Raw genomic sequence first — 257,979 nt, 5'->3', positions numbered from 1 at the left:
CAATGGCGCTGCCCATTTTGATTTAGCCTTTTGGCCACTGGATGCCTCTATCATTCTCTATGGTGCTTACATCTGCACCACATGTTGTGCACCATATCAGAGATCAGCATATAATGACGAGATGCTCATGTCTTCTCCCTGAGTCGTTGTCCCAAAGGCGGGAAGACAGGAGAAAAGCTTAGGTCCATTGGGTTTATTTTGGACAGATTTAGTCGAGAGTGAAACATCTCGCTTCGTTTCTTCCTCTCTGACCACACATACCAAGGGTTTCCACTAGATAGCACAGCCACAAAGTCAAAATAGTCTATGATGTTGTAAAAGTTAATGAAAACAAAAATATGCTTTTTGGTCTTAATTTAAGGTTAGGGTTAATTTTAGCAGTGTGGTTAAGGTTGGGTTTCAAATAACATTTTATTTTACGATCAATTGTAGAATTAGGCGGGTTTTATGACTTTGTGGCTGTAGTAACTATTGACGAACCCCATACCGCAGTGGTTGTTTGGAATATCCACGAGAATCGAAAGAGGCTGTAGTAGGGAATGAGATTATGCTGGGTCCCAGCCCATTCGGGAGTGAGCGGGAATGAAATAGTAGACCAGTTAGCCAAAAGGGCTTTAAAACGAGATATAATTTATATTCGTGCTCCATTGGGTATAGGTGAGGCCAAATGTAAGATTAGTGCAATTATGATTGACGTGTGGCTGAAGAGATAGGACTCCGAGTGCAAGGGCCGGCATTTATATGCCCTCTAAAGAAAGGTTGGTGGACGAAGATTCAAGGGTCAGATTAGGAAAGAAGAGGTGGTGTTTTCTCGGTTGCGTCTATGACATTGTACATTGAACTTGTCATTATATTTGGTTAGCAAGCATGTGAAGGGTTTGTGTATGGTTGATGAAACAGTGAAGCAACACTACAGATTAGTTTGTTTCTGTGTACCATTGGTTGCTTGCTTTCTTATTGGATAAATTAGGCCTGGCACACGTGTCACTATAGCTATCTGTAAAATGTTGCATACATCTTAACTAGTATCAAACCACAAGCCTACAGTGATTTAGAATAAATTATTGTACATCTTGTGTCTTCATAGTTATCTATTCCATATTTTCCTTCCAGACCCTCAGCAGCTCAGTTAAGCTCTGCCTGCAGAGGAGGTTTCCCCTGAGCAGCAGCACTGTGAGCAGTAGTGGAGCCCCAGTCTGGGGCAGGAGGACCCAGAGCCCATATAGATTAAAAAGGAACGGGAGCTCAGGACCAGTCAGGAGGAAGAGCAGCTTTAAGAACTGGAGTCTGACACCATAGAGCAGTGTGTACTCCTGACGCAGGGATTCGGAGACAGAGGGGGCGATGGAACCTCCCGCACCTCAGACTCCTGGAGCGGGCCAGCCACCACCGGCCTGAGGAGAGACACATGGAATGAGGGGTTAATATGGTAATTGGGTGGAAGCTATAACCTATAACAAACCTCGTTCACTCTCCTCAGGACTTTAAATGGCCCCACAAACCGCGGGCCCAGCTTCCAGCAGGGCAGGCGGAGGGGCAGGTTTTGGGTCGAGAGCCAGACCCGGTCCCCCGGTGCGAACACCGGGGTCTCACTGCGGTGGCGATCTGCGTTTTTCTTTTGGCGCGTCACGGCCTGTTGAAGGGAGACACGGACGGCTTCCCATGTCTCCTCCGCACGCCTGAACCAGTCGTCCACCGCAGGAACCTCGGTCTGACCCTGATGCCAAGGTGCCAGAACCGGCTGGTACCCCAGTACACACTGGAAGGGAGAGAGGTTAGTGGAGGAGTGTGGAGTGAGTTCTGTGCCATCTCAGCCCAGGGCACATACGCCGCCCACTCCCCCGGCCGGTCCTGGCAATAGGACCGCAGAAACCTACCCACATCCTGGTTCACTCTCTCCATCTGCCCACTACTCTCGGGGTGAAAACCTGAAGTAAGGCTGATCGTGACCCCCAGACGCTCCATGAACACCTTCCAAACCCTAGACGTGAACTGGGGACCCCGATCAGACACTATGTCTTCCGGCACCCCGTAGTGCCAGAAGACGGAAGACATGTGTAAACAGGGCTTCCGCAGTTTGTAGGGCCGTAGGGAGACCGGGCAGAGGAAGGAGACGACAGGACTTAGAGAAACAATCCACAACGACCAGGATCGCGGTGTTACCCTGTGAGAGTGGAAGATCAGTTAGAAAATCCACCGACAGGTGCGACCAAGGCCGCTGTGGAACAGGTAAGGGGTGTAACTTACCTCTGGGCAGGTGCCTAGGAGCCTTACACATTTACATTTTAGTCATTTAGCAGACACTCTTATCCAGAGCGACTTACAGTAGTGAATGCATACATTTCATAAATGTTTTCTCCGTGCTGGTCCCGCGTGGGAATCGAACCCACAACCCTGGTGTTGCAAACACCATGCTCTACCAACTGAGCCACACGGGACCACTACACTGGGCGCACACCGAGCAGGAGGAATCATAAACCCTCACGTCCTTAGCCAAGGTAGGCCACCAGCACCTCCCGCTCAAACAGCACACTGTCCGACCAATCCCAGGATGACCAGAGGAGGGTGACATGTGGGCCCAATAGACCAACCGAACAGCAGACGGGACGTACAGACGCCCAGCGGGACACTGGACGGGAGCGGGCTCTGCACGTAACGCCTGCTCAATGTCCGTGTCCAGCTCCCACACTACCGGCACCACCAGGCAGGAAGTATGGGAGTTGGATCCATGGGCCGCTCCTCTGTGTCATACAGCCGGGACAATGCGTCTGCCTTCACATTCTGGGAGCCTGGTCTGTAGGACAGGATAAACACAAAACGGGTGAAAAACATGGCCCACCTTGCTTGGCGAGGGTTCAGTCTCCTCGCTGCCTGGATGTACTCCAGATTGTGGTGGTCAGTCCAGATGAGAAAAGGGTGTCTAGCCCCCTTAAACCAGTGTCTCCACGCCTTCAAGGCCTTGACGACAGCCAACAGCTCCCGGTTCCCAACGTCATAGTTTCGCTCTGCCGGGCTGAGCTTCTTCGAGAAGAAGGCACAGGGGCGGAGCTTCGGTGGTGTACCCGAGCGCTGAGAGAGCACCGCTCTTATCCCAGCCCCGGATGCGTCCACCTCCACTATGAACGCCAAAGAGGGATCCGGATGGGTCAGCACTCCCTCCTCTCCACATTTTCTTCCTCTGTTTCTGCTGCTAAAGCCACTTTCTACCACTCTAAATTCCAAGCATCTGCCTCTAACCCTAGGAAGCTCTTTGCCACCTTCTCCTCCCTCCTGAATCCCCCCCCACGCCCTCCTCCCTCTCTGCCAATGACTTTGTCAACCATTTTGAAAAGAAGGTCGACGACATCCGATCCTCGTTTGTTAAGTCAAACGACACCGCTGGTCCTGCTTACATTGCCCTACCCTATGCTTTGACCTCTTTCTCCCCTTTCTCTCCAGGTGAAATCTTGCGACTTGTGACGGCCGGCCGCCCAACAACCTGCCCGATTGACCCTATCGCATCCTCTCTTCTCCAGACCATTTCCGGAGACCTTCTCCCTTACCTCACCTTGCTCATCAACTCATCCTTGACCACTGGGTACGTCCCTTCCGTCTTCAAGAGAGCGAGAGTTGCACCCCTTCTCAAAAAACCTACACTCGATCCCTCCGATGTCAACAACTACAGACCAGTATCCCTTCTTTCTTTTCTCTCCAAAACTCTTGAGCGTGCCGTCCTTGGCCAGCTCTCTTGCTATCTCTCTCAGAATGACCTTGATCCAAATCAGTCAGGTTTCAAGACTGGTCATTCAACTTGAGACTGCTCTTCTCTGTGTCACAGAGGCTCTCCGCACTGCTAAAGCTAACTCTCTCTCCTCTGCTCTCATCCTTCTAGACCTATCTGCTGCCTTTGACACTGTGAACCATCAGATCCTCCTCTCCACCCTCTCCGAGTTGGGCATCTCTGGCGCGGCTCACTCTTGGATTGCGTCCTACCTGACAGGTCGCTCCTACCAGGTGGCGTGGCGAGAATCCGTCTCCGCACCACGTGCTCTCACCACTGGTGTCCCCCAGGGCTCAGTTCTAGGCCCTCTCCTATTCTCACTATACACCAAGTCACTTGGCTCTGTCATATCCTCACATGGTCTCTCCTATCATTGCTACGCAGACGACACACAATTAATCTTCTCCTTTCCCCCTTCTGATAACCAGGTGGCAAATCGCATCTCTGCATGTCTGGCAGACATATCACTGTGGATGACGGATCACCACCTCAAGCTGAACCTCAGCAAGACGGAGCTGCTCTTCCTCCCGGGGAAGGACCGCCCGTTCCATGATCTCGCCATCACGGTTGACAACTCCATTGTGTCCTCCTCCCAGAGTGCTAAGAGCCTTGGCGTGACCCTGGACAACACCCTGTCGTTCTCCGCTAACATCAAGGCGGTGACCCGATCCTGTAGGTTCATGCTCTACAACATTCGCAGAGTACAACCCTGCCTCACACAGGAAGCGGCGCAGGTCCTAATCCAGGCACTTGTCATCTCCCGTCTGGATTACTGCAACTCGCTGTTGGCGGGGCTCACTGCCTGTGCCATTAAAGTTGCCATCCGAGTTGAAGCTCGGATCTGCTACAAGACCATGGTGCTTGCCTACGGAGCTGTGAGGGGAACGGCACCTCCGTACCTTCAGGCTCTGATCAGTCCCTACACCCAAAGAAGGGCACTGCGTTCATCGACCTCTGGCCTGTTGGCCTCCCTACCTCTGCGGAAGCACAGTTCCCGCTCAGCCCAGTCAAAACTGTTCGCTTCTCTGGCACCCCAATGGTGGACCAAGCTCCCTCACGACGCCAGGACAGCGGAGCCAATCACCACCTTCCGGAGACACCTGAAACCCCCACTCTGGCAGTTCAGGGCAGTCTGGCCACTCTGGCAGTTCAGGGCAGTCTGGCCACTCTGGCAGTTCAGGGCAGTCTGGCCACTCTGGCAGTTCAGGGCAGTCTGGCCACTCTGGCAGTTCAGGGCAGTCTGGCCACTCTGGCAGTTCAGGGCAGTCTGGCCACTCTGGCAGTTCAGGGCAGTCTGGCCACTCTGGCAGTTCAGGGCAGTCTTGCCACTCTGGCAGTTCAGGGCAGTCTGGCCACTCTGTCAGTTCAGGGCAGTCTGGCCACTCTGTCAGTTCAGGGCAGTCTGGCCACTCTGGCAGTTCAGGGCAGTCTTGCCACTCTGGCAGTTCAGGGCAGTCTGGCCACTCTGGCAGTTCAGGGCAGTCTGGTGACTGTTGACTGGCGGGCAGCTCTGGTGACTGTTGACTGGCGGGCAGGTCTGGTGACTGTTGACTGGCGGGCAGCTCTGGTGACTGTTGACTGGCGGGCAGCTCTGGTGACTGTTGACTGGCGGGCAGCTCTGGTGACTGTTGACTGGCGGGCAGCTCTGGTGACTGTTGACTGGCGAGGCTGGGCTGACACACTAGACTCCTGATGCGTGGGGCTGGTATTGGACGTACCAGCCTGGAGACACGCACCTCCATGCTAGTGCGTCTAGCGGGAAACACCGGACCGAAAGGGCGCACTGGCGGTCTTGAGTGCAGGGTTGGCATCACCCCTTCCGGCTCGATGCTCCCCTTGCCCTGGCACCTGCGGGGCGCTGGTACTGGGCGAACTGGGCTGTGCGTCCGTATAGGCGAGATGGTGCGTACCACAGCGTAACATGGCGCCCTCCACCTCATATGTACCTCCATGTAGTCACGGGTAGCTGGCTTACGGCTCTTCCCTAGCCTGGCCAAGCTACCCGTGTGCCCCCCCAAAAAAAATTATTGGGGCTGCCTCTCGGGTTCCCTTAGCTCCCTCTCCTCATAGAATCGCCTCTCCGCTCTCGCCGCTTCAATCTCCCACTGCGGGAGCCGATAATCCCCAGCCTGAGTCCATGGTCCCTCTCTGTCCAGGATTTGCTCCCACGTCCATTGGTCCATCACGTTGAACTCCTGTGGCTTCCTCCTCTTCTGCTGCTTGGTCTGTAACGGTGGTTCTGTAACGGTTGTCTTCATAAATGGACCAAGGCGCAGCAGGTATGTGAATACTCATGGTTTTTTATTACCAAAAAAGAGTAAAGCATCCACTTGAAAAAACAATAAAGGTGACAACAGTAACAGTTTTACAGGCTATAAACGCAGTGCAAACCCCAGTGACAAACATACTCCTACATATATGACTCCCAATCAGGAACAACGATCCCCAGCTGTTCCTGATCAGGAGTCACAAGACACACAGAACATTCAAACACACCCACAAGACTGCCACGTCCTGACCCCCAAACTACTACAACAGCTCCATCTGCTGGTCAGGACGTGGCACAGGGACACATGCTCGGCGCGTATAGCGGAGTATATCAGAATGTCATCAATATACACCACTACACCCTGCCCGTGCAGGTCCCAGAAAATCTCGTCTACTAAGGCTTGGTTGACTGATGGCGCATTCATCAACCCGTACGGCATGACGAGATACTCATAGTGCCCTGAGGTGGTACTGAAAGCCGTCTTCCACTCATCTCCCTCTCGGATACGCACCAGGTTGTAAGCGCTCCTGAGATCTAGTTTGGTGAAGAAGCGCACCCCGTGCATTGACTCAATCGCTGTAGCTATGAGTGGTAGCGGGTAGCTATACCTCAGTGATATGATTCAGACCCCGATAGTCAATACACGGGCGTAGGCCTCCCTCCTTCTTCACAAAAAAGTAACTTGAGGAGGCAAGTGAAGTGGAGGACCGAATGTACTCCTGACGCAGGGATTCGGTGTCATGCCCTGGCCATAGAGAGGGTTTTGTTCTCCATTTTGGTTGGGCCAGGGTGTGACTAGGGTGGGCATTCTATGTGCCCTTTTCTATGTTTTGTGTATTTCTTTGTTTTGGCCGGGTATTGTTCTCAATCAGGGACAGCTGTCTATCGTTGTCTCTGATTGGGAGCCATACTTAGGTAGCCTTTTCCCACAGGGTTTTTGTGGGTAGTTCATTTCTGTTTAGTGTTTTGCACCTTACGGAACTGTTTCAGTTATTCTCTTTGTTATTTTAGTTTTAGTGTTGAGTGTATCAATAAAGCATGAACACTTACCACGCTGTGTTTTGGTCCGATGATTCCTCCTCTTCGGACGACGAAGAAACTTACATTCGGAGACATGTTTCCATAGTCACTGTCTCCACCTGTGACAGGGGATACACGTGACTCCTGGGAAGTGCAGCGTCTACCAGGAGATTTATCGCACAATCGCCCCGTCGATGGGGTGGTAATTGAGTCGCCTTGTTTTTAGAGAAGGTCGAAAGCCAAATCGACATATTCAGGGGGAATGCGCACAGTGGAGACCTGGTCTGAACTCTCCGCCGTAGTAGCACCAACGGAAACCGCTAAACACCTCCCCGAGCACTCCCGCGACCACCCCGTGAGAGCCCTCTGTGGCCAAGAAACAGTGGGGTCATGACAAACTAACCAGGGTAGGCCTAGCACCACGGGAAATGCAGGAGAGTCAATAAGGTAGAGACTAATTCTCTCCTTGTGCCCCCCCCCCGCGTCACCATGCCCAGAGGACCGGTGGCCTCCCTGAAACCACCAGACCCCGATCTGAACGTCCGCGGGTAGCCAGCAGGTTGTCAAACGTAAGGGTGGGGTCTCTGCAGGCCAACTCCCGACGGACGTCCTCGCGCAGACTGCAGCGGTAATGGTCGATCAGGGCCCTGTCGTTCCATCCCGCGCCGGCAGTCAGGGTTCTAAACTCCAGGGTGAACTCCTGGGCGCTCCTCGTCTCCTGCCTCAGATGGAAGAGGCGCTCACCTGCCGCTCGACCCTCGGGCGGATGGTCGAAGACTGCCCGGAAACGGTGGGTGAACTCCTCAAACTGGTCCAACGCCGCATCTCCCTCTCTCCATACAGCGTTGGCCCACTCCAGGGCTTTCCCAGCGAGGCACGAGATGAGGGCGGACACCCTCTCACGACCCAACAGAGCCGGGTGGATGGTGGCCAGGTATAGGTCCAGTTGGAGAAGGAACCCCTGGCAGTTCGCAGCCTTCCCATCATATTTCTGGGGCAGAGGGAGACGAATCCCACTGGAACCAGGATGAAGAGGGGCACTCAGTGGAGACCCCGGTTGTGCTGGTGGAGGTGTTGGAAGAACTCCCTGTCTCTCCCAGCGGTCCATTGTCTGGACAATGCGGTCCATGGCGGTGCCAAGATGTTGGAGCATTGCTGCATGCTCCTGGACGTGCTCCTTCACCTGCTCCTGCTGACTCCATCGTAGTGGTCCATAATTTTTTCAGTGGTGCGTACTGGCGGCAGAGAAGTCAGACGCAGGAGAGCAAAACTGTGTTTCCAACGGCTCAGTTTAATCATCAAAACCCACTGGATACAGAACAATGAAATAAATGGGTACATAACCCGATGCACACCAGAACATAACGTGCACAAGCACTGACAACAAACAATTACAGACAAGGACATGGGGGGAACAGAGGGTTAAATACACAACATGTAATTGATGGAATTGGAACCAGGTGTGATGGAAGACAAGACAAAACCAATGGAAAATGAGAAGTGGATCGGCGATGGCTAGAAGGTTGGCGACGTCGACCGCCGAACGCCGCCTGAACAAGGAGAGGGACCGACTTCGGCGGAAGTCGTGACAGTAGGCCTAAAGTACCATTCTGGGCATACACAGGGGAGGGATTGCACAGATGTCCTGTATGCAGTAAATGCTTTATGCAAGCAAGTCTTTTACAAAAGTATAAAAGGATAAATGCTGGAAAGAAACAAAATCAATGCAGTGTTTGTGGCAAATGCTTCCACAACACAGGAAACCTGCAAAAGCATATGTTGATTAACATGAAATAGATCAATGTGGCAAATGCTTCAGACAACAATGATGCTTAAAAACACACATAATGATTCACACAGGGGAGAAATGATATAGATGCAATGATTGTGGCAAATGTTTCAACCAAAATCACATTTGGAGTGGCATATGAAGACACACAGGGGGAAATAATTTAAGTGCACATGCTCAACCAATCATCCACCAGAGAACTCACACTAGAGAGAAACCATATCAGTGTGAAGTATGTGGCCAAAGCTTTACTCAACGTCCAAGCCTAATAATGCATATGAGGAGACACACAGGGCAGAGACCATACAAGTGCACATCGTGTGGAAAATGCTTTAAATCAACCAATAAACAAGCGTCCCACCAGCGACTTCATACTGTAGAAAAGCCATATGTATGAAGAATGTGGTAAATACCTCAAATGAGAGCCTGACATTGCATATGATGATTCACAAAGGGGAAAGATCACATAAGGACTATTTTTTTGGAAATGTCTTTCTAACAAAAGGTGAATGAAAAGATCACCAGTGAATGCACACTGGAGAGAAATCATATCAATGCAAAGAATGTGGCAAATGCATGACCCACAAGGGCACCTTGACAGTGCATATGAGGACCCAAAAAATGCTCTAACTAAAAAGCCATCAGTTCACCCACACTGGGGAAAAAATGTATATATTTGTTGTGTTTGTGGCAAAGGATTCACTCATAAGAGGACAATGGCAGCTCATGTAAGGAGACACAGGGAGAAACATAATAGTGCTCTGTGAGGCACATGCTTCAGTCAGGAGATATTAAGACAGGGTAACTGACACCATTAGAAGGACATACCCTTTTGGTTGAATAAGGTACAAGTTATGAACGAACGACATAGAGTATTGTAGAAAACCCACAGTGCCTAACAGACAGCTATGAGTGTATAGAGCTGTTTCCAACAGACAGCTATGAGTATATAGAGCTGTTTCCAACAGACAGCTATGAGTGTATAGAGCTGTTTCCAACAGACAGCTATGAGTGTATAGAGCTGTTTCCAACAGACAGCTATGAGTGTATAGAGCTGTTTCCAACAGACAGCTATGAGTGTATTTCGAACCTGGAGGGAATCTTTATTATGAAATAATACACAGACCATTTGTGCCTCTGTCATCTTTTCGTATAGCGAACTGCCTTTAAGAATGAGCGATTGTGCACATGAATGTCAGTTTTGTTGACTTTGTATTACATATTGTGATGTATTGTTACCTCTTTATGTGTATACACACACACACATTTTATCCAAAAGAACCCATATATTGTCACGGGTGTCGTAATGATCAGACCAAAACACAGCGGGAACGTGTATACTCATCTTCTTTTTAATGTGAAGAAGGAAAAACAAACAAATCACGTATACAAAACAACCGACCGACCGACCGACCGACCGACCGACCGACCGACCGACCGACCGACCGACCGACCGACCGACCGACCGACCGACCGACCCTAACAGTCCTATCAGGTGCTCAGACACTAAACAGGAGACAACTACCCACAAATCCCAATACAAAAACACCCCTATACATAGAACCTTCAATCAGAGGCAACGAGGAACAGCTGCCTCCAATTGAAGGTCAATCAAAACCCTAAACATAGAACTAGAAGGACTAGACTAGAACATAGAAATATACTAACATAGAACATAAACCAAAAACCCCGGAACACCCCTCTTACCTAAGTACATAGCCCAACAAACCCCGAACCACATAAAACAAACACCCCCTGCCACGTCCTGACCAAACTACAATAACAAATAACCCCTTTACTGGTCAGGACGTGACACATATAACCCACCTACAAATAAAACTCCCCTCTCCCTGCTAGGAGAGAAATTGGTGCCCATCAGGATGTGCATTCTTGAACTTCCAAATGTAGCTTCCAAATACTAGCCCATATGTGTAATAGTTAGCTGTTTGCTATTGTATTGCCAACAGACCTAACATTATTATTGCACATCTTCTGAAAGCATATTAGCTCTCTATTTTCACTCTCTACATTACCCTAGACAGAGTGTCCCTGAAGTTGAGGCTGTTCCTCCTGAGCAGCAGCACTGTGAGCAGAACTGGAGACCCATGACAGGGGCAGGAGGACCCAGAGCCCAGCATAGAGCGCATGAGGAGGAACATGAGCTCAGAACCAGTCGGGAGGAAGAGCAGCTTCAAGGACTAGTGTCTAATATAATATAATTCATATTCACTCCTCCCTGTGTGAAAAGGAATCCACCCCAGCCCATTGCATCTTTACCTAACTTAAACTGTGGAGAACAGAAAGAGGGACTCTACCCACTAACATAATTGTGCAAATCAAAACAGAACACTATGGAGAGTCCAATGGGGAATCAAAACTAATTACTGACTCTCAGCCCCAAATTCCTGCAGTAATTCCAGACTGTTGAAGGGAGGGACCACACACACACGTCCTGTATGCAGTAAATGCTTTATGGAAGCAAGTCTTTTACAAAAGCATCAAATAGTCCATGCTGCGAAGAAAAAGAACTAGTAAGGGATACCTTCCACAATAAGGCATACCTGAAAAAGCATGTGACTGTTCACACAGTAGAGAGACCATATTGTTGCAAATAATGTGGCAAACGCTTCACACGGGAGAAAGCACATCCATGCAAAGAATGTGTCAAACGCTTCATCTGGAATTAAACTCTGGCAAAGGATATAATGACCCACACAGGGGAGAAATCGTGTAAGTGCATATTGTGTGGGAAATGTTTTACATTAAATGGTGAGCTAAAACACCATCAGTTCAGTCACACTGAGGGAAAAAATATGTGTATATGTGTATATCTGTGTATTTGTGTCGACTTTTGTGTTACTAGCTAACTTACTTATATGTGGTCTATTTCTCAAGTTGCTTTAATGGAAGGATGTTCCAAACACAAATTGTGATGTATTGTATCAGGCTTTGTATGAAATGAAAGTTAATTAGTTGAAGAGAAGTGAAGACTGTATTTGTTTACATAGTTTGTACAAACATTTAAATAATTGAGTCTGAGCACAAGTTGAATTAGTTTACCAATTCGGTAACACTTTACTTGATATCATAACAGCTGACATAACTTGTCATAATATGGTCATTACACTGTCATGACACATATTTAGACTTGTGAAATATATTGCGTTATTTTATGGCTGGTTATGACACCTACATAAGAGTGGCAAAACCTACCACAGAAGGTAAAACATTCCATTACACCATAAACATACTGTTGACAAGTAGGCTATGGTGTAATGGAATGTTTTACCTTGTGTGGTAGGTTTTGCCCTTATGTAGGTGTCATAATCAACCATAAAATAACGCAATATACTGTAAGTCCCAACAGGTGTAAATATATTTGTCATGACAATGTTATGACCATATTTTGACAGGTTATGACAAGTTATGTCAGGGGTTATGACATTATGACATGGTTATGACAGTGTCATAAAGTGTTATGATGCTGGGTGTCAAGGAAAGTGTTGCCATTAATGAATCAGTTAACTGCTCAGAGTGCTTGCAGCCACATTCTTACACACTAAAGTATGTCATGGACCATTGAAATGCAAGACCCAACCAACACTTACAATCTGCCAACACACAAGTCACGCAAACAATATGGACAATTATGATAGTTTAGTATTTTCAGATTCTTATTAATTTAACTACTGGAATTGTGTATGTGACCTGGCCATGGGACCACACGAAGCCTGACAAGCAGCCTACCCATCCCTCCACATACATACATTGTCTGCTACTCCTACAGATACGGTGTGCAGCTTGGTTTTATTTGGTCCTAATAGAATAAAGTAGAGGTTAACAAATCTGCGTTGCCTTGGCCACCACTTTAACTTGAGCTCCACACAGTAAATCCATCCAAGGCATTATTTGACTTAGCGTGAACCTAACACGCTAGGTGGCAGTATTGCACAAACTGAGTTTGGGAAACACTGATCTAAAATACATATGACATGTGAAAATGTGTGGTAAGTGTTCTCTTATCTCCAATGAGTGCAAACTACTGACAAGTCTTGCATGAACCAAATTGGGACCCTAGCCTGAATGCAGACATTTTGCCAATCTTTCATAATGCTGCAACATGTGAACCCAAAGTGCTTGTCTGTGTAAAGAATTGTCTATTTTCTTATTCTTGTGTCCTTTTGGTGTATTCAAGTGTCACTAAATAGTAAAGTATCTCTGTGAGATCTTGATCTGCACCAGTGTTTTCAATGGTAAATTATTTTTGGTACCGAACTCTGGAATTCTTATCTTCTCATTGCCAAAACATCAGCTTTATTTTTGCAGATTGTGGATTCTATCAATGTAATTGTCTGCACACATTGCAATCACCCATATTGTTTTTGTAAATATATACATAATTTTTTATATATTTTCCTTCTTTATTATTTTCCCCTAACCCTCCCCTAATTGGAGTAAACTAATGGACAACAATACTTAGGCTTCTACTTCCAGCTTATACATACTATATACAGTACCAGTCAAAAGTTTGGACACCTATTCATTCAAGGGTTTTTCTTTATTTTCACACTTTTCTACGTTTTAGAATAATAGTGAAGACACCAAAACAATGAAATAACACACATGGAATCATGTAGTAACAAAAACGTGTTAAACAAATCAAAATATATTTTATATTTGAAATTCTTCAAAGTAGCCACCATTTGCCTTGATGACAGCTTTGCACACTGGCATTCCCGCGACCAGCTTTGAGGTAGTCACCTGGAATGCATTTCAATTAACAGGTGTGCCATGTTTAAAGTTAATTTGTGGAATCTCTTTCCTTTTTAATGCATTTGACCCAATCAGTTGTGTTGTGACAAGGTAGGGGTGGTATACAGAAGATAGCCCTATTTGGTAAAAGACCAAGTCCATATTATTTAAAGAACAGCTCAAATAAGCAAAGATAAATGACAGTCCATTATTACTTTAGACTTGAAGGTCAGGTCTGATGAGTCCAAATTTGAGATTGATGGTCCAACCGTGTGTCTTTGTGAGATGCAGAGTAGGTGAATGGATGATCTCCGCATGCGTGGTTCCCACCGTGAAGCATGGAGGAGGAGATGTGATGGTGTCGGGGTGCTTTGCTGGTGACTGTCTGTGATTTATTTAGAATTCAAGGCACAGTTAACCAGCATGGCTACCATAGCATTCTGCAGCGATACGCCATCCCATCTGTTTTGTGCTTAGTGGGACTATCATTTCTTTTTCAACAGGACAATGACCCAAAACACACCTCCAGGCTGTGTAAGGGCTATTTGACCAAGAAGGAGAGTGATGGAGTGCTGCATCAGATGACCTGGCCTCCACAATCACCCGACCTCAACCCAATTGAGATGGTTTGGGCCCCAGAGAAAAGGAAAAGCAGCCAACAAGTGCTCAGCATATGTGGGAACTCCCTCAAGACTGTTGGAAAAGCATTCCTCACGAAGCTGGTTGAGAGAAGGCCAAGAGTGTGCAAAGCTGTCAAAGGCAAAGGGTGGCTACTTTGAAGAATCTAAAATAGATATAGGTTTGTTTATCACTTTATGTACTACATGATTCCATATGTGTTATTTCATAGATTTGATGTCTTCACCATTATTCTACAATGTTGAAAATAGTCAAAATAAAAACCCTTAAATGAGTAGGTGTCCAAACTTGACTGGTACTGTACATACTATATACATTTTACAAAGAGTATATGTTACATGAGTTGTCTTTTGTTTGTTTTTAGTCCCAGCCTTCAGCTATCCTCAACCCCTCCCATCTATTTCTGAAGACCATCCAGTTGAGTTCAAGCTGACATATTTTTCCCACTGTGCTGTTCCACAAAAATTCTGAACCTTTCTAATCTCATAGTTTCTACATATTGTAAATTAAATATTTTTTTTATTTCATCTTTATTTGAGATAACTCTTAGCACAAATGTTATTGATTGATTTGACTATGACCTTTCAAAAAATCACCCAGCATTGCTATTTGTAGAGTTAGCTCCAAGTAAATGTTGCATTTATTGGCCATTCTTGAACCTAATACAAAAAAATAAGCTACATGTGGGCAGTACCAAAACAAGTGATCTCATGATTCTGTCTCTACGCAGCAAAATCTGCAGAGGATGGTTGTATCCCCATATATAACATATTGGTTGCAATTATTTTTAAATAATGATTTAAATTGAAAAACGTAAGTTTTGAATCCGGCGTCATTTTATGTATCAGTTCATAAACCATGTGTCATGGAATCAGTACATGGGAAATCTCCTCCCAACTATTTTGCAACCTGTACGGCACAGCAGTCCGTTTTTTGGTCCTTAAATTAAACTTGAATACTTTATCACAATTTTCGTTAACCAATTGGTCTTTAATGCAGGATTTCTTACCTTCCCCTTGCCTCCATTTTTGCAGTAATTCTGCAATCAGTTGGTTGTAATTTGACAGAGCAGGCATTTCCATATTTTTGCTAACTCCACCAGTCCTACTGATATCATTTACAAAGACAACAGTAAAAAAATATATAACTTATTTTTTTTATCAATTAGTACATTTGATTTTAACCATAATATTTGTTCTGTAATTTCTGGTGGATTAAAGTGAAATTGCAACTAGCTTTCTATGGCAATATTTCGGAGATGATTTCATTTTCAAATACAGTGCCTCCAGAAAGTATTCAGACCCCTTGAATTTTGTTATGTTACAGCATTGTTCTAAAATGTATTAAATAATGTTTTCCCCTCATCAACCCCCCCCCACACACACACTACCTCATAATGACAAGGCAAAAATATGTTTATGAATATTTTCTCATTTATAAAAAATGAAACTGAAATCACATTTACATAAGTATGAATACCCTTTACTCAGTACTTTGTTGAAGTACCTTTGGTAGCGATTAAAGCATCAAGTCTTAGGTATGACGCTACAAGCTTGGCGCACCTGTATTTGGGGAGTTTCTCCCATACTTCTCTGAAGATCCTATCAATTGTTGTAAGGTTAGATGGGGAGAATTGCCGCACAGCTATTTTCAGGTCTCTCCAGAGATGTTTGATCAGGTTCAAGTCCGGGCACTGGCTGGGCCACTCAAAAATGTTCAGAAACTTGTCCCAAAGCCACTTCTGTGTTGTATTGGCTGTGTCCTTAAGGTCATTGGCCTGTTGGAAGTGGAGCCTACACCCCAGTCGGAAGTCCTGGAACAGGTATTCATCAAGGATCTCTCTGTAGATTGCGGCGTTCATCTTTGCCTCAATCCTGACTCCCAGTCCCCGAAAAACATCCGCACAGCGTGATGCTGCCACCACCTTGCTTCACCGTAGGGATGGCGCCAGGTTTCCTCCAGACATGATGCTTGGCATTCAGGCCAAAGAGTTCAATCTTGGATTCATCAGACCAGACAATCTTGTTTCGCATTGTCTGAGTCTTTAGGTGCCTTTTGGTAAACTCCAAGCAGGCTGTCATGTGCCTTTTACTGAGGAGTGGCTTCCATCTGGCAACTCTACCATAATGGCCTAATTGGTGGAGTGCTGCAGAGATGGTTGTCCTTCTGGAAGATTCTCCCATTTCCACAGAGCAACTCTAGAGCTCTGTCAAGGTGACCATCATGTTCTTGATCACCTCCCTGACCCCAATTGCTCAGTTTGGCTGGACGGCCAGCTCTAGGAAGAGCCTTGGTGGTTCCAAGCATCTTCCATTTAAGAATGATGGAGGCCACTGTGTTCTTGGGGACTTTCAATGCTGCAGAAATGTTTTGGTACCCTTCCCCAAATCTGTGCCTCAGCACAATCCTGTCTCAGCACTCTACAGACAATTCCTTTGACCTCATGGCTTGGTTTTTGCTCTGACATGCACTGTCAACTGTGGGACCTTATACAGACAGGTGTGTGCCTTTCCAAGTCATGTCCAATCAATAGGTGGACTCCAATCAAGTTGTAGAAACAGCTCAAGGATGATCAGTGGAAGCAGGATCCACCTGAGCTCAATTTCGAGACTCAGCAAAGGGGCTGAATACTTGTGTAAATAAAGGTATTTCTGTATTTTATTTTTAATACATTTACAACATTTTCTAAAACCTGTTTTAATTTTGGTATTATTTGGTATTGTGATGAGATTGCTGAGGACATTTTTTTATTTAATCAATTTTAGAATAAGGCTGTAACGTAACAAATAGTGGAAAAAGTCAAGGGGACTGAATACTTTCTGAAGGCACTGTAACTGAAAGTGAGAGGTTGTAATCTGAATGAAGGGAAAAAGGCCATTCTTGAACACGGGGTGAACCATTCTTACTAATCGTTTTTGTATGACTGAAGCCTTTAGTGAGAGGTCCAACGCTTTAATATTTAATCATTTCTGCCGTCTGAATTCAATACTCATTATATAAATAGGCCCGTTTAATTTTGTCTGGTTTGCTGCTCCAAATAATGGAATATTGGTGCTCATATAATTTAAAAAACAAGTCGTTAGGTTTAGGCAGGGCCATAAGAAAATAGGTAAACTGGGATATTACTAAATAATTAATCAGGGTGATTTTTCCACAAATAGACAGGTGTTGTCTTTTCCATGATAGCAACATTTTATCTAATTTGGCTAACATTCTATTTAAATGTATTGTAGTGAGAATTTCTTTCTTTCATGATATGAATACTGAGTATGTCGACTTCACCGTTGGACCATTCTATTGGTAAACTAAACGTTTTTTTTTTTAGATCCAATACATAAAATGATGCACTTTATTGTAATTTGGTTTTAATCCAGAGTCCGTGTTTGTGAGTGTGTGGATAGTCCTGTGAGTTTGCAGAGTTAGTGCAGATCGTCCAGTTTGCCATTTGATTATTCAGTAGTCCTATGGCTTGGGGACAGAAGCTGTCTCGGAGCCTGTTGGAACCTGATGCTCCGGTACCACTTGCCAGACGTTAACAGAGAGAAAATTCCATGGTTTGGGTGGCTGAAGTCTGGAAATGTTCCGAGCCTTCCTCTGACACCTCCTGATATAGACTTCCTGGATGGCAGGAAGCACGCCCCAGTGATATACTGAGTCGTTCGCACCACCCTCTGCAGAGCTTTGCAGTCAAGGGCGGTGCAGTTGCCGTACCAGACGTAGCCAGTCGATATACTCTCGATGGTGCAACTGTAGAACCTCTTGAGGATCTGTGGGTCCATGCAACATCTATTGAGCCTCCTGAGGAAGAAGAGGTGGCAATACATTCCTAATGAACCAGGGGAGGTGTAACGTTCTCCTCCAACACAGTTCTGTGGGTAACTGCCTCCCGTCTATAGGGGCGCTGCAACTTTGAGGAGAGTCACCTCTTTGCTTGCGCACGCGGAAAGCAGGAAGCGCGCCATTGAAGAACCACAACGTGAAGGTTTCGAGTTCCTTGTCTTCCTTCGAGTGAAACGTTTTGACAATTGTTTTTAAGACAACAAAGCGTAAACCCATAACGAGGATGGCGTACAGAGGACAAGGACAGAAAGTCCAGAAGGTTATGGTGCAGCCAATTGTATCCTTTCTTGATGAAATACTTAGTACAATATTTTGCCCTAGGCAACGTTTCATTCATTGTTAACTAACGTTACCTACTATTAGTAGTAGTTAGCTACCTACTATTACTTTTCTGCCGCTAAACATTGGTTTGATTAACGTTAATTGCATATTTCCGAAAGAGGTTAGCTTGTCCAGGAACACAAATAGTGTAACCCATGATGCAGTAACTCAAGAAAACATGTGCAGTCAAATCAGCCAGTTTGCTAACTAAATGTTTGACACATTTCCTTGACCCTATGTCCACCAGAACCTTATTTTCAGGTATCTACAGAACGTAAGTTTCATCCTTTCATAGTTTCTGCATTTGTCACATGATCTGATGGTCGTGGTTCTTGCGAGTTGCAAATGTGATAGACTTTATGCTTTTACAATACATTGCCTAGCCAAGTTAGCTAGCTAGCAATCTCTCCTCAAATATAATCACAGCCTCTCTCCCTCTTCTCCCTGCAGCGCTCTCGTATCCAGGTGTGGCTGTATGAACAGGTGAACATGCGGATAGAAGGCTGCATCATCGTAAGTGATCATCCTTCGGTATTTCCTCCTTTATTCTCTTAGCCAAAGCACCTGAAACTACACCAGGGCTGCTGACACCTAGCAAGATGTGTAGTTGAAAGCAACAAACCTCTCTCTCTCAGGGCTTTGATGAATACATGAACCTGGTTCTGGATGATGCTGAGGAGGTTCACATGAAGACCAAGAACAGGAAGCCCTTGGGTAAGTCAGTGTGTGTGCAAGTGGTTGTGATGCTGCATTCATAACAAGTGGGAAACTTGGAAAATACTACTTGTAAGCTGGGAAGAAGTTGTGAATTTTGAAAACAAATGATCCTTTTCAAAAACCATATTAATAAATGTTTTGTTGCCTCCTGAGTGGCTCAGCGGTCTAAGGCACTCCAGTGCTAGAGGCGTCACTACAGATCTGGGTTCAATCCCGGGCTCTATCACAACCGGTCGTGATTGGGAGTCCCATAGGGCGGCGCACAATTGGACCAGCGTTGTCCGGGTTAGGTGAGGGTTTGGCTGGGGTAGGCCGTCATTGTAAATAAGAATTTGTTCTTAACTGACTTGCCTAGTTAAATAAATAAAATGTAAATGCTGTTATTGAGTTCATTGCCTTATGCCTCAATCATACCTACAGCGTCATTAGTCAAAGTGGTACGCAGCATCATCTGGATATGTGTGCAACAAAAGTTCATTCACCTTCTGCTACTATTTTTGTCAAGCTGTCTACGCATACATTAGATAAATCCAACGTATGCACCGCACCACACTGCAACTGCCTCTGCAGTGTTGCAAGGCCAACGCAGCATTCCTTTGGAAATGAATGTACTTCTGGTGTACCAAAATGCAAGTATGCTGTCGGTGGAATCGAGGAACTAGTCTGTGAAGTCAGAGTTCAGCATGTGGGAGAAGTCGGAGCTCAGCGACTATAGGCGAGTGTCCCACTAGTTATTACCAATTGGAGGGACGTTGAAGTGGATTTCTCCAAACGGGTTGTTTCTGGGCCCAGTTTCCCAATATAACTTATGTTTATTTTTTGTTCTACCTTGTTATTTTTTGTATTTCATTGTTAATTAATGTTTACTGCATTGTTGAGTTTAGAGCTTGCAACAAAAGCATTTCACTGTACTTTTGCATGTGACTGAAAAACATGAGTTTTAATGATGCATCTTTCCTACAAAGGCCAAATATGTAACATGCGTTTCCCAAAATACCACACGGGAGAACAGTCGCTAAGTGCTTTGTTGGAGCGTGTGTCAATACTTATAGGATCAAAAGAAAGGCAGTGCTGCCCTCGGATCAGTGTTCTCTATTCAAATCTTGCCTTAACATTATAATTATTTCAAAATACTGACGATGGATCAGCTCCTAGAGCGGTATTTCCACCTACAGCTGCAAATAGTCGGCTTATTCTAATGCTTACCCGATTAAAAATGCACTAAATTACTCATTTGGCACATGATTGCGCACGTTAGCCTACACATTAAATATATTGAGACAAACTACAGACAGTAGCCTAAAAGTAGAAAAATATATCTAAATTTATTGAACATGAAATGTATTTCAATATGATTGAAATGGGCCTATAGCCTACTGTATTTATATTTTAGGCGTTAGATTTAGATAATTTTCAAATGCACGTTTAATAACTATAGTTTGGGGAATTTGGCCTCAAGATGCTTCTGGGAAACCGGACCTTGGACATTTTTCCGACTTGGAACCAGCTAGGTGGCGTAAGATGGGCTACTAAAACGCTGGCCGACCCGCCTTAAGAAAAGGGATGCGGACAAAACAAGCAAATGCCTCTTCTGAGGGGAAACGCAATATCTACGTCATTGCCCAGAGCCAATCAAATGCAGGTGTTTAACAGACAGCACTGCCATTAAAATGCATTATTCAATATTGAAGTCAACGAGATAAGTTTAGGAAGGATAGCCCTTAAGACTAGTCTGTGACCAACTCATGGTAAGCAGCCCTGTCCTGCACCTTGGAGTAATAGCATGCTGTTGTTGACACTCCATACCAGATAGGTGACGCTTGTCTTATAGGGCCTATTATTAATGCCATCGGATTGACAAAAACCACTAGTTGAGTAAGGACTTAATAAAAAAGCTGTACACTTTTTTTATTTTTTAACACCTTTCTCTTTTCTCTAGTTACTTCTCATATGTTGATGATGATCATACAACTTTCCTTTGTTGGTAGTCTGAGCAAGTGTGTCCTTTCAACCAGTCTGGTCATCATGACTGCTGGCTGAAGTGTCACTTACTGTAGGCTTATCACCAGTCTCTCCATCTATCCTCACTTATCTCAATTAGAGGTCGACCGATTATGATTTTTTCAACGCCGATACCGATTATTGGAGGACCCAAAAAAAGCCGATGCCGATTTAATAAACCATTTTTTTACTATATATATAAAAATAGATGTTTTTTTATTATTTGTAATAATGACAATTACAACAATACTGAATGAACATTTATTTTAACTTAATATAATACATCAATAAAATCAATTTAGCGTCATAAATATGAAACATGTTCAATTTGGTTTAAATAATGCAAAACAAAGTGTTGGAGAAGAAAGTAAAAGTGCAATATGTGCCATGTAAAAAAGCTAACGTTTAAGTTCCTTGCTCAGAACATGGGAACATATGAAAGCTGGTGGTTCCTTTTAACATGAGTCTTCAATATTCCCAGGTAAGAAGTTTTAGGTTGTGGTTATTATAGGAATTTTAGGACTATTTCTCTCTATACGATTTGTATTTCATATACCTTTGACTATTGGATGTTCTTATAGGCACTTTAGTATTGCCAGTGAAACAGTATAGCTTCCGTCCCTCTCCTCGCTCCTACCTGGGCTCGAACCAGGAACACATCGACAACAGCCACCCTCGAAGCAGCGTTACCCATGCAGAGCAAGAGGAACAACTACTCCAAGTCTCAGAGCGAGTGACGTTTGAAACGCTATTAGCGCGCACCCCGATAACTAGCTAGCCATTTCACATCGGTTACACCAGCCTAATCTTGGGAGTTGATAGGCTTGAAGGGGTGGGTGTAATTTGTGGAACGTTCCAACAGGAATCTGTTCCAAAAAACGTAAAGTAAAAGGTTGCCAACCAACAACGCATACAAAGTAGCAACGCATACAAACCTAGCTAACTAGCTGCCGAATAGGCATCAACTCACCACGTAGCTTATTCTTAATGTTTGTCCATAGGCAACCAGCGTGAGGACAGACATTTTTTAAAATAAACGTGATGAGTGAAAAATGCAATGAAATAGACCACTCCCTACCCGGTATCTTATTCTGCCGCTATACAACTTTGTATGTGTTGTTTTTTGGCAACCTTATTGTTTACAAAGTTTTTGGAATAGATTCCTGTTGGAACGTTCCACAAATTTTACCCACCCGGCTTGAAGTCATAAACAGCTTGAAGCACAGCGAAGAGCTGCTGGCAAAACGCACTAAAGTGTTATTTGAATGAATGCTTACGAGCCTGCTGGTGCCTACCACCGCTCAGTCAGACTGCTCTATCAAATCATAGACTTAATTATAATATAATAACACACAGAAATACGAGCCGTAAGTCATTAATATGGTTGAATCCGGGAACTATCATCTCGAAAACAAAAGGTTTTTCTTTCAGTGAAATACGGAACTGTTCCGTATTTTATCTAACGGGTGGCATCCCTAAGTCTAAATATTCCTGTTACATTGCACAACCTTCAATGTTATGTCATAATTACGTAAAATTCTGGCACATTAGTTCGCAACGAGCCAGGCGGCCCAAACTGTTGCATATACCCTGACTGCGTGCAATGAACCCAAGATAAGTGACATAATTTCATGTTATGCAGGTTTAAAAAATATATACTTGTGTATTGGTTTTAAAGAAAGGCATTGATGTTTATGGTTAGGTACATTGGTGCAACGACAGTGCTTTTTTCGCAAATGCGCTTGTTAAATCATCACTCGTTTGTCGAAGTAGGGTGTGATTCAATGATAAATTAACAGGCACCGCATCGATTATATGCAACGCAGGACACGTTAGATAAACTAGTAATATCATCAACCATGTGTAGTTAACTAGTGATTATGTTAAGATTGATAGTTTTTTATAAGATAAGTTTAATGCTAGCTAGCAACTTACCTTGGCTTCTTGCTGCCCTCGCGTAACAGGTAGTCAGCCTGTTACGCGAACAAGGCAGTTAACCCCCGTTCCTAGGCCGTCATTGAAAATAAGAATGTGTTCTTAATCTGACTTGCCTAGTTAAATAAAGGTGTAAAAAGAAGAAAAAAAAGCTAATCGGTGGCCAAAAATACTGATTACCGATTGTTATGAAAACTTGAAATCGGCCCTAATTAATCGGCTGTTCCGATTAATCGGTCGACCACTACTCTCAATTCCTCCCTGTATCTCTCCATCCATCTCTCTCAGGGAGGATCATGCTGAAAGGAGATAACATCACCCTGCTACAGAGTGTAGCCACCTAACTCAACCCAACAGGACCAAGTCCATCCATCTCCAGCCGACATACATTTTCTAGGATATTTTTTCCCCTTTTTGGTAGTTTTTTTTTTTTACGTTAGATTTTTTGCTAACAATATTGAAGCTCAATGGTGTTCGTGTTACATGAATAATGTAATTGTTTATTTTTGCCAACTATTCCTCTGTAATAAATGTTTTGTTATCTGAAATATCTACACAACCCAATTACTCTTTAGTTTCCCAGTGGGAACATAGTTACCTGTAACTTTTTAAGAATTGCAAAAAACAACAAATAGAAATGAGTGCAGCTGTTGGGTTGCATGGGCTACTGATATGCTTCTAGGTGTATTTTCTTCTCCATCAATATTGACTTTCATAGCCACATACACTGAGTGTAGAAAACATTAGGAACACCTGCTCTTTCCATGATTTAAATTGACCAGAGGAATCCAGGTGAAAGCTGTGATCACTTATTAATGTCACTTGTTAAATCCACTTCAATCAGTGTAGATGAAGGGGAGGAGATGGGTTGAATAATTATTTTTAAGCCTTGAGATATGGTGTGGGAATGTGAGCCGTTCAGAGGTTGAATGAGCAAGAGAAAAGGTTTAAGTGCCTTTGAATGGGGTATGGTAGTTGGTACCAGGCACACCGGTTTGAGTGTGTCAACTGCAACGCTGCTGTGTTTTTCATGCTACAGTTTCCTGTGTGTATCAAGAATGGTCCACCACCCAAAGGACATCCAGCCAACTTGACCCAACTGTGGGAAGCATTGGAGTCAACATGGGCCAGCATCTCTGAGGAATGCTTTCAACACCTTATAGAGTCCATGCCCCGACGAATGAAGACTTTTCTCAGGGCAAAAGGGGGTACAATTCAATTTTAGGAAAGTGTTCCTAATGTTTTGTACACTCTGTGTCTTTCTGGACTGTGACAATACGTCGATGGTCCACCAGGAGGTGATATGCCCATACAGTATTTCAATGAAACTCGCATAAATGTATGGATACATTTTTCAACAGGGATGCAATACTTTTTCTCATTTCATTTTGAGAATCCGGGAAATGTTGCTTGCAACGTGAGAAACATAACAGTGCTGACTGCCATTATGTCAAACATCATTTCCACGCATCTTACCATAAATGGCCAAAGTATTCCCATACGGTTTTAATAGACTATTATATAAAGCACGACTTGGCCATTTCACTGTTGTGTACAATATACCTGTAACACATGATCTTAAGTAGGTCAGGAAGGCCAGCCTTAAAGGAAAAATCCACCTTTAATTGACAGTGTTAAATAACACGTATGAGAAGAATATTATTTGTGAACAAATGTTTCATTTTGGTAGCAAGATGAAAAATTGTTGTGGAAATCTGTTGCAGCTCAAGTCGCGGCTACAAAATCCGCAATGCACTCTATGGGCTCACTAGGTAGCTAGCAAACGTAGCTACACATAATCCCTAATACAATATCAGCATGCAAAGTAGTTAGCTGTAAAATCGCCTAAACAAACTACTATCATTTTTGGAGTCTACAATTTCACCATGTTCAACCTGCAGATCGATGTGCCTCACAGAGTGTAGTCTGACATTCACAACGGCAGATACTTTTGAGGAGATGGGGAAACGTTGCCCATGTTACGTCAATGGGCATCGCGGTGCATTCTGGGCAATTCTGGGACCAGGAGCGCCCTGCTTCATGGAGTGAATGGGAGTCTATTGGGCGCTAGCTCAAAAACCCAACATTAGCACAAATTTCATCAACAAGAAGTACAACATTACAAATCTTTTCAGAGGCATGAAATTATCTTGCTGTCTGTAATACCATGTAGTTTTGGAATTGTGACATTACGTACTTTTGAGGAAAATAGGCGCGTTTCTAGACATGTACACTGATTGAAAGCGATTGCGTGACGATTAGTTTAGCAACCGCGTGATGCAGCATGACAACGTGAAAGCGATTGGTCACAGTGTGCTGGGTGGGGCATTATACGTTCCGTCATTCATTTGCTTCCCATCTCCTTTTATATTATCTCTGGCAACAGTACCATGCAATGCACCCTGGACTAAAGAAGCAGGCAAGTAGGAAAAATGTGCTATACCCTCTGTTAAATGACACATTTCTCGAGGTAGAACTATCGCAAAAATATGATCAATGGCTCATTCGAGAGAAGACATCTTCCCGAGTAATGACATCAGCCAGTATTGAAATCTAACATGTATGCTAGACGTTTTCACGATCTAAACGTTGTATTCCTATTAACTTCCAGTGTAGTGTGGGCGACTTTATCACAGTGCCACGTCATACCGGCCGGATTTCTGCCTGCTCTTCTCCAATAACTCAGATGCATATGAAAATATGAAATTACCCAGGTAAAAGATAGAACATCACTCATAGATGCACAAAACAATATAACATTCCAGATGTGTGAGCCTTTCCTTTAATTATGCAGTTTACAATAATATAAACATACAACACTGGGCCAGCCGGCTGTCTGTGGAGGAAGTGTGATGGTAACGAGCAGCCGAAGACAGACCGGAGTCCACAAGTGGGAGAAAGAAAAGGAGCAAGTAGCCTAGGCAGCGAGGGCTGAGGTGTCGTCTTACAGGACGGGAACCCTGCGCCTCATCTTAAAAGGAAGGGGTGCCACAGCTTGTGGCAACATGCATCGTTGTCAAGTGCCAGATGACCCTCATTGTGCTATGAGGAGGAATGGGCTGACTCAATGCCACGCCTCCCACACATTCTTAAGTCCGACTGAGAACAGTGAGACTACAGACGTTGGCAATTGACCGTCGCACTGGTGCGGTTCTAGCAAACAAGTTTTACTAGAGGATTTCTCTACGTAGTAAAGCCAATTGAAATTATTTTTGGTGATCTTTCAACAATAAAGGTCTTCACCAGACACACACACAGTCAAACACTCATACATACGTAGGCCTACATCTCATCCGTCTTTCCCCAGTCTTTCCTGTGTCTCCCCCCTTTCAGACAAAGGAAACAGTGCCTGGGTCAGATAACCAACCCCCCTCTCTCTCCAGAGACCACTTCCTGTTGCTGTGTTTGTGTGTGTGTGTGTGTGTGTGTCTGTCTGTCTTTTCTCCCCCTTCTCATCTGTCTGACCATCCCTAAGACACCTGACCCCTCTCCTACCTCGGCCTGGCTCTGCCAGGTGTGGGTCTGTATCCTGCCCACCTCCCGCTCTCTCATTCTGTCTGTCTATTCATAGCGCCCTCATTGAACATGTTTTGGGGCACAGACTCTTGTGTGGTTATTTCTTTCAACCTCTGCTCTGTCTGTGGCCTGTATCAAAACTCCAAGAATAAATGTTATGCCAGAAGTTCAAATACATGACATCAAGGCAGATGTATTCTAATGTGATTGTTATTTCAAACTCTGGGTGGCCTTGGTACCTATTCTGATTCTCAGGGTAGTTTGTTTGTTAGTCTGTGTGTCCCTGTAAAGCCAGCACCCATTGATAGCATCATATCATGACCTGGACTGAGGGACGAGGAAAGAATAGAACCAAGAGCTACTTGATACATTGTTATTATAGGCCTGTTTGTTTATTCAAAACAGAGATGTTTGATTGGTTGGTTTATAAAAAAAATGTATTCAGGGTACTTTCTTTGGGTTTTTGTGTGTTTATTGCTTATGTGTGTATAGGGTGGGTGGTATTATGTATTTGGACTTACAAGGGGAAAAGGAAGGAAAACAATTACACAGAAATGTGTCAGCCTCATGACATCAGTCACTGGCCCAAAAAAAGCACACATTGAAATTGAAAAATGTTTTGCCTTTAACTTAATGTATGAACATACAGTGCCTATTGAAAGTCTACCCAAATCAAATAACATTTTGTCACATGCAGCGAATGTAGGTGCACATGTAGCCCTTACCGTGAAATGCTTATTTACAAGCCCTTAACCAACAATGCCGTTTTAAGAAAAATAAGATTTAAGAAAATATTTACTAAGTAAAGTAAAGTAAAAAGAAGGTAACGATACGAGGCTATATACAGGGGTACCGGTACCGAGTCAATGTGTACACACCCCTAGCACAGTCTTCACATTTTGCTGCCTTCAAATTAAATGTAAAAAGGGATTACGAAGATGTCTTTATTGCGTATGTTTTCACACGCCAGAGTTAATACTTGGTGGAAGCTACTTTGGTAGCCTACAGCTATGAATCATTTTTAATAAGATTCTACCAACTTAGAATCTTAGTTGGAAGAACATTTAAGTCCGATTGAGACTGGACCACTCAGGACCACTCAACACCTATTGGAAAGCCATTCTGCTGTGTTTTTGGCATAAAAATAATTCAACTCTATCCCAAGGTTATGTATTCAGAAGACTAAGGCAAGGTTTCTTCTAACTTTTTATCTGGGCTTTGCTCTTTTCATATTTCTTTCCGTCCTGACAAACTCCCCAGTCCATGCCGATGACAACCATACCCATAACATGATGCTGCCACCACAATTCTTCCAAATACAGAGGGTTTGTGTGAACACATGCAGTAATTTTTTTAATCTGTGTCAGAAACAAAAAAAGAAAGTAGGAAGGCTCTACAGTAGAGGAAGTAAATGTTTTGGTATGTCTTCGTAATGGAAATTGAATAATATGTTCCTCACAAATAAAGCATTAAAATGAATCTAACCAGACTGCTATTATCCATTCCTAAATCAAACTGGAGCAGCAGCTGCAGCTAGCGATGGCTTGTGGTAATGCAAATAGTGCTTACTGTGTCTGGTTACTGCATGGTGACGGTGTCAGCAGAAAGAGACAGCCATCTCTGTCTTCAGGGGGGCTGCGTTATTCCTCACACAAATCTGTGGTGTGTGTGTGCGTGCTTGCGAGCATGTGCATGCACATGTATGTGTGTGTGAGAGAGAGAAAGGGAGAATGTGTGTAAGTCTGTAACATTAAACAACATCCAATTAGCTAGTGCTTAGCATGATGGAGTGACAATAATTAATTGAGAAAATTTGTAAATACTGTACCTTGGATGACTGTATGTTTTTCTTCTGCCATTCAATCAAGTAAATCAAATGTACAGGTATATGTATGACCTTTGACCTATGCAGGGATGTTTTGTGTCAAACAGCCATCTCTCACCATCTCTGACAGCATCCAGGAGAAGCTCTCAGAACAGACCTGGGGGACTTCCAGACCGTTCACCTCAGGCAGACAGACTTGGTCATAGCAAAAAGGGAAAATAACCTGTTTTCAACTTGTTCACACTTTCTAACAAACAAGCCATTGAATGGCCATCGGCTTGGACCTGTTCATAAGGCTCTTATCTTGTTTTCACAGGGCTGTTGCAATGCACAATAAACACTTATTTTCCCCCCAATTAACACTGTGAATAATACGCAGGCCCGGTAAGGCCTTTTTGTTTGAAATAGGGTTTGTGAAAATGAGGAAATGTGCAGGAATTTTTCATTGTGTGACTCTTTGGCTGTAACACACAGGATCTGATCTACAGTGGCAGGGTGTTGAGGCCAAACCTGTACCAGAGGCGTTGGAAAGTCATCCCAGGGTTTTGGGAAAATAGGCTGCAGGAATCATATTAACACAGGCTATCTGATTCAGCTACTTATGATGCTTTATCGAATCTTGATGATCAATTAATCAAGGTCTTGATATTTTATTGAATCCTTCTAACCCCCCCTTAAACGATTTAGATGCACTATTGTAAAGTGGTTGTTCCACTGGATATCATAAGGTGAATGCACCAATTTGTAAGTCGCTCTGGATATGAGCGTCTGCTAAATGACTTAAATGTTAAATGTAAAATGTAAGGGCAGCACAGACACAGTAGCTCTTCTGGACCAGAGTTAGTGGACCAGAGTTGGTGACCACTGATGTGGTTTACTGTGTTCAAACAAGGTTTGTTGATTCACTTGTGAATAGATTCTACTACTTATCTCTTCATAACTACCATGTGATTTCATTACAAAAAATGGATTTCCTACATTTTCTCTTGACATCTGCAGGTATATATAGCTTTATAGCGTCCCATGATGTTACAGAATGAGACATATCTCTTCAGATGATTTACTTCCTGTTTTATCTCATGAAACTGACAGCTGTTTAGCACACATACTGTATACACACTGGTAGTGGTTCCAAATGAAGTGCCTAAATGTGTCGAACAAAAGATCTGCAGGGGAGCGAAAGGAGAAGCAGAGTAATGAAATTATAACAATACGGAGAGAGGGAAAGAGAGTAGGGTGCGGGTGCCACAATGGCAGGGAACAATCGTGCCGCGTCAATGGAAAAAGAGAGGTGGGGGAGGGCTATCTGGACAATAAAGCCGGTGACAGGAGCACAATGGCTGCAGTGTTTTCAATTAGACATTATCTCATAGACAGAGTGGCAGGTTTCATTGTGTGAGGGGCTATTTCAGGGCTGCCTTTGTATGGGGCAGTGCCGTACTCACCTCCCCTCAACCCCACCATCCCCCTCATCCCTGCCGAGAGACTGTACCCCTCCTGCCCCCCTATCGCTGGCGTAACACACACCCTCACAGCTCCCACAAGTCGTGGGGAGGGGGCCCTCAACTTTTATATACAGTGCCTCCGTAATTATTGGGTCAGTGAAGTATTTTTTTCTTCTTTTGGCTCTATACTCTGGAGGTGTGGATTTGAAATCAAACAATGACTATGATGTTAAAGTGCAGACTGTCAGCTTTAATTTGAGGGTATTTTGATCCATATCGGGTGAGCCATTTAGAAATGACAGCACTTTTTGTACGTAGTCCCCCCATTTTAGGGGACCAAAAGTATTGGGACTAATTCACTTATATGTATTTTTTAAAAATGTTTTAATGAAAAATAAAGAATCTTTTAACCCATCCCCCCCTCTTTGGAGGACAAATATATATATATATATATATATATATTTTTTTTTTACAGCTTTTCTGCTACATTTGGTTTCCATGAGCCATATATTTTTCAATTGACCTGTGATGCTTTACCAATTTTTTTTTACCTTTCTAATCATATAGTATCCACGTATTGTGAGTTACAAGTATTATTACATTATTTATTGACTGACTATGTTTTTCCAAATTGCCCAGCAATGCTATTTTGTTAGGTTAATTGTAAGTGCGTGGTGTGATTTTTTTTTAACCATTCCTGAACGTGTGACTAGAAACAAGCTACTTAGGGTAATACTAGAATAAATTATCTATTGATTCTGTTTCTTCGCAGCAAAATCTACAGAGCTGAGATTGTTGTATGCCCCACATATATAGCATTCTGTTGGTGGCAAGAATTTGATATAATAATTTAAATTGAAAAACCCAGTTCATAAACCATGTGCCATGGAATCGGTACATAGAAAATCTCTTCCCATTTATTTTACAACCTGTATGGCGCAGCTGTCAACATTGTTGTCCTCAAATGAAACTGGTAGATTTTTCTATTTATGCCAATTCCTTTCAGCCAATTTGTATCTTTAATATATGGCAGGCAAACAAGTTCCCTACCTTCTCCCTTTTCCACTTGCCTCCATTTTTGTGGTAATGCTGCAATCAATTGCTTGTAAATTTGGATTGAGCAGATATTCCCATATATTTTTGATAGCTGCGTATGTGACAACTCTGTTTCTATTCATAATATCATTAATAAATATAATAAAATAAATCCATTAAGAATGTTTTTTTATTAATCAGTATATTTGAGTTTAACCATAACATTTGTTGTAATATTTGTAGGATAAAACTGAAATTATATGTGTATTAATGTAGTAAAAAGTTAAGTATTTGGTCCCATATTCATAGCATGCAATGACGACATCAAGTTTGTGATTTTTTTGGGATGCATTTGCTGTTTGTTTTGGTTGTGTTTCAGATTATTTTGTGCCCAATTGAAATGAATGGTAAATAATGTATTGTGTCATTTTGAAGGCTTCAGGTTTTATTCATAACACTTTGACTTTTTCCAAATTTTGTTGTGTTAAAAAGTGGGATTTAAATGGTTTGAATTGTCATTTTTTGTCACCGATCTACACAAAATACTCTGTAATGTCAAAGTGAGAAAAAAATCTAACATTTGTAAAATATTAATGAAAAATAAAACACTAATATACTATATCTTAATTAGATCAAATTTCATCAAATCAAATTTTATTTGTCACATGCGCCGAATACAACCTTACCGTGAAATGCTTACTTACAACCCTTAACCAACGATGCAGTTCAAGAAATAGAGTTAAGAAAATATTTACTAAATAAACACTAGTCAAAAATAAAATAACAAGTAACAAAATGTATATATTTTTTTCTTCAATTTAACCTTTATTTAACAATAACAAAGTTATATACAGAGGGTACCGGTACGAGTCAATGTGCGGGGGTACAAGTTAGTCAAGGTAATTTGTACATGTAGGTAGGGGTAAAGTGACTATGCATAGATAATAAACAGCGAGTAGCAGCAGTGTAAAAACAAAGGGGGGTGTCAATGTAAATAGTCCGGGTGCCCATTTTGATTAATTGTTTGGCAGTCTTATGGCTTGGGGGTAGAAGCAGTTAAGGAGCCTCTTGGACCTAGACTTGGTGCTCTGGCACCGCTTGCCGTGCGGTAGCAGAGAGAACAGTCTATGACTAGGGTGGCTAGAGTCTTTGACAATTTTTAGGGCCTTCCTCTGATACTGCCTAGTATATAGGTCCTGGATGTCAGGAAGCTTGGCCCCAGTGATGAACTGGGCCGTAGCTGTAGCGCCTTACGGTCGGATGCCGAGCAGTTGCCATAACAGGTGGTGATGCAACCGGTCAGGATGCTCTCGATGGTGCAGCTGTAGAACTTTATAAGGATCTGGGGACCCGTGACAAATCTTTTCAGTCTCCTGTGGGGGAAAAGGTGTTGTCGTGCCCTCTTCACAACTGTCTTGGTGTGTTTGGACCATGATAGTTTGTTGGTGATATGGACACCAAGGAACTTGAAAATCTCGACCCGCTCCACTACGGCCCCATCGATGTGAATGAGGACATGTTCGGCCATCCTTTTCCTGTAGTCCACGATCAGCTCCTTTGTCTTGCTCACGTTGATGGAGAGGTTGTTGTCTTAGCACCACACTGCCAGGTCTCTGATCTCCTCCCTATAGGCTGTCTCATTGTTGTCGGTGATCAGGCCACTGTTGTGTCGTCGGCAAACTTAATGATGTAGTCGTTCTTGGCCATACAGTCATGGGTGAACAAGGAGTACATGAAGGGACTAAGCACGCACCACTGAGGACCCCTATGTTGAGGATCAGCGTGGCAGATGTGTTGTTGCCTACCATTACCATCTGGGGGCGGCCTGTCAGGAAGTCCAGGATCCAGTTGCAGAGGGAGGTGTTTAAACCCAGGGTCCTTAGTTTAGTGATGAGCTTTGTGGGCACTATGGCGTTGAACGCTGAGCTGTTATCAATGAACAGGATTCTCACAAACAGTACCAGTCAAAGGTTTGGACACAACTACTCATTCCAGGGTTTTTCTTTATTTTGACTATTTTCTACATTGTAGAATAATAGTGAAGACATCAAAACTGTGAAATAATACTTATGCGATTACAGCTATGAGTGTTTCTGGGTAAGTCTCTAAGAGCTTTCCACACCTGGATTGTGCAACATTTGCCCACATTCTTTTCAGATAAAATGGTTGTTTAGCAATGATCAACAACCAATTTGCTTTCCCACATTTTTTGCAGTATTAAAAATAAATAAATAAATATTTATTGTCATGTACACCGGATATGTGCAGTGAAAGCCAGAGTAGTATTGCACCCCTAGACCAAATTAGGGTTAAGTGCCTTGCTCAAGGACACCAATAGATTTTTCAACTTGGATCTTCAAACCAGAAACTTTTCAGTTACCACCTAATGCTCTAACCGCTAGGCTACCTGCAGCTCCTTTTGTGCCTTGTTAACAGGATGCATGTTTTGGAAGATTTTCTTCACAGGCATCCTTTTCACTCTGTCAATTATGTTAGTACTGTGGAGTAACTACACTGTTGTTGATCCATCCTCAGCTTTCTCCTATCACAACCATTAAACTCTAACTGTTTTAAAGTCACTGTTGGCCTCATGGCGAAATCTCTGATCGGTTTCCTTCCTCTCCGGAACTGAGTTAGGAAGGACACCTGTATCTTTGTAGTAACTGGGTGTATTGATACACCATCCAAAATGTAATTAATAACTTCACCATGCTGAAAGAGACATTCACTGTCTTTTTTCTTCTTATTTCTACCCGTCTACCAATAGGTGCCCTTCTTTGTTAGGCATTGGAAAACATCCCTGGTCTTTGTGGTTGAATCTGTATTTGAAATGCACTGCTCGACGGAGGGACCTTACATATAACTGTATGTGTGGGGTACAGAGATAAGGTAGTCATTCAAAAATCATGTTAAACACTATTATTGCACACAGAGTGAGTCCATGCAACTTATGTGACTTGTTAAGCACATTTTTACTCATGACGTTATTTAGGCTGGCCATACATTTAGGCTGGCCGTGACTCAATACAGTTCAGCTTTAATTTGTAATTCATTTGATGATGGTGTCTGACGTAGTTGACATAATCCAGTTAGTTGCTTCTTATGATGAAAAAAATAAATAATTAGGAGGTTGCTCCTTTACATGGTGTGATAGCTAATACTTTGGTCTATCAAAATATATATTTAAAAGAACATTTAATATTAAGACACATATTTGTTGAGATTGTCCCATTTTCAAAAATCACTGAGCTCTAAAACAACAACATTCTCTCAACCTCATGGCAAAATGTGTAAAATAGCATGAGATTAACTATAATACTGCACATTCTTCTCTCTGCCCCATGGAAGGAGAAAAAACCCTAAGGAGGCCTTGCTTGGACCTTGCGTGGGAGCCCCACGAAACTGCCCTACGCCACTGCCCTGGGTGTGTGTGTGTGTGTAACAGCAGGTTGGTAGCACCTTAATTGGGGAGGACGGGCTCGTGGTAATGGCTGGAGCGAAACAAGTGGAATGGTATTAACTGCCATTACATTCACTGTTTTCCAGCCATTATTATGAGCCGTCCTCCCCTCAGCAGCCTCCACTGGAGTGAGTGTGTGCCCGTGGAGAGGGAACAGATCTTTATGTGGCTTGCTGTTTGCCTTATGTTAGGGCAGAGCACGGGAGAGCGTGGGTGGCTACTGGGGCTAGACTTTAGACAGAGAGATAGATAGATGGATAGTGAGAGATAGATAGTGAGAGAGACAGAGAGAAGTTAGCTAGACATTGATCTTACTGTCTTCACCAGTGTTCTTCAAAACAGGTCTTCAAGAGCTGCATGGTGTGCAGGCTTTTGCTCCAGCCCACCACTACCACACCTGATTCCACCAATTGAAAAGCCATATGAGGCTTGACAAGCACAAAGGCACTGGTTTGAGGCCTTCTGTTGGCTATCACCCAAATTGTTGTCACAAAAAGATTGGCTGTCAGTTTATTTTAAATTGCGTGCATGAACTAGTATAACGATCAGCTCAATCGGGTCACTGTGGTCTGTTTCAATAGGGTAATGTTTGTGAGAGGGAGTGTTACTGCGGCAGTGTGTTTTTCCGATGGCAGATGTGTTGTTTTGCTCGAATCTGCGGAAGCGGTGTCGGAACAGGGGGTGTTGCGGTCCCTTCGCTTCTGAGAAATAATGTGAGCATTTGTTATCGTATAAGCATGTATCACACACACACACAGGAGTGATGTGTTTGCTGTTTTCGATAACATTCTCAGCCTACTTCTCCCATGCGGTCGGTGTATGTATCCGACCTCTTCTGTTTCCCACCTCGCCTTTTGCATGTTGGTGAAGACACCTTGGTTTGTTTAAGTGCACACATAGGCAAATCTGCCTTATCGCTTTGGCTGCCATCAAATATACAGTAGTGTCAGCTAAGCAGAATAACCCCAACCCCATGAGTAGCTTTCCCCCCAGCTTTATCTGACTGTTATCTCTCTTCACTAGGGCTTTCTTTAAGCATTAGCATTGCTAACAAGATGGTTGAGCTTGATGTTCTGGCTGACAGTGTGATACAGGACAAGCAAACATTATGAGTATGATTCTTCTTTATCCCCAAAACTGGTGGCCCACCAAACTTTTTTTTCCTATGACCCTTTTCCTATGACCCATTCATTAACAACCAATGTTACTAGTCATCTTCCAGTCTCTTAATACCCAGAAGTGTGCTCCGACATCGGAACCCCCTGCTGACCAATGTCATGGTTTTTAGTGGGCTGGTGCTTAACTTAAGGTCTTCAGTACATTGTGTTGTTGTGAACACTGGTTGGGATCGTGGGTCTGCAGTGTTAGATATGGACTGGGTTCCAACAGCACCACAAGGAGAGACAGACAGTGTGTTGATATTCATTTGAAAACTGTGCTTCAGTCCAACCAACCAGTGGTGCTGAGAGTGCTGTTTGATTAGGCAGGCAGGCAGGCAGGCTGACAGATCAGATGCAGGAGAGAACAGAGAGGCCCACAGTAAGATAGACATCTAATGGGTGAGGGCAGAGAGCAGGCAGCCGTGTGGTCTGATACAGATCTTTGCCATCAGGGGATGGCAGGGGGCTGCCAACCCCACAAAAGTGAGGCAAAGAGACAACCTGGCACACAGGAAGAGAGTGTGGTAATCTCATTCAACTTGGATTGTGTCTGTTACAACATATATCACATGGAGGCTAGGCGCTGATGCAAACACACATAACGGACTTAAAAAGTTTGGTTTGTGGGGATAGGTCCCACTGAAACCAATATAAAGCTTGTCTCTTTGCTTTGCTTATGGGCAATTCTGGTCCTGGAGGGCCACAGACCTGTGTTCAAGCCCAGCTCAACGCACACATACCAGATTAAACTCATCATTATCCAGATTGAAGACCATGGTAAGTCGATTACTTGACGCAGGTGTGCTAGTGCTGGGTTGGAAAAAAAGTGTACACACACACTGTGAATCCTCCAGGACTGGAGTTGCCCACCCCTGGAGTAGTGTTTCACATTCTCTCTCTATTGATATGAAAGCTCAGCCCATTTTGGTTGGCTTCAGCAGGCAGGGTAGACAAAGATGCATGGCCTGAAAAGCAGAGGGGAGAATAAGGGTGCCAGATCCTAAGACTGGCAAACAGTCTCACTGCAGCTCACTGACACCAGAGTGACGCACAAATAAACAGAGAGAGAGAGAGTGTACAGAGAGGAGGAAAGATGAACTGGCGAGAGAGAGAAAAAAGAAAAGAGATGGGAGAGATTGAGAGGTAGAAAAGAAAATAAGAGAGAGAAAGGGGAGAGAGAGCGCAAAGGCGAAGGGGAGTAAAAAGGAGAAGTAGAGAAAGGGTTCTGCAATAGTGGTGTTGGGCCATCACCATGGTGACAGGCACAAAGGACTGTGGTTGGCCATTGATGGCTAATTGTATTCTTCACAGCTCTTTTGTTAATTGTTGTCTGCCCAGCTCCCACTTCCTGCTGGGCCACAGCACAAAGGCAGGAACAGGGGGGATTAGAAATGGCACATCAGTTCGCTCCCAGCTATAGCTAGCTATAGTCTCTCTCCCTCTCTCCGAGCCCTCGCCTCACTCTCCCTGTCAGAGCCCTCACCTCTTTCTCTCTCTCTCTCTCTCTCTCTCTCTCTCTCTCTCTCCCTATCAGGGACCTCGCTTCTCTTTTTCTCTCTCTCTGGAAAGAGGGCTGAATGTAAACACAGACCAGGGCTGCCCAGACTGGCTGATTATAACATACTGACAGACTGATCGATTCACTGACTACTGACTGACTGACTGTGTGAATGACTGAGCGATTAACCGACATTTCGGTTATTTTTTAAACAACTAATTAACCTACTTTGGTTCAATTATTTGAATTCCATTAAATGTTTTCTTCTTCTGTGAGCTCAATCATATACAGTCTGAACTGTGCAATGTAGTAGGGAGTTGTAGTTTCCAACAGGCCAATATTCTACTTAAGTTTAGTGCAAAAACGTGGTAATTAACTACAATCAGTATTGTAAAGTCCCTCACAAGCTTTAAGCACCAACTGTCAGAGCAGCTCAGATCACTGCACCTGTACATAGCCCATCTATAATTTAGCCCAAACAACTACCGCTTCCCCTACTGTATTTATTTATTTATTTTGCTCCTTTGCACCATATTATTTCTATTTCTACTTTGCACTTTCTTCCACTACAAATCTACCATTCCAGTGTTTTACTTGCTATATTGTATTTACTTTGCCACCATGGCCTTTTTTTGCCTTTACCTCCCTTATCTCACCTCATTTGATCACATTGTATATAGACTTATTTTCTACTGTATTATTGACTGTATGTTTGTTTTACTCCATGTGTAACTCTGTGTTGTTGTATGTGTCGAACTGCTTTGCTTTATCTTGGCCAGGTCACAATTGTAAATGAGAACTTGTTCTCAACTTGCCTACCTGGTTAAATAAAGGTGAAATAAATAAATAAAAAGTAAAACTACTTTAAAATACTACTTAAGTAGTTTAGTTTTTGTATCTGTACTTTACTTTACTATTTATATTTTTTTTTACAACTTTTACTTTTACTTCACTACATTCATAAAGAAAATAATGTACTTTTACACAATACAATTATTTATACTTTTACTTTTGATATTTGGATATTTTAGCAATTACATTTACGTTTGATACTTAAGTATATTTAAAACTAAATACTTTTAGACTTTTACTCAATTAGTATTTTACTTGGTGATTTTCACATTAACTGGAGTCATTTTCTATTAATAAGGTATCTTTGATTTTACTCAAATTTGACTATTGGGTACGTTTTCCACGACTGACTACAATTAACATAATCCATTGCGCATATACTTGTCCGTCTGTGTTCATTTTACGCCTGTTACTGAAGAGAGAAGAATGCTCGATCGTGAGGCGATATAGAGAGCAGCTGTAGATTAACGAGGTATCTCTACCTGAAAATACATGATCTAAGTGATTGATAGTTGGTATTCAGCAGTCCTATTTACATTGAAGAACTACAAAATAGTGTTTTTGTCACACAGCACAGGCAGCAGCTCTATAGAGATGAGATGACTCGGAATGAAATAAAGTCATCAAATAAAACAAAAGTAATATAACAACAACAACAACTGAAATATTTTATTATATGTTTATAAATGATGGTTTATAAATGGTGAGCAGCAATGGGCTGTCACTACCATCATGGGACTAATTGTTTTATTTTGTGTTGTTATAACATTCAACCCACATAACGCACAATGCATTTAATGTTGAAAAAAGTAATCACAATCGAAAACCGTGATTCTTTAAAAAATCATCGAATCGAAACCGAACTGACTTCAAAAAGCACCAATCGCTTAGCACTACTGCATAGCTTCCATCCTTGTAACAGATAAAGCACTATGTGATACAACTATTGAAAACATAGGCTGTTTCTAGCTACATACAGACAGTACTCAATGTCTTACTGGTAAGTCTAAAGTGCCACTTCAGGCAACCCGGTCTCAGAGCATTTAGTATTATTCTGTACGTAAATCTGAGACACTCCATTTAGTATGTTATGTTATGTTTGGTATGGTTACATGAGACAGATGGTTAATTAAGGCATCAACAAAAGTAGGGTGGATGATTAACCTCTCTTGTGCAGGTGGGACACTAGCAGGACACACTATTCAACAGCCAGTGAAAAATCAGAGTGCCAAATTCAAAACAACAAAATGTCATAATTCAAAGTTCTCAAACATACGACTATTTTACACCATTTTATAGGTACACTTCTCCTTAATGTAACCACATTGTCCGATTTCAAAAAGGCTTTACGGCGAAAGCATAAAGTTAGACTATGTTAGGACAGGTACAACACAAGAAAAACCACACAGCCATTTTCCAAGCAGGAGAGTGGTCACAAATACCAGAAATTCAGCTAAAATTAAGCACTAACCTTTGACGATCTTCATCAGATGACACTCCTAGGACTCAATGTTAGACAATACATGTATGTTTTGTTCGATAAAGTTCATATTTATATCAAAAAACAGCATTTTACATTGGTGCGTGATGTTCAGAAAATATTTTGCCTCCAATACTGCCGGTGAATCAGCACAACAATTTACAAAAATACTCATCATAAACGTTGATAAAATATTAAACTGTTATTCAAAGAATTTTAGATAACCATCTCCTTTATGCAACCGCTGTGACTGATTTCAAAAAAGCTTCACGGGGAAAGCACACTTTGCAATAATCTGAGTACGGCGTTCAGAAACATACACTAGGCAATACAGATACCCGCCATTTTGGAGTCATCTAAAATCATAAATAGCATTAGAAATATTCACTTACCTTTGATGATCTTCATCAGAAGGCACTTCCAGGAATCCTAGGTCCACAATAAATGTTGTTTTGTTTGATAAAGTCCATAATTTATGTCCCAATACCTCCTTGTTTGCGCGTTCAGTAAGCTACTCCAAATGTAGGAAGCTCAACCAAAATTTCACGTCGAAATGTTTAAAAAAAAGTTAGATTTACGTTCGTTGAAACATGTCAAACGTTGTATAGCATCAATCTTTAGGGCCTTTTTAACATAAAACACAGCTACCTCTCACGTGAATGCGCGCCAATGAACTCACGTCCTTTCCTGAGTCACCAACTTCCCGGCCTTCTTGTTCGCTCTCTGTTCACTGCAAAAGCCTGAAACTAGGTTCTAAAGACTGTTGACATCTAGTGGAAGCCTTAGGAAGTGCAAAATGAACCCTAAGTCACTGTGTGTTGGATAGGCAATGACTTGAAAAGACTACAAGCACCAGATTTCCCAATTCCTGGTTAGATTTTTCTTAGGTTTTTGCCTGCCATATGAGTTCTGTTATACTCACAGACATCATTCAAACAGTTTTAGAAACTTCAGAGTGTTTTCTATCCAAATCTACTAACAATATGCATATTCTAGTTCCTGGGCCCGATGAGTAGGCCGTTTAATTTGGGTACGTTTTTCATCCGGCCGTGAAAATACTGCCCCCTACCCTAGAGAAGTTAAGCGTATAACGTGAACATCTAGCAACCCTTAGGTTGCGAGTTCGAATCTCATCACGGACAACTTTTACATTTTTGCTCATTAGCAACTTTTCAACTACTTACTACTTTTGAGCTACTTTGGAAATACTTAGCATGTTAGCTAACCCTTCCCCTAGCTGTAACCGTAACCATTTTAGCTATCACTTCACTTAACTCTAACCTTAATCCTTTTAGCTAGCCCTTTTAGCTATCCCTTCACCTAACTCTAACCTTAACCCTTTTAGCTAACCCTTCCCCTAACCCTAATACTAACCTTAACCCTTTAACATAACTCCTAACTTTAACCCTAACCTTAACCATGACTCCTAGCCACCTAGCTAGAATTTGGAACATATTGTAAGTTTATGCAAATTCTTAACATATAAGATGTTTTTAGCAACTTCGTAACATATTGTACATTTAGAAAATTCGTAACATATAACACGAATTGTAATTCGTAACATATCATATGAAATTGCTGATGGACATCCACAAATGAATACATACCATACGAAACATAACATATCATACTAAATGATGTGTCCCAGATTTACGTAAAGAATAATACGAAATGCATTGAGACCAGGTTGCTTTAGGGTGATGTAGACCTACTTACACTTTGACCCAGTGTACACCATCGTCACGAAGAAGGTAAAGTTAATACAATTTAAAGGAACACTTTACTCAACGTTTGGAATACTTACTCCAATAAGGGATGCTGTTTCCCATGAATGTTCAACTCCTGTGTTGAGCAGTGTTAGGTACTAATTGAATCCAATTTGTAAGTCGCTCTGGATAAGAGCGTCTGCTAAATGACTTAAATGTAAATGTAAACACGAATGTATGGTCTACCCTTGTTGTGTGTGTGTGTCTGTTTGTGCTATATTGGAGGGTAGGGGAAGGGATACCTTATTGATAGTTTGGTTATTGTTTCAATTGAGAATCGAGTGCATAAAAGGCCTTTCTTTCCAGTCTAAAGATCACATTGATTTGATACCCGGGCCCTTTCTCATTATCCCTTCTCTTCCAAGCCCATTGTGGCGACAGATAAAGAAGTCCTTTCCCTTTAAGGGGGAGGTGAGTGGAAGGGAGAGTGAATGTTGGAAACAAAACACCAGAAAGTCATGGGGAGAAAGCGGGGTGAGGTTGTGTGAGTGTTGGGAGAACTACCGTGAAGTTGATAGCAACGATAGGTCCTTCTGTAACCCTGTCCTCGTCTTTCCTGTAGACGGAAGAAAAACCGACACAACGCGTCTTCTCGTGCTTTGCATTCGTTGAGCAATCAGCGGTGAGCGCTCGGGAAAAACAGAGAAACAGACGTTTGGAAAGCCCGCGAGCTTCAGGAGTGGTGAGTGAAAAGAACAGAGCGGGGCACTTTACCCAGGATTAGTGTGATGAGTCCACACACACTGTACTAGGCTACTTGTTAACGACAGGACATATAACTCACTGTCCATACAATTACATACACTTCGGGTACTTTTGGATCTTTTCCCAATGCGTTTCCAACCAAACATCATGCGCGCATCCTGGATCGCGAGTGTTTCGAATACAAGGGAATATTTGCGCTCTATTTCATAAATGTTCGAACATGAGTAGCCCTGCTATAAAATGACATGTGAATCAAGTTACACAGACAGGTCCGTTTCGCCATGTCTTGAGTTGGATTCTGCGTGTACCGTTAGGTGACAGTCTTTTTTAAATAGGCAGAACAGTCACAGCATCGTATCCGCAAGGCGACATCGCACGCAATAACTAGTGACGATGCCAGTTCTGTTAGCAGATGAGAATGAAACTATCAACTACTTTCCCGAGAATAGCTGCGAATGTTAAAACACAGAATATGTTTATATTATATCTATGTTTTATCAAGAGTCGTGGCCTAATTATCCTTTAAAGTACTTTCCTGAGGGGTGTTAGGTGTTTGGATGAGTAGATTCGGGAAATATCTTTATTTTGGTGGTGTTAGATGATTGGTTGTAGTAGGTAAGGAAAGAGAACAGAACATTCTTCATAATTCAGTGAAGTCTTCCCTTGGTAGAATCTATGTGCAATCTGCATTTCTAGATCACTATGGACATAGCCCTGGGTGAAAATGACATAACATGTACATGGAGCTGGAGGTGGCATCCTTAGTGGTGGTCAGTCTTGATGGCTGGAATAGGTTGATTGACAGTACTAGACTGCAGATATGTCTTCATGGACAATGAATGTGCAAGGTATAAGCAAGTCACTCTGTGAGGGTGAGTCCTGGGTCTGGGTAGTGTTTGTGTATGTGTTTAATTGTGTTGAGCAAGCAAGGTCTGGGTACTGTGTGTATGTGTGTATGATGGGACCGAGAAGTCTGAAGTTCGGTAATTTCAGATGATTTAAAGCTTTCATTGCCAGCCTTTGTGTGTGTGTGTGTGTGTGTGTGTGGCTTTACAGTGACTGGCTGCACACAAAGCTGCCCGTCAGTGGGGAGTCCTTGACCTTTCTCTCTGTCCATCTCCTTTCTCTATTCCTCATTCACTTTTCTCTTGCTTTCTTATTATCTTTCTTTGCGGTCCTCATTCCCACTCTGTTTTGTCTCATTCACTCTCTTTTCTCTCTTTGTGTGTTTGTCAGTTTTATCGAGTAGACTGCGGACAGTGAAATCTTCTCGAAGTTATCAGAGGTGTCAAAGGGAGAGAGTGTGTGTGTCTCATGCAGGGTCTTATTTGCGCTTGCCCAATGGCTAGCCCCATTGGCTGTGTTGAGTTCCAGTTGTTTTTCAGAGCAGTGAGGGTCTGGTAAAGAAGAGAACACTGACTTACAGTCTGTCAGTAGCAGAGAGGGTCTGGTAGAGAAGAGAACACTGACGTACAGTCTGTCAGTAGCAGAGAGGGTCTGGTAGAGAAGAGAACACTGACGTACAGTCTGTCAGTAGCAGAGAGGGTCTGGTAGAGAAGAGAACACTGACGTACAGTCTGTCAGTAGCAGAGAGGGTCTGGTAGAGAAGAGAACACTGACGTACAGTCTGTCAGTAGCAGAGAGGGTCTGGTAGAGAAGAGAACACACTGACATACTGTGTGTGTGTGTGCAGTCACACACACACACACTGTTTGGGTGTGGGGATTAACCACAGTAACTGGTAAGCTGTGTGTGCTGCTCTTACAAGGAGAGGACTGACCCCTGACCTCTAACCTCTCACCCTCCCCCCTTCTCTCTGAGCAATGTGCCTCCAGGTGAATGGGTTCACACAGGATGTGAGGTAACCTGGATGCACTTTCTCTCTCCAAGTCAAATCCAAGTTAACACTTCCGTGTTAATTAAAGCTTTGTCGAAGACTCAATAGCTGCTGAATACAGTTACTATGTATTAATAACCTATTGTTAACATGTATGCCGCTGACTCTAGGGTCCCTAGCTAGATCTCTGAGTGTTGGTCTGTTGAGTGACATACAGTATATACACTATATATAGAAATTTATGTGGACACTCCTTCAAATTAGTGCAATCGGCTATTTCAGCCAAACCCATTGCTGACAGGTATATAAAATCCAGCACACAGCCATACAATCTCCATAGACAAACATTGGCAGTAGAATGGCCTTACTTAAGAGCTCAGTGACTTTCAACGTGGCACCATCATAGGATGACACCTTTCCAACAAGTCAGTTCGTCACATTTCTGCCCTGCTAGAGCTGCCCCGGTCAACTGTTAGTGCTGATATTGAGAAGTGGAAACGTCTTGGAGCAACAATGGCTCAGCCACGAAGCGGTAGGCCACACAAGCTCATAGAACTGGACCGCCGAGTGCTGATGTGAATAGCGGATAAAAATCATCTGTCCTCGGTTGCAACACTCACTACCGAGTTCCAAACTGCCTCTGGAAGCAATGTCAGCACAATAACTGTTCGTTGGAAACTTCATGAAATGGGTTTCCATGGCCAAGCAGCTGCACAAAAGCCTAAGATGACCATGCACAATGCCAAGCATTGGCTGGAGTGATGTAAAGCTTGCCGCCATTGGACTCTGGAGCAGTGGAAACGCGTTCTCTGGAGTGATGAATCACGCTTTACCATCTGGCAGTCCGACGGACAAATCTGGGTTTTGCGAATCCAGGAGAACACTACCTGCCCCAATGCATAGTGCCAACTGTAAAGTTTTAGTTGAGGAGGAATAATGGTGTGAGGCTGTTTTTCATGGTTCGAGCTAGGCCCCTTAGTTCCATTGAAGGGAAATCTTAACACTACAGCATACAATGACATTCTAGACGATTCTGTGCTTCCAGCTTTGTGGCAACAGTTTGGGGAAGGCCCTTTCCTGTTTCAGCATGACAATGCCCTCGTGCACAAAGCGATGTCCATTCAGAAATGGTTTGTCGGAATTGGTGTGGAAGAACTTGACTGGCCTGCACAGAGCCCTGACATCAATCACATCGAACACCTTTAGGATGAATTGGAACGTCGACTGCGAGCCAGGCCTAATCGCCCAACATCAGTGCCCAACCTCACTAATGCTCTTGTGGCTGAATTGAAGCAAGTACCTGCAGCAATGTTCCAACATCTAGTGGAAAGCCTTCCCAGAAGAGTGGAGACTGTTATAGCAGCAAAGGGGGACCAACTCCATTTTAATGCCCATGATTTTGGAATGAGATGTTCGACGAGCAGGTGTCCACATACTTTTGGTCAGGAAGTGTATATGTTTCTGCTCCACTTCATTCCAATTTGCAAATACCAAGAACCCAAGGGCAGTGTTTATGGGTTTTCTTTGTGTGTTTGTGTGTGTGTGTGTGTTTGTTGCCTTTGTGTGTGGTTTGTCTGTGTGTTCTTGTGTGTGTGTGTGTGTGTGTGTGTGTGTGTGTGTGCCCCATTTCCTATGGGCCTACACCAGACAGCTCCATAAGGGCAGCAGAGCAGACAAAGGTTTTCCTCTGTCTTCCTCTGACCTCTTCTGTTGCAGTCTGCATTGTTCTCCCTGTCCTATTGAACCAGGGGTCCACAGAGACACACCACAATGGAGACAGAAGTGTGTGTGATTTTGTGTGTGTATGCTCCTCCTGTTTGTGTCTGTGTGTTTCAGACCAATTCAATTAAATAAAACAGGAAATAAAGTGATTGGTCGCTTTGATCCTTCGAATGTATTATGCAAATGTTCTTGGATCGTCAAGTCATGAAGCATAACAAGGAATCTATTAGTCACGTGCCGAATACAACAGGTGTAGCCCTCACCGTGAAATGCTTACTTGCAAAGCCCTTAACCAACAATACATTTCAAGAAATAGTTAAGAAAATATTTACAAAATAAACTAAAGTAAAAAATATTATAACGAGGCTATATACAGGGGTACCAAGTCAGAGGGTAGTGCGTATGGCCCAGTACATCACCGGGGCTAAGCTTCCTGACTCCAGTCACCCTAGTCATAGACTGTTCTCTCTGCTACCGCACGGCAAGCGGTACCGGAGCGCCAAGTCTAGGTCCAAGAGGCTCCTGAATAGCTTCTACCCCCAAGCCATAAGACTCCTGAACAGCTAATCAAATGCCTATCCAGACTATTTGACACTCTAGACCCAAACTGTTATAGACCTATATCTATCCTGCCCTGCCTTTTAAAAGTCTTTCGAAAGCCAAGTTAAGAAACAGATCACCGACCATTTCGAATCCCACCGTACTTTCTCCACTATGCAATCTGGTGTTCGAGCTGGTCATGGGTGCACCTCAGCCATGCTCAAGGTCCTAAATGATATCATAACCGCCATCGATAAAAGACAGTACTGTGCATCCGTCTTCATCGACCTGGCCAAGGCTTTCGACTCTGTCAATCACAGCATTCTTCTCGGCAGACTCAATAGCCTTAGTTTCTCAAGTGACTGCCTCATCTGGTTCACCAACTACTTCTCAGATAGAGTTCAGTGTGTCAAATTGGAGGGCATGTTGTCCGGACCTCTGGCAGTCTCTATGGGGGTGCTACAGGGTTCAATTCTCGGGCCGACTCTTTTCTCTGTATATATATCAATGATATGCTCTTGCTGCTGGTGATTCTCTGATCCACCTCTACGCAGACGACACCATTCTGTATGCATCTGGCCCTTCTTTGGACACTGTGCTAACAAACCTCCAAACAAGCTTTAATGCCATACAAAACTCCTCCCGTGGCCTCCAACTGCTCTTAAATGCTAGTAAAACTAAATGCATGCTCTTCAACCAATTGCTGCCCACACCTGCCCGCCCGCCTAGCATCACTACTCTGGACGGTTCTGACTTCGAATATATGGACAACTACAAATTCCTAGGTGTCTGGTTAGACTGTAAACTCTCCTTCCAGACTCACATTAAGCATCTCCAATCCAAAATGAAATATAGAATTGGCTTCCTATTTCACAACAAAGCCTCCTTCACTCATGCTGCCAAACATACCCTCGTAAAACTGACTATCCTACCGATCCTTGACTTCGGCGATGTCATTTACAAAATAGCCTCCAACACTCTACTCAGACAACATCCAATTTGCTGTCATAGTGCCATCCGTTTTGTCACCAAAGCCCCATATACTACCCACCACTGCGACCTGTATGCTCTCGTTGGCTGGCCCTCGCTACATATTCGTCTCCAAACCCAGTAGCTCCAGGTCATCTATAAGTCTTTGCTAGGTAAAGCCCCACCTATCTCAGCACACTGGTCTCCATAGCAACACCCACCCATAGCACGCACTCCAGCAGGTATATTTCATTGGTCATCCCCAAAGCAAACACCTCCTTTGGCCGCCTTTACTTCCAGTTCTCTGCTACCAATGACTGGAATGAATTGAAAAAAATCACTGAAGCTGGAGACCTCTATATTTCCCTCACTAACCTTTTTGTTATTTATTTTGTTTGCTCTTTTGCACCCCAGTATCTCTACTTGCACATCTTCTATTCACTCCAGTGTTAATGCTAAATTGTAATTATTTCGCCACTATGGCCAATTTATTGCCTCCCTAATCTTACTACATTTGCACACACTGTACATAGTTTTCTATTGTGTTACTGACTGTACGTTTGTTTATCACGTGTAATTCTGTTGTTTTTGTTGCACTGCTTTGCTTTATCTTGGCCAGGTTGCAGTTGTAAATGAGAACTTGTTCTCATCTGGCCTACCTGGTTAAATAAAGGTGAAATAAAAAATTAAAAAGGCTGTCTCATTGTTGCCGGTGATCAGGCCTACCACTGTTGTGTCGTCAGCAAACTTAATGTTGGTGTTGGAGTCATGCTTGTCCACGGAGTACAGGGGGGGACTAAGCATGCACCCCTGAGGGGCCCCAGTGTTGAGGATCAGCGTGGCAGATGTGTTGTTGCCTACCTTGATCACCTGGGATTGTCCAGGTGTGAATGTGGAGTGCCATTGAGATTGCATGTTCTGTTGGGGCTGTATGCAAATTGTAGTGGGTCTAGGGTTTCTGGTATGATGGTATTGATGTGAGCCATGTCCAGCCTTTCAAAGCACTTCCTGGTTACTGACGTGAGTGCTATGGGGCGGTAGTTATTTAGGCAGGTTACCTTTGCTTTCTTAGGCACAGGGACTATGGTGGTCTGCTTGAAACAAGTAGGTATTACACACTCGGTCAGGGAGAGGTTGAAAATGTCAGTGAAGACACTTGCCAGTTGGTTCGCGCATGCTCTGAATACCGGTCCTGGTAATCCTTCTGGCCCCGTGGGCTTGTGAGCAAGACCTGTTTAAAGGTCTTGCTCACATCGGCTACAGAGAGGGTGATCACACAGTCATCCAGAACAGCTGGTGCTCTCATGCATGCTTCAGTGTTGCTTGCCTCGAAGTGAGCATAAAAGGCATTTCGCTCATCTGGTAGGCTCGCGTCACTGGGCAGCTCGCCGCTGGGTTTCCCTTTGTAGTCCGCAATAGTTTGCAAGTCCTGCCACATCTGATGAGCGTCAGAGCCGGTGAAGTAGGATTCAATCTTAGTCCTGTATTGCCGCTTTGCCTGTTAGATGGTTCATCGGAGGGCATAGCGGGATTTCTTGTTAGTGTCCCGCTCCATGAAAGCGGCAGCTCTAGCCTTTAGCTTGGTGCAGATGTTGCCTGTAATCCATGGCTTCTGGTTGGGGTACGTACGGTCACTGTGGGGACGTCGTCGTCGATGCACTTATTGATGAAGCCGGTGACTGAGGTGGTATATTCCTCAATGCCATTGGATGAATCCCGGAACATATTCTGGTCTGTGCTAGCAAAACAGTCCTGTAGCGTAGCAGCCGCTTCATCTGAACACTTCCGTATTAAGCGAGACACTGGTACATCCTGCTTTAGTTTTTGCTTGTAAGCAGGAATCAGGAAGATATAATTTTGGTCAGATTTGCCAAATGGAGGGCGAGGGAGAGCTTTGTATGTTTCTCTGTGTGTGGAGTAAAGGTGGTCTAGAGTTTTTTTTCCCCTCTGGTTGCACATGTGACATGCTGGTAGAAATGAGGTTAAACGGATTTAAGTTTTTAAAAGTAATTTATAACTGAATACAAACTGAACATTTATATAGTCCTTGGCAAGATAACTGGATGTTTTAAAGCTCCCTTTAGACCACTTTTTAAGTTATTTTGCGTGCGTATCTGTCAGTGATGTTGTGGGAAGGGTGTCGCAGGGTAGATTGATACGCCGTGTTCTTGTCTGTAATGAGGGGAGTGAAAGGCCTGTGGGGAAATGTTACTGCATGTTGTCTCCTGTTGGATAACAAGATTAATGAGCCAGACTGGCCTTTTTCTCTTTGTGTGTGAGAAAGACCGGACAAAAATGATAGAATATTGACAAAGAGAGCAGTAATCATTGACTAAAGTTGACTAAGTGTGTTAGTTCAGGGCAAACCAGGTTAGAGAGGCATGCAATGGAAGAAAATGGTTTTATACACCATCCCTGTGTTTGTGAGAGAGAAAGTTCACATGGAATGGGCTCTTTCCTTCTTGAGGCATGATATGATTTAGAGAGATCTTGAGGTAATATTTTATAATATACTTTGATTTCATGAGTTACTTGATCTTTGTACATAACTGTGAAATGCACCACATCACTTCAGTAGGAGATGTCCTAACACTGAAAATAACACAGGCTGGCTTTGTGTCATGAGGAAACCCAGTTTAGTGTTTTGTTCCACTGATTGGTCGATGCAGACTTCATGCTATGGAGGAGAGTTAGCAGATCATTGACTTTTGACGGACCTCTGACTCCTCCCTCCCACTAACCCCCCCCCCCCCCCCACACACACGCTATCTCACGCACCCACATACACACACACACAGTCTCCACCTGTTGTTGTCTCGGTGGTACCTTATTGGGGGAAACAGAGAGGATGTCTCAGACTCAGCATTGCTCATATAGCTCAATCAGTAGAGACACAGTGAGACAGTAGACACAGTTAAGAGACAGTCAGTCAGTAGTAAACTCAGTCTGAGACTAGAGAACACACATCTTACCTGCTGCCTTGCACATCAGCCTCTCTCAGACATTTCAAGGTAAGACTCCTTTCTACCAACCGATTCCACTTCAGTCATTAATATACAGTATTATAAAGCAAAATGACTGAACAATAAGTTTGATCCATAATGAGAACTGAAGTTACAATCTGTAACAGGGTTTTCAATTTGCAATTTTATGAAGTTCCCACTAAGGCAGTAACATCTTGTTTGCGGCATACTGAACTTTTTTATTTTGTTAGCCTTAAGTTGCAGTAATTCTATTGAACATTTTGGCTTTGCCTGTGACTTTATTTATTTATTTTGCTGTTTTCCAGTCATCTCATTTGTGTGGTGTCTTTCTGTTACATTTTGTGCCAGTCTTATAAATATAGCATAATGTCACATTTATAACAGTCTAAAATACAGTCTAATTTATTTTATACAGCTTTCTGAATACAGGTGTAGTGTTATTAAATAATGCTTAATGGTAGTAGGAGTAAAATATCTCAATTCTTTACAATTACTGGGAATAAAATCAACCCCACCTGGTGTTGTATTGGGCATTTTTACCTTGGTGTGAACCGTGGGTGTACATTCAACAGTCTATAGTGGTGTTTTAAGTCAGTGGCGTCTTCAGCTATAAGGAGCTATTCACTAACGGTAATAAATCAGTCTGAACAAGAAAGAACGGAAGCTGCTGTGAACGCTGCTTTGACTTTCTCATGCCACAGCTAAACAACGGTTAATCCCTCTCAGAATACACAAGTCTGGGATGTGTGTGTGTGTGTGTGTGTTCCTGTACCTGCTGCAGGTGTTTGTTAGTGCAGAGAGGGCACGAGGTGGGGCGTTGCGGCAGAAAGCAAGCTGCTACAGGACCAAGGTGTGTTTCACCATGCCGCTATCTAAATACATTTCTCCAGGATGTTTTGTTGGCTAAAATGTGTTTTAGCCTATTTCATTGTTCATGTAATGTGAGCGATGCCACATCAGACAGTGGAATTTTACTTGATTCATCCATCAATGCATGACTGACTCTACTCTCACAAGTCTATAAAAAAAAGCCAAATTAGAAGGAAGGCGCAACATACCATTTATTTCCCAGTGTTGAATTGTTTATGTTTAGACAAACATAAGCAATGCAATTTAGAGTCTTTGTCAAATTCATCCACATATAGGGAAATATTTAATTTTCTATAACAATAAGTTAACGGGTGGCTTGTGTGACTAAGTAACAATATTACAGACTGCTCTCCACAATTAATTTTCCAAGACGCAAATGGGGAGAGGCTGTACATTTCACACAATACAATATAAATGTCTTCACGTGGTTCTGTGGTTAATGGAATGCCACTGTACTGTATTTGTATGGATGATTGTGATGCTACTACCTGATGGGCCAGTCTCCCTATTCAAATAAATCGCTGTCTTAATGGGACTGGCCTGGTTAAATTAAGCCTAAATATATACATTAGTAAAAATACATTCAAAATAATGATATTGATAGAATATACAATATCTTAATATACAGATTCAAAATACACTTTCACTGTATCACTTCCTTATGGAGGAGTATTTATGGCTAAGTTATTAATAAATGGCCTACTCAAAAAATACTCTCAATTTGCTTCTGATAATTTAGTGTTATTGTTAACCATGAACATTTGTGTCCTGTTGTGGCGTCTCCGACACAAACAGATGTTTGTTATGGCTGTCAGGTGTGTCAATGTCACATAGTGGTTTGTCACAACCCAGTGGATTTGTTTATCTCTCTGTTTGGAGAATGATTTGTATCTCTTTTGGAATCGGTGAAAGCTAATGAGAAAGAACTTTGTGTGCTTGTCTGTTTTTTGTTTTTTGATGTTTGTTTATTAACCCTTTACACTTGTACCCATATACGGGTTGAAAATGGCAGATTTGGGCAGTGATAAGAACGTAATTTGGAACGCAGTGGCTATACAGTAGCATGCTATAAATGATGTCAGAGCTCTGGCTCTGTGCTTCACAGCTTTAAAAACGTTTTGACTGACAGCTGTTCTGAATTTGAGCACCACACCTGACAAAAAGTTGCCCTCATTCCTCCCGCTATTTGCCCAACTTTTGCAAAAATGTTTGTTGTCTGAGTCAGGGAAATGCTATAAATTAGTAGGACTCAATGTATTTTGAAAGATGAAAAGTTGAGGATTTATAATAAATACCGCTTTGATGTCATACAAGCAAGCCAAACACCAGTAAGTCCAAATGTGAACTTTACATTTCCATATCATAAAACCATGTCATATACAGTTTCAACATTTATGAACACTATGTTTGATGTACCGTAATTTCCGTACTATTAAGCGCACCTGAATATAAGCCGCACCCACTGAATTTAAAAAAATATATTATTTTGAACATAAATAAGCCGCACATGTCTATAAGCCGCAGGTGCCTACCGGTACATTGAAACAAATGAACTTTACACAGGCTTTAACGAAACACGGCTTGTAACAAAAATAAATAGGCTTTAACGAAACACGGCTTGTAACAAAAATAAATAGGCTTTAATGAAACACGGCTTGTAACAAAAAATAAAAAATTAGCAGTAAGCTTTAGTTGTCAATTCCTCACGCTGCTGTTTCCAACGTCTTATCATCGACTCATTAAGACCAAGCTCCCGTGCAGCAGCTCTATTTCCTTTTCCAACAGCCAGATCAATCGCCTTCAACTTGAAAGCTGCATCATATGCATTTCTCCGTGTCTTTGCCATGATGAGGGTGACAAAATGACTACCGTAATCAGAATGATGGGAAGTTTGAGAGCGCTCGATTTAATCTAAACAGTAAACAAAAAAGTTGTTGACCTTAACCCGGTCGGCAATTTCATTGGTCTAATGAAAGCTTCATGCCGCCAAAAAACTGAGCACATCACAGAATGTTTTTTTTTTTGTAGAAAAAAAAAATTGAAAGCGGGAAAAATCCACATATTAGCCGCGTCATTGTTTAAGCCGCGGGGTTCAAAGCATGGGAAAAAATTCGCGGCTTATAGTCCGGAATTTACGACATGGCATTATACCCTGGGTTGTTCTGAACTGAATGAGCCTATGTTTGTCTATGTGAAGAAAATTTGCCACGGAACATGACACCTGAATGCACGCATGACTCAATTCTATGCACACCAAAATTGTTGTCAATAGAAAGTTTTTGGATTGTGTAAACAACAGCAGTAATTGTGTGATGCCGGGATGCAGGTTTGTGTTCCAAACTAAACAAATATAAGTGTGTTTGTTCCTCAACTGCACAGCTAGGAGAGCAAGAAAAAAGCACCTAATAGTTGAATACTCTACTTTGAGTCATAAAAGTGCATTGCCATTTCTTAGGAAGTGTGCAGACTTTGGAGAGGTGTGTGTCCACTTGGAGACCCCAGTTAGTCCTCTCACTTAAACCCTTGTCATTTTTCTGTCTGAGGTTGCACCTACCCCACATTTACCAGGATTATTCTTATGTTAATGAGTGTATCCAGAGTATTTTCAGATTTTGTCATCAGCAAATGTGGCGCAAAAGTACAGCAAGTGTAAAATGCACATAAAAGCAACAGTGTAGCGTTTAGATTTGGGTTAGCATACCGCCATCCGCAGCCATTCATTGTTTTGCCAGTTGAATATACCTCCACATTAACAGGCAGAAAATGTCACACTGGAGAGGATTTCTTAGAGAGTATGGAGTTAGAATGCTTATGCTACCTATTATATACAGCCTATATCTCTACATCTCTATCCATCATAGCTATCTGTCTCACCTCTATTTAAAATATGGATTTGGACAGCATGTAAATATACCAGGAAACACATCTGAAAATGAACGATGTGCTGTATCATTACTGTTTAACTGTACCTGAACAGTTAAAAGATTGCAGTGCAGAGGAGTATATTATAAATCCAGAATACTGGCTCTTTTAGGCTAGATTATAGAGCCATACTATTAGGCTAGATTATAGAGCCATACTATTAGGCTAGATTATAGAGCCATACTATTAGGCTAGATTATAGAGCCATACTATTAGGCTAGATTATAGAGCCATACTATTAGGCTAGATTATAGAGCCATACTATTAGGCTAGATTATAGAGCCATACTATTAGGCTAGATTATAGAGCCATACTATTAGGCTAGATTATAGAGCCATACTATTAGGCTAGATTATAGAGCCATACTATTAGGCTAGATTATAGAGCCATACTATTAGGCTAGATTATAGAGCCATACTATTAGGCTAGATTATAGAGCCATACTATTAGGCTAGATTATAGAGCCATACTATTAGGCTAGATTATAGAGCCATACTATTAGGCTAGATTATAGAGCCAAAATCTTGAAAAAAAGCAAGGTCTGCTCTGAGAAATCAAGATCTATTGGGAATTACATTACGTATTGGACAAAGAAAAAAAGAACACGCATGTCATGATTGGTTTAAAACAAACTGTTAACCCTTCAATCATTTTCTAGGTTTCCATAAAGGAGAATGTTGATTCTTAAACCATTTTTATCTGTGCACAACCCTTTAAGAATTGATTGATTTGTTGATTGATTGGTTAATTGGGTTCCCTGGCTCAGAATCAATAGCCTATGACGTGTCTTGTTTCTTTTGTAACTCTCTGACTGCAGTGGCTTGTTTACAGTCATTTACGTTCATGTCGGTATCTGTCTGACCTGTACATGACGGTACACACAAGCACACATGCATTTGACTGAGATTGGCTTTGGCTCAGCCAAGTTTACCCAGTCCAAGGAGAATAACCAGTTTTGCAACGCTCTCAAATCAAATTTAATTTGTCACATGCACCAAATACAACAGGTGTAGACCTTACAATGAAATGCTTACTTAAAAGCCCTTAACCAACAATGCAGTTTTAAGAAAATACCCCCCCAAAAAGTAAGAGAAGAATAACAAATAATTAAAGAGCAGCAGTAAATAACAATAGCGGGGCTATATACAGGGGTTACCGGTACAGAGTCAATGTGGGGGGGCACCAGTGTCGAGGTAATTGAGGTAATATGTACATGTAGGTAGAGTTATTAAAGTGACTGCATAGATAATAACAGAGATTAGCAGCAGCTTAGTAGTTTAGCATCTGCTTCATCTGACCACTTTTTTATAGACCGAGTCACTGCTTTAATTTTTGCTTGTAAGCAGGAATCCGGAGGATAGTCAGATTTGCCAAATAGAGGGAGAGCTTTGTACGTGTCTCTGCGTGTGGAGAAAAGGTGGTCTAAATTTGTTTTCCTCTGGTTGCACATTTAACATGCTGATAGAAATTAGGTAAGACGGATATAAGTTTCCCTGCATTAAAGTCCCCTGGCCACTAGGAGCACCGCCTCTGGATGAGTGTTTTCCTGTTTGCTTATGGCTTAATACAGCTCATTGAGTGCGGTTTTAGTGCCAGCCTCGGTCTGTGGTGGTATGTAGACAGCTACAAAAAATACAGATGACTCTCTAGGTAGATAAGCTGTAGACCACACTATCATGAGATACTCTACCTCAGGTGAGCAAAACCTTGAGACTTCCTTAGATATCGTGCACCAGCTATTGTTTACAAATATGCATAGGTCGTTGCCCCGTGTCTTACCAAACGCCGCTGTTCTGTCCTGCCGATAGAGTCTATAACCCGCCAGTTGTATGTTGTTAATGTCGTCGTTCAGCCACGACTCGGTGAAACATAAGATATTACAGTTTTTTATGTCCCGTTGGTAGGGTACACGTGCTTTCAGTTCGTCCCATTTATTTTCCACTGATTGAACGTTAACTAGCAGGATGGAAGGCAAGGGCAAATTAGCCACTCGTCGCTTGATCCTCACAAGGCATCCCGATCTCTTTCCGCGAAACCTCCATTTCCTTTTCCAGTGAATCACGGGGATCTGGGCCTGGTCGGGTGTCTGTAGTATATCCCACCCATCCGACTCACTGAAGAAGAACTCTTCATCCAGTTTGAGGTGAGTAATCCCAGTTCTGATGTCCAGAAGCTCTTTTCGGTCATAAGAGACGGTAGCAGCAACATTATGTACAAAACAAGTTACGAACGACGCAAAAAAACAAACAAAATAGCATGGTTGGTTAAGAGCCGATAAAACGGCAGTCCTACCCTCCGGCCCCATTTCCAATTCATGGAAATGACAGCTCTCACTCTCTATTTCACAATACTAAACATGATATGGGTGGATTTGAGACTCTTGAAGATATGATAAACTCTGGAGAGGCTGAAGCACACACATTCACTGTCTTTTCTGTTAGGTTAGATGCATGTTAGTGTGTAAAGCAGTGCCAATCTTTCAGCTCGCTGTGTTTTAAGGACCACCCGCTGTAGACGTCTGATTGCCGACATTTTCAAGCGATACCACATGTAACATCGGTCCCTTCTTTAGAATCACTTGATGTTGTCCTTACTGCACAAAGAAATCTCCATGACAACGCCTCCGAGCCATGGCCCGTCAGTCTATAAGGCTCTCAGCAAACGGGGACCTATACACGCACACACACACCCACACCCTCTCTCAGCCACATATGCTCTGTGAACACGTGGGTGACCTAAAGTAGTGGTCCTGAATGGGCCTTAGATACAAAGTGTGCCGAGGCTAAAGGAGACGGCTCATTGTGTGGGCCTGCCCCTTTTGTCTGAGTTAGCCTGACGGGGTCGAGGGGGTGGGGTTTCTGCAAAAAGGGGCCCTTCATACACATCCTTTCTTCCCCTTCTCTTTCTCTTGATTGGGAGTATGTTTTGTCTTTCTTTTCCTCCTCTCTGTTAAATGCCACAGTATCCTTTTCTATCCACCACAATACATTGCCTGTTCCTGAATCTGAGAGAGATGGAGAGAGAGGATGAAAAGAGGCTGCTTTTTAACCTGCATTTCTGAAAAGCAGAAGAAAGGAGCCGCTGCGCCAGAGCCAGAGTCCCTTTCTCTTATTTTCTTTTATTTTCTCTCCTTTCTCTCTTTTTGTGAAAAGTGTGATTGTGTCATCAGCCTATTTATACGGAGAGAGGACACAAAGGAAGGAGAGAGAGAGGACACAGAGGAAGGAGAGAGAGGACACAGAGGAAGGAGAGAGAGGACACAGAGAAAGGAGAGAGAGGACACAGAGAAAGGAGAGAGAGGACACAGAGAAAGGAGAGAGAGGACACAGAGAAAGGAGAGAGAGGACACAGAGAAAGGAGAGAGAGGACACAGAGAAAGGAGAGAGAGGACACAGAGAGAGGACACAGAGAAAGGAGAGAGAGGACACAGATAAAGGAGAGAGAGGAGACAGAGAAAGGAGAGAGAGAGAGGACACAGAGAGAGAGGACACAGAGAAAGAAGAGAGAGAGGACACAGAGAAAGGAGAGAGAGACCGCAAAAGGAGAGCATAGCGCGCTCAAACTGTAGGTTTATATAATTAAAACTGCGAATTGTAACTTTTTGGGCGACCCAACCAAATTCACATAAATGTGAGTTTTAGATCAGTCATTCTCATTGAAAGCAAGTCTAAGAAGCGGTAGATCCGTTCTGTGTGTTATTTCTATGCTTCTCGTTCTTACAGTGCATTCGGAAAGGATTCATACCCCATGACTTTTTCCACATTTTGTTACGTTACAGCCTTATACTAAAATGGATTAAGTAGTTTTTTCCCCCTCATCAATCTACACACAATACCCCATAATGACAACGCAAAAACAGGTTTTTAGACATTTTTGCACATTTGTTAAAAATAAAAAAACTCATATTATTTGCTGCTGAAAAACATCCCAACAGCATGATGCTGTCACCAACATGCTTCATCGTAGTGATAGTGGCAGGTTTCCTCCAGACCTGACACTTGGTATTCAGGACAAAGAGTTCAATCTTGGTTTCATCAGACCAGAGAATCTTGTTTCTCGTGGTCAGAGTCCTTTAGGTGCCTTTTTGCAAACTCCAAGAGGGCTGTAGTGCCTTTTACTGAGGAATGGCTTCCGTCTGGCCACTACCATAAAGGCCTGATTGGTGGAGTTCTGCAGAGATGGTTGTCCTTCTGGAAGGTTCTCCTATCTCCACATAGGAACTCTGGAGCTCTGTCAGAGTGACCATCAGGTTCTTGGTCACCTCCCTGACTAAGGCCCTTCTCCCCGATTGCTCATTTTGTCCAGGTGGCCAGCTCTAGGAAGAGTCTTGGTGGTTCCAAACTTCTTCCATTTAAGAATGATGGAGGCCACTGTGTTCTTGGGGACCTTCAATGCTGCAGAAATGTGTTGGTACCCTTCCACAGATCTGTGCCCCGACACAATCCTGTCTCGGAGCTCTAGGGACAATTCCTTCGACCTCATGGCTTGGTTTTTACTCTGACATGCACTGTCAACTGTGGGACCTTATATAGACAGGTGTGTGCCTTTCCAAATCATGTTCAATCAATTGAATTTACCATAGGTGGACTCCAATCAAGTTGTAGAAACATCTCAAGGATGATCAATGGAAACAGGATGCACCTGAGCTCAATTTCGAGTTTAATAGCAAAGGGTCTGAATACTTATGTAAATAAGCAAACATTTCTACAAACCTGTTTTCACTGTCATTATTGGGTATTGTGTGTAGATTGATGAGAGAAAATTACACTTAATACATTTTAGAATAAAGCTGTAACGTAACAAAATGTAAAAAAAGGGAAGTGGTCTAAATACTTTCTGAATGCAATGCAAGTTTAGTTTTTGCTTCTTTTACTTTCAGTTTTGTACACCAGCTTTAAACAGCTGAAAATATAATATTTTTGATTATGGAAAATGTATTTCACAGCAGCATTATTCTCTACAGTATACTTGCTTGTTTTGAGTCACAAACTGAAATTAGGCAAACTATTCAAATTCTAACAACCAGGAAATGGCAGAGTTATTTCTGCATAGTGCATCTTTAACAAAGTGAACATGTGGCATCAGTGTGCCTTGGGGCCGTCCCTGAGCTCCACATGGGGAAAAAAAACAAAAATCCCGGTGTATCCTTGAGTTCCCAACACTACTCTTTTTGTGATGAGATCTAGCCATCAACCACAGAGAACAATACTAATTCAACATCAGCTACCTCTCCTCTGGCGGTATCACACTTTACAACTCCTCACAGCAGGCCTGTGTGTGTGAGAGTAACTGAATGAATCTGTTGTCTGTGTGAGTGTATTCTGTGGCCAATGGGTAGCCCCCTGGGTTCGGCCAGGAGGAAGCGGAGAGGAAGGGTAGGAAAGCTTTTGTATGTGTGGCCCTGGGAGCTCAGTTCCTAATGAGACACATTCAGCAACACAACACAAGAAACCTGCTTTAGACCCTACCCATGCTGAGGCAGAAAGCAAGCGTGTGTGTGGGTACGTACGTGCGTGAGAGAGAAATGTTGTCCTGCAGAACACTATAAGAAAAACAACCAACCATTTGCCATCCACAACACTGTATCAGATTGAGTTTCTGTCATCTTGCCAACCCCTCCCTCCATAAAATGTAATATCAAGTAAAGACAGACACACAGCAGCCGTCGCATGTTGGGGTCATCATGACAGAGATATGTATGTGTTGAGTTGTTCTCTCACAACAAGGCTTAGTGAACTAAATACCTGACACATGGTCTGGGCCTGAGGCTGTCTATGAGCCAAGGGGGACTGAGAGAGGAACATGGTCCTGGGAACCCACTGTGTATCCAGGTCTTCATCTCAACTCAGTTATTTAGCCCATGTTAAACTATTTGAAATATTCTTGCTAACTATTTTAAAGGGATGGCATTTGTCCTATATTTTTCAGAGAAAATCTCTAAATGAGCGATTCAAAGTGTCTTTCAGTTAATTGGTGGCCTTTTAACGAGCCAGATACTAATTGATGGTCATCTTCAGTGAGATCCAGCATCCACAGTGGGGTTGAATCCACAGTGGGGTTGAATCCACAGCTCTAGTAAGTGTGTGTGTCAATCCATGGCATTATGTGGGCTGGAGAGAAGCAGATTGAATATTTTGTGTCACCAATGAAAGGAGAGTGAATGTCTGTCCACTCGCTGTTTGCTGCTCCCGAGGAGACTGGGATCTTTATTTGAATCAGTTTATACAACCATTTCGTCTTACTAAACTCTGTGACCACACAAATATTGCTCAGGTCAATTAAAAAATCCAGCTTGGTGGGCAAAAAATGGTGAATAGATAAAATATATACTCTTTTCATTAACATACTGTTTCTAGCCCAGCTCCTGTGTTATATTTGAATGTGTGCTATTCCTCTCTTTCCTTTACTTATTGTGTCCCCGTTTCAGGCAGGCAGCCAAGAAACCCCCATAAAGCATAAAGGTGGCATTGTTAGTTATGTGCTCCTGGACATCACAGCGCTGTATCACACCCGTGGGTCCAGCTATTTGATCCTTATCACATATTCATGTTATAGATCACAGGGGCAAAACATATATGATGCAAAGTAGAGGTCGACCGATTATGGTTTTTCAACGCCGATACTGATTATTGGAGGACCAAAAAAAGCCGCTGCCGATTAATCGGCCGATTTTTATTTATTTTTATTTATTTGTATTTTTTGTAATAATGACAATTACAACAATACTGAATGAACACTTATTTTAACTTAATATAATACATCAATAAAATCAATTTAGCCTCAAATAAATAATGAAACATGTTCAATTTGGTTTAAATAATGCAAAAACAAAGTGTTGGAGAAGAAAGTAAAAGTGCAGTATGTGCTCAGAACATGGGAACATATGAAAGCTGGTGGTTCCTTTTAACATGAGTCTTCAATATTCCCAGGTAAGAAGTTTTAGGTTGTGGTTATTATCGTATTGTATTTCATATACTTTTGACTATTGGATGTTCTTACAGGCACTTTAGTATTGCCAGTGTAACAGTATAGCTTCCGTCCCTCTCCTCACTCCTACCTGGGCTCAAACCAGAAACACATCGACAACAGCCACCCTCGAAGCAGCATTACCCATGCAGAGGAGGGGAAACAACTACTCCAAGTCTCAGAGCGAGTGACGTTTGAAACGCTATTAGCATGCACCCGGCCAACTAGCTAGCCATTTCACATCGGTTACACCAGCCTAATCTCAGGAGTTGATAGGCTTGAAGTCATAAACGGCACAATGCATTGCAAAGGGCTGCTGGCAAAACGCACGAAAGTGCTATTTTGAATGAATGCTTACGAGCCTGCTGCTGCCTACCACCGCTCAGTCAGACTGCTCTATCAAATCATAGACTTAATTATAACATAATAACACACAGAAATACGAGCCTTAGGTCATTAATATGGTCGAATCCAGAAACTATCATCTCGAAAACAAAACGTTATTCCTGTTACATTGCACAATCTTCAATGTTATGTCATAATTACGTAAAATTCTGGCAAATTAGTTCGCAATGAGCCAGGCGACCCAAACTGTTGCATATACACTGACTGCGTGCAATGAACGCAAAATGACACAATTTCACCTGGTTAATATTGCCTGCTAACCTGGATTTCATTTAGCTAAATATGCAGGTTTAAAAATATATACTTGTGTATTGATTTTAAGAAAGGCATTGATGTTTATGGTTGGAGCAACGTGTACCTAAGCGATTATATGCAACGCAGGACAGGCTAGATAAACTAGTAATATCATCAACCATGTGTAGTTAACTAGTGATTATGATTGATTGTTTTTTCTAAAATAAGTTTAATGCTAGCTAGCAACTTACCTTAGCTTCTTACTGCATTCGCGTAACCTCGTGGAGTGCAATGTAAAGCAGGTGGTTAGAGCATTGGACTAGTTAACCGTAAGGTTGCAAGATTGAATCCCTGAGCTGACAAGGTAAAAATCTGTCATTCTGCCCCTGAACAAGGCAGTTAACCCACCGTTCCTAGGCCGTCATTGAAAATAAGAATGTGTTCTTAATTGACTTGCCTAGTTAAATAAAGGTTAAAAAAAAAGAATTGGCGTCCAAAAATAACGATTTCCGATTGATATGAAAACTTGAAATCGGCCCTAATTAATCGGCCATTCCGATTAATCGGTCGACCTCTAATGCAAAGTATTGGATTGTTTGACTCAGAGGCACTGTCACCATGACTGGAGGTAAACGTGAAGACCGATAGGGAGGAGGGATAGGGGGAGAGGAAGTAAGAGATGGTTAGAGGGACCTAGAGAGGGAGGGAGCTAGAGAGACAGAGTTAGTGTTTGAAGGAAACAGAGAGAGTTCAGTCTGCAGAGTGGCTCTGTGCTGAGAGAGCGAGAGCCTGCCTGCCTGCTGAGAACATGACCTGTTTCTGCTGTGGAGGGGTCTTCTAAGTCTGTGGACCTCCACACCGAAGAGATACCTCTCCTTAAACTTACTTTTCTCTCTGATTGGGTCCTAAATATAAGTGACCGACTGCTTGTTTCTCCAGAGTTGTCATTAACGACTTGCTTGTGACAATATCATGATGTATTGTACTGCATTGTTTAGCTGGTGTGGAAATGTAGACATTTCATGGTAAAGTTGTTAATGAACAATTACGGTTTTGTTTGGGATTCAGATGAACCAGCAACACAAAATACAATTTGGCGTGACGCTATTGCCATTATTACATATTTACAGTAACACCAACTGAGATATGACTGTGTAATAAAGTGTTATTAAACATTAGGCAGAGTGAATGGCTCTACAGGGGTTTCATAACTTCATTCCCCCAGGGAGTCCCACTAAGCGTCTGCACCTATGCTATGGTGCACCTTTTAAGGGTTGTGTCCCAGCTACCGTTCAGGCTTTAATGTTGGCATCGCCAGCCTCACCTGCCACTGTGCCAGGCCCCTGGGCATAAGGGAACCAACCACTCTGGGCTGCAGAATAACTGCAGGTAAACATGCTATCTTTGCCAGAGCGTTTAAACATTCCTTAAGCAGGTTTGATTGTATCCAGTGTCGTGACGTTGTATTAGTTAATGTGACGACTGCTGCTCATCGAATGATTAACGGTTTATAATTGCGTGATTTAAATGAATTAAGCAATGAATCAAGCAATTATTAACTCATTAACCTGGGGCACCATGGGAACATTGTTTTGATTGAGTTTCTATTTCCCAAATTAACTCAAAGGATATCAGAATATCGATTACAACAGTCGCTAAATTAATCAATTTCCTCTACAGTCTCATAATCTGAACGTCGTACAATCCGGGAATCTGCACGGACCTGGGCTTTACCACTGAATTTACCACACCAATCTTAGTTGATTATTTATTTACTAGCAAGCTAAAATGATGATAAAAATACACATACACAAAACACAGTCTAGCTATTGATTAGGACTTAGTATAACGGGCCAACACACTATGGCGCGTGTTACCCAAAATGGGGATTTTAAAGAGAGAGAAATAAAGGAAGTACACGAGAGAAATATACATTTGGGTTCATTTGTCAGCCATGCTTATTTAACTAGCCTCGCCCCGAACTGCCGCTCTTATGGGTCAGAATATAATGATGTAATTACGTGTTGGAGGTCTCAGGTGGGAAGCTCCGCGTGGGTCGTTTAGGCTTCTAAATGACGCACTTCTCCGGCGCAACTCTCTGGTTGTCCTCACGATGTCAGTGTCCTTCTTGGCTAAATGGTCTGATCCCTCGCCCTTGATCTGAAAGGGGTCTTCTGAGGACAGACAGCTCTGTAGCTCAGAGCTCACAGCTTCGGCCCGAACGGGGTCGATACCACGATTCAATGGAGAGTGGAGGCTGGGTGGTTCGGCTTGAATTCACCCGCTTAGACACAGCTACTCGTCCGTAGCTCGTGTAGAAAAATATTTCTTTGTCTTCAACCTTGTGTTTCGTTTTGGGGTTCGTCGACTTTGTTAGACCTTAGCTGCAGCTTGGGGTCAATAGTCTCCAATGTTAATTCTTCACTCTCCTGTCTTATACCCTCGGGTCAGAAGTGGGTGTAACCGCCTTTAGGGCAATTCTCTGGGCGGACCAAGTAAAGGGGGCAAGGCTTTGGCTCTAGAAAATATCCAATTTTAGACACTAACTTCACATTTCATCTTTACCAAAACATTCTGTTTGATTTGGATATTTTCTACACAACGTACAATGTATAAACATCAGGCATATACTGGGAAAACTCTTAAAGGTACAATGTTTTCATAATAACGTCATCTCTTAACCTTTAAAAACAAATACAAAAGTTACATACATTTTAATATTCCACTTTTCGTCATAACCACCATTGTGGCTGACGGAAACCATTGTTCCAAAGTCCCTTTATTGCATGTTTAATGTTCTGAGGCCAGTTCTCCATTGTTAGGACAAAGGAATTTCTCTGTGGCCTAAGTTTTATTATGGGCGTGAGGTGTCATAAAACCCCCACATCTTCAGACCCCTAGATCTCTCCTCCTCTGTTGGGGGTTTGGGAGATAATCTGTAGGGTGGTGGTCTCCTGTACCCTGACCTGATCAGGACAGTCATGACACCAGCATGAGATATTTAAAGGCTCGGGACAACTTAACACAACGTTAAACAGTTTGGAAATGTTTCTTCCAGCAGGAGATGTGTGTCAAGTCAGTTCTCTGTGTTTGAGTGTCTCTCTCTCTACCCAGAGGAGTCCCTGCAGAGCTTTTGTCTATAGAGCTGTCAGTCTCAGAGTTCACCATGGCAGTGTTTATTAAAATAATTCAGCCACTTGATCAGCCATCGTGTGCTGTTATGATACTGGCTCAGTGCTCTCTCTAGAACCCCCCCCCCCCCCCCCCCCCAGTTCCAGTCCCCCCCCCAGTCCCCTTCACACCATGTTTGGAAAACAACAAAGACGGCACTGAGCAAACTAAAGATGGAGGGAGAACAACCGAATGCCTTTGCATTGCAGATGCTCCGGGGTGAGATGTTGGGTTTACAAGTTACAACATGTTTGGTAACTGAATCTTTTGTGTCGACTTTTTAGTGCCTCATGGGAAGAGTTCGATTTCAGAGGTGTCACAGCTCAGATTCAGCGCTGATCTTATCTCTGAGGTTTAGACATGCTCCCTTCCTTTCCTCCACCCGCTTTCATCCTTCCTCCTTTCCTAGAAGTAATCACTGATCTGAACATGACAGGTTTGGTGAACGCAATGTAGTGGAAGTCGCTTTCACCTGTTTGAGTTTCCATTCCATTTGAACTTGACTACAACAGTCTTGGAGAAGTATTTTGTTGCTGCACTTTAGAAAAATGCTAACTCTGTTTAACTGCAATACTGTCCTAAATTAATGTAAATGTTTTGAATTGTTCCTTTTAAATACATTCTCCAGTTTATTAGTGTATGATGTCATGACAGTCCCAAGCTACTGCATTTTACCAGGAGTTCAGCTGACCGCAGCCCATCATAACACAGCATAGTTTTTGGACTACCATGTTCATTTAATTTGATGTCTGAGAAATTATGCCTAATTGATTGCACTTACATTTTCATTTATAGGATTCATATCATCTTTAATAAATATAGTACCCAACATCCGATTTGGAACATCATTATTCCTAACAACGAGTAAGACCTGAGGAATTCAATAAAATTCTCAAATGCCACCCATGGACCCCCCTACATCTCACGCCAATCCAGTGGCGGTCGGTGCCGTTTATGATGAGGGAGGAGGATTTTAGAAATGTTATTTCTATTACAGCATGTTAGATGACTGTCATTCATATTTCATTCAACCAGTTCAACGTAACATCGATAGGTTTACTCAAATTTTCCCTATACCCATCATGAGGTTGCTACAACCTAGCCTATGAATAAACGTTTACAAAGTAGGTGCACACAAGTCGAGAATTTGAAGTGACAGACAGTGACCCATTCAATAGCGCCTTGCACAATTATTAGTCCAACAGTTGCAAATGAGAGTTTAAATTGGACAAATTCAGGTATGTTTATCCCCATTTCGTTCTGTTTGCTTCCGTTTAAGAAACATTTTTCAATAGAATCGTAATGAATACAACCTTGATCACACGTAAAGACAGTTCACTTACATAGCAGCCATGTTGTATTCCCTTCTCTCCTCCCCTCACCTTTTCCCTTCACTTGTGGACTTCAATGCACAACATATCAGCTGTATGTGACCAGGCGAAAAAACCTTTCCAAACCATATTAAAACCGCTACACACAGCCTACATCGTTGTTACCATATTAGCTAAAGTAACGTGATAGCTATGTTGACTAACAGAACTAACGCGTTAGTAAACCCGCTTCAATCATGCAGTAATGTTTAGTTTATAGTCAGAAGTTTAGCAGTTACACCGTGAGGCCCCGGTGGCAATAAATTAGTAAAGCAAAAACTAGCTAGCTGCCTTTGCTAGCTGCCTTTGCTAGCTAAGTAAGTGAAACTGAAAGTTTAAAAAAAATACTCTCTCTCTTGCTTCTCCTTAATTTTTGAGTCAAACACTCACCACATTTTATGCACTGCAGTGCTAGCTAGATGTAGCTTATGCTATCAGTACTAGATGTAGCTTATTTTTTATTTCACCTTTATTTAACCAGGTAGGCAAGTTGAGAACAAGTTCTCATTTACAATTGCGACCTGGCCAAGATAAAGCAAAGCAGTTCGACAACATACAAAAACACAGAGTTACACATGGAGTAAAACAACATACAATCAATGATGCAGTAGAAAAAAATAAGACTATATACAATGTGAGCAAATGATGTGAGATAAGGGAGGTAAAGGCAAAAAATGCCATGGTGGCAAAGTAAATAAAGTATGGCAAGAAAAACACTGGAATGGTAGATTTGTAGTTTGAAGAAAGTTCAAAGTTAAAATACAAATAATATGCTGCAAAGGAGCAAAATAAATAAAATAAATAAATACAGTAGGGGAAGAGGTAGTAGTTTGGGCTAAATTAAAGATGGGCTATGTACAGGTGCAGAGATCTGTGAGCTGCTCTGACAGCTGGTACTTAAAGCTAGTGAGGGAGATAAGTGTTTCCAGTTTCAGAGATTTTTGTAGTTATGCTATCAGTACTGATATGTTGTCCACCCGATCCTTTGATTGGGTGGACAACATATCAGTTCATGCTGCAAAAGCTCTGATCGGTTGGAGGACATCCTCCGGAAGTTGTCATAGTTACTGTGTAAGTCTATGGAAGGGGGTGAGAACCATGAGCCTCCTAGGTTTTGTATTGAAGTCAATGCACCCAGAGGAGGACGGAAGCTAGCTGTCCTCCGGCTACACCATGGTGCTACCCTAAAGAGTGTTGTTGAGGTTCCTGTAGACCTTCATTGCAAAACAGTGTGTTTTTATCAATTATTTGGTGACGTTCATATTTTTAGTTTAGTTTTATCTAAAAAGGATTTATTTAAAATGTTTTTAGAATTTGTATTTTCATGAAATTCACTGAGGAGGATGGTCCTCCCCTTCTTCCTCTGAGGAGCCTCCACTGCACCACTCCCACCCCAACAACCAGTATACCGTATCAGTTCTCTATGTCTGACAAGTAGTATGGAGCTGCTGCATATAGTATTTCTTTTTCATCCTATGTAATGTAGTCCCTGTGAATCTGGTGATGTTTTTTCCCCCTGGCTAGTCTTATCTTTCTAACTACATAAATTATTTCAGAACAATCTGAGATGGTGGGTGTCATGGCTTGCTGAAATGACATGTAACAACATATTCAAATCACACTACAATTCTACATGGGATTTGTGTGGAGAACATTGAAAAGCTCTGGAGGCCTGAGACGAGGCAAGCCCTAGCATTCTCTGAGCTCTGATGCTACAGCATTGTTTAACTCTAAGATTAGATATGGACCCCGGACCTCAACCCCAGATAACCTCCACACACACCTTAGTGCAAACCAGGCTGTCAGCAGGTCTGTAACTCAATCAGATTCATTCTGCCTTTGTGTCGGTGGACACAGAGAGAGAGTGAGAGGGGTGACCAGTTATATGGTCAGGTGCTGCAAAGAAGGACCTAGAAAAACTGCAGCTGGCCCAGAACAGAGTGGCACATCTTGCATTTCACTGTGTTCAGAGGGCAAATATCAATTCATCAGTCAATGAATCAAATGAATTTTAGCCCCTTTTTAGCCCCTTTTAGATCAGCAGTTGTCACAAAGTGTTTATACAGAAACCGAGCCTAAAACCCCATATAGCAAGCTATGCAGATGTAGAAGCACGGTGGTTAGCAAAACCTCCCTAGAAAGGCTGGAATCTAAGAAGAAACCTAGAGAGGAACCAGGCTCTGAGGGGTGGTCATTCCTTTTCTGGCTGTGCCAGGTGGAGATTATAAGAGTACGTGGCCATTAAGGCCAGATCAATCTTCAAGATGTTCATAGATGACCAGCAGGGTCAAATAATAATCACAGTGGTTGTAGAGGGTGCAACAGGTCAGCACCTCAGGAGTAATTGTCAGTTGGCTTTTTATAACCGAGCATTCAGAGGTTGAGACAGTAGGTGCAGAGTAGCACGAACAGTACACAGGTCAGGGTTCCATAGCTGCAGGCAGAGCAGCAGAAACTGGATCAGTAGCACGTCCGGTGATCAGATCGGGATTGCATGCCAGTCTCTCTTGGCTCAAAGTAGAGGAAAGGCTGACTGCATTACTTCTTGTTTTTAGAAGAAACGTTATTTTGTTGAAAATTCCAAATTGCTTGCATAGTCAACTTACACACAGCACTGACACACTTACCCCACCAGAGATGCCACCAGGGGTCTTTTCACAGCCCCCAAATCCAGAACAAATTAAAAAAAACTTAGTTTTTGCAAATTCATTGTTGGACATGACTGTAAAAACACCAGGAAATCAGCTCCAAGTGATTTTAAATCTGTTCCCAAGTATTCCCACACATAATAAAGACTCTATACAAATCTAATAATTGGTTTGAAATGACTGTTTTAGTAAAATATTTTAGCTTCTACAATTATCCGCACAAGAAAAGATTGGCCCGCAGCTGAATCTAGTTGATGATCCCTGATTTAGAGCCATGATTACAACAAGATGGCGCCGGAGAACAAGGCTGACGTTTTACATATTCCTAACTAATTGTGTTTTTTTGTTTTGTTTTTTGTGTTGTTTGTAACTTATTTTGTACATAATGTTGCTGCTACCGTCTCTTATGATCGAAAATAACTTCTGGACATCAGAACTGCAATTACTCACCACGGACTGGCACAATCCTTTTTTTCCTATGACGAGTCTGACGAGCCCGACGTGAATGATATACTGCTTTCCAGGGAACAGGCCCAGATCCCCGTCATTTGCATGAAGAGAAGGCAGAGAAAAAGGGCCCAGAAAACGGGCTGCCTTCTGAGAATTCATATGCGATCGAAGAAACCCCCAATTCCTTCCATTCTGTTTGCAAACGTGCAATCTTTGGAAAATAACATTGATGACCGACGCGGAAGATTAAACTACCAACGGGACATTAATAACTGTAATATCTCATGCTTCACGGAGTTGTGGCTGAACGATGACCTTATCAACATACAGCTGGCTGGTTATACGCTGTATCGGTAGGACAGAACAGCGGCGTTTGGTAAGACAAGGGGTGGCGGACTATGTATTTTTGTAAATAACAGTTGGTGCACGATATCTAAGGAAGTCTCGAGGTTTTGCTCACTTGAGGTAGAGTATCTCATGATAAGCTGTAGACCACACTATTTACCAAAGAGTTCATCTGTATTTTTCGTAGCTGTCTACATACCACCACAGACTGATGCTCGCACCAAGACCGCACTGAATGCACTGTATTCCGCCATAAGCAAACAGGAAAACGCTCATCCATAGGCGGCACTCCTAGTAGCCAGGGACTTTAATGCAGGGAAACTTAAATCCGTCTTACCAAATTTCTATCAGCATGTTAAATGTGCAACCAGAGGAAAAAACTACTTTAGACCACCTTTACTCCACACACAGAGACACATACCAAAGCTCTCCCTCGCCCTCAATTTGGAAAATCTGACCATAATTCTATCCTCCTGCTTACAAGCAAAAATGAAAGCAGGAAGCACCAGTGACTTGATCAATAAAAAAAGTGGTCAGATGAAGCAAATGCTGAACTACAGGACTGTTTTGCTAGCATAGACTGGAATATGTTCTGGGATTCCTCTGATGGCATTGAGGAGTACACCACATCAGTCACTGGCTTCATCAATAAGTGCTTCGATGACGTCGTCCCCACAGTGACCATACGTACGTACCCCAACCAGAAGCCATGGATTACAGGCAACATCCGCATTGAGCTAAAGGGTAGAGCTTCCACTTTCAAGGACACTAATCCGGAAGCTTCTAAGAAATCCCGCTATGCCCTCTGACGAACCATCAAACAGGCAAAGCGTCAATACAGGACTAAGATCGAATCGAACTACACCGGCTCTGACGCTCATCGGCTGTGGCAGGGCTTGCAAACTATTACAGACTACAAAGGGAAGCACAGCCGAGAGCTACTAAACTACTTCTATGTTCGCTTCGAGGCAAATAACACTGAAACATGCATGAGAGCACCAGCTGTTCCGGAAGACTGTGTGATCACGCTCTCCACAGCCGATGTGAGTAAGACCTTTAAACAGGTCAACATTCGGATAACCAGGACGTGTACTGCGAGCATGCGCTGACAAACTGACAAGTGTCTTCACTGACATTTTCAACATCTCCCTGTCCGAGTCTGGAATACCAACATGTTTTAAGCAGACCACCATAGTCCCTGTGCCCAAGAACACCAAGGTAACCTGCCTAAATGATTACCAACCCGTAGCACTCACGTCTGTAGCCATGAAGTGCTTTGAAACGCTGGTCATGGCTCACATCAACACCATTATCCCAGAAACCCTAAACCCACTCCAATTTGCATACCGCCCTAACAGATCCACAGATTATGCAATCTCTATTGCTCTCCACACTGCCCTTTCCCACCTGGACAAAAGGAACAACTATGTGAGAATGCTATTCAATGACTACAGCTCAGCGTTCCACACCATAGTGCCCGCAAAGCTCATCAATAAGCTAAGGATACTGGGACTGAACACCTCTCTCTGCAACTGGATCCTGGACTTCCTGATGGGCCGCCCCCAGGTGGTAAGGGTAGGTAACAACACATCTGCCACGCTGATCCTCAACACGGGCCCCTCAGGGGTGCGTGCTCAGTCCCCTCCTGTACTCCCTGTTCACTCATGACTGCACGCCCAGGCATGACTCCAACACCATCATTAAGTTTGCCGATGACACAACAGTGGTAGGCCTGATCAATGACGAAATAGCCTATAGCGAGGAGGTCAGAGACCTGGCCGTGTGGTGCCAGGACAACAATCTCTCCCTCAACTTGATCAAGACAAAGGAGATGATTGTGGACTACAGGAAAAAGAGGACCGAGCACGCCCCCATTAACATTGACGGGGCTGTAGTGGAGCAGGTTGAAAGCTTCAAGTTCCTTGGTGTCCACATCAACAACAAACTGGAATGGTCCAAACACACCAAGACAGCCGTGAAGAGGGCACGACAAAATCTATTACCCCTCAGGATACTGAAAAGATTTGGCATGGGTCCTCAGATCCAAAAGGTTCTACAGCTGCACCATCGAGAGCATCCTGACTGGTTGCATTACTGCCTGGTATGGCAACTGCTCTGCCTCCGACTACAAGTTACTACAGAGGGTAGTGCGTATGGGCCAGTACATCACTAGGGCCAAGCTTCCTGCCATCCAGGACCTCTACACCAGGCGGTGTCAGAGGAATGCCCTAAAAATTGTCAAAGACTCCAGCCACCCTAGTCATAGACTGTTCTCTCTGCTAACGCACGGCAAGCGGTACCGGAACACCAAGTCTAGGTCCAAGAGGCTTCTAAACAGCTTCTACCCCCAAGCCATAAGATTCTTGAACATCTAATCAAATGGCTACCCAGACTATTTGCATTGCCCCCCCATACCGCTGCTACTCTGTTGTTATCATCTATACATCGTCACTTTAATAACTCTACCTACATGTACATATTACCTCAACTAACCGGTGCCCCCACATATTGACTCTGTACACAGGTGGGTATGGGTACAGTCTCGCTATTGTTATTTTACTGCTGCTCTTTAATTACTTGTTACTTTTATTTCTTATTCTTACTGGTATTTTTTTAAACGGCATTGTTGGTTAGGGGGTCGTAAGTAAACATTTCACTGTAAGGTCTACACCTGTTGTATTCAGTGCATGTGACTAATAAAATTTGATTTTGATTGCATGTAACTCCCTTCATCTCAGATTGCTCAAGTGAACAGCAAACCTGGTTTAAAAAACAGATAAAGCAACACCTCACCGCACAACGCCTCTCCCCTATTTACCTAGATATTTTGTGTGTAATGTACTGATATGTAGGCTGTGTGATGTTTAAAATGAATGTTGTTCTGTCCTTGAGATGTTCTTGTCTATTAATGTTCTGTATTATTTCATGTTTTGTGTGGACCCTAGGAAGAGTAGCTGTTGCTATCGCAACAGTTAATGGGGATCATAATAAAATACCCCCCAAAAACTCTCACACTTTCTGCCACCAGGAAAAAAAGCATCACTCCTTAAACATTACGAACAGTCAAATGAACAGAGTATTTGAGGTGAAGAAGGGCTTTGAGGTGTGCAGAGGGAGGGGACTTGAGTGGATTCTAAAGGTTGTTGTCACAGGCATTATTGCCCATCCTCTATGTTCAGGAAGTTCAGACTTTATTAAGCTCATCCCCGCCCCCTCATATTTACACCCTATGGCTTGTAATCTGTGGTGTTGAGTTCCCCGTCCAACACATTAAAAGCTCTGTAAAGCCATTGGTGAATGTATTAACTCACTCACTCACTCACAGGTTTAGAGCCTTGGCTTCTGGCAGGCAGGTGGCTTTGTGTAGAGACATAATGTGAAAGGGGGAATGGGGGGGACCTCTAATCACTATGCACTCTGCATTTTCCCCTCTGTTCCCGGGTCGGTCGGCACATTCCGCTGGCATTGTTATCTGCACTGTTTCCTGCAGCCCGCGGCTTTTGTCCGTCTCTCGCTCATTGTCCCGGCTTCCTTTGTTCCCTCCGTCTAACAATGGCTTTTGTCTCTCTCTCTCTCTATCTCTCTATCTATCTAGTTGAAGTCGGAAGTTCACATTAAAACTCATTTTTTTCAACCACTCCACAAATTTCTTGTTAACAAACTTAGTTTTGGCAAGTCGGTTAGGACATCTACTTTGTGCATGACACAAGTAATTTTTCCAACAATTGTTTACAGGCAGATTATTTCACTTATAATTCACTGTATCACAATTCCAGTGGGTCAGACGTTTACATACACTGAGTTGGAAAATTCCAGAAAATGATGTCATGGCTTTAGAAGCTTCTGATTAGGCTAATTGACATCATTTGAGTCAATTGGAGGTGTACATGTGGATGTATTTCAAGGCCTACCTTCAAACTCAGTGCCTCTTTGCTTGACATCGTGGGAAAATCAAAAGAATTCAGCCAAGACCTCAGAAAAAAAATTGTAGACCTCCACAAGTCTGGTTCATCCTTGGGAGCAATTTCCAAACGCATGAAGGTACCACGTTCATCTGTTCAAACAATAGTACGCGAGTATAAACACCATGGGACCATGCAGCCGTCATACCGCTCAGGAATGAGATGCATTCTGTCTCCTACAGATGAATGTACTTAGGTGCGAAAAGTGCAAATCAATCCCAGAACAACAGCAAAGGACCTTATGAAGATGCTGGAGGAAACAGGTACAAAGTATCTATATCCACAGTCAAACGAGTCCTATATCGACATAACCTGAAAGGCCACTCAGCAAGGAAGAAGCCACTGCTCCAAAACCGCCATAAAAAAGCCAGACTACGGTTTGCAACTGCACATGGGGACAAAGATCGTACTTTTTTGAGAAATGTCCTCTGGTCTGATGAAACAAAAATAGAACTGTTTGGCCATAATGACTATCATTATGTTTGGAGGAAAAAGGGGGACGCTTGCAAGCCGAAGAACACCATCCCAACCGTGAAGCACAGGGGTGGCAGCATCATGTTGTAGGTGTGCTTTGCTGCAGGAGGGTCTGGTGCACTTCACAAAATAGATGGCATCATGAGGAAGGACAATTATGTGGATATTTTGTAGCAACATCTTAAGACATCAGTGAGGAAGTTAAAAGCTTGGTCGCAAATGGGTCTTCCAAATGGACAGCGTACTTCCAAAGTTGTGGCAAAATGGCTTAACAAAGTCAAGGTATTGGAGTGGACATCACAAAGCCCTGACCTCAAACCTATAGAAAATCTGTGGGCAGAACTGAAAAAGTGTGTGCGAGCAAGGAGGCCGACAAACCTGACTCAGTTACACCAGCTCTGTCAGGGGGAATGGGCCAAAATTCACCTAACTTATTGTGGGAAGGTTGTGGAAGGCTACACAAACCGTTTGACCCAAGCTAAACAATTTAAAGGTAATGCTCCCAAATACTAATTCAGTGTATGTAAACTTCTGACCCACTGGGAATGTGATGAAAGTAATAAAAGCTGAAATAAATTATTCTCTCAACTATCATTCTGACATTTCACATTCTTAAAATAAAGTGGTGATCCTAACTGACCTAAGACAGGGAATTTTTATTCGGATTAAAGGTCAGGAATTGTGAAAAACTGAGTTTAAATGTATTTGGCTAAGGTGTGTGAACTTCCAACTTCAACTGTATATACAGTACCAGTAAAATTTTGGGGACACATACACATTTGAGGGTTTTTCTTCATTTTTACTATTTTCTACATTGTAGAATAATAGTGAAGACATCAACAATATGAAATAACACAAATGAAAGCATTTAGTAACCAAAAGAGTGTTAAACAAATCTAAATCTATTTTATATTTGAGATTCTTCAAAGCAGCCACACTTTGCCTTGATGACAGCTTTGCAAACTCTTGGCATTCTCTCAACCAGCTTCATGAGGTAGTCACCTGGAATGCATTTCAATTAACAGGTGTGCCTTGTTAAAACTTAATATGTGGAATTTCTTTCCTTATGAATGAGTTTGAGCCAATCAGTTGTGTTGTGACAAGGTAGGGGTGGTAAACAGAAGATAGCCCTATTTGGTAAAAGACCAAGTCCATGTTAAGCAAAGAGAAACAACAGTCCATCATTACTTTAAGACATGAAGGTCAGTCAATGAGGAAAATTTCAAGAACTTTTAAAGTTTCTTCAAGTGCAGTTGCAAAAACCATCAGCGCTATGATGAAACTGGCTCTCATGAGGACCGTCACAGGAAAGGAAGACCCAGAGTTACCTCTGCTGCAGAGGATAAGTTCATTAGAGGGTCGTTGCCTCAGAAATTGCAGTCCAGATGAATGCTTCACAGAGTTCAAGTAACAGACACATCTCAACATCAACTGTTTAGAAGAGACTGCGTGAATCAGGCCTTCATGGTCGAATTGCTGCAAAGACACCACTACACCAATAATAAAACGAGACTTGCTTGGACCAAGAAACATGAGCGATGGACATTAGACCAGTGGAAATCTGTCCTTTGGTCTGATGAGTCCAAATTTGAGATTTCTGGATCCAACTGCCTTGTCTTTGTGAGACGCAGAGTAGGTGAATATGTGGTTCCCACCGTGAAGCATGGAGGAGCAGGTGTGATGGTGTGGGGGTGCGTTGCTGGTGACACTGTCTGATTTATTTAGAATTCAAGGCACACTTAACCAGCATTGCTACCACAGCATTCTGCAGCAATACGCCATCCAATCTGGTTTGCGCTTAGTCCCACTATCATTTGTTTTTCAACAGGACAATGACCCAAAACACACCTCCAGGCTGTGTAAGGGCTATTTGACCAAGAAGGAGAGTGATGGAATGCTGCATCAGATGACCTGTCCTCCATAATCACCTGACCTCAACACAACTGAGATGGTTTGGGATGAGTTGGACCGCAGAGTGAAGGAAAATCAGCCAACAAGTGCTCAGCATATGTGGGATCTCCTTCAAGACTGTTGGAAAAGCATTCCTCATGAAGCTGGTTGAGAGAATGCCAAGTGTGTGCAAAGCTGTCATCAAGGAAAAGGGTGGCTACTTTGAAGAATCTCAAATATTAAATATATTTTGATTTGTTTAACACTTTTTTGGTACTACTTTCCTTCTTCATGCATTTGAGCCAATCAATGGTGTTGTGACAAGTTTGGGTTGGTATACAGAAGATAGCGCTATTTGGTAAAATACCAGGTCCATGTTATGGCAAGAACATCTCAAATAAGCAAAGGGAGAATGCCAAGACTGCAAAGCTGTCATCAAGGCAACGTGTGGCTACTTTGAAGAATCTAAAATATATTTTGATTTATTTAACACTTTTTTGGTTACTACATGATTCCATGTGTTATTTTATAGTTTTGATTTATTCACTATTGTTATACAATGTCGAAAATAGTAAAAATAAAGAAAAACCCTTGAATGACATTTTTGTCTGGTCTGTATATATGTGCACTTTTCACCCTGTGTGTTCTGTTTGTTTTGTTCTCCTGTCTGGCGTGTTTTTCTGACAGCTGAAGTCGGAGAGTTTTAGTTCATTAAGGTTCAACCTCTCTCTCTCTCTCTCTCTCTCAACTTGACTACACTCATCTCTCTCTTTGTGTCTTTTGTTTCTCTCTCTCTCTATGCTTTGTGTGTGTGTGTGTGTGTGTGTGTGTGATGTGCAGTCTTTACCTTGTCATGATTAACTTTCCCTGACACCTATAATGTCTCCCAGACTAGAAGCTAGGATTTTAAGCTAAAGGTACAGTTGTGTTTGTTCACAGTATGTTCTCTGTTCCCTATGCAAAGCAGTGGCCATATACACACCCACACCAAAAGTTCAGAGACCCAGAGATAGTCACACCTGGAAAGGCTTATGGTCTCATTACAGCTATTACAGACAGATAAAGGTGATCACGCTCTGTGTGTATGTGGTCAGCTCCAGATGTGCAGTAAAGTTAATGCAGTAATGGACTATCTATTCTCCTGTACTATTATTCACTCTTTTCCCTTTTCCCCCAAGAATGGTTGAGCCCAGTCCCCCAGCGTTGCATCTCCATGCCAACGGTGATGTCAGCATGGTGGGCATTGGTGTGAAGCAGGAGGAGGTGGAGTCTGGAGGAGAAGGGGGAGGAACCAAGGCTGAGCCGCACTCCTCTTCTGCCTGTGATTGGTCAGGACATCAGCCAATGGCGAGACCGGAGTCTAGACAGCTGACTCCTCCCCTCTCCCGTTCACCCTCAGTAAGAAAGAAACTCCTCCCATTTCTTTATTTTAATCTATTATTTTGTTTATCTAGGTGTGCTGTTTACCCTGTTAGTCCCCACCTATACAGTCGTGGCAAAAGTTTTGAGAATGACACAAATATAAATTTTCACAAAGTCTGCTGCCTCAGTTTGTATGATGGCAATTTGCATATACTCCAGAATGTTATGAAGAGTGATTAGATGAATTGCAATTAATTGCAAAGTCCCTCTTTGCCATGCAAATGAACTGAATCCCCAAAAAACATTTCCACTGCATTTCAGCCCTGCCACAAAAGGACCAGCTGACATCATGTCAGTGATTCTCTCGTTAACACAGGTGTGAGTGTTGACGAGGACAAGGCTGGAGATCACTCTATCTTGTATATTGAGTTCAAATAACAGACTGGAAGCTTCAAAAGGAGGGTGGTGCTTGGAATCATTGTTCTTCCTCTGTCAGCCATGGTTACCTGCAAGGAGACAAGTGCCGTCATCATTGCTTTGCACAAAAAGGGCTTCACAGGCAAGGATATTGCTGCCAGTAAGATTGCACCTGAATCAACCACTTATCGGATAATCAAGAACTTCAAGGAGAGCGGTTCAATTGTTGTGAAGAATGTTTCAGGACGCCCAAGAAAGTCCAGCAAATGCCAGGACCGTCTCCTAAAGTTGATTCAGCTGCGGGACCGTGGAACCACCAGTACAGAGCTTGCTCACGAATGGCATTAGGCAGGTGTGAATGCATCTGCACGCACAGTGAGGCGAAGGATTTTGGAGGATGGCCTGGTGTCAAGAAGCGCAGCAAAGAAGCCACTTCTCTCCAGGAAAAACATCCGGGACAGACTGATATTCTGCAAAAGGTACAGGGATTGGACTGCTGAGGACTCGGGTAAAGTCATTTTCTCTGATGAATCCCCTTTCCGATTGTTTGGGGCATCCAGAAGAAAGCTTGTCCGGAGAAGACAAGGTGAGCGCTACCATCAGTCCTGTGTCATGCCAACAGTAAAGCATCCTGAGACAATTTATGTGTGGGGTTGCATCTCAGCCAAGGGAGTGGGCTCACTCTCACAATTTTGCCTAAGAACACAGCTATGAATAAAGAATGGTACCAACACATCCTCCGAAAGCAACTTCTCCCAACCATCCAGGAATAGTTTGGTGACGAACAATGCCTTTTCCAGCATGATGGAGCACCTTGCTATAAGGCAAAAGTGATAACTACGTGGCCCGGGGAACAAAACATCGATATTTTGGGTTCATGGCCAGGAAACTCCCCAGACCTTAATCCCATTGAGAACTTGTGGTCAATCCCCAAGAGGCGGGTGGACAAACAAAAACCCACAAATTCTGACAAACTCCAAGCATTGATTATGCAAGAATGGGCTGCCATCAGTCAGGATATGGCCCAGAGGTTAATTGACAGCATGCCAGGGCGGATTGCAGAGGTCTTGAAAAAGAAGGGTCAACACTGCAAATATTGACTCTTTGCATCAACTTCATGTAATTGTCAATAAAAGCCTTTGACACTTATGAAATGCTTGTAATTATACTTCAGTATAAAAATATCTAAAGGCACTGAAGCAGCAAACTTTGTGGAAATTAATATTTGTGTCATTCTCAAAACTTTTGGCCACGACTGTAGACACTTACACAGATCTGGTTGAAGTGTGCTTATCAACGGCTGGCTTGCTACAGTTTGTTAGCTTTCTAAACACACAGACAGACGGTAGGATTGTTGAGCGTCTGCCGGACGAGAGTATTTAGCACCTCTGAACAGATTGCCTGCCGTAATTTGCAAAACAAGTGCAAACCGGTTCTGCATGTAGAAATGGGCTAAAATGATGGCCGTCAGTCGCTCACCGGCGGGTGGTCTCTACAGTGGGGGAAAAAAGTATTTGATCCCCTGCTGATTTTGTACGTTTGCCCAAAGAAATGATCAGTCTATACTTTTAATGGTAGGTTTATTTGAACAGTGAGAGACAGAATAACAACAACAAAAAATCCAGAAAAACGCATGTCAAAAATGTTATAAAATGATTAGCATTTTAATGAGGGAAATTTGACCCCTCTGCAAAACATTACTTAGTACTTGGTGGCAAAACCCTTGTTGGCAATCACAGAGGTCAAATGTTTCTTGTAGTTGGCCACCAGGTTTGCACACATCTCAGGAGGGATTTTATCCCACTCCTCTTTGCAGATCTTCTCCAAGTCATTAAGGTTTCGAGGCTGACGTTTGGCAACTCGAACCTTCAGCTCCCTCCACAGATTTTACTGGCTAGGCCACTCCAGGACCTTAATGTGCTTCTTCTTGAGCCACTCCTTTGTTGCCTTGGCCGTGTGTTTTGGGTCATTGTCATGCTGGAATACCCATCCACGACCCATTTTCAATGCCCTGGCTGAGGGAAGGAGGTTCTCACCCAAGATTTGACGGTACACGGGCCCGTCCATCGTCCCTTTGATGCGGTGAAGTTGTCCTGTCCCCTTAGTAGAAAAACACCCCCAAAGCATGTTTCCACCTCCATGTTTGACGGTGGGGATGGTGTCTTGGGGGTCATAGGCAGCATTCCTCCTCCAAACACGGCAAGTTGAGTTGATGCCAAAGAGCTCCATTTTGATCTCATCTGACCACAACACTTTCACCCAGTTGTCCTCTGAATCATTCAGATGATCATTGGCAAACTTCAGACGGGCATGTTTATGTGCTTTCTTGAGCAGGGGGACCTTGCGGGCGCTGCAGGATTTCAGTCCTTCACGGCGTAGTGTGTTACCAATTGTTTTCTTGGTGACTATGGTCCCAGCTGCCTTGAGATCATTGACAAGATCTTCCCGTGTAGTTCTGGGCTGATTCCTCACCGTTCTCATGATCATTGCAACTCCACGAGGTGAGATCTTGCATGGAGCCCCAGGCCGAGGGAGATTGACAGTTATTTTGTGTTTCTTCCATTTGCGAATAATTGCACCAACTGTTGTCACCTTCTCAACAAGCTGCTTGGTGATGGTCTTGTAGCCCATTCCAGCCTTGTGTAGGTCTACAATCTTGTCCCTGACATCCTTGGAGAGCTCTTTGGTCTTGGCCATGGTGGAGAGTTTGGAATCTGATTGATTGACTGCTTCTGTGGACAGGTGTCTTTTATACAGGTAACAATCTGAGATTAGGAGCACTCCCTTTAAGAGTGTGCTCCTAATCTCAGCTCGTTACCTGTATAAAAGACACCTGGGAGCCAGAAATCTTTCTGATTGAGATGGGGTCAAATACTTATTTCCCTCATTAAAATGCACATCAATTTATAACATTTTTGACATGTGTTTTTCTGGATTTTTTTGTTGTTATTCTGTCTCTCACTGTTCAAATAAACCTACCATTAAAATTATAGACTGATAATTTCTTTGTCAGTGGGCAAACGTACAAAATCAGCAGGGGATCAAATACTTTTTTCCCTCACTGTATAACACACTGCTCCGACAGCAAGTGAACAAATGGCGATCGAACGGCCTCCTTCTGTACAGACTGACAATTGTTCTGGTAAGTTTTCTCCTTAACGCTGTTTTTCCCTGTTCTTGGTAGGAGGGCTCTCTGGGTAAGGAACAGCTTCTCAGACAGAGTCCTGTGGGGGTGAAGGGGGGCAACAGGGGGTCCGACCACCGACCAGAGGGACACAAGCACCCCACTGTCAGCGAAGGTATGGTACACCTCGTCTGCTCCCCAGTGTAATATGTTTCTGATCATTACATTGCTCTTTGGAGATCTCTCCTGAACATTGATAGAGGTCAATGTGAAGGATTTTCAGTGGATCACATTAGGACTGAGGAGGCTAGATGAGTTTAACTAGTGTGCTCAAGTTTGCTCCTATTCATTGGGTACAGGATTACATTGAATTTCAAATGTCTGTTTTTCTTATTTGAGAGAGTTTACACAATGTACTTTCCTATTGAAATCCTTACAAAGTAGCAGACCTTGAGAGTTTGGAAATATTGATTCAAACGCATGTGCTCACTCACTCACTCACTCACTCACTCACTCACTCACTCACTCACTCACTCACTCACTCACTCACTCAACATGCACACACCCCAGACGCATGCACACACACCATATAACTCTGTCTGTTCATACAATATGGCGGCTGAACAACAACATCAACAAAAAGTAAAAACTCATCCATGTCATGTGTCCTGTTGGCAGTCATGCCCACCATAGAGAAGCTGCTGAGTGTGGACTGGAGGGAGAAACTTCTGGACAAAAGCTTCCTGGGAGGCAATCACTTGAAAGGTGAGCTCTCACCCCTTTACCCCTAACCCCTCATCTTTACCTCTCATCCTTTTACCCCTGACCCCTTTACTGCTAATCCCTGACCCCTCATCTATACCGCTCACCCCTGACTGGCCCATCAGTGCTCTGTCTTACCTGTCTCTCTCCACCTGTCTGTCAGTCTCTGCCTGCCTGCTTGCCTGTCTGTCTCTATATCGAATGGGCTCTATGTTTTATCCTGTTTGTACTCATCCCTCTCTCTAACCACAGTTTTCATGCGTGTAAAGTCATCCCATATAAAAAAAATCACGACAAGTGTGATAGAAACAGAAAGTGGCGGTACAATTTTATAAATGTGGACAGACAATTTGTTTGTTATGTTGTGTTGTCCTTCCAATTCGATTTGGAAAAGCATGCGTAGTTTAGGCTACAGGATGGTGAAAGTGCACGTGATGAGCTTGATGCTCCTTTCCAATAAAATCTAGGGTCTTAATTTGTATGCTAGTGACATGATCAGTGCTTAGCTGCCATTAACAGATAAAAATGATCTTGCGCTCTTGCTCTTTCAGGCACTCCAGAGTCTTTGGCAGAGAAGGAGCTGCAGTTGTTGTTGATGATCAACCAACTGAGTGGTCTGAGGGAGCAGCTGCTGGGAGCCCATTCTGAGCAGAGGAACATGGCCACCCTGCTGTTGGAGAAACAACAGCAGCAGATGGAGCTGGCCAGACAGCAGCAGGAACAGGTGACCCTGACCTCTGACCCCTAATACACACACTTTTATTTTTTATTTAACCTTTATTTATCTAGGAAAGTCAGTTAAGAAAAAATCTTATTTACAATGATGGCCTACCCCGGCCAAACCCTGACGACGCTGGGCCAATTGTGTGCAGCCCTATGGGACTCCCAATCACGTTCGGATGTGATACAGCCTGGATTCGAACCAGAGACTATTGCACTGAGATGCAGTGCCTTAGACCGCTATGCCACTTGGGAGCCCACTGACCCCTAACCTGGGTTTACCTTGTCTTACCTGAGTGTACCTGGGCTAGACTATATGTTTTTAATGGGCATGTTCCTCCACCCAGGCGTTGCTGATTCATGCCATATCTTAAAACGCCTGGATAGGTATTTTGTAACTAATCATATGTTACAGTAATCTGTCAGTCGATGACAGTCTGACGTGGCACCCAACCATTGGTTAAGGCATGCAACATCTGAGCAGAGGAAAACAACAAATGTGTGTGGTTTATTTCAGATCGCCAAACAGCAGCAGCAGCTGATCCAGCAGCAGCACAAAATCAACCTGCTTCAGCAGCAGATCCAGGTGAGTACTTTATAAATTACATGCTATTTTTAGAACATAATTTTGAAGTATCTCTGACCTTGTGCCCTCTGTCTGACCTGGTCATAGCAGGTGAACATGCCCTACGTGATGATCCCAGCTTTCCACCCCAACAACCAGCAACTACCTGTCACCTCCGACACACAGATGACCATGCCTCTGCAGCCAATCCCCTGCAAGCCAGGTGAGTCACATCCCGCCCCCAGCCTCTCTTAGCAAATCCCCTGACAGCCAGGTGAGTCACATCCTACCCCAAACCTCATTTAGACAATCCCCTACAAACCAGGGGGGTCTAATCCGGCCCGTGGGTGGTTTTAAGTAAAACAATTTTATATATATATATATATATATATATATATATTGCCTTCAGAAAGTATTCCCACCCCTTGACTTTTTCTATGTTTTGTTGTGTTATAGCCTGAATTTAAAATTGATTAAATTGAGATTTGTTGTCACTGGCCTACACACAATACTCCATAATGTCAAAGTGGAATTATGTTTTTCAAAAAATTTTATTAAAAAGAATTACATGAAAAGCTGAAATGTCTTGAGTCAATAAGTATTGAACCCCTTTGTTATGGCCAGCCTAAATAAGTTCACGAGTAAAAATGTGCTGAACAAGTCACATAAGTTACATGGACTCACTCTGTGTGCAATAATAGTGTTTAACATGATTTTTGAACGACTACCTTATCTCTGTACCCCACACATACAATTATCTGTAAGGTCCCTCCGTCGAGCAGTGCATTTCAAACACAGATTCAACCACAAAGACCAGGGAGGTTTTCCAATGCCTCATAAAAAAAAAGAAGCAGACCATTGAATATTCCTTTGAGCATGATGAAGTTATTAATTACACTTTAGATGTTAGCGTTTAATGGAAGTGATTGGAGAAAAATGAGGATGGATCAACAACATTGTAGTTACTCCACAATACGAACCTAATTGACAGAGTGCAAAAAAGATAGCCTGTACAGAAAACATGCATCCTGTTTGCAACAAGGCACTAAGGTTATACTGAAGAAAAAAAAAACATGACTGAGTACCACTCTTCATGTTTTCAAGCACGGTGGTATCTGCATCATGTTATGGATATGCTTGTCATCAGCAAGGACTGGGGAGTTTTTCAGGATAAAAATAAACAAAATGGAGCTAAGCACAGGCAAAGTCCTAATGGAAAACCTGGTCCAGTCTGCTTTCCAACAAACACTGGGAGACAAATTCACCTTTCAGCAGGACAATAACCTAAAACACAGATCTACATTAGAGTTAATTAGCAAGACAACATTGAATGTTCCTAAATGGCCTAGTTACAGTTTTGACTAAACCTCTCTGGAACATGTGGGACGCTAGCGTCCCACCCACCCGCAGTACACATTATCAACAGCCAGTGAAATAGCAGGACGGCAAATTCAAAACAACAAAAATCTCATTTCAAATTTCTCAAACATACAAGTATTATACACCATTTTAAAGATCAGATTCTCCTTAATCCAACCACAGTGTCCGATTTCAAAAAGGCTTTACGGCGAAAGCATAACATTAGATTATGTTAGGACACCGCCTAAACAAGAAAAACCACACACCCAAATGTTCCAAGCAAGGAGAGGCGTCACAAAAACCAGAAATACAGCTAAAATTAATCACTAACCTTTGATCTTCATCAGATGACACTCCCCCAGGACTTAATGTTATACAATACATGTATGTTTTGCTTGATAAAGTTCATATTTATATCCATAAACCCCATTTTACATTGGCGCGTGAAAATGTATTCCCTCCAAAACCTCCGGTGAATGAGCACATCAATTTACAAAAATACTCATCATAAACGTTGATAAAATTTACAACAGTTATTGAAAAAATTATAGATACACTTCTCCTTAATGCAACCGCTGTGTCAGATTTCAAAATAGCTTTACGGCGAAAGCACATTTTTCAATATTCTGAGTACAGAGCTCAGCCATCAAAGCAAGCTATACAGTTACCCGCCAAGTTCTGGAGTCAACTAAACTCAGAATTAGTATTATAAATCTTCACTTACCTCTGCTGATCTTCGTCGGAATGCTCTCCCAGGACTCCCACTTCCACAAGAAATGTTCGTTTTGTTCGATAAACTCCATGTTTATGTCCAAATACCTCCGTTTTGTTCGCGCGTTCAGATCACTAATCCAAAGGCATAACGCGAGAGCACAAAACCAGAGACGAAAATTCAAATGGTTCCATTACCGCTCATAGAAACATGTCAAACGATGTTTACAATCAATCCTTAGGGTCTTTTTAACATAAATCTTCGATATTATTCCAACCGGACAATAGCGTATTCATTACAGAGGAAAAAGAAGGAACGGCGCGCTTGCGTGCCTGCGCAGTAAACAACTCGTTGGTCCCAGGCTTGAGTCAGCTCCTATTCTCTGCCCAGCAACAGTAGAAGCATAAAACAAGGTTCTAAAGACTGTTGACATCTAGTGAAAGCCTTAGGAAGTGCAAAATGACCCCACAGACACTGTAGTTTGAATAGGGATTAGATAGAAAAACTACAAGTCACTTCCTGCTTGGATTTTTTCTCAGGTTTTTGCCTGCCATATGAGTTCTGTTATACGCACAGATATCATTCAGCGTGTTTTCTATCCAAATCTACTAATAATATGCATATCCTACCTTCTGGGCCCGAGTAGCAGGCAGTTTAATTTGGGCATGTTATTCATCTGAATACTGCCCCCTGTCACCAAGATTAAATCTGCTTGAAAATCTTTTGCAAGACTTAAATGTCTGTCTAACAATGATCAACAACCAACTTAACAGAGGTTTAAGAATAAAAATAAAAAAAGTTGTATTTTTTTATTTAACCTTTTATTTAACTAGGCAAGTCAGTTAAGAACAAATTGTTATTTACAATGATGGCCTACCCCGGCCAAACCCTCCCCTAACCCGGACGAAACTGGGCCAATTGTGCACCACCCTATGGGACTCCCAGTCACGGCCGGTTGTGATACAGCCCGGGATCCAACCAGGGTGTGTAGTGATGCCTCTAGCACTGAGATGCAGTGCCTTAGACCGCTGCGCCACTCGGGAGCCTCCTTATATTAAATATTGCACAACCCACAAAGACTCAAAGCTGTAAACACTGCCGAAGGTGTTTTTAAAATGTAATTACTCTGGGGTGAATACTTATCAAATTAAGATATTAGTTTTAGGTTTTTCATAAATGATATAATTTTTTAAAGAATTATTCTTTACATTTACATTTACGTCATTTAGCAGACACTCTTATCCAGAGCGACTTACAAATTGGTGCATTCACCTTATAATATCCAGTGGAACAACCACTTTACAATAGTACATCTTCTTCCACTTTGACATTAGAGTATTTTGTGTAGATTGTTGACAAAAAATGACAATTCAGTCAATTTTAATACCACTTTGTAACATAACAAAATGTGTAAGGCACTGTATATATGTGTCTTTATTTACTTTTTGGGAGGGGACTAACTCAATATGCTTTAAAATGTCTAAAACCAATTTGAAACTGTATAGAAATGATAATGGACCTACATTCATACAGTTCCTTGACTGTAAAGCTAGACAGTCAGGGAGCATCAGAAATGAATTATTTTTTTGTGCAAATTTTAACATTGAGGAAATATAACCAATTTTCAGTGTGGTCCTCCGGACCTCGTTGAAGACCGAATGCAGTCCCCCGGGAAAAATGAGTTTGACACCCTTGGGCTAGACTGAAGCAGATATGTATTTTTACCTAGAATTCCACAGACCATGTCCCCAATGCAATGCTTTCCAAAAAGGAGGGTTGGTTGGGGCCCATTGGTGGGATGTGACATGGCTTAGATTACTCAGTGGTTCATCATAAACACTCAATCCTCTCATACACTATGAAATCAAATAAGTAACGAGCTGACATCAAGTGATCGCTGTGGACTTTTAATGTCAATCGCCCCCCCCCCCCCCAAAAAAACAAAAAACATTGTCAATTTGGCTCCTCTGTTTTGTTTGTCTTGTTGCTATGTACTGTGTAAATTGCTTGAGCAACGACCAGACGTCCATTTCATATGGTATTGTGGTCAGTAACCTTCTCAGTCAAACCCCCTTTTCCCTGTTCTTGCCCTTCAATGTGTTGTGCAGTCAGCATGATGGTAGTACAGATAATGTTTTCTAAACGTTGTTTGGATGTTATTGATTTTGTTCCCTTCTGACAGTGATTGTGAAGCTTTCATCTCCCCGTTTTATTTAACAGTGGACTATCCCATGCATCTACTGCAGAACCTTCACTCCGCCCCTATGAAAAGGCCCAGTGGTACCTTCCGACAGGTAGTGATTTTCATCCATATTATACTGGGCATATACCTATACTATAGTATACCCTTATTATACTATATTACATACTGGTCCTTTGTAACTCAGTTGGTAGAACATGGCGCTTGTAACGCCAGGGTAGTGGGTTCGATTCCCGGGACCACCCATACGTAAAATTAATGCACACATGACTGTAAGTCACTTTGGATAAAAGCATCTGTTAAATATTATTATATCACTATACATTATACTGTACACATTACACTACATACTATACTGTACACATTATACAATACTGTACACATTACACTACATACTATAATGTACACATTATACTATACTGTACACATTACACTATATACTATACTGTACACATTATACAATACTGTACACATTACACTACATACTATAATGTACACATTATACTATACTGTACACATTACACTATATACTATACTGTACACATTATACAATACTGTACACATTACACTACATACTATAATGTACACATTATACTATACTGTACACATTACACTACATACTATACTGTACACATTATACAATACTGTACACATTACACTACATACTATAATGTACACATTATACTATACTGTACACATTACACTACATACTATAATGTACACATTAAACAATACTGTACACATTACACTACATACTATACTGTACACATTACACTACATACTATAATGTACACATTATACTATACTGTACACATTACACTATATACTATACTGTACACATTATACAATACTGTACACATTACACTACATACTATAATGTACACATTATACTATACTGTACACATTACACTACATACTATACTGTACACATTATACAATACTGTACACATTACACTACATACTATAATGTACACATTATACTATACTGTACACATTACACTATATACTATACTGTACACATTACACTATACTGTACACATTATACTATACTGTACACATTACACTAAACTGTACACTGTACACATTACACTACACTGTACACTATACTGTACACTGTATACTACACTGTACACATTACACTACACTGTATACTGTACAAATTACACGACACTGTATACTATACACTGTAAACTGTACACATTACACGATACTGCACACTGTTTACTGTACAGTTTACATTACATACTATACTGTACACATTATACTATACTGTACATATTACACTACACTGTATACTATACTGTACACTGTATACTATACTGTACACATTACACTACACTGTATACTATACTGTACACATTACACTACACTGTATACTATACTGTACACATTACACTATACTGTATGCTATACTGTGCACTGTATACTGTACACATTACACTACACTGTATACTGCACACTTTTTACTGTACAGTACACATTACATTACATACTATACTGTACACATTACACTACACTGTATACTATACTGTACACATTATACTATACTGTACACATTACACTACATGGTATACTATACTGTACACATTACACAACACTGTATACTGTACACATTACACTAAACTGTATACTATACTGTACACTGTATACTATACTGTACACTGTATACTATACTGTACACATACTATACTGTACACATTACACTACACTGTATACTATACTGTACACATTACACGACACTGTATACTGCACACATTACATTACATTACACTGTATACTGTACACATTACACTACACTGTATACTGTACACATTACACTACACCATTACACTACACTGTATACTATACTGTACACTGTATACTATACTGTACACATTACACAACACTGTATACTGCACACTGTTTATTGTACAGTACACATTACATTACATAGTATACTGTAGACATAATACTATACTGTACACATTACACGACACTGTATACTGTACATATTACACTAAACTGTACACTGTACACTACACTGTATACTGTACACATTACACGACACTGTATACTATACTGTACACAGTATACTATACTGTACACATTACACGACACTGTATACTGCACACATTACACTACACTGTATACTGTACACATTACACTACACCATTACACTACACTGTATACTATACTGTACACATTACACAACACTGTATACTGCACACTGTTTATTGTACAGTACACATTACATTACATACTATACTGTAGACATAATACTATACTGTACACATTACACGACACTGTATACTGTACATATTACACTAAACTGTACACTGTACACATTACACTACACTGTATACTGTACACATTACACGACACTGTATACTATACTGTACACTGTATACTATACTGTACACATTACACGACACAGTATACTGCACACTGTATACTATACAGTACACATTACACTACATACTGTACACTAGAGGTCAACCGATTATGATTTTTTTCGATACCGATTATTGGAGGACCAAAAAAGCCGCTACCGATTTAATCGCCCGATTTATTATTATGCTTTTTTTTTGTGTGTGTGTGTGTGTGTATATATATATATATATATATATATATATATATATACATACATACATACATACATACATACATACATACATACACACACACACACACACACACACACACACACACACACACACACACACACACACACACACACACACACACACACACACACACAGCTCTGAAGTGACAATGATACTGAAGAGTCTGCTTAGGAGACATACTCTCAACTGTTTGAATAATAAAAATAGAGTTTAAGTTACCTGTGATGAATGCTGAAAACAAAAACTGTAATTTCTATATGCAGGAAATCCTATTTTAATAATGGGCATGGTAAGAATTGACTACCAAAGTGCGAGTCATAATTTCCATGACACCTAGCAAAATCTGAAAAGCGGTTCCTTCATTTATTCCATAGGATATTTTTAGATTAACTTAAAATAAGGTCTGTGTTTGGTTTAGGCTTACACCACTTTGCCAATTTTATAACTGTGTAGATATCCATAGGATATAACTCTGATCAATATAAGCGAAGATAATTTTTTTTGTAGAGTGGATTTATGAAAATATGTTGACAAACGTTACCTAGTGAGATTTACACGGGTATCAAAACGCCGAGGCGGTTTAAGCACAAAACACAGACCTTATTTGAAGTAGATCAAGACATTCTCTATGGAAGACATGAACGGTAAAATAGCGAAGGAACCCCTTTCAAGTTCAGCCGCAAGTTATTACAGGAATTATGACGCGTCGACTATTTCTCTCTAAACCATATACCTTTGACTATTACGAGCCTGCTGCTGCCTACCACCGCTCAGTCAGACTGCTCTATCAAATATCAAATCATAGACTTAACTATAATATAATAAACCTTAGGTCATTAATATGGTCAAATCCGGAAACTATCATCTCAAAAACATTATTCTTTCAGTGACATACGGAACCGTTCCGTATTTTATCTAACGGGTGGCATCCATAAGTCTAAATATTCCTGTTACATTGCAGAACCTACAATGATATTTCATAGTTCCGTTCTGGCAAATTAGTTCGCAACGAGCCAGATTCTGTATACCCTGATTCTGCGTGCAACGAACGCAAGAGAACTGACACAATTTCACCTGGTTAATATTGCCTGCTAACCTGGATTTCTTTTAGCTAAATATGCAGGTTTAAAAATATATACTTCTGTGTATTGATTTTAAGAAAGGCATTGATGTTTATGGTTAGGTACAGTCGTGCAACGATTGTGCTTTTTTTCGCAAATGCGCTTTTGTTAAATCATCCCCCGTTTGGCGAAGTCTTCTGTGTTTGTTAGGAAGAAATAAGTCTTCACAGTTCGCAACGAGCCAGGAGGCCAAAACTGCTGCATATACCCTGACTCGGTTTGCAAGAGAAGTGACACATTTTCCCTAGTTAAAAGAAATTCATGTTAGCAGGCAATATTAACTAAATATGCAGGTTTAAAAATATATACTTGTGTATTGATTTTAAGAAAGACATTGATGTTTATGGTTAGGTACACGTCGGAGCAAAGACAGTCCTTTTTCTCGAATGCGCACCACATCGATTATATGCAAAGCAGGACAGGCTAGATAAACTAGTAATATCATCAACCATGTGTAGTTTAGTGTTTATGATTGATTGATTGTTTTTTTTATAAGATAAGTTTAATGCTAGCTAGCAACTTACCTTGGCAACGTAAAGCAGGTGGTTAGAGCGTTGGGCTAGTTAACGTAAGGTTGCATCCCCAGGCTGACAAGGTAAAAATCTGTCCTTCTGCCCCTGAACAAGGCAGTTAACCCACCGTTCCTAGGCCATCATTGAAAATAAGAATGTGTTCTTTAACTGACTTGCCTAGTTAAATAAAGCTTTAAAAAAAAAATAATAATAAAAATTTGTTTTTTAAATAAATCGGCAAATCGGTGGCCAAAAATACCGATTACCGATTGTTATGAAAACTTGAAATCGGCCCTAATTAATCGGTCGACCTCTACTGTACACATTATACTATACTGTACACATTACACTACACTGTATACTATACTGTTCACATTATACTATACTGTTCACATTATACTATACTGTACACATTACATGACACTGTATACTGTACACATTACACGACACTGTATACTGTACACATTACACGACACTGTATACTGTACACATTACACTACACTGTATACTATACTGTATACTATACTGTACACATTACACTACACTGTATACTGTACACATTACACTACACTGTATACTATACTGTACACATTACACAACACTGTATACTGCACTGTATACTATACAGTACACATTACACTACATACTATACTGTACACATTATACTATACTGTACACATTACATGACACTGTATACTGCACACTGTATACTATACAGTACACATTACACTACATACTATACTGTACACATTATACTATACTGTACACATTACACTACACTGTATACTATACTGTACACATTACATGACACTGTACACATTACACTAAACTGTATACTATACTGTACACATTACACAACACTGTACACTATACAGTACACATTACACTATATACTATACTGTACACATTACACTACACTGTACGCTATACTGTACACATTACACTATACTGTACACCTTACACTACACTGTACACTATACTGTACACATTACACTATACTGTACACATTACACTACAGTGTATACTATACTGTACACCAGCCTTTCTTAAAGTATGGGTCTTTGGGTCGCGGACCTGTTAATGGTGGGTCGCGACGTGTCAGAGTAAATTGATAATTATTTCATTAATTACTGGAATTGATTTGGCCAAGTGCACCTGCGCTCTCTGTTCAGTGCGCTCTCTGCTTAGCAGCGGTCTCTGCTCAGTTTGGCAGCTTCGCGAGTGTGAGAGGGAGATGCCCGTGTGGTTCGCTGTTTACCGGATCTTTTTTCTGCAGTTTTCTTGAAGATTATTCTGCAACACACACGATGCAGTCTAGTAGAAAGAGGAGGAAGGGAAGCGCTACTAAGGTACACAATAGTAAATGTTGGTAGACAGAAGGTGCTCTTTGGTAAAAGGGTTGAGTTGGTCTTCAAAAAGAAAGGAGGACCAAGGCACTCTTCATATAATTTATTAAAATGCCTTTATTAGTATGGCATGTTCAATAGAAACAATGTTTTTAAAAAACCGACGCGTTTCGGCTGCATGGCCTTCATCAGGGTGTACAAAGAAATAATACAATGTTCTCTGTTTAACAGCTTTTCCAATTAACCCTAATTAGAAGGGGGAGTGGTTAAAATTGATTGGACACACCTAGTAAGCAATAGTATACACACTTTAAAGTGAAATGCTGTAGCTATGTTATCATAAAAATGTAACTCCAAACTAGAAGTATCAGAACACTTAGAAAGGTAGTTCTAACCTTAAATATGTCTGGGCGAAGTGTCAAGAATAAGAAAGCAATACATTCCATAGTACACTAGAACACAGCAAAACATGAACAACAAAAGTCTAAACATAGCTGAGGGCAATTGAGCAAAAATATCCACTAGATGACAGCAAATGTACCCATCACAACCCTACAGGAAGGGTGAGAAATCCATATCTTCATTTAAACCCGGGTATTTAGTGGCCTGTAGTTTGTAAATCCAAAAACTTTCCATTTGGTTTAACTGTTTAAGGCGGTCCCCTTTTCTAATAGAGGCCGGGATATGATCAATACCCATAGCTTGTAGGGAGGCAGGGTTGCCATGGTGTAAGGACTTGTAGTGCCTTGCCATGGGGTAGTCTTCATTTCCTACCCGTATGGCGTACTTGTGTTCCGCTAGGCGATCTTGAAGGCGTCTCTTTGTCCGTCCAATGTAGAACACCTTGCACTGAGGACATTCCAATCTATAGATGACATGAGTGGTTTTGCAGTTAATGAAATGCTTGACGTAATACTCCATTTTGGAAGCTGTATCAACGAAAGACTTTTTCTGTGCAATATTTCTGCAATGGTTGCACTGGTTACATTTAAAAGAGCCCTTGGGTTTGTGGCCAAGCCAAGTTTTTTGAGAGTCACCTGGAAGACCACAACCCGTTCATTTTTGGACAATGATTCAACTGCATCCCTCTCTATCTTAGAAAGGTTACGTCGTGATTGGTTGGAGTCAATTTTACCCTTAAACAGATTTTCCACATCAAAATTCACCTTCTTGGCAAATGTATTTAGTGTGGCATTCTGGACAATGGGACAAAAGGTGGACTTGGGCTTAAAAGCAGACAAAGGTGGCGCTACAGTAGTGTGGAGTAAAGACAAATATGTGACAGAAGCCTACCGTCAATTAGACAATGATGAATTCTACCAATCTCTTAGCTTCAACCCTACAGAGAACCTAAAAATTGAGTTGAAAGGGATCCTCACAGAAGCTAAGGAGAATGGCTACATTTCAGATAATGAGTTCAAATTTCTTTTCAATGGCAGTCCACGTATGGCTTCTTTTTACCTTCTTCCAAAAGTCCACAAAAATCTTGAAAATCCCCCAGGCAGGCCAGTCATTAGTGGTAATGAAAGTCTGACAGAACCCATCTCTAAGTACATTGATTACTTTATTAAGCCTTTTCTGACGTCACTCCCAGCCTATCTTCAAGATACCACAGATGTGTTGAACAAAATTAAGGAATTGAATAATATAGGTACAGCTTCCTTTTTAGTCACCATGGATGTGGAGTCTCTTTACACCACCATTGAACATGAACAAGGTTTGGCAGCTATGCACCATTTCTTGAGTACCCGACCTGAAACTGAGATGCCTCCTACAGAATTCATTGTCTCACTGACTGAATGGACTCTTAATCATAACATCTTTATCTTTCAGGACCGTATTTTTAAACAGGTCAAAGGATGTGCCATGGGAGCTTGCTATAGCCCTTCCTATGCTGGTTTGTACTTGGGTAAATGGGAAAATGACTTCATTTTGGATCCTTCTAATAACCATTTCTTTGACCGGATTATATGGTGGGGACGCTATATTGGTAATGTTTGCCTTTTTTGGTCCGGCTCAGAAGATGAACTTATTTCCTTCCACCAATACCTTAACAGCATTAACCCTAACATCAAACTAACTATGGAGTATAGCAAGGATAACATTCATTTTTTGGACCTCGACATCAGTAAAAATGACAAAGGTTGTTTGCACACATCAATCTTTAGGAAGCCTACAGATGGGAATACCATTCTGAGGGCAGACAGCTTTCACCCCAAAAGGCTAAAAGAGAATATTCCATATGGCCAATTCCAAAGAGTCCGCAGAATTTGCGATCAGGAAACAGACTATGTTGTCAAATCTGCTGAATTGGAGAATCGTTTCTTGAATCGGGGCTACAGCGTCCAGGTCCTGAAAGATGCAGGTATAAGGGCTGGATTACTTGACAGAGAGAACTTGTTGCGAAGAGGAGTGCCTCGTGATGCATCAGAGAGAGTGTATTTTGTTACAAAATACAGCACTGAAGCAGAGAACATTAAAAGAATCATAAAAAATAATTGGGGAATCATCCAAAGTGATACGCTACTACGCCAAGTCTTTCCTGAGCCACCAGTCATAAGCTTTAAGAGATGTCCTACCCTAAAGGACAAATTAGTCCACAGTTATCTTCCGGGTGACTCTCAAAAACCTTGGCTTGGCCACAAACCCAAGGGCTCTTTTAAATGTAACCAGTGCAACCATTGCAGAAATATTGCACAGAAAAAGTATTTCGTTGATACAGCTTCCAAAATGGAGTATTACGTCAAGCATTTCATTAACTGCAAAACCACTCATGTCATCTATAGATTGGAATGTCCTCAGTGCAAGGTGTTCTACATTGGACGGACAAAGAGACGCCTTCAAGATCGCCTAGCGGAACACAAGTACGCCATACGGGTAGGAAATGAAGACTACCCCATGGCAAGGCACTACAAGTCCTTACACCATGGCAACCCTGCCTCCCTACAAGCTATGGGTATTGATCATATCCCGGCCTCTATTAGAAAAGGGGACCGCCTTAAACAGTTAAACCAAATGGAAAGTTTTTGGATTTACAAACTACAGGCCACTAAATACCCGGGTTTAAATGACGATATGGATTTCTCACCCTTCCTGTAGGGTTGTGATGGGTACATTTGCTGTCATCTAGTGGATATTTTTGCTCAATTGCCCTCAGCTATGTTTAGACTTTTTGTTGTTCATGTTTTGCTGTGTTCTAGTGTACTATGGAATGTATTGCTTTCTTATTCTTGACACTTCGCCCAGACATATTTAAGGTTAGAACTACCTTTCTAAGTGTTCTGATACTTCTAGTTTGGAGTTACATTTTCATGATAACATAGCTACAGCATTTCACTTTAAAGTGTGTATACTATTGCTTACTAGGTGTGTCCAATCAATTTTAACCACTCCCCCTTCTAATTAGGGTTAATTGGAAAAGCTGTTAAACAGAGAACATTGTATTATTTCTTTGTACACCCTGATGAAGGCCATGCAGCCGAAACGCGTCGGTTTTTTAAAACATTGTTTCTATTGAACATGCCATACTAATAAAGACACACGATGCAGTCGTTCAAGCCGCTGACTTGTTATTCCGACTCGCCATCACTCACCGCTGTCATGAAATGGACTCGTGCTAGCCACAAGTTCTGACTGAGCTCAATTGTCATGAAACGCATATACAGCGATGAGATTCTCTCTCTTTCAAACAAACTTATATTGTTGGCATTTTATAACAGGTGATGATACGCATAAATAAGGGAGTACTACAGTAACTAACTCTCATAGTAGTAGATGTGAGTTTCTCTTTCAAACAATCCCCTGGCCTTGTACACAGCTAATAGCTAACATTAGCCAAAGCAAGCTAGCTACTGTACAGATGAAGGTGAAAAATGATCAGGCCTATCTTACTGTTGAAATGATTGTTGAAAAAAACTAGTCTGGGTTGGAACTGTTGCTGTTAAAATACAATAATAATTGTTATTCTTAACTGGAATAAACTGTTTGAAGCAAGATGGTTTTTGAGGTAAACACACTCACACAGTTATGGGTTGTTCATCTACAGCAGGAAGTGGTCTCCTGCCTGACTGAGAAAGCAGTAGATGTTCTGGTCCAGTTTGGTACCACATACCTTTGCGAGTCAGGGTTCTCAACTCTGACATACTTATAAAACAAGTACAGAAACAGTTTCAAGGCTGAGCATGACCTCAGTTTTGTACTGTCACAAACAGAGCCCAGAATAGACATGCTCTCATTAGGACTGCGTGTGTGTGTTTGTTTTCTGATCTACATCTGTTTGATGTGATCAATCAGTTTATTCCAGTTCAGAATAAAAAAATATGTATTGTATTTTAACAGCAACAGTTCCAACCTAGACTTTCTTTCAACAATGATTTCTACAGAAAGATGTACATTTTTCATCTGTACTGTTACTTAGGGTTACACTATCAAAAAGCCTGTGTGTGTGTTCTGTTATTCATCTGTGTGATGTGATCACAATCAGTTCAGAATGAAAATGATTTATTGTATTTTAACAGCAACAGTTCCAACCTAGACATATGTAAGAGTGTTTTTAATGGGGGAAAATAAACATGAGTAGATATTTATATGGATATTTAGTTTTTGTCTATATTGTATTTGTTTTAGGCATAAGGGCAATGAAATGTACCGATTTATTTATGTATAGTTGCATATTTTCTTAAGCTTGGGTCCCATGAAAACACATTATTTCTAATATGGGTCTTAGGCTGAAAAATTTTCAGAATCCCCGATGTACACTATACACTATACTGTATACGATGCACTACACTATACACTACACTGTACACTATACACCATACTATACAATAAACTGGGTGGTTCAAGCCCTGAATGCTGATTGGCTGACAGCCGTGGTATATCACGGTATGACAAAACATTTATTGTTACTGCTCTAATTACGTTGGTAACCAGTTCATCATAGCAATAAGGCACCTTGTGGTATATGGCCTTGGATGTACACAGAGCGCTAACATTAATAATATGCATGTCAATCTCTCCTGACTCAAAGTGGAGAAGACTTCATCACTACTTGTATTTATGAGAGGTATTGACATGTTGAATGCACTGAGCTTTCTGTTTGAACTAATGGCGCACAGCTCGGACACCCATGTATACCCCACAAGACATGCCACCAGAGGTCTCTTCACAGTCCCCAAGTCCAGAACAGACTATGGGAGGAGCACAGTACTACATAGAGCCATGACAACATTAGATTTAAGAAACAGATAAAAAGACACCTTATGGAACAGCGGGGACTGTGAAGCAACACAAACATAGGCACAGACACATGCATATAAACACACGATAACATACGCACTATACACACACGTACACATGGATTTTGTGTTGTAGATATGTGATAGGAGAGTAGGGGCCTGAGGGCACACACTTAATGTGTGTTGTGAATGTATTGTAATGTTTTTAGAAATGTATAATGGCCTTCATTTCACTGGACCCCAGGAAGAAGGCAGCAGCTAATGGGGATCCATAATAAATACAAATACTACACACCTGATTCAAATCATCAACTCATCATCAAGCTTTGATGATTTGACTCAGGTGTGTAGTGCTAGGGCAAAAAAAGTGTGCACCCCTTTGGGTCCCCAGGACCAGGATTGAGAACCACTGCACTATACTATATACTATACACTACACTATACTCAAGCAATAAGGCACGAGGGGGTGTGGTATATGGCTAATATACCACGGCTAAGGACCGTTATATTCACACGACGCAACGCAGAGTGCCTGGATACAGAACTTAGCCGTGATATATTAGCCATATACCACAAACCCCCGAGGTGCCTTATTGCTATTATAAACAGGTTACCAATGTAATTAGCAGTGAAAATAAATGTTTTGTCATACCCGCGGTATATGGTCTGATATACCACAGTCAGTCAGCATTCAGGGCTCGAACCACCCAGTTTATAATATACTATACCAGGGTTATTTGACTCTTACCCTATGAGATCCGGAGCCTGCTGGTTTTCTGTTCTACCTGATAATTAGTTGCACCCACCTGGTGTCCCAGGTCTAAATCAGTCCCTGATTAGAGGGGAACAATGAAAAAATGCAGTGGAACTGGCAATACTATACTAAATACTATACTTTACAGTAACACCTATGTCCAGATTCACGCTTTGCACCTGTTCTTTTGCCGAGGGAATACAATATAAAAGGAAAGCAAATGATGTTAATGTTTCTATAAAGACAGTTCCATGTCTGTCTTTTCTGTATTTTATTCCCCTCTGAAAATAACAGCTGCAAATATTGCACAGGTGCAAGCCTTATTTTAGCGTGGATATACTTGTATTTTTGTGCAAATGTCATGTTAGTGGCTGAAGCCTGAACTATGAATGGCCCTAAAGGGTTCATCATACTGTAGTCCAAAACGTGTACGCGTACACACAGCAGTGTTCTAGAATATTGGACCGTTGGCTTTCATACTTTTCGAATTCTCAACTCAGCTCAAGCAATTTCTCCAACTAATACGTCTCAGCTTCCGTGGACTATGATTTATGCTTAAGAAGCTAGCTCTGTTAAGACTACAGATACAGGCTAGATCTCTTCGAAAACACTGTCAAAACAATGCACTCCAAATTACCAATGGATGTTTCTGGTACGCTACACCCCATTCACAATTGTGTTCACAATGCATGCTCTTTCTGCACAGTTGGTTCTCAAGTGGAAAAGGGCATCACATAAATAACTAAACAAAAGAAAGTGGACAGAGAGAAAGAACAGGCAACAGAAATATTAGATGAAAGAAACCCTACAGAAGTGTGCGATGTCATACCTCGGTGTGTGTTTGTTTGTTATATTGACATGGATGAGAACTGTACGTTGTGTATGTATTTTTATATTTACTCAATGTATAAATATAAGCAGTGTATTGTGTTTCTGTGTTGTGCTGACACACCCCTGATGGTCTAGTCTTTTGTATCTTTTCCCCTTAGGAAGCCAGCCAGCCTCTGAACCTGACCTCCAAGCCCAAGGGGATGGACATTGGGAACATCCCCAGCCCGCAGGCCTTTGAGCTGGGCACGTTGACACTGCAGGGGGGGTACAGACCCAGAGACCACCATAGAGACAGCCCTTCACGACCTGCACTTAACCTGGGTCAGTCTGTACAGACACACACATTAATGCTACACACACACAGCACCTACATACTAGAGGTCGACCGATTATGATTTTTCAACGCCGATACCGATTATTGGAGGGCCAAAAAAACGGTACCGATTTAATCGGACGATGAATTTTTTTATTTGTAATAATGACAATTACAACACTACTGAATGAACACGTTTATTTTAACTTAATATAATACATCAATAAAATCAATTTAGTCTCAAATAAATAGTGAAACCTGTTCAATTTGGTTTAAATAATGCAAAAACAAAGTGTTGGAGAAGAAAGTAAAAGTGCAATATGTGCCATGTAAAAAAGCTAACGTTTAAGTTCCTTGCTCAGAACGTGAGAACATATGAAAGCTGGTGGTTCCTTTTAACATGAGTCTTCAATATTCCCTGGTAAGAATTTTTTTAATTTTTTTTTTTAATCTTTAATTTAACAGGGAAAACAGACTGAGACCTGGATCTCTTTTACGGCTGTGCCCTGTGTAAACATATTGACATGTACAGTTTTAGGCATACAGACAAGAACATTTCAAACATACAAAACAAAGACACAATTCAACAGAAACAATCACAGATAACATCATATTGATCCTCCATAACATTTTTAAAATGGGCAAGGGACACCAGAGTGTCTAACTTAAGTTGGATCTGCAGTTTGTTCCATAAATAAGGCGCAAAGGAACTAAAGGCAGTCCTACCCAACTCTGTGGAGACCGCAGGAGTCTCTAATGTAATCCACATCTGTGATCTGGTTTTAAAATGTGTATATCTAGTGGAAATTAATGATGATATATATGGAGGTAGTTTTAAAAGAAGCGCTTTATAAATAAACAAGAGAGCATGTTGCTCTCGCCTCACAGATAGAGAGGCCCAACCCACATGTTGATATAGGATACAGTGATGAGTTTTGTAACTATCACCCGTGATAAACCTGAGTGCACAATGGTAAATAGCATCCAGTGGTTTTAATGTGTTTGCCGATGCATGCATATAGATAATATCACCATAATCTAAAACGGACATAAAAGTAGCCTGCACAATTTGTTTTCTATTTACAAAGGACAGACAAGCCCTGTTTCTGTAAAGGAACCCTATCTTGAATTTGAGCTTTTTTCCCAATTCAGTAACATGTTTTTTAAAAGAAAGCCTATCATCTAACCATACCCCTAAATATTTATATGCAGAGACCTGTTTGATTTGAGTACCATCCAAGCTAGTGATTACAAAAGTGTTTCTAACTGAGAGTTTAGACCTAGAAAAAAACATGACATTTGTTTTCTTAGCGTTTAAAACAAGTTTAAGCTGTAAAAGAGACCCCTGTAGTATCCTAAAATCAGACTCCAACTGCATTAAAGCTTGGTCCGCTGTTGGAGCAATAGAGTACATCACTGTGTCATCTGCATATAAATGGAATTTACAATATCTGACATCATCACCAATGTTGTTTATATAAAGTGAGAACAATAGTGGGCCAATTATTGAACCCTGAGGGACCCCTTTAAGTAACTGTAAGGAGTCAGACTTGACCCCGTCGACCATGACGGCCTGAGTTCTATCTTTAAGATAGTCATAAAACCATCGACAGGCATCCGTGCCCACTCCTATAGATGACAGCTTACTCAAAAGGATAGCATGGTCTACAGTGTCAAAAGCTTTTGACAAATCTACAAACAACGCAGCACAGTGCTTTATATCATCTAAGGCATTTGCAATATCATTTACAACAAGCATAGTGGCCGATGTGGTACTGTGTTTAGATCTAAAACCAGATTGATTGGTGCTAAGAATACTGTTAGCAGAAAGAAAAGACTGTAACTGTTTGTTGACTATAGATTCTAGGATCTTTGCCAGACAAGGGAGCCTAGAGATGGGTCGATAGTTATCCAAATCACTACCGTCACCTCCCTTATGTAATGGCAGAACAAAAGCTGCTTTCCACACCTTAGGGATAATTCCTGTGCTTAATGTTAGATTAAAAATGTGTGTCACTGAACCAGCAATGATAGGTGCAGCACACTTAAGTAAGAACGGGTCTAAATTGACAGCGCCTAAGGATTTCTTAGTATCAATGGCACACAGGGCAGCTAGAACCTCTGCTTCGGTTATTTTCTGCAAACTAAAAACAGGGTTACCATTTTTCAGAGTAACGCTTGAAAAGCAAGACGAAAAATCAACTAACTGGCCAGTGCCACAATGGCCACTTTTCCTTTCAAATAAAAAACCAGCAGAGATGAAATGCTTATTAAAAGCATCACAAATATCATTTTTTTCACTTAGGATACAGGAATCTGAGGTAATTTGCTTAGGAAGAGAAACAGCAGAATTCCCCCGTTTCAGTGAATTAACGGTTTTCCAGAATTTTGCAGGATCTCCTGCAGAATCTGTCATAGCATTAAGGAAGTAATTTGATTTTGCCTTTCTGACAGCTGCAGTACATTTATTTCTCAATTGCCTAAAAAACAGCCAATCAACTGGAGTACCTGTTTTCCTCGCCAAGGCCCAGGCCCGATTCTTTTGCAGGAAAATACCTGACAATTCAGGAGAGAACCAAGAACTGGTTCGGTTTCTTACTCTGTGATTCTTAAGCGGGGCATGTTTATCAGACATAGAGGTAACAATAGAAGAGAAAAAAAGCAAGGGCTAAAACCGGGTCCAGAAAGCAGCAAGTGGATAAAAACTCAGAGTGATATAAGTCAAGGGTAAAAGCTTGCTGTGAGAAATGTTTATAATTTCTCTTAGAGATTATACAGGGATCAGAGTGTTTCAGCCTGGTATCTCTAATACAAGCAATAGGGCAGTGGTAACTGATATCATTTGCAAAAACCCCACTGGCTGTGTATTTATGGGGGGTATTTGTTAGAATAATGTCTAGTAGAGTAGATTTTACTGGGTTCTTAAAGTTGGGACGGATTGGTTTAGTTATCAGCTGAGTTAGATTTAGCTCAGTACAAATGTCTTTTAATTTATCGGATACTGGTGAAAGCCAATCCAGGTTAAAATCTCCCAAAATCAGTAATTCAGAGTTTGCATAATTAGACAGTATATCAGATAATTTGCATAGAGTACAAGGAGGAGCTGAGGGGGGGCGATATACCCCTCCTAGAGTTAAACGAGCATTATTACCAAGTACCAAATTCAAAACTAGACATTCATATTGCTTTGGGACAGAGGTTGATATGGACACAGAAACATTTAAGCAGCATTTTACATAAATCGCGATACCACCACCTCTACCAACTCTATCAGCTCTATAAATATTGTACCCAATCAACTGAACATCTGAACATCTGTTGTAGTTATTATAGGACTATTTCTCTCTATACGATTTGTATTTCATATACCTTTGACTATTGGATGTTCTTATAGGCACTATAGTATTGCCAGTGTAACAGTATAGCTTCCGTCCCTCTCCTCGTCCCTACCTGGGCTTGAACCAGGGACACATCGACAACAGCCACCCTCGAAGCATCGTTACCCATCGCTCCACAAAAGCCGCGGCCCTTGCAGAGCAAGGGGAACAACTACTTCAAGGTCTCAGAGCGAGGGACGTCACCGATTGAAACACTATTAGCGCACACCCCGCTAACTAGCTAGCCATTTCACATTGGTTACACCAGCCTAATCTCGGGAGTTGATAGGCTTGAAGTCATGAACAGCTCAATGCTTGAAGCACAGCGAAGAGCTGCTGGCAAATGCAGGAAAGTGCCGTTTGAATGAATGCTTACCAGCCTGCTGCTGCCTACCACCGCTCAGTCAGACATCAAATCATAGACTTAATTATAACATAATAACACACAGAAATAGGAGCCTTAGGTCATTAATATGGTCAAATCCGGAAACTATCATTTTGAAAACAAAACGTTTATTCTTTCAGTGAAATATGGAACCGTTCCGTATTTTATCTAACGGGTGGCATCCCTAAGTCTAAATATACCTGTTACATTGCACAACCTTCAATGTTATGTCATAATTATGTACAATTCTGTCAAATGAATTACGGTCTTTGTTAGGAAGAAATTGTCTTCACACAGTTCGCGACGAGCCAGGCGGCCCAAACCGCTGCATATACCCTGACTCTGCTTGCACGGAACGCAAGAGAAGTGACACAATTTCCCTAGTTAAAGAAATTCATGTTAGCAGGCAATAAAATATGCAGGTTTAAAAATATATACTTGTGTATTGATTTTAAAGAAAGGCATTGATGTTTATGGTTAGGTACATTGGTGCAACGACAGTGCTTTTTTCGCGAATGTGCTTGTTAAATCACCCGTTTGGCGAAGTAGGCTGTGATTTGATGAGAAATTAACAGGCACCGCATCGATTATATGCAACACAGGACAAGCTAGATAAACGTGTAATATCATCAACCATGTGTAGTTAACTAGTGATTATGTTAAGATTGATTGTTTTTTATAAGATACATTTAATGCTAGCTAGCAACTTACCTTGGCTTCTTGCTGCACTCGCGTAACAGGTAGTCAGTCTGCCACGCAGTCTCCTCGTGGAGTGCAATGTAATCGGCCACAATCGGTGTCCAAAAAAGCAGATTACCGATTATTATGAAAACTTGAAATCGGCCCCAATTAATCGGCCATTCCGATTAATCGGTTGACCTCTATTACATACCTCCTTCCACTCAACACATTCTTTACCTTCAGGCATGTCAACAATGTGTGTGTGAGAGAGCGTGTTCCCCTTTTGACTTTAGGACTTATGTTCTATCAGCGAGTAAGTCACCACCCCCACTCTCCCTCTGAAACAATAAGTGTACTCTGTTGTCTTGACATTTGCAACACTTTGTCGGTGCCCTGCACATCTGAGCATCTAAAGACGATTTGTACCTCCTTTTCTTCCCCCTCTCTCTCTCCTCCTCCTCTCTCTCTGCAGGATTTCTGGGAGAGGGGGATGTGGTGACCCAGGCCATCCATGATGCCCAGCAGCTGCTGCGGAGTCATGGGCCGGGCGGAAGAGAGCGGGAGCGAGAGAGAGAGAGCACTGCCAGGATGGTAAGCCATTGTCCAAAGACACACAGACACACACACTCTCAGACCACTGTCCTTGTCGGTCTCTCTTTACGGAGGAGTGTGTAGCCTCCTCTAAACACCCATCACACGGACTGGCAGGCTAAGGGCTGGTACTGGGTTCAGGGCCAGGTTTAGGGTTACAGGGAGCCGTGGTCTCACACTGGCTGTTATAGACTGGAGAATGTCTCAGCTACACAAACACACACACACACACACTGAGAATGTCTCAGCCATGTCCTCCAGCAGGAACAACAGCTGCTGTAAACTCACAACAGTGCTCTTAGAACACCATGGTGATGACTCACCTTTCTCCTTTGTCCACTGTAACACACCACCTCTCCTCTCCCCCTTCGCTCTCTCTGCCTTCTCTCTTTCCTCCACCCCTCTTCCTCCTCTCCTTTCCAGACACATAGAAAAACAGAGTTCGGCCAAGTGTGTTTTAAATGTAGACTTTTCATGGACTCCACAATGGCACCAAAAGCTCTAAGACGAGTCCATTTTTCAGCAGTAACAATGTCATTGTTGTGGAGCATATGGTGCCATCATATGGGAGAGTTCTTGTCACCCAAATTTCTTGCACCCCTCCTCTCCTTCCCTCCTCAGGGCTATGAACACAATTCTCTCCTCCTCATCCCTCTATTTCCTTTTTTATTTTATTTAAAAAAAAAGGTTTTATTGAATATCCAAAACATACAATATACTTCCAGTGAAGCCGCTCAACAACTACATCATACCAGTCATCCAACAGATTCCCATTCAGAGCGACACACAGAAGCATCCAGGGTCAATGCCCTGCTCAAGGGCACGTTGACAGATCTCCCAACAGGCCAAAAAACGTGAGCTGTCCCTCAACCATTCGAGACCCCCCAAGAGAATAAACTAAAGAGAAAAAATAAAAAGACAGAAGAAAACAGCAAACAACAATGCAAAAAAACAAAACATTTTAAACATAGGACATCAAGGACAACTAAAATCATAACAGCAATGCCAACTGTATATGTTTGTGTGCATGTCTGGCACTATTACATGTATGTGTGTGTTCTTGTATGCGTTTATATGAATGAGAGTGTGTGTATATGCATGTGTACAAACACCTGCACGGCATCAGCCTCAGACAAACCGGCATTAGTTGTAAAAACACTGCCCCTCAGTGTCATTCAAACATACTTTTTATTATGTTTAAAAAAATGTTTTTTTTTACTTTTATCTTTGACCATCATTCTATCTCCCGCACAGCAACTCCACTCCAATTCCACATCCCAACCCTCAGCTTCCCTCAGCCCATTCCATCTATCTCTGCTGGCCACCCACTTCGGGTTTCTACGCAACACATATCTTTCAACTATGCTGTGATTTTTAACGTGCAATTTCAATCTATCTAATTGAACAGAATCCACAGATTGCGAGTTGAAGATAAATACTTTTACTAAGAGTATTAGTAATTGACTGACCCGGTCTCTCCAGATCTCCTAAAAGTACTATTTCTAGGGTCAATTTTAGATCAATGCTAAGCATTTTCAGCCATTCCTGAACCTGAGACCAGAAACAGGCTACCTGGGAGTAATACCAAAATAAATGGTCTATTGATTCTGTATCCTTACAAAAATCTGCAGAGCTTCGATGATTTTATGCCCCAAATATTCAACATTTTGTTGGTGGCAAGAATTCTATATAATAATTTTAGCTGAAAAGCACGAAGTCTTGAATCTTGCGTTGTTTTATATATCAACTCATACACCCTGTACCATGGAATCAGTACATCAAAAATCTCTTCTCAACTATTTTGCAATCTGTTATGGCACAGTTGTCAACATCCTGGTCCTCAAATGAAACTGGTTTACTTTCCTATTTATGCTGTTTTTATTCCTCAGCCAGTTGTGATCCTTTATATTGGGCAGACGGACCAGTTCCCTACCTCTTCCCGCTGCCTCCATTTTTGGGGTACTGCTGTAATCAAATGGTTGTGCTCTTGGATTGAGCAGACCTTCCCGTACAATTCTGATAACTCCATGAAGGACATAACTCTACCATTCCAATTTACAATATAATTTAAGAACAAAATACTTTTTTCAAACATCTTTCCCAGAAATACAGGTATTTTATCAACCAGCACATTTGAGTAGCCATAATATTTGTTGTAATATTTGTTCTATCTTTTCAGGGGGGTGAAATTGAAATTGTAGCCAGTCCTCCAATGCTTGTTTGAAAAAACTATAATTTTCAATTAATCGAAAATGAGACATGGCAATCTGCACAAAGGCAAAAAGGCAATTTTTACCCAATCAATGAGCTTTTCTTAGTAATCTACTTGAGAACCATTTTTAGGGTTCAAGTAAAACTTTTGAAGAAATGAAGCTTTTAGCGAAAGGTTTAGTGCTTTTATATTTAATAATCTCAACCCACCCAATTCATATTCATTATATAGATAGGTACGTTTTATTTTGTCTGGTTTGGAGTCCCAGATAAAGCAAAATATTTTTTGCTCATATGATTTGAAAAACAAATCATCAGGAGTAGGCAGCGCTATAAGTAAGTGAGTAAACTGAGATATGACTAAGGAGTTAATCAGGGCAATTTTTCCATAAATAGACAGGTATTTACCTCTCCATGGTTGCAGGACCATGTCTATTTTGACGAGTTTTCTTTTGAAATTCATTGTGGAGAGCTTATTTATATCTTTTGTGATATGAATACCAAGTATGTCTACTTCACCATCAGCCCATTTTATAGGTAAACTGCAGGGTAATGTGGAAGTTGCATTTTTTTAAAGATCTAATGCGTAATATTTTACACTTATCATAATTAGGTTTTAGTCAAGAGAGTGCAGAAAAGTTATCTAGATCTTCAATGAGACATTGCAGGGATCTAGCTTGAGGACTTAATACAAAACTTGAGTCATCGGCACACATGGACACCTTTTGTTTTTAAGTCTTAGATTTCTAATCCTCTGATGTCGTTATTGGATCTGATTTTAATAGCTAGCATTTCGATGGCCATAATGAATATATATGACGACAGCGTTTAACTCCTCTTGACAATTCAAAACTCTCTGAGAAGTAGCCGTTATTTACTAATTTACACCTGGGGTTGCCATACATTATTTTTTTACCCATTTTATAAGAAAATTACCGAAATGGAAAAAATCCAGGCATTTATAAATAAAATCCAGTCGTACTTTATCAAATGCCTTTTCAAAATCCACTATAAATACCAGGCCTGGCTTCTTAGATGTTTCATGATGTTCTATTATTTCTAGGGCCTTCCGTGTGGCTCAGTTGGTAGAGCATGGTGTTTGCAACGCCAGGGTTGTGGGTTCGACTCCCACGGGAAGCCAGTACAAAAAAATATATATATAAATAAATAAACATGCACGAAATGAAATGTATGCATTCACTACTGTAAGTCGCTCTGGATAAGAGCGTCTGCTAAATGACAAAAATGTAGTGTGTGTATATATATAGCATGATATACCTCTGCCGGTGTGCCATCAAGCCCTGGGATTTTTCCAGACTGAAAGGATTTAATAGCCTCAAAGTTATTCATCTGTAATTTGGCCTTCGAACAGACCTTTCTGTACATTTTGTTAATTTTCCATTTAATAAAAAAATTATTTGGAAAGAATTTCTTACCGTAATCTTCATTCAGTGGGAGAGGATGAGACGGAAAAGAGAACATCAGCCTAAAATAATTAGCTTCCTCTTTTAAAATATAATTCGGAGAATCATAGATGAGTCCGTCTTCAGTAACGAGTTTCTGCAAATTATTTTCGTTAGCGTTCCTGTACTGGAGATTCAGGAAGAATTTTGTGCATTTTTCTCCATATTCCATCCAGTTTGCTTTATTTTTGCAATAGATTACATTAGATCGTTATTGAATAAGTTCCTCAAGTTCTTTTTGTTTTTCCTCTAACTTATTTTGTATCTCTGTAGTATCGTTTTTATTGCTATTTACCTGTACTATATGTTCATGGATTTCCCTTGTTAATCTTGTCTCTTTAGCCAGAAACTGCTTTTTTATTATTGATGAATATTGAATTGAATGACCTCTGAAGGTACATTTAAAGGTATCCCAAACAATAAGGGGATATGCTGAACCTATATTATACTGGAAAAATTCTGTTATAAATTCTTTTGTCTTTAGTTAAAAATAAGTTAAACTTTGATTAAATTTCCAATATCCCAGTCCACGTGGAAAATCTATAAGAGCTATGTGAATGCCAATTAGATGGTGATCTGATTTTTAACCTTTGATGCAAGAGAGAAAGAGACAAGAAAGTAGTCAAGATGACTAGATTGATTAAGTCTCCTCCATGTATATCTCACTAGGTTGGTGTTTTTAGTCACCAAATATCCACTATTTCTAATGTGTCCATAATATTTGTGATTTCCTTAAGGGTACGGTGACAATAGTTTGTAGAGTGATTACCTTTACGGTCCATTGAGGTACTTAACACTGTGTTATAGTCTCCTACCTCTTATTTCCTGCCTTTGCATTTACAGATCTGTCTTTAAAGGTCAAGAACAGTCATTCTGATTCCCATGTAAAATAGCCTTTTGAGAAACTAAAATAAATAAAAAATCATGGCTAACTACCAGGACGTTTGAAAAGAAAAGTGGGCGTGGAGCACATATTCATAAGCTCGCCTTGACTGACAGTTTTTTGAAACACCTATGTCAAGCAACTTGGATGCAGTATTGCAGTAAAACCATACTCAAAGCAACTCAAACAACATTGAAATTGCATCTATGATGTCCATTTTTAATACATCGTTTTGGCATGTCTCTTGTGATACGGTTCACAGCAGCACTGACAGATGTGTTGACATGACAACTGTGCCAGAAGTTTTGAACGACCATTCCCCGTCTTTGGTTTCATGCTGGCTGAAGACCTAGCTAACCAGTAACTACCCAACATATGTTTCCCTTTCATCTGTGTCTGATAAGTATCTTTGCCATAGGTGAATAGGGTAAAATTTTAATTATATTTGCTGACACCCTACAGTCAAAATTTGGCACCAATATAGTAGCAATTTAGCTACAGTTGAAGTCGGAAGTTTACATAAACTTAGGTTGGAGTCATTAAAACTTGTTTTTCAACCACTCCACAAATTTCTTGTTAACAAACTATAGTTTTGGCAAGTCGGTTAGGACATCTACTTTGTACATGACACAAGTAATTTTTCCAACAATTGTTTACAGACAGATTATTTCACTTATAATTCACTGTATCACAATTTCAGTGGGTCAGAAGTTTACATACACTAAGTTGACTGTGCCTTTTTAAACAGCTTGGAAAATTCCAGAAAATGATGTCATGGCTTTAGAAGCTTCTGATAGGCTAATTTACATCATTTGAGTCAATTGGAGGTGAACCTGTGGATGTATTTCAAGGCCTACCTTCAAACTCAGTGCCTCTGCTTGACATCGTGGGAAAATCAAAATAAATCAGCCAAGACTTATAAATAAATTGTAGACCTCCACAAGTCTGGTTCATCCTTGGGAGCAATTTTGAAATGCCTGAAGGTACCACGTTCATCTGTACAAACAATAGTACGCAAGTATAAACACCATGGGACCACACAGCCGTCATACCGATCAGGAAGAAGACGCGTTCTGTCTCCTAAAGATGAACGTACTTTGGTGCAAATCAATCCCAGAACAACAGCAAAGAACCTTGTGAAGATGCTGGAGGAAACAGGTACAAGCATATCTATATCCACAGTAAAAGGAGTCCTATATCGACACAATCTAAAAGGCCGTTTGGCAAGGAAGAAGCCACTGCTACAAAACCGCCATAAAAAAGCCAGACTACGGTTTGCAACTGCACATAGGGACATAGATCGTACTTTTTGGAGAAATGTCCTCTGGTCTGATGAAACAAAAATAGAACTGTTTGGCCATAATGACCATCGTTATGTTTGGAGGAAAAAGGGGGAGGCTTGCAAGCCAAAGAACACCATCCCAACCGTGAAGCACGGGGGTGGCAGCATCATGTTGTGGGGTTGATTTGCTGCAGGAGGGACTGGTACACTTCACAAAATAGATGGCAACATGAGGCAGGAAAATTATGTGGATATATTGAAGCAACATCTCAAGACATCAGTCAGGAAGTTAAAGCTTGGTCGCAAATGGCTCTTCCAACTGGACAAGCATACTTCCAAAGCTGTGGCAAAATGGCTTAAGAACAATAAAGTCAAGGTATTAGAGTGGCCACAAAGCCCTGACCTCAATCCTATAGAAAATGTGTGGGCAGAACTGAAAAAGCGTGTGCGAGCAAGGAGGCCTACAAACCTGACTCAGTTACACCAGCTCTGTCAGGAGGAATGGGCCAAAATTCACCCAACTTATTGTGGGATGCTTGTGGAAGGCTTACCGAAACGTTTGACCCAAGCTAAACAATTTAAAGGCAATGCTACCAAGTACTAATTAAGTGTATATAAACCTCTGATCCACTGGGAATGTGATGAAAGAAATAAAAGCTGAAATAAATCATTCTCTCTACTATTATTCTGACATTTCACATTCCTAAAATAAAGTGGTGATCCTAACTGACCTAAGACAGGGAATTCTTACTAGGGTTAAATGTCAGGAGTTGTGAAAAACTGAGTTTAAATGTATTTGGCTAAGGTGTATGTAAACTTCCAACTTCAACTGTATATAAACCACCCCTCTCTGCAAACACGCCTTCTCCGATGTGGGTTACAAGGCAGCACTTCTTTAAATTAGGAAAGAGAATATCATGTTACCATTGGTGTATTAAAATGAGAGTTAGGGTGATGTTTTTTTATTTTATTTAACCTTTATTTAACTAGGCAAGTCAGTTAAGAACAAATTTACAATGACGGCCTACCAAAAGGCCTGCTGCGCGGACAGGGGCTGGGATTAAAAGTAAAATATACATTTAGGACAAAACGAACATCACGACAAGAGAGACAACGCAACACTACATAAAGAGTGATGTTACCCTATCCCCTTAATAATCCCGCCTCCTAAAGCCAAGTGTTTGACATGGGGGAGGGGACCAGTAACGTTATGATCAGACTTTATCAGTGTCGAAGCAACAGTCATTTTTCATACTTTGGTCATTGTACTTTGATCTTGTTTCATCCAAATATCATCCAATTTCATTAAAAACATGATTTTGACTGTTCATGAACTTTAAACACCAGCTGAAATGAGAGGCATCTCCCTGCTCGGCCATAAATAGTGCTGTAAAACTCGCTCACTCACTCACTTATTGACCCATGTTTGTTCGACAAAAGCAATGTCGCAAAAATATTGTGTAATGGAAATGGCAGATATAGGATAATTTTTATAAAGATCAACAACATTTTTATTTAACGGGTGGATTTTCGTTTTCTCTAACTTTCTTTATTGTGACAAATGATGATGGAAACTGTATTTTTCGAATAAATAATGATATCCGAATCATTTTGAAGGTAGCTTACCGCCTTGTAACCAACATCGGAGAAGGCGTGTTTGCAGAGGGGCGTGGTTAATATAGCACTATAAAAAGTATGCTTCTTTGCAGGACAAGGATTGTCCTGACTTTCTAGATTGCCTTGCCTTTCTGGTTGGCTGGTTGCAAGTTTCACCATCCAATTATTTCAGATCTACAGGAGAGCAAGTTTCACCATGGCATGGACCGTGGCGATACGTTAGCACATGAGAATTATTAGAATATGGCAAATCCATGCCATGCTGGCTTTCGCAGGCTACCTGAGACATGAAACAGATATAATGCCTTTAGAAAGTATCTGTACCCCTTGACTTATTCCACATTTTGTTGTCACAGCCTGAATTCAAAATTGATTATTATTTTTATTTTTTTTTACCTTTTTATTTAACTAGGCAAGTCAGTTAAAAACAAATTCTTATTTACAATTACGACCTACCCCGGCCAAACCCGGATGACGCTGGGCCAATTTTTCGCTGCCATATTGGACTCCCAATCTCGGCCAGATGTGATACAGCCTGGATTGATATTTTTTCTCACCCATCTACACACAATACCCCATAATGACAAAGTGAAAACATGTTTTTAGAAATATTTGCAAATTTATTGAAAATGAAGTACAGAAATATCTAATTTACAAAAGTATTCAATGCATGTTAGAATCTCCTTTGGTAGTGATTACATCTGTGAGTCTTTCACATTATTTAAATTTTTTTCAAGCTCGGTCAAGTTGGCTGTTAATTATTGCTAGACAGCCATTTTCATTTCTTGCCATATATTTTCAAGCTGATTTAAGTCAAAACTGTAACTAGGCCACTCAGGAACATTCAATGTCATCTTGGTAAGCAACTCCAGTGTATATTTGGCCTTGTGTTTTAGGTTGTTGTCCTGTTGAAACGTGAATTTGTCTCCCAGTGTCTGTTGGAAAGCAGACTGAACCAGGTTTAGCTCTATTCCTTTTGACAAGCATACCCATAACATGATGCAGCCACCACCTTGAAAATATGAAGTGGTACTCAGTGATGTGTTGGATTTGCTCCAAACATAACACTTTGTATTCAGGACATAAAGTTAATTTCTTTGCCACATTTTTGGCAGTTTTATTTTAGTGCTTTATTGCAAACAGGATGCATGTTTTGGAACATTTTTATTCTGTACAGGCTTCCTTCTTTTCACTCTGTCATTTAGGTTAGTATTGTGGAATAACTACAATGTTGTTGATCCATCCTCAGCTTTCTCCTATCACAGCCATTAAACTCTAACTTTTTCTGTAACACCATTGGCCTCATGGTGAAATCCCTGAGCGGTTTCATTCCTCTCCGGCAACTGAGTTAGGAAGGACGCCTGTATCTTTGTAGTAACTGGGTGTATGGATATACCATCCAAAGTGTCATTTATAACTTCACCATGCACAAAGGGATATTCAATGTCTGTTTAAAAAAAAAATATGTTTTAACCCATCTACCAATAGGTACCCTTCTTTGTGAGGTATTGATAAACCTCCTTGGCGTTTGTTGTTGAATCTGTGTTTGAAATTCACTGCTCCACTGAGCTACAGTTAATAGTATGTGTGAGGTAGTCATTCCAAAATCATGTTAAACACTATTTATTATTGCACACAGAGTGAGTCCATGCAACTTATTATGTGAGGAAGGGAAAGGGGGATACCTAGTCAGTTCCACAACTGAATGCATTGAACCGAAGTGTGTCTTCCACATTGAACCCAACCCCTCTGAATGAGAGAGGTGCGGGGGGGCTGCCTTAATCGACGTCCACATAAACGGTGCCCGGGAAAGTTGTTGTTGGGGGATAACCACCTTGCTCAAGGGCAGAAACGCTGATTTTTTCCCACCTTGCCGCTTCAGGGATTCAAACCAGAGACCTTTCGGTTACTGGCCCAATGCTCTTAACTGCTAGGCTACCTGCCACCCCGAGTGACTTGTTAAGCAAATTTTTACTAGTGAACTTATTTAGGCTTGCCATAGCAAACGGGTTGAATACTTATTAACACAAGACATTTCAGCTGTTTTAATGATAGTAAAAATGTCAAAAAACATCATTCCACTTTGACATTATGGTATATTGTGTGTATGCCAGTGACACTATATCTCAATTTAATCCATTTTAGAATAAGGCTGTAACTTAACAAAATGTGGAAAAAGTCAAAGGGACTGAATACTTTCTGAAGGCACTGTAGGTGAGGGAAACACTTCAACCATTTCATTTTTATTCGACGCTGTAGGTTTGTGAGGAAACAATATAGTTTTTGGTGTGTTTTTACGTCCAGCTGTTTTTATTGAAACAAGATAGTTCCATGGAAACGCACCAAATGCACACTTTATAAATGTCAACAAAAAGTCACTGGACAAGTTAATGGAAACATAGCTACTCATGCACGCACACATACACACAGATAATGCTAAATGCTCTCTTCAGGCCTGTTTATCTGCAGCAACATTCAAATCCCGTCTGTGTTCTGTGTAGCTGTGTGTTAAAGTGTAGGCCTGTGAGTGTGTGTAACTCTGTCTCTGTGTAGGAGTATAAGGTGGCTGGACACAGCAACAGGCTGCCACCCCCAGAACGGGGGGAGGATGGACAGACCCTCCAAACCAACGAGGACCATCACAGCAGCGACTCTGAGGGTAGGCTGATTTCATGATGAAATTATTTTCTCCTTTTGTTAGTACTTTCATTTTATTATTTTGTGTGAAGCACTTTGTTAACTTCTATCGAAAGCGCTATACAAATAAAGTTATAATTATTAGGCCCCCCAACACTACCTGATTTAAAACTAACATGGCAGTGGGCAAGCATCGCAGTAGTCTAGAGAGGTTTCATTTCCTCATCTCCTCCTTTAGCTACACTGATACAACATGGACGATGCTTGTCCGGTATTTGTTTTCTCCTTTCCTGTTGTTTTACCAGTGAAGTTGAGGGAAAGTAGATGTTTTGTTGGCCACTGACTGGCTGTCCCACCATTCTCTTCCCCTCCTGCAGGCCCCCTATCTGCTCCTGGTGTGGGGGTGTTTGCGGAGGTTCGCGGCCCCCCCTCCTCCGTCCACATCAAGAGGCCCATGAACGCCTTTATGGTCTGGGCCAAAGACGAGAGGCGACGTATTCTACAGGCCTTCCCTGACATGCACAACTCCTCCATCAGCAAGATACTGGGTGAGTACACACACACACACGGGGGACATAAAGCATGCACAAATTGCTCCTCTGGGATTAATGACACGTAAAACGCACACACATGCTGTCAGTCAATGTGCACTGTGTGTGTTTTATATATAGTCTTTGTATACATATTGTGTGCACTCTCTGTGTGTGTCACCCGCTGTAGTCCTGGCACAGTGGGGCATGCGAGGCCACAATCTGCCACCTGTTTCCCCTGGCGACAAGAACCTCCTACCACGCACCCACCCCCTCCACACACACACTGCCCACACCCCTTTCCTCTGACCAAACATTCCATTCCATTGTGAAGCGCTGGAGACACTCAAGCCATCGCTCCCTCCTCATTACATTTTAGTCATTTAGCAGACGCTCTTATCCAGAGCGACTTACAGTAGTGAATTCATTTCATGCATTTTTTTTTTGTACTGGCCCCCCGTGGGAATCGAACCCACAACCCTGGTGTTGCACACACCATGCTGGCGTTGCAAACACCATGCTCTACCAACTGAGCCACAGGGAAGGCATCATCTAACGTAGCCAACCCCTTTCTCTGTAGGTCACTGGAAGTCTATGTCCAACTAGTAGAACCAGATGTACTCTTTCACACACTAAGTCCTCTGTTCTTTAGTCTGACATTGTCTCCCTCCTGCCAGGAACTAGATGGAAGTCTATGTCTAACCAGGAGAAGCAGCCCTACTATGAGGAGCAGGCCAGGCTGAGCCGACAGCACCTGGAGCGTTACCCCGACTACAAGTACAAGCCCCGCCCCAAACGCACCTGCATCGTGGAGGGGCGGAGACTCAGGGTGGGCGAGTACAAAGCCATGATGAAGAACCGGAGACAGGAGCAGAGAGGGACATACCCACACAGGTAACACACACACATACAGATGATGTTCTGTTTGTGTGGCCCTGACAGTGAAGAGAACCTGCTATTATGCAGAGAGCTCTTAGTGAAATTAAACAATAGAAACTGTTCCCTTCCCACATGCTTTTTCTGTAAGAACACAAACAAACCCACTGTGGTTAAATAGAAGTGCAGGGCTACAGCTGGTTATGTTAGTCTCATAGTGATTAAAACTCTGCGCTATTGTTCTCTGATTGTAAAACTGCACTTGAGTAGCAGCAGCTTTTAGTGGTTTGATAACAGTCCTCTTCTCTGGGTATGGACTTGTCCTGAGACATGGTGGTAGACTCCTACATACAGCCATGTCTCAGGGCAAACGCCTATCCAGTCCTTTCAGATTTTGACAAGGATTTGGCGTACGTTACAGCACCAGTGTCCCATCTCTTCCTGTTTTTCAGCCAATCAGAGCCACAGCAGCTGCACTACACCCCCGGCGAGGGCCAATACCCAGGCGGTGGTGGGGCGGTCTCCATGGCAACGGTGCCATTCCACCCCACGCTATTGGAGCACTACCTGCCGCGAGGGCTGGAGGCTCCGCCTAGTCGCAGACCTGAGGGACAGGCCACGCCCACTCCTCTCCCCAGAGAGAGGGAGAGACCGCCATACAGTGAGGGGGAGGAGAGCGACGGAGGAGAGAGAAGTGAGGGAGAGCTAGTGCTCCTCACTGACTGACAGAGAGAAGGGAAGAGGTTTGTGTAGAGAAGTGAATGAAAAGGGGTGTGTCTGTAGATGGGGATCTTGGACCATATCAAGTGTGTCATATGACCATGTCAGCAGAGCCTGTCTGTCCCAACACTCTAAGATGAATCCCATTCTTTATCTAATCACTGATCTGGTCACAGAAGACTAGGGTCTAAACTAATAGTCATCACTTTGATCAGTGAGAGTCAAAAGATGGGAAATGGACTATAGTAAAAGCCCCACCCTTATAAAATAATACAATTGGACATTGATCAAACACACACACCAGTCCTATCTGTGTATGTTTATTTTTCCTACAAACAGATGTTGTCATCCCAGATGTTAGTTGTTGGTAATCTGCTGTAGGCCCACCAGTATCTGTTATTCAGCTCTACATGTCAAACCTTTCTCATTCTCCCCCATAGTTCACAATCAAACAATGAAATCCCCAATAAGGCTAGACTAGCAGGGGAATCTTCTTGAGAATAACCAGACTAGAGGAGCCCATCCTTCTCTGACTGGCTGGACAGGTTACGGTTACTATGAGAGTTGTTTGTTACAATATTAAAGATGTGTCATTGACACATGAATCTGGCAGCTAAATCTAAAAGATCGTGGGTCATATGATATATTGGGCTATTCATGTTGCTGCTACGTACCTTATCAACAGGGTAGGAGTGTAGCTAGTGATAAAAGGCACATTCACAATGTGGAATGAGTTGAGATCGACTGGTTTAGACTGGCAGTCCATTATTGTCCCCTACAAACATTGACGTAGATGTTTCCCTTAAGCACAGATCAATATCCGGATTCTTATAAACCTGAAACATTAAGGCCGGGGTATTAAAGATATCTGACCGAGTATCAGTAGTTAGGGAGAGATCCTGAAGGAGTGCTTCCCTCTGCTGTTTGGGATGAGCACAACACCATGAAATATCCATGTTTTATTTCATTTTCAATTATTACACAGATGACCTGGTCAGTGGTTGAATAATCCCCATTATTAGCCGATGCACTGTCAGAATGCACTTCCACTCAACACTCATCTCCTTTCCAAAACAGACCCAAAGGCTTCACCTAAATAATCAAGTGGCCTTCTCATCTCAAATACTCTTCATATGCACTAACAAAACAGAGGATAAGTAAAAGCAATAGGGGAGATTCCTCCTGCGAGTGTTTCACTTGTCGAGTTATTTTACATCGGTGCAAGTGGAGTAGGGGAGGCGAGGAATTCACTTTAGATTATCGAGATGCACCTAATGTTTCAGTTATTGCACTTGCGATAGTCTATCAGCAGTTACATCTAGTGTAATGAGGATAAATGTTTAAGGAATCCCCTTCCAAGCCCTTATTCTAGATTCATCTAATCCTTCTCTATTTTCTAATTGTGTACAAGCTGTAAGTGTGTGTATCTTTCAATCAATTTATTTTGGACCCAGGTTTACAATGTACTCGTCACAGAATGTTTTACAAATGTATGTATCTCCGTATGTGTTGGGAGTATTGAACTCAAAGGTTGGCCTGAACACCGTGTCTGTGTACCCTGACATCCTGGCCTCTTGTCTTGACCACAGCTGTTTCTCTGTCCATGTACTGCAGTCAGAAGTCACTGTAGGGCCATTTGGCTTCACAAACAGGGATCCATCTCAAAAGTCCTACGTCACTTCCTCTCCTTTCCTTAATCAGATCAGTGCAGATGGAGAAACCAAAATAGGAAGCCACTTTAGACTATTGGGATGCAGCCTTCGTCACAATGTGCTGGACGTCAGATTTCTGATGTAATCTCCATGTTAACGGAGACAGGCTTGTGGTTAGTTGCTGTCACACTGCAGTAAAACCTTTGTGCATTGATTGGGGAGTACTATAGTATGAAGTTGCACCTGGACACTGATCTATGGTCAGTTTTACATTTGCACCAATAAATGTTAAGGCTATGATGTGGGTGGGGTAGACTGATCCTAGGTCTGTGGCTGAAAACTTCTACCCAGAACCAAGTGGATGGCACTGTTAGGAGAGGCTGGGACTGTGTACATAGACAAATATCAGATGAACATTTTTATATAATTACAGAAAAACTGTCACCTGTTGTCACACCTGCTGATGTAAATATAGACTTTATTTTGTTTAAGAGCCTGTGTAATCTAAAGGTGTACATTTTCCAAGTTGTGGTTTGTTTTTAGAAAATAATAAATAGCTTGTTATTTGTGCCCAAGTTATTTTTCTTTGTGTGTACATCTTTGCTTGCTAAGACGAAATCATGTGTGCTGTTTCCCACACCATACTGACTTTCCACCCCAGTCCTTGTGGTATGCCTCCATCCATTTCGGATTTCATACTGTGGTTTTTTATATAGTCTATCATCAGCCGGGCTTATAGTAAAACAACCTCTTTATGCTATAATCAGTCATAATGACAAATCACTAACCAACTGTATAGAAATGGGAAATAAAGGACACTTTCTCTGTAGTCTTGAGGGCAGCGAGAGGCCACTTTACTAGAGGATGGTGGAACGTGTCAGTGTGAGGATGCTGCAGTGTTGTGTATTGGAATGTGTTTTTAGTAGAGGATATCCTCCGTAGTGGAGCCCCCCTGGCAGTCTTCCTTCCCCATCTCAGGGCCAGGGCAGCTGACAGAGGTGATGCTTATTACCCCCCCCCCCACCAAGGTTAAACCATCTCCAACAGTGTAACAGGGTGGCTATTGTTCAAAAATACTATTAACAAAGTCTTAGGTATAAAAACGGAATAACTGCCATCCATACACGTTTTTTTTAATGGAAATATTTACTTTACTTAAATGACACTCCCAGAAGTTTGGAGGATCACTGTAGTCAGATTTTCACAGTATTTACAACCTGTCTCCTCTCCGCTGGCCTTTAATGCTACAGCATCCTCTTCAGGAGTGGCTGACTCCCTACACACGCCAGCACAAACATCACATACATCTTGAAATGTTGGGCCCTCTTTTACAGATTCTAATGAACAGTTAGAAAGTAAAATCAAGTTCTGTACAGTGGGTTTTCAAGTTAAGCCAGTTTAGTACATTCACACACACAAGTTAATTTCAAATGAACTGCAAGCCTTGACGCTAACCATTTTGGTATGTACTGTATATATTTTTTTAAATGAAAGAAAGCCAATGACTGGTTCACCCAATAAATACCTCCTTTAAACATTTCTAGTCTAAAAACACCACCATCAGGATATAAGCCTTCCATAGCCAGCACATATCCTATGCTGGAATAACAAGAATAATAAAATCAGGTACCACATACCTCAGTTCCGAACCTTAACTAACCTTAATGAATGACTGAATGCAAGTGTGCAACGTCTTCTTGGACACCCTCAATAAAACTAATGGAAATCAAATCTCTTTCAATGCTCTTCCAGTGAAGGCATATGATGTAGTGTATGGTACTGCTATATAGCTACTTCTACAGTAGGGTCCGATTCTTCAACTTGCTCCCGTCCATGTGCCCTCAAAGATCTGAGAGGGTTGGATAAGTGTCAGGCTGGAGGGTGTTTCCACCATCTTACTATCAAAAAATGGTACACACCATTTACACTTATCCAAAGCTTTAAAATCTGCCTTGGAGTTAACACGGGCATAGGCAGAATGTGGGGCAAGTTTGAGAATAGAAAAGCAGCCTTAACCTTCTGTATTATACCCATCACTTCAATAAGTGGGTGCATTTCCATGAAACCCAGGATCATTTTTGGTTGATTGAGCGTTCAGAAAGCAGACTCATTTATAACACCACTATCAGGCCATGTTATTAAGGATAGAAGTAAGTTATGTCACTTTCTAATCACAAATGTGATTTTAACCATTAATCCCAATTTATTCATACCTGTTGCAATATTTACCCTTTAACAAAAAAAAAACTGATGTTCTTGATCAGTTAACTTGTTTGGCCATCTAGTGACTTCTGAATAGGAAGCACACAGACCCCAGGGAGTGCTTTGGTGCATAGAACATCAACCACCTTATCATACTCTTATGGTCAGTCTAAAAGTGGCTTCTCCTACTCATCTCTCCTTAATCACCAAACACAGGATGAAAGCAACACAGAGATGCACCCTAACAGGAGAATACAGTTTTAGTTTCAATTGAAATGTTACGGTCCATTCAAAGGAAACACATTCACATATATACATTTACGATAAACAAGAATTCATTACGCTCTTCAATCAGCACTAGTCAACTCTCGGTTCAACCCAAGGTCTACTGGCAAATATCACGTAGAGCAGATGGGGAGTTGTGACTCACCTAAAGCCTGTCAAAGTAATGTCTCTGTCCATAATGGTCTTACAACCTTGATACAAGAGGGATTGGCCTAGACCATCCATTTAGGAAACACTACAATAAAAGGTTCTTCTCACAACCAACTCCACTCACTCATAAAAACCCTGAAACGCTGACTCAGAGGGGTAAAAGGTTTGGAATGTTGCAGATAGAAATGTACCGCATAGAATGGACCCAATCCTACATCATATGTACGAGTGATTTCCATTCCATTTGTTGCATTTCTATATGTTGTGGATGCTCTGCTTAGCACTACTCCAGTGGTCAAAAACCCTGGTCCTGGAGAGTTGCAGGCTTTTGTTCCAGCACAGCATTAACACAGCGATGATTAGTGGAACCATGTGTGTTAGTATCTGTAGTGTTGCCATCTAGGACCAGAGTTGGTGACAATGGCTTTACTCCATCTACCCTCCCAGCCTGTACGGCTGGTGACAAGGGACAAAAAGGCGAGCTCTTCTGAGTCTGTCCCAGCCCAGAGCCAAGAGGCTGCTCAGGGACCACGTTGCAAGACAACATATTTTGGCGTTTACTAGGGGAACAAAGAGGCCTGGCACGCGAGGCTAGTGACTCCTCATAACAACCTGGCAGGAACTGCAGGGAGTCCTTCTCTTCAACATTGTGTTTAAAAAAATTGAATAATAATAAATGATGAACTCATGTTAGTTACTGACAGGTGAGAGAGCCTTCTTGACGCCAGGCCAGAGTTATGGGCCTGGCCTGCTCAGGCTGGTAAGCCACAGTCTGCTGAATGATTGATGTCCCCCCTGTCAGACTGGTGAATTATTAACCCTGTCAGTAACAGGAGACAACCAGGGGAGGGCAATGCAGGGGTCAGCACTCCCTTTCTCCCCCTAGTGGTGATTTGGAAGAATCACAGGGCAGGCTGGACAATATACAGGTAACTGCCAAAATAAAGGAAACACCAACATAAAGTGTCTTAATAGGGCGTTGGGCCACCACGAGCCAGAACAGCTTCAATGCACCTTAGCATATATTCTACAAGTGTCTGGAACTCTTGAAATGCCATAAGTTGGTGTTTTGTTGATGGCGCCGTTCCAGAATCTCCCATAAGTGTTCAATTGGGTTTAGATATGGTGACAGACGGCCATGGCATATGGTTTACATTGTTTTCATGCTCATCAAACCATTCAGTGACCACTTATGATTTGTGGATGGGGGAATTGTCATCCTATGGGGGCATAGTCATGTAGTCAAAATAATGACCATTTTACCCACCATTTTTATGCATTAACCTAAGCATAATGGAATGTTAATTGCTTAATTAACTCAGGAGCCACACCTGTGTGGAAGCACATGCTTTCAATATATGCTGCATTTACGCAAGCGGTTCCATTATTTTGGCAGTTACGCATATCTCCATACTTTAACATGGCTCTCCTCTCTAGCCTCCATTTTTTATGTTGATCCTCTGATCTTAGAGTGCTTGTTGGAGAGGAAAGAGCCAACCAAAGGTGACACTTAAAAGCACTGAATTGCAAAAAATTCAGATAGAGAAAACTGAACTAGGGCTGAATGCCTGGATGGAGAGGTCAGAACTGGTCTGGAGGGGCTTGCTGCCTGGGGTAAGGAAGGGTGTTGGAGTTATTTGGTCCAGCGACCCTCCAAAGACCTGTGTGCTGTGATGCCAGCTAGAGAAGTGACTGCTGGCTTAGTGTGGACTTCCTGCTGTCTTGTCCTTGGTCACCTCACTCACATCCTCATAGACAAGCTTCAGAACAAAAACATCAGCCCAGGATTAGTGGTCCCAGACCCTTTGAAGCCTTGAGTTGCTCTGACCTAACACAGTTTCATTAATGAGGTTTAAGTAAACTCATTATATAAGGTTTTGGCTCCTTTTTAGGGAAGTTGTAACTTGATAGGGGGTGGGGAGAGGTTGGGATGTTATAGTAAGTATGTGCACATCAGGCAAAAGTCCCTTCCCAGCCAATCAAGAGAGAGGGGAGAGGAGGAAGCGATATAGGGCAGAAGGAGGAGAGAGAAAGGGGAGGAAGAGGGGTAAAGAGGGGGGAAGGGGTGTGACAGGGGTGATTGAGGTTGGGATTTTCCTGTGAGGAGTGGAAAGTTTAACAGAGCGAGTTACCATAACCATAAAAGCTAAAGTGGTGGAAAAGAGGCTAAGAGGGAGAACAGAGCCCTGGTTTAAAGTTTAGCATCAGTGACGCAAAGTTGCTCCTGGCAACTGAAGATGCTCTGTCGTCAGACATTTTTAAACTACCATATCACTGTCCTGGGCTAGCCCCTCTCTTCCCATCACATTTACAGTCCCTTTACTGCAAAGCAACTACTTGCCAGTACTAAATCAACCCCTAGCCCCTAGGCACTTTGTGTAGATCTGAGAGAATGGACTTAACGTTAGTGTTCACTCAGTTTGCGGGACCTTTTTTCTAGTTATTTTTTGTCTCGCTTTTGTAAAGTTTGATGTATACCATAAACACTAATTTCAAGGTGGCTCCATTACCAAATCGCAAAAGAAATCCTCTTAGATCAGTGCCAAAGCTAAGGGCTAGGGGGTTGACGATGACTGCCTCCTCTGTCCCACAGCACACCCTTTGAGCAGCGACAGCCAAAGAGTAAACCCAGAAACCACATATACATAACTGTCTGCACACTGTCCTCCATGTCGGCACCAAAAACTAGTGTTCCAGCTACCCGTCTGTCTGGGGAATGAATCTCACTGGGTCAATCAATTCTTCACAGAATAAATCAAATATAAAAATTGAAAACACACCAACCGTGGCGGATTGGGAAATCTTGAGTGGTGAGACTGGTGGACTGAGTTGAATAGGAATAAAATAGTATTTTATGTTGGGGTCCATCCACACTCTGTCCCCTTAATGTTATTACCCACAAGTGTCAAAGTCATTCCACGGAGGGCCAAGTGTCTCTAGGTTTCCGTTGTACTTGATTGATGAATAAAGGTCACTAATTAGCAAAGAACTTCCCACACCTGGTTGTCTAGGGCTTTATTGAAAGGAAAAACCAAAACCAGCATACACTAGGCTCTCAATGGAATGAGTTTGACACCGCTGCCTTAACCACATACTCAGCCCTAAACATTAACCCCAACCCTTGTCCCCCATCCCCAGCCCAGTCCTCTCCTGCTCAAAGTGGGTCTGCTCCCCTGGCCAGTGCTGGTGATGGGGTACCTCTCTTCTCTTGTATTCCTCTCATTCTGGGATCTGTAGGGCCATCACTGCAGGCTTGGTCTTGAAGTATTGGTTGAAACGCAGCACAGCATAGCTGAAGGAGAGAGAGTGAAAAGATGGAAGGTGGAGGGAGAAAGAGTGTAAGGGAAGGAAGAACATGTTGAAAGAGACCAGAAGAGAGAGTTAAACACCCATTCTGACTAAATGAGTGCACAAACTATCCAATAGCAGCCCTAACAATACCCCAGACAGATCCCATTGACTAGCTGCTAAACTGTCAGAGCAATGTGTCACTCATACAGGCAGGGGCACAGAGTGACCGGGGGGACAGTTCTGTCGTCACTGCAGGACTGATTGGGTTGCAGACACTCAAACCACCAGCCTGTGGGTCAGTTACACCTCTGCAGGTCCCTGGGGGAAGCAGGGAGAAGACAGCTCTCTCTCTAATCAACTGCTCCTTTCTCACTATTTCCACAGGCGCTTACTCCCCTTTCCATCTCTCACTGTGTGGAAACCATGTGTAGTGGAGATTGTGCTCTACGACAGACTTTGACTGAGTTTTGGTATGTCTTTCACAGTAAGAGATCCCTTTCACTCACATGCAACACAGGCAGACAGGCCAACCAACGTATTTCAACAAGGGACCATAACACACATGCACTTACCCCAGGAAGTCAAAATTTATGGAAGAGTACTTGGCCTGGATGAGTGCCCAGAAGCCCCAAAAGAAGTGTGACGCCTATAGAGAGAGGTCAGTGGTTAGACAGGACCAAACTGATCAGCCCAGTACTAACACGTGTGTGTGTGTGTGTGTGAGAGAGAGAGCGAGCAGTGACCACAGTGGTGTGAGCGACAGTGTTCCTCCTCACCAGGGCAAACTTGTTGACCTGTACGTACAGAGTCTCGAGCTCTCTGTCGCTGACCTCCTCTCCTTTCTTAGTGGATGCCTTGTACGCGTGCAGATACACACGCAGCCACTCCAGCTGCATCTCACGGCTAGGATACAGTCCATAGTCCAGCTCACTCATACCTGAACACACACACACACACATTATATATGATGTACAGAACATGTCATGACTAAGATACAGCCCATGTATCTCCTCTCACCTGCAAACTCGTTGAAGTGGTTCCCGATGTCAAAGGCCTGATAGTTGTAACTAGAGTATTCATAGTCTATGAACCGGACATGGCCTGGAGAAAAAAAAAGAGGAGTTTGAAAGAAAATTAGTGATAATGTTACAAATTTTTACTATTATGTTGTCCAACACTGGAGAGTTACTGACTTTTTTTTTCAAGATGACTCTTTGCGGTTCTACTAGAAATGTGTATCTTCCCTTTTGAAGACGATTCAATACGATCTAGATACATGGGCTCCAATACCAAAGGTTTTAGTTAGAAACTAAAATCGGTGATTCGGTATGATGCAATACGAAGCAAACATTTATTACATAAATACAGATTTTCCATTCCAAATTAAAATCTTCTGCTAATGAGCCTCACACATATATACGCACACACCGTACCAGTCAAAAGTTTGGACACACCTACTCATTCAAGGGTTTTTATTTTTACTATTTTCTACATTGTAGACTAATAGTGAAGACATCAAAACTATGAAATAACACATATGGAATCATGTAGTAACCAAAAAAAGTGTTAAAATCAACATATTTTATATTTGAGATTCTACAAAGTAGCCACCCTTTACCTTGACAGATTTGCACACTCTTGGCATTCTCTCAACCAGCTTCATGAGGTAGTCACCTGGAATGCATTTCAATTAACAGGTGTGCCTTGTTAAAAGTTAATATGTGGAATTTATTTTCTTAATGCGTTTGAGCCAAATCAGTTGTTATGTGACAAGGTAGAGGTGGTATACAGAAGATAGCCCTATTTGGTAAAAGACCAAGTCCATATTATGGCAAGAACAGCTCAAATAAGCAAAGAGAAACGGCATTCCATCATTACTTTAAGACATGAAGGTCAGTCAAAGTGGAAAATGTAAAGAATTTTGAAAGCGCAGCCGCAAAAAACCATCAAGCGGTATGATGAAACCCTTGAATGAGTAGGTGTGTCCAAACTTTTGACCGGTACTGTATATGTGATGTATATGGTGTATCTGGGTACCGCTACGCCATATGGGAAACTGGGCAACTACCACCCCAGCATCAGATGGCTTTTTGTCCTACCACCCCCCCCCCCACACTCTGAAATCACCATCACCCACTAATTATACTGAACAAAAATGTAATTGCAACATGTAAAGTGTTGGTCCCATGTTTCATGAGCTGAAATAAAACATCCATGAAATGTTCCACACACACAAAAAGCTTATTTTGCAAAACATTTTGTGCACAAATTTTTACATCCCTGTTAGTGAGCATTTCTCCTTTGCCAAGATAATCCATCCACCTGACAGATGTGACATATCAAGAAGCTGATTTAACAGCATGATCATTACACAGGTACACCTTGTGCCGGGGACAATAACAGGCCACTCTAAAATGTGACGAGATCCTGAGGCCCACTATTGTGACATTCATCTGCCGCCATCACGTTTCAGCATGATAATGCACGGCCCTATGTCACAAGGCTCTGTACACAATTTCTGGAAGCTTAAAATGTCCCAGTTCTTCCATGGCCTGCACACTCACCAGACATGTCACCCATTGAGCATGTTTGGGATGCTCTGGATTGAAGTGTACAACAGCGCGTTCCAGTTCCCACCAATGTCTTGCAACTTCGCACAGCCATTGAAGAAGAGTGGGACAACATTCCACAGGCCACAATCAACATCCAGATCAACTCTATGTGAAGGAGATGTGAACACACCAGATACTGACTGTTTTTCTGATCCACGCCCCTACCTTTTTTAAGGTATCTGTGACGAACAGATGCATAGCTGTATTCCCATTCATGTGAAATCCATAGATTAGGGCCTAATGAATTTATTTTAATTGACTGATTTTCTTATGAACTCAGTAAAATCTTTGAAATTGCCGCATTTATATTTTTGCTCAGTATTAGTTATTTTTTCAGATTAAGTGTTAAAAATTACCTATGACTAAGCCAATGAATCTACAGCACAATTTTGGATTTCACCCATAATCTAATGGTTTAGACTGCTTCTTCTCCTACTTCGACCATGCATCGCGGGTAGCAAAAGTGATTTACCCTGTTTATCAAAAAATTGCCATATACACACCGATTGTTTCAAGCTAAACTACCAAAACTATTGTAGATGGTGAACCTGATCAAAATAAAATAGCCCCAATCAGCATGTTGCCTACCTATAGCCATATGAGAGTTGTCTCTCTGGCAGTATGCTACTTTATTCTGGTAAAAGACAACTTTCAACAGCGCATTTGATAAAATGTTACCTTGCAAATTACATTAGTTGTCACACAACTAATAAAGCCTAATATTGCGCAAGTAATTTTACAAAACATATATGTCCTTGTTTTTGAAAGAAAAGCCAATTTTTTGTCCATTAAAATAGCATCAAATTGATCAGAAATACAGTGTAGACATTGTTAATGTTGTAAATGACTATTGTAGCTGGAAACGGTAGATTTTTTATGGAATATCTACATAGGCGTACGGAGGCCAATTATCAGCAACCATCACTCCTGTATTCCAATGGCACGTGGTGTTCGCTAATTGAAGTTTATTTTAAAAGGCTAATTGATCATTAGAAAACCCTTTTACAATTATGTTGGCACAGCTGAAAACTGTTGTGCTGATTTTAAAGAAGCAATTAGACTAGTTGAGTATCTGGAGCATCAGCATTTGTGGGTTCGATTACAGGCTCAAAATGGCCAGAAACAAAAGACTTTCTTCTGAAACTCGTCAGTCTAATCTTGTTCTGAGAAATTAAGGCTATTCCATGCGAGAAGTGGCCAAGAAACTGAAGATCTCGTACAACGCTGTGTATTACTCCCTTCACAGGACAGAGCAAACTGGCTCTAACCAGAATAGAAAGAGTCGGAGGCCCCGGTGCACAACTGAACAAGAGGACAAGTACATTAGAGTGGCTAGTTTGAGAAACAGATGATGCACAAGTCCTCAACTGCCAGCTTCATTAAATAGTACCCGCAAAACACTAGTCTCAACATCACCAGTGAAGAGGAGACTCCAGGATGCTGGCCTTCTAGGCAGAGTTGCAAAGAAAAAGCCATATCCCAGACTGGCCAATAAAAAGAAAAGATTAAGATGGGCAAAAGAACACAGACACTGCCCAGAGGAACTCTGCCTAGAAGGCCAGCATCCCGGAGTCGCCTCTTCACTGTTGACGTTGAGACTGGTGTTTTGCTGGTACTATTTAATGAAGCTTCCAGTTTTCAGCTGTGCTAACATCATTGCAAAAGGGTTTTCTAACTATCAATTAGCCTTTTAAAATGATCAACTTGGATTAGCTAACAACGTGCCATTGGAACACAGGAGTGATGGTTGCTGATAATGGGCCTCCTTACGTCTCCGTTGATATTCCTTTTTTAAAATTTTTTAAATTTTTTTAAAGCAGTTTCCAGCTACAATAGTCATTTATAAACATTAACAATGTCTACACTATTTCTGATCAATTTGATGTTATTTTAAAATGGACAATAAATTTGCTTTTCTTTCAAAAATAAGGACATTTCTAAGTGACCTCAAACCTTTGAACGGTAGAGTGTGTGTGTGTGCACGCACGCACGCACGCACGCACATTATATATATATATATATATATATATATATATATATATATATATATATATATATATATATATATATACATACACACACACACACACACACACACACGTTTTTCTCCCCAATTTCCTGATATGCAATTGGTAGTTACAGTATTGTCCCATCGCTGAAACTCCCGTACGGACTCGGGAGAGGCGAAGGTCGAGAGCCATGCGTCCTCCAAAACATGACCCTGCCAAGCCGCACTGCTTCTTCACACACTGCTCGCTTAGGGATAGGCGTCCCGTCAACGGGACAGTTGTAAATCATGCAGCGCCTTGCGTCACGATCGCAGATTTTAAAGAAACAACAAATGTCGGTACATATATAAAAGTGTCTTATATCGGCTAAAAGCTTAAATTCTTGTTAATATAACTGCACTGTCCAATTTACAGTAGCTATTACTGCGAAAAAATGCCATGCTATTGTTTGAGGACAGCTCCTAACAACAAAACCCTTTATTTACCGTGATAGGTTTGATAAATTTACCTCTGATGGTGAAATGTGTACTTACATTCTGAAATCTTGCTCTGATTTATCATCCAAAAGGGTCCCAGAGATAACATGAAGTGTCATTTTGTTAGATAAAATCCTTTTTCCATATCCTAAAAAGGTCGATATAGCATGCACAATCTATTTTGTATTTCTGCTCGTTCAATTTGCAAATAAAGGAATCTGTGAAAATCTAACCCTAAACGTTGTTTCAACCAGTCAAATCACATTCATATATATTCCTCAGAGATCCTAGAACATAACCAGACTTCACTATACCATTATGGGTGAAGTATATCCTATAGGACATCAAATTTGGTCAGAGAGCAAAGCCTTCATGGTACCGCCGATGACGCGGGTGGTCTTCACTTGATCGACTCTAACTTTGTCAAATAAGCACCAATCGGGGTCAACAAAGCTAGCTAGATAGCCAATGAGCTGGGCTTTACGGGAGTATCCGGAAACCCTGTATCTGTCGTAAAATGTAGCTACTAACCTTGTGCGACAGCATGCCTTTTCCTTTTAGACCAAAATTATAAGGATATTCAGAGTTATGAAGTTATGAAAACGGGTTGTTTTGCAAATGTTGAACTTATAATATGGCTACTAATACTGGAAAAGCTAAATCAAAGTCCAAGTATGCAGATTTGACGATATTCTTGCAGAAAAATGTAATATGAATGCAAATGTCTCCTTCACGATTTGCCCAAATGTACCTGGGTGACTTCACACGAAATGTCATGAAGTTCGCTCGTAGTTCAAGTTATCCGTCTGAAACGTCGCACATACACTGCTGCCATCTTGTGGACACCATCGGAATTACAACCAGAGTGATTGCTAGAACTGGGACCTTTCTGTTGCATTTCAAAGATGGTGGTAGGGGGGAAAAAAATGTTTTTTCTTTGAATTTTCTTCTATCAGATCTATTGTGTTATATTCTCCTACATTCAATTCACATTTCCACAAACTTCAAAGTGTTTCCTTTCAAATGGTACCAAGAATTGACATATCCTTGCTACAGGCAATTAGATTTGGGTATGTCATTTTAGGCGAAAACTGAAAAAAAGGGGCTATCCCACTTAACCCAGAAACCAGCAGCACCAATGTGTTGGAGGAAACACTGCAGAACTGGCAACCCTGTCAGCGTGCATGCGCCAGGAGTAGCTAGAGCGCGATAGGACAAGGACATCCCGGCCGGACAAACCATCCCCTAACCTGGATGACCCTGGGCCAATTGTGCGTCGCCTCAAGGGTCTCCCGGTCGCGGCCGGCTGCGACACATCCGGGATCGAACCCGGATCTTTAATGACGCCTCAAGCACTGCAGTGCCTTAGACCGCTGCGCTACTCAGGAGGCCCCCATTCTACTAACATTTGAATGCAGAAGATGACTTGCAGATGTGCCAGATCAGAATTAGGCATACCTCTCATTGGGCAGCGCACCAAGCTGCGCACAGCGCGCACTTTGACTAGGCTACTGATATTGCCTGGGTTTGTTTGGTTTGCAAAATGACTGTCTATAATTACATGCTTAGTTCCACAGTGAAGGAGAGGATGCAGTTGTCACAAATGATGAGTGGTATTTCGGAAGGTAGAAATAAAGGAATTTGAACAAAACATTTGTGAACCGGCAATTCATAACGTTTTAATAGATTTTCTGACCGATGCATGCTACATTTGCGTTGCTTTGGGGTCCCTCGGACTCAATTCTTAAACATTTCAACCAGGGACCAATGCCTATCGTGAATTGTTACATCCCTATGTTCTATCTTGTGCTAGGCAGTATACTGTATTTTACTATATACACCAGTACTGATGGTGTACGCCAGCAGCCGTCCAGGGGCACCCTCCTCCACGGCTCAGCCAGTCACTGACCAAAGGAAGCAAGGTCTTGGGCCCTCCTCCACCTCCCCGAGGATCCCGACACCATCCGCTGCTACATGTGCGTTGAGTCAGGCTTGCATGAGTCGAAGCAAATCTCCTCCTCCCCCCTCTTCCTTCCCCATTGTATTCCATCACGACCACCACCGTCTTGGGCAGCTCAATGGTGAGATTTTGTCCGGTCTGCGGCCTGTGGGCAGACCAAGGTCCATTGTTACCGTGTCCAAGACAACTCCCTCCTGCAAACAGTTCTAGCCAGCTACTCTACTATTGGCACCATTGTCACCGAAGTTGGATATAACGTCATTCGCTTTCGGCAATCTGAAGAATTGGAGGACTTCAACTTTCTCTTGAACATCCTTGTCTGCAAAGGGAAGAGAACATTAATCTCTAGCCCCCTGCAGTGCTATAGAAGGGGTTTGGAACATTACAGCCACCTAGCTGCCCTAAACAAGTTCCTGAAGAAACTCTGCAAAGACAGGAATGTCTCCTTTTGTGACAAATTTGACTTGCTGTGGGAGCAACCAACAATCTTTAAAAGATGGGATTCACCCTTACCGCAGGGGTTCCAGGATTATCTCCATCAACATAGCGAACTGCTCAAGAGACTGACGGTCTGGGTTTGGTAGCGTTCCAGTCCTCCCTGTCATAATAAGCAACAGAGGACATGGAAATCGTATTATATCCCAGAGAAATAGAAGTGCAGTGAATGTAAGTAACCTAATCTATGTTCCTTTAACTGTTAGCGCTAAGGGTATTATCTGCAATAATCATATGCATATAGAATTGAATTCCACGGTTTGCACTGAAACTGCCTGCCTTAGGAAGAAGCCCGCTGTGGGCAGCCCACCCAGTACCATTGACTCAAATGTAAATGTCACTGACATGTCTCCCTCGGATCAGCCTCTCAGAATAGCACTAAAAACAAACAAGCAACCCAGAAAAGGACAAAAAGAATTGCCCATATTAACACAGACCCCTTCCCTTTTTCCACTTTTTGTTACGTTAAAGCCTTATTCTAAAATGGATTAAATTATTATTTGTCTTTTTAAATGCCTTATTTAAGTATTCAGACCCTTTGCTATGAGACTCAAAATTGAGCTCAGATGCATCCTGTTTCCATTGATCATCCTTAAGATGTTTCTACAACTTGGAGACCATCTGTAGTTAATTCAAGAAGGGCTTTCATCAGGGAGGTAACCAAGAACCCGATGGTCACTTTGACAGAGCTCCAGAGTTCCTCTGCAGAGATAGGAGAACCTTCCAGAAAAACAACCATCTCTGCAGCACTCTACCAATCAGGCCTTTATGGTAGAACGGAACCCACTCCTCAGCAAAAGGCACATAACAGCCCGCTTGGAGCTTGCCAAAAGGCACCTAAAGGAAACAAGATTCTCTGGTCTGATGAAACCAAGATTGAACTCTTTGGCCTGAATGCCAAGTGTCACGTTTGGAGGAAACCTGACACCATCCCTACGGTGAAGCATGGTGGCAGCATCATGCTGTGGGGATATTTTTCAGCAGCAGGGACTGGGAGACTAGTTAGGACCGAGGGAATGATGAACGGAGCAAAGTACAGAGAGATCCTTGATGAAAACCTGCTCCAGAGCTCTGGACCTCAGACTGGGGCGAAGTTTCACCTTCTATGGAGTAATGAATCACCCTAAGCACACAGCCAAGACAACGCAGGAGTGGCTTCGGGACAAGTCTCAATGTCCTTGAGTGGCCCAGCCAGATCCCGGACTTGAACCCGATTGAACTCTAGAGACATGAAAATAGCTGTGCAGCGACACTCCCCATCCAACCTGACAGAGCTTGCGAGGTTCTGCAGAGAATGGGAGAAACTCCCCAAATACAGGTTTGCCAAGCTTGTAGCATCACACCTAAGAAGACTTGTCTGTAATCCCTGCCAAAGGTGCTTCAACAAAGTACTGAGTAAAGCATCTGAATACTTATGTAAATATGTATTTCAGTTCTTTATTTTAATACATTTGCCACAATTTCTAAAATAACCTGTTTTTGCTTTGTCATTATGGAGTAGTGTGTGTAAATTGACAAGGAACAAAAACAATTGAATCCATTTTAGAATACGGCTGTAACATAGCAACATTTTGAAAAAGTCAAGTGGTCTGAATACTTTGAATGCACTGTATGTAGTTCAGTCCTTGACTAATAATGTTCTGTACTATATATTATTTCACGTGGACCCCAGGAAGAGTAGTTGTTTCAGCAGCTAATGGGGATCCTAATAAATACCAATACATGGGCCGGTTTAAGTTTTTACTTTACCTTCTATAATGGTATCTGAATGTTTGAATAGTTTGTTAAATGTGACACTGCGTGTAAAGTCAATTTTTATAAATTTACTCCACTACTTGAGTTCTCTCTCCCTCCATGCCGCTTTCCACACAGACCTAGCCCCGCCCCGTCACTCAAGGAGCACTTTTGTTTTTGCTCGACCATGAGACACTTGTGTTCAGTCTGCATGGTCAATGCAACACATGCTACAATGTTGATGACAATGACGCTGTTTCCACTTTAGGTCTTAACCCTTTAGACCCCAATAGAATTCTAGAATATTGCTATGCTGCGAATTTCCAAGATAAAGCTCATTTTCTCACACATTTCAAAACAGCCATAGCTCAAAAACAAAGAACAAATTACAAGTTAACTGAGTTTAAAAGAGCTCAACCTCTACTTTAATATGACACCACATTCACATTCTCACTCAAAATGTTCTAAGTATAATATATTATACTTATACGTATTATTTACATTAAATATAAAAAATATTAAATATAAAAAAATATTAAAAACATCCAAAATGTGACCAGAGGATAATATTCAGAAAGTATTTCAAAACCCACACAAAGTAGACTATTTAATTGTTACACAAGTAAGAATAGTTGTCAATGTACAAATGTAAACAAAAATTCAGAGACTACTTCAAAATGAACTGTTCGTCGGGAGCTTCATGAAATGGGTTCCCATGGCAGAGCAGCCGCACACAAGCCTAAGATCACCATGCGCAATGCCAAGTGTCGGCTGGAGTGGTGTAAAGATTGCCTCCATTGGACTCTGGAGCAGTGGAAACGAGTTCTATGGAGTGATGAATCACGCTTTGCGATCTGGCAGTCCGACGGATGAATCTGGGTTTGGCGGATGCCAGCCGAACGCTACCTGCCCCAATGCACAGTGCCAACTGTAAAGTTTGATGGAGGAGAAATAATGGTTCGGGCTAATCCCCTTAGTTCCGGTGAAGGAAAATCTTAACTTCTTTGGGATAGGGGGCAGTATTTTCACAGCCGGATAAAAAACGTACCCGATTTAATCTGGTTACTACTCCTGCCCAGAAACTAGAATATGCATATAATTAGTAGATGTGGATAGAAAACACTAAAGTTTCTAAAACTGTTTGAATGGTGTCTGTGAGTATAACAGAACTCATATGACAGGCCAAAACCTGAGAGGATTCCATGCAGGAAGTGCCCTGTGACAATTTATTGTCCTTCTGTTGCATCTCTATCGACATTACAGCATCTGTGCTGTAACGTGACACTTTCTAAGGCTTCCATTGTCTCTCTAAAGCTGCCAGAAAGTGGAATGGGGTGTCTGCTGTCTCTGGGCAAAGTATAGGAGCAGAGTTTGAAAGTGGTCAGCCTGGGGACAGTGAGACTGGAGATGCACGTTCACGAGACTTCTCCATTTTTTTCTTTCAGTCTTTGAATGAATACAACGTTGCCCGGTTGGAATATTATCGCTATTTTATGAGAAAAATAGCATAAAAAAATATTTTAAACAGCATTTGACATGCTTCTAAGTACGGTAATGGAATATTTTTTTTTTTAAATCTCACGAAATGCGCTCACGCGTTACCCTTTGGATAGTGACCTGAACGAGGTATTTGGATATAACTATGGATTATTTGGAACCAAAACAACATTTGTTGTTGAAGTAGAAGTCTTGGGAGTGCATTCTGATGAAGAACAGCAAAGGTAATCCAATTTTTCTAATAGTAATTCTGAGTTTAGGTGACCCCGAAGATGGCGGATGTCAAAATAGCTAGCCGTGATGGCCGAGCTATGTACTCAGAATATTGCAAAATGTGCTTTCGCCGAAAAGCTATTTTAAAATCGGACATAGCGATTGCATAAAGGAGTTCTGTATCTATAATTCTTAAAATAATTGTTAATGTATTTTGTCAACGTTTATCGTGAGTAATTTAGTAAATCAACAGAAGTTTTCGGTGGGTATGCTAGTTCTGAACATCACATGCTAATGTAAAAAGCTGGTTTTTGATATAAATATGAACTTGATTGAACAAAACATGCATGTATTGTATAACAATGTCCTAGGAGTGTCATCTGATGAAGATCATCAAAGGTTAGTGCTGCATTTAGCTGTGGTTTGGGTTTATGTGACATATATGCTTGCTTGGAAAATGGCTGTGTGATTATTTGTGTCTATGTACTCTCCTAACATAATCTAATGTTTTGCTTTCGCTGTAAAGCCTTTTGGAAATCGGACAACGTGGTTCAATTCAGGAGAAGTGCATCTATAAAATGGTGTAAAATAGTCCTATGTTTGAGAACTTTGAATTATGACATTTTGTGGTTTTAAATTTGGCGCTCTGATTTTTCACTGGCTGTTGAATAGTGTGGGACGATTTCGTCCCACCTCCCCTAGAGATTAATGCTACAGCATACAATGACATTCTAGACAATTCTGTGCTTACAGCTTTGTGGCAACAGTTTGGGGAAGGCCCTTTCCTGTTTCAGCATGACAATGTCCCCTTGCACAAAGCGAGGTCCATGTGGAAGAACTTGACTGGCCTGCACAGAGCCCTGACCTCAACCCCATCGAACACATTTGGGATGAATTGGAACGCCGACTGTGAGCCAGGCCTAATCACTCAACATCAGTGCCCGACCTCACTAATGCTCTTGTGGCTGAATGGAAGCAAGTCCCGCAGCAATGTTCCAACATCTAGTGGAAAGCCTTCCCAGAAGAGTGGAGGCTGTTATAGCAGCAAAGGGGGGGACCAACTCCATTTTATTGCCCATCATTTTGGAATTAAATGTTTGACGAGAAGGTGTCCACATACTTTCGGTCCACATTATTTGAGCTCCACCGCTGCTGTTTTAACCTGTACCATCCAAGTTATCATGACAGGACTTTCTAATCTGAGAGCCATTCCCCAAGTTTCACAGCATCAAATATATATCTGCTGTTTACGTTTTCAAAGTGCAAGGACGTGTCCGAATCCGTACCCCTAACCAACATAGATACAGCGTCTTTCACAGTGAAAAGTCGAGTCATCTTCGGCGCCATAATTATTATTTTTTTAACGTTGAAAAGTCAAATGACAGCATACCCTGTTTCTGGTTGATGACAACAGCCACGCGAATACGACAACAAGTTGATAGCACGTTCATTTTGCGATATTGACACAGATAGTATTGTTAGAAAAACAAGGCCATTTGCGGCCGCTATAGTAATTTAAAGAAAAGCCATTGACGGCCGCTATGGGCTCTAAAGAGTAAATATAAATCCACTAGAGTTCTATAATTACACTATTAGTTTGTTTCTTACATCTGCAAACTGCTAGTTTGTATTTTCTTAACAATTTGTGGCTAAATCGTGTTAGCCGCTAATGCTAATAGCTCGTTAGCTAGCTAATAAAATGTACTGAGTCAGAGCAAACGTAGCCAATCTGATACCAATGACGATGCAGGCCTAAATCAGCATGTTGTTTGTGCAACAGTACCTTCGAAATCAAAGACGATTAGACGAAGCATGAATGTGTTAGCTACATGAAATAACTAAGAGAAAACATTTGATGAAGCCAAAGATTATAGGATCCCCTAGGAAACACTGACAAACACTTTGTTTCCTAACCTGTCACAATAACTCTTCCCTGGCATTTTCACACTGTATTCAAAGTACTAGTATAATTTAACTATATCATTATAATAATCATTCTATTTTCATGATCCCAACTGTTCATCCAAGTGTTTTGATCTAAATTGCAAGTCAAATCGCAACTGCAACATTTGGTTAAAAATAATGCCTAGATTTTTAGCCAATATTGTGCAGTCCTATGTGGCAGTGTGGAAATGATCTGAAATGAGCACAGGAAAAGCAGAAATTGGTGAAAATGCCCAAAATGATTTTGGTTAAAGTTTAATTGAACAGTATACAGTGCATTCGTAAAGTATTCAGACCCCTTGACTTTTTCCAAATGTTGTTATATTACTGCCTTGTTATAAAATTGATTAAATTGTGTGCCCCCCCATCAATACATACACAATACCCTATAATGGCAAAGCAAAAATAGGTTTTAGAAATGTTTGCAAATAAATAAATATACATTTTCATAAGTATTCAGACCCTTCACTCAGTACTTTGTTGAAGCACCCGTGGCAGCAACTACAGCCTCGACTCTTCTTGGGTATGATGCTGCAAGCTTGGCACACCTGTATTTGGGGAGTTTCTCCCATTCTCTGCAGATCCTCGCAAGCTCTGTCAGGTTGGATGGGGAGCGTTGCTGCACAGCTATTTTCATGTCTCTCCAGAGATGTTTGATCGGGTTCAAGCCTGGGCTCTGGCTGGGCCACTCAAGGACATTCAGAGACTTGTCCCAAAGCCACTCCTGCGTTGTCTTGGCTGTGTGCTCAGGGTCATTGTCCTGTTGGAAGGTGAACCTTTGCCCCAGTCTGAGGTCCTGAGCTCTCTGGAACAGGTTTTCACATCAAGGATCTCTCTGTACTTTGCTCAGTTAATCTTTCCCTTGATACTGACTAGTCTCCCAGTCCCTGCCGTTGAAAAACATCCCCACAGCATGATGCTGCCACCACCATGCTTCACCATAGGGATGGGGTCAGGTTTTATCCAGACGTGACGCTTGGTATTCAGGTCAAAGAGTTCAATCTTGGTTTCATCAGACCAGAGAATCTTTGCCTTTTGGCAAACTCCAAGTGGGCTGTCATGTGCCTTTTACTGAAGAGTGGCTTCAGTCTGGCCACTATCATAAAAGGCCTGATTGGTGGAGTGCTGCAGAGATGGGAGAACCTTCAAGGACAACCATCTCCAAGAAGGAACTCTGGAGCTCTGTCAAAGTGACGATCGGGTTCTTGGTCACCTCCCTGACCAAGGCCCTTCTCCCCCGATTGCTCAGTTTGGCTGGGCGGACAGCTCTGGAAAGAATCTTGGAGGTTGCAAACTTCTTCCATTTAAGAATGATGGAGGCCATTGTGTTATTGGGGACCTTCAATGCTGCAGACATTTATTGGTACCCTTCCCCAGATCGGTGCCCCGACGACACAAACCTGTCTCGGGGGCTCTAGGGACAATTCCTTCGATCTCATGGCTTGGTTTTTGCTCTGACATGCACTATCAACTGTGGGACCTTATATAGACAGGTGTGTGCCTTTTCATTTGATTGGTCATGATTTGTATTTACCACAGGTGGACTCCAAACAAGTTGTAGAAACTTCTCAAGGATGATTAGTGGAAACAGGATGAAGCTGAGCTCAATTTAGAGTCTCATAGCAAAGGGTTTGAATACTCATGTTAATAAGGTATTTTTTTATTATACATTAGCTAAAATTTCTAAAAACCTGTTTTCGCTTTGTCATTATGGGGTATTGTGTGTAGATTGATGAGGAAAAATAATTTAATCCATTTTAGAATAAGGCTGTAACGTAACAAAATGTGGAAAAAGCCAAGGGGTAAGAAAACTTTCTGAATGCACTGTAAAACAGTCTGTACGGAGAAAGATCCATGTGAATCCCTTAGAATGTATGTGTTGCCACCCTAGCCTCACGCACTACTCAATATGCACATTTACAATTTGTATTATTCAAAACAAAATACCGTCAAATACTGTCAAAAATGATAAAAATACAGTGAGAGGTTCTTGACCACTTTGCTGTTGTGGACAAAGTTCAAACTTGTGCGGATGATGTTCTAACGTTGCTGTAACCAACTCACCCTCTTTGCAGTTGTGAATGATGTTCTCACATTGCTGTAACCAACTCACCCTCTTTGCTGTTGTGAATGATGTTCTAACGTTGCTGTAACCAACTCACCCTCTTTGCTGTTGTGAATGATGTTCTAACGTTGCTGTAACCAACTCACCCTCTTTGCTGTTGTGAATGATGTTCTTGCAGAGCAGGTCATTGTGACAGAGCACCACAGGAGAGCCCAGCTTTGACAAGTGCTCCTTCATCCACACCATCTCCTGCTCCAACATCACCTGGCTGGGCACCTCCTGCTGGATCCTGGAGAGAGAGGGGTGGTGGGGGGAGTCCACATTTTCAGACAAACATCAGTGACTCCGTTTCCTCCCTGTGACTGTTTGAGGACACCATGTTCATTGTTAAATAAAAACAACAGTAAGTTGCCCCTATTTAGAGTGACTGAAATAGCTTTGCCAGGTTTTCACCAAAGTGTATACAGTGTTGTTGGACCAACAGAGCATTGGACTTTGTAGAATGAACAAAAACAGACACGCACTAGTCTCTCTCAAAAGGGTAGAGTTTCAAATCAGACAGGTAGTGCAGCCAACTAATACAATTGTAGCCAGAGGTGCATACATCCTGATTTTGCACATCAGCACCATTCTCTCACTCCTTGCGGGTTGTCTTACATGAATGAGCCTGCTGCTGAGGAGAGAGAGAGAGAGAGCAAGAGAGGAGCGTTGAGCTACTGTTGATTGCGAAGATGGGGGCCTTTTCATTGATGTAAAATGAAAGTTAAAGTATGCCTATAGTGAAAAGTCCACAAGGGGAATGTTCCCCGTATGGACATGTTTTAATATTGTAGTGAACTAAGATAACAAGTTGGCGCCGCAAAATGCAGGCTAGTGTGCAACTCGCTATTCAGGTACAGTAGGATGCAATTTCTTTACTTTATAAAATGTTTTCATATTTATAATTTGTTTTATCATTATTAGTCTAATCATTGTAGGCCTATGTATTCATCTAAACCAGTTCTTTAAATATGCAAAATGTGTTTATTTTTTCATTCTGTTTAAACATTTTCATTGGCTAAATTAAATTCGATCTGTCTTTTTGATTGTGTGCTCTGTATTTAGATTAAGATCAGTTTATAAGTAAGCCTGTTGTAAAATAAATATAATTAGCCTATTGCGTCATTTGTTGGGTACATTAAGCACTAGACTTTCTTAGTAATTGCTGCAATATAGCCTGTTCAATATTGTGAAGGTTTAAACCAGTTCGCAAGTGTTTTGTTTAATTTTGTTGAGCCATTTTCTTTGGCCAAATCAAGTTCCAACTGTAATGTTGTGTTTGCCGCAATACAATATCCTGCTCGTATTTTCCCTATAAACAATGGCTTGATTTACTTTTAATATTACCCTAATTTACTTTCGATATTACCCTGGCTATTAGCCTATTATGTTGCAGGCGTATGATATGAAGGCGGTGCACAGTTGCACAGTTGATATGAAGGCGGTGCACAGTTGCATGCATACATACATATATATACACACACACACACACACACACACACACACACACACACACACACACACACATACATACACACACACACATATACATATACATATACACACACACACACATATATATACATATACACATACACACTTGTTTTTATCAACATCATACAGAAAGTGCCTAAGCCTACAGGCCTATGAATGCAATGCTCTGATGCATTTAGTGCTCAAATCTCCCAACAGCTGAACCGTGAGGTGGACAATTGTTTTAGGAAAGTAAAAAACAAAAACGCTATAAAAGTTCTGCATATGCTACACATCGAAACACAAGAAAAGTGTTTTTGTAATTTGTTATAGGCTGTTTTTAAGGACAGGTAAATGTGGCTCATTTGGCCAAAATCCCTGGTTTATTGATGGCGCTGGCTGCGTGGGTGGACGCCCTAATGGGTAACGCACCCAATCCATATGGGTGACCGGTACCTTTCTCAAATGTTCGATAAATTAAAAACTTCCCAGTCACTTTTCCGGCGCCACTGTTTCCTATCATAAACCTTGGTGTGTATGTGTGTACTGTATGTGTGTTTGCGTGAGAGTAAGAGCGAGTAAGGTAATTTGTGTGTATTGTATTCACCCTGGGAGTGCCCAGTGGAGCAGTGCTGAGAGGAAAGGGTTCCTTCCATGGGTGATTGTCTCGGCCAATCTAGCGACCACTCTCCTATGGTAATGGGCTTAAAGGGCTAATCCAGAGTTAGCCTGAAGAGGCAGAGAAGAAAGGAGAGGGGGAGGACTGACCGACTCCCACTGTGTTAACTCTCTATCCAGGGATTCCCACTTCTAACTTTCTTCCATTAGTAGTACAGCAATAGTTACTACTACTGGGAATATTCCCTACTACCAGTAACCAACCATCAAATGATACTACTGCTGCTTCTCCCTATAGCCTATCCCCACTGAGGACCATCTGCACCCAGGCCACTGCTCTCTTACTGAGCTTCCAATCTCCAAGAGCTTCACCCAGCTCTCCTCCCTGCCTGCCCAGGATCTTTGCTGTTGGCTGGGTATAGGAGCAAGTTGAACAACCAGCACCCACCCTCAAGAAGGCAGAAGCCTTCTCTTCTCTGGGCACAGTTGTTGAGTCTACGTTTGTGTGAGTGTGACTAGGACTGTGTGTGTACAGTGCAGGCAGGATAGCTGAATGACACAGTGTGCTACATTACCCAGGCATTCTAGGCAGGCTGTTAAACTGTAAGCGGTATGCAAACATCTGATATCCCGATGCATACCTCTGGCTCCCTAATCCACATCTACCCTGCACTGTAGTTATGATCACACTTATATAAGAGCCTGTATAGAGGACTTAATAACCATGGGAATAAAGCGTAATCCTCCCAGACCCAGACGACTGAGTATGTATGAACAATAAACCAGGTTATGAAAAGACCCTTCTGAGTAAGAGGGGCCAATGTGTGTTTGAGCCAGTGTCTGTATGCGTGTAATTTCGGTCTAGTTTCTTTAGTCTCTGTGTGTTTTCAGGTTACCTGGTGTGGAGTGTGTGGGTCTCGTTTCAGGGTCCTCTTACCTGGTGTTGGAGGCTTGGTCAGTGAACTCGGTAGCGACCAGAGAGAAATATTTCCTCATCTTGATCCACAGATTGGGTTTGGGGATGCAGCCGTTGTGTGCGTGGATCGCATGGATATGAGCCATCTCCCTGGATATCAGTCTAAGGAGGAAGAGACACACATTATAAGACACTATATTACACACTACTCAATACAGTATACCAGTACTCACCTTTCATGCAAACATGTTTCTTCTGATGAATGAAATAAAATACAATGTGCTCATCCAAAATTACTCATGGTGTGTACATTTACAAATCAAAGCCCGCCTTACCTGCAAGCTAGACAGATACCAGGATCAGCTTGAAGAGGGTTTTCGAATAACATTGTCCCCCATCCGTTTAACAGGCACCTCCACACTTCACCTGTACCATCACACCTGAGTAGGCTGGAGTCCCTGTTGGACTGCACCACATCCTCACCTGAGTATGGTAGGATCCCTGACATCCTGTGTTCCGAGGGCGTCCCCCTGCATGAACTCGTAGCAAAGGCCATTCTGGAAGGTGCAGTAGAGCCGCGGCGCGCAGCCGTTAGCATGCAGCACCTGGGAACACACAAATTATTAGACACAGGTGGCCTAAGACAGACCAGGAAATAGCCTAAACATGGGTCCATGCACAGGGAGTTGAACTTGGCTACCAGTGTAGATGTACTTCCTGAAGAGTCTGGTGTTTGATTTACATACACTGCTCAAACAAATAAAGGGAACACTAAAATAACACATCCTAGATCTGAATGAATGAAATAATCTTATTAAATACTTTTTTCTTTACATAGTTGAATGTGCTGACAACAAAATCACACAAAAATAATCAATGGAAATCCAATTTATCAACCCATGGAGGTCTGGATTTTGAGTCACACTCAAAATTAAAGTGGAAAACCACACTACAGGCTGATCCAACTTTGATGTAATGTCCTTAAAACAAGTCAAAATGAGGCTCGGTAGTGTGTGTGTGGCCTCCACGTGCCTGTATGACCTCCCTACAACGCCTGGGCATGCTCCTGATGAGGTGGCGGATGGTCTCCTGACGGATCTCCTCCCAGACCTGGACTAAAGCATCCGCCAACTCTTGGACAGTCTGTGGTGCAACGTGGCGTTGGTGGATGGAGCGAGACATGATGTCCCAGATGTGCTCAATTGGATTCAGGTCTGGGGAACGGGCGGGCCAGTCCATAGCATCAATGCCTTCCTCTTGCAGGAACTGCTGACACACTCCAGCCACATGAGGTCTAGCATTGTCTTGCATTAGGAGGAACCCAGGGCCAACCGCACCAGCATATGGTCTCACAAGGGGTCTGAGGATCTCATCTCGGTACCTAATGGCAGTCAGGCTACCTCTGGCGAGCACATGGAGGGCTGTGCGGCCCCCCAAAGAAATGCCATTCCACACCGCCAAACCGGTCATGCTGGAGGATGTTGCAGGCAGCAGAACGTTCTCCACGGCGTCTCCAGACTCTGTCACATGTGCTCAGTGTGAACCTGCTTTCATCTGTGACAGGGCGCCAGTGGCGAATTTGCCAATCTTGGTGTTCTCTGGCAAATGCCAAACGTCCTGCACGGTGTTGGGCTATAAGCACAACCCCCACCTGTGGACGTCGGGCCCTCATACCACCCTCATGGAGTCTGTTTCTGATCGTTTGAGCAGACACATGCACATTTGTGGCCTGCTGGAGGTCATTTTGCAGGGCTCTGGCAGTGCTCCTCCTGCTCCTCCTTGCACAAAGGCAGTGGTAGCGGTCCTGCTGCTAGGTTGTTGCCCTCCTACAGCCTCCTCCACGTCTCCTGATGTACTGGCCTGTCTCCTGGTAGCGCCTCCATGCTCTGGACACTACGCTGACAGACACAGCAAACCTTCTTGCCACAGCTCGCATTGATGTGCCATCCTGGATGAGCTGCACTACCTGAGCCACTTGTGTGGGTTGTAGACTCCGTCTCATGCTACTACTAGAGTGAAAGCACCGCCAGCATTCAAAAGTGACCAAAACATCAGCCAGGAAACATAGGAACTGAGAAGTGGCCTGTGGTCACCACCTGCAGAACCACTCCTTTATTGGGGGTGTCTTGCTAATTGCCTATAATTTCCACCTGTTGTCTATTCCATTTGCACAACAGCATGTGAAATTTATTGTCAATCAATGTTGCTTCCTAAGTGGACAGTTTGATTTCACAGAAGTGTGATTGACTTGGAGTTACATTGTGTTGTTTAAGTGTTCCCTTTATTTTTTTGAGCAGGGTAGATGTCCTCTAGTGAAGCGCCTGAAAGCTCTGAAGTGTCAAGTGTGTGAACTGTGAAGGGTGTGTGTTAGAGAACGTGTGTACGCGCACCTGGAAGCTCTTGAGCTCGTTATCTCGGTCGACGATCAGCTCCGTCTTGTTCCCATACACACGTACCAGAACCACGTCTTCTGGACTCGCCTCCACATAACAACCAACCAGCTTATTAGTGGTCCCATCAGTGAAGAGCTGAAAGAGGAAGAAGGGGAGAGACACAGTGAGATTAATACAGAATAAAAAATAAATTAAAACATAAAAAAAACAAAAAAATTACCAGTGAAGGTCTGGAAAGAGGGACTGGGAGGGAGAGATTCCAGGAGAATTTCAATTGGATACTCCTCGTGTCCTCAAAGCCCATTGGATATGAAAGGACACAAGGAGTATGCAATTGAGATTATCCCATCGTTAAATTGGGTTTACTCTAGTTTACTGTCACTAGATAATGAGGCACAAGCCTGTCCTTGTCAGGAATCATATCAGAAAGCATAGGCCTAGATGACCATGAGAAGGTTGAGTGAGTCACAACAGTGATTTCCTGGAAGGTCTGACTTTCTCCTGAGCTGAGATAGCAGAAACAGTAGGTCATGTCCATGTAAAAGGACCCATGAGCATCAACATGTGAAGAGTAGGAGTATATCAAATTTGGTGTCAAATGAGCTAAGAGTCTATATTTTGGGGAAATTAAGGTTTAGATATGTTTTTCAACCATTTTCCATCCTAATAATAATAATAATAATAATAATAATAATAATAATAATAATACATTATTATTATTATTAGGAATAAGCAAAGGCTTTGATTTCTGGTCACACAGATCACAAAAGGGTCTTAAAAACATCTACTAGAAAAAGTCTTAATGTATTAGAAATACATAAAAACACAATGTTGAAGTAAAGGCCCCTGCCAAGTAATATCAACATTTATATTTAGTTGTGCAGAAATTAAGAAATATTGTCTTGTGATTCTGTTACCAAAAACCCACACATCTTTCAGATATTTTCTAATTTCTCTCCCTCACGAGGGAGGATTATGAAAGTTCACAGAAGTAACAAGTTAAGGTTGATCTACCAATTAGTTAGTTTTTACTGATAATAATTCATACACAAAAGTAATAAGTAATTAAAAACGCGTCACACATACAAAAATTGATAACAGAAACTAGGTTCCCATTCAATTGGCAACAGATTTTGATGCGAATTCAAGAACCGGACAAAGAAGATGTGCATTTTCCCACTAATGGTGTTTCAACCAAATTGACTTTTTGCAGATATTCTTTTTTTAATATATTTTTTTAAATTGCGTGATAACCCAGTGCACAAAAAATGTACTCTTCCGCTTACGTTTTCATGTACCAAATAAAACATCTAAAGTACAATTTTTTACGTTTCCATCGCATTTTCAACTCTTCTGCGTTAAATAGCAAATGTGGCTACTTTGGTCTTGGAATGTGCGCTCTAGCCACATACAATGCAGGTAGGCTGTGCGGGTATAGTCTACATGGTGAGGTTATTATGGAGAAGAGCGAGAATATTTATTTGTCAAACGGCAGTCAAGCATCGATCATCATGTCAACAGAATAAGACCCTCAATATTTATTGGAAAGGAGCATCAAGATCACAGTGCACTTTCACCACCCTGTGAAGTTCATTATAACTTATTTCATCTCCAAATTTACTTCGATATGATGGTTACTATATTAATATTTGTGCATAAAGGCAAACAAGCAAATTATCTGTTGGCATTTGTAAAATTGTAATTTGTAAAATTTAAAACTTCCCTTTTCCATCACAGCTGTCATGTTTAAAAATATATATTTTTATAAGGTATGAATTTACTTGCATAAAACCTGAGGACAGAAACCTGGTTAGATGACCGAAAAATCAGTAACAGAATGACTGCAATTCAATTGGCCACAATGGGAAATCATAGTAGTCACAAGTTAAGTTGTATTACTAATACAGTATGTACAGGATACACATGGTATACACCATCCAATGACATGCTTACTTGCAGGTTCCTTCTGGACAATGCAACAATAAGAAATAAGAAAAGATAATAAGAACAGAAAGTAAATGGCTCAGTAGAATATAATAAATGTTTTAAGTATAATACAGGAAGGCGCAATTTATAGTCCAATATTTACACATGTATCAGGGAAAGGGGGGATTGGAGGCCAAGTGTTTAAATTGTGCATGATTAGCAAGAGTAAATAAGAGTCTGGTAGCAGCAATTGTGATGTGGTGAAGCAGAGTATGTGAGCGGAGTTGAGAGGCTGGACCCTCCAGGTCCATTCCAACCACTCTGCTAAAAACCGCTTCGCTCCTAATTCACTACCTTCATTAAAAAAAAAATCCCAAATTAACAAACAACCATCTATTTTTGTGACTTCCTGGACCTACCATTTGATTTTGAAGTATTGAAACCAAACCAAACGAGTGTGCTCCCGAGTGGCGCAAAGGTCTAAGGCACTGCGTCTCAGTGCAAAAGGTGTCACTACAAATCCAGGCTGCATCACATCCGGCCGTGATTGGGAGTCCCATCGGGCGGCGCACAATTGGCCCAGCGCTGTCCTGGTTTGGCCGGGGTAGGCTGTCAATGTAAATAAGAATTTGTTCTTAACTGACTTGCCGAGTTAAATAAAGGTTACATAATGAAAAGTATTTGAATAAACATGAAAAGGTGAATGTAAGACATTCACATCATTTCAAATATGCTACATGTCATATTGAACAGCATATAAACACTAAATAGGTCAGGAGCCAAACAGGGAGCCTGAGAAGGAATGAAAATGAATTATTTAGGTCATATTACTTCAAGGCTATAGCCTACAAAGAAATACATTGTGAAGCATTTGTGAATGCGACAATAGGCAGGCAGGGACATGAAGCTCTCAGCATTTAAACCATTTTGTTGTATTAAAATCATTATAGTCTATACATTTCGCATATAGGCTGTGACTTAAAGAATTAAATATAAATTAAAAATTACTTATTAGAGCCTTGAATTTATTTTTAGAATACATTTTTAAAAACAGTCGTTTGCCCAGTCTATGTCTTCTGTCTCATGTGATGGTGTCTGGAGAGCCGGCCAGCAGCAGAGAATATCCTCTCTACACTTGCAGAGCCACTGGGGATGCTAAACACCCTTTTGGCCACTCTTGACAGGCTGGGCAGAGATGCAGAGTTTTTTTTTTTTTATATAGTTAGGCCTAAAGGGTTTTAGGCAAAATAACCCAATCGAAACAGAAAGCTTCTTGAATTTGGGAATATACCAGGCCTATTGGGCCAAAATCAATTATGGCCTATTGTATAGATCAGTGGTTCCCAAACTTTTTATAGTCCCGTAGCCCTTCAAAACATTCAACCCCCAGCTGCGTACCCCCTCTAGCACCAGGGTCAGAGCACTCTCAAATGTCATTGTAAGCCAGCCACACACACTATACATTTATTAAACATAAAAATGTGTGAGTTGTCACAACCCGGCTCGTGGGAAGTGACAAAGAGCTCTTATAGGACCAGCGCACAAATAATAATAATCAATCATTTTGCTCTTCGTTTAACCATCTTACATGTAAAACCTTATTTGTTGAACGAAAATTGTGAATAACTCACCACAGGTTAATGAGAAGGGTGTGCTTGAAAGGATGCACATAACTCTGCAATGTTGGGTTGTATTGGAGAGTCTCAGTCTTAAAATCATTTTCCACATACAGTCTGCGCCTGTATTTAGTTTTCATGTTAGTGAGGGCCGAGAATCCACTCTCACATAGGTACGTGTTTGCAAAGGCATCAGTGTCTTAACAGCGTGATTTGCCAAGGCAGGATATACTCTGAGCGCAGCCCAATCCAGAAATCTGGTGGTGGCTTCTGATTAAATTCAATTTTCACAGAACCGCTTGTTGCAATTTCAATGAGACTCTCTTGTTCAGATATCGGTAAGTGGACTGGAGGCAGGGCATTAAAGGGATAACGAATCCAGTTGTTTGGGTCATCCGTTTGGGGAAAGTACCTACGTAATTGCACACCCAACTCACTCAGGTGCTTCGCTAAACCACATTTGACATTGTCTGTAAACTTGAGTTCATTTGCACACACAAAAAAATAGCATAAAATGGAAAGACCTGTGTGTTGTCCTTGTTAATGCAGACAGAGAAGAGCTCCAACTTCTTAATCATAGTCTCAATTTTGTCCCACACATTGAATATTGTTGCGGAGAGTCCCTGTAATCCTAGATTCAGATCATTCAGGTGAGAAAAAACATCACCCCGATAGGCCAGTCGCGTGAGAAACTCATCATGCAAGCAGTCAGACAAGTGAAAATTATGGTCAATAAAGAAAACTTTAAGCTCGTCTCTCAATTTTAAAAAAAACATGTAAATACTTGATAACCCCTTGATAACCAGCGCACAGCATGTTGTAAAAGCGTTACCTGGTCACTGCCCATATCATTGCATAGTGCAGAAAATACACAAGAGTTCATGGGCCTTGCTTTAACAAAGTTAACTATTTTCACTGTGCTGTCCAAAACATCTTTCAAGCTGTCAGGCATTCCCTTGGCAGCAAGAGCCTCTCGGTGGATGCTGCAGTGTACCCAAGTGGCATCGGGAGCAACTGCTTGCACGCGCGTTACCACTCCACTATGTCTCCCTGTCATGGCTTTTGCGCCATCAGTACAGATATCAACATGAGCAGCAGCTACGTTTGGCTACATACGGAGCGTTAGTGGAATTCCCGAGAGAGTAACGGTTAATGTGATTGGATGTTAATTATTTGACTAGGCTACCTGTATTTGACATTGTGCTGTTATTCCGCTGAACACTAGATTGTTTGATGTTATTTTTGGCAGTGAAATGAGGCTACTCAGGCGAGAAAAAAACCTAATCCAAATGTATTTTTTTCATTTAAAAAATGTGAATCACATTTTTATTTGGCGTACCCCCGACGGCATTGTGTGTACCCCCCAGTTTGGGAATACCTGGTATAGATAATAGAACAAAAATGAATGAAACATTTAAGAGATCTGATTTTTAGTTTATAAATACTTTGCTACAATGACACATGTAGTTATCTACCCACCTTGTTTCTTTCTTTTGGCATCTGCATGTAGTAAGTAGGGATGCACCGATATTACATTTTTGTCCAATACCGATATCAAAAATGTTTGTGGGCTTAAGCATTCTCGTACAGTTAAATAGTTACATGGACGCAGCGGTCTAAGACACTGCATCTCAGTGCAAGAGGCATCACTACAGTCCCTGGTTCGAATCCAGGCTGTATCACATCCGGCCATGATTGGGAGTCCCATAGGGCAGCACACAATTGGCCCAGCGTCGTCCGGGTTTGGCCGGGGTATGCAGTCATTCATTGTAAATAACAATTTGTTCTTAACTGACTTACCTAGTTAAATGAAGGTTACACATACACACCACAAAAAGTTATTTTATTGGCATTTACATATGTCCCTAGTACCCGTAAAACATAATCAAAACCTATCTTTCACTTACTTGTTGTGCTGTTTCGTTGTTCAGTCGTTTCATTCTCAACCAGGATTTCATCATGCATGCCAAGCAGTGAAGTTTCAGCTCTGTGTGTCCGTGGCCTCTCTTCCTCGGCGCGCACTGTCACTGTGTCCGTTTCCATCTTGTCCAGCTGTGTATGTAACATTTCACGTAAACCCTGTTTGTCTGCATCGAAGTAGCGGTCCTTGTACCTAACATCAAGCATGGTGGCGACACAGTAAAGAGGCTCAGAGAATGCCACCAAATCGCTTGTTCACAGCCGAGTCATTTTGTAAGTTTTAACCCCACGGTCTGTGTTGGCAGTTTGTTGAGCAGGTGTTTCAATGCCATGACAGAGGGTATCACATCTGCTGCAGATGCAGTTGACCTTATTTCTCAAGTCAGTTTTTCAAATGGAGCTTGGAGTGATCATGTTTTCAAGTTTAAAACATGTTCTCAAATGCCATTGAAATGGCAGCAGCGGTATGAGAACCAGCACATTCTTGAGAATGAAAGGCGGCTTTCCTCAGTACAAAATCCTCGTCGACTCACTGTGCTGTCAGACTCAGCATGTTCATGGGGATGACGTCGCTGGTCCAAATGTCAGTCGTGAGGCTAATAGCAGTGACGCTCATGGATGTGAGTTTCAACAATACTGTGTCACTCCGGTAAGACAACATCTGAAAAATATTGTGTACCGGGGCTTGACCAGTCGGCGAAAGCCAACATCATCCACGGCAGAGCACAGTTGATTGTCAAGGGCAATGAACTCCATTATCTTGGCGTTAATGAATTTTGCCTTTGAGTTGTCTTGCTGAAATGTTCTTACTCTTTCAAACGACTGCTCGACTTCAACTTGTTTAGTTGTTGGAAGCGTGCTCTTAGTATTTTATTGCTTTTGTTCTGTGTAGCGCTGTATTTTTCGTGGCGTCATTACGTCATCTCGACCTCATGGCTTGGTTTTTACTCTGACATGCACTGTCAACTGTGGGACCTTATATAGACAGGTGTGTGCCTTTCCAAATCATGTCCAATCAGTTGAATTTACCACAGGTGGACTCCAAGTTGTAGAAACATCTCAAGGATGACCAATGTAAACAGGATTCACCTGAGCTCAATTTTGAGTCATAGCAATACCTATGTAAATAAGGTGTTTTTTTAATTTTTTATAAATTTGCTAAAAAAAAATTAAAAACTGTTTACGCTTTGTCATTATGTGGTATTGTTTGTAAATTGCTGAGGATTTAGATTTATTTAATCCATTTTGGAATAAGGCTGGAACGTAACAAAATGTGGAAAAGGTAAAGGGGTCTGAAATACCTTCAGAAGGCACTGTATTCATCCTGCGCCTGCCTGCACCTGCAACTTTTCATACAGCACCAGCTGGCATTCTGTCAGACTACCACCTGCTACCGCAAGAACTGGTCCTGAACACAACAATAGTCCTGCAATGTTATTTTAGGCGCATGTGATGCAGGTCACTTGTCAACCATGGTCGCAGCAATTTTTAGCGCCCTATAGGCAATATATTTTTAAAAAATAACCGAAGAAATAGGTTAAATTACCAGAGATTCTCACATGGCTCATTTTATTCGGCTATTGGTATTACTGGGCAATATCAGCCAACAGGCTAGACATAGTTTGAAGAAAGCAGTTGGAGAGTCTTGCACTTTATAGCCTACCTTTTAGGAGTGGGATGATTTTCAGACAGAGACAAATACGGGTGATCAATATTAATTTCTAGGCAATGAAGTATACTATAGCGTTATTCCGATTTAGGAAGTACATTTCCTTGGAAAGATAACTGCCCTGTGCTTCTCCACCCGTGCATAGGCTATAGCCTACTGTATCTAATTGAGACCACACGCACACCTGATTACGTGGAACCCCTTGCAATTGCCCAGTAACAGTATTCTGGGTTACACTGGAGCTTAACAACTGGGCCAAAGGGCAAGGGTTTTACAGGTAGGCTACTTGTTTAACTTCTCCCAGACAAGGAAGAAGGGTCATTCCATGTCATTTCAGCAAGCCATGACACCCACCATCTCAGATTGTTCTGAAATCATTTCTGTAATTAGAAACAGAAGATAAGCATTCCAGAAACATTATTCTGTTGAAATAAAGAGATTACATTACATAGGATGAAACAATACTCCGAGCCGCAGCTCCATACTACTTGTTAAACAGAGAAGTGATACTATATACTTGTTGTTGGGGTGGGATTGGTGTGGGGGGTCCATGGCTGGCTTTTGACAACTTCTTTGGATTCCTCAAGTCGTTCTCTTGGTTAGAAAAAGGTTTGGTTCAAATCAGATGTTCAGTACTATAATTATTGAATATTATATAAATCCTAGAAATTAAAATAGCCAATTTGGGTGCAATCAATTAGCGTAATGTCTCAGATCTAATTATATTTCAACAAAATAATGTTGCAGGAATGCTAATCTTCTCTAACAGAACACTGAGATTGTGGGTGTGGAAATCCTCTTTCTTGTGCTTTTTGAGGTGGAACGGGCCAGCTGTTTGCATTATCAGTGACAGCCACATCATTCAATGATTACTGTTGGGGGAGAAAGTAACACATTGGAACCCATGGTCTGCATCTGTAGTCTCTAGTCAAGTGTGGCTTTCTTTCCTATTTTCCTTTCCTTTACAAACAGTTCACACCATTGAGATGCACCCAATAGCTAATAACTGACCATATTTATGTTCACTGGAATGTGGACAAACCCTGACTAGTGATATGACAGCTAAACAGACCACAGAGAGACTAGTCCTATAGACACTGGCCCTCTCTCTGGCCACCCACCCCAACATAGCTGGCATTCCTGGCATGGTTGACTAGAGAGATGGGCACACTGGCACCATGTTACGACCACACACACGTACACTGCCTTTATGAATGAATTATTTATCTCATGACCGTCTACACATACCCAGAACACAATGCACCACTAAAGCCTGTGATCATCCTGCCCCAGTGTGTGTGTGGTGTGTTGCTCCACATGTCACAGGTAATAAAGCGCCAACACAACTGAGCTAACTATTAACAAACATTCTACTTTTAGGTGACATGTTCTTTGAATGAGAACAAAATGTCTGCATATCTTAGTAGGCTATTACTTTATTGTGGCTAAGCTTAAAAGCGTTAAGTCAAATGAAACAAAGTTTCTATCCATTGACGATCAAACATAAAAAAGTGACTAAATATCTCTTGCACGGCCACATCAGAGTAAGGCAGAAGGCCACATGGCATTAACGTGTGATAATAAGCAGCTGTAAGCTCAAAGAATTGGAATGGGGTGTGACTGGGCTGTTGATGTTGGCAGCATCTGGTGTTTTCAGGGATAGAGGGCTGGATGTTTGGGACTGGACTTGACACTAGATATTTACAGTAACTGAAATCCCCCCGCCCCTTCATGTCCAGGTGGCTCAGTCAGGTCAGTTGTGTTCCAGTAACACCCCCCCCCCTCACTCTCCCCGTCTCCCGCCGTATACGTCTGACTCATTCTGCCTCCCTCCGTATCCGTCTCCCTCTCCATCTGTCCTCCAGTTCTCTCTCTCAATTTGTCCTCCCTCTTTCTCAGAGTTGGCACGTGCCTATGCCTGTGGGGGCAGCTGTATTGGGCTGTGCTGGCACAGGGTGGTGTGGGTTAAAGGGACAAAGGCAGGCAGACAAAGCCTGTTTGGGTGGCTCCCATTGAGAAAAGCTGTGTCGGGCGGTCAACAGTGTCACGATCTCAGTTACAGGGCAAAAGGGGTGACCAGCCCAGATTAGGCTAGGAACACACACGCAAATATCCAGCGGGGACAGTCACATTCTGGCCTCAATGTACAAAACAACCCAGAATGACTGGGGAGTTAGACATGTGTAGGTTTGTCAGCACTAGAAGAGGAGTGGGAAGTTACTCTCACTAGCAAGGCCCCAATGAAACCAGTGTGTCATTAGTGTCATCATCATATCTCCATCCAGGTCACCCGTGATACAAGTCAGTATTTGACATCATCCATGTCTGAGGACGTCAGGAGATGACGTGGAAACCGGCCACTAGGGGCAACATTGAGTGCTGTTACCTTCAAGTAGGTTTTAGTTTTGATAGTGCATTGTGGACAGGGATGGCGGAGGGGCGTAAGCATCTGCCTCTGATTCCAAAGGTTCCAAATTCAAATCCATCAATAGAAAGTTGTTTTTGATATGTTTGTTTTAAGCCTAACCTTAACCCTTATGTTAACCATTTGGAGTTCATGCCTAACCTTAAACACTTGGAAATTTGACGTTTGGAACAACTTGGAAATGTGACGTTATAAGCATGGATGAACATCTAATTCTGACGTGAGACTTGGTAGCATATGTCATATATCTCACATGTCAACACATTGCCATAAAACAGCTGACCCTTGGGCAGGAGACAAGCGTCACCCGATAGCAGGCCTACCTACTGCTTAGTGCCAATGAATAATGCATTTCCCCGACTGACTGACAGGAACCCTAAACATGGCAGGGTCAGAGTAAGTCACACAAACAGGGTAAGAAATAGGCCTAGCTAGGTCTATCAATGGACATCAATTCCAGTTTGTATGGAGATAAGAGTGAGGCGTGTTTGTGTGCCTGTGCAGTTGGGGGTGAGTTGCGTCTTGTGTGAATTCAAAATGAGGTGTGTGTCTGGGGTCAGGAGTGAGGTAATTAGGATGGGGATATGAAGTGGTCATCAGACCATGGGTGACTCAGGGTATTGTAATCCTCTAGACACACAGTGTTGCCACTACCATGTCCATCTTATCTGAGTGGACAGCTTTCAAGGTGCCTGTATTTACAAGAAGCTATCAGGGCAGTGGAAAATGTAAATTAGATAGGGGCTTTGAGCTAATACATACAGCCAGGCTCTATTTCTGCTGGCTAATGTTAACGTCATCAATGCTGCCTGACCCTCACGTCATTGCCAGCTGGTCACTGACAAATACAGATTACTGGACACATTTCATCCACACACACTTGCTGTAACCACAGACAAAAGGGGTTAGTTATCAGTAGCTATATTTGCTGTAACTGTCTCCTTTAAATACACCACGTCTTGAAAGGGAGAGGGACGTATGACATTTCTATCAATATATCCATGGAGCACTGAAGATTGACACGAAAATGTCTTATTCATTCGACCTAAGAATCCACCAAAGTGGTTTGTTAGTTAGCTACTACTACTCCCAGGGCGCAACCAAGCTAACTATCTAACACCACTGACTTTCATCTCAGCTTGAATACCTAACTGCAAACTAAATGCAAGAGAAGCCAATGATAAAATGTATGCACAAGGCGAGGAATATATCAAGGGACTGATCTGATAGCTATGCTAACTTTAGCTAGCTAGCCAACTAGTGATGTTGGGCCATTGGCGCATCATTCAGTGGAGAATTGTCAACCTTACCTTGGTCTTGACATGGTCCATGTCCCACGCTGGCCGAAGCTGCTTTATCAGCTTCATTGCTCCATCCGTTACATTATTTTCCTCCACGAAAATCGGGAATTTTCGAATTACCGGCGACCCAACAGGCACGTGTATCTCAGTCTCCATAATGTGGTTTATTTTCCGCTTCGAATTATTAACAGATATTTCTGGAATTCGGGACATATAAAAAAAAAAAAAAATAGCCAACAGTTGTTTTATGAGCTGGTTGGTATAAACGGCTAACGTTGGTTAGCAAATGAGCTAGCTAAACCAGGGGCTTGTCGGTGTGAAAAGCAACGGCGCTGATGAAGAAGATGCAACTACCGGTGAGATCCTCTTCGGTTTTCTCAGGAGCCGGTTAGTCCACGACACGATTTCCTCCGACTTGGCACCGCCCTCGCGAAATCATCCGATGCTAGACACGCACACCGGCGGGCTCGGAGAATGACAACCAACGATTTGTGTGACGACAGCACTCCAGCCCGCGGACGGAGCACGCACACTTTTTCAGCCGAGTTTGTCCGAGTGGAGCCGAAGAGCGCCAGAGAGTCTTCTACAGCATTATGGTTTCCAATCATATACAATGAGTCATTATTAAATAACACGAGAGAGGCAGCATTTTTAACCTTGAATGAGGACCTACTTTGGATCAGAAAGCCCTCGCATGTCATTGTTTTTGCACAACATTTTAGGCTTATTGAGTAGTCACAGGCACTGGACATAATTTGGTGCGGGGCGCCCCCAATTTCATCCAGTGGGTGTCAGTGTTGTAATGCAAAAACCAGGCGATTACCAGTGCAAGCAATGTTATTGCATTCAATATACAATGGGGTTTGAAATTATTGACACCCTTAGTAAAGATTTAGCAAATACTGAGCTAAATTATATGCCAAAAATTGGGAATTTATATTATTTTATACTAAAGCAATTGTTTAGAGAAAGAGATTTTGTTAAAAAAGGTAGGAGTCAAAATTATTGACACCCCTGTTTTCAATTCCTTTTAATACCTCACCTTGCGAGGATACGGGCAATGAGCCTTTTTCTAAAATGTTCTATGAGTTGGAGAACACATTGTTAAAGATCTCAGAACATTCCTTCATATAGAATTCGTCCAGATCCTTGATATCCTTCATCTGCGCTTATCAACTGTCATCTTCAATTCGTTTTAAGTCCGGAGACTGAAATTATTATCAACGCCTTTACAATCACTAAATCAATCACAGATATATACATACACTAATTATATATACTTTAAATGAAATAGATTTTCCTGTTTTACAGTGCATTTGGAATGTATTCAGACCCCTTTACTTTTTCCACATTTTGTTATATTACAACCTTATTCTAAAATGAATTAAGTAAAACAAAATCCTCATCACTTGTTTGACAATCAGATCAAAATGTCATGATTGGTTGTGTTCATGACACATTAAAACGTAATATTTTTTTTATTTTTTTTTTTACAGTTAAATGACATGTCTTTACTATAAATCCCATAAAAAAGGATGTCCTGTTTAAAAGATTGTGACCGTCCAAATGCCACGGTATAATTCCCACTCTGGATGGCACTTTCAAGGGAATTTACTGCTGTATGCTAATACCCTTATATTCAATTCTGGCCTTGAATGCAAACACTGTAATAAGACTTTTGGAATTGATTTATGATTTATTTGCACAGGGAAATGTACCAAACTGAAGCTGATGCATTTCATGCGTTGAACTTATTATATTGAACAAATCCACCTTTCATCGATTAAGTTTCAAAATGTTATGGCCCCCCTAAACTGGGTTTGTGCCCCACATTGGCCACCCAATTCAAAATGTTCTGGACATGCAACTGTGTGTGTGTGTGTGTGTGTGTGTGTGTGTGTGTGTGTGTGAGAGAGAGAGAGAGAGAGAGAGAAAAGAGCGAGAGAAAGACAGTTAGTGTGTATGTCAGTGGCGGCTGATGGGGGAGGACGGCTCATAATAATGGCCGGAATGGAGTAAATAGAATGGTATCAAATGTTTTTATATGTTTGATTCCATTCACTCCATTCCAGACATTATTATGAGCCATCCTCTCTTCAGCAGCCTCCACTGGTGTGTGTGTGCACAGGTACCTGCACGGGTGGGGCATCTCAAAGCTTAAATGCACCAGCGTTCCATGAATATCTGAGCCATGAGGAAATGTTTACATTCCCACACACTCTCCTTCTCTCTCTCTCTCTCCTTCTCTCTCCTTCTCTCTCTCTCTCTCTCTCTCTCTCTCTCTCCTTCTCTCTCTCTCTCTCCTTCTCTCTCTCTCTCTCTCTCTCTCTCTCTCCTTCTCTCTCTCTCTCGCTCTCTCTCTCTCTCTCTCCTTCTCTCTCTCTCTCTCTCTCTCTCTCTCTCTCTCTCTCACACAGTCACACTCACACACAATGAAGCAACTCCTCCATTCTAAACTAAACTCAGTTGTCCCTCTCCACGCCCTACCCAATTTCCCATGTCAAAGTGCATGTTGACACACACAAATCCTAATTTTGATAGATTGTGAGTCTGAATGGGTGTGTTTGGGAAGTAGTGCATCTCTGCCTCTCGACATGTCTTGAATGGCTCATTTACACACATGCAATTACACTGTCAAACACTAGGTGACATACCAACTCAAAGGCTCATGCACACACTCACATGCACACACACATGATCACATAATGGCTGACCCACAAATGCAAACACACTTTTAAAAAGACAAAGATAAAAACACAGCACACACACACACTAACACATCTAACTGACTGCACAGCTGTGGTAAAGGGTGAGTGCACGGTACACACACAAACACACGCACATTCGCACGCATGCAAGCACACACACACACGCACATCCACACACACACACACACACACACACACACACACACACACATCTAACTGACTGGGGGATCTAACTCTATTGTAGAGTTGACAGATGGTCTTTAGATGGTGCTCAGTTAATGATTAGCTATTTCACCACTTAATCAGAGTACCATTAATCTGTCACACACACACACACACACACACACACACACACACACACACACACACACACACACACACACAGGGTTGGTAGGGTCATTCACTGCCTACATTTACCATGGCACAGTCAGTTCAACCAGGTACATGCTGTCCATTTTATACAAACCACAGCTTTCTTCTATTATCTAGAGAGTCAAGGACTGATTTATAAAGCCAATGTTAGAGACATTTTGTATGTTAAACCAAATGTGTATAGAACTTTTTTTGGTGATTTATTATCCTATAGAAATTGTATGAAAACTGTTTTATTTATGTGTAATCTCCCTTTAATTGTTATTTCGACACCAAGTGGCCAAGTGCGGGTTTGCTGTTTGAGGTGTATTTAAAGGCGTTGAGATAGTGTCACTAACATGTGATAGGAGCCTGCTGCTAGAAAGATGCCTTAAGATACAGTTTTCAACTTTTGTAATGGCGTCAAACAATGTCACAACATTCTAATAGGCCACTTCCTTTACACACCTTTACAAGGACTGTTTCAACGCGTTTCCAAGAAAAAGCATGAGATATAATTTATTGGTTGAGTCAAACCTCATATTTATTGTAATCAGAAAATGTCTAGGTTTGTCACAGTTCCTTTGTTGGTAAGTGTTAATGATGGCAAACAAACTCCAAAAGGCCCAACAGTTATTAGGGTAAAAAGGAGGAACTAAACAGAAAATCCAATGGTATAAATCCCAACGGTATAAACAACAGGATACGGTATAACCACTTACTAACAAAGGACCTGTGTGACAAACCTGGACACTTTGTGAGTACAATATATATGATGTTTGAGCAAATACATTTTCTTGGAAATGCCTTGATGCAGTCGTTGTAAACAGAGGCGTCATGCCCATAGGGGCCACGGGGGCACGTACCCCCTCAGCTCTGTCCTGTTTAAATAATAATAATAATAATAATAATTTTAGTTGTTGCTTCTCTGTAATACTACTAGCCACCTAGCAAATTTATGAATTTAGCCAGCCCAGATAGGTTCCCAATCTCCCAACCTCATAACTAGCTACCAAGAAGCCATTTTAGGCTATTAATCAAGTTAGAGTAGCTAGCTTGTCTTATTATCTTAGACTTTAGAAAAGCAAGCAATAACTAAATATAGTGAATAAGATTTACATTCCATTCAATCTTTTACCCAGATTTTAGCAGATTGACGACCCACCCACTCTGTCTGCCGAATTCTTTGTCTGCTGTTTTCCTTAATAGGATGTCGGTGGGCAGAGCCACGAGGGTTGTCAGCAAAATGGGACACACCTGGGCTCTGGTGTGTCCCGGGGATAAATACACCTTTACCCCATTTATTGAGGAGACTCTCTCCACGCAGTCACATTGTATTTTTGGTTGTGGCATTTTGCACCTCTCAACACCCCTCACCATCTATGCACGCATCCACTCACTTGCACTACGTATTACTAACTACACACACCATTGTTAATTGTATATAGTTTAGTTAATAAATATATTTTTGTCATTCCTTGATCTCTGCGCTGTCTCCCTTTTTGTTACGGGCTACGAGCCGGTTCGTGACAGCAGAGGTGCAGAGAAGCATATTTAATTTCTTTAAAAAACGAATCAACAATCAGGAGAATACAGACAGCGCAATATGTATGCTGAAAAATAGATGAGGGGTGGGGTTGGGGGTGGGGGGGTTCTAAGCTGACATATGGACTTGTTTTAAGGTCATATTAGTGGGAATTTAGCTATTTGATTTAGAAATGTAGGACCCCTTTTGGTATAAAAATATATATATAGTACCAGTCAAAAGGGTTTTCCTTTATTTTTTACTATTTTCTACATTGTAGAATAATAGTGAAGACATCAAAACTATAACACATATGGAATCATGTAGTAACCAAAAAAGTGTGAGATTCTACAAATTAGCCACCCGTTGCCTTGATGACAGCTTTGCACACTCTTGGCATTCTCTCAACCAGCTTCATGAGGTAGTCACCTGGAATGCATTTCAATTAACAGGTGTGCCTTGTTAAAAGTTAATTTGTGGATTTCCTTCCTTCTTAATGCGTTTGAGCCTATCAGTTGTGTTGTGACAAGGTAGGGGTATTTATACAGAAGATATCCCTATTTGGTAAAAGACCAAGTCCATATTATGGCAAGAACAGATCAAATAAGCAAAGAGAAACGACAGTCCATCATTACTTTAAGACATGAAGGTCAGTCAATGCGGAAAATGCCAAAAACGTTGAAAGTTTATTCAAGTGCAGTCACAAAAACCATTAAGCGTTTTTGATGAAACTGGCTCTCATGAGGACCGCCACAGGAAAGGAAGACCCTGCTGCAAAGGATTGCAGAAAATAGTAAAAATAAAGAAAAACCCTTGAATGAGTAGGTGTGTCCAAACTTTTGACTGGTACTGTAAATAAAAAATATATTGATAAAATATTGAATTTGGCCTTTACTACTTCACACCATAGAAACGCATTTAATAACACATTTATAAATGTCAAAAAGGACAGTCAAAAAATGTATCATAAGGTTTTGAAGTGCCTCTGTCCTATATCTAGAAGATGTAAAAAAGCTCAGGAAATATTGTAGCTTTTTTTTACACATATTTACAGTAACACCCCTCCAGACCATCCCCCCAGCCCAGTCAGGTCACCCGTGATACAAGTGAGTATTCGACATCCATCCATGTCTGAGGACGTTGGGAGATGACGTGGAAACCGGGCACTAGGGGCAACAGTGAACGCTGTTACCTTCAAGTAGGTTTCGGTTTTACTAGGGCATTGTGGACGTGGATGGGGATAAGGATCTTCCTCTGAAACCAAAGGTTGCAAGTTCAAATCCAGTTTTTGAGATTTTTGTTTTAACCCTGTCCCAAACGTTAACCCTTACGGTAACCATTCAGAGTTAATGCCTAACCTTAAGATTTCAGAGTTAATGCCTAAACTTAACCTTAAATATTTCAAAATTTGATGTTTGCAACAACTTTAAAATTTGATGTTTGAGAAACATGGATGAACGAACATCTAATTCTGACACGAGATTGTGAGAGTTAGTTGCCCAGCCATCCTCACATACTTTGTGGCCCCTCAAGTTTTGGTGGTGCATGAAACCCCTGCTTGTAAAGGTTTCTAAAGGAAGTGGCTTATTAGAATGTTGGGACATTGTTTTAATCCACTGTAGCCACTGCTAATACGTCACCAGACTGAAATATCAAGTTTTACAGAGTAAAGACAAACTAACTACAGTGGTTTCACACAAGACTAGCATGCAATTTCACGTACAATCATATCTGAGCTGGGTATGACAATGCAGACAAATATATGTCTAATGCATAGCTAATCAACAAGTCTTTACACAATACAACACTTTAAAACAATCATCCTGTCTGTAAACATGTTATAAGGCTGTCCTATTGAGTATCAAGGCATGCTAATGTTATACAAAGCATCTGCCAAGCTATGTTGGCCATCTGGACCTTACAGAGCTCTGGACTTTTATAGGGACCCCTTTTCACTAGTTCCTCTGTATGCCTTTATGTCCTGTACCCCCCCCCCCCCCCCCCCCCCTCTTACCCCATGAATAGCCCATGCTCTCTCTCTATTTCTCTCTCCAACTCTCTTTCTTACTCTTCTTTAACACACTCTGCCATTTCAACTTGAACTAACTTCTTCCTCCCTTTTCCTTCTGTCTCCTGTCTGTCTCATTTATTTTTCTCCTATCTATCCTGAACCTGCCAGAATGGGGATCCCACCTCATCCACACACTCTGCTTCAGAAGGACTCCAACCCAACCTGCACTGCTTAATCTCCATCTCCCTTTCTTACCCCCCTCTACCCCTCCCTTTGTTTTCTTGTTGGTTTCAGTGATTTAAGTGTAATGACATTTATGAGCTTCATTCAGTTCAGTCCCAGTCTCATGTCTCTCGCATGCCACATGTGCTGATTTAAGGCCGCTCCTATAGGAGAGAGTCACAATACAGGATCAGTGATCTAGATGGACAAGGAAAGGAAGCAAGTTAAAGACATTCTCCAGTACTTTGTATAATTATTAGCTTGTAGTTCTGAAAGTAGCACTCACGAGCCAAAAGTGGTCCCTTAAAATTGGTACTACATCACATACAGTATATGCAGATTTCAGCACCACGTCATTGTTATTGTTCTCGCTCTCTGCTGTGTGTGCATCATGTGCCTCTTGCTAGCTGTCACTTAAATGGTGAGGGGCTGAAGCTCATTGGTTGAACTCGAATTGCTATGGGGCTGGCCCTTGTGGGAAAATGTAAAAACTAAAATGTAGGGAAAATGGCATAGGACAGCTTCCAGAAAAACAGTTGCTTTAAAATGTAGGATTTTGTGGCTAATTGAGGTAAGACAATAATTCTGCTCATACTGTAGATTATGCATGTATGAACAACACATTGACACACCCAGTCCACAGTGGGAGTTTTGAAAAATACTTAGTAGTCGCTAAAGTTCCGGAGTGTGTCTTTAAGGGACACAATCAACAAGTTCCCTCTCACACACACCCTCATCACACTGTGTAAGAATCTCCGACCTTGACATGACACAGTTTCCTGAAACACGGAGGGCATCAGAATGCGGTCGGTGTCCTGGAGTGAGTGTGTGTATTAGGATGTGTGTTGGGATGTGTGTTTGGTCATTGGCACTCTCCTAGGCTTGGGTCAGTGCACAGATATAGGGGCTCTGACTGAGGGAGGGGGCGAGAGGGGAGTGGGAGGGCAGCTATAGGGTCATTGTAACAACTTCAAATAATAAGCATGTGGTCGGTGAATGAGGGCGCGTGCGATTGTGTAGGTACATGTGTGTGTGTGTGTGTGTGAGGTCTGGGTGAGTGACCATGTGAGTGTTTGTGCATATCTTGAACTATTGTTGAACTCAGTGGGCCATATGGTAGTGAACACAAAGACTTAACTCAAACCCCATTAATAGACAGCAATAGCAATGGCGTCTTTTTGTAAGCACTAACGGAGGCTAACTCCGCTATGGCTTGGTGTTCAAACCCTATGGAGAAAAGAATGGGGTTTTTGGAGGGTTTTTTGATAAACGCCAAAAATAAGGTCTGTGGTAAACACAGGTTTAGGAGATCTTATACAGTACACTTTGTTCTAATTTATAAGGTAATCTTCATCAGCAAATTTTGAAGCATTTATGACATCAAAACAAGCACATAAAGCACATGAAGGCTTCATAATTCATAAAGGTCATGTTAACTGACTGATATTATCTCATAGAACAAAGCTTTTATAAGATTCCCTAAGCCTGTGTTAACCTCAGACCTTATTTTGGGCGTTTTTCCAAAAACCATACAAAAAAAACCCATTAATTTCCCTGCAGGCTTTGACCAACGAGCCATGGCTAACTCATTTCCATTTTTTAGGACTAGCAGCTAGCGAGCTCTATACTGTTAACCCTTACCCTAACTCCACCCCTTAAAGGTGAACAACAGGCCACATCCCCCTACAGCCTCCATCTTCTGCTCTTCTGACACACACACACACACACACACACACACACACACACACACACACACACACACACACACACACACACACACACTGCTCCGTTCTTCTTTCCCGACTCTTCTCCATCCCCATGCCCCCCTTCTTCTACTCCCTCTCCTCCACCCCTTCCTCCATTATTACCTCTTCGTTTGTCTTCCGTCCTTTCATTTGCAGCCCAGGCCTTTTCACCTTAAACAGACAGCAGCTGTGTGGTGAGGGCTTAGAGCCACTGCAGGCCTGAATGGACTGTTACTCTCCACTGGGTTGGACAAAGCTGTGCTTCCCCAGCAACACATCAGCTACAAATTAGCCTGCAGGCTCTGGGTCCTGCAGGAGGAGAGACCTGTGTGTGTGTGTGTGTGTGTGTGTGTGTGTGTGTGTGTGTGTGTGTGTGTGTGTGTGTGTGTGTGTGTGTGTGTGTGTGTGTGTGTGTGTGTGTGTGCATGCACGCATGTGTCCAGGCTGGGGGATCCTTTCATGTCTACCAACAGTGATGGGGTGGGGGCTAAGGGGAGGAGCTAGAAGTTGTTTTGGGACCACTGGTCTGGTACAGTATGAGTGACAGCTGGGAGTCAACAGGTTTAAACCCCGCAGGTTCTCTCTGACAGGTAATGGTTAACAGGCTGAAGGGGGTTTGCCTTTCCCTGTGGGTGGGCATGGTGTGTGTGTTTGTACGTGTGTGTGTACGTGTGTTTGTTTGTGTGTGTGTGTGTGTGTGTGTGTGTGTGTGTGTGTGTGTGTGTGTGTGTGTGTGTGTGTGTGTGTTTGTGTGTGCATGTTTGTGTACATGCATTCGGGAGTGTGTGTGGGGGGGAGTGTCTGTGTTCTGAACTGTAGCCCATCCCTGTACAGTAATGTGATTATCTTCTCAGAAAGAGCCCTGAGGCTGGGAATTACTGGCTGAATCTCCCTCGCTAGCACTATGGGACACCTCCCTCCTTCTTCTTTCTCTCTTTTTTCCACTTGCCTCTTTCTTTTTTTCTTTCTTTTTTTTCTCTTTCTTTCTTTCTTTCTTCCTTTCTTTCTTTCTTTCTTTCTTTCAGCGGACAACTCTCACCCCATTACCCCTTGAGAGAATCATTCATGATGGGACATGCATTGCACTGTAATTCTACCGAACTAAGTCACAAACTGATTAACCATGATTAACCATGTTAGCTGCCTTTGGATCCAATGGTGATTTTACTTACAGATCTGTGATCTCACTTAGCTCTTTGTCAGACCTTTCCCATGTCAGAGATGAAAGGAAATGCTCTGATGAATGTCCAGTTCAGTAAACCCCCCCACATCCAGGTAAACATTTACATTTTAGTCATTTAGCAGACGCTCTTATCCAGAGCGACGTACAGTAGTGAATACATACATTTCATAAATTTCATAAATTTCATTTCATGCATTTTTTAATTTTTAAAAATTATTATTATTATTTTTTGTACTGGCCCCCCATGGGAATTGAACCCCCAACCCTGGCGTTGCACACACCATGCTGGCGTTGCAAACACCATGCTCTACCAACTGAGCCACAGGGAAGGAGAGATGGAGAGACTGAGGGATGGAATTAGACAGAGAAAGGTATATGGAGCTACTGCATGTCTTCACTTGTCCATATAAAATAGGGCATCCGTTGATCTTGTCTTTGTGTGAGTGTGTGCTTGAGTTGGTGTGTGTGTGTATTTGAACATGGGTGGGTGTGTGAGGGTCTGTGTCCGTGTGTGTGTGTTCTTCTCTCTGAGATGCCAGATAGCAGAGTGTCTGTGATTATCAGGGGATGTAATACTGTAGATGTAGGCCACAGTAGCCCGGACCAGACCTCTGACATCACCCACTAGATGTCCTGCCAGACACAACAACAGTAAACAACACTACAGTAAACAGGCCAGGCGGACGGACAGATGTCCTGATCACTGGAGGGAGGTCACAAAACAGAAACAACTCCATATTTCAGTCATTTAGCAGACACTCTTATCCAATTAGGGTCAAGTACCTTGTTCAAGGGTACATCAACAGATTGTTCACCAAGTTGGCTCAGGGATTTGAACCAGTGACCTTTCAGTTTACTGGCCCAATGCGCTTAACCACTACGCTACTTCCTATAAAAAGGTAAACAGGATGGATTTGCTATAACAGACTCCAGACTCTTAATAAACCCATATTCAACTTCAGCTTCCTTTACAAAGTAGAAAAATAAAAAAAATGTGATCAAAGTGTGTCTAACGTCACACTGAATCTGAAACTGAAATTGAGCTGAAGAAAAGGAACTCCACTGGCATACTTTTAGAAGTAAAGACAAAACAAGTGTCGCTGAGTCAAGGAACAATGAATGACTTTATCGCAGCCAGGTGACTCACCTCTCACAGACTTGTATATTAGGTACAGAGGTGTGTTCGTGTGTGTGTAAGGTGTGCCTCTCTCTTATCTAATGACCCTAGCACTATAGGGAATTTTTTCCTGGTAAGGTTCATTCCATAGGTGGGATGTTACAGCAAACACATTAAGGCTGAAATTAGAGTAGGTTGTGTGAGTGTGTGTGTGTGCACTCATGCACATGCATGTTGTAGCTGTCAGGTATGTGATGAGTAGACATGAGGGTGAGGAAAGGTATTTCCGCTCAGAGGTGATTGGTGTCCTCTGGGATTCACTGGAAGTTGGAGAATGTGTGTCTTACGTTTAGCTGAAAGAATGTGTTAAGTTTAGCTGAAAGTGTGTGTGTGTGTCTGTGTGTGTGTATATGTGTGTTGATTGGGTGACAGTGAGTGTTGGCGTGTGTCTCTCTGATGTGTTCGGTTATCAGGTGTCCTGTGAGATTGTCGCACCCTGAGTAGAAGTGACTAATACACAGGTTGTAGCACTGAAACAAAAAACCTCATGACTCAATTAGCTCTATTCTCTTTCTTTGAATGGAGGGACACCATCTCTGTGTGTCACACATTTAGGGACAAGGACACTATGAGATCCAGGTTTGTTATCCAATACACAACACACACACACACACATGCATCATGCCCGTGCTCGTGCATGCTCGTGCCCCCTCGGATTTGTCCTGTTTAAAAATGTTTTTGTTGTTTCTCTGTAATACTACTAGCCACCTCGCAATTTTATGAAGTTGGCTTTAACTAGCCCAGATAGGTTCCCAATCTCCCAACCTCATAAGTAGCTACTAAGGAGCTTTTACCAAGATTTTAGCAGAAATGCAGGGAAGCACATTTCATTTATTTAATAAGAACCATCAGTCAGGAGGATACAGACAACTCAAGAGGTATATTTAGATATGCAGAAAAATATACATATACAGTACCAGTCATAGGTTTGGACACACCTACTCATTCAAGGGCTTTTTTAAATGTTACTATTTTCTACATTGTAGAATAATAGTGAAGACATCAAAACTATGAAATAACACATATGGAATCATGTAGTAACCAAAAAAGTGTTAAACAAATCAAAATAAATGGTATTTTTGAGATTCTTCAAAGTAGCCACCCATTGCCTTGATGACAGCTTTGCACACTCTTGGCATTCTCTCAACCAGCTTCGTGAGTACAGTAATGCACCTGAAATGCATTTCAATGTGCCTTGTTAAAAATGTATTTGTGGAATTTCTTTCCTTCTTAATGCGTTTGAGCTAATCAGTTGTGTTGTGACAAGGTAGGGGTAGTATACAGAAGATAGCCCTATTTGGTAAAAGTCCATATGTGTTATAGTTTTGATGTCTTCACTATTATTCTACAATGTAGAAAATAGTAAAATAATGAAAAACCCTTGAATGAGTAGGTGTGTCCAAAATGTTGACTGGTACTATATATACTGCTCAAAAAAATAAAGGGAACACTTTAACAACACAATGTAACTCCAAGTCAATCACACTTCTGTGAAATCAAACTGTCCACTTAGGAAGCAACACTGATTGACAATAAATTTCACATGCTGTTGTGCAAATGGAATAGACAACAGGTGGAAATTATAGGCAATAAGCAAGACACCCCCAATAAAGGAGTGGTTCTGCAGGTGGGGACCACAGGCCACTTCTCAGTTCCTATGCTTCCTGGCTGATGTTTTGGTCACTTTTGAATGCTGGCGGTGCTTTCACTCTAGTGGTAGCATGAGACGGAGTCTACAACCCACACAAGTGGCTCAGGTAGTGCAGCTCATCCAGGATGGCACATCAATGCGAGCTGTGGCAAGAAGGTTTGCTGTGTCTGTCAGCGTAGTGTCCAGAGCATGGAGGCGCTACCAGGAGACAGGCCAGTACATCAGGAGACGTGGAGGAGGCCGTAGGAGGGCAACAACCCAGCAGCAGGACCGCTACCTCCACCTTTGTGCAAGTAGGAGCAGGAGGAGCACTGCCAGAGCCCTGCAAAATGACCTCCAGCAGGCCACAAATGTGCATGTGTCTGCTCAAACGGTCAGAAACAGACTCCATGAGGGTGGTATGAGGGCCCGACGTCCACAGGTGGGGGTTGTGCTTACAGCCCAACCCCATGCAGGACGTTTGGCATTTGCCAGAGAACACCAAGATTGGCAAATTCGCCACTGGCGCCCTGTGCTCTTCACGGATGAAAGCAGGTTCACACTGAGCACGTGACAGACGTGACAGAGTCTGGAGACGCCGTGGAGAACGTTCTGCTGCCTGCAACATCCTCCAGCATGACCGGTTTGGCGGTGGGTCAGTCATGGTGTGGGGTGGCATTTCTTTGGGGGGCCGCACAGCCCTCCATGTGCTCGCCAGAGGTAGCCTAACTGCCATTAGGTACCGAGATGAGATCCTCAGACCCCTTGTGAGACCATATGCTGGTGCGGTTGGCCCTGGGTTCCTCCTAATGCAAGACAATGCTAGACCTCATGTGGCTGGAGTGTGTCAGCAGTTCCTGCAAGAGGAAGGCATTGATGCTATGGACTGGCCCGCCCGTTCCCCAGACCTGAATCCAATTGAGCACATCTGGGACATCATGTCTCGCTCCATCCACCAACGCCACGTTGCACCACAGACTGTCCAGGAGTTGGCGGATGCTTTAGTCCAGGTCTGGGAGGAGATCCGTCAGGAGACCATCCGCCACCTCATCAGGAGCATGCCCAGGCGTTGTAGGGAGGTCATACAGGCACGTGGAGGCCACACACACTACTGAGCCTCATTTTGAGTTGTTTTAAGGACATTACATCAACGTTGGATCAGCCTGTAGTGTGGTTTTCCACTTTAATTTTGAGTGTGACTCCAAATCCAGACCTCCATGGGTTGATAAATTGGATTTCCATTGATTATTTTTGTGTGATTTTGTTGTCAGCACATTCAACTATGTAAAGAAAAAAGTATTTAATAAGATTATGTCATTCATTCAGATCTAGGATGTGTTGTTTAAGTGTTCCCTTTATTTTTTTGGAGCAGTATATATATATATATATATATATACATATATTTGTTTTCATAGAATTACGCATAATGAGTATAACTCTAATTGCAGGAAAATCTGTTTCAGGTGTTTGAAAAAAGAAAAACATCTCAACTTTAAGGAAGGGGGTACCCCCCCAGCCACCCTTACCTACTTGTAGAGCATGGTGTTTGCAACACCAGGGTTGTGGGTTCGATTCCCACGGGGGGCCAGCACAGAAAAAAAAAGTATGATATGTATGAAATTGTATGAAATGTATGCACTCACTACTGTAAGTCGCTCTGGAAAAGAGCGTCTGCTAAATGACTAAAATGTAAATGTTTGTGCCCCCCCAAATTTCTGGGTGCATGACGCCAATGCGCACACACACAGACACACAGACACACATACAGTATACACACACAGTTAGCTCTGCGCGGGTGGAGCCTAATTGTGTCTTGAAGGATTTCACCGCCCGAGTCCTGGCGCGCACAACACAACTTTGCTGTTGAGGGAGATAGAAGTCTCCACGCAATGTGAAGACACGACTTGGACGCCAAAGGGCTAATATACGACGAAACGTTATAGCATAATAAGGCCTACGTGAGTTTGATGGTGTATTTGAAACTTATTTGATATATACCTGCGTTTTAGTGGAAAGTTTGGGATCTCTCGCTCTAAGTGAATGAACTGGGAAAGCACTGTATTACAACTTGGATGAACAGGTTCTCTCACGCCCCGGGACATGTTTTAGCGGTGTTGGGTAGGGAATTATTTTATCATATAATTAGGTGGCAAAACACCTTCTCGTCTCCACCATGAAGAGCTCAAGAGGTACAGTAGCGACGCCATCTTTCCAGTCCTCTCCAAGGGCTGCGCGGCAGAGCGAGTGGCTGCGGAGCGCTCTGGCCCACCATCACTGCCCCGACCCCGGCGTGGAGAACGAAATAGTGGTCCTGGCCACGGGGATTGACCAGTACCTCCAAGAGGTCTTTCACCACTTGGTTTACCCCAAACAAGACGACGTGGTCTCGGCAGAGGACTTCACTGTGCTTTGCTCGGTGCTGGGGCTTGCCGGAGAGGAAAGTGAGACAAGGGATGGAGAGAAGGAAGAGGAGGGAGATGATGAGGACGATCAAGGTATTTGCTCGGGGCTCCCTCGCGAGCTGCCCTTTAGGGACTTCCATTCGCGGCTATGCGGTTATTTCCGCGTCCGAGAGCGCGATGGAACCGGACCAGGGGCCATGCGTCTCCCAGTTACAGAGGAGACAGAGCACATTGAGCGCGAGATCCGGCTTCGGTGGCCACGGGTCAGGCGAAGGAAATGTGTCAGTTTCGACCTCACAAGAGAACAAACCGGGAGGAGGCCCGCGCACAACCGTGAAACGGGTTCATCAGAACTACATCATAAAACAGGTAAGCAAATTGGCTATAGCATATGAACTGGATTCTAAAATGTCTGAACTGTTATGGTTGCAGGTTCAAACGCTGCTGTGCTCCAGCTGCCCTCACCCCTTAATTGCTACACTGTCTGCTGAGCTCACTCATTAGGAAGGAATCCTCATGTGTCATCTCCAATCGAGGACACTAACACCCGTCCATATGAACAATCCACATCTCTCCCACCTCTAGGCCAGACAGAAACAGAGTGTGTGGCTCTGAGGGAGCTGGTTGAGGACCTGCGCTCTGCTCTACAGGGCAGTGATGCTCGCTGCCTGGCTCTGGAAGTCGCATTACGACGACAGAGGGGCCCAGCCAGGCTTACCATGCACCACTCCAATGTAGCGACTTCAAACACACATACAACCTCAAACATATCAATTCCAAATGCCCAGGGACGAGAGAGGGCTGCACCTAACCCCCCAAAAGAAGTGATCCCAAATCCAAACCCCCAGGGCCGAGGGTGCGGGGTGGGGGAAGAGAGGGTAGCAGGGAGACGGGGCTCTAAAGACCCTATCCTCAGGGAGCTGCAGCTGATTCGCTCCTCACGTGACGGACAGCTGGAGGAGGCAATCAGGTTCAACCAGCGGCTGGAGGAGGAGCTTGGCTGGGCCTATGGGGAGGCTCGCAGGCTGGAGGGGGTGGAATCTCGTCTACGGCAGGAGAACGCTGAGATCAGGTTGGTTTTGATTGACTGATTTGTTTGTTGATTGGTTGATTGATTAATGGAATGGCTGGTTGATTGGTTTGTTGACTGACTGATTGATTGTCTGATTGACAGGCGGAGAACAGAAGAGGCAAGGGAGGCTCTCAGAGAGGGGCTCAAGAAGGTGAGACTGATCCAGAAACAGGCTCAGAACGTCCCTCAGCTCCAGAGCAGAGTCACACAGCTGGAAACAGACATTCAAGAGTACAGGTAGATTATACAACACCCCCGTCCCCAAGTCTAGGCCTGGAGGTCCACCACACTGGCACATAGGGGGCTGAATAAATGGGATTATGTTTGGTTAATATTCAAATCTATATCACATCACTGTAGCCTATATCACCAACAGCAACAACATAGCAACAACCCAGCATTGGTTCTGTCCTCATCACTGCTGATACAGTATATTAACTACATAAACGGCAATGTATTATTAATTGAGGACACATTTATGACTGTGTTGAAATGTAAAGTAGTCATTACATGGTAGTGGTATCTGCAGTGGTTTAACAGCTAGGCTAACAGTGAAGCTGTAATGCTCTCAGCATGAAACATAAGAGACCTTTACTACTGTAGTGTACACACTCACCAGCAACACACACATGCACACATACACAAACGTGCACAAACATAGTGATATTTGACACATACTGTGCCTAACCTTTGACCTCTCAGATCACAGTGCACCTGCAGAGGAAGCCACGCCTCACCGCCTCGAGAGCCCATGGAGGACACCTGCCTCCAGCGAGCGGTGGAGGGGAGAGCTGCCTCGGACGAGGAAGAGGAAGAGAGGGAGAGGGAGGAGAGGAGGAAGGAGGAGAGGGGGAGGGAGGAAGGACAGTGCTGCCTTTTGGAGGTGAAGAGGCTCATCAACAGACTGCACAACTGTGGTAAAGGGTGAGTGCAGGACACACACACACACACACACACACACACACACACACACACACACACACACACACACACACCTGTATCCGACTCTCTTCTCCTCTCTAGGTGTCAGAATACAACAGCCCACCACTTGCTACTCTCCCAGAACCTCCTCCTTGACAACCAGAACAATCTCCATGGCGATGACCTCCTCACGATCCCCAGGGGGCGGGGCCGCAGAGGTCACACTTATCAGGAGGAGAGGGAGACCGAGTTAGATAAGGTGAGAGAGAACTAGAGGGGTTCTTAGGGCCAATTCCATTTTTATTTAGCTCCCTTCAAAGAGAATGAAAAAAGTAAGACTTGGAATTGGTCCTGGAACATATAGAGAACTAGTGGCCAGTGGGAGGCGGTTATAGATACATTTCCTTGTTTACCATATCTGTAGTATGCAGCAGATGGTGTCTGTGAGAATACTTTAGATACAACTAATACTGTTTTAGCTCTATTCAAGCAGACTAATGGAAGCCTGTCTGTCACAGCTCACTATTTTATTGTGTATATATTATTATTTCTTCATTGACTGACTTCTACTTTTTCTCTCTCTCTCAATTCAATTCCATGAAATTTGCTTTAATGGCATGATGTAACAATGTACATATATTGCCAAAGCTTACTTTGGAGATTTACAATATTAACTCTCTCTCTCTCTCTCTCTCTCTCTCTCTCTCTCTCTCTCTCTCTCTCTCTCTCTCTCTCTCTCTCTCTCCTCTCTCTCTCTCTCTCTCTCTCTCTCTCTCTCTCTCTCTCTCTCTCTTTCTCTCTCTCTCTCTCTCTCTCTCTCTCTCTCTCTTCTCTCTCTCTCTCCTGTCAGAGGCACGAGGAGGTGGAGGGGTTAAGGTTGGAGGTTCAGATGGTGGAGACAGAGAGAGTACGTCTGTCACTTTTGGAGGAGAAACTGACAGACACACTAACACTGCTACTGCAGCTACGCATCAAGGTACACATATACTGTATACACAAGCAAGAACAGTAAACACAAACAGGTCCTTGGAACATTCTGACTGTTTGTTATATCAGCCTTTCTAGTTCTGGAGTGCCACCTGGTGGTATAGTGAGTGTAAAGACCTGTGTATGAGTCAAGCCTTTCCCACCCTGACATTTCTCGCTCATCCTCTCTGGGCAGGGTGTCTCTCGTAGGTCTCTGGGGAAGATGCTGATGGACACTCTGGATGTCTGCAGCAAGAGTGGACATAGCCCATCCCATGTGCTGCAGGTAGTCAATGCCTTCTGTGCCCAGCTTTCGTCCAATGAGCTGCTGCGAGATGGGGTAGGAGTGGGAGGGGAAGGTGACGGGGTAGGAGGAGAGGCACGAGTATCTGTGTCTACAAGCCAGAGACCCTCAAGCACCGCCAAACCCCCTGCTCATCTCCTGTTTAGACAACACACAACCCTCTCTTCTCCCCAAACTCCCCAACTCCCCTCCATGAACACTACATAACTGGTCTACAGCTACAGCACACTCCTAAACCTCCTTCTGATTATGCTACTATACCACTTCCTCTTGTATACCACTTCCTCTTGTATACCACTTCCTCTTGTATACCACTACCTCTTGTATACCACTTCCTCTTGTATACCACTTCCTCTTGTATACCACTTCCTCTTGTATACCACTACCTCTTGTATACCACTTCCTCTTGTATACCACTTCCTCTTGTATACCACTTCCTCTTGTATACCACGTCCTCTTGTATACCACTTCCTCTTGTATACCACGTCCTCTTGTATACCACTTCCTCTTGTATACCACTTCCTCTTGTATACCACTTCCTCTTGTATACCACTTCCTCTTGTATACCACGTCCTCTTGTATACCACTTCCTCTTGTATACCACTTCCTCTTGTATACCACTTCCTCTTGTATACCACTTCCTCTTGTATATCACACCCTCTTGTATACCACTTCCTCTTGTATATCACGCCCTCTTGTATACCACGTCCTCTTGTATACCACTTCCTCTTGTATACCACGTCCTCTTATAAAGGGAAAGGTAAAGGGGGGTACCTAGTCAGTTGTCCAACGGAATGTATTCAACTGAAATGTGTCTTCCGCACTTAACCCAACCCCTCTGAATCAGAGGTGCGGGGGCTGCTTTAATCGACATCAACGTCTTCGGCATATACCACTTCCTCAGGAGTAGGCCTAGCTATGACTGTAAATATGAGAGGAAGATACTACAGATACTACTATCTCTGTTGCTCTGGGGCTATAACAGTCTTTGTCTGTGTACTGCTACAGTGAGGGAAAAAAGTATTTGATCCCCTGCTGATTTTGTACGTTTGCCCACTGACAAAGAAATTATCAGTCTATAATTTTAATGGTAGGTTTATTTGAACAGTGAGAGACAGAATAACAACAAAAAATCCAGAAAAACGAATGTCAAAAATGTTATACATTGATTTTCATTTTAATGAGGGTAATAAGTATTTGACCCCCTCTCAATCAGAAAGATTTCTGGCTCCCAGGTGTCTTTTATACAGGTAACGAGCTGAGATTAGGAGCACACTCTTAAAGGGAGTGCTCCTAATCTCAGTTTGTTACCTGTATAAAAGACACCTGTCCACAGAAGCAATCAATCAATCAGATTCCAAACTCTCCACCATGGCCAAGACCAAAGAGCTCTCCAAGGATGTCAGGGACAAGATTGTAGACCTACACAAGGCTGGAATGGGCTACAAGACCATCGCCAAGCAGCTTGGTGAGAAGGTGACAACAGTTGGTGCAATTATTTGCAAATGGAAGAAACACAAAAAAACTGTCAATCTCCCTCGGTGAATGTGTTGGTGAAAGTGTTGTGGTCAGATGAGACCAAAATGGAGCTCTTTGGCATCAACTCAACTCGCCGTGTTTGGAGGAGGAGGAATGCTGCCTATGATCCCAAGAACACCATCCCCACCGTCAAACATGGAGGTGGAAACATGCTTTGGGGGTGTTTTTCTGCTAAGGGGACAGGACAACTTCACCGCATCAAAGGGACGATGAACGGGGCCATGTACCGTCAAATCTTGGGTGAGAACCTCCTTCCCTCAGCCAGGGCATTGAAAATTAGTCGTGGATGGGTATTCCAGCATGACAATGACCATAAACACACGGCCAAGGCAACAAAGGAGTGGCTCAAGAAGAAGCACATTAAGGTCCTGGAGTGGCCTCGCCAGTCTCCAGACCTTAATCCCATAGAAAATCTGTGGAGGGAGCTGAAGGTTCGAGTTGCCAAACGTCTGCCTCGAAACCTTAATGACTTGGAGAAGATCTGCAAAGAGGAGTGGGACAAAATCCCTCCTGAGATGTCCCACTCCTGAGATGTGTGCAAACCTGGTGGCCAACTACAAGAAACGTTTGACCTCTGTGATTGCCAACAAGGGTTTTGCCACCAAGTACTAAGTCATGTTTTACAGAGGGGTCAAATACTTATTTCCCTCATTAAAATGCAAATCATTTTATAACATTTTTGACATGCGTTTTTCTGGACTGTTTTTGTTGTTATTCTGTCTCTCACTGTTCAAATAAACCTACCATTAAAATTATAGACTGATCATTTCTTTGTCAGTGGGCAAACGTACAAAATCAGCAGGGGATCAAATACTTTTTTCCCTCACTGTATGTGTACACAGCAGATTTAGCCTTTCATCTCTGTATTTCTGTTCTGTTGTTTGTTACTAACATGGCACTTATGACACAATCATGATTATTTATGCACATTTATATATTTATACTAATGGGACAAGTTTGATTAGCAATGTATTATGTTTTTGTCTTTCTGTGTCATTTGACATGTTAGTTTAGCTTAAAGCTTTGTAGAGGAGCACACTAGTGTGATGACTGTGTATGTATGTCTTCTGATAGTACATTAGATACACTGCTTACTCTACATTAGGTACAGTACTTTATACTCTATTCATGATCAGATCTCTCATTGAGATTACACATCTTTTCACGTGACCCGGGAGACCTGATTTATAAACATGTAACATTCTAATTATTGCAGTTATTGTAGAGGACTATTAATACATTCATTAATAAAACCTCATAAAATGTGCATATAGTAGTATACTATGTGTTTTTTTTCTCTATACAAATGCATATCTACTGCGGTTGATTATAGGGACTCAGCTTCAGCTTCTACATTGTACTTAGTGCTCAATATGAGCTCAGAGCTCAGACATTTCTATCTCTCATATGACTGTGAGAACCAGGACTCAGGGTGTATGTGTGTCTTTGTTTGTGAAACAGCTGAAAGCACCAAACGTGAGTGTGTGAGCGAAAGAGAGAGGTATAAAGCTACTCTGACCTTGTATGATATCTGAGCAAGGCCACTCATTGCCCCATATCCATGATACATTTACATTGTATCCTCAGAAAAGCATAACCTCACCTGACACACACACACACACACTTGACATCCAGCTTTTAGGTTCTCTTAATTCAGGTATAGTCCCCCCATACAATCACACACAGTGACTCACAGAAGACTACAGCAATACAGTCCTTTATTTCCAGCAATTTATAAATTCCTGCAGATTGTGAACCCCACTACAGTTACAGGGTTACAGAGGGGGGACAGCAGGGGGAGCACACAGTTCCAAATACAGTGTATGCGTGTGTGTTTGTAACCAATATATCTGTATGGACATTTTGTGCTAGTAGTGTATGTGTGTGTGTATCTTGGAGATGGGGGTGAGGAATGGGGTTATAGAGAAATGATCAGTCCGTTATACCTCTGTGTTGTCTGACCACTAGTCTGCTCTAGTCAGAGCCTTCTGTTTACAATATCCATCTATTCATTTAGGTTCTGGCCTTAGTGATTCCCAACCACTGCAGTCATGCAGCCTCTCTCATAGACTATTTATTCATTCATTACAACATCAAATCAAGGTATGTCAGTTATTAATAAAAGCTAATTAGAGAGATTCTACTGTGGTGAGCCTAGCTCCTGATTGGTTACTATGTGTTGAGCTTGGCTCCTGATAGGTTAAGGCCTTCTATGTTTGGGTCCCTGCCCGAGGGCAGGGGATGTAAGGTGTGTGAGGTTCATCAGATATTAGACACCCACACTGTTGTTTGTTAGCCTAGGCGCTAATATACCGCGGCAGCGCTGAAGCTCTACTTGCTGGATACAACCCAAAAAAAGGATGAACAAAAAAATTAAATGAGAATCAATTACAAAAACATCAACACAGAACCGAGACAAAATTAAATGAAAAATAAACACCTTATTTATAGAATAAATATAGTATATACAATTTGCTTTGTGTGCATCTAAAAATAAATAGACAAAGCATTCCTTCCCCCTGAAGAAGTATTCACAACCTCTTATCCGTACTGGGGCAGAACGCTGGCACAGGTTCAGTAAGACAGCAGAGAGAACCCAGGTTCTAGATCCAGGGTTCCGCTTCAAGAATACAGAGGACAGGTTTTAGAATAGAATCTTGGATACAGGCTCTAGAATCCAGAAGGTATGTCATTCTAGAATCATGGACACAGGTTCTAGAATCAAGACAATCCAAATTCTAGAATCTAGAAAACACAGGTTCTACATTAGAATCTTGGATACAGGTTCTAGAATCTAGATGAAGCGAATAGTGAACAGCCTCGATCACCATCAGCACTGTCTCATATTCACGCATATGATAATGTCGCCCTCTGGTGCCTGTGTGTGTATATTACAGTACTTTCCAACAGTGACACTATACCCCACTGGGGCTGCCTCAATCATAAACATGACATAATCATTCTCTATGACTAACACATAAGATCACAGAAGGATTAAGAAAAATGATGAAGTTAAAGAATACATCTAATAACGGACACAACTTCCACTTTGTAAAATGTGTCAAACCTAAGAAGGATACATTATATTTTAAAGAGAAGGAAACTTAACTCATAATGCACAAGTTTTGCATATTGATGTTATGTGCCCTGCACATGCACTCTGCTGGCCCCTTAAAACAACATATAAATTGAACACCAGATAACAAAGCATCAGATGATAACACATGCATTTCACCATCAAGCTGGGCTCTGCTGCTTACGAGAATTAGAGTGTCTATACTGACAGTATGTAAATGTGGGTAGGATAGGAGGCCGTTTTGAAGCATGGTGTCTATGTGGCAGATATTGTAGGTCAGCTGCACAGTGTGTATGTACAATGCACAACAGACATTACAGAAGTGTGGTAGTCAGCATGGACAGGCCTTGAGTTGATTCAACTCAAGAAGATCGCTGACGTTGTTTGTACCATTCGAGAAAGCTTGAGAGAGTGAGAGAGACAGAAAGAGAGCGCGAGATGTTTGCATGATATTCCTAAGCAGGCAATATTGGTTTGACAATTCCTCCCTCAACATCCTGTCTTTCTTCACTAACTAATGAAGCCCATTAAAGCCTTGTAATGAGAACACACCAAACAGGTCTTGTCACTAAAGCATTAGGCAACAGCGTGATCAAGTGGACAACTTTCACCACCCTTTAACATATGCTCCTAAGTCCTTGCACTAGATAGGATGTCACCTGGAATGGCCTCTGTCTCAATAAGCACTCTGTCCCTACCCTCTGACCTCCCTCTAGCCTCCCAGTAAGGCCACTCTAACTTCAGTGAATCCAGTGATAAGCAGTGTGTAACCAACAACCTGCCACAAACAGATGGCCAGCCTGACAAACAAAGCACAATTTTCTGTCTAAGTGTTTGTGTGAAAACAAAGAAGAAACAAATTTAAATGAAGAAATGTCACAATCGTAGCCCTTTAGGAGGATTTAGGGGAGAACAAGGTGTTGAAACCTTGTTATTGAGCATTGAGGCCTCAAGGACCACCAAGGACATGGTTGGCAAGAATTGGGGTTGACTTTAATTCAAGAAACAACCCTCCAACTGAGTGTGAAACATAATGTGGCACCTGACCGTACGATCTGGCACCTCCTTGGTGACCTATGAAACATAATGTGGCACCTGACCGTACGATCGGGCACCTCCTTGGTGACCTATTAAACATAATGTGGCCCCTGACCGTACGATCTGGCACCTTCTTGGTGAGCTATGAAACATAATGTGGCACCTGACCGTACGATCTGGCACCTCCTTGGTGACCTATGAAACATAATGTGGCACCTGACCGTACGATCTGGCACCTCCTTGGTGACCTATGAAACATAATGTGGCACCTGACCGTATGATCTGGCACCTCCTTGGTAACCTATGAAACATAATGTGGCACCTGACCGTACGATCTAGCAGGACCTATGTCCATGGACTAGGTTGAGGTTGCCTCTTACCACTGATACAGGGCCAGTTATGTTATCATCCCTCCCCAATGGTTAAGGTTAGGATTTGGGAAGGGTAAACTGATTCTAGATCTGTGCTTAAGGGCAACTTCTACCCAGAGTTGTTAAAACTTCCTGTTTCTGTTCAGGTTAGTGTTCAGACATCCTTTGACAGGGCTGGGGGGTTGTTACCTAAGCAGATTCAGGTCTCTACATTCTGGTCCGGGCCCCTGTGGATCTGCCCCCACCGAATCACTACTCTCAAGGCAAGGCGAATTGAAAGGGTCCCTTAAAAATGTATTAATCTCTTTATACGTATAGCACTTGGTGATTAAGCATTCTAGGCTTGTGTGAGTTTTTTTGCTGTCTGTCTGTCTTCATTTAAAGTCTTTAAGATTGATCTCATCTTTACAAATGCTGCCAATGTGACTGGCCCAAGGGAGAATGTCCCCATTGAAAATAATGAGGATTCACCCGTCCAACAGTAAAACAGATATAGATTCATATCAAATTCACTATTAACAATAATAATCATAATCATCGTCATCATAATAACAATAAAAACAATAGTAGTAGAACTCTTATTTAGTCAAATAAAAATAAATGGCATAGTCTGTGACCCAGGGGGAGGGGTTTGAGGGGAGATTGGAGGTCAAGGGGTCAGGGTTGAGGTCTGGGTCTGAAAGTCATTCAGTTGTTGCGATGTCCAGAGGGAGATACTGTACAGTTCAGTTGTTCCGGTTGTTTCCGGTGAGCCGGCATTGATGCTGTGTATGTATGCTGTCCAGGTGTGTGTATTCAGTCTCCCACGTCAGTGTCTCTGTCTCCAATGAGCCAGAGGACATGGAAGCAGAGGGCCAGGAAGCCGGTCCCCAGCAGATCTCCCAGGGCCGTCAGGTAAGGAATAGAGAAGTTATCAGGGTTCATCCCCCTACTCCACATCCAGTGGACCATCCAGTCAGCCAGGTACAACAAGATCAACACCTAGAGACAGAGAGGGAGAGTCGTGAGGGTGTGTGGGGGTGTGAGTGTTTGTGTGAGTGAGTGTGTGTGTGTACCTGCAGTAATGCAGCAGCCATGTAGAAGGCTATGAAGATGGATGTTAGCGTGGTGTGTCCTCCCTGCATGGAGTTGATAGTGTAGAGGAAGACCAGGTGACCTGGAGCAACCAGGAGGAAGAGCACCCGTGCTGAACGAGAGTTCACATCTGGGAAAGCGAGATAAATCAATTAAGTCAATATCAGTCAATATTGTACCTTTTTATAAAACTAATCAATACTCACTGGAACCAAAGAAGGAGGTGCAGGGGGTGGGGCATTTCCTGGGGTTGGGGTCAGGGTCTCCCATGGGGATACCATTCATGTGCAGATAGGTGGAGATTCTACTGGCTTGCACCGCTACCAGGTTACCTCCCACACCTGGCATACACACAATACAGCACACATATGAGACAGTGTACAGTGCATTCAGAAAGTATTCAGACCCCTTGATTTTTTTCACATTTTGTTACTTTAGAGCCTTATTCAAAAATGGATTAAATAAAACATTTACTCAGTCTACACACAATACCCCATAATGACAAAATGAAAGGTAACAAGCCTATCTATGACCTTTTTAATCCGTCTCTCCTCTCTCACGCTTTTCTAAATTTACATCAACAACATAGCTCAGGCAGTAGGAAGCTCTCTCATCCATTTATATGCAGATGAAACAGTCTTATACTCAGCTGGCCCCTCCCCGGATTTTGTGTTAAACGCTCTACAACAAAGCTTTCTTAGTGTCCAACAAGCTTTCTCTGCCCTTAACCTTGTTCTGAACACCTCCAAAACAAAGGTCATGTGGTTTGGTAAGAAGATTGCCCCTCTCCCCATCGGTGTGATTACTACCTCTGAGGGTTTAGAGCTTGAGGGAGTCACCTCATATAAGTACTTGGGAGTATGGCTAGACGGTACACTGTCCTTCTCTCAGCACATATTAAAGCTGCAGGCTTAGGTTAAATCTAGACTTGGTTTCCTCTATTGTAATCGCTCCTCTTTCACCCCAGCTGCCAAACTAACCCTGATTCAGATGACCATCCTACCCATGCTAGATTACGGAGACATAATTTATAGATCGGCAGGTAACGGTGCTCTCGAGCGGCTAGATGTTCTGTAACATTTGGCCATCTACTTTGCCACCAATGCTCCTTAGAGGACACATCACTGCACTCTATACTCCTCTGTAAACTGGTCATCTCTGTATACCCGTCGCAATACCCACTGGTTGATGCTTATTTATAAAACCCTCTTAGGCCTCACTCCCCCCTATCTGAGATATCTACTGCAGCCCTCATCCTCCACATACAACACCCGTTCTGCCAGTCACATTCTATTAATGGTCCCCAAAGCGCACACATCCCTGGGTCGCTCTTCTCTTCAGTTCGCTGCAGCTAACGACTGGAACGAGCTGCAACAAACACTCAAACTGGACAGTTTTATATCAATCTCTTCATTCAAAGACTCAATCATGGACACTCTTACTGACAGTTGTGGCTGCTTTGCGTGATGTACCTTCTTGCCCTTGCCCTGTGCTGTTGTCTGTGCCCAATAATGTTTGTACCCTGTTTTGTGCTGCTACCATGTTGTGTTGCTGCCATGTTGTGTTGCTACCATGTTGTCATGTTGTGTTGCTACCATGCTATGTTGTAGTCTTAGCTCTCTCTTTATGTAGTGTTGTCTCGTAGTGATGTGTTTTGTCCTATATTTTTATTTAATTAATTTTTAATTCCAGCCCCCATCCCCGCAGGAGGCTTTTGCCTTTTGGGAGGCCGTCATTTTAAATAAGAATTTGTTCTTAACTGACTTGCCTAGTTACAGTAAATAAAGGTAAAATAAAAAAAATCCTTGATGAAAACCTGCTCCAGAGCACTAAGGACCTCAGACTGGGGTGAAGGTTCACCTTCCAACAGGACAACGACCATAAGCACACGACCATAAGCCAAGACAACGCAGGAGTGGCTTCGGGACAATTTTCTGAATGTCCTTGAGTGGCCCAGCCAGAGCCCAGACATGAACCTGATCAAAATCTTTGGGGAGACCTGAAAATACATGTGTAGCGACGCTCCCCATCCAACCTGACAGAGCTTGAGAGGATCTGCAGAGAAGAATGCAAATACAGGTGTGCCAAGCTTGTAGCGTCATATCCAAGAAGACTCGAGGCTGTAATTGCTGCCAAAGGTGCTTCAACAAAGTACTGAGTAAAGGGTGTGAATAATTATGTAAATGTGACATCAGTTTTTTTATTTTTATACATTTGCAAACATTTATAGAAACCTGTTTGCTTGTCATTATTGGGTATTGTGTGTAGATTGATGAGGATGATTTAAAAAAAATCTATTTTAGAGTAAGGATGTAACATAACAGAATGTGGAAAAAGTCAAGGGGTCTAAATACGTTCCGAATGCACTATCAGTGGTTGTGTATCAGTGGTTGTGTATCAGCGGTTGTGTATCAGCGGTTGTGTATCAGCGGTTGTGTATCAGCGGTTGTGTATCAGCGGTTGTGTGCAGAGTATTCAGTGCCAGGAGAGAGTCTTACCGTTGATAACAGGAGTGAAGACAGCCATGCCAGCGAAGTTGGGGTTGGACACGGTCTTATCTAGGATCAGACCCCCAACACTGAGGAGAGCACAGGAGGGGAGGTGAAACAGGTAGGAGAACAGTGACACAGATGAGAGGTAGTGAAACATGTAGGAGAACAGTGACACAGATGAGGTAGTGAAACATGTAGGAGAACAGTGACACAGATGAGGTAGTGAAACATGTAGGAGAACAGTGACACAGATGAGAGGAAGTGAAACATGTAGGAGAACAGTGACACAGATGAGAGGAAGTGAAACATGTAGGAGAACAGTGACACAGATGAGAGGAAGTGAAACATGTAGGAGAACAGTGACACAGATGAGAGGAAGTGAAACATGTAGGAGAACAGTGACACAGATGAGAGGTAGTGAAACATGTAGGAGAACAGTGACACAGATGAGAGGTAGTGAAACATGTAGGAGAACAGTGACACAGATGAGAGGAAGTGAAACATGTAGGAGAACAGTGACACAGATGAGAGGAAGTGAAACATGTAGGAGAACAGTGACACAGATGAGAGGAAGTGAAACATGTAGGAGAACAGTGACACAGATGAGAGGAAGTGAAACATGTAGGAGAACAGTGACACAGATGAGAGGAAGTGAAACATGTAGGAGAACAGTGACACAGATGAGAGGAAGTGAAACATGTAGGAGAACAGTGACACAGATGAGAGGTAGTGAAACATGTAGGAGAACAGTGACACAGATGAGAGGAAGTGAAACATGTAGGAGAACAGTGACACAGATGAGAGGTAGTGAAACATGTAGGAGAACAGTGACACAGATGAGAGGAAGTGAAACATGTAGGAGAACAGTGACACAGATGAGAGGAAGTGAAACATGTAGGAGAACAGTGACACAGATGAGAGGTAGGTAAAACAGGTAAGAGAGCAGTGACACAGATGAGAGGAAGGTGAGACACAGGTGAGAGAGAGGAGAGACATGGGTCTTGCACCTGCTGATTGCCATGGCAATGATGACAGGTTCCCAGCCTGAGTAGAGCACCTCTCTGGTGGAGGGGATCCTCCGAGCGATAAGCACCCACAGAGGGGTCAGCGCCACAAACACAACACACACCAACGGGTTGGCATAGTCGTTAAACTCTATAAGAGAACACACAAAGGAGTCAGCATCCTTGTTACGCTATACACACACACACACACACACACACACACACACTTCCTCAGCTCAATATAAAAACGGTTATCAACGCATGGTACACAACGCTGTTTGTGAATGGGAAATGTGTTATTACTCTTCCACCATGAGTGTTTCCATCTTTTTATATGTGATGGTGAGGTCAATGAGGTGTGGTGTGAAAAACATGTTATTCTACATCACACGTCACAGGGTGTGTTGACAGTGAAAACACTATCACTGAACTAACAGTAGATGACATAGTTGTGGGGTCACACACTAAGACATACACACATTCCCTACCACTGTGAGGTTAGTGGTGGAATCAAACCTCAAGTAGGCCTATGTTAAAATAAGATCCCTTCTATTAGTGTCAAGCCAGGAAGGGTCGAGTTAAAGTGTTTCCATTGGGACTTTTACTGCCTGAAAAGGCCGTTCAGATACTCAGCCACACTCACACCCTGGGGTGAGACAGATAAGTATAATGCAGAGTGGGTGTTGGTGAGATGTGTGTATGTGAGTGATAAGTGTGTCTGAGTGTGTATGTATCTCAAGCATGTACTATGTGTTCTATTTAGTTCTGTGATCTCAAGTGTCTGTGTGTGTATGTGTGTGTGTGTGTGTGTGCGCATACCCAGCTCCTTGTACAGTCCTGTGCTGATACCAGCCAGCAGAGAGAGGGTGATCAGATCTCCCAGACTGGCAGCGATGGGCGTGGCCACATTGTCAGGGTTGATGCCCACCTTCCTGGATGCGATGATTACACCAATCATAATGATCCCTGCAGACAGAAGGAGGGGCTTAATGTTAAACACACCAATCATAATCAGCTTTATAGAAATGTGTAACATATAATGTCCATTTTCATTTGATCACAGTTTAATCGTTGTTAAATCGTATCTGGGGTTACTATGTGCATATGAACAATTACAGTCTGAAAAATGTTTACAGTATTATTGATATAGTTATTCTTCTAGTGGTACCTAGTATCAGAGAAGCGATGAATGCGGTAGCCACACTGGAGGCACACAGCAGGATAGCATGTCCCAGTCTAAAGTTCCCTTCTGGGATCCAGTCAAAGATCACCGCGGCGATGGACGCCAGAAACCCTACTACCGTGGCCTGGACCTGGGAGAAGGCAGAGAGAGAAGGGGTACTGTAAACTATACGTGTGTGTCACTGGAGTAAAGGTCTCCTCGACCTGAGGAGGCTTAATGTGTGTGTGTGTGTGTGTGTGTGTGTGTGTGTGTGTGTGTGTGTGTGTGAGAGTGGGTACTGTAAACCCCTGGTGAGCTGACCCAGCACACAGTGACCCCCTCTAGCAGGTTATGTGACTGACGGGGATCCAAAGTGCTGGGGTTAGGGGGCATCCAGGAACCAGTCCAATATTACACATAAGAGCACTTGTACATCTGACTGTGTCCAGTTATGGTAACAAAATGTCACCTCACCAGGACACACTGTGATTGGACTTATTTTGTTATTTTTTATGTCGGTGTTCCATCATTCCATACACATGTTTTGTTTCAGAATGTGTTGAATGGTTTTCTGTGTTCCACAGTGTTCCATGTAGGTGTGGTGGGATGTTATAATGTTCCATGTGCAAAAGAAACACACACCTGTTTAGGCGAGGTGCTGGCTAGCGGAGTAGAACACTTGAAAAAGAAAAGGAGAGCCGCACACTCTAGGAGCTCAGATGCGATAATTGAATATCCTATTGACCAACGTTTCGACAGACAAGCTGTCCTCATCAGGGTATAATGAAGACAGTTTGTCTGTCGAAACGTTGGTCAATAGGATATTCAATTACTGCATCTGAGCTCCTAGAGTGTGCGGCTCTCCTTTTCTTCCTTCCTTACCTGGATGAGGGCGAGGTTTCCAACGATCATCTTCCACATATCCTTGGCTGAGTCCATCTGACCAATATTAGCCTGCAGAGAGAGACGCAGGAGACCGTAAGAGAACACGATACAACTATAACACAACTATAACACAGATTACCATGAGACCAAGACCACAGCACTCAACTATGTCTGACTGGCCACGGTTTGAATCGAGAAAAGGTAACCAGATGTTTCAAAAGCTGAGAATCTGTACAATTGAGTGTGTATACATGTACATGAAAACGTGTGTGTGTGTGTGCGCGCGCTGTGTCATAGGCCCTGGGTTCTGTCAGAACAATCAGGGTTCAGTTCTCTTGACAAAGAAGCTCTGACCCCTCCACCCTGCGGCCGACTCCACTTATCTCATCTCTCTCTGTACACACCCACACGTCTCTCTCATTCATGGTCTTAAGCATCAAGTGGCTGTCCAACAGAGGCACAGTGTGTGTCAGAGGCTATGAGCCTAATGACCACTCTGCTCAGAGGCGTGTGTGTGTCTGTATCTGTGTCTGTCAGGTAGGCGAGTTGAAAGAGGAAGTCTGAGCCTTCAGGGGCCGTGTTTCAAACCCATGTGTACAGAGAGAGATGAGTGGAGTCGGCTGCATGCTGGATAAGGGGGTGCAAGGCAGGGAGATAAGAGACAGGGCAGGTCACACTACACACACCAGCCACCCAAACAATAAAGAAACCATACGCTCACACACCACTGACGGCGTGATGACGGCAGCAAGGGCTCAGCCAGAATAGGCCACAATGTCACATAGGCTTTAGCCTTGGTTGTTTTTCGGTTGGTGTGTGTTTTCCCAGCTGTTGAAGGCTATGCGCTGGTGGGGAGATAAGGCAGTGTCTAAGGGTTTAGTGTGTGACAGTAAATGACAGTAACTAGCTACCCCGCTATCTTTTTGTTAGCCTAGCACTCATCTCTCTTTTAGGCTTAGAGAGAAAGAGAGCAGGAATAGCAGATATTATGTTTATTATGAACATTTACATTAAACCATGCAAATAATGGATGTCAGAGAGTGTCCTACAGTAAGCTGGCTCTAGACACTATGTGGTAGCTAATGCGGTAATGCCAGCCTGCTGTCATCCACTAAATATGATTATTCCAATAGTCAATTAGGCTCAAACGCCAGGATCATAGAGTTACGAAAACAACTGTTTATAGAAAGGAGAGAAAGGAGAGAGAGAGAGAGTTTAGCCCAGATTCTCCTCAACCCCTAAACAAAAACAACCATTTTCAGCAGACCAAAATAAGAAAGAAGACAAATTAAATCAAATTTATTTATATAGCCCTTCGTACATCAGCTGATATCTCAAAGTGCTGTACAGAAACCCAGCCTAAAACCCCAAACAGCAAGCAATGCATGTGAAAGAAGCACAGAGATGTGGTCATCTGGATGGCATTCTGCCTCAGCCCCTGGGATCAAAATGTTTTCTTTGATGAGCGCATTAGGAAACTTACAGTGATCTTAATCTGTTGATAATTAGTAATTCCGTGGAAAGAAACGTGGCCGACTGGAGCCAGCCAAGATCCTCCAAGAAAAATAATAACTCTAGGTGGAACGGGAGTAGGCTAATGTCACACCAAACAAATGACATACACAGTTCATCTGCCAGACCATACACGCTCAAGTCACCTGGCTGCCACCAAGCCTGAACAGCAAGGAAAGCAGTAAAGTAAAACTTTGCTACATAAAAAATGCATCCATCCTTCCAGTCCTGGAATGGGGGTTATCCATCATAGCAATATCTGGGAGCCCTACACTCAATTCACCTGCAACACAAGTCAATAGTCAGGACAGGAAAGAACTGGAAAAGCTTATCACATTCTGCTGTGTTTGTCAGGCTGTTTTCCCACAAGCCAGTGGAAGGAATGTGTGGATTGATGTGCTTAATAGCAGCAGTGAGCTACTAATTTTAGTTACCACGTAGTTCTAGGAATACATTCTTAGAAAAAAAGGTTTCCAAAAGGGTTATTTGGCTGTCCCCATAGGATAACCCTTTATGGTTCCAGGTAGAACCCTTTTGGGTTCCATGTAGAACCCTCTGTGGAAAGGATTCTACATTTAACCCAAAACGGTACTTCCTGGAACCAAAAAGTGTTCTTTAAAGGGAACTCCTATAGCCTTTTGGGCTAGAGCTTTTAGGCCCCCCACCTTGCGGCAAAACATTTTAGTGGCCCCCCTCTCGATGGTGGAGAGAAATGTATTTTTTTCCCAAGGTTAATTTCCTGCAATTCTACACATTTTGCCATGGGGTGTAGAGAAAATGTTGCAGTTTTAAAGCAATTTTTATGCTCTCCTACTCCTTTTGCCATGGGGCAGAGAGAAACAAAATGAGCAATTGTAAATTTGCACTTCCTGCAATTCTATACATTTTGTAATGACTAATGACAAAATCAATGGGGGCCCACTGGAGGTCAGGGCCCCTGGGCTCGTGCCCTGCGTGCCCGGTCGGTATTCGGCCATGATTACTTCAAGTTTAGATAGCTGGACCTTCACATTTAGACTTTTCGCAAAATACCCTGGGCTACACATATTACTGCAATGTAAAGTTGCGAACTTGTCACGTCTCGACCGCTACCTCGCACAACACTCGCCCGACAGTTGCCCCCCTTTAGGCAGCAAAGTGTAAACAGAATTGTTTCGTTAAGCCAACATTCTTACAGTAAAAATAGTAACAGCAGAGCAATGTTTTTTAAAAAGCTGAAATGTACAGACATTTTACTTATATTTGAAACTTGTTTTATTGAATTACCTGTAATTGTAGTAACAGCCTGTTGCATTCTGAGATTATCACCGTAGCTTTAAATCTCAAAATGTTTTTCTTTGCTTGACTGTATTGAGCCACATGCATTGTATTGAGCCACATACTGTATTGAGCCACATACACCTCATACAATGACTTCTATGATATTGATAAAAATTTGAGCTGTGGACCAAGAATTTTGCATTGCCAGCCACAACGAAAGGTAAGGCAATGATTTGATGTGAATTCAAAAGTAGATCTGTTTCGTCACAACACTCCTCAGACTCTCCATCTCTCGTAGTGTGAATATGGCCTAACTACCAATCTAAAAAATTTAGCTGACATGATAATTGAGTGACTGTCAGTGACTGACATGAGAAAAACTGCTGACATGATAATTGAGTGACTGTCAGTGACTGACATGAGAAAAACTGCTAATGCGCAACCATATTTTTAAATTGCACCTGGTGTATTGTACTACTCCAACTCTCAATAGTAAGTTGTCTGTCGGCCCTGCATTAAGGACCAAAATTGTTTATATTTTTTTTATTTATCCTTTATTTAACCAGGTAGGCCAGTTGAGAACAAGTTCTCATTTACAACTGCGACCTGGCCAAGATAAAGCAAAGCAGTGCGACAAAAACAACACAGGGTTGCACATAAACAAACGTAGAGTCAATAACAAAATAGAAAAGAAAAATAGAAAAATCTATGTACAGTGTGTGTAAATGTAGAAGAGTAGGGAGGTAGGCCATAGAGGCGAAATAATTACAATTTAGCATTAACACTGGAATGATAGATGTGCAAGTACATTTTTTACATTTTAGTCATTTTAGCAGACGCTCTTATCCAGAGCGACTTACAGTAGTGAATACATTTCATTTCATGCATTAAAAAAAAATAAAAAATTGTACTGGCCCCCCGAGGAAATCGAACCCACAACCCTGGCGTTGCACACACCATGCTCTACCAACTGAGCCACAGGGAAGACTGTAGAGATACTGGGGTGCAAAAGAGCAAGAGGGTAAGTAAAAATATGGGGATGAGGTAGTTGGGTGTGATATTTACAGATGGGCTATGTACAGGTGAAATTATCTGTAAGCTGCTCTGACAGCTGATGCTTAAAGTTTAAAGAGGTAGATATGAGTCTCCAGCTTCAGAGATTTTTGCAATTCGTTCCAGTAATTGGCAGCAGAGAACTGGAAGGAAAGGCGGCAAAAGTAAGTGTTGGCTTTGGGGGTAACCAGTGAAATATACCTGCTGGAGTGCATGCTACGGATGGGTGCTGCTATGGTGACCAGTGGGCTGAGATAAGGCGGGGCTTTACCTAGCAAAGACTTATAAATGACCTGGAGCCAGTGGGTTTGGCGACGAATATGAAGCGACGGCCAGCCAACGAGAACATACAGGTTGCAGTGGTGGGTAGTATATGGGGCTTTGGTGATGAAACGGATGGCACTGTGATAGACTGCATCCAATTTGTTGAGTAGAGTGTTGGACGCTATTTTGTAAATTACATCGCCAAAGTCTAGGATCGGTAGGATAGTCAGTTTTACAAGGGTATGTTTGGCAGCATGAGTGAAGGATGCTTTGTTGCGAAATAGGAAGCCGATTCTAGATTTAGTTTTGGAGATGCTTAATGTGAGTCTGGAAGGAGAGTTTACAGTCTAACCAGACACCTAGGTATTTATAGTTGTCCACATATTCTAAGTCAGAACCATCCAGAGTAGTGATGCTAGACGGGCGGGCAGCGATCGGTTGAAGAGCATGCATTTAGTTTTACTTGCATTTAAGAGCAGTTGGACGCCACGGAAGGAGAGTTGTATGGCATTGAAGCTCGTCTGGAGGTTAGTTAATACAGTGTCCAAAGGGCCAGAAGTATACAGAATGGTGTCGTCTGCGTAGAGGTGGATCAGAGAATCACCAGCAGCAAGAGCGACATCATTGATGTATACAGAGAAGAGAGTCGGCCCGAGATTGAACCCTGTGGCACCCCCATAGAGACTGCCAGAGGTCCGGACAACAGGCCCTCCGATTTGACACACTGAACTCTATCAGAGAAGTAGTTGGTGAACCAGGCGAGGCAGTCATTTGAGAAGCCAAGGCTATTGAGTCTGCCGATAAGAATGCGGTGATTGACAGAGTCGAAAGCCTTGGCCAGGTCGATGAAGACGGCTGCATAGTACTCTCTTTTATCGATGGCCGTTATGATATCGTTTAGGACCTTGAGCGTGGCTGAGGTGCACCCAGGACCAGCTCGGAAACCAGATTGCATAGTGGAGAAGGTACGGTGGGATTCAAAATGGTCGGTGATCTGTTTATTAACTTGGCTTTCAAAGATTTTAGAAAGGCAGGGCAGGATGGATATAGGTCTATAACTGTTTGGGTCTAGAGTGTCTCCCCCTTTGAAGAGGGGGATGACCGCGGCAGCTTTCCAATCTTTGGGGATCTCAGACAACACGAAACAATTTTGACGGATCATTTTAGGAGGAGGGTCCAGATTGTCTAGCCCGGCTGATTCGTAGCGATCCAGATTTTGCAGCTCTTTCAGAACATCAGCTGTCTGGATTTAGGTGAAGGAGAAGCGGGGGAGGCTTAGGCAAAAGTTGCAGGGAGTGCTAAGATGTTGGCCGGGGTAGGGGTAGCCAGGTGGAAAGCATGGCCAGCAGTAGAAAAATGCTTATTGAAATTAGATTATTGTTGTGGATTTATCGGTGGTGACAGTGTTTCCTATCCTCAGTGCAGGGGGCAGCTGGGAGGAGGTGCTCTTATTCTCCATGGACTTTACAGTGTCCCAAAACTGGAATTAGTGCTACAGGAAGCAAATTTCTGTTTGAAAATGCTAGCCTTAGCTTTCCTAACTGACTGAGTATATTGGTTCCTGACTTCCCTGAAAAGTTGCATATCGCGGGAGCTATTCGATGCCAATGCAGAACACAACAGGTTGTTTTTGTGCTGGTCAAGGGCAGTCAAGTCTGGGGTGAACCACGGGCTATATCTGTTCTTAGTTCTAAATTTTTTGAATGGGGCATGCTTATTTAAGATGGAGGGGAAAGCACTTTTGCAGAGCAACCAGGCATCCTCTACTGACGGAATGAGGTCAATATCCTTCTAGGATACCCGGGCAGGTCAATTAGAAAGGCCTGCTCAATGAAGTGTTTTAGGGAGCGTTTGACAGTGATTAGGGGTGGTCGTTTGATCGCGGACACATTATGCACGCAGGCAATGAGGCAGTGATCGCTGAGATCCTGGTTGAAGACAGCAGAGGTGTATTTAGAAGGCACGTTGGTCAGGATAATATCTAAGAGGGTTAAAGGAAATTGGGCAAAAATAAAATAAAAATATATAGCAGTTTCATTGCAGGACAAAAAAAATATTGACAGCTGTGCCATAACGATTGCAAAATAGTTGTGAAGAGATTTTCGATGTACCGATTCCATGGTACATTGTTTATGAACTGATAAGCAAAACGACGCCGAATTCCAAACTTGAGGCGGGTCATGAGAAATCAAACTGGATGGACATCAGAAATAGATGGGAGAGGTTGAGGGTAGGAGGACAGGACTAAAAACAAACAAAATATAACTAATGTAAAATAGATTGTGTCTGTAAAATGTATATAGTGTGTATAAGCTAGAGGTAGAGGCCAAGTGCTTTTCATTAGTTTACTCCAATTAGGGGAGTGGTAGGGTTATCGAAAGAAAAATAATATATTAAAAAATAATAATTGAGACCCCGACTGAGTAAGAACTCCTTTTTCTCTAATGAGTAGGCTTGCATTTTGATTAATTCATACAACTATCACACCTGTGCATATTATTAAATGACACTGATGTTTATGATAAAACCATGTTATGTTGATAACTAATATTGAAAGGAGATATGAAGCAATCTAACTAGATTAAAAGGCGTAGGCTACTTCATCCTAATGTAAGCTAAATGCATTGGATACAAAACAAATACTGGCATGTGATAAAGGATAACATATCCATTTATATAATTATATTGGACATCAAACAAGAATATACACTCAGTGTACAGTTTATTAGGTACACCACCCTGTTCACGAAAATGGTTCGCCACGTGGCCGTGGCTTGGTATATAAAGCGGGCAGACAGGCATCGAGGCATTCAATTACTGTTTGATTGAACGTTAGAAGGGACAAAACGAGTGACCTAAGCGACTTTGAGCGTGGTATGATCTCAGAAATGGCCGGCCACCTGTGTCTAGGATTTACAGAGAATGGTGCAACAAACAAAACACATCCAGTCTGAGGCAGTTCTGTGGGGGAAAACAGGTCGTTGATGAGCGGTCGAAGGAGAATGGCAAGAATCGTTCAAGCTAAAAGGCAGTCCACAAACAGGCAAATAACGGCGCAGTACAACAGTGGTGTGCAGAACGGCATCTCGGAATGCACAACTCATCGGTCCTTGTCACGGATGGGCTATTGCACCAGATAACCACACAGGGTTCCACTCCTAAAAACAGGAAAAAGTGGCTCCAGTGGGCAAGCGATCACCAACAATGGACAATTGAGGAGTGGAAAAACATTTCCTGGTCTGACAAATCCCGGTTCCTGTTGCGTCATGCTGATGGCAGAGTCTGAATTTGGCATAAGCAGCAGGAGTCCATGGCCCCATCCTGCCTGGTGTCAACGGTACAGGCTGGTGGCGGTGGTGTAAGGGTGTGGTGAATGCTTTTCTGGCACACGTTAGGTCCCTTGATACTGAATAATTCAGGCAGTTCTGGAGGCAAAGGTGGGTCCGACCGTAACTAGATGGATGTACCCAATAAACTGGCCCCTGAGTGTCTATTCAATTAAATGAATACAGCATTGTGATAGTATTGATGCCTTTCTCTCCTTACAGGGGATTAGACAGATGATCTGCGGTCACCAGATGCCCAAGCCTCAAAACCAGAAACATGTGGAGACATCAACATTTGTAATTTGAATAAATGTTAATATTTTTATTGGTTTTCCTGTATCTGTGCACGAGTCCTTAAAACACAGTCCATTGTACAAAATAAGTCATTCCCAAGTGAGGGACAGGGAGATTAACCTCCAACATTCATAAACTTGTTTGGTAGATGAGGACGAATTCAATTAATTGTGGTCTAAATTGAAGACTTGCAATCGGCTGGGACAGAAATCACATCTGTATTTTAGAATGAGCTTCATAAATGACAATGTCCTGACAAATCTGGATGATAAACAATAACATGGGTGAATCTATACTGCTCAAAAAAATAAAGGGAACACTTAAACAACACATCCTAGATCTGAATGAAAGAAATAATCTTATTAAATACTTTTTTCTTTACATAGTTGAATGTGCTGACAACAAAATCACACAAAAATAATCAATGGAAATCCAATTTATCAACCCATGGAGGTTTGGATTTGGAGTCACACTCAAAATTAAAGTGGAAAACCACACTACAGGCTGATCCAACTTTGATGTAATGTCCTTAAAACAAGTCAAAATGAGGCTCAGTAGTGTGTGTGGCCTCCACGTGCCTGTATGACCTCCCTACAACGCCTGGGCATGCTCCTGATGAGGTGGCGGATGGTCTCCTGAGGGATCTCCTCCCAGACCAGGACTAAAGCATCCGCCAACTCCTGGACAGTCTGTGGTGCAACGTGGCGTTGGTGGATGGAGCGAGACATGGTGTCCCAGATGTGCTCAATTGGATTCAGGTCTGGGGAACGGGCGGGCCAGTCCATAGCATCAATGCCTTCCTCTTGCAGGAACTGCTGACACACTCCAGCCACATGAGGTCTAGCATTGTCTTGCATTAGGAGGAACCCAGGGCCAACCGCACCAGCATATGGTCTCTCAAGGGGTCTGAGGATCTCATCTCGGTACCTAATGGCAGTCAGGCTACCTCTGGCGAGCACATGGAGGGCTGTGCGGCCCCCCAAAGAAATGCCACTCCACACCATGACTGACCCACCGCCAAACCGGTCATGCTGGAGGATGTTGCAGGCAGCAGAACGTTCTCCACGGCGTCTCCAAACTCTGTCACGTCTGTCACGTGCTCAGTGTGAACCTGCTTTCATCTGTGAAGAGCACAGGGCGCCAGTGGCGAATTTGTCAATCTTGGTGTTCTCTGGCAAATGCCAAACGTCCTGCACGGTGTTGGGCTGTAAGCACAACCCCCACCTGTGGACGTCGGGCCCTCATACCACCCTCATGGAGTCTGTTTCTGACCATTTGAGCAGACACATGCACATTTGTGGCCTGCTGGAGGTCATTTTGCAGGGCTCTGGCAGTGCTCCTCCTGCTCCTCCTTGCACAAAGGCGGAGGTAGCGGTCCTGCTGCTGGGTTGTTGCCCTCCTACGGCCTCCTCCACATCTCCTGATGTACTGGCCTGTCTCCTGGTAGCGCCTCCATGCTCTGGACACTACGCTGACAGACACAGCAAGCCTTCTTGCCACAGCACGCATTGATGTGCCATCCTGGATGAGCTGCACTACCTGAGCCACTTGTGTGGGTTGTAGACTCCGTCTCATGCTACCACTAGAGTGAAAGCACTGCCAGCATTCAAAAGTGACCAAAACATCAGCCAGGAAGCATAGGAACTGAGAAGTGGTCTGTGGTCCCCACCTGCAGAACCACTCCTTTATTGGGGGTGTCTTGCTAATTGCCTATAATTTCCACCTGTTGTCTATTCCATTTGCACAACAGCATGTGAAATTTATTGTCAATCAGTGTTGCTTCCTAAGTGGACAGTTTGATTTCACAAAAGTGTGATTGACTTGGAGTTACATTGTGTTGTTTAAGTGTTCCCTTTATTTTTTTGAGCAGTGTATATAAGTGTGCACAATTATTAGGCAACTAAAGGCAACTAAATTACAAAAATAATCTCTCAACTCACTTGTTTATTCTGAATTTTTCAAAAGTGTAACAGATAAGTAACACAAAATGACAATTATATAACATTTTTGGCCTTTCAAAAATATTCAGTGACCAATATAGCCACCCTTATTTTCAATAACTGCCATGAGCCTTCCATCCATGGAGTCTGTCAGTTTCTTGATCTGTTCACGATCAATTTCCGCTGAAGCAGCAACCACAGCCTCCCAAATGCTGTTCAAAAAGGTGTATTGTCTTCCATCACTGTAAATCTCACGTTTGAGAAGGGCCCACAAGTTCTCAATAGGATTTAAGTCAGGTGAGGAAGGGGGCCAGGTCATTATTCAGGCATCTTTGAGGCCCTTGCTGGCTAGCCAAGCAGTGGAGTACTTGGATGCATGTGATGGAGCATTGTCCTGCATAAAGATCATAGCCTTCTAGAATGCTGAGGACTTCTTCCTGTACCACTGTTTGACGAAATAATCTTCTAGAAACTGGCAGTAGGTTTGGGAGTTGAGTTTCAGTCCATCTTCAACCCGAAAAGTTCCAACTACCTCCTCCTCAATGATAGCAGCCCATACCAGTACCCCTCCTTCACCTTGCTGGCACCTGACTCAAAGTGGTGCCCTGTGTCCATTACTGATCCAGCCACGGGCCCATCCATTTGGTCCATCAAGAGTCACTTTCATTTCATCTGTCCATAAAACCTTTGAAAAACCTGTCTTCAGGTATTTCTTTGCCCAATCTTGACGCTTCAACTTGTGAATCTTATTCAGTGGTGGTCTTGTTTCAGTCTTCTTGACCTTGGCCATGTCTCTGAGCACTTGACACCTTGTACTTCTGAACACTCCAGGTAGGTTGCAATTCTGGAATATGGTGGCACTGGAGGATAATGGGTTCCTGGTAGTTTGACGTTTAATTCTTCTCAAGTATTTTGCAGTTAATTTGCACCTTTTCTTCCCCATGGGTTTTTTGCGCCCAAGTTGACAATTCGCAACAAAACGTTTGAATGTCCGGCGGTCACACCTCAATAGTTTAGCTATTTAATGAGTGTCGCATCCGTCTGAAAGGCATTTTACATTTTTGGCTTTTCAGTGTCAGTTAAATTTATTTTTGGCCCATTTTACCTGAGGTAATGAGGCTGCCTAATAATTATGCACACCTCGATATAAGGTGTTATTCACTTTCGCCACACCCTCCCTCATTACACAAATACATATCACCTGAAATGTATTAAATCCAATAAGCTTTCAAGTTATGGTTTGGAGTTCGAACATGTGAATAGAAACAATGATAAGATCAGAATACTCACTTGCCTAATAATTGTGCACGCAGTGTATAGAAGAGACAAACGCTTATGGGGGAGGTGTTGCTGAAATATATATATATATATATACACACACACAGAGCCATATCCCTGTAATACTAAGAGAAGATCTTATGTCAAGTGTTATTGAAGTGTTGTGGTTGCAGGTTCACTTGGCACATCTAAAGCCTTTTCTTTTGGGGTGTTGCTATAGGTCACCAAGTGCTAACAGTCAGTATCTAAATAATATGTGTGAAACACTTGATAGTGTATGTGATGCAAACAGAGAGGTCTACTTTCTTGGGGGCCTGAATATTGACTGGTTTTCATCAAGCTGTCCACTGAAGAGGAAGCATCTCACTGTAACCAGTGCCTGTAATCTGGTTCAGGTTTTTAAATCAACCTACCAGGGTGTTTACAAACACTACAGAGGCAAGATTATCCACATGTATCTATCACATTTTTACTAATACGGTAGAACTTTGTTCTAAAGCTGTATCCGTACCCATTGGATGCGGTGATCACAATATTGTGGCTATATCCAGGAAGGCCAAAGTTTCAAAAGCTGGGTCTAAAATAGTGTAGAAGAGATCATACAAAATATTTGGCTGTGACTCTTATGTGGATGAAGTTAAACATATTTGTTGGTCTGATGTGATTAATGAGGAGCATCCAGACGCTGCACTTGATGAATTTATGAAATTGCTTCTTCCAATTATTGATAAACATGCACCTGTTAAGAAACTGACTGTTAGAAGTGTTAACGCTCCATGGATTGATGAGGAATTTAAAAACGGGATGGTTGAAAGAGATGGGGCAAAGGATTGACTAATAAGTCCGGCTGCACGACTTACTGCAAATTGAGAAATTATGTGACTAAACTAGCCAAAAAAGAAGAAACTGTATCATGAAGCCAAGATCAATGATATAAAAACTTGAGTAGTTTAAATGAAATTATGGGCAGAAAGACAAATTCAGGTCCATCTTTTATCGAATCAGATGGTGTATTCATCACCAAACCATTTGATATTGCCAATTATTTTAATGATTACTTCATTGGCAAAGTGGACAAACTTAGGCAGGAAATGCCAAATATAAATAACATTAATAGACAAGGACAGAAAAACATCAATAATTGTATTTATTTATTTATTTATTTGCTGTTCATTTGAGCATTATGGAATGGAGTTCCTTGCAGCAATGGCTCTATGTAATAATGTACGCTTTCTTGAATTTGTTCTGGATTTGGGGACTATGAAAAGACCTCTGGTGGCATGTCTGGTGGGATAAGTGTGTGTGTCAGAGCTGTGTGTAAGTTGACTATGCAAACAATTTGGGATTTAACACATTAATATTTCTTATAAAAAGAAGTGATGCCAAGAGAGACTGGCATGCATAGTATTAATATTAGCCCTCTGATTACAATCTGGGCCAGCTGCAGCTTAACGAGGTCTTTCCTTGCAGCACTGGACCACACGACTGAACAAAAATCAGGATTAGACAAAACTAGAGTCTGCAGAACTTGCTTTTTGGAGTGTGGTGTCAAAAAAGCAGAGCATCTCTTTATTACGGCTAGACATCTTTGCAACCACTGAATAGCAAACTGTTGTTTGTGTTTTGACCTTGACGGTTTACAATCTAAGGTAACGCCAAGTAATTTAGTCTCCTCAACTTGTTCAACAGCCACACCATTCATTACCAGATTCAGCTGAGGTCTAGCACTTAAAGAATGATTTGTACCAAATACAATGCTCTTAGTTTTAGAGATGTTCAGGACCAGTTTATTACTGGCCACCCATTCCAAAACAGACTGCAACTCTTTGGTAACCTCTCTAGGCTAGGGGGCGGTATTTTCATGTCCGGATGAAAAGCGTGCCCAAAGTAAACTGCCTGCTACTCAGGCCCAGAAGCTAGGATATGCATATTATTAGTAGATTTGGATAGAAAACACTCTGAAGTTTCTAAAACTGTTTGAATGATGTCTGAGTATAGCATAACTTATTTGGCAGGCGAAACCCTGAGGACAAACCATTCAGGAAAAAAAATAAATGTGAAGTTTTCAATGGGAATCTAGATTTCTAAGGCACTTGCTTGCAGTCCCAATTTTATTGATTATTTACGTTAAAAAATACCTAAAGTTGTATTAGGAAAGTTGTTTGAAATGTTTGGACAAAGATTACAGGTAACTTATTAGACATTTTGTAGTCCTGTTGCGCGAGTTGGAACCGGTGTTTTTCTGGATCAAACGCACCAAATAAGTGGACATTTTGGAGATATAACGACGGAATTAATCGAACAAAAGGACCATTTATGATGTTTATGGGACATATTGGAGTGCCAACAGAGGAAGATCTTCAAAGGTAAGGCATGAATTATATCGTTATTTATGAGTTTTGTGTCGCGCCTGGCGGGATGAAATATGATTGTATATGTTTGTTTGATGGGGTGCTATCCTCAGATAAAATCCTGGTTTGCTTTCGCCGTAAAGCCTTTTTGAAATCTGACACGGTGGCTAGATTAACAAGTTAAGATTTAATTTGGTGTTGCACTTGTGAATGTATGAAAGTTAAATATTTCTAATAATTCTTTTGAATTTGGCGCACTGCCATTTCACCGGATGTTGTCAAATTGATCCTGTTAACGGGATTTGAGCCATAAGAAGTTAAGAGTTTCAGTGACTTCATTAGCTCTGGTTGCTGATGCATATATGGTTGAATCATCAGCATATATGGACACACATGCTTTGTTTAATGCCAGGTCATTGGTAAAAATAGAAAGAGTAGAGGGCCTAGAGAGCTGCCCTGCGGTACACCACACTTTACATGTTTGACATTAGAGACGCTTCCATTAAAGAAAACCCTTTAAGTTCTATTAGATAGATAGCTCTGAATCCACGATATGACTAAAAAGCCATACACTTAAGTTTTCCCAACAACAACAATATCAAAAAGGCTGCACTGAAATCAGTACAGCTCCCACAATCTTCTTATTATCAATTTCTTTCAACCAATCAGTAATTTGTGTCAGTTCAGTACATGTTGTGAGTGCCCTTCTCTATAAGCATGCTGAAAGTCTGTTGTTAACCTGTTTGGTATAGGGGGCAGTATTGAGAATTTTGGAAAAAATATGTTCCCATTTTTAACTGCCTCCTACACCAACTCAGAAGCTAGAATATGCATATTATTGTTCAGGTTTGGATAGAAAACACTCTGAATTTTCTAAAACTGTTTGAATGGTGTCTGTGAGTATAACAGAACTCCTATGGCAGGCAAAAACCTGACAAGGCTTCAAGCAGGAAGTACCCTGTCTGACAAGGAGTCGTGCGTCTTACCTCTTTTTATTGAAAAGTAAGGATCTTAGCTGTAACGTGACAATTCCCAGGGCTCCAATAGGCTCTCAGAGCCCGCGAAATAACTGAAGGTTTACGAGGGAACCTCAGGTTGAAATATATTATCGCCTTTTGTAAGTGGATGCTCGGAGGACCTTTCAATGATGCGCGTGCATGAGTCGCTTCTGAGGAGAAATTTTATTCGGCTGTTTAGGCTCAATGCATACTCCCGGTCGGAATATTAACACTTCTCTATGACATAAATGGCATAAAAATTGGTTTTAAACAGCGGTTGACATGCTTCGAAGTACGGTAATGGAATATTTAGACATTTTTGACACGCCAATGCGCCATGCGCGACACCGCGAAGAAGCATTCTAGAACTCACGAACAAAACGTCGCTGTTTGGATATAACGATGGATTATTTGGGACCAAACCAACATTTGTTATTGAAGTAGAAGTCCTGGCAGTGTATTCTGATGAAGAACAAGCAAGGTAAGAACATCTTTCTTATAGGAAATGTGATTTTGGTGGATGCTGACCTGGGTGGGTATCTAAATAGCTAGCCCTGTAATGCCGGGCTATGTACTTAGATTATTGCAAAATGTGCTTCATCCGAAAAGCTATTTTAAAATCGGACATATCGAGTGCATAGAGGGGTAATGTATCTATAATTCTTAAAATAATTGTTATGCTTTTTGTGAACGTTTATCGTGAGTAATTTAGCAAACTGTTAGTAAATTCACCGGAAGTTTGCGGTGGTTATGCTTTTTCTGAACGTCACATGCTAATGTAAAAAGCTGGTTTTTGATATAAATATGAACTTGATTGAACAGACATGCATGTATTGTATAACACAATGTCCTAGGTGTGTCATCTGATGAAGATTATAAAAGGTTAGTGCTGCATTTAGCTGTGGTTTGGGTTTATGTGACATGATATGCTAGCTTGAAAAATGGGTGTCAGATTTTTTCTGGCTGGGCACTCTGCTGACATAATCTAATGTTTTGCTTTTGTTGTAAAGCCTTTTTGAAATCGGACAGTGGGGTTAGATTAACGAGATTCTTGTCTTTAAATAGCTGTGAAATAGTCATATGTTTGAGAAATTGAAGTTATAGCATTTCTAACGATTCAAAAATCGCGCCACTGGATTTCAGTGGCTGTTACGTAGGTGGGACGAGTTCGTCCCACATGTACTAGAGAGGTTAATTTGTTTACAGAGAAATAGTATTTGGTCAAACACAATTTTTTTTCTTCTGCTGTTAGAACCAGTAAAGGCCGCTTTAGTACTGGAATTACTGTGGCTTCCCTCCAGGCCTGAGGACAAAGACTTTCCTCTAGGCTCAGATTAAAAATATGACAGATTGGAGTGGCTATAGAGTCAGCTACCATCCTCCGTAGCTTTCCATCTAAATTGTCAATGCCAGGAGGTTTGTCATTACTGATCGTTAAAGAAAATTCTACCTCTTCCACACTAACTTTACAAAATTCAAACTTGCACTGCTTTTGCACTGCATCAATCCATGGAGCCTTAACAGTTCTAACAGTCAGTTTCTTAACAGGTGCATGTTTATCAATAATTGGAAGAAGCAATTTCATAAATTCATCAACTGCAGCATCTGGATGCTCCTCATTAGTCACATCAGACCAACAAATATTTTTAACATAATCCACAGCAACATTTTGTATGATCTCTTATACACGATCATGTTGATATTAGTCATACTGATTTATCTGACTGGAATATTACAATAACATTATGGTTTCTAGAGTTCCATTCTGTTCCTCCTGATGTTGAGAAATGACTGAATACACACACCCCACACACACAAGCATACATGTCCACACAAGCACCTACACACGCACACACACACACACACACACTCACCGCTGTGGACAGTCTGGAAGCCAGTGTCATCTCCAGGTTGCCCTTTAACCCCAGCAGCGCTGGGACCAGGATGAAGACCTCCGTCACCTCTGTAAACACCGTCCAGTGCTGCAACACAAGAACACAACACACAGTTACACAACAAAACAATACGCTGTCAACTACACATCAGGTTCCTGAATGCTCTTAATATTTACATTCAAACAAAAATAACCTTCAATTCAATTATCATGATAAAACAGTTATCACTGAGTTATTATGATACAAAATCGTATTACGTTCTCAACCCAACAGCGTATCACATTGGGCATTTCTGAGGTCGACAATGTCTGAAACCTGATCTATGCCTTATCTCAGTGACATTCTATCTGTTCAGACCGTGTTGGAATCATAATCATATTCCCTCTGGAGAGGAGCAAGGTCATTTTGACCTTACACTAACAATTCACCACCCTCTTTCTGCCACTTCTCTCTCCCCCTCTTCTCTAAACATCCACCCGCTCCTTATCTATCCCTCTCCTCTCTCTTCCCCTGCTCTTTCTCGCCGTTCTCTCTGTCTTCAACAACACTATAATAAAACACTAACAAGATGTATTTTATTGATATCACCTTTCATTCAGTACTTGCAGAGCACATTGTTTTTACTGCAACCCTCCATCTGCCTGCTAGCTCTCGTGCTGAGGCAGAGCTAGCAGGCAGATTGGCAAAGAGGAAGAGAGTATTTAATACTCTCTGCCTCTGTTCCAGTTACCATACCTCTCCACAGTGAACGACTTAGTCTGGGGCAAAGTCAGCCAGGAGCAAGGCCAGCTAAATCTAAAGGGTAATTTAGATATGCTGTATGGCCTGGGATGGGAGACATTAGAGAAAATGAATAAATTACAAATGCTCACGCAGCTGAGTTGCTGTAGAATCAAATGGAAATTCACAGTTGATGACTCTTTGGTCCTGGAGCTGATTACCGGCCCACTATGCTCCCCACTTTAGCTGTATTCCAGGCCTTAAGATGGTCTCCGAGTCCCTGAACTGATGACTGTGGTAAAGTGCCTCTCTGATGTTTCTCCATTAGCCCAGTGCAGTGGCAGGAGCAGCAAAGTGGGACAGGGGCTAGACTGGGCTGGTGCATAAGGATGATTTTGGGGTACATGGCTAAGAAATGACTGGGTTAGACTCACTATAAGGTTGGGGCAATGGTACAAGCCCGGGGTTGGGGCATAAATCTGGGGGATGGGGTTGGGGACATTAATCCATCAACTGAGAAAGCGCTTGCCTTCAGAGTCAGTCCCACCTGCCCCCAGCACTTGCAGCTCATCTCTCAGCCCACAGCTAAATCAATACTGAGAAGGCTGCAGGGGAGAGGAATATCAGCTAGATAACTTTATCCTGCCTACAGATCCTGCCTACAGATCCCTACAGTAAGAAATAGCAGTGTTTCATCAGCAGTCTGGGTGGAGGTGATAGCACTGTTAACCTCCTCTCTGTCTGTCATCAGCCTGGGATCTTTAAAACGGTCGACTCCACAGGGACCCCACCACCCCACCTTCTGGCCCTCTCCCACCCCAGCTTTGGTTAGCCAACCACCCTAACCCACTTCTCTCTCTCTCTCTCTCTCTTCTATTAAACTCTACCTCTTTCATCCCTCCCTTTTCCTTTCCCAACTTTCCCCCTGTCCTCCTCTCTCTACTCTCCAGCTGTTATATATGTTGTTGGAACAGTGGAGCCCGGCCAACAACACCTCACCCCCCAACGACCAGCCCCAGTTCTGCAAACTCTGTGGACAGTCAGTCAGGAAAGGAACGCAGCCCCGTTTGCCCAGTGTTGCTCATGTGGAGTGTTTCCTCTGGAAATGTTAGTAGCAGGGGAGGAGGGGGTTCACCGGGCATTCCCCCCACGATAATTATTTTGTAGAAGATCTGGTGACTTTTTAAAAGGACATTCTTCCCATTATTTTGGGTTGTGGGCCCCCTAAAGCTGCAGAGCATATGAACATGTTGTAAGCCATGGCAAAATGCTAAATGTTTTGAATGACAGGAAATTAACTTTAAAACTGCTAAGAAATCTGACTTTGCACAGGTCCAACACTGCTTGTGAGCTGGGGGTTGAGGGGGTAGGTGGTTGGGTGAGACTTGACTAGGTGAGGGGTGAGGTCTGAGGAGAAGGAATTACAAAAGTTCCCAATATGTATTGCGTACCAGTGACTGGCTTGCTGTCTCTCTGGGTCTGACTAGCACGCTGTCTCGAGGGCAGTGCACTGTTTCGTGCACAGGCAGGTTTGGCTGTCACAGTGGCACAAAGAGCTAAATAACCTTTAGAACGGTGTTGTACCAAAACAGAGCTAAATAACATTTAGAATGGTGTTGTACCCAGACAGAGCTGAATAACATTTAGAACGGTGTTGTACCCAGACAGAGCTGAATAACCTTTAGAACGGTGTTGTACCCAAACAGAGCTAAATAACATTTAGAATGGTGTTGTACCCAGACAGAGCTGAATAACATTTAGAACGGTGTTGTACCCAGACAGAGCTGAATAACCTTTAGAACGGTGTTGTACCCAAACAGAGCTAAATAACATTTAGAACGGTGTTGTACCCAGACAGAGCTGAATAACATTTAGAACGGTGTTGTACCCAAACAGAGCTAAATAACATTTAGAACGGTGTTGTACCCAGACAGAGCTAAATAACATTTAGAACGGTGTTGTACCCAGACAGAGCTAAATAACATTTAGAACGGTGTTGTACCCAGACAGAGCTAAATAACATTTAGAACGGTGTTGTACCCAAACAGAGCTAAATAACATTTAGAACAGTGTTGTACCCAAACAGAGCTGAATAACATTTAGAACGGTGTTGTACCCAGACAGAGCTAAATAACATTTAGAACGGTGTTGTACCCAGACAGAGCTAAATAACATTTAGAACGGTGTTGTACCCAAACAGAGCTAAATAACATTTAGAACAATGTGCACAGACAGATTATCAAAAGTACTGCATGTTTGGTAGAAATACTATGATGTTAAAAAATTTATTATATTTAAAAACATTGCGGATTTTGCCATGGCGCAGTTCGACAGCTAAATGAATGCAGCAGAAACACTGCTCATATGAAACTGCTGTGTATATATGTACAGGCAGGATTGTGAACCCAGCAGCATAAAACACCAACGCAATGTTGATGACTGTGCAGTGACACCAACGGTTGGAGCACATATGACATCACAGGCAGTAACACTGATGGCACACAGCAGTGTTTCTCCTAGATTCATTTTCCTAGGGGGGAGCCCCTGGACCAATAATGCTAGTTGCTAACAACAAAAATATTCAATTGAAATTAATTGACACTGAATGCTTTCAGGCAGACAGCCACAGATCTTGGAGGGGAAGGGGGACCATGCCTAAGTAATGTTAAGGGAAAAATTGTGTCATAGCAATTCGCATTATGTCAGTGACCTCCAATACTGAAGAGTACAAACAGAACGTTCCTGAAAGTTCTAAAGCCTCTGATGGACACTAAGTGAAAGATTAGCCTAGGCTTCAAATCAAATCAAATTGTATTTGTCACATACACATGGTTAGCAGATGTTAATGCGAGTGTAGCGAAATGCTTGTGCTTCTAGCTCCGACAGCGCAGTAATATCTGACAAGTAATCTAACAAATTCACAACAACTACCTTATACACACACAAAATGTCAAGGGATGGAATAAGAATATGTACATATAACTGTATGGATGAGCGATGGCCGTGCGGCATATGCAAGATGCAATAGATGGTATGAAATACAGTATATACACATGTGAGATGAGTAATGTAGGATATGTAAACATTATTAAAGTGGCATTATTTAAAGTGACCAGTGATACCTTTATTAAATCCATTTATTAAAGTGGCCAGCGATTTGGGTCGGTATGTTGGCAGCAGCCTCTCTATGTTAGCGATGGCTGTTTAACAGTCTGCTGGCCATGACATAGAAGCTTTTTTTCAGTCTCTCGGTCCCAGCTTTGATGCACCTGTACTGACCTCGCCTTCTGGATGAAAGCGTGGTAAACAGGCAGTGGCTTGGGTGGTTGTTGTCCTTGATTATCTTTTTGACCTTCCTGTGACATCGGGTGCTGTAGGTGTCCTGGAAGGCAGGTAGTTTAGCTTCAAGAGACTAGTCAAGGATTATATCACCTTCACCTTACCTGCCACCATAGACCCACTTCAGTTTGCATACCGCCCCAACAGGTCCACATACGATGCAATCGCCATCACACTGCACACTGCCCTATCCCATCTGGACAAGAGGAATACCTATGTAAGAATGCTGTTCATTGACTACATCTCAGCATTCAACACCATAGTACCCTCCAAGCTCATCATTAAGCTTAAGGCTCTGGGTCTCAACCCCGACCTGTGCAATTGGGTCCCGTATGTGGACCTGTTGGGGCGGTATGCAAACTGAAGTGGGTCTAGGGTGGCAGGTAAGGTGAAATAATCCTTGACTACTCTCAAAGCACTTCATGATGACAGAAGTGAGTGCTACGGGGCGATGGTCATTTAGTTCAGTTATCTTTGCTTTCTTTGGTACAGGAACAATGGTGGCCATCTTGAAGCATGTGAGGACAGCAGACTGGGATAGGGTGCGATTGAATATGTCCTTAAACACACCAGCCAGTGGGTCTGCGCATGCTCTGAGGATGAGGGTTAACATGTTTAAATGTCTTACTCACGTCGGCCACGGAGGAGGAGAGGGGGGGCCCGCAGTCCTTGGTAGCGGGCCGCGTCGGTGGCACTGTATTACCCTCAAATAGGACAAAGAAGGTGTTTAACTTGTCTGGAAGCAAGACGTCGTTGACTGTGACATGGCTAGTTTTCTTTTTGTAGTCTGTAATTTCTTGTAGAGACTCTGCCACATATGTCTCGTGTCTGGGCCGTTGAGTTGCGACTGCATTTTGTCCCTATACCGACATTTCGCTTGTTTGATTGCCATGCGGAGGGAATAACTACACTGTTTAGATTCAGCCATATTCTCCGACCTCTTTCCATGGTTGAATGCGGTGGTTCGCGCTTTCAGTTTTGCGCAAATTCCGCCATCTATCTACAGTTTCTGGTTGGGGTAGGTTTTAATAGTCACAGTGGGTACAGCATCTCCAATGCAATTCCTAATAAACTCACTCACCGAGTCAGCGTATAAATTGATGTTACTGTCTGAGGCTTGCCGGAACATTTTCCAGCCCACGTGATCAAAACAATCTTGTAACGTGGATTCTGATTGACTGGAACCATTCAGCACTGGGCTGACCACAGGTACATCCTGTTTGAGTTTCTGCCTATAGGTCGGTACGAGCAAGATGGAGTCGTGGTCGGATTTGCCGAAGGGAGGGTGGGGGAGGTCCTTGTATGCATTACGGAAGTTAGAGTAGCAGTGGTCCAGTGTTTTGCTCGAGCGGGTATTACAGTCAATGTGCTGGTCGAATTTAGGTAGCATTGTCTTCAAATTAGCTTTGTTAAAATCCCAAGCTACAATAAATGCAGCCTCAGGATATATGGTTTCCAGTTTACATAGAGTCCAGTGGAGTTCTTTCAGGGCCGTCGAGGTATCTGCTTGGGGGGGGGGGGGGGGGGGATATACACGGCTGTGACTATAATCAAAAGAGAATTCTCTTGAGAGATAATGCGATCGGCATTTGATTGTAAGGAATTCTAGGTCAGGTGAACAAAAGGACTTCAGTTCCTGTATGTTGTTATTGTTACACCATGAGTCGTTAATCATGAGGCATACACCCCCGCCCTTCTTACCAGAGAGATGTTTGTTTCTGTTGGCGCGACGCATGAAGAAACCCAGTGGCTGTACCGACTGTACCGACTGACAACATATCCCCGAGTGAGCCATGTTTCCGTGAAACAGAGAATGTTACAATCTCTGATGTCTCTCTGGAAGGCAACTCGTGACCTAATTTCATCCACCTTGTTGTCTAGAGACTGGACATTGGCGACTAATATGCTCAGAAGCGGTGGTTGGTGTGCTCGCCTTCTAAGTCTAACCAGGAGGCCACTCCGTCTGCCTCTCCTGCGGTGACAACGTTGTTTTGGGTCGGCCTCTGGGATTAGATCCAATGTCTAGGGTGGAGGTCCGAACAAAGGATCCCCTTCTGGAAATGATTTTCCTGTTCGTAATGTTGGTAAGTTAACGTCGCTCTTATATCCAATAGTTCTTCCTGGGTGTATGTAATAACACTTAAGATTTTCTGGGTTAACAATGTAAAAAATAATACATAAAGTAATTACTGCATAGTTTCCTAAGGACTTGAAGCGAGGCGACCATCTCTGTCGGCGCCATCTTGTTGAGCATTTTTTCAGCCACTCAATAGCAGGCTAACCCACTAAAACCTTCAAACTCAGACACTAACAAGCTAGCCATACACTCTCAGATAAAGGGTACAGTATTGTTTCATGGGGCACAAAAAGATCAAAATACACACAATGTACCTTCAGAGGTACACATATGATCTCACATGGTAATGTTCGGTACCTTTTATGGTACATGTGCAGATAACCTAGTAGAATGGTACATTTGTGTGACACTAAACAGCTGTAATGAATATTGTAGCTACCTTAACCCAACACTGAGCGACCTTGTCAAGTGGTATGGACCTCTTGGTGTAATGGTTAAGGTCTGGCTGGACCCAGGTTCGAGTCCTGGTCGGGGCTACCCCACGAATTCATTCCATTGGTGTCAGAAGTGGGATGGCGGAGAGGCGTATACTGTACATGTGAGGGACTTGATATAGAGAAGAGGTACATTTTTGCCACTTAAGAGGAACAAATGGTACACTATTGGCTCTTTTAAGATACAAACTGCAAGGGTACAACTATGCGCCTGTAACTAATGGTAAAATGGACGTACCTTTTATTTAATTATTTTATTTCCCCTTTATTTAACCAGGTAGGCTAGTTGAGAACAAGTTCTCATTTGCAACTGCGACCTGGCCAAGATAAAGCATAACAATTCGACACATACAACAACACAGAGATACACATGGAATAAACAAAACATACAGTCAATAATACAGTAGAAAAAAGAAAACAAAAAGTATATACAGTGAGTGCAAATGAGGTAGAATAAGGGAGTTGAGGCAATAAATTGGCCATGGTGGCGAAGTAATTACAATATAGCAATTAAACACTGGAATGGTAGATGTGCAGAAGATGAATGTGCAAGTAGAGATACTGGGGTGCAAAGGGGCAAGATAAATCAAATAAATACAGTATGGGGATGAGGTAGATAGATGGGCTTACCTTACTGGGTACCACTACAGTGATAAGCATTTGAACAATTCTGTAGCTTTTTGTGTATGCCAGTCAACGATTGACAGGATGTAGCATTGTTAGTAGGCTATTCCACATTGTAGCACTAAAAGGAGGATTTGGATGGATAGAAAATGCACATGAATCAACTTCTGAGCATTTTTTTGTATTACTTTTGGGAGGGTGTTGCACAAATAAACATACCACAAGTGTACCACTCCTGAAATGACAACACAATTTAGGGCGTTCACCCACTCTTCTTAGAACGCAGGAAAATACAACTATCCTCAAAAGGGCACTACTTAATCAAGTTTACAAGACCTTTTTCTAACTATTATGTCATTAAAATACACAAAAGTATTTGCCACTGTGTTGGTATAACCTTGTATTTCCCTGTATTGTTGTTATAAATATGTTATTTCATTGGTACCGTTGCTAGTACCCGTTTCAGCGGTGCCGTTCTTGTCTAATCTCTACAATTTTACAATTTGGAGATTAGCTTCTATTTTGCAGTTTGGACAATTTACTATCAACTTGATCTATAAGTCATTTAAATCCAGGCAAATCAGCTTCATTTTCCTGTCACGGCAATTCGCCAATCTTGTGAGGATTTCGTTCTGTGGTAATATAAAAAGAAGATGTTGAAAATACACCACGGAATTTGAAGTGACTGATCTTCACGGGGAGTTATTCAATTCTTTGTGTGCATATATACACACACAGTACCAGTCAAAGGTTTGGACACACCTACTCATTCAAGAGTTTAATTGTTTTTTTTACAATTTTCTACATTGTTGAATAATAGTTAAGACATTAAAACTATAAAATAACATATATGGAATCATGTAGTAACCAAACAAAGCGTTAAACAAGTCAAAATATGTTATATTATTCAAAGTAGCCACCGTTTGCATTGATGACAGCTTTGCACATCCTTGGCATTCTCTGAACCAGCTTCACCTGGAATACTTCTCCAACAGTCTTGAAGGAGTTCCCACATATGCTGAGCACTTGTTGGCTGCTTTTCCTTCACTGTGCAGTCAAACTCATTCCAAACCATCTCAATTGGGTTGAAGTCGGGTGATAGTGGAGGCCAGGTCATCTGATGTAGCACTCCATCACTCTCCTTCTTGGTCAAATAGCCCTTACACAGCCTGGAGGTGTGTTGGGTCATTGTCCTGTTGAAAAACAAATGAAAGTCCTGCAAAGCGCAAATCAGATGGGATGGCATATTGCTGCAGAATGCTGTGGTAGCCATGGTGGTTAAGGGTGCCTTAAATTCTACATAACTCACAGACAGTGTCACCAGCAAAGCACCTCCACACCATCCTCACCTTCTTCTTCCATGCTTCACGGTGGGAACCACACATGTGGAGATCATCCGTTCACCTACTCTGCGTCTCACAAAGACACGGCGGTTGGAACCAAAAATCTCCAATTTGGACTCATCAGACCAAAAGGACAGATTTCCACCAGTCTAATCTCCATTGCTCGTGTTTCTTGGCCGAAGCAAGTCTCTTCTTCTTAATGGTGTCCTTTAGTAGTGGTTTCTTCGCAGCAATTCGACCATGAAGGCCTGATTCATGTAGTCTCCTCTGAACAGTTGATGTTGAGATGTGTCTTACTTGAACTCTGTGAAGCATTTATTTGGGCTGCAATTTCTGAGGCTCTGCAGCAGAGGTCACTATGGGTCTTCCTTTCCTGTGGTGGTCCTCATGAGAGCCAGTTTCATCAAAGTGCTTGATGGTTCTTACGACTACACTTGAAGAAACGTTCAAAGTTCTTGCAATTTTCCGCATTGACTGACCTTCATGTCTTAAAGTAATGATGGAGTGTCCTTTCTCTTTGCTTATTTGAGCTGTTTTTGCCATAATATAGTTTTGGTCTTTTACCAAATAGGGCTGTCGTCTGTATACCACCCCTAACTTGTCATAACACAACTGATTGGATCAGATGCATTAAGAAGGAAAGAAATTCCACAAATTAACTTTTTAACAAGGCACACTTGTTAATTGAAATGCATTCCAGGTGACTACCTCATGAAGCTGGTTGAGAGAATGCCAAGAGTGTGTAAAGCTGTCATCAAGGCAAAGGGTGGCTGCTTTGAAGAATTTCAAATATAAATATATTTTGATTTTATAAACACTTTTTTGGTTACTAAATGATTCCATGTGTTATTACATAGTTGATGGCTTCACTATTATTCTACAATGTAGAAAATAGAAAAAAATTAACAAAAACCCTTGCATGAGTAGGTGTGTACAAACTTTGGACTGGTACTATATTTATATATATACACTGCTCAAAAACATAAAGGGAACACTAAAATAACACATCCTAGATCTGAATGAATTAAATAATCTTATTAAATACTTTTTTCTGTACATAGTTGAATGTGCTGACAACAAAAATCACGCAAAAATAAATCAATGGAAATCCAATTTATCAACCCATGGAGGTCTGGATTTGGAGTCACTCAAAATTAAAGTGGAAAACCACACTACAGGCTGATCCAACTTTGATGTAATGTCCTTAAAACAAGTCAAAATGAGGCTCAGTAGTGTGTGTGGCCTCCACATGCCTGTATGACCTCCCTACAACGCCTGGGCATGCTCCTGATGAGGTGGAGGATGGTCTCCTGAGGGATCTCCTCCCAGACCTGGACTAAAGCATCCGCCAACTCCTGGACAGTCTGTGGTGCAACGTGGCGTTGGTGGATGGAGCGAGACATGATGTCCCAGATGTGCTCAATTGGATTCAGGTCTGGGGAACGGGCGGGCCAGTCCATAGCATCAATGCCTTCCTCTTGCAGGAACTGCTGACACACTCCAGCCACATGAGGTCTAGCATTGTCTTGCATTAGGAGGAACCCAGGGCCAACCGCACCAGCATATGGTCTCACAAGGGGTCTGAGGATCTCATCTCGGTACCTAACGGCAGTCAGGCTACCTCTGGCGAGCACATGGAGGGCTGTGCGGCCCCCCAAAGAAATGCCACCCGACACCATGACTGACCCACCGCCAAACCCGTCATGCTGGAGGATGTTGCAGGCAGCAGAACGTTCTCCACGGCGTCTCCAGACTCTGTCACGTCTGTCACATGTGCTCAGTGTGAACCTGCTTTCATCTGTGAAGAGCACAGGGCGCCAGTGGCGAATTTGCCAATCTTGGTGTTCTCTGGCAAATGCCAAACGTCCTGCACGGTGTTGGGCTGTAAGCACAACCCCCACCTGTGGACGTCGGGCCCTCATACCACCCTCATGGAGTCTGTTTCTGACCGTTTGAGCAGACACATGCACATTTGTGGCCTGCTGGAGGTCACTTTGCAGGGCTCTGGCAGTGCTCCTCCTGCTCCTCCTTGCACAAAGGCGGAGGTAGCGGTCCTGCTGCTGGGTTGTTGCCCTCCTACGGCCTCCACGTCTCCTGATGTACTGGCCTGTCTCCTGGTAGCGCCTCCATGCTCTGGACACTACGCTGACAGACACAGCAAACCTTCTTGCCACAGCTCGCATTGATGTGTCATCCTGGATGAGCTGCACTACCTGAGCCACTTGTGTGGGTTGTAGACTCCGTCTCATGCTACCACTAGAGTGAAAGCACCGCCAGCATTCAAAAGTGACCAAAACATCAGCCAGGAAGCATAGGAACTGAGAAGTGGTCTGGTCACCACCTGCAGAACCACTCCTTCATTGGGGGTGTCTTGCTAATTGCCTATAATTTCCACCTGTTGTCTATTCCATTTGCACAACAGCATGTGACATTTATTGTCAATCAGTGTTGCTTCCTAAGTGGACAGTTTGATTTCACAGAAGTGTGATTGACTTGGAGTTACATTGTGTTGTTTAAGTGTTCCCTTAATTTTTTTGAGCAGTATATACACATATACATTCACACACTTGAAGTCGGAAGTTTACATACACCTTAGCCAAATACATTTAAAACTCAGTTTTTTCACAATTCCTGACATTTAATGCTAGTAACAATTCCCCATCTTAGGATCACCACTTTATTTTAGGAATGTGAAATGTGAGAATACTAGTAGAGAGAATTATTTATTTCAGCTTTTATTTCTTTCATCACATTCCCAGTGGGTCAGAAGTTTACATGCACTAAATTAGTATTCGGTAGCATTGCCTTTAAATTGTTTAACTTGGATCAAACGTTTTTGGTAGCCTTCCACAAGCTTCCCATAATAAAGTTGGGTGAATTTTGGCCCATTCCTCCTGACAGAGCTGGTGTAACTGAGTCAGGTTTGTTGGCCTCCTTGTTCGCACACACCTTTTCAGATCTGCCCACAAATTTTCTATAGGATTGAGGTCAGGGCTTTGTGATGGCCACTCCAATACCTTGACTTTGTTGTCTTTAAGCAATTTTGCCACAACTTTGGAAGTATGCTTGGGGTCATTGTCCATTTGGAAGACCCATTTGCAACCAAGCTTTAACTTCCTGACTGATGTCTTGAGATGTTGCTTCAATATATCCACATAATTGTCCTTCCTCATGATGCCATCTATTTTGTGAAGTACACCAGTCCCTCCTGCAGCAAACCACCCCCACAACATGATGCTGCCACCCGTGATTCACGGTTGGGATGGTGTTCTTCAGCTTGCAAGCATCCCCCTTTTTCCTCCAAACATAATGATGGTCATTATGGCCAAACAGTTCTATTTTTGTTTCATCAGACCAGAGGACATTTCTCCAAAAAGTAGAATCTTTGTCCCCATGTGCAGTTGCAAACCGTAGTCTGGCTTTTTTATGGCGGTTTTGGAGCAGTGGCTTCTTTCTTGCTGAGCGGCCTCTCAGGTTATGTCGATATAGGACTCGTTTAACTGTGGATATAGATACTTTTGTACCTGTTTCCTCCAGCATCTTCACAAGGTCCTTTACTGTTGTTCTGGAATTGATTTACACACCAAAGAACGTTCATCTCTAGGAGACAGAACACGTCTCCTTCCGGAGCGATATGTCGGCTGCGTGGTCCCATGGTGTTTATACTTGCGTACTATTGTTTGTACAGATGAACGTGGTACCTTCAGGCTTTTGGAAATTGCTCCCAAGGATGAACCGGACTTGTGGAGGTCTACAATTCTTTTTCTGAGGTCTTGGCTGATTTCTTTTGATTTTCCCATGATGACAAGCAAAGAGTTTGAAGGTAGGCCTTGAAATACATCAAAGGGTACACCTCCAATTGACTCAAACGATGTCAATTAGCCCATCAGAAGGATCAGAAGTTGTTTAAAGCCACAGTCAGCTTAGTGTTTGTAAACTTCTGACCCACTGCAATTGTGATGCAGTGAATTATAAGTGAAATAATTTGTCTGTAAACAATTGTTGGAAAAATGACTTGTGTCATGCACAAATAGATGTCCTAACCGACTTGCCAAAACTATAGCTTGTTAACAAGAAATTTGTGGAGTGGTTGAAAAACGAGTTTTAATGACTCCGACCTAAGTGTATGTAAACTTCTGACTTCAACTGTATATAAGTATTGCCCCACAGTTATGTTTAATGTTTAGCGGATTTCAGATAGAAAATGTAATGTCACTGCAAACTTGGTTTGGCTATGAACTTACAATTAACATAACTAACCCTCAGCACAACACAACCACCACTCATAATGATTCACTCATATTGATTCATCACGCATATTTCCACCACTCAAATTGATTAATCTGTGTAACCTGACCATTTCATCTCGTGTATGTATCAGATTCTCCATTCTGGAAAGGAGCAGGGACATTATACTGTATGTGGGACGGTGCTGCACTGCACTCTACCCTAGCTTGGTCTCAAACTCAAATAGCTTTCTTTCATTGTGCCCATTCCTTTATGACATTTGATCTGGCAGAAAATGTCAGTTAAAAGCAAATAGTTGCAATAAGGAGATCAGGAAAGGAGGCAGGGGAGGCAGCCATTAAAGACACAGCAATTGTTGTCATTCATGATAGTGTACAGTGCATTCGGAAAGCATTCCACATTTTGTTACATTACAGCCTTATTCTAAAATTGATTACATGTCCATCCCATCATTAATCTACACACAATATCCTCATCCTAATGACAAAGCAAAAACTGGTTTTTAGGAATTTTAGAAAACATATTAAAATTATATACTAAAATATCACATTACATAACTATTCAGGCCCTCTACTCAGTATTTTTTTTGAAGCACCTTTGGCAGCGATTACAGCCTCAAGTCTTCTTGGGTAAGATGCTACAAGCTTGTCACACCTGTATTTGGGGAGTTTCTCACTCTTCTCTGCTGATCCTCACAAGCTCTGTCAGGTTGGATGGGGAGCGTTGCTGCACAGCTATTTTCAGGTCTCTCCAGAGATGTTCGATCGGGTTCATGTCCGGGCTCTGGCTGGGCCACTCACGGACATTCAGGGACGTGTCCCGAAGCCACTGCTGCGTTGTCCTGTTGGAAGGTGAACCTTTGCCCCCAGTCTGAGGTCCTGAGCACTCTGGAGCAGGTTTTCATCAAGGATCACTCTGTACTTTGCTCTGTTCATCTTTCCCTCGATCTTGACTAGTCTTCCAGTCCCTGCCGCTGAAAAACATCCCTACAGCATGATGCTGCCAACACCATGCTTCACCATAGGGATGGTGTCAGGTTTCCTGCAGACGTGACGCTTGGCATTCAGGCAAAAGAGTTCAATCTTGGTTTCATCAGACAAAATAATCTTGTTTGTCATGGTCTGACAGTTTTTTAGGTGCCTTTTGGCAAACTCCAAGCGGGCTGTCATGTGATTTTACCGAGGGGCTTTCGTCTGGCCACTCTACCATAAAGGCCTGATTGGTGGAGTGCTGCAGAGATGGTTATCCTTCTGGAAGGTTGTCCCATCTCCACAGAGGAACTCTGGAGCGCTGTCAGAGTAACCATTGCGTTCTTGGTCACCTCCCTGACTAAGGCCCTTCTCCCCTGATTGCTCAGTTTGGCCGGGAGGCCAGATCTAGGAAGAGTCTTGGTGGTTCCAAACTTCTTCCATTTAAGAATAAGGGAGCCACTATGTTCTTGGGGACCTTCAATGCTGCAGAAATGTTTTGCTACCCTTCCACAGATCTGTGCCCCGATACAATCCTGCCTCGGAGCTCTACGGACAATTCTTTCGACCTTACTGCTTGGTTATTGCTCTGACATGCACTGTCAACTGTGGGACCTTATATAGACAGGTGTGTGCCTTTCAAAATATTAAATCAATTGAATTTACCACAGGTGGACTACAATAAAGTTGTAGAAAAATCTCAAGGATGATCAATGGAAAATGGAAGCACCCGAGCTCAATTTCGAGTTTCATAGCAAAGGGTCTGAATACTTATGTAAATAAGGTATCCGTTTTATATTTGTAATAAATTTGCAAGCATTTTTAAAAACCTGTTTTTGTTTCGTCATTATAGGGTATTGTGTGTAGATTGATGAGGATTTTTATTTTATTTAATCCATTTTAGAAAATATGGCTGTAACGTAACAAAATGTGGAAAAAGTTCCACTTTACCAACTAGCAGTACTGCAGAAACTAAATACATTACAACGGAACGATTTGACTAGTGTAATGTTAGCTAGCTACATAGTAGTCTTTGTTTCAAAGATAAAGGTAAACACAGCCATTGCTAGCTAGCCAACTCTACCAGCTAGCAGTACTGTATCATTTTTAGTCAGCAAGATTTTTGCAACGTAAGCTTAACTTTCTGAACTTTCGAGATGTGTAGTCCACTTGTGTAGCTAGCAGGACTGACTTTGTGTTAGCTAGCCAACGTTTAATTACTTCTGCGTTATGAAAGGAACTAGACACGGACACGAATGATCCATTGGTAGTTTGTTGTAACCAAGTATTGGTGCTAACCGTGTGTTATTGGATGCTAGCATGCTAGTTAGCTACGGCGTCATAGGATACGGTGCACTGGGTGGGTTTCACGGAAGAATACTGTACCAGGTTATCTAGCTGAATAAACTAAGTTTGAGCCTATTCCTAAAGTGGAAGTTGGAAAAGTTATATTTCAGTGTTTCAGTGAATGGTTAGTGAGGGAGGCCCTGCTCTCTCGCTTCCCCAGTTGTTTAGTTAATTTTAATTCCAGACTCCTTTGCATTAGCGTAGCCTCTCCTGTAGCCTGTCAACTATGTGTATGTCTATCCCTGTTCTCTCCTCTCTGCACAGGCCATACAAACGCTTCACACCGCGTGACCGCTGCCACTCTAACCTGGTGGTCCCAGCACGCACGACCCACGTGGAGTTCCAGGTCTCCGGCAGCCTCTGGAACTGCCGGTCTGCGGCAAACAAGGCAGAGTTCATCTCAGCCTATGCTACCCTCCAGTCCCTCGACTTCTTGGCGCTGACGGAAACATGGATTACCACAGAAAACCCTGCTACTCCTACTGCTCTCTCCTCGTCTGACCACGTGTTCTCGCATACCCCGAGAGCATCTGGTCAGCGGGGTGGTGGCACTGGAATTCTCATCTCTCCCATGTGGACATTCTCTCTTTCTCCCCTGACCCATCTGTCTATCTCCTCCTTTGAATTCCATGCTGTCACAGTCACTAGCCCATTCAAGCTTAACATCCTTATCATTTATCGCCCTCCAGGTTCCCTTGGAGAGTTCATCAATGAGCTTGACGCCTTGATAAGTTCCTTTCCTGAGGATGGCTCACCCCTCACAGTTCTGGGTGACTTTAACCTCCCTACGTCTACCTTTGACTCATTTCTCTCTGCCTCCTTCTTTCCACTCCTCTCCTCTTTTGACCTCACCCTCTCACCGTCCCCCCTACTCACAAGGCAGGCAATACGCTTGACCTCATCTTTACTAGATGCTGTTCTTCTACTAATCTCACTGCAACTCCCCTCCAAGTCTCCGACCACTACCTTATATCCTTTTCCCTCTCGCTCTCCTCCAACACTACTCACTCTACCCCTAGTCAGATGGTATTGCGCTGTTGCAACCTTCGCTCTCTCTCCTGCTACTCTCACCTTTTCCATCCTATCATCTCTTCCCTCTGCTCAATCCTTCTCCAACCAATCTCCTGATTTTGCTTCCTCAACCCTCCTCTCCTCCCTTTCTGCATCCTTTGACTCTCTATGTCCCCTATCCTCCCGGCCGGCTCGGTCCTCCCCTCCTGCTGCTCCATGGCTTGACGACTCATTGCGAGCTCACAGAACAGGGCTCCAGGCAGCCGAGCGGAAATGGAGGAAAACTAGCCTGCCTGCTGCAGACCTGGCATCTTTTCACTCCCTCCTCTGTACATTTACTTCCTCTGTTTCTGCCACTCTAAATTCCAAGCATCTGCCTCTTACCCTAGGAAGCTCTTTGCCACCTTCTCCTCCCTCCCGAATCCTCCGCCCCCTCCCCCCTCCTCCCCCCTCTCTGCGGATGACTTTGTCAACCATTTTGAAAAGAAGGTTAACAACATCCGATCCTCGTTTGTTAAGTCAAACGACACCGCTGGTCCTGCTCACATTGCCCTACCCTATGCTTTGACCTCTTTCTCCCCTCTCTCTCTCCAGATGAAATCTTGCAACTTGTGACGGCCGGCCGCACAACAACCTGCCCGCTTGACCCTATCCCCTCCTCTCTTCTACAGACCATTTCCAGAGATCTTCTCCCCTACCTCACCTCACTCATCAACTCATCCTTGACCACTGGCTACGTCCCTTCCGTCTTCAAGAGAGCGAGAGTTGCACCCCTTCTCAAAAAACCTACACTCGATCCCTCCGATGTCAACAACTACAGACCAGTATCCCTTCTTTCTTTTCTCTCCAAAACTCTTGAGCGTGCCGTCCTTGGCCAGCTCTCTTGCTATCTCTCTCAGAATGACCTTCTTGATCCAAATCAGTCAGGTTTCAAGACTGGTCATTCAACTTGAGACTGCTCTTCTCTGTGTCACGGAGGCTCTCCGCACTGCTAAAGCTAACCCTCTCTCCTCTGCTCTCATCCTTCTAGACCTATCTGCTGCCTTTGATACTGTGAACCATCAAATCCTCCTCTTCACCCTCTCCGAGTTGGGCATCTCTGGCGCGGCTCACTCTTGGATTGCGTCCTACCTGACAGGTCGCGCCTACCAGGTGGCGTGGCGAGAATCCGTCTCTGCACCACGTGCTCGCACCACTGGTGTCCTCCAGGGCTCAGTTCTAGGCCCTCTCTTTTTCTCGCTATACACCAAGTCACTTGGCTCTGTCATATCCTCACATGGTCTCTCCTATCATTGCTATGCAGACGACACACAATTAATCTTCTCCTTTCCCCCTTCTGATAACCAGGTGGCGAATCGCATCTCTGCATGTCTGGCAGACATATCAGTGTGGATGACGGATCACCACCTCAAGCTGAACCTCAGCAAGACGGAGCTGCTCATCCTCCCGGGGAAGGACTGCCCGTTCCATGATCTCGCCATCATGGTTGACAACTCCATTGTGTCCTCCTCCCAGAGTGCTAAGAGCCTTGGCGTGACCCTGGACAACACCCTGTCGTTCTCCGCTAACATCAAGGCGGTGACCCGATCCTGTAGGTTCATGCTCTACAACATTCGCAGAGTACGACCCTGCCTCACACAGGAAGCGGCGCAGGTCCTAATCCAGGCACTTGTCATCTCCGTCTGGATTACTGCAACTCGCTGTTGGCGGGGCTCCCTGCCTGTGCCATTAAACCCCTACAACTCATCCAGAATGCCGCAGCCCGTCTGGTGTTCAACCTTCCCAAGTTCCCTCACGTCACCCCGCTCCTCCGCACACTCCACTGGCTTCCAGTTGAAGCTCGCATCTGCTACAAGACCATGGTGCTTGCCTACGGAGCTGTGAGGGGAACGGCACCTCCGTACCTTCAGGCTCTGATCAGTCCCTACACCCAAAGAAGGGCACTGCCTTCATCCACCTCTGGCCTGCTCGCCTCCCTACCTCTGCGGAAGCACAGTTCCCGCTCAGCCCAGTCAAAACTGTTCGCTGCTCTGGCACCCCAATGGTGGAACAAGCTCCCTCACGACGCTAGGACAGCGGAGTCAATCACCACCTTCCGGAGACACCCGAAACCCCACCTCTTTAAGGAATACCTGGGATAGGATAAAGTAATCCTTCTAACCCACCCCCCCCAAAAAAAGATATAGATGTTCTATTGAAAAGTGGTTGTTCCACTGGATATCATAAGGTGAATGCACCAATTTGTAAGTCGCTCTGGATAAGAGCGTCTGCTAAATGACAAATGTAAAATGTAAAGAGATCTGAATACTTTCCGAATGCACTCTGTGATAAGAGCCTAGCAGATTATATCTGTGGATCAACGAAATGACTGTTAGCACCATAGAGATTTTATCTTTATTCACTTCTGTGGATAATATGACCAGACTACAATAAGAGAGACAGCTGGAAGCCAGTATGATTTTCCAGATTGTTAGAATAAACCAGATCCACAGGAGACCAAGTCCACGCTCTGGTTTCACACTGGCTCCTGTAGAAACCCGGCAACTGGATGTGGTTGTCCCAAAATGTCCTCCCGTGGGGGAAGAGAGTTGGCTGGTTTCAGGCTTTTGTGTTGATTGTGAATTCCTGTTTACTGTTTCCTGTATTTTTAGATTGTTTGTCTGTTTTTGAGGCACTGAGACTGAACCAATGTCTTGCCTCGTGGTTTTATTTTGGTCATCTGCACGTCATCTGATGCCACAGTGTGGGGCAGACAGACAGACGGATAAGAGACAGACAAACAGATAGGAGAAAACATACAAAGCAACAAACAAGTTACCCCACATTTTTACACTATATAAGCTGTGAATGTCAATCAACTGTGGCTGAGACACTATCTGGTGTGGAGTGCTCTCTCTCGCTAGTGGAAGCATGTCCAGCCTTCCAGACAAACATCAAAACAACCATTGCACCTGTCTTGACCTTTGACATTCGTAGTAATGTCATAAATCACATCTGACGAAGAACAAATCTGTGAACTGTCCTCTCACTGACCGACAGTAAGTGTCAATTTCAGAGGGTGTGAAAGTGTCCATTTCAGAAGACCATTTCAGCAGGCGCACTGCTCCTGTGGTTTGGGATTGACAGACAGTATTGGGACACTGCGTCCTCAGGTTTGGGATTGACAGACAGTATTGGGACACTGCGTCCTCAGGTTTGGGATTGACAGACAGTATTGGGACACTGTTCTGCAATGTCAGCTAGAGTCCCTTCCTTCTCAATACTGTCCTGTGTTGTCTTTCCTGTGTGACAATGTAGGAATGGGGCCAGAGACAGGGTGTGTGTGTGTGTGTGTGAGGAGGAAACTAAGGGAAGCTAAATAGGTGGGTCACATTTCACACAGACATTGGGGCTCCCGAGTAGCACAGCGGTCTAAGGCACTGCATCTCAGTGTTAGAGGCGTCACTACAGACCCTGGTTTGATTCCAGGCTGTATCACAACCGGCCGTGATTGGGAGTCCCATAGGGTGGCGCACAAATTGGCCCAGCGTTGTCCGGGTTTTGCCGGGGTAGGCCGTCATTGTAAATAAGAATTTGTTCTTAACTGACTTGCCTAGTTAAATAAAGGTTAAATTAAAAAAATTATAAAAAATAAAATGATCGAGAACGCTGTGGAGAATGCATACATGCATCACCCTGGGCAACCATTCCTTACTCCAGCAGCTGAGCTGAGGGGCAACACACACATTGAGAGGATGAGGTATTTTGCATCTACCATACATCTGAGTCAGGGAGATAGAAAGAGAGCAGGGTAATTGCCTCCTGCGAGGGCAGAAGGGGATTAGCTGTTAGCTGAGTTAGCAGTGTGTCAGGGGAGGGGAATTACAATGTGATAGAACCTACTAGACAGGCTTCTAGAATCAATCACTACATTGAAGTCATTGTCATTTTCTATTATTTATCTTCACACAGGAAATTATATCACCTTCTCTTTATCATCATAGCTGTTGTTATTAACTCTTTAATAGGGTGGAAATAATTCCGTATTTAGCAGGGAAGTTCAGAGAACTACAGATGAATTAGCATGCTATGATTGAATGCGAAAATGAGAGGTAGACTGACAGGGAAAGAGAGAACGTCCTGGTTAGAGGGCAGGATATGGGTAACCGCATAACAGTGCAGGCTATTAACCACAGTGAGGCACTAATCTGTCCTTATAACAACAGTTATAACCCCAGAACCAGAGTGGTGAGCACTTCCTTTCTCCTCATCTTGCTCTCTGTGTGTTCCTCCCTCTCTCTTTCTTCAGAGTTCCTGGGTTACACTATGTTGGCATCAAAATTGGCAGAAAGTGCCAGCACTTGGTCTCCAAGCAACCAGACACCTCCAGCTTTATCTGTAGCAGAGGCTGACCTTAAATAAATATATGACCTGTCAGCCACCCAGGCCCAGGACTGTATTTTTACACTGCCAGTACCGCAAAAAAACACAGTAACACACGTACTGGCAGAAACATTACACAGTCAACTCTCACACACAATCATGCACTAGTGTGCATGCACACCACATGCACACAGAAACAAATATCCACATATTATAATATACTGTATATCCAAACCCAGTTTACACCAGGCAAGTCAACAGGAAAGTGTGAAGAATTCTATTAAATTGTTTCCCCTGTGGCTCTCAGAACCTGTCGACTGTTGATTGTCTCCTTTGGGTTACAGTCAGCTACAGTGGCTGAAATAAACACTATATTTTACAGCTGCATGCTCATACTACACTCTGTTCTATTATATGAGGTGTTATTATATTCTGCTCAGCTCTAACCTATCAGAAAATAGAACCATGAGGATCTACTTATGGGTTTGAGTGTCTCAGCAGTATTCACAGATACAGTTCAAGTTGGAAGTTTATACACACTTAGGTTGGAGTCATTAAAACACTTGTTTTTCAACCACCCCACAAATTTCTTGTGAGCAAACTTCAGTTTTGGCAAGTTGGTTAGGATATCTACTTTGTGCATGACAAGTAATTTTTCCAAGAATTGTTTACAGACAGATTATTTCACTTAACTCACTGTATCACAATTCCAGTGGTCAGAAGTTTACATGCACTAAGTTGACTGTCTTTAAACAGCTTGGAAAACTCCAGAAAATGATGTCATGGCTTTAGAAGCTTCTGATAGGCTAACTGTCATAATTTGAGTCAATTGGATGTGTACCTGTGGATGTATTTCAAGGCCTACCTTCAAACTCAGTGCCTCTTTGCTTGACATCATAGGAAAATCAAAAGAATTCAGCCAAGACCTTGTAGACCTCCACAAGTCTGATTCATCCTTGGGAGCAATTTCCAAAAGCCTGAAGGTACCACAAACAATAGTACGCACGTATAAACACCATGGGACCACGCAGCCGTCATACCGCTCAGGAAGGAGACGCGTTCTGTCTCCTAGAGATGAACGTACTTTGGTGTGAAAAGTACAAATCAATCCCAGAACAACAGCAACGGACCTTCTGAAGATGCTGGAGGAAACGGGTACAAAAGGATCTATATCCACAGTAAAACGAGTCCTATATTGACATAACCTGAAAGGCCGCTCAGCAAGGAAGAAGCCACTGCTCCAAAACCGCCATAAAAAAGCCAGACGGTTTGCAACTGCACATGGGGACAAAGATCGTACTTTTTGGAGAAATGTCCTTTGGTCTGATGAAACAAAAATAGAACTGTTTGGCCATAATGACCATTGTTATGTTTGGAGGAAAAAGGGGGACGCTTGCAAGTCGAAGAACACCATCCCAACCGTGAAGCACGGGGGTGGTAATATCATCTTGTGGGGGTGCTTTGCTGCAGGAGGGACTGGTGCACTTCACAAAATAGATGGCATCATGAAGGACAATTATGTTAATATATTGAAGCAACATCTCAAGACATCTGTCAGGAAGATAAAGCTTGGTCGCAAATGGGTCTTTCAAATGGACAATGACCCCAAGCATACGGCTTAAGGAAACAAAGTCAAGGTATTGGAGTGGCCATCACAAAGCCCTGACCTCAATCCTATAGAAAATTTGTGGGCAGAACTGAAAAAGTGTGTGCGAGCAAGTAGGCCTACAAACCTGACTCAGTTACACCAGCTTTGTCAGGAGGAATGGGTCAAAATTCACCCAACTTATTGTGGGAAGCTTGTGGAAGGCTACCCAAAACATTTGACCCAAGTTAAACAATTTAAAGGCAATGCTACCAAATACTAATTGAGTGTATGTAAACTTCTGACCCACTAGGAATGTGATGAAAGAAATAAAAGCTGAAATAAATTATTCTCTCTACTCACATTCTTAAAATAAAGTGGTGATCCTAACTGAGCTAAGACAGGGCATTTTTACTAGGATTAAATGACAGGAATTGTGTAAAACTGAGTTTTAAATGTATTTGGCTAAGGTGTATGTAAACTTCCGACTTCAACTGTATGTCAGATAAATAAACAGATAGGTCTTCATTTAACTGTCCAGCTGACCTCTTTCTACCCCCCTCCACCACGCTAGCCTCGCCCTCAAGTGGGTGCTAACAAGCCAGCAAGCTTAGCTACAGAAGGTAGTGCTACGTATCAACAGCCATTCTCAGCCAATTCAGTAGGGTTTGGAAGCTATGGCAAGTTTGGATTGATTCCTTGCGTCGCGACATTGCGAAGGATTTGAATAAAGTTCAGCTTTCTCCAACTTTAGTCCCTCCCGGTTCAGCTCCACGCCCATGCTCGCAATGCTCAACGGTACCCCCGCTCATTCCGCTTCTCTCGCTATCCTCCCATTAAAAGTGAATGGCTTCCGATGTTGCACCGCGCGATGCCAATTGCTAAAGTAAATGGGGTAATATATTATGTAAATACCCCATATTCTCTGATGACCTCCCATTCTGTCCATACTCAGAGCTGAGATATCACATTGGCCCTGTACACTGCTCTGCCAGCCAATCAGTTGACAGACCACTTCATTCAAACATGCCCAAGACCCACCCCTTAGTAGTCTTCATCACATGATGTGACCTCGCTAAGAAGAGGTTGTACCTCGATGACCACAGCTAAAGCCAAACATGTATGTGTTTTAGTTTGGGGTTTGTTATGCAGACTAATATAATAATATATGCGACTAGATCAGTCAGATAGCCAACCGTGTCCATTCCTCCCTTCATAAAGGTCAAAATGTCCTCCTACCCTCTGTCAGTAAAAAGCCTTCTCCAGTACTTTCTATACTTTTTAGCCAGTATTTCTGAAGTAGTGTTCACGAGCTAAAAGTGGTCCCTGAAAATGTCACGTGCAGATATGTGCACCAAGTCATTGCTCTCTCTCGCTCTACCGTGTGTGCATCATTTGCCTCTTGCTAGCTGTCACTCATATGGCGAGGGGCTGAAGCTCATTGGTTGAACTCAAATTGCTAGGGGGCTGGCCCACATGGGGGAAGATTTAGTGAAAATGGTGCAGCACAGCTTCTAAAAAAACAGTTTTCAAAACAGCTTTCAAACTAGGGATTTCATGGCTAATTGAGGTAAGACAGTAATTCTGCTCATATATTATGCATGTATGAAGAACACATTGACACATCCAGCCCAAAGTGGGAGGTTTAATAAAGACTTAGTAGTTGCAAAAGTTCTGGAGCATGTCTTAACATGACTAGCAAAATGCTGAAGACTGATTCCTTATTGTTTTTAACAGGACTGGGACTAAGGTGAGTAGAGGGTGGAGGAGGTAGCATAAACACATTACAGTACAGCCCCTGGCACAAGCAAGGCAAGTGTTGTCTGTAGCCTACAGGTGGAACAGAACTCAATGCCTCAACATTCTGTTTCTGAGTCCATACTGCAGAACTAAGACGTTCCATTAGATTGACCAGATACTCCATTGGCTGCTCTAACAATGAAAAGAAATCTCTTCAAAAATGAAAGGCAGTCGGGAGGAAACAAAATCAGGTGGGACCATTCTAGCAAATGAGAGGGCAGATATGCGTGTGAACAACCACAATGGTCCTTGCAATGCAGTATCCTTGGGACATCCCCACCCCATTGAAGTTTAAATTTAAAAAGGTTAAGGTACGAGTTAGAGGTAGGTTCAGGTAAGGGTTATGGTAGGGGTTAAGGTTAGGATTAGGGTTTAGGGTAGGGATGTCGCATGGCACAACTTTGAAATCAAGTGTTTTTCCCCCAAAGTTGCCGGGATGTCACGTGTCCTACTTATATCAGTACACTCGTAACAACTTAAAAACAACTTTAAAACAACATTAAAAAAAACCTATATGCAACCAAATAAAGCTCACGTAGCAAATAAGCCATTTAATTTTTTGTTGACCAAATTCGACACTCATTGACCTCCATACAAAAACTCCTTGCTTGGTGAGTGGAAAAAACACCACCTGCTGGAGAATACAGATTGAGTTATCCCTCTCACTTCGCCTCTTCCTCTCTGCAGAATCAGATAGAAACAATAGGTTCAGGAGTTTGTCTGACGACCATGGACCTGTCACCTGACCCAAAATAAATTGGTGTGAATCAAAACCGTTTCTACTCACCTGAACAATGTCCAGCACCATGCCCGCCGCCACCGTCCCGAACCCGGCCAGCAGGAACGGCAAGACCACCTGGAGGCCGATGGAGAAGGAGGTCTCTTTTAACGGCGCCGGTGGCTCTGGGATCTGGTCAGTGCTTATGTCGTCGCTCTCGTTGCTCTGGCTGGCATTCTCCAGGAGAGCGTCTTCCTCACGCTGGCCCTTGGCATTCGCCCTGCAGTCTATCACCACTATCTCCCGGCCTTCATCTCCCGGTTCACCAGACCTGTCCGTGAAGGATGTCACTTCCGTGAGCTCGTACTCGCCCCTCTCCTCCGGTCTCATCTCCTCCGGTCTCACCTCCTCGGGGTCATCGGTGAGGATGGCCGGGTGAACAGAGCCGTTGGAATGGAGGTACACCGGTGGCACCACCTTCTTCATTTCTATCGCCCCGGATGACATGGCGGTGTCCGGCGGTTTGTCTTGCTCTTTCGACCAAAGTACCATGCGGAAGCTTTTGGGGACAGTAGACTGAATTACAAATATAGGCTATGGCAAAAAGGTGGGGGATGGTTGGTTTAGATTTCCCTTGATCGGTTTTTAATAACCTGATCTCACAAGTGAATTTATCCCATTAAAGAATGCTAGTGAGTGGCACTCAGGTTTGGTCATGAACACAAAATTAAGTGGTAAAAAAACGTTTTGAAAGCACAACTAAACTACTGCAAAGGCAGGTGTGAGTAGCTGCTCTCCCCCAGGCGTGTGTGAGAATTTGCCGGTGCTTCGGGAGAAGCTGGAGTATGTCCTCCATTCACTGCGGAAGCACGGTAGACAGATGTATAGAAGAATGAAACATAATGATAGGTTTTTTAAAAGAGAGCAAAAACAAACAAACCAATGTTTATCTGGTCAACAACAACTGGTAACCAAAAAGTCTTGAAAAGTTGGTATGAAAAAGTACATGAAGTATTGCAGATCCAGCTAGTAGCCTGAAGTCCTGTTCCATCCAAGAGCGCAGGCCAGTCCTGCACGCGCTCTGACGGTCCTTTCAGACTAGCTCGCGCCTGACGGTCCTTTCAGACTAGCTCGCGCCTGACGGTCCTTTCAGACTAGCTCGCGCCTGACGGTGTCCTGGGCTGGGAAGGTCTCACCTTTCACCAAGTGGCTATTTTATGAGGAGTATTTAAAGGTCTGCAGCACAAGGATAGAGTTACGGAGCAGCACTATAGGAGAACACGTCCCCTCCAGCGCTCTGGCTGCTGCTTACCTAAAAGAGAAGAAAATAATAACTTTTAAGAAAAGGCTACATGTTCTGTCTCTTTCACAGGGAACATCTCATCAGCTTTTTTTGTAGCCAAGCTTATAAATGCGCATTCTTGAGCACAAATGGTTGTCATGGAATGGACATGGCCATACTGAATTTATTTGGTATAGGCACTGGTTGGAATACTTATGTTTATGATGTCGTACTAAATGATGAGACATTAAAAAAAAAGTTGGGTTATTTGCCTAAATATGTTATTCTCAAACACATTATGTCCATCAAGGGTAAGTCTATAGCTAGTGTTACCTAATTCCACAATGGCATCATTTACTGACCTTATCATGTTATATAGATAGACCTGGGCTCTCCAACCCTGTTCCTGGAGAGCTGCCCTCCTGTCGGTTTTATCCAAGCCCAGGTGTAAATAATCTGATTCAGTTAATGAACCAGCTAATTATTAGAATCGGGTGTTCTAGAATAGGGTTGGAGTGAAAATCTGCAAGACGGTAGCGCTCCAGAAACAGACAGCTGTCTACTTCAAGCTGAGTTGACGAAGGGGTAGGATGTTACCCGTTAAAAAAAATCAGCGTGTTGCGCCAACAACCCTCCACTCTTTCCTCGGACTATGTTTGGCGTTATGAAGCGGGGTCACCTATGGAAGCGTTTACAAACGGTTTCATACAGCGCCAAACATCTAAATTCCTCTGGCCGGCTACAAATAATTATCCAATAGCCGAGGTGTAGGCTACATCCTCTAATACTGATTCTCCCCCCGCATGTTACGACGTCAGATACTCTCCTGCGTTAGTGCGCATTTGGTTTCCCCCCTGGTCCTGAAACAATCCTGTTTAGTAGTCAAGACCAATACCCCGCCGCCCAACACGGCAAAGGCGTAAATTAGTACAAGCTTGGTCGTGGATGAATAGGGGGAAGGAACCCTTCTGCGAGTTTGTGATAATGCCGACACGACCGTTGAATTAAATTATAGATCGTGGGGATTTTTTGTTCTCCAAATATAGCCAGCCCCCCACCTGTAGCCCAGCTATGTAAAATGAAATAATTCAGGCAACTGACGTAACAGGTAGACTAGTCGTAACATAACGGTAACATGAGGCAGGGACTATTCTCTAAAGTGGTAATGACAAAAAACAACGATTCCCTTCTTCACAGAGAAAGAGGGGCGGGATAGAAAGAGCAGCGAGGAATACAATAGGAAAATAGCCTGAGGTGAAAAGCATCCCCCCCGTCCAACATGTCTGGATCGATACCAGCAGATCAGGTATGACAGACAGTTCTTTACCTAAAACGCAGAAGTCCACAGAGGAGACGAGAGAACAGAACAGAGCGCACTGCTGAACGCCTCAAAACGGCTGTCTCATATCCTGCACTCCGTTATGTGTGCTGCAGCCTAATGCGTGGGTGCCGGTATGCATACCTTGTAACGGCCCGCACCTGGCTTAATCGTTAACCCCACACGGTTAAGGCTGTCACTTCCGACCCGTCCCATTTAGAACCCCGCGAGCCGCTACATACGCATATAACAAACTCATGGCATAGGAAGTCACAAGGCTGGCGTGATGACGTAAGTACGTGCGCGTGATAGCCCCCTGTGATTAGTCACGGTTGAGCGCTGCGCGGTGCAGCCAGCCGCATTTATGTCCGATAAGCACGCGCGCGAATTGAGCTGTCCCTGCTCTCTCTCTCTCTCTCTCTCTGTGTGTGTGTGTGTGTGTGTGTGTGTGTGTGTGTGTGTGTGTGTGTGTGTGTGTGTGTGTGTGTGTGTGTGTGTTAAAATGCGGGCCCATGACGTGGCATAGGCCAGCTTCAGTGCCCCTACTTATTTAGGCTACCAGACTGGAAAATGAATTGGATTTTAATTTAACAATATCACCCATGGAGAGAAGCGTTGTGATGGTTATAGCCTGGATTCTTCAGTGTAGCTAAAGTGGACTTTCAGGTAACTCATTCATCAATGCGTCCTTATATAACTGTATTGCTTATCACATCACCCCACCATGCTCATTCAGAAGCACACTTAGCCATGCAGGTTGAGGATGATATTCTTATAGCCTTAAAAGTAAGTAGTACACTAGTAGAGATAATAGACTACAGCACAGTGGAAATGGTATTGAGCCCAGGTCATCTATGCTTTCCAAGACAGTGTTAGCTCAGTGAGCATAAAGCTAAGGCGTTCACCGAATAACCTCAGCTATACTTTGAACTCAGTAACTGATACATTTTTACATTTTAGTCATTTAGCAGACGCTCTTATCCAGAGCATACATTATTATTATTTTTTTGTACTGGCCCCCCGTGGGAATCGAACCCACAACCCTGGCGAACCCACAACCCTGGCATTTCACACACCATGCTGGCATTGCAAACACCATGCTCTACCATCTGAGCCACAGGGAAGCCTAGGCTAGACATCAACTGTGTTACTTGAGTCAAGGCACTGTGTTACTTGAGTCAAGGCACCAATGTGACCTTTTTTCACCTATGTGAAATGAACTGAATCAACTGTGTATTGATCCCCGGTCATCTGTGTAACTCAAGATGGTGTTTGCCTGAGGAGCTAAAGTCTATATACACTGTATAGGTATTAGCTTTGGATTACACCAAGGATTTTTACAATGGCAGGCATGGGCCCAGTGCTGTTTCCTGTTGTTTGTTAATTGACTGGTTTCCAAGTAAGTATTGAAGTGTGTTACTTGAGTCTATAACACAATGGAGATTTAACAATAATTACATAAAGCATTACAGTATTATGGTACAACATACAATGCTGGTAATGTAGTGTTTACTTCTGTAGATTATATTTCCCAGATGGTGGATTGTGGTTGGGTTCGTGACTGAGATTGGCTAGAAATCAGGATAGGGGTTAATTCCGTTTCTGGACCTGGAGAACCATCCCTAAAAGCTTCAGGTAGTGCAGTATAGCAACCTGGTCTCAGAGCATTTCGTATTATTGTGTAGGTAAATTCAAATAAATTTGAAAACATATAATATGTTACGAATTTGCAATAAATATGATATGTTATGAATTTTAACTAGGTGGCTGGCTAAAGTTAGCTAGCTGGCTAACGTTAGCTAGGCTAGGGATTAGGGTTAGGAGTTAGGGTTAAGGTTAGGGTTACATTTATGAGTTAGGTTAAAGGGTTAAGGTAAGGGTTAGGGGAAGGATTAGCTAAACGGATTAAGGTTAGGGTTAGGGGGGGGCTTAGCTAAAAGAGTTACGGTTAGGGTAGTTGCTAAGAAGTAGTAAGTAGTTGAAAAGTTGCTAATTAGCTAAAATGCTAAAGTTGTACATGTTGACATTCGAACTCACATCCTTTGGGTTGCTAGACGTTCGCATTATACACCCACCCCGGCCAACTACCCTACTTTTGTTTTTTCCATAAGTAACCATCTGTCTTATGTAACCATACCAAATGGAATATATAATTCTAATGTGAGTGTTTTCCGGATTTACTTTTACTATGTTACGTCTAGTCTATGAGACCAGGCTGAGCATAGCGCAGCAACTTTTGGGAAGCGCAGTTGCCCCAAACTGATTGAAGACATTGGTTATGTTTTTCTGATCATAGATCTATGTAGCAGACCGTGTGTAATCCCATTGGTAGGGTTTGATTTCTGTATAAACAAGTTGAGGATGGGAAACCGTGTGTGAGAGAGAGAGACTATGCATCGGCCTAAACATCATCGCCACAGGTAACTTCCACAAAGCTGTGAATTATCTGAGAGACAAGGCAAGAAGGGCCTTCTATGCCATCAAAAGGAACATACAATTTGACATACCAATTAGGATCCCATTGCCCTTTATGGTTGTGAGGTCTAGGGTCCGCTCAACAACCAAGAATTCACAAAATGGGACAAACACCAAATTGAGACTCTGCATGCAGAATTCTGCAAAAATATCCTCCGTGTACAATGTAAAACACCAAATAATTCATGCAGAGCAGAATTAGGCCGATATCCGCTAATTATCAAAATCCAGAAAAGAGCCGTTAAATTCTACAACCACCTAAAAGGAAGCGATTCCCGAAACTTCCATAACAAAGCCATCACCTACAGAGAAATGAATCTGGAGAAGAGCCCCCTAAGCAAGCTTGTCCTGGGGCTCTGTTCACAAACACAAACAGACCCCACAGAGCCCCAGGACAGCAACACAATTAGACCCAACCAAATCATGAGAAAACAAAAAGATAATTACTTGACACTATGGAAAGGATTTACAAAAATACAAAGCAAACTAGAATACTATTTTGCAATAAACAGAGAGTACACAGTGGCAGAATACCTGGCCACTGTGACTGACAAAAAATTAAGTAAATCTCTGACTTTGTACAGACTCAGTGAGCATAGTCTTGCTATTGAGATAAGCTGCAGAAAGCAGACCTGGCTCTCAAGAGAAGACAGGCTATGTGCACACTGCCCATAAAATGAGGTGGAAACTGATCTGCATTTCCTAACCTCATGCCAAATGTATGATCATATTAGAGACACATATTTTCCCCAGATTACACAGACCCACAAAGAATTTGAAAACAAATCTAATTTTGATAAACTTCCATATCTATTGGGTGAAATACCACAGTGTACAATCACAGCAGCAAGATTTGTGACCTGTTGCCACAAGAAAAGGGCAACCAGTGAAGAACTAACACAATTGTAAATACAGCCAATATTTATGTTTATTTATTTTCCCTTTTGAACTTGAACTATTTGCACATCATTACAACACTGTATATAGACATATGACATTGTAAATGTCTTTATTCTTTTGGAACTTTTATGAGTGTAATGTTTACTGTTAATTTTAAATTGTTTATTTCACTTTTGTTTATTATCTATTTCATTTGCTTTGGCAATGTAAACATACAGTATGTTTCCCATGCCTTAAATTAGAGAGAGACTGTACCTCCTTTCTGAAGATGTTACAGGTGATGGCTATTGGACTTTCTATCATGCAACTTGAGAGCCTGTTTGTAGACAGACTGAATTGGCTTTAATGTTGTACATTAAGCTTGGGCCCAACTAATCAAGCAGTATGTTAAGTGGGGGAGGATCATAGCATTGAAGTACATTTTTGCTGCCTGTGTAGTCAAACAATTCTGTATATCAGAAATTAGCCAGGTTGAATTTGGTTATTTGGGTTACCATTTTCGCCTGCTTTTTGAAAGGGAGATTGTATGATGCCAAGGTACTTAAAAACGAATACCACCTGGAGCTTCTCCCCTGACTCATAGACATCTGGCTCAGTAGCATCAGTTAGACATAGACGTTTGGCTCAGTAGCATCAGTTACACATAGACGTCTGGCTCAGTAGCATCAGTTACACATAGACGTCTGGCTCAGTAGCATCAGTTACACATAGACGTCTGGCTCAGTAGCATCAGTTACACATAGACGTCTGGCTCAGTAGCATCAGTTACACATAGACGTCTGGCTCAGTAGCATCAGTTGCCCTCTGTGAAGAATATACAGACTGCTTTTTTCACATTGCGGTGCTAACATGAGTCACTTAGCCACTTTGTAACATTGACCATTGCTGCAGTGAGCTCTTGTGCAGCTTGCTGTTTGCTCTTTGCATGCGCATAAAACACTGTATCGTCTGCATACATTTGTACTTTAGACCCAGTACAAACAGAAGATAAGAACATGAATGTGTAGGCTGAACAGGAGGGGCCCCAGTGATGACCCCTGGGGCACACCCACATCATAGCTGTGGCTGGGCGACATCTCACTGCATTTCATTGGGCGACATGTCATTGGGCGACAGCTCATTGCATCTCATTGGGCGACATCTCATTGCATCTCATTGGGCGACATCTCATTGCATCTCATTGGAAGACATCTCATTGCATCTCATTGGGTGACATCTCATTGCACATACAGGATTAACCACCACACCTCTGTGTAGTGTGCATGCATTTGAAAAGCATAGATAAAAAGATAGCAGGGTGTCACTGTGGTTTGTGTGATGGCTGTTAGAGATTCAGATTCAGAGTGTTTAATCGTCTGTAACGCCCTGGCCATAGAGAGGGGTTTTTTGTTCTTTATTTTGGTTAGGCCAGGGTGTTACATTGGGTGGGCATTCTATGTTCCTTTTTCTATGTTTTTGTATTTCTTTGTTTTGGGCCGTTTGTGGCTCCCAATCAGGCACAGCTGAAGCTCGTTGTTGCTGATTGGGAGTCACACATAAGGAGCATGTTTTTCCTTTGGGTTTTGTGGGTAATTGTTTCTGTTAGTGTGTTTCACCTGACAGGACTGTTTGGCTGTCAGTTTATTGTTTTGTAATTGTATAGTGTTCCGTTTGTATTAAATATGATGAACACTAACTCCGCTGAGTTTTGGTCCACTCTCTCTTCAGACAGCCCTTACATCGTCACATGTACAGGGTTGCAGTTGTGATTGCAGGGTACAGTGAAAATCTCAGGCTCCGAGCTACAATATGCAGGACAAAGTGAAGTAAAACAATGAAAATGGTAATGAAAAAGATACAATATAAATAGCACTATATACGTCATAACAACTGTGCCAGTGATGAATAAATAAATGTATATTGGGGTGGAGGCAGAGTAAAGACTGTTGAGGGGGTGGGGATGTCATAGGGGGAGCAGCATGACCATTGAGGGGGTGTGGGGGCCAAGTGAAATAAAAACAATAACAATTATAGCGGGGGGTGGGAGCAGGTAGCTGACTAGTGGTGGACTGTTCAGCAGCCTGATGGTCTGAGGGTAGAAACTATTGGCCAGTCTTCCAGTTTTTGCCTTGTTGCTCCCTTACTGCCCTCGTCCGAGTGATTGAAGCATGGAGAACAGAGAATGGCTTGGGTGGCTGTGGTCCCTGTTGATCTTGGCCTTCCTGCGACACCTGTTGTTGTAGGTGTCCTGTAGGGCAGGCAGTGTGCACCCAGTGGTGTGTTCGACTGAACATATCACCCTCTGAAGTGCCTTGCGGTGGTGGAGTTGCCGTACCAGGCTGTGATGCAGCCCAACAGTATGCTCTCGATGGAGCTCCTGTATAACACTGTGAGGGCCCTCGGTGACAGGCCAAATTCATTCAGCATCATGAAGAAATTCGGCCTGCTAGGGGATACATCCATGTTTGTCATCATGACACATCAATTATCTCTGCTAACACTGCCAGGCTAGATGTGCCCTCTGTGCAGTGTGTGTGTGTGTGTGTGTGTGATAGAGAGATTATACTTTGTCTGCTTGTGCAGAATTTCCCCTTGCATCGCATGCTCCACGACACACATATATAACACAGGTGTGTGTCCTCAGAAGATGGCTGATCCTTTGTCTGAGTCTGTTGTCTGTATCCAGGTGTGCTGTGCTCTGTTCTATTGTGGTGTGTAGGTGCAAGTGCTGTGTGGGGCTGACTGACTGACTCTGAGAAGGGTCGGTTGTGTGACCTCTCTCACAATGATAGTGCTGTACGAGATAACCCTGTCAAAAAGACTAGCCGGGCCCAAGACCAGAAAAAACACATTGCTTAATTGGAATCTATGGCGGGCTGAGGTGAGAGTGGGACAAGTGCCAGGGAGGAGGAATGGAGAACAAAGTAATGAATTGTGTAATACTGTTATTTAACTATTTATTACACAATTCATCACTTTGCTCTCCATTCCTCCTCCCCGCCACATGTGGAAATATCCTACTGTACATTTGTTTGAGTACCTCCATGTTTTTCTATTTCTACAAAATGTACTACATTTTTATTTCATTCAGCATATTTAATGTCATTATTCCATTGTATTATTCTTATCATGCAGCATTGTTGAGAGTGAACCTGCAAGAAGGCATTTCATTGTACTGTGCACCATGTGTATCCTGTGTATACAAATACACTTGACTTGGGACAGCAGCAGAGTCTAGACATGCTGAACTGACCTGAAGAGCAGTGAGACTAACATTTATGTGGCAGTTCTGAGTTGTGACATTCTTCTAAAAATGGTGTGTCTCTCATACAGAAATTAAACTTCAACGTGTGGGTCAATCAATGGTGCGGGTGTATCCGGAGCGAATGTGCGTCTGTAGACTTCAGTCAGTCAAGTAGATTTCCATTGGAGTGTATTCAGGCGTATGGGGGGCCTGATAGGCCTACGTAACACACATTTGAATCCTTGCAGGAATGCAAAAAATATGGAAACTCACAGGGTTCCCCTTAATCGTCACATTTAAGAGGATTCAGCTTTGGATTTAGAGCATGATATTTCTTTCATACTGGAATTATGGTCACATTCTCACATTTCTGAGCATTCATCAGAGCCCCATTCGTGAAATTCTCAATTTGGATGTTAGGTGTGTGGTAGAGTAGAGTAGATCTGATTGTATTGGGAAATATAGGCCATTTGTTAGTCAGCACGACAAAGAAGGCAATAAAATTCACATTATTTAAGGTTCACATGGTTACAAATTAATTGGCAGAAAGTTGTCTCTGTCAGGAGTTCCAGCAGACTTGGGCCACAGGAAGTCAGTGTAAGCCGTCAGAACAGACACAGAGAAAATGGAAAGATCTGACCCAGGTCAGTCTGTTAACCAGTCATTATAACTACTGGCGGTATGTGGGGTTTTCTTTCTTGGCAGCCTCCATTGCAAAAACTCACGCCATCACTCTGTCTGTCTGTCTGCCCGTCTGCCCGGTTACACTGGTGTATGGATGTTTGTTTTAGTATAAATACACTGAACAAAAATATAAATGCATCATGTAAAGTGTTGGTCCCATGTCTCATGTGCTGAAATAAAAGATCCCAGAAATGTTCCATAAGCACAAAAAGCATATTTCTCTCATTGTGTGCACAAATTTGTTTACATAACTCTTAGTGAGCATTTCTCAAATTCTCCACTAAAATGTCCAGATTTGTCACACAACACAATGCCACAGATGTCTCAAGTTTTGATGGAGTGTGCAATTGGCATGCTTACTGCAAGAATGTCCACAGAGATATCCAGAGAATTGAATATGAATTTCTCTACCATAAGCCAACTTGAACGTCATTTTAGCGAATTTGATAGTACGTCGAACCAGCCTCACAACCGCAGACCACGTGTATGGCATCGTGTGGGCGAGTAGTTTTCTGATGTCAATGTTGTGAATAGAGTGCCCATGGTGGTGGTGGGGTTATGGTATGAGCAGGCATAAGCTATGGACAACGAACACAATTGCATTTTATCGATGGCAATTTGAATGCACAGAGGTACCGTGACGAGGTCCTGAGGCCCATTGTCATGTCTTTCATCCGCCTCAATCACCTCATGTTTCAGCATGATAATGCACAGCCTTATGTTGCAAGGATCTGTACACAATCCCTGGAAGCTGAAAATGTCCCAGTTCTTCCATGGCCTGCATACTCACCAGACATGTCACCCATTGAGCATGTTTGGGATGCTCTGGTTCAACGTGTACGACAGCGTGTTCCAGTTCCCGCCAATATCCAGCAACTTCGCATAGCCATTGAAGAAGTGTGGGATAACATTCCACAGGCCACAATCAACAGCCTGATCAACTCTATATGAAGGAAAAGTGTTGTGCTGCATGGGGCTAATGGTGGTCACACCTATCAATCAATCAATCAAATGTATTTTTTAAGCCCTTCTTACATCAGCTGATGCCACAAAGTGCTGCACAGAAACCCAACATAAAACCCCAAACAGCAAGCAATGCAGGTGTAGAAGCATGGTGGCTAGGAAAAACTCCCTAGAAAGGCCAGAACCTAGGGAGAAACCTAGAGAGGAATCAGGCTATGAGGGGTGGCCAGTCCTCTTCTGGCTGTGCCAGGTGGAGATTATAACAGAACATGGCCAAGATGTTCAAATGTTCATAGATGACCAGCAGGGTCAAATAATAATCACAGTGGTTGTAGAGGGTGCAAATCATTCAGAGTATCTCTACCGCTCCTGCTGTCTCTAGAAAGTTGAAAACAGCAGGTCTGGGACAGGTAGCACGTCCGGTAAACAGGTCAGGGTTCCATAGCTGCAGGCAGAAAAGTTGAAACTGGAGCAGCAGCACGACCAGGTGGACTGGGGACAGCAAGGAGTCATCAAGCCAGGTAGTCCTGAGGCATGGTCCTAGGGCTCAGGTCCTCCGAGAGAGCGAGAGCGAGAGAGAATACTTAAATTCCCACAGGACACCAGATAAGACAGGATAAACACTCAAGATATAACAGACTGACCCTAGCGCCCCGACACAAACTATTTCAGCATAGATACTGGAGGCTGAGACAGGAGGGGTCGGGAGACACTGTGGCCCCGTCCAACGAAACCCCCGGACAGGGCCAAACAGGCAGGATATAACCACTTTGCCAAAGCACAGCCCCCAGACCTCTAGAGGGATATCTTTAACCACCAACTTACCATCCTGAGACAAGGCCGAGTATAGCCCATAAAGATCTCCCCCACAACACAACCCAAGGGGAGGCGCCAATCCAGACAGGAAGATCACGTCAGTGACTCAACCCACTCAAGTGACGCACACCTCCTAGGGATGGCATGGAAGAGCACCAGTAAGCCAGTGACTCAGCCCCTGTAATAGGTTTTGAGGCAGAGAATCCCAGTGGAGAGAGGGGAACCGGCCAGGCAGAGACATCAAGGGCGGTTCGTTGCTCCAGTGCCTTTCCGTTCACCTTCACACTCCTGGGCCAGACTGCACTCAATCATAGGACCTACTGAAGAGATGAGTCTTCAATAAAGACTTAAAGGTTGAGACCGAGTCTGCGTCTCTCACATGGATAGGCAGACCATTCCATAAAAATGGAGCTCTATAGGAGAAAGCCCTGCTTCCAGCTGTTTGCTTAGAAATTCTAGGGACAGTAAGGAGGCCTGCGTCTTGTGACCGTAGCGTACGTGTAGGTATGTATGGCAGGACCAAATCGGAAAGATAGGTAGGAGCAAGCCCATGTAATGTTTTGAAGGTTAGCAGTAAAACCTTGAAATCAGCCTTTGCCTTAACAGGAAGCCAGTGTAGAGAGGCTAGCACTGGAGTAATATGATCAAATTTCTTGGTTCTAGTCAAGATTCTAGCAGCCATGTTTAGCACTAACTGAAGTTTATTTAGGGCTTTATCCGGGTAGCCGGAAGGTAGAGCATTGCAGTAGTCTAACCTAGAAGTGACAAAAGCATGGAGAAATTGTTCTGCATCATTTTTGGACAGAAAGTTTCAGATTTTTGCAATGTTACGTAGATGGAAAAAAGCCATTACACCAGATACTGACTGGTTTTCTGATAAATGCCCCTACCTTTTTTTAAGGTATCTGTGACCAACATTCCCAGTCATGTGAAATCCATAGATTAGTGCCTAAATTATTTATTTCAATTGACTGATTTCCTTATATGAACTGTAACTCAGTCAAATCTTTGAAATTGTTGCATGTTGCGTTTATATTTTTGTTCAGTATAGAATGCCATTTGCTGCCAAAGAGGACAGCAGTGGAGGCTGCTGAGGGGAGGACGGCTCATAATAATGGGTAGAATAGAGTAAATGGAATGGTATAAATCACATCAAACATGTAGTTCCCATGTGGTTGATACCATTCCATTAACTCCCTTCTAGTCTTTATTATGAGCCGTCCCCCCTCAGCAGCCTCCACTTGAGGACAGAAATGGGTAACCAGAGTGGATAGTGAGACTGTTGGCACTGTAGGGGGGGGGTTCTGGTTGGGCAGTAGGGGTGCTCAGAGGGTTAATGATTCTCTTCCCTCTTTTTCCTCCCCTCTTTTCTCCAACAGGAAGTGAGGTGGCAACGGGACACAAAAGTGCTCACCCCGGCAACGCTTCAAGAGAGCGCTTCTCCATAGCAACTGTGTGGCAGCCTGTGCCAGTTCTGCCCCTGCGGTTCTTTGAGCCCAGAAGAATGTCAGGAGAGATTTGGAACTTTCGCTTGGCTTGGATGAATAGCAGTCCACCGACCATCCCCTCCCCCCTCCACTATTTCCTTTAGTCGAGAGGCCTAAACAAGCAACTTCAACCGTCAGGTTTATGGGTCTTAATGTTTTTGTCTGACACCGCATTACTCTGGCTGAAAATACTTACTTGTGCTCTTTCAAAGTTTTGATAAGGTAGGACTGTGCTTCACTGTAACTTTGTTGAAAGGTAATTCAATTGAATCATTCAATAGGATTGACTAGGAAACTTGTGCTATTAGGAACATAGCACAAAACACTACACAAATTGAATGCAAATTGAATGTACATAAAATGTAAAAAATTGTACAGCACATATAATTCAAATCTGAACACTACATTTGCACCATCTGCAACTACAGGGCTTTCCAGAGGGTGGTGTGGTCAGTCCAACGCATCACCAGGGGCACGCTGCCTGCCCCCCAGGGCATCTACAGCACCTGGTGTCACAAGAAGGCCAAGAAGATCATCAAGGACCTCAGCCACCTGAGCCACGGCCTGTTCACCTCACAACCATCTAGAAGGCGGAGACAGTACAGGTGCATCAAAGCTGGGAAAGAGAGACAGAAGCTGTTTTTCTATCTCCAGGCCATCAGACTGTTAAACAGTCACCACTAGCCAGCCTCCGCCCAGTACCCTGTCCTGAACCTTAGTCACTGTTACTAGCCGGCTACCACCCTGCACCTTGGAGTAATTGAACACTGGTCACTTTGATAATGTTTACATACTATTTCACCCACTTTAAAATATATATAGTGCATTCTAGTCATGACTCATGTGAGAGCAAAATTACAAGATTATGTTATGATACTGTTTATGCACCGAATGGTTGTTTTATGCAGTAGAGTAGGGTTCTTAGAACTCTCTCTTCCTTTCTGAGTGAACTGAGAGGAGTCTTTTGAAGCTTTGACCGGCAACTGATTAAGTGATGGCTTGGTGATAAAAACCAAACAGCCACATTCCATTCTATGATTAGTGGTGCATTTCAGAGATAGCCTGAAGGAATAGAACAAACATTTAATTGTTCTCATCCTTGTATCTGAGAAACTTAGATACACCCCCCGTGCAGGTAATGACAGGATGAACCCAGAGTGCCCCCCCCCCGTGCCCCCTGCACGGGGGGGGGGGGGGGGGACCAGCCATGACTAAGCATTCTTAGTATCAGCTATATAAAAGAAACAGCATTGTATGTGAAGGTTAGGCTGCTCAGCCCAACAGTCAAGTGTTTGGTTGACTAGTCTCATTATTTCAATAATTATTCGATATTGAATAAAGATGATTGTCATTTCTTCAAGGTCTCTCTCACTTGATTAGAATATTCCACCTCACTCATCCTATATAACTTTTTGTTTTCTGGATTATGTGTGTATAGTTTTTTTAATGTATTTTTTTATTGCTAGGTATTACGGCACTGTTGGAGCTAGAAACACAAATATTTTTCTGCGATAACATCTGCTAATCTGTACGCGATGAAAAACAGATTTGATTTTACTTAAAAGCTATCATACTAACAGCACAATTTCAAGGAACCCAGGCCACATCATCACCAACCACAGTACAGAGCACAGTACAGTAACTGACAGATCTGTAAATCAGTCAGCCAGTCAATCGGTCAGTTAGGACAGAAACTCGGATAGTGGTTGTCAGAAAGGTACAGTAGAGTTATGTCAGAAACCTACACAGTGACCAAAATGAATATCTACGGTGGACGACATCACTCATTCATCCTAAACTCACTGACCAATATATTATGCAGCTAATCAACCACACATCAACCTGCATCATGTAACACGTTAGAGAGTAACAGGGAACCTTACCCATTAACCACCATGTGACCCTTGACCTTAGTGGATGAGGACACACTCTGCCCTCACTCACAATGTCCTCTCATCTGTTTATCCTCAGGGAATAGAACTTGTTGTTGCATAACTGTAAGATGGCTGGTGACTGGCCGGTATCTCTGTATCTGACCTGTGTGAAAGGATCAGGCCTGTGCTGCCATGTACCATACAGATGTAAACAGAGGGCAGGGACAGGGCAGGGACAGGGCAGGGACAGGGCAGGGACAGGGCAGGGACAGGGACAGGACAGGAAGATGAGCTGCTGCTTCAGCTTTTTCCTGTTAGACAGTTCAGACCACAGAGATGTAACCTACCAGTAAATGTTGATCTAGCAGGTCCCACACTATGATCTGTAGCCAACTCAGGTGGTATCATGTACAGTGAGGGAAAAAAGTATTTGATCCCCTGCTGATTTTGTACATTTGCCCACTGACAAAGAAATGATCAGTCTATAATGTTAATGGTAGGTTTATTTGAACAGAGAGAGACAGAACAACAAAAAAATCCAGAAAAACGCATGTCAAAAATGTTATAAATTGATTTGCATTTTAATGAGGGAAATAAGTATTTGACCCCTTCTCAATCAGAAAGATTTCTGGCTCCCAGGTGTCTTTTATACAGGTAACAAGCTGAGATTAGGAGCACACTTAAAGGGAGTGCTCCTAGTCTCAGTTTGTTACCTGTATAAAAGACACCTGTCCAAAGAAGCAATCAATCAGATTCCAAACTCTCCACCATGGCCAAGACCAAAGAGCTCTCCAAGGATGTCAGGGACAAGATTGTAGACCTACACAAAGCTGGAATGGGCTACAAGACCATTGCTAAGCAGCTTGGTGAGAAGGTGACAACAGTTGGTGCGATTATTTGCAAATGGAAGAAACACAAAAGAACTGTCAATCTCCCTCGGCCTGGGGCTCCATGCAAGATCTCACCTCGTGGAGTTGCAATGATCATGAGAACGGTGAGGAATCAGCCCAGAACTACACGGGAGGATCTTGTCAATGATATCAAGGCAATTGGGACCATAGTCACCAAGAAAACAATTGGTAACACACTACGCCGTGAAGGACTGAAATCCTGCAGCGCCAGCAAGGTCCCCCTGCTCAAGAAAGCACATATACATGCCCGTCTGAAGTTTGCCAATGAACATCTGAATGATTCAGAGGACAACTGGGTGAAAGTGTTGTGGTCAGATGAGACCAAAATGGAGCTCTTTGGCATCAACTCAACTCGCCATGTTTGGAGGAGGAGGAATGCTGCCTATGACCCCAAGAACACCATCCCCACCGTCAAACATGGAGGTGGAAACATTATGCTTTGGGGGTGTTTTTCTGCTAAGGGGACAGGACAACTTCACCACATCAAAGGGACGATGGACGGGGCCATGTACCCTCAAATCTTGGGTGAGAACCTCCTTCCCTCAGCCACCTGAGCCAAGGACCTCAGCCACCTGAGCCACGGCCTGTTCACCTCACAACCATCTAGAAGGCGGAGACAGTACAGGTGCATCAATGCTGGGAAAGAGAGACAGAAGCTGTTTAACATTGAAAATGGGTCGTGGATGGGTATTCCAGCATGACAATGACCCAAAACACACGGCCAAGGCAACAAAGGAGTGGCTCAACAAGAAGCACATTAAGGTCCTGGAGTGGCCTAGCCAGTCTCCAGACCTTAATCCCATAGAAAATCTGTGGAGGGAGCTGAAGGTTCGAGTTGCCAAACGTCAGCCTCGAAACCTTAATGACTTGGAGAAGATCTGCAAAGAGGAGTGGGACAAAATCCCTCCTGAGATGTGTGCAAACCTGGTGGCCAACTACAAGAAACGTCTGACCTCTGTGATTGCCAAGTTTTGCCACCAAGTACTAAGTCATGTTTTGCAGAGGGGTCAAATACTTATTTCCCTCATTAAAATGCAAATCAATTTATAAAATTTTTGACATGCGTTTTTCAGGATTTTTGTTGTTGTTATTCTGTCTCTCACTGTTCAAATAAACCTACCATTAAAATTATAGACTGATCATTTCTTTGTCAGTGGGCAAACGTACAAAATCAGCAGGGGATCAAATACTGTTCCCTCACTGTACATACACTACCGTATATTGTTTACTGGAAACTAATTAACCAATTTTAGATTAAGTTTTGTGGAAAAAGGACTGGGGGGGGGTGAAATATACTTCTCCCATGGGCTCAAAAGGGGTGATTATATTAATTAACAATTTTGATCCGAATGTGCAAATTGTCCAAACAGATTTGCAAGGTAGATGGATTATTTTAAATATGTTATTGGACCATAACTAGATTTGGCTCATTAATCTATGTAGTCTGTGGTGGTTAATTTCTTTACTATCGAATGAGGATACACTTATCACTTAAGTTAGAGTTATACTTAAACTAAATCTTTATTCACGTATTAATAAGGGAGCAAGTGTCACGTTCTTGGGAATGAGCGGACCAAGGCGCAGCGTGAGTATAGTTCCACATATTTATTTAAGTGAAACTAACAAAACAAAATAACCAAACTTACAAAGACCGTGAGGACGTAGTGCCCAAACACACTAACAGTCAATCAATATCCCACAAAACACAGGTGGGGAAATAACTACCTAAATATGATCCTCAATCAAAGGCAACGATAAACAGCTGCCTCTAGTTGGGAACCATATTAGCACCAACATAGAAATAAACATACTAGATCACCCCCTAGTCACACCCTGACCAACTACACCACAGAGAACTTTTCCTTCACTGTGTGGTCCAACTCATCCCAAACCATTTCAATTGGGTTGAGGTCAGTTGAATGTGGAGGCAAGGTCATCTGATGCAGCACTCAATCACTCTCTGTCTTGGTCAAATAGGCCTTACATAGCCTGGAGGTGTGTTGGGTCATTGTCCTGTTTAAAAACAAAATGATAGTCCCACTAAGCGCAAACCAGATGGGATGGCGTATCGCTGCAGAATGCTGTGGTTGCCATGCTGGTTAAATGTGCCTTGAATTCTAAATAAATCACTGACGGTGTCACCAGCAAAGCACCCCCACACCTCCTCCTACATGCTTTACAGTGGGAACCACACATGCAGAGATCATCCGTTCACCTACTCTGCGTCTCATAAAGACACGACGGTTGGAACCAACAATCGCACATTTGGACTGATCAGACCAAAGTACAGATTTCCACCTATCTAATATCCATTGCTCATGATTCTTTGCCTAAGCAAGTCTCTTCTTATTGGTGTCCTTTAGTAGCGCTACCTATATTCCCTGAATAGAATACCCATACTTTAACGATGACAGCTTCTCCGTCCTACAGTAGAGGGGGGGGATCAACCATTTTCAAGCCCAGGGACATGTGCTAGTGTGTGACGACTTAAATAGCAGAACTGGACAAGAACCTGACACTCAGCACATGGGGAGAAACCCTTACCTGGAGGTGACAGTATTCCCTCCCAAATATGCCCTCTTAGACACAACTATGACAAAACCAACAAAAATGTGTCAACTCCTGCAGCTCTGTACATAGTCAAATGGTAGGCTTTGAAGAGACTCCCATGGTACGTACACCTACAGCTCATCCCTCAGCAGTAGTACTGTAGACTACTTTATCACTGACCTCAAACAAGAGTCTCTCAGAGCATTCACCGTCATCCCACTAACATACCCATCAGATCACAGCAAAAATCACGGTCTACCTGAACGGAGCAATACCCAAACATGAGGCATCTAAGCCAAAGGAACTGCACAATATTCAGAAATGCTATAAATGGAAGTAAAGTAGTGTAGAAATCTACCAAAAAACAATTAGGCAACAACAAATTCAATCCCTTTTAGACAACTCCTTGGACAAAACGTTTCACTGTTGTCGTGTCTTTGGCATCATTAAAGTGAAGACTTATTTTATCAAATCAATTCTCTGTAATTATTATTACGTGATTAAACTAATCATGGAAATGTAATTAACTAGGAAGTTGGGGCACCAAGGAAAATCTTCAGATTACAAAGTTATAATTTTCCTAATATAACTCTTCAGATATTTTAATATCTGATCAATTAGTCTTCTAATTAATGAATTATTCTTTACCTCACGTTAGTCTCATTCCAAACGTCGTGAATTGTTGGTTATCTGCACGAACCCAGCCTTTACTATGAATCATCCATACACCAATTGTCTTAATCATTTATTTACTAACTAAATAATCACAGAAATGCATAAACAAACAAACAGTAGATATGGTTACAAGGAAATGATAGGGGAGGTTCCCTAGTGGGCTAAGCCGATATGACGGCTTGGTGGACAAAGGAAAATGGGTGTGGACTGAGAAGGGCGCGAAAGACAAAAGAGTCACTACAGTTGATAATTATATTAATTGAAATGCTAATCCTTTGCACAAGAACGCTCACTCATTCGGGAATAATTGCAATCAATATATATTTACGCTCAATGTGTCATTGTGATCTGTTGAAATTGTCCATCTTTCTGTTGGAAAGTTCATCCAAGTGTCTCTCTGCTTCCCTGGGAGTCTTTCGTGGTTAGAATGGATTCATCAGAGTACCATTCAGAAATGTTCTTATAAATAGATGTTTCGGCGGATGTCGGTCTTCGCATTCCAGGTCGTCATAATTTCTAGCTGCAGACTAGTAATTTGTATAGAAGATTTGCTCTTATTCTGTCGGGATCAATAGTCTCAGAGTTGAACCATTTTCAGCCGTGTAGCCAGTGCTCCACGTGGTATGGTTAGGAATTCAACAACCATTACAACCTTACCCTGAGGTTTTTGTGGTCTCTACTCAAACCTTTGCCCCCTCGGTGATCGAGGTACGCATGGTCTCAAGAGGATTTCTTCAGGTGGGGGTTTTATTCATAAAAGTAGAAAATGGCTGTCCCATGACGCCAGATCATGTCTGTGCTCACGGGGGCGGGTCAATGACTTGGTTAAATTTTTAAGGAAATACAATTATCTTTCATTAAAAGAGTTAACATCACCTTACATCATTTCACAAATAGTTTCATATTTACTCATTCATTTTATACAATAATTAGACGCACACCTCATAACAGAGGCACCTGTATAAACAGAGTTATGGTAATGTGGCTGTATTGTCTTTCATGAGCTCACAAACATGAAACAAAACGGATCGGGTCATAGCTGGCTTCTCCACCGACCATTTACACATTCTCCAAAACATGGATATTGTTCAGTTCTCAAGTTGTGTGATGTAGAAGAAGTTCCTTTGTTCTACTGTGAAACTCTATACTGCATAGCCATGAGGAGAGCGTCTCCTCTAGGAATTTACGACCTGAGATAACAGAACCTGGGTGTAGGCGGGAGAGAGAGGGGGATGCCATGCTCTATACCCAGAAAGGGCCACGTCATGACACTAATAGTGAAGGTGTAAACTTGGCAGTAGAAAGCCATAACAGTATATTTCACCTTTCAGCCTATCAAATCTGAAATCTGCAAGTGGACAACCTAAGAAAAATTAACAACAATGACAAATGGTTTGATGAAGAATGCAAAAACCTAAGAAAGAAACTGAGAAACCTATCCAACCAAAAACAGAGACCCAGAAAACCTGAGTCTACACCTTCACTATGGTGAATCACTAAAACAATACAGAAATACACTACGGAAAAAGTAGAAACAAATCATCAGAAATCAGCTCAATGTAATTGAAAAATCCATAGAATTTAAGCACTTCTGGGAAAATTGTAAAACACGAAGAGTTATCTATCCAAAATGGAGATGTATGGACAAACCACTTCTCCAATCTTTTTGGCTCTATAACAAAGAACAGCAAAAATACATGAACAATCACAAATAATAAAATCAGCTATTAAAGACTACCAGAACCCACTGGATTCTCCAAATGCATAGAATGAACTACGGGACTGTCAGGGATTTCTTCGTCGTTTGACGATATAGCGAAATCATCGTCGGAAAAAGATGACCAATATGCAGCAGAGTTGATATAGTTCATTTTGAACATTTAATAAACTCAAAATGAATATACAAAATAACAAAAACGAACTCACGATATACTGACAGTCCTGTTAGGCTTACACACGCTAAACACGAAACAGTCTTGAAAGGTTCACTCGGCAAAACAAGAAACAATCTCCCACAATTAAACAGACAAACACACCCAACTAATATAGGACTTCCAATCAAAGGCAACACCACACAGCTGCCTTCAATTGGAAGTCCACCCCAATTAACCAAACATAGACATACAACTAACTAGATCAACATAGAAATACGTAAACAAGGAACAGTGCCCAAAAACCCCGGAATACTTAAATCAAATGCCCTTTTTAGAAAAACACCACCCCTAACCACATAAAACAAATACCCTCTGCCACGTCCTGACCAAACTACAATACCAATTAACCCTTATACTGGCCAGGATGTGACAGGGACAAAATACAAACCCTCCAACCCAATAAGGCCTGTGGTGGTGATGGTATCCTACATGAAATTATACAATATACAGACCACAAATTCCAATTGGCGATACTTAAACTCCTTAATATCATCACCCCAATCCACAAAAGTGGAGACAAATTTGACCCCGATAACTTCTGTATGCGTCAACAGCAGCCTTGGGAAAATCCTCTGCATCATTAACAGCAGACTTGTACATTTCCTCAGTGAAAACAATGTACTGAGCAAATGTCAATTTGCCTTTTGTCCAAATAACCGTACGACAGATTATGTATTCACCCTGCACACACTAATTGACAAACAAACCAAAACAAAGGCAACGTCTTCATGATTTGTTTACTTCAAAAAAGCTTGACTCAATTTGGCATGAGGGTCTGCTATACAAATTGATGAAGTGGTGTTGGGGGAAAACATATGACATAAAATCCATAGCAAGTGTGTGGTTAAAATTGGCAAAAAAAAAAATAAATCCACAGGGCCGTGGGGTGAGACAGGGCTGCAGCTTAAGCCCCACCAACTTCAACATATCAATGAATTGGCAAGGGCACTAGAACAGTCTGTAGCACCTGGCCTCACCCTACTATAAGCTTAAGTCAAATGTGTACTGTTTGCTGATGATCTGGTGCTTCTGTCCCCAACCAAGGTGGGCCTACACTAACACCTAGATCTTCTGCACAGATTCTGTCAGACCTGGGCCTTGACAGTAAATCTCAGTAAGACAAAAATAATGGTGTTCCAAAAAAGGTTGTTGCCAGGACCACAAATACAAATGTCATCTAGACACCATTAACCTAGAGCACACCAAAAAAAAAAACATACCTCAGCACCACAGGTAGCTTCAACAAAGCTATAACCAATCACAGACAAGACTAGAAGGGTCTTCTATGCCATCAAAAGGAACATAAAATTTGACATACCAATTTGGATCTGGCTAAAAATACTTGAATCAGTTATAGAACCCATTGCCCTTTATGGTTGTGGGATCTGGGGTCCACTCACCAACCAAGAATTCACAAAATGGGACAAACACCAAAGTGAGACTGTCACGACACCTACGGAAGGTGGCGCCCCTCCTCGCCCGGGCAACGCTCGGCAGTCGTCGTCGCCGGCCTACTAGCTGCCATCGATTTATGTTTCACGTTCTGTTAGTTAGGCCTAGATTAGTTGTGCACCTGTTTTGTGTTAGTTGTTAGTGGGGAAGGGTATTTAGGCTAGCTAGTTAGGTTTGTTGTTTGTGCGGGATTGTTCGTTTGTCAGGGTGTGTTTTTGTTATGAGGTTCTGTATTTTGCCTTTTGGAGTTACGTTATTCGTTTTGGGCTGCGTCCCTGGTTACGTTCTTTTAAGGGTGGTGCGTTTCTTTCTGCACACCTTGCACTCCATACCTTTTGCATATTTTCCGTGTGGATATTTTATTAAATTCATTCACGGAATCATTCTGTCTCCTGCGCCTGACTCCACCTCTCCTGAATCCACAAGCCACCCGTTGTGACAGAGACTGCATGCAGAATTCTGAAAAAATATCCTGTGTACAACGTAAAACACCAAATAATGCATGCAGAGCAGAATTCCGGCCGATACCCGCAAAAGATCAAAATCCAGAAAAGAGCCGTTAAATTCTACAACCACCTAAAAGGAAGCGATTCCTAAACCTTGCATAACAAAGCCTTGACCTACAGAGAAATGAACCTGGAGAAGAGCCCCGTTAAGCAAGCTGGTCCTGGGGCTCTGTTCACAAACAGACCCCACAGAGCCCCAGGACAGCAACACAATAAGACCCAACCAAATCATGAGAATACAAAAATATAATTACTTGACACTATGGAAAGAATTTACGAAAAACAGAGCCAACTATAATGCTCTTTGGCCATAAACAGTGAGTACACAGAGGCAGAATACCTTACCACTGTAAATGACCCAAAATTAAGGAAAGCTTTGACTATGTACAGATTCAGCATAGTCTTGCTATTGAGAAAGGCCGCAGAAAGCCTGTCTTCTCTTGAGAGCTAGGTCTGCTACGTACACACTTCCAACAAAATTAGATGGAAACTGAGCTGCCAAGTGTATGACCACGGAGACACATTTCCCTCAGATTACACAGACAAAGACTTTTTTTTTTAAATAATCAAATTTTGATAAACTCCCATATCTATTGGGCGCCGTGAAGAACACCATTGTAAATATAACCCATATTTGGTTTCCCTTTTGTAATTGAACTATTTGCATATCATTACAACACTATACAAACATGACATTGGACACGTTATTTTGGAACTGTTGACTTCATCCATGTCACCTGCTTTGGCAATGTAAATATGTTTCCCATGCAAATTAAGCACCTTGAATTGAAAGATCTGAGGGAGAGCGAGCAAGGTTAGGCAGGGCGGAGAGCCTTCATGACACAGAGGAGCAGTCTCAGTTGAGTGACCAGTATTAAAGCCCAACTGGTTAGGGTCAAGAAGAACATTCTGAGAGAGATAACGAGAAAGTTGACTACAAACAGCACACTCAAGTGTTTTGGAAAGAAAAGAAAGGGATACAAGTCTATAGTTGTTGACTTCAGATGAGTTGAGTGTTGGTTTCTTGAGGGGAGCGACTCGTGCAATTTTGAAGTCAGAGGGGACACAGCAGGTGGTCAGGGATGAGTTGATGATGTAAGTGAGGAATGGGAGAGGGTCTCCAGAGATGGTCTGTAGAAGGGAGGAGGGGATGGGGTTGAATGGGCAGGTTGTCAGGCAGCCAGACCTCACTAGTTGCAGGATTTCATCTGGAGAGAGAGGGGAGAAAGAGGTCAAGGCGTAGGGTAGTTGTGTGAGTGAGACCAGTGGACTCTAGGCTGAGTGAATGAGTAGCAGATGTCGTCAACCTTCTTTTCAGTGGTTGACAGTTGTCCGAAGAGAGGAAGGGGGAGGATTAAGGAGGGAGGAGAAGGTGGAAAAGAGTCCCAGGTTTAGAGGCAGATGCTTGAAATTTAGAGTGGTAGAAAGTGGCTTTATCAACAGATACAGAGGAAGAGAAAGTAGAGAGGACAGAGTGAAAGGATGATCAGTCCTCCAATAGTTTTCCTCCATTCTCGCTCAGTTGCCCGCAGCCCTGTTCTTTAAGCTCGCATTGAGTCACTAAGCCACAGAGCAGGAGGGGAGGGCCGAGCTGGCCGGGAGGAAAGGGTCCAGTGCGAGTCATAGGATGCGGAAAGGGAGGAGAGTAGGGTCGAAGAGGCAAAATCAGGAGACTGGAGGGAGAAGGATTTAGCAGAAGGGAGAGAAGATAGGCTAGAAGAGGAGAGAGTAGTGGGAGAGAAAGCGAAGATTGCATGGCACAACCATCTGGGTAGGGGCTGAGTGGTTAGGGTTGGGGGAAACGGAGACAGAAAAGGAAAGAATGTAGTGACCTGTGGGGGTGGGGTTGCAGTGAGATTAGTCAGGGAGGAGCCTCTAGTAAAGATTAGGTCAATCGTATTGTCTGCCTTGTATGATTTGGAGGGGATTGGGAAAGGCAGACATCGGGAGGTTGAAGTTGCCAAGTATGAAGAGCGGTGAGCCATTGTCAGAAAATGAGCTTATCAAGGTGTCAAGCTCATTGAGGAACTCTCCATCTATCACCTAGGTTGGTGATAGATGACAATAATGTTAAGCTTGAGTGACAGCATGGAATTCAAGTGAGGAGATGGAATAGGGAGAGGGAGAAAAGAGAATCTCCACTTAGGAGAAATGAGTAGACCTGTGCCACCACCACAACGACCAGATGCTCTCAGACTATGAGAGAACATTGTTAGATGAAGAAAGAGCAGCAGTGTTCTCTGGGGTGATCCATGTCTCTGTCAGGGCCAAAAAGTCATAGTACTGAAGGGCAGCACAAGCTGAGATGAAGTCGGCGTTCTTGACCGCAGGTCAGCAGTTCCAAATGCTGCCAGAGACATGGAATTCCACATGGGTTGTGCGCGCAGGGTACTCTAAATTAGAAGGGTTGCAGCCAAGGGGTGGGGAGGCTCTGTAAAGACTACAGGGAGAGGTGCGAACAGTTTTAGAAAACAGTTGCCAAAGCTACAAAAAGAGCAAAAATTTGATCTGAAAATAACTTGGTAAGATACTCAAGTGAGAGAGTGGTGTGGAGCCTTCCTCAAACAACTCCAAAGAACAGTCTTAGTTTAGCCACAAAACTGACATTTCCGCCGCTTACAGCTACCGCTGCGAATCCAAGGGAGACTAAAGTACTAACACTAATTGCTAATTGCCAAGCAGAGGTGGAGAGCACACCTCCCTGTATTAATTGCTTATTTCCTATATTTTCTATACCAAGTCCCTTACGTGTACATGCCTCTCCGATGGCCTAACAAGTGCCATCCCACTTCTGACACCAATGTGGCAAATGCAGGGGGTAGCCCCAATTGGGACTCAAACACAGGTCCAGCAACTATCAAGCCAACACCTTAACCATTATTCCAAGAGGTCCGAACCTCTTGACAAGGTTGCTAGGTATTGGGTTAAGGTTGATACAATATGAAAAACAACAAACTGGTAAAACAAAGTAATTATCTTATGTAGGTGAGGATCTGGGATGGACACCATTGATAGTAATGTTAGAGTGAAACCCTCATGGCTGGACAGCTGTGATGTTCCGACCACACTGTTACCTCTTACAGACAGGGAACCACTTCCTGTCTGGATCACACACTCTCAACTAATCACATTCTGATACAGACGAGTTGAGGATAAAGCAATCCTTCCTTCCATTCTTTTATCCTCAATAGCTACCTTATCTTTCCACAGTTGGTATCACCCCTCAATGCGACACTAGTCCTATTAGGGATGACTGAATCTAACTGTGATCACTTGAATCGATACAGCAGATATGGATCTTACCCACATCATGGCCTGTTGGAAGCAGTCAATAATAAAGAGTTAAACATGCCACTAATCTGAGCTGAAAGTGGATTTCTGTCCATCATAATAAGCTCTCTCTCTCTCTCTCTCTCGCTCTCTCTCTCTCTCTCTCTCTCTCTCTCTCTCTCTCTCTCTCTCTCTCTCTCTCTCTCTCTCTCTCTCTCTCTCTGCAGGGCAAGGCCATAGAGACAGACCTAACTGAGTTAATAATGTGGGAAAAGCAGAGGGGAGAATACACTTGCCTCAGAGAACAGCCAACCTCTCCCCTCGGAATGCAATTAACCCATTTGACAGTGGTGATTCATATAGGGTGTTTGTGGTGTGTGTATGTGTCTGGCAGCTCGGCCTGTGTGCAGGGCAAAGAGGGGTCATGGGGCAAATATAGACCCAAAATGGACAACGGAAGTCATCATGCACAGGACGTCTTGGTTACAGCATTAGAATTAATAGAACCAACGTTTCCATTCACAAAAAATCTCCTCCGTGGTAGATGAACAGAAAGAATACTATTTGGAAGAATGTTAATGTAATTGATGCTTATAACATGAGGCCATGTTTACTTCAGCTGTTCACGATACATTCTACAACTCCACTTGACGCCAACGTTGCCTATTTTTCTCACCTTATTGAGGAAGGAGTATCATTTAAAGACAAGTGTTTCAGAGCACAGTGTGTATCCAGGTATAAATCCACTGTATCATTGACTTTGAGGGGGAAGGTTCAGAACTGAGCGTGTGTTTGCATAGCTTTTGTGAGGCTTTGACCTACGGCTATACTGTGAAAAAAAGACTGTTGAACAAAAAGATAAGTACACCATAAAGAGTCAGCCAGCCTGTTCAGTATGTTTGGGTCAATTCTGTCCTAGAGAAAAATCATCTTCCTCAGTTTATAGCTTATGTGTTGTGTTTAATTGTCATCTAGTGGTGAAGAGTGAGATTACAAGGCAATTTTCAACACCAACTGTATGCCCAGCAGAGGCTGAAAATAATTTGGGTATTTGGTACACTACATGACCAATGTAGACACCTGCTCGTCGAATGTCTCATTCCAAAATCATTGGCATTAATATTGACTGGCCTGCACAGGGCTCTGTGCAGGCCAGTCAAGTTCTTCCACACCAATCTTGACAAACCATTTCTGTATGATCCTCGCTTTGTGCAAGGGGACATTGTCATACTGAAACAGGAAAGGGCCTTCCCCAAACTGTTGTCACAAAGTTGGAAGCACAGAATCGTCTAGAACATCATTGTATGCGGTGGCGTTAAGATTTACGTTCACTGGATCTAAGGGCCTAGCCCAAACCATGAAAAACAGGCCCAGACCATTATTCCTCCTCCACCAATCTTTACAGTTGGAACAATGCATTGGGGCAGGTAGCGTTTCCCTGGCATCTGCCAAACTCAGATTATTTTGAAGCATCACTCCAGAGAACGCATTTCTACTGCTCTATAGTCAAATACCCGCAAGCTTTACACCACTCCAGCCGACACTTGGCATTGCGCATGGTGAACTTAGGCTTGTGGGCGGCTGCTCGGCGATGGAAACCCATTTCATGAATTTCCCGACAAACAGTTATTGTGCTGACGTTGCTTCCAGAGTCAGTTTGGAACTCGGTAGTGAGTGTTGCAACCGAGGACTGACAATTTGTACATGCTACGTGCTTCAGCACTCGATGGTCCAGTTTTGTAAGCTTGTGTGGCCTACCACTTAGCAGCTGAGCCGTTGTTGCTCCTAGATGTTTCCATTTCACAATAACAGCAATTGCAATTGACAGGGACAGCTCCAGAAGGGCATAAATGTGATGAACTGACTTGTTGGAAAGGTGGCATCCTATGACTGTGCCACATTGAAAGTCACTGAGATTTTCAGTAAGGCTATACTACTGTCCATGTTTGTCTATGGAGATTGCATGTCTGTGTTCTCGATTTTATTCCCCTGTCAGCAACGGGTGTGGCTGAAACAGCCGAATCCACACATTTGAAGGGGTATCGCCATATTTCTGGCCATGTAGTGTATTTTATTAGGATCCCCATTAGCTGTTGCGAAAGCCGCAACTACTCTTCCTGGGGTCCAACACAGGACATGAAACATGACATAATACAGAACATTAATAGATAAGAACAGCTCAAGGACAGAACTAGATACATTTAAAAACAGCATACATACCCTACATAGTGTATCAATGCATACACACAAAATATCTAGGTCAAATAGTGGGGCGGCAGGTAGCCTAGTGGTTAGAGCGTTGGGCCAGTAACCGAAAGGTTGGTGGATTGAATCCACGAGCTGCCAAGGTCAAAATCTGTCATTCTGCCCCTGAACAAGGCAGTTAACCCACTGTTCCTAGGCCGTCATTGTAAATAAGAATTTGTTCTTAACTGACTTGCCTAGTTAAATAAAGGTGAAATAAAAATAAATAAATAAAAGTAATTAGAGGGCTATTATAAATACTATGCATGCCAGTCTCTCTTGACTAAGAGTTAATGAGCGACTGACTGCATCACTTCTTTTTAGAAGAAACATTAATGTGTTGAAAATTCCAAATTGTTTGCACAGTCAACTTACACTCAGCTCTGACACACTTAGCCAACCAGACATGCCACCAGGGGTCTTTTCACAGTCCCCAAATTCAGAACAAATTCAAGGAAGCATACAGTATTGCATGGAACTCCCATCTCATATTGCTCAAGTGAACAGCAAACCTGGTTTAAAAAAACAGATAAAAGCAACACCTCACAGCTATTTTTATTTCACCTTTATTTAACCAGGTAGGCAAGTTGAGAACAAGTTCTCATTTACAACTGCGACCTGGCCAACATAAAGCAAAGCAGTTCGACACATATAACAACACAGAGTTACGCATGGAGTAAAACAAAAAATACAGTAGAAAAATAAGTCTATATACAATGTGAACAAATGAGGTGAGATAAGGGAGGTAAAGGCAATAAATAGGCCATGGTGGTGAAGTAAATGCAATACAGCAATTACAACACTGGAATGGTAGATTTGACAGTAGATGAGTGTGCAAAGTAGAAATACTGGGGTGCAAAGGAGCAAAATAAATAAATAAATACAGTAGGGGAAGAGGTAGTTGTTTGGGCTAAATTATAGATGGGCTATGTACAGGTGCAGTGATCTGTGAGCTGCTCTGACAGCCGGTGCTTAAAGCTAGTGAGGGAGATAAGTGTTTCCAGTTTCAGAGATTTTTTGTAGTTCGTTCCAGTCATTGGCAGCAGAGAACTGGAAGGAGAGGCGGCCAAAGGAGGAATTGGCTTTGGGGGTGACAAGTAAGATATACCTGCTGGAACGCGTGCTACGGGTGGGTCCAGCTATGGTGACCAGCGAGCAGAGATAAGGCGGGATTTTACCTAGCAGGGTCTTGTCCAAGCTCCAGCTCCAGCAACAGTCACAGAACCCTTGACCTTGACTATCCACCGACTGTGGACAGTGACCCACTAGTGGTGGTTGTAGGTGAACAGGTTAAACGTAATAACTCTGTTAGGCCTGTCAGGTCAGGGGCTGGTCGGGTTAGGAAATGCCCAGTGAGACTCATAGAGACTATGCAGACACAGAGGGTTTTTCATACAGAATTCATTAGAATACCTGTGTGGGTGTAGGATTAGAATCCAAGTCTGTAGCCCATTTATTTATTTATTTATTTTTTATTTTTAAAATATTTTTTATGTTCAAGAGACCCCGTGGAGGTCATGGGTCAGAGGTCAAGTAGGCCAAGGTTTTTCTGTCTGAGGTTCTTATTGTCACTGAGTGTACTGAACATGTAACAGGCATGTTTTCCTACGGGGTCTTTGAATTCCCCTAATTCTCTTTAGAGAATAGTCTTTGCACTGGAATATTTGGTGACATATGTATTGCAAGGTATTGCATACCTCATTTTGTTTCTTTATAGTATGCAAGTGTAATTCAGCAGGGGAGAATGTAATAGGGTTGGTTATGTTTACACTTGCCTCTAAAGAAATGTGTATTTAATGTTCAAGCATTCTTATTGGTTGGTTCAACTCTGATGACAATAAGTTGTGTTGTGATTGGCCCCGCTTGCAGATAGGGGGAGATCGCGAACGTCAGGTCTTCCCAGTATGAAAATGTGATGCAAGGGATTTTGCCATCGACAGCCATCAATATCATTAGGCCCTGCACAACTAACGTGCTGTTTCCCATTTAACAACAGAAATACATGATGCTCAACTGGGACCACTGGCTGATGTGATTTATTAGGAGAAAACACAACGCAAGGAGAGTACGATATACATCTGTTACACTATTACAATGACGTGCAAGACGTGCTGCTCTGTTCTGGGCCAGCTGT

General features: G+C 42.7%; 5 protein-coding genes, 2 long non-coding RNA genes and 1 other non-coding gene across 14 annotated transcripts; 4 read left to right on the top strand and 4 right to left on the bottom strand.

Annotated features, from left to right (window-relative positions):
* Positions 1-2,364: 2,364 nt before the first annotated feature.
* On the bottom strand, positions 2,365-2,440 carry trnaa-ugc (transfer RNA alanine (anticodon UGC)). The gene has a single exon. It is a non-coding gene; the product is annotated as a tRNA-Ala (tRNA).
* A 15,588-nt stretch (positions 2,441-18,028) lies between these two features.
* snrpe (small nuclear ribonucleoprotein polypeptide E) lies at positions 18,029-23,591 on the top strand. Its single transcript, XM_029694161.1, has 5 exons — positions 18,029-18,346; positions 18,638-18,664; positions 18,841-18,903; positions 19,026-19,104; positions 23,332-23,591. The coding sequence occupies exons 1-5, from the start codon at positions 18,293-18,295 to the stop codon at positions 23,385-23,387; spliced, it is 279 nt and encodes a 92-aa protein (XP_029550021.1). The 5' UTR covers positions 18,029-18,292; the 3' UTR covers positions 23,388-23,591.
* A 17,896-nt stretch (positions 23,592-41,487) lies between these two features.
* On the top strand, positions 41,488-118,962 carry LOC115150655 (transcription factor SOX-13). Of its 5 annotated transcripts, none has more exons than XM_029694158.1 (15): positions 41,488-41,554; positions 41,643-41,762; positions 76,723-76,942; positions 80,508-80,622; positions 81,126-81,212; positions 81,761-81,933; positions 82,447-82,515; positions 82,603-82,717; positions 86,786-86,859; positions 99,328-99,490; positions 104,398-104,516; positions 114,526-114,631; positions 114,987-115,157; positions 115,817-116,033; positions 116,468-118,962. In XM_029694158.1, the coding sequence occupies exons 3-15, from the start codon at positions 76,724-76,726 to the stop codon at positions 116,739-116,741; spliced, it is 1,902 nt and encodes a 633-aa protein (XP_029550018.1). In that variant the 5' UTR covers positions 41,488-41,554; positions 41,643-41,762; position 76,723; the 3' UTR covers positions 116,742-118,962. The 5 variants fall into 5 exon arrangements, with proteins under 5 accessions (XP_029550018.1, XP_029550017.1, XP_029550020.1 ...); XM_029694157.1 differs by adding an exon at positions 76,512-76,609 and having other exon boundaries at positions 41,505-41,762; XM_029694160.1 differs by having other exon boundaries at positions 41,505-41,762; positions 82,606-82,717.
* A 5,052-nt stretch (positions 118,963-124,014) lies between these two features.
* LOC115150653 (ethanolamine kinase 1) lies at positions 124,015-156,069 on the bottom strand. Its single transcript, XM_029694155.1, has 9 exons — positions 155,626-156,069; positions 144,757-144,894; positions 142,850-142,971; positions 142,388-142,528; positions 139,467-139,609; positions 125,333-125,416; positions 125,092-125,252; positions 124,888-124,961; positions 124,015-124,316 (listed from the first exon to the last, which is right to left on the bottom strand). Exons 1-9 carry the CDS (start codon positions 155,827-155,829, stop codon positions 124,244-124,246), a joined length of 1,140 nt encoding a protein of 379 aa, XP_029550015.1. The 5' UTR covers positions 155,830-156,069; the 3' UTR covers positions 124,015-124,243.
* Positions 131,066-132,125, bottom strand: LOC115150654 (uncharacterized). The gene is made up of 2 exons (XR_003867136.1): positions 131,886-132,125; positions 131,066-131,517 (listed from the first exon to the last, which is right to left on the bottom strand). It is a non-coding gene; the product is annotated as an uncharacterized LOC115150654 (long non-coding RNA).
* Positions 156,070-170,023: 13,954 nt separating the features above from the next.
* si:ch211-112f3.4 (EF-hand and coiled-coil domain-containing protein 1) lies at positions 170,024-174,229 on the top strand. Its single transcript, XM_029694154.1, has 7 exons — positions 170,024-170,939; positions 171,156-171,642; positions 171,745-171,879; positions 172,345-172,566; positions 172,666-172,822; positions 173,414-173,539; positions 173,726-174,229. Exons 1-7 carry the CDS (start codon positions 170,342-170,344, stop codon positions 174,038-174,040), a joined length of 2,040 nt encoding a protein of 679 aa, XP_029550014.1. The 5' UTR covers positions 170,024-170,341; the 3' UTR covers positions 174,041-174,229.
* Positions 174,230-177,073: 2,844 nt separating this feature from the next.
* Positions 177,074-230,150, bottom strand: LOC115150651 (solute carrier family 41 member 1). Of its 3 annotated transcripts, none has more exons than XM_029694151.1 (11): positions 228,926-230,150; positions 227,351-228,593; positions 202,625-202,732; positions 186,472-186,543; positions 185,596-185,740; positions 185,247-185,393; positions 184,431-184,578; positions 183,430-183,509; positions 181,138-181,272; positions 180,913-181,061; positions 177,074-180,838 (listed from the first exon to the last, which is right to left on the bottom strand). In XM_029694151.1, exons 2-11 carry the CDS (start codon positions 227,831-227,833, stop codon positions 180,653-180,655), a joined length of 1,653 nt encoding a protein of 550 aa, XP_029550011.1. In that variant the 5' UTR covers positions 227,834-228,593; positions 228,926-230,150; the 3' UTR covers positions 177,074-180,652. The 3 variants fall into 3 exon arrangements, with proteins under 3 accessions (XP_029550011.1, XP_029550012.1, XP_029550013.1); XM_029694152.1 differs by having other exon boundaries at positions 229,891-230,150; XM_029694153.1 differs by having other exon boundaries at positions 230,026-230,150.
* A 198-nt stretch (positions 230,151-230,348) lies between these two features.
* Positions 230,349-241,590, top strand: LOC115149872 (uncharacterized). Its single transcript, XR_003866987.1, has 3 exons — positions 230,349-230,547; positions 240,322-240,651; positions 240,858-241,590. It is a non-coding gene; the product is annotated as an uncharacterized LOC115149872 (long non-coding RNA).
* The last annotated feature ends 16,389 nt before the right edge of the window (positions 241,591-257,979 follow it).

Source organism: Salmo trutta, chromosome 16 (genome assembly GCF_901001165.1).
Source record: "Salmo trutta chromosome 16, fSalTru1.1, whole genome shotgun sequence".
Taxonomy (NCBI): domain Eukaryota; kingdom Metazoa; phylum Chordata; class Actinopteri; order Salmoniformes; family Salmonidae; genus Salmo; species Salmo trutta.
The sequence above is the reverse complement of the archived record's forward strand: the minus strand, read 5'-3'. Positions and strand labels throughout refer to the sequence as shown.

What these genes read in the sequence shown, in the direction of transcription:
- LOC115150653 (XM_029694155.1), bottom strand. Translation starts at nt 155,829, where the DNA reads ATGTCCCGAATTCCAGAAATATCTGTTAATAATTCGAAGCGGAAAATA. An exon ending in CCACTTCAACGAGTTTGCAG is followed by an intron (nt 125,253 to 125,332) that starts GTGAGAGGAGAT and finishes GTGTGTGTTCAG; the next exon opens with GTATGAGTGAGCTGGACTAT. An exon ending in AGGTCAACAAGTTTGCCCTG is followed by an intron (nt 124,962 to 125,091) that starts GTGAGGAGGAAC and finishes CTCTCTCTATAG; the next exon opens with GCGTCACACTTCTTTTGGGG.
- LOC115150651 (XM_029694151.1), bottom strand. Translation starts at nt 227,833, where the DNA reads ATGGTACTTTGGTCGAAAGAGCAAGACAAACCGCCGGACACCGCCATG. An exon ending in CTTCCAGACTGTCCACAGCG is followed by an intron (nt 186,544 to 202,624) that starts GTGAGTGTGTGT and finishes CTCTCTCTGCAG; the next exon opens with GCTAATATTGGTCAGATGGA. An exon ending in TGGCTGCTGCATTACTGCAG is followed by an intron (nt 180,839 to 180,912) that starts GTACACACACAC and finishes CTCTGTCTCTAG; the next exon opens with GTGTTGATCTTGTTGTACCT.
- LOC115150655 (XM_029694158.1), top strand. Translation starts at nt 76,724, where the DNA reads ATGGTTGAGCCCAGTCCCCCAGCGTTGCATCTCCATGCCAACGGTGAT. An exon ending in GGGAGGCAATCACTTGAAAG is followed by an intron (nt 81,213 to 81,760) that starts GTGAGCTCTCAC and finishes TTGCTCTTTCAG; the next exon opens with GCACTCCAGAGTCTTTGGCA. An exon ending in AGAGGGACATACCCACACAG is followed by an intron (nt 116,034 to 116,467) that starts GTAACACACACA and finishes CCTGTTTTTCAG; the next exon opens with CCAATCAGAGCCACAGCAGC.
- snrpe (XM_029694161.1), top strand. Translation starts at nt 18,293, where the DNA reads ATGGCGTACAGAGGACAAGGACAGAAAGTCCAGAAGGTTATGGTGCAG. An exon ending in GGATAGAAGGCTGCATCATC is followed by an intron (nt 18,904 to 19,025) that starts GTAAGTGATCAT and finishes TCTCTCTCTCAG; the next exon opens with GGCTTTGATGAATACATGAA. An exon ending in CAAGAACAGGAAGCCCTTGG is followed by an intron (nt 19,105 to 23,331) that starts GTAAGTCAGTGT and finishes CATCTCTCTCAG; the next exon opens with GGAGGATCATGCTGAAAGGA.
- si:ch211-112f3.4 (XM_029694154.1), top strand. Translation starts at nt 170,342, where the DNA reads ATGAAGAGCTCAAGAGGTACAGTAGCGACGCCATCTTTCCAGTCCTCT. An exon ending in AGAACTACATCATAAAACAG is followed by an intron (nt 170,940 to 171,155) that starts GTAAGCAAATTG and finishes TCCCACCTCTAG; the next exon opens with GCCAGACAGAAACAGAGTGT. An exon ending in ACAGACATTCAAGAGTACAG is followed by an intron (nt 171,880 to 172,344) that starts GTAGATTATACA and finishes TTGACCTCTCAG; the next exon opens with ATCACAGTGCACCTGCAGAG.